We start from the raw sequence: 288,358 nt of genomic DNA, 5'->3' as shown, positions 1-288,358 counted from the left end.
CGTTTCTCCCTAGCCGGAGGATTGCTCCCATGGCTCACGCTGAAGCCTGCCTCAACCGTGCCCATTTCCTGTTAAAAGCCTGTATACATACATATATATGTACATATATTTAATATCAATTACAGGGAAGACAGGGCAGTCTTTCAAACTTCCAATATGTCAACATACTGTACAAACAGGAAGCGGCACTGCAGCAACAGGTCATTAAAAAGACTGCAGACCAACCAAGAATCAGGAGAGTCATCTGAAAAATGAGGGGGGGGTGTGGGGAAGTATCAGGCCTTTTCCACCACAGTTGGCATATCCTAAATCTCACATAGTTTCATGCCCTCACAGAGGAGGGATGTGTGTTTCAGGCAACTACCCGAGCAAGCAGCATTATAAATAATCACATATTTTCACGCTGCCTTTTCCCATAACACCCTATCACTTAATTCCCTCTGCTCTTTTGCTCTCTCCTTGATGAATGCAACACTCCTATGGAGGGTGGGGAGAGACATTCAGAAAGCGGTTTTCTCTCATTTGGTATGAGCCTTTCCATGGCAGAGGCACCCTGAAAGCAGCAACCTGCCTTCCCCTCCTTGCAGGCTTTAATCCCTTCCCTCTCCCTGCCTTCCACCTTGAAATGACATTATAAGGAAATTCACAACCAATTGGTTTCTCAAGAAGCTGATGTGGGATAGCCAAGATCGGCTGCCAGCTAGAGGGAATCCAAGGGGTAAAAAAAAAACCCACAAAACCCAACAAAAAAACCCCAAAGCTCTGACCCACCCAAGTTCTTGTTCGTGACAAAAAGTACCCACTAAGATAGAAAAGCCCAGCATTTGTTTGCAGTATTGCTGTGAGCACTCTCATCTAGAAAGGATCCTCATTAGTATTTCCTACCCCATCAACCAGCTGAAGGTGATATATTCTAGTTTACCAGTAACATCTGAATGGCAACTCTATTTCTTTTTTACATTTTTTTTAAAAGTAAAATTAAAACCACCCTCCTTCCCCTGAGTATTCACCATTTTATAATCCAAGCCGTCCCAATGCAGCATGAGTATCCACACAACCAGCTATGTTTTTTTTAACATCTGCTTTTCATTTTCTTAACAGGAAACCAACACAATTTCCATGACAAAGGAGGATTCTGGTGTTATACTCTCATTTATCTGTCATGTGTACACTTGGCAGCATTTGATCTTTATTCTCTAGACGCTTAAGAAATGATCTAGGAATTACTGCTTCTTGACAATACAAACAAATAAGGCTATCTATAAATAAACCGCAGCGAGGACGGGGGGAGGATCGCTTCGCACCCGCAGAGGGACTGCCTCAGGGCTAGTTCTCATTTATTTTTTGGCCATCGCTGGGGATCAGGAGGTCACCCTCCTTTCATAGCCCTTTTGTGCGAGCCTGCGCATGGGGAAGAGGGGCCCTCACACAAAGCACCTCTGAAGAAATTGGCTGACTTTTTGCCCCCTTCTTGCCAGTCTCCCTGATGGGGAACTGGGTTTTGGTGGGACCAGGGAAAGCAGGAGGTGACATCCCAGCAGCCAGCATAGCCCCCGCCACCCCCATCCCGTACCTGTGGCACTGGCAGCCGGGCTTCACTTGCAAACCGCTGCTCAGCAGAGGGAAGAAAAGGTTTTGTGTGAGCTATTTAACCTTATCTCCACTCTACGAATTTCAGTTTGAAAATCCAGGAAGCATTCTTTAAATAAATTGCAGGCACAAAAACATTGTTTATTTTATGCTATACTCACGTAGGGCATTCTCGCTAGCACCCACCAGATGCTGCTCAACTTTTTTTTTTTTCCTTTCTTTTTTTTGTTTTAGATTTTACTGTTTGTAGCATCTCCCCATGACTACTTTTGTTTGCCTTGGGCCTGATTCAAACAGCTATGGGAGGAAACCACCAGGACACCTATCGACTTCTATAAAAGTTGAATCAGGGCCATGGGCAGTAAAGGATACAATCCACTGAGCCTTTTTTGAAGGCTATGAAATTAATATCAGCCCCTCGATTTACATGTTACTAATACAACAGGTATGTTTTAAAAAGGACAACCTTTCTTTTTTCCTCTCTCTTGCCTTCTATGCGAAAGTGTTGCTCATTATAGAAAGATACATTTGTAAAGGAACCTTCCAATTCCATCAAAGAGAAGTTTTATAAGGAAATCATTTTGAGATAGAAAATTAAAGACACTAGTTAAAATTGTTCCAGTTTAATATCTTCACTGTCAAGTTATGGGATTGACCCTGCAAACGCTTCATCACGGCTGGGATTTTCTTGGAAGCGTAGAGCACAAATCAGTTGAGTGCATGTTCCAAAGTCATTTATAGACATATGCAATTAAAATAAAATGGCATATTGCCTACCTCCCTGTGGCATCCAGAGGCTGGAGGTGTCTCAGATTTCTATACAGTTAATGAGAGTTAGGAGCCTCAGCATAGAAGCTAAAGCAGCCTTTGAACAAGACAACACAACTGACATAAGCGTGTTCAGCATGCAGCTACTTGAAACCGCCCAAGAGAAAATGCTGAATGCAAGGCATTGCCCCAGATATTTACCCCTCCCAGGGTTTCTGCCCTTCACTCCTTGCTACAGCGAGGTTATCTTTCCCTATTTGAGATCAGCAGCCTGGAACATCTCTTCACAAAAGACTCTGTCTTGTTTTTCAAAGACTCAAGCAGAGGTTACCCTTTTAAATGACCTTTGGTACCACAAGCCATGTTTAATCTAATAACTCGGTGGTTGGAGTATTACCCTGGGAAGTGGGAACCTGGGATCTAGGTCTTTTTCAGCCTGGGGTTGTCCAAATATGTGAGCCATCAAAAACCAGCCAGAGAGATTAAGTGCCCAAATGAGAGTACTATCCAGACATAGACCAACAATAGCTCTATTTTTATATACAAACTTATTTATATTCATCTTACTTCAGCTCATTTCCTTATTAAAAAACCCTATTTTTGTCCAAACAAACCTGCTTGAGGTTTGCCAAACCATAACAATCGAACTTTTTTAAACCAGAGATTTGATGCCAGAGGTGGTCTTAAAAAAAAGAAAAAAAAATTAAAAATTACAAGAAACCCCTCATTTTGTAACCTCCCTAAAAACAGAGAAACAAAAAGCTTAATCAACTTGGGCCATTTAAAAAAAAAAAAAAAAAACATACCTTGGCTCAAGGAATCAACCTCACCCTTCAAGGGTGAAAACAGGCAAGCTCATTCAGGATTTGCATTTATATTTCAGTTAACAGAAGAAAAAAACCAAAACAAAACAGGAAAGAGTAGTTCTAAGTGTTATTTTTTCCTCTCTTCATGGCTGTTAATCACATGAGCAACCTCACTAAATCTTCTGAGTATTTCTGTTAGTAAGTGCTCAATATTGTAAATAAGTGATACACAGTTTGGCCTATAGACAGCATAGCAAAGACATCTGGAGAAAAAAAAAATCCTTGTAAGCATACATATTAGTATTCGTGCCTTTATCGGTATGTCTATCATGTTAAAAATACACCCAAGCAAACAGTTGGTACCATGTGGGCAGAACAGTAGAGGAGACCTAAAAAAGGTTAGAACAGTATGGCCAATTTAAAAAAGAAAAAAAAAATCTCTTTAACCTCTTTTGGTAATTTATTTGCATTATTTACATATCCTTTTTATTAGTTAAAATAATATTCAGCAATTTAAATATGCCATGCAGAAAGAACTAGATAGAATAAGTGGAAAGTGACAGTACCCAAGAGGCAGTTTTCCATTTAAACACTCTTACTATTCACAGGAAATATTATATTTTTTACTGTCCACCAGGAAAATTTTAACAACATATGCAGTTTTAGGTGTATCCAAGTCAAGATATTTCAGCTGTCAAGAAGCAACAATTTATTTGGGGTCAGTTCAGCAATAATTTGCCCCTGACTGAGATGCCACAATGATTCATGGAAAACTATAGATTGGATGTCTCTTTCTGTTCGCCTCCATACTAGATTTCACCTCCAGTGACCTCCACAGTCTTCCCTTTAGCTGAACTGTAAGTAGTGGACGATGGAAATCCTACAGGCATAGTATATTATGGGAAATGCAGTCCAGCTGTGAAAAGTGAGCCACAGAAAGTGACTTTAGTTAGTACTCTCCAGCCTTCAAGCTTGTTTTCCCTTCTCTCAAGCCTCACGCATCTCAGCCATTTTTCACCTAACTAAATGAAGTTAATTTTCACCTATGAGTAAAATGATTAAATAACCTGACTGGTTTAAAAATAAGTCTGTGCATATTGACTACTCTTCTAATCCAAGCCGTATCTTCCTCCTGTGTCCACTTCTAGTAGTCTGTGCAAACAGAGCACAGCTGGGGATCTTGGTTTGGGAAACAAAGATGGCACTTTATGTCATTATTTCTGTCTTACACCAGCGTTATAATCTTTGTGTTCATTGGCTTGATACGAGTACCGCTATTGGCAGCAATCCTGCAGTGCATTTGTCCCTTAGGACCTTGCAAGCGGGGTTCCTGTTAGGGCTACTAACTGAAGGTGAAGCAAAAGGAATGAAGGATCTATTCAACCGGTTCCTCCAGGTCCCAATACCTGTGCTTTTATACAGTAGATAAATTGCACTAGGTCTACTCTAATAAACAGAAACTTGGAATAAAAGCAGGCCTAGAGTGTCATTCCATTATCCTGTCTCTACCCACTGCCAAAGCAAGTATTACATCAGTTATTATAGGTGCATGCATGTGCACACACTCTCCACACACACATTTACAAATGCACCTTTATATAGGGAATGTATGAACATATGTATGTGTGTATAGAAAACCAACTCAGTTGGCAGGAAAGGCTGTCTGTGAGCCACATGCTATCTAACTACGGCTATAAATGAATCATAACTCCAGCAAAAATTTCTGCTTTCAGACTCATGGAAAATGTTATGTTATTTTTGGCTTATGTCAAAGAAAAGCAGGGTGATAAAAGAGTGGGTACAGTAAGGTCCACGTTCATCTGCATTTTCATCTGTACATGTCTTTTGAGATCTCTCTAGGTTCTGTTTACTTTCATAGACTCAAGATATGTTTACATTTATTCTGCTTTATTACACTGCAGATGTAAAGAACCCATTTAGGAGTGTGCATTTTATATATATTATATACATATAGTAAGTATAACGATCTACAATTTGGTTCTACGATCTGCATAAATATTCATCAGTCAGACTACAAAAGCAGCAAGTTTGAGCAAATTATATAGAAACTTTAATATTTTACTTTATTTTTGCACCATTCTTCATCCATACTCAAAGGAGGGAACTTAATCCTTAAAGAAAATCTATGTGAAAGGAAAATTACCCATAGCTTTTCACTTTGCTGCCATAAGAATGAATTCCAACAATTAACAGACATAGCTTTCTAATTTATCCTGTCACCCGTACTCCTAGACAAAGATACCTCAATAGCGCTGCCATCCAGAGGAGAAAAGACATGTAAAGGGCAGACAGCCTTAACAAAATGAGAAGTCTCGCCAGCAAGATCTTTGACCATGATGATGCTTCCTCCGAACAAACTCAAAAGAAACTCTAGTACAGTGTTTTTGTTACTGAATTATATGCCACTCCTTCATCCAGCAGTCTAGCCAGACTGCACATTCAGAGCTGGCTCTCTCTGCCATCATTCCACAAATCCAAAATACTAAAGACAAAAGCTTGGCAAGACAGAAAAGTTAGATCCAAATACTCCAGAATCTGTGGAAATAAAAATATGAGATGCGTAGTTTATGACATAGGCTAATGCATTCTTCTTGCTTGTCTCTGAACACCTTGCTTTCATAAATATGTTTCCTCCTATTCCTGCCAAAAAGTCCCAAGACAAGCACTTGCAGCTATGCTAGCCTTACTTTTTTTTTTTTTTTTTTGGTACTACATGCTAGCAGTGAAATGACTGGCTTAAGTCTCAGCTGTTGTCACATCCTGGCCCAGCCCTGGACCTCCAAACTACATGTACTCCATCCCACCCCATGTCATATTACTTCCCCTGGTCCTTTCCTTCCAAGAAAAGGCTATTAATGTTTACAATGGGTCCAGTCATCCTGTGAGCACCTGGGAGGGGTGGCAATGCAGACTCAGACCAGGTAGATCCCTTCCTGAAGTCCCTTCTGAGGTTCCTGAACATACCTCCTTAGATCCAGCCTCATGCAGGAAGACAGGGCACGTATATCCGAGAGGCACCCATGAGGAAAGCAAAGCCCGTTACCCTTGTTGTGATTGACGCTGCCTTGCAGTTTCAACAGACGGTGCTCTAGATGCATTATGGTGTCTAAAAACTGTCCAAAGGGGCAACAAAAGTTTTTCCTAGTATAGGAAAACCTTCCAGTTGTGAAAGGCTACTCTGGTGTCACCTCACTGAGCCTCTTTCTATGGGAATTAGGGAACAGAGGGCATTACTCAAGGGTGGAATAGCATGGGAGCTAAGAAATATTTTCTTTCACTGCAAGGTTGCTGCTTGAAACAGGGCATGCACTTACTTACAACAAAGCGTTTTTAGTCCTGCTGTCAGCTCAAGACTGATCAACAGAAGCTTCCTTTCTCCGAGACCCAGTTTCTTCCCTAACCTCCTTTTGCATGCTGATGAACTACAAATGCAATACTTCTACTGTAAGGTATGATGCAGCTAAGCAGTTCATGTGAGGATGCAAAACTTCCTTAAAGCTTCAGACATCTATCTGGTCTATGAAGGTTGTTTCAGGAAAAAGTCACATATGAGACTATAATAATTAATAATTAGCGATTATGAGATTTCAGGAGTAGAGAAGGCTAAATAAACCATGAATCGCAGCTAACACCTCTTCCTATACCCACAGACCTCTAGAAACAATACATCTTTGACATACTTCATCGTCAAATCACATACACATTTCCATGCTTTCTACACCCTCTGCATTACCACTGCAGGGTCACTAATTTTTCAGCTTTAAACCCCAGTCTGAGCACCCACTTCTATGAGTAAAAATCAACAGGCTAGTGCACAGAGTATAGGTGCACAGAATCAGATGGCACAATAACCTGATCAGCACTAACCTTCCTGCTAAGTCCTTTATGTCACAGATAATGAGGAAGATTTGTTATGGCCTCTGGCAAAGAAGAGTGCTTTGATGAATCAACTTCAACAAAGGAGACACCGACTTTCAGTCTTAAGTAAGATACCCCTGCCTTAGTGCTAAGATTTGGGCAACACGAGTATTTCCCTCTCTCCTATGGTTAGAGTAAAATACTTCTACACATGGGCACCATTCCTATAATCTTCAGTGGAATTTCAGTCTCCTTATCCCAGAGCTGTTTGGTCCACAGAGTGCAAAAATAAATTTGCTCTGCCAGTTTTCAGCAGTGTACCAGCCACCAACAAAAATGGTTCCTATTAATGATTAAATGGGAAACTTTACAGTTCCTCTCCCACACAGGTCTTTGCAGACCTTTTTGGCATGACATTGAAAAAAAAAAAATTGCATAACTGCAGCTGCTTTTCCTTTAGACCAAGAACTATGGTTTCAGTTAGTTATGTTTTCACATTGGGATTGGAAATAAGTTCAAACAGAGTTTCACTCCAGCAATTGAGTCAATATACAACATGCTCCTGCTTGTATGGGAGAAATAAGCATGCAAAAACTACACAGAGAGCTTGCAGGGCTAATGAATGTTTGCCTGTAGAATCTGCCAGGGGGTGGATGGTGGGTAACAGAGCTCACCTGCAGACTACCTTGTAGGCCAGTTGTATCACTTTAATCTTTGGATCATGCTCTGCCTAAGGCTGCATCCTAAGCTGCAGCACTCTGTCAGTACAGGAACGCAGCACTCGCAAATATAGTACAGGCACAGCTTATAAAGATGTTCAATGTTTTGATAAAACTAAACCAGCTATAGCATTAAAGAATAATTTGACAGGGCAGTCGTGTCTCTATTGGACAGTTCAGCTGGGATTGCTGCACTGATCAAGAATCACACCTATTTGTATGCAGACTGACACAGCTATGCTGGCAGACGTCTCTAGTACAGAGCTGGCCTCAAAGGAGATGAGGACAACTGAGAGGAAAGTTTATACTTGAAAACTGTCCAGAATGAACTAAAGTGATTTTACAGAGCAAAATCCAAAGTGTTTTGTCTATTCTACTGAAGGAACCTCAAGAGCACTGAAGGCCCTGGGAGCAAGTGGCAGGACACAGTTCACCTTCCATATAGCTAAACCTTCCCCCTACCCTAAATGTGTGCCCCTGTCTTACTGCCTGGTGGATGTTGCCCCAGCCTGTGCTGTTCCTTGGAGCTTGCCCAAGGACTTCCTAGGAGACTGCCAGTTGGCATAGATCAAAATCATGCCAGGAAACATGCTAACAATTAAAACAGTATGGGGCACCTGCAGAAGAGTGCTCAAGGCTATGAGCACGACCTGTTGAGTTTCCTGGTATAGACTTAGCCTTTCCATGCACCACTGTAATAAATGCATGAACTCTACGTAGCACATAGTTTATCTTTGAGATCTACAGGAAGTGTAGCCCACACTTGGTTCTTAGACACCTCTGCATATCAAGTAGCTCAACGGCCCGTGAGCGCTGCACTGGAATTCTAATTTCACATGATGAGTGACCTATTTTGAGTTATTGTTGCTGTACAGACACAGAGATAAAATACATGAAAACAGTAGTGAATGACATGTTGTCTGAGAGATCTTCAAAATAATTTACTTTGCAAATAACGCTTCAAACAGCCTACTAATTCAGATGCTACAAGAAATACAACGTATCAGCTTTGCTTTCTCCACAAGAAATATTTTTCAAACGTATCTGGAACAAGTGATTTTTTTCCTTTCATGAATTCAATGAAATATTATATAATTCTATACCTTTCACAAAATAACATGGGATAAAGAATTTTCAGAGCTAGAAGATCTCTTCTGTAGGTGGATACAGTCCTAGCGAGCAATGAGAGCAACAGGTGGGATGAGGATTTTCACAGAATTAGGCTGGCTGGGGAAGCGGTCAGTTGAGCACTCGCATGAAATAGTCTAACTTCAGAATTACACACAGGTCTCCATGCTCATTGCATTTAGTTCTCGGCCTCTTGTGTGACTACACCACCAAAATATACCAGCTACATATTGTGGCACAGAAATGTCAGTACGCACTCACCTGCTGAGGTCATTTAACGTGTCACTGAAAAATCATCACTGCCTGGGTATCAAAGCTTATAAACTGTACTCCTCTGAGCCAAAAGATTAGCCCTTGACTTAAAAGCACAGGCTGTGGATGTAGAGCACTTCTCAGAAAACATAGAAACGTAAAATAACCGAGACTAGGACAGATTCCTGTTCGCCTGCTTCAAGCCCTCAGTCAAAGCAGAGCGAGCTTAAGAGTTACATCAGACCGGTAAGTACCAGTAAAGTTTTAATTACACAGCCTCCAAGGACAAGGATTTCACCGCATTTCTGAGAAACTGCTCCAGTGTTTAACCATCTTCTTAAGCCCCAATTATCCAAGATGCTTGTTCTCTAACAAGCTACATAACTTCTGATTATCCAACAATGTTTAAAGATGACCCTTTTACACAAGATTTTTCTACATAACTTCTGTAGGCAATTTTTTACTGTGATAAACAGAGTATAGAATTATTCTCTCCTTGCATTTCCACAAATAATATTTGAATTATATTAGAATGCTTTGATCCTATCAAATTGAAAACAAGAGATAATTAGTACCAGGAAACACTTTACACTAGTAGTATAGGTCTGTGAACGTGATACACATGAAATGTATAAGAACACAGGTAATACGGTAAGATAGGAGAAGCAGAGGATAAAGTCAGGACACTATATTGCTCACAGAGCCCAACCAACCATAGCAGTATACTGTTACAGTCCACTTACATTCTAAAACAAAGCAAAATGTTTTGGCCCAGTTGTGCCCCAAAAAGACAAAGCAAAAATGAGATCATGCACTTGTATGTTGATAGCAGCTTTCTCAACAAAAAGCAAACAAACAGACCAAAAAAAAAAAAAAAAAGCATTATTTGCTTTGCTTATTCATTGCCAGGATCCAAAAGCCACAAACAGTCAGATTTCAGTTGTGCAGCCACCTCTGATTTTCCAGTGTCAGAGATAACAAAGAGATGGGACAGTAATCAATATGTTTTAGCAAATAGTTGTACTGTGCTCCTTTTCCCATTATACCACAATAACTAGCAAAAGACTTTAGAATTTTAACTAATAAACAAGTGTAACACGTAGATACAATGGGAAGGATCCTGATTTATAATCCCCTTTGCTGTACTATAGCCTTTTCAGCAATTCCTAGTTATTTTAAGTAAATATAAACCAGCATACAAGCCTATAGGGTACATCCTACCTTCTCTCCATTTTCCCCGTCGACCTTTAGCATCACTGCGGCCTTACTAGAAGTGCTGGAGCAAGGAAAGAACCACTTGAACACGAAGAAAGAGGAGCAGCCTGCAAGACATCTTCTAAAAAGCTTAATGGCTTCTCCCCAATCAGCCAAGATAAGAAGCCAGATTTTCACACAGCTTTGCAGCTTGTATAGTCATTTACACATTTGTAAAACATTACCAGTTGATGAGGTAGCATTTTGCACCCACTTTGCACTCACTTTGAGCAAGTGTAAATGACTATGCAAGGTAAAAGACATTGGAGGAGGAGGCAGCTCAGGTGTTTCAAATGCTTAATTACTATACGACTAAAATTCAGGTGTTCCTCCTAAAGGATCACATTAGCTAAAATGTTTTGATATTTAAACCCAGAATAGAAATATCTGCAACACAGAAGATATTGAAGTACCAACCATCAAAGAAATACTTATTTAGAAGTATATTAAGACATGTTAAAAATCTTACTCCTATTAGCACATTGCTTAGGAGTTCTAATGACTGTATATTCATCCAGTCCTTCTGAGAAAGGACTCAGGACACTAAATTAGCAGAACACTAACCCAGAAAAAAACAACCACCAAATACTTTTCTTCTGTGTTAGCAAACTGAATCAGTTCGTCAAGGGATCAGAGAAAAACCAGATGAGGCTAATGGGACTACAAGCCTGAGCATCAGGCCAAAGAACGGGCAAAAGGGAAAACAACAGAAGTGAGTCACCAGATCTGCTCTCTCATCAGGGCAACCCAATGGTGCAGTAGAAGGTCGGGAGCCAGAAAGCAGAGCAGAAGGAAGCGCTGAGGTGATAAAGCTATCACAATAGGCAATTACCTTGATGTAAGAGAGGTATTATCCCAATTTCCAACCTGATGCTCATTTATTTATTCATAATCCCAGTGCAGAGGTGCAAGTCTTTCAGTGCTGGAGTGCAGTGCCAGTTCTGTGCACTTGAATATCTCAGGTGATGCACAGAAAAACAACATACTGAGGGATCTGAAGGTCTCAAGTGGGCATGTACAGAGCTGTATGTACACTTTGCTGCCAAACATGTGGAGAATTTATTTAATATAAAAGTATAAAAAACAGTATTTTTTAATATGAAAGCATTAAAAATTTGCTTACTGCATATAGTCTAAATTGCTATTTGTTCAAGTCGAGATTTAAGATTTTAATTTGCCCAAGTTGCACTTCTGTGGTCATCCAGTGCTATGGCAGTTTTACCCTCTAAAGCTGATCTTTCACCTACAGTTAGTTTAGGCCAGCTCTTCAGCTGAGCAGTGACCGCAACCTACCCCTGTCCCCGTCCCCAGCTCCTTAGCCCCACCACTGCGTCCATCGTGTCGGTGTGGCTGTTTGGGTAGCTTTGTGGTAAACTTTGTGGCAGAAGGCAGAAGACGGGGTGCTACTTTTGCAAGCCATGCTACCTCATGCCCATTTAAATAAGTGTATTTGAAATTGTACTTGAAATCTCATAGAGCGATAATCTTCCAAAGATATTCCTTGCCTACCCTATGAACCTGGTTATCCATTGCTTTTCAACTTGGGGGCTCATTTACACCAGCTCTTGGATGAAATACAAGGTTAAACAGAATATGAATGTCATCAATTTATACTCAGCTAGCACAGGTGCAAATAACTGCACTAGGAACAAGATAATAGTCAAGCCGATTCGCTGAATTTCAGGTTTTGTTCTTTTAATTTTTACAGGCTTTGGACTGCAAACTCTTTCTAAGCAGTGGCTCTGTTTTCCTATGAAGCCAGCAGGATCAGGCCGTGCTTCTGACCAGGATCATTACAAAGGACATGGGAAGGGAGGAGGAAGTTTTCTCCTGGGAAGAGTAAAAATTATCCATGGCACTGTGCCAAACAGAAAGCCCATGGAGCTTCTCTGGACCAACAGTTACACAGCTGAACTTCTTTTCAGCTGGTCTGGAGACATTTATTTTGAGATACTATTTTTAGTGTTTTATCACTTGTCCACAAAAATTCACTTAGACTGAAACCTGGCACTCAAAGATATGATATAGGAGTGTGAAGGGTTTCACCAAAATCCTTTAAAATAAAAAAAAGGAAGGAAAAAAAGAGAGAAATATATTGTGTTTAATTTTACGTTAAACATGCACGAAGAAAAACAAACAGGCTTCCCAGTTTGAACTGCTTTCCCTCCCTTGTGCTGGTGTAACTTAAACAAGCTTTTATTTAAAACATGATTTTTCCAGACCTTTAAGACCTTTGCTTGAATTAGGCATTTCTGGAATTTCTGATTTAAAATTGAAATGACTGAGTAGCAAATACAGCAGAATAAGAACACAAGCCCTGTGCTTTGGTAACTTTGTATTTATAGCATGTTTTATTACATGTATCAATATTAAAATCTCTCTATAAAGTTTAACTAAGGATTGAAATAATACTACAGGTAAGATTACATCCCCACTGAAGTATTCTGTTGTTTTTGGGTTATGGCAGGGTATGGCACATCACAAGACCAATGCCCCATTTTATCATTAAACAGCCAGAGTGCTTCTTTGGGCCACAATTCACTAACGTATTTAAGCGTGTGGCTAACTTCAGTTATGCAACTAATTCCATCAGTTTCAACAGGACTATTCACTTGCTCTATGTTAGACAAGTGCTCAAACATTTCACTGGACTTGAGCTGAGCTCAGCTTTACATAGAGCTCCTTCTTTAATTGACTGTCTGATCCACCATATCAGGAGAATACTGGGCATCCTGGGGAATTCCTAAGGGCATGAACAGATCTTACCAAAAAATGTTAGAGAAAAGATAAAGACTAAGAGGCTGCCTCTTCAAGTGAGAAAAATTGTATCTAACCCTGATCATATTCATCAAAATATCTTGGATTAATAATGTACCACTGGCCTTAAATTTGAGTTTCCTGGCTTTGGTGGGAGTGTGACACAAATTTAGCTTTACTTAAACACAGAGACTTTTTTTTTTTCTTTTTCTCTTAATTCATTTAACATGTACTCCCTTTGGTTTCATTATGGAGCAAACTTTGAGTGAGTATAAATCCTGGGAGTTTTACTACCTAATTAAAAACATGTTCCTGTTCCACACATTGATGGGAAACTCATGTCTCAAAGGGTTAATTAACAGTCTTTACACATTCTGTATTTAGCTCAGGGTACAAAGCCAAAAACATAAATAATGTCTTAGATGGAAACAGGAGGTGCAGATGGTTTTTAAATTTGGTTCTTAGTGCATTTTACACTAGCTAGAAATATGTACTGTATAAAACCGAAACAATGACTCAGTAACCATACTTAATGCACAGTTATATTTAAAATGTTCTTCCCCTTTTGCAACTTCATATCTTTTAGGCTTATAAAATAATAATTGTAAGCTTGCTGCAGTCAGATGTCTGTAAGCAAGAAGCCTTGAGACAGGAGTGCAACAAAGATCTTGTAACTGAGAGAGACAAATGACAAGTATGAAACTACACTGTTGTGTACATAACAGATAATCATCTGACAAAAAAAAATTAAACACTGGGGTGACAACAGAAATTAGCACACTGATTTACCAGCTCTCCATTTACAAAGCAAACACCCTATAAAATAGCACTAATTTGGCATTACCTTTAAATAAAGCAGAATTATTAACTGAGAATACAGGCTTAAAAGAAAAGTGAGAGGATTTTTCTGAGAAGCAAATGCTTAAAGAAATTCCATTACAAAGGCATAAAATGGAACATCAGCCCACAGGAGTCCTACTAGTCCCCCATCACCGGCTCTCACTTACTAACATAAACATTCTATTGAATCCAAATGGCAAAGGGACCTGGTAATAGCCAACATTAATTGAGACAGCTGAATGAGACCATTGACTGAGGGGCTGCTAATTGGGTAAAAGTGTTTGCAGGTTGGAACTCACATACAATGTGCTATGGGACAGTGGAAGTGAGTGAAGCATGAGATAATACAGAAGACAGCATGAGAAGAATACAGAAGACAGCCAGACCATCTCATTCCCTGTTGTTACTAGCTATTCTGTTCCAACAACTAAGTGGCCTTGGACATGTCATGACATTTGTGTCTCACTCTAATGTCTCTTAATGGGACTTAAACTTTAACTAACCTTTAAAGGTGCCATGAAAGTGAGTTAATTTTTAACAGGCATTTTGTAAGAGATCCGTTTAGTTTAAATTTACAGATTTGTGAAATGCCAATTACACATGTTCTTGGAGTAAAAATTGCAATTTAGGATTGCAATGGCCTTGGACATAAAATACAAGTATTCCTACAAACCATCTACAGCTAAACTAATACTCCACTTTGGAACTGCAGCTCCGGCTAAATTGCCTGTCTTCCCATGTCAGAGCATCTGCCTCAAAAGGCAGCTCCAGTCTGTGGTTTCAGAGCAGACCTAAACAATTCTCTATAGCCTTGACTTAAAATTGAAGAGCTTCATGTTTTTTATGGGCTGACTATAAGCTGCTGTGGTCCTACTAAGGGTTCCTTGCTCAGTATGCTGATGGTTTTGGAAGCACCCATCTAATCTATCTGCAGCCTTTAACTTCTTTAGTAAAGAGGCAACCCTGATACCTTGGTGTCCAGTATCTAAAAACTAGGATCTGTAGGCCCCAGCTCCTTACTTTAGATCCTCTCAGGAGCATGTTTTTGTGTTTGCAAACACTCTTCTGCTTCTAAATCACTTAGACATCATCAAATGTTTTGTCTAGCTAGAAAACATGGCGAATCATCTGGAATCTGACACTTAAAAGGAGGAGATTATATGGCTGTTACCTCAAATGAAAATGGGGAACACAATAGTCAGGTTTTCAAACACTTCCAATTTTGCTGTAAGACTTTATGAAGGAATGTAATTTGCTAAGACTTCAGATCACTGAGTAGCACCTTGCAAATCAGCTCACCTAAGGAAGCCCAGACTTGCTAAATAGAGTGCAACTTGTGCCAAGTACTGTATGTTCCAGCATTAACGACACATCTGTCAACAAGAGGCATGCTTCTCCCTCTATGCAGAATACTAGTCTCTTCTTCCTGCTTTATCCAGAAAATGATAAAAGTGTGGCAGTGTACCCTAGCTGGAGTCGGCAGTATTCATTGAGAAGAGCATTTTCCTACTTCTTCCAAGAGTAGGAAAGCACGCTGGCAGCACAGAGGGGGTAACATCAGAGTCCTGGATGTCAGGGCTAAGGTCCAGGCCCCAGTTTCACTGTAAAAGGTGAAGCTGGTGGCCCAATGAATAAGGTTTTCGGCCCCCATGCCTATGATGTGGAGACTCGCACTGTTTCTGCCCTGTGTGCGTGCTAGAGAACTACCTGCTATCATCCTCCTTTTTCCTCCTCCCACTTCTGGGTTAGGGTCAGAGCTGTCCCAGGGGAGCTCAACTCCCTGCCATCCCTGAGATGGCAAAGTTGCCCCACTTGCAGGAAATAATGCTGCAGTGCTGTAGTAACAATACAGCAAACCATGCAAGAACTTGTAGGAGAAGGGAGATTTTATTTTAAAACAAAGCTGATTTCAGTCATACCCTCATACCCCCACCCCCACTCACAAGTGCTAAGGCTTGTGGCACGAGTGGTCTGCCCAGCACACAAGCATCCAGGTGTCCTGTCCAGGCTTGCCTGCAGTGACACAGAGGACCTTCCAACTATCAACTCCTCCTCATGTCTCCTCTTCTTCCTCAGTTGGCGGCACTATACTGGTTTTGGATGTGCCTTTTTGCACCCTCCAGGGGATGACAGTGATTAATCTCTCCATCCTGTTCCACGTCTGTGAGTCATCAGGATTTACTCACTCTACTTTGTCTCCCAGTTTGGGTGACTTGAAAAGCTGCACACACATATGTGCTAGGATCCTGATGACCTGCTAATCCAGCTGCCATCAGCACATGCCATTCTTGTAACCCTTCTCCAACTGTCTACTCATTCTGGTGTTTCTGCAACCAGACTTATCCATTTACTCTCCTAAAATACTAATTTTAACGTTTCTACTACAAATCTCCACATCCCCACCAGGTCTGGTGGGTCATTTGTAACTAGCATATGGAACTTTTTCTGTTGCAGCCTCTGTGTAACGAAGTTGCCTCCATCAGCAGGATGCAGCCTTTTTGGTTATGTAAAAGGGAAGGGGCAGGACCCTGCCTGATACGGTGGAAAATTAAGTACACCCACAAAGGATACAGCCCCAGTAAATTATATCAGCTGATGATGCTGGAAACGAAAGGTAAACTTGATGCACCAGAGAGAACAACACTCCATAGCCAGAACAAGTTAATATAGCCAGAAGAGTTCAGAGGTAATGAGTATGGGAAGGAAAACAGCAAGCACAGTACAGAACAGGAGTTACTTCTATTTCAGGTTAGCCCCTGAAGAAGACAAAAGAAAGAAGGAAAGAGATACCAGGTGAAGAACAAAGTGTGGATGAAGGCAAGTCCCTTTCAAGCAGAAATATCTGTAAGCACTCTGGAGGGAAGCTGAACTTCTCACTAAGGGGAGTGCAAGTTTGAAATAGAAAAAGACTAGGAAACAATGTTTGTGGCAAACAGAAATACAAGTTACTGCATATCTTGCATATGACATTATCTCATACAATTGTTCTTGGTCAGAATACCACAATAATAGAGACAGAACCACCAGCCCAGCGCTCAGCCCAAAGGGGTTTCCAGAACAAGGACTGCTGGAGGCATTTATGTAGGCAGCCACTCACTATTCCTTCTATAGTAACAAAACCCTTATTCATATTCTTGTCTGCCAGTAAATACCTTAGGGCTCCATGTGGGACCTAAGTGCGCACCTGAAATTTAAAACAAGTGCTTCTCTGAATAGTTATGGCCTTCAGCACAAGTCAAAGTCCTCTGCTGTAATGTATAGAGTAACATCCAGGTTTTATCTGGGTCCAAAAGCTGCTCTAAGACGTGTAGAAATAGAATGCATACAGTGGGTCAAGTCTGATAGTTGGTGAGAAAAGGAAAAAAGGGAAAAAAAAGTGAAGTATGTCCAGAAAATATGAATGCAAGATAATGCAGCACAAAGGTAAGGAACAGAGAGTATAAAGAGAGAGAGAATAAGCAGTTCTGCCTCTTAACCCTCTGATATTAACCCCGTATTCCAACTCTACTACAGCATCTCTCAAGTGTCTTGCTCAGTTTTCCCCTTATTGCTCTCCCCACTCCCCAACCACCAATTGAGTCAAATAACTGCTTTCCGTTCCCCTCACCTAGTTAGTTTTAGGAGACTTCAGGTTTTCCCAGCCTGTTTAGCTCTCTTGAACCCATCCAACAAAAATATAGGCATATTTATCCAGGATAATATAGACATTTCAGTACTAAATGCTTAATTTTAGGGTTCATTGTTGCTACCCGCCAAACCTTATGCGTTTCATACTCTAATAACTGAACCATGAAAATTACAGCTAATTTTGAAGCACTGCTGGGGACGGGAGGGAGGAGGAAAAGAATCCTGGAATTACAAAATTACTAGCACAGTCTCGTTAGAAAACTGATCATTTTCCACGTCTTACTTTCTACAAAGAACACATGTGAACACAGTGACTTTTTTTCTTTAGGTGTCCACTCTGGATTGCTGACCTTGTTCAACTTGCTGCTTCTTTTCTTTTAATCCCCTTTTTTACCAGTTTGCTTAACTGCTGTTTCTAGGATCATTTGACAGCTTGAGCAACAGCAGACAGAAATCTCTAACTGTTGTGTCACAGGAGTAAAACCAATCTGTTTTCTGCAACTTATTAACCATTTTTTCCCAATCTAAGGCATGAATCCAAAAGAGAGAGAATTCTGACCCTAGTCTGACTCCATCCCCATCTGTACCAAAGACACTTTGTGCCTGACGGAAAGAGGAAGACAGTTACGCAAAATTGAATTTAAAAAAAAATCGTCTAAATGGAAGAATAAATGCAAAATTCCAAGGTAAAAGAGGATGTCCACTCTGTTATATAAGTGAGGATAAAAAGAGAAGAAAATATATGGTGTTAAACATGCAAATTGCTCAAGTCACTTGAATTCTTTAACTATTCCCTCCTTTTTTATAATTATTAGTCACCTCTTCCAAGAAGTGACTTTTTTGTACCTAGAAATCATAGACCAAATCCTGCTTGTATCCCTCTCCCAGTATTTCCATTTCAAGGCAGAATAATAAGAGAATATATTCCTAGAATGATGGGAAATGATCTCATAGTACAGGATGCTGTGCCACCACTTCTCCTTAGCTTGAGAATGTTTAACAAGCCCTGCAAATTAAGTTTTGTTGTACCAGGAATGCTTTAATTCTGTCTTTTACTTGCTGTGCGTGAAATTAGTTTCACCCTCTAAACGATCAAATAATCTGATTTCCTGAAGAAAAACAACCTTACAAGAGTAAGCTGTAGCTCTTCTGAATCAGCGGCTCCAGTTCATGTACTGGAACAGCATCCACAGTCTCTGTCCCTGTTGAGCAAATGAGTTAGGGCCAGATAATCTGAGGCTGGTCCAAAGACCAATGAAATAAAAGGAAAACCTCTTTTCTATTTCAATTAGCCTCGAATCCAGCCCTCAAGCATTGAGTCCAACGCAGGTCCAACCCCAGCTTATGCTCTCTGTTCTGTCTAACCACATACTGTCTCGGCTCCAGGTGTTGCAAACCTGAAGCGATGAAGGAGGTACAGAGCTATTCCCCCATGCAAACATTGCAAAACGTAGTGTTTGTGCATGGCTCTCTGCTGGCCTCTGTTCCCTGGTGAATTTCACCTCTATATTTATATCACGATCAAAACCTGAACTCAATACTGCCGTAAGGAAATAATTTTTTGTCTTCTCAAATATCTGGATCTTTTAAGATTTTTGAACTGGGTTGAAAAGTGAATAAGTAACATCTGTAGAGTGATGGAAATATCACTTAAGTAAGCTTTTGGTCCAGAGTCTTGGAACTGCGTCCAAAGGAAAATAAGATTTTGTATCTTAAAAAAAAAAAAAAAAAAGGAAAAATTAAGTTCAAAATGGATTGTGCTTTATTTCTTGGCTTGCCAATGGAAAAACAAACAAAAAACAGCTAGTCCATTCAAGCGCACGTTATGTACTCATTCTGAGTAGTGTGCGTCTGCCAAGAACATTTTCTACTATACAATTCTCTTACTATGTATAACTGTATATTTCATTTTGCCTAGAAATAACCTCACAGCATCACACAGTAGAAAAACAATGGCCAAGAAAATTAACTACCCACAAATCAACACTGCTGCATGGGCTTGCAAGCCAGCACTTCAGATGATTGGGAAATCCAAGTCTATTTTTAATGTCATATTTGTCCCCCAACCATTGCTTCATCAGCACGATAAACATTATAATTTGTGGCTCCAAAAAAATAAAAAAGAAACCTACCCGGGCAAAACCGTATTTATGCAACTCTATAAGCATCCAGAGTGGAACATGTGTATCCATAAATTTAAACAAAACAGTAATAAACAAACAAATGAGTTGCCTTCAGTGTTTTCATTTATGCTATGCTGTGATAATATCTTTTGGTATTTAGTGCAACTAGAGGACAGAGGAATCAAAGCTCTTTAGTTAGTTTGTAAACTCCCACTCATTGCTGCAAGCAATTTTGTTGTCTGCCCAATGTATTTATTTTTTCTATAACAAAATACACTCTGTGAGTTGTTGAAGAGGCAATCTGTACTGCATTTCACTACTAGTATGTGTAGTGTTTACCCCAGGCTTTCCTAGTCAAGAAAAACAGGCAATATTGAGAGACAAATCTGAAACACTGTGTTGATCCAAGGTTATATGCTTCATCAGCTTAAACAACCACCAAAAATAAACCTGGTGCCCAAAGCAGCCAGAACGAGGAAACGGAGCTGATGAACGGATGGAGTACGTAATAGAAATAGCTACACAGAAACATGGTCTAAGTGTTACCAGGGTGATGAAATCACAGCAAATAAGTATGAAGACTCCAAAACATTTACCTGCTTGCCGTCACCACAATCAGCCTGTTGTCAACTGCAATCTGGTTTTGTACAATATTTGGACTTTTCACACAGACATTAGCATCCATTATCTATGAGACTTAGTTTCGTACTGGATCAAGCCTATGCTGACCGTGAGCAGGTTTTATTTTCCTAGTTTAGCTTTCTAGTAGAGAAGAATTTGGCAACAGTAAGTTTTGACATTTTCTTACTTTGAACAGTTGAGCAGAGATGGTCAAACAACATTTAGGGAACCCCCTCAGCCAGAGAGTTCAACAAAGACACCAACACTGCATTTCTGCCACTTCATTTCTTCTATTTAGAGACCATAGAAAAGAGTGAACAAAATGAATATTCCTCCTCCTTGCTTCAACTCTCCTAAAATAAACTGTATCATCCTAAACTCACAACAGAGGAGCATTTCTTCAAAGTCTGAAGGGGTCTTTTTCAAGCAAAAAAAATGTTTATGAAAAATGTGGAGCAGTTTCATGGAGTTAGTCCCAATACAACACTGTAATATGTATTTGTTGCTTGCACGAAAGTACACAGTCAGAGATACAACCACTGGAAGGACAGACAAACACATTTCTCTGTCTTTCTGATATAATCCTGTTAACATCTCCCTCAAAGCAGTGGAAAACACCCTAGACCTACTATTCCTCACTCCCAAACTAGGATGTTAAATATATGGAGAAGAAAAGGAACAGAGAAAGTCACAGAAAAGCAACAAAGTTCATCAAATGTTCATTGGAGAATAAAGAAAATTACTTTCTAGTCTCTCTCACCCTCTTCTTGTTCCTCCCAGACCCCAGTATCTCCAGTTCTTTGGCCTGAAGTAAACATGGCTGACAGTTTTAGATGTTTGGCTTTCCTTTGGGAAAGCTGGGGAGCCCCCTGTTCACCTAGTGTGCAGCATATCTGAAACAGTACTACACCTCACCTTGGTTAGGCAAAACTGTGCCAAGGTAACTGCTTGCTATCACCACTTCTCGCCAAAAAAATGAATGGCTGTGCAGTAGGCTGCAGGGCTGCAGCACGTAGGTCTGTGTGAGCAATGGCCTGATCCTGCAAGTTTCTTCTATGAAAACAACTTCCCAAGGAGAAAAAAATTGCAATATGATAACTAAAATCCAGAGCCCCTGCCACTTTCAGCATTTTGAGTAGAGCCTAAATACTTCTCTAAGAATATTCCCTTTATTTAACCTCAGCAGACACCCCCTTACTTGGCAACTCAGCGTAAGATCCTGTAGAAGAGAATAATGCTGTTGGTTTATGAGGAAAAGCAGGTAATTTGGATAACTGAGTGGCAATGTGAAGACCTCTGTCCTTTCTGAGGGGGACCGAGCTCTGGCTGGAGGCCCAGCAGGATATTGTGCGTGGCTGTGGCTGCGCCTGGTTGTTTCAGGGTGATCGGTGCATGGGGACGCGTGTGGGTTTCTGCTGTGAGCTCTGTTAAAGTTGTTATCCCCTTCCCATGGACAGGCCTCTCTTTTTTTTTTCTTTGCCTTATTTCCTCCTTCTTGCTCCCTTGGCAGCAGCACATGACAATGGTCAAGAATCAAGAAAGAAACATTATCTTTCAATGCGGAGCAAGAAACGTTGCTAGTATGAGGAAAACAGCACTTCCCATAGAGGTGGTCTGTTTCTCACCCTCCACTTCACTGAGAGGAGCTTTTCCCTCAATCTCTCCCTGCTCCCATTCCCGACCGACTGACTGCCCAACGTTGTTTTAAAAGTTAAAGAAACAGTGCTGGTATCTTCACAGGAGGTGGTCAGCTGTATTTCCAAATGTAGCTCATTTTTACTCAGCTTCTGATGAGAAAAAATAGTGATTTTTGAAAGCTGCTAGCACCAAACTTCCTCTGAAAAGAATCAATGTTCTTCTATGGCAAATTTACATTCTTCACTAAGTACAAAACCACATCTAAAATACTGTATTTCTTTTAAAAGTGAGGTGAAACTGGGCTGCGCTGAGTTATTTCATGACATTGAGAAGTAAGAATAATAAAAAAAAAAAAGATCTGACCACGAATTTATAGTACTTTTCTCCTAGTACATGTGTGACACATAAAAAGTGTTACAGTTGCCAAGTCAAACACTCAGAAAGTCAGAAATGACAATATACTTGACCTTACTTTGGCCCCCCTGTGAATATATAATACGATAATTACACATTCAGGGTTGCGGGGTTTTTTTTTGAGTGGTCTTTGTCTCATTTTGTGAATTGAAATGAAAAGTGCTCACCAAAAAACAATGTTCCGTTGCCTGTTTTGACTTATTCTTCAGTGTGTGATCATGGCCTTTACGTGCTTCACTTTATTCAAAAGCTGTTCTCAAGATAGCGTTATTAATTTCCTCAAGACTTTTTGTGTCATATTCAATACAATAGTATCTGAGTGTTTCATATGTATTAATTATCTTCACAGTATAGTTTCCATTTTGCAGCTGAAATAATGGTAGCCATTTCATTTTTTTAGTTGTGACACCTGGGACTTAAGTTTTCACAACACTTATATACCCAAAGTACAGGTCCTACTGCCTTCTGCTGCACCTCTAAACACGGGATCCAGAAACAAGAAACACAAAATTCTCAGTCATGTTTGTTAAAGTCTGGTTTTAGTGACTTGCTTAGAGTCATCTCATGGGAATTGTGGGAGAGAAATGGGCAGGGACCATCCTTTTTCTTCCAGTAGTCCTCTGTCTCACTTGATGCAGATGATGTTATAGTCTTTGAATCCACATCCAAAGGCACTAGCCTTCTTGACTTCACAGCTCTGGTGCCTCCTAAGAACAGACGTACCTTGTGTGCTGAAAAATGCAGGGGACTTGTGGCTTAAAAACAAACTATATGATTAAAATGCAAATGCATGACCCAAACTGAAATTGTACATGCAGTCTCAAACTTTATTTTCATAATTATTCGCCTCAAATTACTTGCCTCAAAAACCTTAATAATGTTCTTTCAGTGTGGACTTGCACATGTAGTGCATATGCATAATATTTTAGTCTTGCTGAATCTCTCAGCCTCACTACTACACTAACTTTTTTAACCAAGCATACGAGAAGGTTGAAACTGGAGTAAAATGCAGTATGGAATAAAAGCAAGAGAGGCAAAATTATATTCACTAACGATCAAATTCATCTCTATAAGAGGCCATTATAAGTCCAAACACAATATTAATCCCAATGTCTCCTACTTTCAGAGTCCAAATAACATTTAATTGGTACAAATATCTTGTGATGAGGGTGTAAAATTGTATGTTATTTTTATTAACTACTATTTTTTAACATTCTCTATTAATACAAAATAAAGCTTAAAATATCATATTTATTTAACACAACGTGAAATCCAGTTTCACTCCACAAAAGGTATCTCTGCTAAGCCAAATGCTGGTTTTTTTGACATGAGTAAGCAGCAACTGCCATTCACAGTTCATTGCCTACACCGACTTTGTGTCCATCACAAGGAAATGTACCCAATTAAGTGAACACTGCATTTGTACACTCCCTTCAACTTAAAGAGTTCTAAGTACTACACAAATATGAATTATGCTTAGATTTCTTGTAAGGTACTACTGTAGTTGTTTAAAGATGGATAAAGGAAAATTCTGGTAGACTCTACGGAGGTACCGTTACAGTGGTATAAACCTGACTATCTTGGACTCCAAATACAGTTAAGAAAACTTATTAGAAAATTCTTCCTGGGATGAAAAGAAAGGTGCCAAGTGGTTGAAAGTTGCAGATAAGGTTTTAAGAGATTTTTCCAAGGTCTGTAATATTTAGGCAGCACTCAGTCCCTTGGGAAAGTACAAGAAGATTTCTGTCTTGGTGAGAATAAATATCTCTCAGAGCTCCTTCATATGGAATATACAACGTGGTGTCCCTGAAGGAGTTGGAGGCTGCATGCAGCTGCAGTCTGTTCCTGCAGAAGGATCCAGGAAGCCCCGGCTAGTGTCTGTTCCTCAGTGATGGCATAAGCATAGTTGCAGGAAGTTTCTTACTGTACACAGTAACAGGCATGAACTCATACCAGAGTCTCAGATCCAAAATCTTCTGAACTGCTTAATATCTGAGCCCACATCCAGAACTGAATGTTAAAATTTCTCCTCTCTTTGTAACTGGCTTAACAACTCTCTTTCTCCTCTTAATACAAATACCTCTGTAATTCAATTGTTTTTAAGCTTGAAGGGCAGAACTGGAATCTGTGGCTTTAGCGGTCTCTACAAAAGCCTGCCTACCTTTGCATACCTGAAATTTCTTATGAGGATATGTTAGCTCGTTCTCTTACTGACAGTAGAAACTGTCCTGGTTTCGGCTAGGACAGAGTTAATTTTCTTCCTAGTAGCTGGTATAGTGCTGTGTTTTGGATTTAGTAGGAAAAGAATGTTGATAACACACCGATGTTTTTAGTTGTTGCTAAGTAGTGTTTATACTAAGTCAAGGATTTTTCAGCTTCTCATGTCCAGCCAGCAAGGAGGCTGGAGGGGCACAAGAAGCTGGGAGGGGACACCATCAGGACAGCTGACCCAAACTGGCCAAAGAGCTATTCCATACCATATGACATCATGCCCAGTATATAAACTGGGGGGAGTTAACTGGGAGGGGGGATCGCGGCTCGGGAACTAACTGGGCATCGGTCAACGAGTGGTGAGCAATTGCATTGTGCACCACTTACTTTGTATAGTTTAATTCTTTTAGTATTGCTATTGTCATATTATTATTATTATCATTATCATTGTTTTTCATTCCTTTCTGTCCTATTAAACTGTCTTTATCTCAACTCACGAGTTTTTTTTCCTGATTCTCTCCCCCATTCCAGGGGTGGGGGGGCAGTGAGCAAGCGGCTGTGTGGTGCTTAGCTGTCGGCTGGGGTTAAACCACGACAGAAACTAATAGTATACTAATACTAATCCTCACTCCCCAGGACTTCAAGAAATCTAGCTCTCCCGATGAACTAAAAAAATTAAAAAGGCCCTAGATTTAGGTAAGAATGGCTAAATATGTATTTATTTAGTCTGACCAAATGGAAATGACATTTTCAAACCTGACAAATTCTCTTTCAGCTGAAGCAATAGGGCCTAGGCTGCTGCCCCTATAGTGGTCATTGCTGGCACACACGAAGCATGCTGGTGACTGACCCACTTGTTGCAGTGGTCCAGCACTTTTGTAACTACCCTCTGGAAAAAACCCAAGCATTTTCCAAGCAGGAGGAAAAAGGATGAATAGCTAGTCCTTACAACATAATCCCAAAGCAGCGTTGTGAAAGAGTTAACAGCAGGAGCTGAAATTTATTTTCTTCCCATGACTTGACTAGCCCATGCCTTGGTCACGTGGTATTATAAACAGCATTTTCCTATCTGAAACACCAAGGCATTAGGAGCATGCTTTCTACTATTCTGAAATTTAAGACTGCCCGTTGACATTGCAATATTGCAGCTGTCAAACTGTTGGGCTCTTTCTTCACCAGAGTAGTGCAAACTATCAAAGACTAAACAGAATCTGCTTCTGAATCAAGAGCTTTAATATCAATAGGAACCTCTAAGCAGCTGGGAAAAGATGACAAGCTGGTTTGTTAGAGTGCATGCTGAGTGTCGCACCGGACTCCAGCTATAAAAATACCGCTCAGTCTGAAGGGAGCTGCAGGCAAAACGGGGCAGACTAGGTAGGTTAGATATGACCCCACCAGACAGCCTCCCAGATCTTTACTCATTTTTAGAACCAGACTGGGACCAAATGTTCTTAAGCTCTTGGAATTTCTGAAGAAGTGTTTTTTCAATTGCACTGTCCAGCTAGGATGGGAAACAGAAGTGCTGAAAGCTACAGGAAAAATGCTGCTCCAGCCCAGTTTTACAGTCTCAGAAAATCTGGAGAGCTTTTATAAACTTTGGATCAGTGACTGCAGCTCTTTCTGAACCAAACCTCTGAACTTTTGAAGCCTGGCCAGGACTCAGATAATTTGTTGACTTTCTCCGTGAGACAGTTAAAACATTGAATGTACATGGCTGCGCGGTTATGACCTGACACCATGTAAACACCCAGAGACCACTCCCTTCTCACCTGGAGAAGACAGTGATATTGTCATTGGGGTCATTTTCCTATTCCTCAAGGAACAGCCAACACCACATTATATTTGAGCTCAGCAGTTAAGGCTACATGTATCCATTTCCCCTACCATTCCCTGCCAAATGGGAGCGAGCGCAATCCACCATACGGGGGCCTTGGAGTCACTGAGCCCTGCGATATCTACTGAAATAGCAAAGGTTGCTAAAGACTCTTTCCTGCCGGTCTGCTTGCATCAACAGGTCCTCAAAGCCTGGAACAGTTTGTCCTGGACACCCTTTGTCCCATCCCTCTGAACACAGGGACATGAACACTTGACTTCAGAGGCCAAGCTCAGTGCTGTCCTCTCAGTGAGGCATGACCAACAACACACGACCATTGAATCACCACCACATGATCCCCGACTTCAGACTCGAGAAACACACTGCGACTTGGAAAAATGAAACAAACAAGCAGCCTAAAACTAAGATCCAAACTTGTACCAAATATTTGCACATCGATGTTTATAAAACGCTCTCCCAAGTGCTTGCCTTTTTTATTTACACATAAACAGATCGATGAAACAGAAACAGTAAAATAGAGAACTCAAGTAGAAATAGTTATCTACCAAAGTGGTAAAAGTCAGTGCTTATCTTTTTTTTCTATTAAATCATCAAGAACTAGCTTGAATAATACTCAACAGTTGTACTTATACTTTCTACAGTATTCTAGTATTTTAATAAAGAGGTCATTGTGCATAGAGTGTAATTACTAGCTTAGGACAAAATTAGCTATGCTGACTTAATTGATGCTATTTACTTTTGCAGTCCATTGGCAGCCAGCCATTTTCTGTGAATACCAGTTCTCCAATTAATCATGATGTTCCTTCAGCTTGCCAGAGTTTTCTGCAAAGGCAGCTGCTATCTGGTAACAACTATCATACATATCAGCAAAAGAGCAATCTCTCTCTTTAAATTTAATAATAGATTGTTTTATCACTCAAAGCAATGTCCTGAGGCATGATCTTCTGAAACCTCTTTTACTCTCATTGACTTGATCAGATTTTAGTGAAAGTCAGTCCTCTTGTTCTCTCTAGTGATGCAATACATCACACAAGAGCTATTAAAAAAACCCCCACAACTCTTGTTACTCGCTCAGGTAGTATCTATTAAAAAATGGTACGCATTTCTAATTAATCCATTTTACAATTGTGCAGCAGTTTCCTGGGAAAAAAAATCAGCAGACCAAAGTGTAGAAGGTGAGTGGGAAGAAGTGCAAGAAAAGTGTTGCTTTTCTGAATCCAAAAATTTCTGAGGCCCGTGCTTGTTCCTCTCAGAACACTGCTGCAGGAATGAATGCTGCTATAGTTTTCTACAGGAAATCCTCAAACCCACTCATTCTGATGGCATGTTATGATGATCCAAGAAGGCGGTATTTGCAGAACTGAAAACCAGGAAAGAGTACATAGTATTTTGCCTTTGAAGAAATCAGCTGGATGTGGGCCCTCTTTTGACTCACCTTCAGCTTTCTATGTCTGATGTCTGTTCTTGTGGGCCTGGCTAAAATAGTATTTTATTATTGTTGTTGTTATTATTTTGCTGTTTAATGGCTAACAGATGTGAGCTGGTTCATCCCACTTCCTGTCACTGCATATACAAAAGTAAATGTCTCTTTGCAGCTCACATACACAGAGCTGTAAGTACCACCTTCTGGAGGTCTAGTAGGAGAGAGAAAATGGGTTTACTTATACATATATGCACATATACATGTATATATATGCAAACATATACATATATATTTATTCATAAGGAAATGTAAGCTGAGCAATGAATTGATCTCGCAAAGAAATTTAAGAGTAAAAATATATTTTGCAAATGCATGTGCTGATTCAGAAGCATTACTTAAGTGATATGTTTTGACCATATGTGTCCTGATCCTATTGGGAGTTATCCAACTCAGAGTTTGGGCCTGATGGAATGAGGGTGGAATAAAGATGAAGCCAATGACATTCTCTTTCCATTAGCTGGAAAAACTGGCTAAGAGGAAAAAAGAGACGATGCAAACTGCATATCCTCTGTTAAATTTGCTGCATAGAAACACATTGTGCGTTAGGCCCCAAGAAAATTACTTGCTGTGACACAGTTACATCTGGGATTCTCTTTGCAAAAGATGCCCAGTCTAGTCCACTGGATTTTGCTAACCCTTGGTGTTTTAGATGATACACTCAATTCAATCACTACTGGAAGACAACATGAAACTGGTGCTTAATCTAAAAATCAATTATTAATGAACACAGATGTAGCCCTTCACTAGCTTTTATATTCTTCTCAAACTTTTCTGTTAGATTACAAACACACACATTTCTGTGTTGGCTGTACGTTGGTATATATATATACACACACATGCCTGTACACACATATGTATTCTTAAATCTATTATAACTGATAAAAGTTCATGATCTGTTTGAAGTTACACACAGACTGTTTAATGCTGTCTCTGTTCTAATACACCAATAAAAACAAATCAATATGAGAGAAAACCTATAGAAAAATCTGTTTTCTGAATATAACCAAACTGCTCCTCAGAGTGCTTACATCACCTTTCTGCTGGAAAGCCAGCTGAGACGGGAAGTACGATAAAATCTGTGCTGTACACACTATTCCCCTGTGTAGTCTGAACTCTGAATTAGGCCTTGCAATGAAAATAGTGAAATACTGAGGTCCAGTTTATAAGGCATAGAGTGTAACAGTAGGTGCAAAGAGAGGCACCTGTGTTATTAAACACCACTAACCTTTGGGAAGGGATTTGCAAAGCCACTGTACTGTTTCTGCTTACCTGCAAGTGCTCACATTCTTCACAAACCTTATTCCTATGTTTGCTAAATTATAATATTCCTTGTTTCTCCTCAGGTAACGCAGACTTGCTAAACATCTTTGGCAATTGGGCGTCCCAACAAAACTGCTATGGGTTATCGTGTTTCCCACTCATTAGGGAAGAGAAAGTCAGTGATTTTCTGATGTAATGAAGTTACCTTGGAAATGATCACTTGTGGAACCGACTATGTTTCACTTAAAGCTGATGAGCTGTTTGCCAAATCCAGCATAAGGTCCTGGGGTCAGAAGTGGAAGAAATCATGGTAGAAATAAGGAGAAACTGATTAGGGATGGAGAAGGAAAAACCAGAAAGACACCTCTTGGCTCTCATGGGATCTCATGGTGTCTGACCCAGGACATACCCCACCTGACTCTGCTGGTTTGAGGGCAAGGTTTTTATTCCTCCTGCTAGTCCTGAGCACCAGGGCCAGCATTTGAGATCCCTGGCTCTCAAGGCAGAGCTTCCTAGACCTCTGCGAGTGATCTCAAAGCCTGAGAGCCTGAGGTTTAACAAAAGCTCATCTCTACTCATCACTACTACATCTGTTTGCCTGAAAAGCTGAACTGGAGGAGATTCAAGTCTCCAGGCAGTCAAATGTAATGATGAATGTGGCATAAAAATAGGGACAGACTGGAATAAAGAGAGACTCACCTGATACTCTGAGAAGCAGCACAATACATTTTACATCTGTTTTAAATATGGTAAAACCCATTGTTGCAGAAGCTTGTTCATCACTTGGGCCTCTTATTAAGCTAAGAAAACCATACATCTAGCTCTGCTTCAGGTACTATACGATAGATTCTGCTGTTATGTATCCTGTTATAGTCAGCGCAAAATACGCTTATGGATGTGGTAAAACTTTTCTAGTCTTTCAAAAACATTAATATTTCTAAAACATTACCTCAGAGAAAATAAAACATTTCACCTCAGAGAAAATAGGTGTGTTAAGCCCCCTAAAAAGAAGGTAGAAAGCAAAGAATGTTTAATTTCTATTTTCCTATTGCTAAGCCATTTTCACATTAAGGCAGCTGATCTGCCTGTCACACTCAGCCTCACCACCAAATTCCATCCAAAAGATTCTCACGATCAAGATTTGTCAGTGGATAATTTAGTTCTGGATCGATTCAGATGTGATCCTTCCCTCAAAACCTAAGCAGCACTTTTATATATTCCTTGTGACACTCTCCAGACAGGCTCCCATCAGCCTACGAGCCACATTTGTGTCTACAATAATGCATGTTTCAACAGAAACTGTTAAACATCTTTTTTTGCAACCAATTCTAAACATTCGCAACTAGATACATCCATTACATTGCAGAAGCCTAGTTCAGCATCAATATCAAGTGTCTTGTTCTATGACCTTGAGTCAGATGGGAATTTAGAGATCTGCCAGATGTTTGGTATCTCAGCCGGAGATGCAGGGAGTTCTCTCCGCTAAGGAGTGAAACAGGGAACAGTGGAATTTCAAGCATTTGGCAATGTGTTTTGTTCTGTATGACACAATACTAATTGAGATAAACAGATGCACTCCAATAACATCTCTTGCCAGGTCAACTTCCAAAGACTAGTGTGAGAGAATATCCCAGTCAGCAAAACATTTCAAACTAATGCGTACCTCTGAGCATATGCTTAGTTTCCACTCATTTCAACAGGACTTAAGAAAAGGTTTTTCTAGTTGAGGGCTGACATAAAAAAGTGGTTAAGTACCTTTCTGAGTCAGGGCCAAAACTGGAATAAACAAATAACAATTAAAAAAATCCCATGCAATGTATAACACACTCCCATTCCACTCATGACTTGTTTAGACATACAGAAATATTGTCCAAATACTCATGCTGCATACTGGCTGCCTACTCTAACACAGGTCAAAATGTCCTGTTTAAAAAAAAAAAAAATAAATTTTTGGATACCCTGCAAGTTTCCAAGGCTTATGTTACTGTGGAGGAGGTACAACGCATGGGAATTTTTTGTTATATTTTCTTTTAATGAGTCCTGTAAGCAATTGTTTCACAATACAGTCTGAAAGGCTAGAACAATTAAATGACTACAGATGTGTCAAATGATGCAGGAAAACCATGAGACACTTCCAAATGAGTAGGCGGAGGGTGTGAGGAGACCATATCCTGTAATATATGAATCTCAGATTTTTTGGCATGCAGCTTATTTTTATGGAAATGTCCCGGTAAGCCTGGAACAATCTAATGGTTTTCAAAGTATTTCAAATCAACAGCGTAAAAGCGCTGTTGAGAACGACCTTTTTATGCTATGGTGATTTTGAATTGGCCTGAGAACAGTATACTGAAGAATATGCAAGAGCTAAAAGAACCAAATTATAATTGCATTCGCAAGCTGTAGGTGAGAAACAATTTCATAAAGATAATAGAGTTCATTAGTACAAGAGGCACAGAGGAAACAGCGCTGGTTGCTTTCATCTGCTTTTGCTGACTCTCAGCTTGGATCTCAGCCATGGACACAGCTTGCAGCAATAATAGGGTTGCTCTAAGTTATGCCATCTTCAAATGGCCTCTGTGGAGGCTTGTCCTGCAATTCATTACACAGGAGCCACGTTTGTCACTTTGTCTTCCGAGTCTCCTAGTGACTGATTATGTGAGGACCACTTCCAGCCCTTTTCTCTCCCATTCATACCTGAAGGAAAGCAGGTCTTGTAGCTGTGACTGTGTGGCCCACTCAAAGTCCTAACTTGGACTGAGCCACCCTTGATAACACCGGTGGGAGGAGAAAAAGCAGGGCTCTCTTAGCAGCAAAAATCAGACGGTAGGTTCCTTCGCACAATGAGGCCCCACACGAAACTGTGTGCCAACACTACCTAACCGCTAAGCCAAACACTGTTGGATGTGGTAATGACTCCATGTGTGAGCAGAAGAGGGAAACGGGTGGGCGGGCAGGGAGATGACAAAGCTCCCTGCAGGAAGCATCAGATTTCAAATCATGGAGCCTTTCGAGGGACACGTCTCTCTGCCTGATGCTATTCTTTTGCCTCATGCATAGAAAAGATGGATCAAGGCTGCAAAATCCCAAACATGGCTTACTCTTCTCTACAGCTATATGGGTTTTTCACAAAAGAAATAATTTAGTAGTCTTTGTTTAAAAAAAACCAAAACAACATAAAACCCCCCCAAACCCACAAACTCCAATCACTGAAAATAAACTAATGTTAGTTTGAGATTAGCTCTCGTGTACTACTGAAGGTTTAGGGAAAACTGTCAGGGAAAATCAAACATGTGAAAAGTTGATCTTAGGTGAGCGTGTTTCTCAGCAGCCTATAGTCAGAGGGTCCCTGGATCAATAATGCTGCAGATCATTATGATATACCACTGTGAGAGGAGAAGTTACATGCCTGAGCTTCTGAGCTTTTGTGCATTAGCACTGGACCTTAAAAGAGAACGAATATCTTGCCAAAAATACTTGGAGACCACTGGTGCCTGAAGAATAAGCCTCCACTACTTCAAATATTTTCTTTTCAATAAGTCCCCTTCCTCCTATATTTTGTGAATGTAATTAGATATTCTAAAAGCCTGTGTGGACATTAAAAGCTTTTATATAATACTCTCTAACAAAATAGGCATATGTATGTAAACAGATGTAACCTGGAAGTTGTGTGACATACAGCAAAATTGTATGATTAATTTGTTTTACGCTCTGTGAAAGAAACAGTCTGTTTAGAAAAGTGTTATATAAAATTATGTTGTACACAATTGTCAGCAGATACTAGTTACTGTAGTATGTTGTGAGTATACAATAGGAAAAAGTCATCAGGTCATAGGAGAAAACCCCCTTTATTTAGCCTTGTAGTCATCAAAGTAATGTCACTATTCATAGAGATCAAGTAATAAGAGGAATTTCTGCCATTGTTTGTTTGGGATTGTAAAGAGGTCTCTGGCAAATTTCTTCTGCTATCCAGCTGAATACAAAGGAAGGGATCCCTTCCCTCCCCCTGATCAGCAGCAATGTCCTATCAGAGAACCTGAACTTGATAAGGAAGTTGCAGCAAATTCTGTAGTAATGTCACCACAAGAGTCATTCTCATCACCAAGTAAAGAAAAGTGAAAGATTACATGCGAAGTATGGCACTACAACAGATAGAAGAAGCCGATATCAAGAACAGCCTAGTTACCATACCATTACTTTATAAGTATTTCAAACACATGCAGTAGAAATCAAATTGTTCAAGTTTTACATTATCATTTCCATGACACTGACAGCAGCTAATGAAGACTAGATTCCCAATAGAAAGACCCATTACACAGTCCACTTTCTGACTTACTCACAAACTTATAATGCAAATGAGAGCTAAACTCTGACTTCAGCTTTTCTTCCACCTTTTGAGAACTGGGGCTTTGTCTGGATCTATTTTCCAGTTCAGAGAAACTAATGTAGCAGACAGTCCTCAAAAAGAAATTAGGTTTTGAGTGTTCTATAATGCAAATGGTAAGATGGCACTTGTTTTCAGCATATCATTTTTATTATTATAAAATATAAAACTAACTCTATAAATGTTTTTCCTTATTATCCACCTGTCTTTGGTGGAGAATGATGAATTAGTTGAGAGTATTTTTCTTTAAAACACCAGTGGATAATTCCTTTTTGATTTGCTCAACTATGAATGTAACTGAAGACATTATAATATAAACAGATGTATATGTATCATATTAAATATCATACATAAACACTAGCAGAATCAGCTTCAGACTTGTGATATTTTACGTGGAATTTTTTTTTCATTACAGAAAATGTCATAATTTATATATTTCTTACACTACCATCTTGAACATAGCCATAGACCTTCTATCCAGCCTCACTCAAGTCAGCAGAAATGTTTTCCTCAGCTGTGAAGAAGTGGGAAAAGCTGGAAATGAGTAAAATCCGTAGCAGAAAGGTTTCCAGGTACAAGCCTCCGCTATTAGCTGCTTTCAGATGACATCTCCTTGGCTTACCAGTACACACAACAACCTACGTATCACTGTTTTGCATTTACAAGTTGTAATGCTTTTCATTCAAAAGAACCCAAAAGCACTTCAGAAATTTAGAGCTAGTCTTGGAGTAATTTTACACATACGATCATCCCATGGACTACTTTTGTCTTTATAGAACTGAAATGAAAAATATATGAGCTACGTACATGTTTCTGACTCACAGCAGAAGCCTTGTCTTCTCTGAAAAACATCAGGGAATGCAGAAACCCTGTACAGCTGTTTAGAGCAGCATCACATCTACTCTATCTGTACTATATTTTCAACAGAATATCTCTAATTTTTTACACCTTCCCCATGGAAAATAGAGTCAGGGAAGGAAAAAAAACTTCCCAAGATCAGCAAGCAGGCCAGCAGCTTGCTCGACCTGATGGGAAAAGCAAAGATGAGCTTGAAAACCAGGATCTCACTTTTGGCTGAGCCTTCACGCCAGGCTGAGCCTGGTCCAGCCTGTGTGGAGAGGATGCCCTTGGCTCTGCCTGTAGCGGGGATCCTCTCTCCACAGGAGAGGGCTCTGGGAGGCATCTCTGTGCTGCATAGAGTGGCACAAGGTGCTCGCAACCCTGTAGATGAATTTGACCCAAATCTTTTGTGTAGGTTTATTCCCCTTGAGTTAAAGGAAAGGTACTCTAACACTTAAGCTTATACTACCCATGACTGCTACATTGTCACTTCTGTGGGTGACAAGACAGACCAATTCTCAGTATCTATTCCCTTCTTTTCATTCCCTGCCATGCTGCTGCCTTCTGTGCTATTGCCTCCTGACAGCTGCTGCTGTTACAGCTAATTCGTACTACTCATCTGAGCTATCAGCTGAAAGAAGACTTTGCCAGCTTTGCTCTGTAGTGAGCCCCTTAAACCACTATCAACTGGGTGTCATATGGCTGAAACAAAATTCAGAAACTTTAGCACAGAATGAATCATATTTACATCTAGAAATAAGACACTATAAACATTTCATCCCTCAGAGGGCAATATTTCAAGGCTCTTTCCTACATTTCAGAGTTATCAAAACTTATATTTTATAATGAAAAACTAGGAGGAAAATACTGAGTAAACTGTAAGCAAAAACAAAGTGCTTTCTCAAAATTTTCAGCAGCCATGAGAAGCAAACCCTACAATCTCATGAACAAAAGTGATGATTCTTGTGTCCAGTGATTCTACACATGGAGTTTCTCTGTTAGTTCAGAAAGTAACTGGCTCCAAGCTAAATTAAACAGAAATTACCACATTGAAGCAGGTCATAAAATAGTGAGCAATTTAATGAGAAACTTGGAAAGAAAAGTCAATCTTTTTTTTTTTTTTTTTTTTAGTTTATCATAAAAGTTCCATAGTTTTTGAATTTGTCATAAAAGTTCTCTTTTCCAGAGGAAAGCAGACACTGTTTTTGGAGAGAAGGGCCATTATCTGTTCAGGTAATTAAATTAAGAAAAACTAAACTTTCCTTTAAAAATTTAACATTTTACTGGGAAAAAAAAAGTGAAAAAGGACAGTCCTTTTTAGTTGAAAATGTCTTGAAAGAAGAATTTCAATCCGCTTCCCTATGAGAGGTATAGCACAGTCGGATTAAGGCTATATAGCAGATGTATGATACGAAAATGTTTTTGAAAGCATAACACAGACCTCGTAACACAGACATTTTAGTTTGTAGGAAAAATGACTAAACTTTACATTGGAAAACAAAACTCAGCATATGTCCATGCCATTGCCAGATTTGCTCAGTCTTGCAAGTCAGGGGCAACAGTCTTCCAAAACTGATCTCAGTTTTGTATAGTATATAAAAATATACAAATATAAAATACAATACAATATGTATGTTTGTTCATTTCCTATCTGACTTCACTTCATCAGTCAGCCAGCTTGACTTCAGATGAAACTTTTGATTCTTTTTCCTTCTTAACCACAAGGGCTTCATGGATCTGTAATTAAAAATGTATTTTCCTGGCTATGCTATACAAAATACGTTAAGTATTTGACCAGATGCTGAAGACTGGCCATTTTGATCAAAGAGATGGAGAAATTTCAGTAACAAAATATGGCAGTATTGGAATCTTTGGGAAGTCACATTATCCATGTTGTAATTTATACAGGAGAAGGGTTGTATGTCTAGCTCCTTAATGTATTTAACAAATTAGCAGACATTTGAGAAGAAAAGAACTCACTGCCTTTTTTTGTTTGTTTGTTTTACTCAATATTTTATATTGAGTTATTCTGTATCATTGCTTGAAGAAGCAGCACTGATTTATTGCATTCAGTCTGATCAAGTTCTATGTTTCAGGGAAGGGTTGTTCACTTATCTTTTTAAATTTTATGCCTGGACATATAAGCCATGCACCAATAAAGGAGCATTTCATTGTAAAATTTTCCCCCCTAAGCCAGGAATCAGAAATGCATAGAAGTGAAAAACTCTCAAGAATACCTATCAACTGAGATTCATAAGATCTAATTATTCATATTTTGCTAATATTAATTTAAACTTTGCACCTAAGTCACACCCATATTCCCTCTTTTCCCCAAAAAAAGGTTTATAAAGTCCAAGATTTTCTACAGTAAAAGTTTGAATATTTTGCCATGAAAAGTACAGGACAAATAACTATAAAAGCTCATGTCTTGAGCAATAATGTCAGTTTAAGAAAGTTCATGAATACACTAATGATTTAGTTTTCACCTTCATTTTTTACTTTGATGATGAAATTAGAAGATTTCAGTGAAGGGTCAATAATTGCAATCAATACATAAATACTACTTGAAAAAAAACTCAAAGCCAACACCGTCTTTTAAAATGTGTTTCCAAATAACTGGGCCATTGTGGGCTTTAAATCAGTGTACCTGATAAACATTTGGGCTCAATTAGGGCTACACAACTTAATCTTACAGAATAGTTATTTTTTAAAAAATGTTACATAAACAAGATCCAGCTAAATATTCTGAAATTTGGAATGATTTTTGTCTCTTTCTCCTTCTGTAACCAGAAACATCAAAATATTTGGGCCAGTCCTGTGGTAGTTCCTCAGGCACAAGCCTTGTTGACTTAGGCTTTTGCTGGAGTAAGGAACTTATGGCTGTTCCCATGCTACTGTGTGTGGTGTTTTCTCAAGGGTACTGAATATAGCTATTAAAATTTTTTCTTGTTGTTCCCATAAACAGTAGCTGAAAAATAAAGTTTTCTAATATTCTATGAATTAAATGTGTATTAAGATTATTTCTGAATGAAATTATAAAGAAGATCAACTTAGTGCTGTGAAAGATATGAAGCAGTTCAAGGTAATAGAGAAAAGATTATTGTCACAATACTGCCTGAGGAAGAATTCTGAGGTTGAACAGAGTTTATTTTAGAATAAAAACCAGAAATTAAATCCTCCAGAGATTAGAAGCGGTATTCAGAATCTTCCACATTAAGGTCACCAGTTCAAGTCCAGTGTAGGTCACTTACCAAGTAGTCATTACCAAGTCATGGTTGGTCAATGAGCTGGTGATCTCATGGACAGGAATCCACACCACTAAAACCTCTGCCACAATTGGCACCTTTACTGGATATTTCACTAAAGAAACCAAGGACTGAGTTGAGTGCAGAGACAGAACAATCTTTTCACCATAAGAGGTGACGCCTCAAAAAACAGGTTAGTAGGATTTACGGTAAAGTTGTCTTAGCTGAAAGTTACTGTTCACATTCGTAACCAATAATCAAGACAGAAAATATCTGGGTCAGATTCCTTCTGACCTGTTTTAGTGTTGTGATGCCCAAATAAATGCTAGATAAACAAGTTATTCCTGACTCTTTCATCAGGGTAGTGATTTCTGTATTACTTCAAGAGAAGACGACCACATAATTATCCCCATATGGAACCCATTTCTCCCTCTCTCCAAATGATAATTTTAGATGTTGATTTCATTGCCAGGAAGAATATTCAGTTCATAACTAGATGAAAATAGGTTTTCTAATAATATTTGACTTTTCATATTTTCATACACAAAAGGATGCTCCAAACATTCATAGAGCCTTTCAGAACGTGTGCAAAGCAAGTGAAATGAAAATATCAGGACTTCACATAGTTATGATTCTGAGACTACGAAATGCACTGCAGAATTCACTCCTCCTCACAGCTCTCTATTTTAGAGCACCAGCTTAGTTTGGTATTTTACTGTACATTTGTGAAGATACAGACATGAAAGTATACATTCCTAACTGACTCTTCAGACTCTGGAAAGCTTGTAATAAGAAGGATGTATAGCTCTGATCACCTCACACACACTGCAGATCCCATTACTCTATAGCCCTAGAAATAAAGCACTTTTTCCCAGATTCTATAGGGGAAAAAAAAAAATCTTACAGAAGTTAGAGGCTCAGTATTTGTTTCTGGGTCACACCAACAGTTAGGGTCTTGTTATAAAAATACAAGTCGCTATACTGATTCAGACCAAGTGTCTAGCTAATCAAATATTCTGTGGTCATAACTGGACACATAAGAAAGCATAGTAGAGTAAGTATAGAGGCTATTTCCTCTCCTCATACTCTTCCACCCTGCAGCTGCTTTCAACTCAGCAGATTTTCTGAGCTTATGATTTAAGCTATTCAGGAACTCTGGGGGCCCTCTGTTTCAAATACTTGTCCAGTCTTCCCTTGAACCTGTGTACATTTCTTATGTCTGCAGTGTCCTATGGTGTTCCATAGGACAACTGCTCATTTATGAAGAGCTCTCTCCTTCAGGTGAATTACCTACTTTTAATTTGAACTAGGCTTCTACCAGCTTCATTTGTTGGCCCTCAGTTTTCACACTGGGGAAAACTGTGATCAGTTTTGATCACTACCAAATCTCCTCATGCCGTTCATGACTTTGTAGACCTCTTTTGTATCCTTCCTGAGGCTGGAGGAGCCCTAGCCTTCTCAGTCACTCTTCCTATGCCAGCTGCTTCATACCTCTGGTCATCTCTGCTTCTCTTCTCTGTACCTTCTCAAGTTCTAATATAATCTTTTTCAGATAGGGAGACTAGAACTGCACACATCATTCAGGTTGTGAATGAACTGTGCATAATGGTGTTTTCCATTTTTTCCTTTTTTTCCATTCCTAAAAGAGCCTAACATTTTGTTTGCTTCCTAAACTGCTACTAAGCACTGAGATGATGTTTTGGTTTCTATTACAGCATCAAGGTCTCACTCCTGAGCAGTTGCAGTCAGTTCAGAGTCCACTATTTTATCTATGAAAAATGAATTTTATTGTGGACCATGCTACCTCACTGGAGCCAGTCAGGCAAGAAGCTACAGCTTTAGTCCAGTTTAAACACATGGAGAAATGAAAGCTAAAACTGCAATTTAGAACTGGATTGCTAACAAAATAAAACCAGCAGCAAGAAAGCTGGAAAGATATACTTTTGAGGCTGATTGCAATCTTTTATGCTGCCTGTCAGCAGTGATTCTGGAGCAATGATGACTCTGAGCTTGGCCATACAGAAGACATCCTAAGTGCTGCACTGGGATTTTAATGTCTATGGAAAAAAAAAATTCCAGAGTTGTACATCCAAGAACATTTTTGGTTATGCATTACAGTTGTGTTTGTCCATTTGCATGACAGATAATAGGAAATAAGGACTTCTCATTATCTTACATAGTTGACAATAATGAAGAAATTACTGCACTTCACTGTGCAGTACAAACTAACAGTCACTATTACTGGCACTGATAAGGAGGAGGAGTATGAAGGTTGAAGGATGAAGCACTTGTCTAAAGTTCCCAAGAAATTCAGTCTGAGTCTGGGACGTAGGAAAGCCACACTGATATTTCTGTGAAGAAAGCTTTTGTAGCAGCTGGGGACTTTTGGTAGATTCATTGCAAATCTTAAAGATCAATTGAGATTTATTGAAACTTGAAATAGTATATCTGTAAGTCTTTTAAGAGTTGGCTATTTTGGCTATTACGATATTTTTATTAAATTCTATTTGAGTGGAAGGACAGTCTTGTTTCTAAGGCACTTGATTGGCTTTCAGTAAAAACTAAGTTACCAGTCAAATTCATTTGGTGTGATCTGGGGCCAGTTATTCAAATTTATTACTCCTCAGCTTTACGTGTGATTTAGGGACAATAAAAAGACTTTTCTTGTTTATATGTGGGTTTTTCTCACAATATGTGACTGATTGCATTACAGCATTTCTAGCAGTAGCTTGCCCATAGAGCTTGCATTTCATGATTATGGTCTCAGTTGCCATCTTTTCTGCTCGATTTCTCTTTCTACTCATTTCTACACTGCCAAGTACACAGAGTCTCAGTTTCTGTGCATGAGTACCACATGTGGCTATTAAGTGTTCTCTTCCTGTAATGTTGGAATGACTACAAAAACTGCCCTTTCATTTCTTGTCTATGCCTTCAGTAGACTGCCACGGATGCCTCCTCAAAGCCAAAATGGATGCCAGATTAAGACTGAGGTTTAATCCACAAAATAAACAAAATAAAGCTGCTTATAGACATTTACATAAAGTGAGCCATTCATAGAATGATGAGAATCTCTTTCAGTGCTTAAGATGTCTGCTATTTTTCACATGTATTTGAACCAGAAGTAATAGGTCACGTCCAAGAGTGGGTCTAAGCCACATGGCAAGAGTGTAAGGGCAGTTTCACAACAGGGAATTCAAATGTTATCTCCTGTCTCCACTGGCAGTCACTACTATAGTAAGATTCTCCCTTGATTCTATCCCCATACACAGCAGCTGTTTTAATATTATAAACATACCCAACACATTTTTAAAATCTATAAAACCAGGTAAGAAAAGTGAAAGCCCCTTTCAGAAGAGCCTCAGTAAAAAAGGAAACTTCATCAACATGTCTTACGAACTGTCATGGACCCACCTTCCCTTTCCAGGGGAAGAAAAAGCTGCAAAAATGCCTGCATAATGCCCATTTCCCAGCTCTACTACAGGCTCATGTCATCAGAAGCACCACAGTTCATGTCTTGTCCTAACAGATTTCATGTGAGAGTCCAGCTATGGATGAATTTTCTGCTTACACAAAAGTCTCACTCCTTGTCCTCCCTCCTTCTCCCGTTATTTGCCAGGCATTCAGCAGAGAATACATTTATACCTTTTCTAACTGAACTCTCTGGGACTGAAGGATGGTACAGGCTGCAAACCTGGCACACTGCCCATCCTACACACTCCTCTGTAGAGCCTTGTAAAGGATCCAAGCAAGGAAAAGCCAAAATAAACCAACAAAACAAAATATTTTCTTTCTAATGTCTCATTGAAGCAGTGGGCTTAACAAAACTTCAGACGGCACTTACCTCAGAATTCTTACTAAGCGCCCCTAATTTTTTCTCAGGGGGGGAAAAAAAGGTTTCTGAGCCTGGCCAAACTAATCCTGAAATACAGGAGAGAGACAACCAGTGCACCTTGGATGATTGCTAACAATTCCTTTCTTCCTAATCTGAAAAGTTCATCTCTAGGCTGAGGCAGGGCTCTCTACCAACATGACACAGGACCAGCTTGTAACCTCCTTTTCATGTTGGCTCGCTGGCTTGTTTACTCAACGTTGTCATGTATTAGTTACTTAAAGAAATGAAACCTTTGCTCTAGTGTTCTTTTCTAGGAAAGCATTCCTAGATGCCTGCAATTCTGGGTATCAAATGCTAGTAAAGGCATGCAAAACTGAGACTGAATGAAGCCGTTACGGATCATAATGATCCTAACCAAATGCAGTTTACCTGGCAGGCAGGACCTCAGTGCCCCCAGTATACAGCAAATGGCAAAGCATTATTTTTGTAATACGAAGTACTGCATGAAATACAGTCAGCTCGCATGACTGTTGCTATGTACGAACAAAATCCAGATGGGTTCCTCTGGATCTGAGTTTTGCACAAAACCAGATTGTGTTGGAAATAGGTCATCTCCATCAGACCTTCCATAGTGCTATGACTTTTATTTGGGTTACATATTTCCTGAGCCTTCAGAAATATTACTCACCAGCGAAAGCAGCATGCTAAATAGTCACATTTATTCAGTGCATATTTGTATCACATTGGCAAGCAATCATTCATAATCAGTCTTTAGCTTGCACAAAACAACAGCCCTGTACAATGTGGGGACTTTTTGGAAGTTTCTTACTTCACTCAGGTTGTTATCATGACAGAATCTTGATCTGAGATATTTTGGGTCTCAAAGGGTCTGCTAGTGAAGACTCAGCTGGGCGTCAGCAGTGTTATCTATCTCCCATCATTGTTTTTGGCTGGGCCACCTAATCATAGGACCGAGCTTTCCCATTTTAAGTACTTTGGCTGTGAGATATCTGTCAGATGTTTTCACAGCTCCCATGTTAGCCATAAACACTAGACCAATACTTTAACACAGTCAGGAAGATGCACTGAAGCTACACAGACTCATGACACCCACTAAAGCTCTAGCGTTGTTTTTGTTCAGACATATACTGAACGGATGGTCCATCATGTTCAGGAACGGACAAGAAACTTTTAGCTAGCTTATGATGACCACCAATATTGGCAAAAAACATCCATGCAGCTCCATATAGTAACATTTAGAAATTACTCCCCAGAATACCACAGACTATCCAGCCCATCCAGCTTCACCTCTGAAATGCCCATTTCCCAGCTGGCTTTGGTAGTGACTCACTCAAAAATGGTTAGTATACAGCTCATCATGGATAAAGTGAGGCTTGGGTGAATCCCAATGGCTGGTTCTTTCTCTCACAGAATAATTAGGACACAGGCCAGTCCTTCCCATGCACACCAGCTGTGCGCTCCTTAGCCATTGCTAAGCAGACAGATGCATAATCTGGAACTGGTAGTTGCTGTCAGTCAGCTGGCTGTTATTACGTCAGGCACAGGATAATCTCCAGGACATTTTGTGAGGCAAGGGGCCCTCAGAAGAACTTCTTGACTGTGCCACACGTGCAGGAGTCAAGTAGAGAGAAGCCAAACTAAAACAAACAAACAAACAAGAACAAGTTCAGTTTTCCTCTAAATAACATGCCACTGAAGCATGCATAACAAAAGTTTGTAAAACCCTTACATCTGAGCTCTTGTACAGAGTTCCCTAGCAGAAAACAAAGTCCCTGAGCCCACTCAAGGGGCTCCTCTTCCTAGAGCCTGAAAGACTGCAAGTCACCACTTGTGGAAACCAATGTCACTTCAATGACCATCCTCCTTTTGCTGAGTTTCCTCTTCCTATCTAATTATTCTGGATCTGGAGCAGGAGCAGGCTCTCCAGGGTTATGCCAGACAATTTGTGTTGTCATACCTGCAAAGATCAGACTCTCTCACAAGACACCTTCGCAAGACTCCACACAAGTAAAAGGACTCGCAGCATGAACAGATGTGGAGTAGCTGAAGCCATAGATATTAACACAGGCCCTGCTCTGTGCAGAAAGACACACTGCATATAGACTATCCCTTACATGGGGATCCTTCACCTGGCCAGAGCTATAATGCAAGAGCCGAGAAAGTAAATACATAAAGAAATAGATCAGCTCCTGTCTAGGAAATATTGTCAGTTAATCGAGATGACGTTTCTGTTTTGGATCTTGTCATCCTATTGTCAGTATTACAGTGAACAAGCTTCTTAAAAAAATTCCATTTTCAATTAGGTATCTAATGAAGGTGATTTACAAACTGCCTGGCACCCGTCAGTCTTTTGGCATGTACAAGCAGATTTTCTAAAGAACTTGGCGTGCACTTCTTTTTAAAATCTATCTTTGTATTTTAGAAGTTTCCTTTGATATCATAGTCCAAAGGGAGTGGCTGTGTGTGGAGCTCTAAGTACTGCTGGTTCTACAGTATCTTTTATATTCCCCAGATGAAGATCTCTATACTTCAGAAATGACATAACATACTAAATATCAGCAAAATAAATTACTCATTTCAATTCACTTGGAGAGTTAACAGGCAGACTTTAAAATTCAGCACATATATATAATCCCTCATAGCTAAAATAATCTGTCAAAATGTCATTTATAAGTCAGTTAATCTTCCAGGGAATATTAAGTTTAAGGCATATTTAATACCAATCTTTTTTAGACAGCCTGAACAGTATAGTTTGCATGACCTTTTTAAAACTCTTCATCAGGACATAGTATCTCTTGGAAATAAACGGTGTAGAAAGAAATACTTCTTTTACAAAAAAAAAAGACAAACCTTTCTCAGAGAAAAATCATGAGGTGATAGAACTATAAACAGTCTGGCCATGGATATTGGCTTTTTTTTGGTTTGGCTTCCCCCCCACCCCCCAGCTGGAAAGAGTGACTTCCTGGATTCAGGAACATGTTGTGGATCTACATACATATCTACATATCATTTCAACCTGGAACACTGGAAACAACTACAGTTGGGAACTTGAACAGGCACAACAGTGGTTGCGGTGATTTAGTTTCCTTTTAATTAGAGCAGGTTGGAAAAATTCTTACCAAATAGCGTTTCATTGGAATTTGATGATTTGGCCAATTTAGAACTTTTCACAGACGTGGTTTAATTTCAAAGACAGTCTGACAGACCCTAGGCAGGCTCCAATATGAGCCTCACTGCCAGGCAGGTTTTAAAACTTGCGTTCTTGCTGGCTACCTCGTCCAGCTTGTTGGCAGCCCACATAGCAGGCTGCTGGGAACCTGGATTTGCAGGGTCTGGAGATCACCAGCTGTCCTTCCCCAAAACAGTGCAAGAGCTCTGTCCCCATTAATAGAATATTCCAAGTGTTTTCCTTCTATTTCTTCAATTGGAACAAACACAAATGTCCAATCAACAAAAACCTCTGAGAAAAAGAATTACTATTTTTATCTCTGTCTGATTCTAATATCAGGGAACATAACTAAAACATTAGAATTCCACTTGGTGGCAACTACTTCATATGGGGACTATCGTCATTAATAAACATAAACCAGATAACATGTAAAAAAAATTATGTCTTCAACAGAGGCTACTTTTTGTTGATGTATTTTTACATCATGCATTTGTAAAACATCACAATAGGATCCTGATTGCTTGGTCAAAATGCAAAGTGAAATCAGTAATACTGCACCACAGAAAAAAGGGAAATCATTGCCACACCTTCCTTCACGGTGTTTGGATATTAAAGGTAAAACCAAAGTCCTATTAATTATCATTAATATTTATGCAGTACCCACAAGTCCGAAGTGACATGATAGCCTCATTCTATTATGCCTCATAATTCTTTATCCCAGGGAGTACTAAGTTGGATTAGATGAAAACAAAGAATGGAAAAAGAAACAGAACTACAGGCTGAGGTGATATAAATGCTGAAGTGAATTGCTGCCCAGTTTTCAATTTGAATTTATGCATACGAAAAAAAATTCAGTGACTGCAGAAGTTCCTCTTTTGTTTGCAACTGTTGTGGAACACTCCAGACAGAAATTTTTCCTGTACTGCTATTTGCACTGAGCTCCTGCATTTTTGAAATTTTGAAAAGTTAAAGGACAGCAGAGAATTTGCACCTGTGCAAACAACCTGAGTCAGTTCTTTTAAATCCTGTTTGCCACTTGGCACTGATGAAAAGTTAAAAACAAAAAAGAAAAACCAGCACCAAGCCACAAGCTTTTGGATTTTTGTCTTTGAGGAAAGACAAATTCATTTTTCAGACTGATTTAGCATTTTATACCCTCTGCCTACCTTCCATGCCTATAAAATTGCGCGTTATCAAGTTGCTAGTATGGTCCTTTCCACAAGAAATACATACACCAAGAAAACTGAGCTACGGCTGTCACCTTTCAAGTATTGCCCTTCAAACACATCTGGTGGAACAGGGCCCTAGATATGCCTTTTGCTTTGTCTATCTAGACTTTTCATCTTTTTTCTCCACTGAAACTGTTCGCAGTGGGAATACAAATGGTTCGCAGCCAGAAAACAGAGCTGGTGTTGAGCTCTCACCCTCACTTTCAGTTCCAGCCACCAACAGCAATGAATTTCATTTGAACTGAATTGTTTTTTTTTTTTTTTTAACAAGCAGAACATTTCAATGCTTACAGAAGGTGACAGTAGCAGTGCTGGAAGCCATTCAGATACTAGCAGCCACTGGGAAAGCTTTGTAAATATCAAGAATCCTTCTCAGTACACAGGTCCCACCCCATCAATGTCAGCCCCAGTCAGCTGATGTTGGACCACAACATCTGGGCTTTCTCCACACCTCTTCAGCCCTGGGCAGTCTTCTCCAGTGCTCACACGATAGCAATGCTGCATTAGATACTGACTGGTCTCATTTCATACACGACCTCAAACAATGCTTCAATCATGATCCTGGAATGGCATTTAGCCATAGTGACCCTGGATTCAGTCTAGATCCTAAATAAGCATTATAGGTCTCTCCAGGTAATGTTGCTCCAAATGGTTTATACTGCAGCAGATCTCATGGAAATGAAATGAGTTAATCCATCAGGTCTCTGTATGCCCCCCCTGTAGAGTCCCTGTGGAAGTATCTCAATGCAAATGCTGGACATTTCATCCTGCCTATGTCCTATCACGTCCTACAAATTCTATCCGACTTCACTCGTACTTGCGTGAGAAAGCTTGATCTCTAAATTTAAAGCAGCATTTCAGGAACTACTGAATGTTCATACTGTCATAGTTAAACTGTTATCCCCAGAACTGCTTGTCTGTGAAATGTGTCAGAAGGTTTTATTTATAACTCATAACTAATAATACTGGAGGTGGATTCAAGAACTCCAGGTTTAGTCACATGCCTGTCTCAGATATCCTGCCATAAAGTTTCATTATTCCTGTATGCTACAGAATAGCTTCTAAGTTGTACTTTTTCCCATGTCATAGAATCTGACAAAAGGTAAAAATGCTATAATTTAAATTCTTAACAGAAAGAAATTAATTAATCAAGATAGTATTTTAAGGCAAAAAAGATTTTTTTTCTTCAATGCTCCTCTGTTTTTCATTGTGAAATTCTCTATCCTCTCTTGCAAGCTAGCATGAATAATTAGAAAACTACAGTTCCCAGGAAGGAATACCATTCAGCCTCCTCTCTCCTAATTCCAGTATTCTTAATTTCTACATGAGTGGGAGGAAGAAGTTTGCTAAAACTGCTGGTTGTATCTGAATCATCATCCACATAGAGGCAACAGTCTTCCCTCTGTCTCAAATGGATGTACGACTTTCTGCTGACCCACAATAGAGACAGGTATTATGTAAAAAATATTCCTCCTTGAACATGCCAGAGTGAATCCAGAATAATAAGAAGAAATGCTGTTTTCTGTGACAAGAAGTAATTGGGGTTTTGGGGCCTGGAAAGGATTCCTGGGTATTAGAATCCAACACACTTATACTACAGGCAACTACATCATATATTTCCTTTCCCCCTATTTCAGTATCACAATGAAAAAAAAATTAGATCTCATAAACATGCTGAAGTGGAAGTAGTCTTAGTGTTCTGATGGTATCTAGAGGACCTCCATGAAATTATCCCCCACATAGCTGTCGTATATGCAGAGAGTGACAGACATGTCAAGCCTGGCAGATTTTCCTTTATGGAGAAAAAGCAGTACTGTATGGGAGAAAGGAGCATGATTTGTAGATGGGGAATTGTATATAGTTGAACTGACATCTCTTGGTGTTAAGGTAAGATTTACCTACATTTAATGGGTCTGGTTTTGCCACCGTTGTTTCCATGTGTTATCATAATGCACATAAATGGCGCAAGTAAGTCCATTACAATTACTCAGGTGCATATGGTTGACCACTTTGTACAGGTAATAAGGGTAATTTATAGTTTTAATTTTAATTGTATTTAGTGGCCAAGATACAATATTCCAGTATGATGGGATTGTGCTATGTCAATCTGGTTTTTTCATTTCTAAACTTCCCCAAGTTTGGTGGAGTTGGCTCTACACTAAGCTTTGCCTTTCTTCTGCAGAAAAAATGGTCATGTAATTATGCTGCATATTAGGTTTTTGTTTTTTTCTTTTTTGTAGGGGAGGAATGCATATGCAAACAAAGATGATGCATGTATTATAACAATCTATTTAAGAATGAAAATGATGCTACTGACATTAATCATGTAATCATCAGAACTGGGAGGGACAATGATGAAATTGTCATTAGCTCTTCAGATCCCTACCTCTTCTTTCCCTCACTTCACCTCTTAGAATAGGTTCTTATCAGGGACCACCAGGCTATTTACATGCTCTCTCTCTGTTCACATGACAGTGGGATTATATCTGTAGTAAAAGAGCCAGAAAGTTTATACGTATTTCCTTCTGTACCTGCCAGTGATTTTTAGTCTGATCAGTTGCATTTTAACCTGATCACATTCTGTACTTAAGTTTCCAACCTCTTTTCCCTTATTCAGAGTTTATTTAAGGAACAATTGCATGGCAAAAGGGCTCTATCAAGATTCAGAGCTGATTAATATACTTTTTTTTAGTTTTGACTAACATAATCCAAATATCTAGGGTCAGCCCTTCCTTTGTTATTGAAGGAAATGACACAAGAGAATGGTACCCTGCTCTTTGATGTACTTTCCCAGACGGGAACGTGTGCTTGAAATTACTATTGCTGCCTGATGTAATTTTCAAGTGTGCATCAATGTTCTTTTCTGAAATAACGTGTTTGAAGTTTTCCCTAGGTTTTTAGATTGCCATAGGCATTGAAATAAGCTGTAGGAAGGCATATTCACATGTATGCCATGCTCTACATACTGCTTAGACTACCTTGCGTAACTTCTTGTCAAGAGTGATTATTTGGGGGAAACTAGGGTTAAAATGAGCTCTTACTTATCGCAACACAATATAGAAGGAACATAAGAGCAGATTCAAAAGTAGATACTGAAAATTCACACCTACAGAGGTGACCAGTTAGAATGTCATTCGGACATCAGTCAGGGAAGGCAGCAGAGAACCTTTACGTGAACTTCACTCTCTGTAGGATTTGCCCTAATAACCTTGAATTCCATACAGTATCTCTATATGCAGGGTGCATCGGGGTTAATACATCTTAAACCTTCCTTTGCACTTTCCTTGGATTCTTTTGCCCACCCCCCACCCCCTGCTCCAGATCTAGAAAGGTCTTTAGACTAACTTACTCACCCTTGGAGGCCTAAATTATCCCTGTCTTACCAGCACCCAGTTCACGAATATGATACTGCTTTAGCCTCGTGCCTACCCTAGGTGCAGCCGGGCTTCTTGTTTTTGAGGAGTCTCAGAATTCTATCAGCCTACATTCAACACTTGTGCCTGAAAAAAATCTTCCTTTCATTGCTACCTAAGACTTAAGCCTGTATACATTTTGCCAAGAATAAAAAAAAGGTGAGCGTAAGAGCAAAGTAGAGAATGTCTATTATGACTAGTTTAAAACAGTTTCATTTTTGGAGAAAGCACACTGGCTAATTCTTGTCCTCCCTCCTCTCTGTGTATACGGCATCCATTCAGGAACAGTGGAGAAGGAGTGAAGAATAAAGTCATGGTTTGACATTCTATTGATACAAACCCAGTGATTTTATCCAGAGTTCAGCAAATAACTAGTCAGGGAAACTCCTTGCTCCATGGAGTATAACATCCTGAGTGTTTATACTAGTTAGGATCGTTAGTTCTTTTAATGAACTATCGTCCTTTTGGGGATGATTTTCTGCTTTTAAGGCAGAAGCAGCTCAGGGTACTATAAGTAACAATTCAGAGAAAAACCTCAAAGATTTGAGTATGATAGAACCAGAAAGAAACTACATGATGAGAGAGAAGTTGGAGAAACAACTACATTTCTCAATGTCTGACTCTCTCCTGATTTTTTTTTTTTTTTTTTTTTTAAACAGAGTTGTTTCCCTAATCTCTGACATTGTGGTTACTTCTGTGGGCAATTTCATCAGAAATCAGTTGAAATAAAAGATGAATCCCTTTCCTGACAAATTCCAAAGCATGTGTCTATCAGATATTATTCAGACTAGTGGCAACAAAAAATGTAAACTATAAAATATGCCTGATGTTTCCCTTTTACAGAAAGCTATGGGAAACAAAACAGCTCGTGAGACTGACGTCAAGTACAAATAAAACTGATGGGCATTCTTAGGAATAAGCAGAATTAAAATGAAGCAACAAAGAAAATGGAGACCTGGAGTTGAACAAATGAAACCAACTACTTATCTACATAGGTAAAATTCTGAAAATCACAAAAATTACATAGGAGCTAACTTCCCATTTTCAAAGAAACTGAATGTGAAGGTGTTTAAAGCTATTTTTATGCTACAGTTTATGCTGCAAATGGCACCTAAGCCACCTCAAAACTTTTGGAAAATCTGTCCTTAGGCACTTCTGAAGACCCTTTTTTTTGACTGAAAGAGCATTACACAAACAACGTGTGGAAGCCTCTTTCATTCACGTTGAAAGCCAAACAGAACAAGGTATGTAAGTTTGTATGGGAAAGGCTGCTGATGGGTAAAGGGCAAAGTCTCCTTTCCAGCATTCTGTTCCTCCATCTTTGTCACAGATAAGTTATTTGATGCTTGAATGTAAAAAAAAAACAACTTTTAAACTCTGATTTATCACTATCTCTGCCAGAAGTTCTTTATTTAGTAATGGACAGTTTTTCTATTTTTTAAGCTAAGTTTTCATACCTTTGTAGATTAATGTTACCCTTAGTGATTGTAACACCTTCGATTTTTAGTCAGTAGAAGAAACAAAATTTGAATTGCAGATGGCACTGAACTTCCAAGGGCCCACACGAGTACCATTGGCTGGCATGAAACTGCTAGCAACTGTGTGAGTTGTTATAGCCACTCACACGGATATTTGATGGCAACAACTCAGTTCACAATTTGTCCATTAAGTTCCTATAATTTGAAATGTTTGAGTCCGATAAAAAGGAGTCACAGGAATAGACTCTGGAAGATTTAATGCCCTAGCTCTTCATCTTAACTCTCAGCAGACAAAACAGTAATCAATGTCACTGACTTCAGGATCTGGGGTGCTATTTCTCCTACACCAGTGATGCAGTATTCTCAGTTTTATTTTTAATTGTTCTTATTCTGCAAGCTTTTGTGCCTTCTTTAGGACTCACCTGGCTCCTGTACGTTTAACATATTTTTATTAACTACATACCACTTTATATCTTTTTCAGATACATTTTCCCAACATCGGCCTGCTCTCCTAGCCTAATTCACAGCAAAACCATTGAAAACAAAAGTTGTCTTTTTGGTTTTCATAAAAAGGATCATGTGGAATATAGATCAAAATATGATTATACACTAAAAGGCATTGAAAAGGGAAGAGTAGAAACAATTCTGTTGCATTAGCAATTTTTCTACTGATAGACTTAATCTGAAGTTCATTTACAAGTGAACTCAATTTCGGTCCAAGTTCGGTTTTAAAATGAAACTATTGAATTTGGTGCCACAAGAAGAAAGGAAGTGGCTTTAAAATCTTGCAAAGGAATTAATACTATGCATATTTCATTGCATAAGAGTATATGGTTTATGTCTCCTATGTAATTATTAGGGATGGACTTTGCATCAAATCCATTCCCTGCACAAGTTCAAAACAGGCTTGGTTAACTGTTGGGGTTTTTTTTCAGCCAAGAGTAGAAGTCTAATTGCAGACACACCATGCTATAAGAAGTTGTTCTCATGATATCTCTTTGCTGGCAAAAGGAAATGAGCACTGGAAAACTCATAAGAAAGTCTGATCATGTAACATTTCCAGCCTGATTTCCAGACCAAAGAGGTTTGGACAAGTTTTGGTTATGCAGACTAATTTTTGGATGCTTATCTGAACTGAACAGTCTGAATTTTTTGAGGTTCAGTGTTGGTTGCTATCCATTTGAAGAGTTGTTGGCACTTCCATACATATAATCAACAAAAGCCTTTCATCCAAAATGCTTCCAGCTTGTTCTGTTGTGTTTCTAGTGTATGCTCATAAACTGGCAGTGTTGAAACAAGCTGTCTTCTGACGTAAAAAAAAAAGGTGGCAATAGGTTCTTCAGACAAGAACTGGTCCAATTTTTCAAGCGTGCCTTCAGTTAGACAACGGTAAAGTGCAGATCTGTATCTCAAATGCTACAAAATCTGCTGCAAAGAACCTGTGACAGTGGGTTTTTGGTTTTATAAGCCATTACATTCTAAAGTGAATTTAAGTCACCCACCTAGCCTTTACTGTCATTTCAGTGGAAAAAAGTATCCCCAGAACTGCAAAAGGCTGCTTGAGATTACATGGTTTCCTCTCTCACCAGAAGAAGCTGTCATTATAAGTGTTATTAGGATGAAGGTGGAGGGACACAAATGAATTGTATGTTTCTGCCCTGGGCTCTTCTATGAATTTCTTCAGTTTATACAGAAAGTAAGTATTTTTTTTGGTTGCAAGGTTTTGTTTTTTTAAATGGGACCCCAGGATATGTCTAACTAAAGCACTAAATGCGTTAACGTGACACACTGTTCTCCCGCAATGGATAAGAATGTAATACCATCTCTAGAATGCATAGCCTAAGAAGGAAGGTCTAAGAAGGCAACGGTTGGATTAAATTGTTTGTATTTTTGTTACTTACCTGATGTCTACGTTTTTGAGCACATGAAGGCTTCATGAAGCATTTTTAGACCAGTTTCAAATGTGAAACTTCTAAACCTTCATGTCCTCTCATCACATGTTACAATCAGGTATGCTTTTACTGTTCACTATTTTAAAATGTTTTGCATAAGCTCTCTCATGATGCTCTTCACTCAGTCCCCTTTCAAAATTCCTCCTCTTAGGTCTATCACTCCAAAGATTTCTATTACTTCCTATTGGACTTTTTCTAGTTCTCCCAGATATTTTGGTAAGACCATCACCAAATCCAACCAAACTAACCTAGGTAAAGGATCACCCTCGCTCACAGAACATGGCTACGGCTATTCAAAGACAATTAGGTGTTTGATCCATGGTACACTGAGCAAAGATTCACTGGTGAGGTGTTCATGATAACCAATGTTTTGGGTGGTTTTTTAAATTTTTTTTTTCCCTGAATATCTCATGTTAATTTAGAAATATACAATGAGTCCATGGAACCCCCACAGTTCCTTGCAGTTTACCTTGCTGAACCTCACTTTAGACTATAAACAAGTCTGGTTAGTTTATTTCTTTTTTCTTTCAGCCCATATTGTATAATAATAAATCTTTCCCATTTTAATTTTCTTCCCTAGCTTTTTCTCTGCCCTAGTTCCTCCTCTTCTTAGTTGCAACTTCACACTGTGGAAACTTGCAATACTATGACTAACTGAGGAGAGAATGAGTCATAAATTAGTCACTAGCAAGACAAGCATGTTAGCAGGCCCACAATGACTTAAAACATTAGACTGGTTTCTGGCCCAAGGTCAAGCTCCTAGAGATCCTTGGGTACATAGATCTAAAAAAGCACTGATTAAAATTATTGGCTCTTAACTGTCCACCTGTATAGAGTCTGGTTACACAGCATTCTAATGAGCCACCAGCAAAGGGAGCCAAGCATCTGCTCATGAACATGTTGTAGTCTTTTCTACTTCTCCTTGCTGTGTCAGGAAGTAAACACGATATTAGGAATTTGCTTGTTTAATCTTTGTGACCCAAGATGTAAATTATAGTGCATTACTTCTGTCCACTAACTGGGGGGTTTGACTTCTGCTTTTACTTAGAACAAACTAGGTTTTGTTACTAAAAAAAGTTCAAAACTCCTCAACCGAAAACACCTCATTGTATATCACTCCAGACAAGCATGAAAACAAGGCTAATAAAGCAAAAAACAGTTCCTTGCTCAGTGAACTGTTCACAAACGGGCTCACATGTCCCTGACTAGTTCATGGCACTAGGTACATTGTTAGATCTTAGAGCTACTAGCTAAAACACACGCGACGCAGAAAGTCTAGGGCTGTTGGTTCTCCGTCGTCCTTTCAGTGAGAGGACAGCTTTCAGCAGCTGTTATCAGACATGAAGTTGGTGTATTCTCTGCAAGTTTCACGGAAGGATGTTCACAAGCAGGCCCTGCTCGGTGAAGTACGCAGCTCAATGTTGGTACACTAGGTAGCAGAACGAAGTTTCACTCCCAGCTCAACCCAAGTCTTGAAATTGCGTTGTTTGGTGATGCATGTGCAGCCAAATGGGAAGCAAAGGTGGGGAGGAATCCACAGCCTGGGTGATCAGGTCCCCCGCTCAGGGACTCAGCTTTCTTCTCCTCAGCCCAGGGCACATGTGCCTCACGCTCGTAGCTGGTTCTCAGTTGAAGGGAAAATACCAGTTGTGTCAACTGACTGTTAATTTCAGTGGCAGCAGCAAGCATAAGAGGTCATTTAAAACTGAGAGTGAATACTTTTGTAGGTTATTATTAGTGGCTGTGAGATGGAAATGTGATTCTCTGGCAAATAGCAATTTTCTGACTTGGACTCTCTTTGAGAAAGCTATTCCCGAGCACTCCCATCATGCCACTTTTCAAGACAGCACAGATGAAAGTGAGACGGGGATTTCTCAGAGAATGTCAGTAGGTTTTCAACACTTAAAAAAAAAAAGAAAGAAAGAAAAAAAAAATCACTTCCTGCAGTATTTTCTCTGAAATGCAAAATGGGCACAGGCTGCCCAGCCCCAGTCCCCTAGCAGGAAACAGACTCTCTTTTTCAGCTTAAGTACTCCCACTCCTTCTGTTCACTGATTGATTTTGTTTTGCTTGACTTGACAAGACCAGGTTGGACAAATCTGAATTATCTGTATGTTGCTGACTGGATCAGCTGCAGATCCTTTAGTATGCTTGTCATTTAGTCTTATAAATTACATTAATGAGGGCTGTAAATCTTAGCTCTCTGAGGACATAGCTATACAATAAAAACCAATTCAAAGCTTTAAAAAATTAAAGATGCCCCTAGCATGCAGGCTGTTCTTTAAATGCAACGCATCCTCTCTTGGAATTTGCCCTGGCTTTCTGTTGGTTAGTTTTTGAAACATCAGTTACCTTCTTTAAAGAAAAACTAAGCTTACCTAATAGGCAAATTTTGCTAAACTCTTTCAGAAGAATGGAAGGAAAACACAATTTCACATGGATCTATGAAGTTTTGCATGGGTAGAAATATATGATAAAATATTGTGCAAACATGTTTTAAAGAGTGGTCTAAAACTTTGTTCTGGTATATTTAACCATAGATTTCATAGATTAAAATAATGCTAGCTACTAATGAATAAAATAATATATATATTCTGTCCATCCTTTACCTATGCCTAAATAAAAAAAATAAGAAAATGAAAAAGAGACTGTCAAGAAATGAATGCATAAAACCATGAAATCATTAGCAGAAAGAACCATGTTTAAAATTCAAGTCGTCTGACTTTCAGTACTGCAAGAAGCATAAGATGTATTGAAGTACATTCCCAAAACTAGCTTCCTCTGATATCAGTCTTTTCAGAGACATAGAAGGGTTGTTAACAAGTGATATAACGCTCCCACCTTTTTCCAACTTCTCTTTACAAAGCATTTAGCATTCAATTAAATATATTAAATGAACAGTCTGAGTCATATACTAAAAAGGGTAGGTCCCAGCTTATATTGAGGAGCCCAGCATAAAAAAGTTAACAATGTGACCCCAGATGGCAGAAATTTAGCAATAAATTTTGAAGACACCTGTCAATTGACTTAGTTTAGAAATGACAGAGTGCACTATAGATATCAGTCCCATAAAGTAATATATGTATTTTTGTATTATAACAGATTTATCAACCCAAAAAAATATTTTAACAAAGGTAAACAGCTAAAATAAATTTATTATTTGTCTGAAGTAATCATAAACAAGTAATGTGCTATTTTCTTTGGAGAATCATACTAAAAGATGTATTATAAAGCATACTAATTTCTAGCGATATTAGAATTCTCTCTCTGCCTCTTCCTCATATTCCTGACTTTCTTTGATATAAATACATCAAATTGCCGCCTTCATCAGCTTGGTTTTTGATACAGCTTTTTAGCTTACACACAAGGACTAGAGTCTATTGCTAATGCACATGCATTCGTTGGTTTGACAGGGACACAAGCATTTCACAAAGTCCAAGCTAATTTCGAGTGTGCATGATTTATTCACACACTGAATGACACACTGTCATTTATTGCTCAAGTGTAACTTGTTAGACTCAAACTTAATTTTTCTTCCTTTGTTAGCTATCTTGCATCTGATCTGCAGGTCTACTCTTTAAATGAATGTATCAGACATCCTCTTCCACCTCCAGCGTTTTTTATGGACATCTCCCAAGAAACGTCAACAGCTACAAAAATTCTTCAACTTTCTGCACCTCTGTGTATTACTAATAACCAGGCACTTTCCACAAGCTCTGCAAAGGTCTTTTTTAACACTCTTCATTGTCTGGACCAGGCTCATTCCATTAATCACACGGACATCTACTGAGTAGTGCCAATGCCCAGGGAATAATGGACATGCCAGTACTTCTCTAGTGTCCAGCAACTAATAAGTTCCCAAGTAAATTCCTGCCTATTCTGAGAATTACTCATTTCCTGAGATCCTTCCAACTCCCTTAGAAAAAAAAAGTCTGAAAATGTTTATTTGGATGTCTGATCGTAACATTTCCGTGTAGAAGAATTATTCTCAAAATGTTTCTTCTTGAAACTGTGGTATGCTTGTTACTCTACCTTGTTGCATTTCAGAAAGTCCTCTGTGAAAATGAACAGGAGAAGGAGGACAACTGAGCAGTTACTAGGCTGACCATATCACCACATATTAGAATATCTCTTTCTCCCAAGCATATTACATACTAAACCAAAGATATAATATCTGTTTGTTATTTCAGTATCCTAGGTATTTTGAGTTCTGCTAATTTTCTTGGAGCAACTCAGTTTTAACCTGTCCCTCAAGTATCTCGTACAGATGCTTCAGTGTTCAGCACTTTGATGACACCAACTACTTTCTGGATTTATCTCCTGCAGTCTCAGAACATGCCCTTTTGTGTGGTTTACATATAAACACATCATTTGCGTATTGTAAGCTAGTTAGTGATTGTGTACAGTTCAGATAATTGGATGCGTAGGTCCAGGGCACAATGGCACAGATGGAATTCAGACGCAGGTCCAATATTTTTTCCCTACCAGTCCATGCTGACCTTAACATTGCATCTTGATATCAGAGTAAGAGACCCAGAATATTTCAATTACCGCCATCTCTTAGGATCCACAAAATGCAGTTAGTGACTCTAATAACACATTTTTTGCTCAAAGGAAGAAGTTCCACTCAATCTTCATCCCATCCGTTTTGCTACAAGGCCCGTACAGACAAAAATCTAAAGCTGGTTGGACCCTTTCTCGAATCAATTCAGCTTCTTAACCCTGCTGAAAACTAATCAGCAAAGACCATGGAAGGGTGGAAAGAGCGGCAGAAAGAGAAGGAAGAGAACAAGTCTATCTCATTTCAGTGTCAAGAAACTGATAGATTTCTCAGCTGCTCACAGCACTGTAGACTCAGATATATTTCAGAAATTGTTATGCCTTGTAAAAATGAGTGGCTATAAAGGATGGCATCAAAATGTGCTCAGCAGATGTTGCCACAAGTCTTGTTGACACATTTAAGTGCTTCTTCCAAACGGGAAACACTGGCTGTGCAATTACCGTTCACAAGTCCTTTGTCTTTTTAAGTATTAGTCTTCCACCTCATTTGTAACCTGTTTTAGTGACTTCCTAGAAATTTCTTTTTCCAAAGCCATAACACTTTGTTTTTTCTCAATAACACAGAAAAGGTGTCTTCACCGTGAACATTCTGCAGCCTCTTTGATGGTACTGAAGCTTGGGTATCTCAGTTTCATGCAAAATTTTGGCAACATCCAGAACTGAAAAATCAATGAGAATTTGGTCAGCTCCCAGTAGGGTATGTTACAAATCACATCCCAAGATTACACTAGATTGCCATTTGGAGGGATATCACTGAAGTTAAATGAGTGAAAAATGTTCTCTGACTGAGAGGACTCTGCTCTGTCCTCCTCCTTCACTGGTTATCACAAATGTGATCTTTACCATAGATGTGAAATGTATGCTTCAAACCTGTAATGTATCTTAGAAATGTCGTAAACTACATTAAAAAAAAAAAATCACCAGAGCCTTGTTAATATGAGCATTAATACTGAAAGTACAACTAAAATTGTAGAAGTTCTGTTTATGAGAAAATCATAGCACAGATAAAACAACACTGCCAAATTGCACTAGCTGCCTATTTGCCTCAGTTTTTGACTTCTGACAGTTATTATCCTGGCTCACGTATTACCAAGCAACTTGCTAAAGCCGGACCTAAACAAAGAGAAGTGACATTTTGCTGGGAATAGAGCTGCAGAATTTCTTTCCTTGGTTTTTTTTTAATTATTATTATTATTTTTATTCCTTAGCAAATACATATAAAATGGTTGGATGAAATACACTTCTGGCCACGAGTGCAAGTAAACTAATTTCCTGGCATTACAGTAAAACCACTTATCTCATCTACCACCTATCATTATCAATTACCGTGTTACAAATCCTGGAACAAACAAAAGGCTAGGAATGTGGAAAACCAGGTTATAGGGCTCCTCAGACATTTTGCTGTGGCCTTTTCATTAAGTGCAAACATAATTACAGGTATTAGCAACAAAGACGGCAGTGGTAAATCTGATCAATGAAATTACACAATTAAATGGTCCGTTGTAATTTGCGATGGCATTGCCCAAGAAGCAGAGATCAAGATACATATGTTAGAGCAAAGTGTCTACCTTGGGTGGCTGACTGTTTGGGACATGGAACATCACTTCTGCTGCCATACATCCAGGTGGAATTTATTACCTACGGGGTATAGAAAAGACAGTGCAAAGGAAATCTGATCTCTACAGGAATGACTGCACCTACTGAAAGCATTTGTCTTAAACTGTTTTACTTCCTTGCCTGGATGCTATGGCAAAACTAATTTTTACTATAATTATAAATCCTCAAAGTTTAATCTTATAGCCAGCCAACCTGGCAAGAAACCTGACTTTGCCACTGTGATCATCTACCAGAAAGGTCAACAATTTTATTTTAATAACATACAGCTTAAGGAGCCAAACTCTCATTTTTTATTCACTTCTGCAAGCAAAAACCTGACAAAGGTCAATGGGAATTATGACTGAATGAGGACTGAATTAAAATTTTGGACTTTGGGCCAACATTAATAATTTTAACAGTAGACCAATTTAATCTCTGATGTAATTCCACCTATCTCAGTTGACAGTTGGTCCTGTCTCAAATTGTACCATTCGTTTTAAAAGCATTTAAGTAGTTTTACTTTTGAGAAATGTACATAAATCAACAGATAAATTCATCCTGGAAACTGAGAATATTTGCAAAGGAAGGGAGCCTTAACTGTAATATTAAATTCTATATATATAATTCACAGCTTCACTATACTCAACTTAGATCACCAAAGAGCTGATTTAACACAATTGAAAACCATACCTGTGTGCTTACAAAATATACACATGGCTAAAACATTTTATAATTTACTAAAATGTGACTGGTTCTTTAAATTCACAGTTACAAATAGGTCCCTAGTGCAAAATGGTCTATTCCATCCTATTTTTATGTTCATATCCATAATACAGGTCTGTCCAGATTGTACTAAGTTTTTATGAGCTTAATGAACAAATGTATGCACATAAATGTCCATGCCTTTATACAAATACAGAGCTTTATGAGAAAAATCAGAAGGTTAGGTTAGATCCAAGGGAAAATATGCCTGATAAAACCTACATTGAGATTTATGTGTTTCCAGAGAACACATTGAAAAAATCCAGAAAGATCTTTGCTTATTTTGACTTCTTGCCTGGTCTGAGGGTTTGCTATACATCTAAAAGTTGAACTGAAAGATTAGAAACGTTGGTGAACCTAGACCGTTTTCAGCAAGGCAGGATTTGGGGCTTAGGCTCATTAAGGAATGTCAATCTGAAGCTACAGTCAATCTTAAGAAAATTGTTTGTCTGCTCTGAGGTTTAACTGGCCTCCCCTAAAAGAAGTACCCCGCATATACAAATTCAGAGAAAACAGAACAACGTCTATAACTGAGATTGTTTAAAATGTGAAACACACATCCTCTCCCCTTTTTTAAAAAAATAAATAACTTTGCAGAAAAAAAGGAAAAAGTGTGGGGGGTTTTCTGTCTTACGCATAGTTTTTAAAATCCCTTCATGATATACCAAGTAAATACCTAGGATTGTTTTACCCAATCATAAGGCTTGGTAAAATACCTTAGGGGAGTTCAAGTCCACAGGGCATGCAAAAAATAATTCAAAGACTGACCTTGACCATTTTTTTTCTTTGTCATGCTTAAGACTGAATAAAATGGAGCTTTTCTTTCCACAGCAGTCTTTTCCATTTTCTTCTGTTTTGTTTTTCTGTTTCTGTGATGAGAAATGCATCAAGGGACAGACAAATTAATCTCCAATACCATATGTGTACATGTGAATACTTCAGTATGTTCAAGAAAACAAGGCTTTCGTAACTACTGTACTGACTGATAAAGGCACTTTTCTCCATGGTTGTCCTAAAAGTACACTGTAAATGCTCTCTTTCATAAGTCCTGAAGGCTCTTCGCAAGACACTGGAATTCCTATCTGTACAATGCATGCTTTCATCTGTGTGATCATCAACACATGTTGAATATGTTTCTGAAAGTCTGTTTTAAAGCTATGGCCATGGGACATCATGTGACCACTGAATCATTTTCTTCCAGCTGAGGGTACATTTTATCTTGCCAGACATTTTCATAGTTTGTGCAAGCAGTTCCTGAAGTCTGATTCAGCTGCTCATGATGTGGCTGTCTGCTTGTCTGAGTGCAGGGGAAGGTTTAGGATTTCATATTCCTCTCCACGCTGTGACTTTTAATCCTCTAAAATGTTTCCTGAGTGTTGAACATATGCCTGTTTGATTATTCCTGGCACATGGCGTTTCGGAACAGTTTGTTGATTAATTCTAAGCCATACTGTGATGGTCTTCAAAGAACACCTTAATAATTTTAAGTAAGCCATGAGGAAAAGATCTTTTTTTCCTTCCAAAATACATTCTGCAGCAGCATTTTTCATATTAATGAAAATAATATTTTCATGGCATATTAGGAGAGCTTTTGGGGGTATGTAATGTTCTTATCTACCCCATATTTCAGAGGATTTATTGCATACACCCTCCATTTAATGAGGTCAAGTACACACAGCAAAGTCTGTTAACCAAATAAACTAAGTCAGGCAGCTGCAGACTTCAAGTAACTAAATCAGTGGAACTGAAAATCTAGCAGCAAACTATAGTTATCCCTAAAAGTATGCTGGATTTTTTTTAGTGCCAGATCAGCGCATATACAATATGTTTAAGCTACCAAAGCATTGATAACCAGAGAATTAGGTTAATACAGTGAGCACCGTCAGCGAAATACTGACCTCACTCAACCTCTGTGTTTCATACCAGTAGGTCAGAATCCTACCTACCACTTGGACAGTCAAGCAATTATACCAGAGTGAGACAAATAGGTAAGAATCAGAAGGTATAGGCACGTTAAATCCCTTTTCAGAGTTACAAGGCTTTAGTTTTCATCTTATTTTGATTTCTTTTTCCTTGACGATTTTCCTGGTTAGCTTTACATGTAGGTTACTGAAAACTGCCTAATGTAAACTGTTTAGTATAATCAGTACCACAGCTGAGCCTAGACGTACGTAAGGCTTTCCTAAAATCGTACAACTCTTAAAATTCTTCTAGACATCGGAGACACAGAAGGTCTACCAAGTGAGCCAGCCCATTTCCCAGTCTCATTTATATGCTGGATTGTTCTGTGGTTCATCCAATCTAGTTTTAAAGTGTCTCAAGCAATGTGGCTTCCTCTACTTCCTGCAAGAGACAATTCAGTACTCTAATAGATCTTGCTGTCAGGATGTTTCCCCTGATATTCTGCATAATTCTTCCTTTTTTAATTTCACCCCATTAAGGCAAGTTGTACTCCTTTTCCCTTAATTTATATCATTGTTTTTCAAAGGAAACGTAACAAAAGTTTTAATGAAAAGGAAGCCTGTCTTATGTAAACAATAAAAATTTATGTCAGAAAGAAACATTTGCCTTACTTCTATGAACCAGGGAATTAATACAAGAAAAAGCAACACAGGCCAATAGCTCATGCTGTGTTGTGGTCAAACAGAACTCCAGCAATAAAGTTGCAAGACCTTCACTAATTCCACTACCTATTATTCAGGTAGGCTATAAATCTGGTAAGCTTTTTCCATTGGCCAACCTTACTTACTAATCAAGTTTAATTAGCAATTTATGTCAGGGCTCGATTCCAAAGTCTTTGAAGTCAGTGGGATTCTTTCCATTAGTTTCATTGGGATCTGGATGATGCCTGTATTATACATTAAAACACCATTGCATTTAATAGTATGCTAACAGCACAAAAGTAAATAATGTGGGAACATCAAGAAAATACTTTTTCACAATACCTTTTACATATTTTACGTCTGTGAAAGTGTCTTTGATGAAATCACCTGTATCCTATATTTTGAAAGCAAGACAATTTTTCAAATCCTCTCAATTTGACTTTAAAATTATTTAAGCTGTAACAGCATGCCAAATGAAGTATCAATTTCTTTGACAAAGAATTCATTTTCCATATGGTTTCAGTAACAAAAAGCTTTAACCTGTTTACAGTAGTTATAAAAGCAGTAACATGAGTACCTCCCCCCAATATTACTAGACCAATTTAAGATAAGGTTTCACAGCCCATGTATTACCACTTTCTTTCTTCTCCCTCTATAGTTATCTGGTCAGTTGAATTTCACAGAACAAATTTTCCTACGGGAGTGTAGAGGAAAGTGCTAATAGCAGCTGCATTCTACCTCTCTTGCATGAAGTTCAGAGATGTTACATGCATTCCAGCACATGCTCTCGACCAACCCTGTGCTCTGCCTCTCACAGATAGTTTTGGGTCTTTTATTTTGATAAATGACTTGGCATTCTGAAGGGTGGTCAATTTTCATCCAAGCAAAACAGGCTGATGTATTGGCAATGAGATAACATCTCACAGCTTTGCTCAGTGATGTATACTAAACCTTCTAAGCAAGGCATGAACACATATACACCCGCATCTAACATATGGACTTCATCTCTTTCCCTCTCCTAGGCACTCTCTCTCCCCTTAGCTATGTGCAGGCAAAACTCCCATGTTCGTGCTAAATAGTTGCTGGTCCAGTTAAAGTAAACAAAGTAGAGATAATGTTGCTTTTCTTTCCAGCCAGAAATGCTGGTTTCCTGCTTAAATGCATACCTTTGATGGTGGTTCACTGGCAGAACTTGCCTTAGGTAAAAGAAACATAATTATGCAATTTTCAGCTAAAATATTTTTGCCCTTAAAGAGAGAGGGAAACTGAGATCTAATCCAATCTCCCAAGGAGTGTCCATTTGTGAAACTGAAAATATTTTATTGATCTAAGCTCATTTCTATTAAAAAAAGAGATTTTGACTACGGTTTACATGAAGCTAGCAAGCAGCAATCTAGTGGAGCCCTGTGGCCTGCATGGGCCAGCAAGTCAGATGTTTTCGGAATAAAGTATATTACATTCACAAATTATTTATACAGAATGGTTAGGGTATATATATAAAAGATACAGATCTTAATAAGACATGAAGTACAAACAGTCTCTATTATTTCTACATTTCCATATTGCAAGGTGAAAGAGGGCAGTTCTGTCTCCTTATCACACTGTCGATCTTAGAAGTCAGTTTCGCCGACTTAAAACAAGTGAAGCTGAAAGGCTTGCAACATGTTATATTTAATGGAACTGACTGAATTAATTGCTGTGAAAGTACACTGTCACAGCCTAATAAAACTAGATATGAAGCAAGGCTACGTTCACTGTGAAAATGTTCCCTTTACACAATATAATTACGACGCCGGATCACAGAGGTGGTGATGCAGTTCAACCCACAGTAGTGACACGTGGCTAGTACAAGTACTACTTAATAGATAAAATTCGTAACACCGTATTTCTCACAATTAAGGGGTCCATGATGTTTTACTGTCAATGCAAATGAGCTTTTTTCTCCTCATCCCATTACCTAGCATGCAGAATAACAGAACTTCACCCAGCAAGCAGCTGGGAAACAGTCCCTTGCCTGAAGCTCCTACAAAAGTACATGCACAATATGCAACAGGCTAATAAAACTTTCTCATATTTTCCCCGGTCGTGCCTTTTCTGATCTTTTCAGTGCTTCGGAAAGTTCTGATGCAACCTTTTATGGCTCAGCACTTCCCCCACTGGGCAGCAATAATCGTCAATGCTTAGGAAATCTGCTTTTCTACACTGTTATGGAAAGAAGCAGTTAATTTGTGTTTCTTGTCAGAATTTAGCATGGAGTTGGTTGTGTCTCAAAGGCAGGGGAGGCGCTAGAAAAGCCCTGTGCTGTTCTTCTCTTAGCACTCACCTACATTTGCCAGAGCAAAGGCTCGGATGGGGCAGAGGTTTCCCTCCACTGGAGGAATGATTTCCCTGGCATTCATGGTGACACTGTTGCTGAGAGAAGAGGCAGGTACTGGGCTGAGGTCAGTTTAAGTATGTGCTGATTCACCACAGGTGAGCCATCGTTCATTAAAGGACTGACTCCTACCCTCTGCTCTTGGAGACTGCTGCTGCTGCTGACAGACATTGGTGCAGCTCTACCTCTTCCATTTAAAAATGGAGCCCAGCCCAAAAGCTGGACCCTACTTTCACTTTACACTGCCAGGGGTTCCCAGTTAAAAATGTTCCAAAGCTGCAAAGTTGGGACGTTTCTCTGCAGCAGTTTTCTAAGCCTCTTAAGTTCCTGCATGGATTATAACAACCTCATTTCAGCTGCAGGGTATCTTCACTGACATCAGCAAATTTGGCTCAATATCCTCCAATAGATGGGCAATTTGTTTTCATAATAAACAATACCACAAATCACAAGAAAAGCAGCATAGCTGCCAAAATGTCTTCAGTCCTTATAAGAAAAGAAACAGACTCTGCTACAATCAACGGATTTTGTTTTCATTTTGGTGAAGTGGAATATTGCATTCTGTCAGAGGGTTTCTGTCTCTGATACCACCAAACAGTCTTTTGGCATTAAGGACAGTAGAGACTATCCTGTAGCGTGGGTTTGCATAAAGCCACTTTGGAACAGGGAAAAAAAATTACAAGGAAGATTTCAAGCAAAACTGAATGTGAAAACTATGAGAAATACTTAATTCCCTTTATGAAGGATTCACATTATTAAAACTACTACTTATTTGCTGTCCATTTCTTTGAGTTACTGTTACCATTTTAATTTCTTAGCCTTTCTATGGGGGAAGGAAAAATGTTTCTTTTTCTGAATAAGCATTAAATACGTAACAAATTTATGATGAATACAGCAGGTAAAGTAAATAATGAATAGAAAACATGCTTGTTTAAAGGAAAGTAGGAGTATTTCTTAGGTGGTGAAGCTCATGTACCTTGAGAAGAACACCTCAGACAGATGTAGTTTAATGGTGGGGCCTTTCTTGACTCTATATTCAAAGTAAATAGCACCCATAAACAGCTGCTATTCACCAAACATAGCAGGACTGGATTTGGATGCATATCCATGGACATTTCCTTAGTCTCTGATCTGCCCTCTTCTTAAACAAGAGAACAGAGTACACACTGTCTAGAGAAGTACAATTTGCTTTTCGAAAAGATCTCTGAACGCTAGCAGTGCCATGCCCCCAAAACATCTTCCAGTTAGGTTTTTGCGAGAGAACTTAGCAGCATTAATTATGAATTTGCACTTTGTGACTGAAAACCAGTAAATAGCATAGCATATGTATGTATATTTAACTGCCAAGGACATATTATTTTACTTGTAGGTTTTACTCCTATAGGCTAGGTTTGTTCCGAGACCTCATAAAAAAAGCTCAAGGCCAATCAAGAAAAAAGTATAACTGAGACATTTCCCTTCTGAAATAAACAGCATGTATTATCCTACCATCATATCATACCATTTTAAATATGTTTCAAATGATGTAGAAAACACAAATGAGTCTTTTGAACTTGGTTCAGGAATCAGTTTGGAGTCTAGCAGAAAGGTCTGATATTTTCTTGTTCAAGTATAACTTCTCTCCCATATTCTAATGCTGCTCTTTCCTGGCTCTTAACCTACAGGCTCTTATTATTATGGTGCAGGACGTCCTGTCTGTGGTTTCAGAGGAATGTGGGAAGGACATATTCCAACGTGTCTGTGATGCTCAGGACAACTTTCTTTGAACTGAGACCTGGGCTGTCATTGTAGGCAGCTAATATGTTTCAGGAGTCATTTTTTTTCTGTAACATTCACTCGGTATGTGATGGTTTTTGTTTCTTCATCAGAAAGAAGCCACAAAGCTGAAAGTATGGAAATACAATCTGAAAATGTATATTCTTTTGTTTCTGTCCTAATGATCACATCCCTGGCAGTCGAGGTAAAACAATAACAAGAAACCTTTACACGTATTTAAAGAAAACAAAGTTAAGTTCTGACTTCAAACTTCACTGGATTTTGATCCACTGCATTAGTGAGGATGCAGAAGGAGGTTGCTCCTTTTGGAAAGGAAAGCAAAAGCAGCAAATGCCTGTCAAAGAGACAAAATGGACAGCTGCTATTTGAAAACTGACAAGGTTGATACGCATATTAGAGGGAAGTAAATGACATTTACTGCACCCACACAAATTACTTCAGTGTCATGAAAAGGTACTCAAGTTAGTTTTAAACTAGCAAACTTTGATCACTGTAGATCATTCACAGCAGTACAGTGCATCACACGGATCCATTTTCTCTGCTTTTTGGACTTCCCTGATGCCCCACTGACCTGGTTCTGCCCTGTACCATCCAAAGTGAGCTGACCCAGACACGTCTACGTCAGACTGCAATTGCCTTTGTGTCCACTATGGTATGTCATAACACAAAAATCACTGCAGGCTTTCAGTTTACTTTTGCAACTGAAGAATCTTGCTTGAAACTTAAATCTGCTCAGTAAATTCCAAATGCCACCATAAACTGGAATCAATGAATCCAGTCATTCATGTATTACATATAAAAGATACTGGGAAAAAATGTGTTTTTAAGAAGAGCAGACATGCAAAGAAAGTGAGCACTGCAGTACTGCGTATCACAGACAGCAAAAGGGTACTATTTATAGCCTACCTTGAGATCAAGAATATCAATTAATAAGAATGCTAAGAAGCTAGCACTTCTTAAATTTAAGTAAAATGTTCAACAACTGAGGAAGTGAGATAGACATAAGAGGGTTCCTTTAGAGCTATTAGCTGTTTGAATTGATTATTAAGAGAGTAGAGGGTTGTTATCACTGCAAACATGTTTTCAATCACTAAACTCTCACTGACCTCAATAGCAGCAAGATGAGGCTCCAGGAGATAACAGAAAATACCTCTAAGACTTGACCATGATTCACACTGAGGCAAGACCTTTCCAGTGTTTCCAGCAGGATATAAAGAAATACATGAAATACTTGACTCTCTTTGGCTGTCAGGGTGATATAAATGAAACTGGCCACTAAGTATCTTGATTTATAGTACATTACCCTAAAATGTAGTGGCTTACTTTGAATAACTGGTAGATGCAGTCACTTCTTTCACTTTCCAGGCTGTTTGATATTATCATTCATTTTCCTACTGAAGACCATTAGCTTTATTTTAAAACCAGTGTGGGGTGAAGTGAGGTTAAAGATGCCCACTGGTTGTTCTTTCCATGTTCCTCCATTCAATAAAACAATAGTGGAGCTTTACACAATGGAACATCTCTGTCCAAGACAGAAAAAGCAAGTGAGAAAAGCCTGGCTGGAGTTTACAGAACCACAGAGGGAATTTAGCTAATTATATGATGTAGCCATTAATGTTATCTGTTTGACTCTGTTTTGTAAAATAAACACTTTATGAAGTTATCATTCTGAGCTTTAGTTTTTCCAAAAAATGAACATTCTGCAGGTAAGGGATCTGAAACATTTACAGTATTTGCCAACTGTTTAAACTACTCTAACACCAAATGCAATTAAATACAAAGTTGATCAGGAGAACAACTTTGCAAATGTTTTCTACATATGGTAATGTGGAAGGAGGGGAATGTCAAGAAATGTAAGCTTAACTTTGTAAGAAGAAGAAACCAGACTTCCTTGTTAAAATCTCCATGGTAATAACTGTATAGATTACACAGTGTAGGCAACGTAGATTGTGTTTCATGGATCACGTTTTTTATTATCTATATGACTGCAACCATATATTTGTTGCATGTATCAACAATCAATTTGCACATGCACAGACCAGAACAACATGCACTGGAAAACTTGCAAGACTTTATCAAGATGTGGTCCTGAATGTTATTTTGCTTTTGTATTTTCGGTTTGCTCATGGACTTTATGTCATCTTTCTGTCCTTTTTTTTTTCCATAGATACTAATAACTCCAAACATGGATGCTTCAGAAGAGACAAAAGAAATATGGCTGGTTAAAGAAACAGGGTATGCTCACAACAGCAAACAGATTACATATATGCATGTAACTAGGAACTCAAAAGAGCTTGACTGCATGCATACAAAACTGAATTTAGCTAATTAATTATAGTAATGAATTTGTACCAGGCATAACCTAGTTCCTATGCAACAAGTTCTGTTGTATAGAATTTTAATAAAAATGTTTCAAAAACATTAATCACAGTACTTCCAAAGAAAATATCAACAGGATAGTTTATTGATAATTTGATAAGGAAAATCACCCTGAGAACACTTGCTAGCAGCAGACATTCCAGCTTCTCCTCCAAACTCCTGCCTCCATAGGTAATGATATTGCATACACGCATGTCTGTGCGACTGTTTGCCATAAGCACACTAGCAGATACTTTACATGTTATTTTAATTCAGTGATAATACTGAATATTTTCTCACTATGAACATTTGCATGTAATAACTAAATGCTGGAATTCTCTTTTTTTTAATGAATGACAGAACTTGTAAATTAAGTGGCTCTACAAAACTATTTATTTCACAATGCCTATAACATTTAGTCTATTAGTTTTGTAAGCAAAAACTGGAGTTAACTTTCTCATACAAGAACTGTTGGTTTCACAACACAAAACCCAAGCTAAGATTTTTATGTATAACTGAGTTTACAGTACTGAAGCATTTTAACTGGAAAACACCAACCATGATTTTTACAGCACGGTAATCTAAACTCAGCTATATATGAATCTGCTTTTAATGCAAGCTTTAAGACTGAAGTAATTTACTGCAAAACAATACAATGAGAAGGTATATAGGTATATAACTGTTATACTTATGTAAGAATCAGATTTCTGTTCCTTTATAAATTTCAGGGTTCTGAATATTTTCTTGTTCTGCAACAGAAAGTAAGAAATTCTCTACACTTCTCTTGAAATTAAACTGGGAAAAAATTATTTAGAGCTGTGCAAACTTTTTTGTTTTGATGGCACATAAGCATTAAACTATTCTAGCCCTTACCAAGAACTGATTTAGAGTGGAAAAAACAGAATGTTTAAAGATGTTGCTGTTATTTTTGTTTGGTTTTAATAATCACTCCCTAAGTCAAAACATTTCTGTGAAACACTTCTATTTCAACAAAACAACATTTTTGGATGAACTTGTATTTGCATATAGTTCCATGCTAATTTTTTTTTTCTGTTAAATATTATCTTTTATGATTTTGACTAAATAAATTTAATACATAAGGTAACTTCCTCCACATATTTTTTGAAAGTTATTGCATACCATTTAACCAACTTTTAAGTAGACTAACATGGCCACGGCAAAAAAACATTAATATTTTAACACGCATAATTTTGGTTTCAGTGAGGTGATAATTTGATTCATAGATAACTCTAAAGATCCGGTTTAAATAAAAGGAAAGCGTTTATCGATTCAGTCTTTTGAACCTGAGAGATTTTACGAGTTAGCTGTGTAACACTAATGAGAGCTGTCTTAAAGCTTGGTGTTTAAAGTTAAGCTAAAATGAAGCACCCTAACAGAGCAGCTTCGCTGGCTGGTATGCTAACCCGCCGCTTGCTACCAGTGTTCTGCTGGCAGAGCAAAAAAAGGCTGAAACTCTTTGTAGTGGGCAAGAGGCATATTTCGAAAGAAATCAGTGACTTCCAGTCTAGAATCAAGGTACATTAAGCAGTTATTCAGGACAGACTTCATCCTGACAAGACTGCTTTTAAAAGGAAAAGGAAAAGCAAACCAAACGGGGTGGGGAGAAGAAGCCGAGTTACTGTGCAATCAATGTACATGTGTTTGGTTAGGTCTGTGGCTACAACCACCTCACAACCACCTTATTAGAAAGCGTATTTTACTATAATATTCTTTTAAATCAAAGGAACATACCAAATATGTCCCTAGTTTAAATCCTATAAAATAAGATACCTGTAACAAGACTGCTTTACAAATCGGAGATTACATGCTTTCAGTTCCCCTGAGGAACAGAAATAATCAAAATGATGATGTACACATAAGTAAAGGCTGTTCTGTGCCAAGAATTTTAATCAACAAGCAGTTATGTCAAGACAGCAAAAGACAGCTGTGTAAGCTAAAAGAAATGAGATAATTTTTATGGAAAAATAGCATGGACTCCTTCAGCAATCGCAGCGTTATTTTGTAGGTTGACATATCAGTCATTAATGGGATTTGGGCAGGTGGGGCAGTGCTCAGAATTATTTGGGAGCTTTTATAGTTTATTTTCAGTTAAGCATGAGCAACAACAGGCATATGTGAACTTTCAAATATGTGTTGCTAGAAGAAATTATATGATCAAGAACTGGACACATTATGCTGTTCAGAGTACTGGTCCCCTTTTCTGAATTGGGCACCGAGCCGTAACCTTGAAAATATCATTGCCCACCTCACTTGCAGGCAGACACCTCTGGAAGTCTTAGACTTGCTAACAGAAGACAGGGAAATCTAACCTCCAGAAAGAATTTGTCCTACGACCCAGCTAGATCATTTACAAAGGACAAACACACAACTGCACAAACGCAGGATACCCAGAGCTTGCCAAACACCTCGTTCAACAAGCCAGGCAAAATGTGCATCTAGGTCCCTGGAAAACAACTGTTGCTATAATCTGAATCACAATAAAAACAGTAAGTTGAAGCAGAGCAAATTGCTTTATTCTGCTGAAAATAAGTGCAGGCCTTCAAGGAGGCCTGCCTGGCTCTCTCCGGGGACATCAGAGTTCCTCCTTAACAAATGACTCAAGGGCCTTTTTGCAGTTTTCTGCAAGGACTGAGAGGCTTTGGCTCCATGTTCATCATGATGAGAAGCAAGAGAACAAGCTGCCAGTCAAAGATATACTTTCATGTAGTAATAACTGGGTTGCCTCCAGCAAGTTACTGGCTATCTAGATGTCACTGCTTTTAAGGAATCACTCTCTGTCAGGACAGTGCATCAGGAGGTGAGATTGCACAGGACAAACCCACGGGTTTAGGTGTAAACACTGCCACATGATCACAAGCACACAAAATAAAACACAATGAACTTTAGAGAAAGTTCCTGGCAACTCAGTAAAACAACACAACACTGAAATGCTTTTGTCTTTAAAATAAAACTATCTGCATAGCTCTGCTCTCTGCCATATGTTTTTATTCACCTCTTCTGAAGCCAGCAAGTGCTTCTTGGGGCGGAGGGGAACAATGTCCCAGACAGACAAGCTGTGTTTGGACACCTTCTAATACCACACACAGCCGTGCTGCTCTGGGAACAGCAGGTTCAGCCCAGCTGTTAGAAAGTGAGGCCTGAGAAAGGATGATCAGCAGCAGGATGGAGACTTCTCTGGCATGCATAGAAATGCTGTCCATCCTCTCACTAACTTTCTCTCCTGGGCAATTAGGAAAACTTGTGTACTATTGCAGGAGATAATTGGAAATTAACAGGCACTTGCCCTATGTGCAGCCTAATTGTAGATCTGCAAGTAAAATCCACTTTTCTGAAGCAAGAGACACTTGATTTAATGTCTATGGGGAACTGAGTAATTGATAAGTTTGTTCTGGCCCTCTACATTTTGTCTTCAGTGCGCAGCACTATCCCTGATACAAGCCCTTAACTTGTTCGGTTGTACATAGCTTTCACTGGTGTAGAAACAGAATACTCTTGAGAAACTTGTTGCTTATCCTGTAGTGAAAAATAGGCATTAATATCAAACGTATTTCATTGTAATTCTCCATCTGACCGTACATCTTAGTTTGTTTTTGAGTGGTTAGCAGCAGCCTGCCTCCTCTCCCTTTTCTTTTTCAGTATGGCATGATGAAATGTGAGAAGCCATGGTATCGTCAGAAATCGTTTTTCAAGCCTTGACATCTGTTTACGACTATTGCTAGAGTGGAAAAGTGGGAATTCTCTTGAATTTCAAAGATAGTATCTGCTGCATCCAAATATCTGACTAAAGAACACTCTATTTTATACCCAAGGACAACACATGTTGACTGATTAACGCAGATCTGGTTTAACACAGAGTAACGTTAACACTACCAAAACAGTGACTGAATGACCTCTGTCAATGTTGCCAGTTTTAAAGCTTAGCATTACTGTAGTGTTGCGCAATTTAGCAGTCTAGAAATCCTCAGCAAATCAAGAAAGCAAAGCGTCTTTCTCAAAGCCAAATACAAGCAACAAAACAGAGCCACAAGAACTTTTCTGTGCATTTTTTTCCCCTTTCCTTACTATCCAGCGACGCTGGATGTCTTGTTAACTGTGTTTGTCTTTTAGCTTCTATATTGAACAAATTGAAACACAGGAATCTCAAAATGAAGATTAAGTTTTTATGGTGGCTACGGGCATAGCTTTTGCTTAAGCAAGTTACCTCGTATCTTTGCCAAGTGGCATGTTTTTCTCCTTCTGGTTTAGTTTTGTCTACCATGTGTGGGTGTGCAGAACATTTTGTTGCAGCGACTGTATCTCTTCCTATATCTAAAGGAACCTCGAAATCTGAGCTGACATATTTCTGCAACTGCAAATAACTCTTGGGCACAACTACTGATGCCATTGGAGAGAAGCTATTTAGATTATAAGCTGAAAAAAGAGCAATGGGTGTGAGGGGAATTCAGAGCTTAGCTGATACGTGTTTAGGGCAAACAGCACTCAAATTTATAAATGTATCTTCAATGTTTGTTGGTCCTCTGTTTGGGTCAGAATGATTTTTAGTTATGTTGAGCTACTACCTTAGTTTAATCTCTTTAAAGAAAAAGACCAAAAAGCAGAAACTTACCAGGATTTCAAATCTGATCTTTCTATAGAATTGAAAAGTTGATTCCTTAATTTACTATCAGAGATCTTACCAAGCTTACAGACCAACATCTGGGTATCAAAACCTCAATGATGGGCACAAATAGTCTACAAAGGTGCTGTCTTCAATCAAGATAATGCAGCAACAGTAATTCATAAATCTGGTTTTGATTTGAAAGTAATTTTGAATCTCTATGGCTTATTTCATACATAAATACTTAAATCTGATCCTTCCCCTATGTGGCTTCTTGTAAAGAATAACAGTATTTGGAAAGACTATGGAATACAGCCCATTTTCCAGCCAGTGGAAGATCACTCCACTTCAGCACGCTACACTGGGCTTTGCTCAGAATCACTTTAAAAGCTCCAAACATTGTGATTTATACTTTTCCCTAAGTAGAGCATTCCACAGCCAATTTTATCACACTGTAAGGATCTCACGTGTGTGTGTCTATCTTCAACGTACATTTACGCTGTATTTTACTGTACCTCATTGCTTTTGTCCACATGTTTCCAGCTAAATAATTTTACCTTGGCCCAGGAAACTGCAACTAGACCAAGTCAATGGAGCTACGACAATTGATGGAAAAATCTTCTCCAGGTGTGTAAGCCCTAAATTTTTCATTAACTTAAGTCATGCTAAATTGCATACATTTAGCTTTTTAGACTTCAGAAATCAATGCTTAGAGCCCTAATAATGCTAGTTAAACCCCTTCCAGTGTGGCAGTATCTTTATTGTAGGATGTTGTCCAGAACCCCAGTACTGGCTCATCATAGTGATTTTTGCTTTTGCAATGAGATGACTTTTCATAAGCAGCCCAAAACTGTGTAAGTCTTTTCATATCCATACTGTTTGACAAATTCATGTCCATTTGGCATACACTGACATAACCTGACGTCTCTTAGTATTGTGTTTTCCCCAGAATCATTTTCCTGTAGAGAACAAAATGTTTCAGGATAGTTTCTCAGTTCTCAGGTTTTGTTTGTTTGTTTGTTTTATAAAAGAATAACCTTGTATTGCTAATTCTTTCCCAGCTTTCCTTTCTACCATGACACCTTTTTTTATGTCATTGTCTAGACTGAGCTTCAGACTCATAGCAATTTTGGGGTTGTTAATTTACTGAGTGGCTAACTCCTTTTTCCAAGTCAGTAACAAAGATAACAAGTGCAACAGGTCCTAACACTAGCACTTACTACCACTACTGTATGATTTCACTTGCCATTCTCTAAACATATTTAACAGAGTTTCATTTCTCTTTCTCATCATTTAGTCTTTTACCTAGGCTTCATCCTGCCTATATTTTCATCTGAATAAAGTGGAATTAACTTCTTGCATGCTATATCATGAAGTAGTTCCCAATGAAGCAAAGCTGTGTATTTCCAGCACATTGCTTTCAGCCATTATGTAAAAAAGCATTGTTTTCCAACTTGTCCCCATCCTCGGCACCCCTCAAAAAAGCTTGCGCTCCAGTGATTTAGCTCAATGCAAGGCTGCACAAACAGTAATGGTGGAAAAAGTGAGAAACTGAGAAAGAGCTGCGGCAAGGTGAGGATGAGACCACCCCTTTCAGCATGAGCATGGATCAAAGTGATCATGTAGCTGTAGGGCTACAGCTCCTACTGAAATAAATCTGAAAAAAGAAATCCAAAAGATTACTTCTTTCATTTGCTTGTTTTTACACTGCATATAAAGTATTTCAGTGGTTAAAGGATTTACCGTGGTAAAAAAGTAACATGAGAATTGTCACACTGGATCAGGCTAATGGCCCTTTTAGAACACTATGACTACATGGCATTGATACAAAATTGAGTCTAAACTTGGAGCCCTACTTAGGAAAAAAAAAAAAAGTGGTAAAAGCTGGTTTCTTATATGTCTTCATTCAAACTGACTAAAGATAAAATTAACCTCTCAGCCAAGCTGCTCTCCCACTCCTGCACAAACCTTCTCCCTAATATTTATGATGACATAAATACCTTAGTGGCAACTCTGTGAAAAACATTACTGGTATTGATTAATATTAGCTTAGCTGTAGCTTCTTCTAAGGAGTTAAAATCAAAATTGAGAAGAAAAACCCTACAAAAAGCCAGAATACATGGACCATGTACTTCACAGACAAAGCATTTGGGAGCTCATATGCCAGAGAAATTTCTACATTTTCAAATGTAATTGGAATTGAGTAAAACAAAGTGTTATATTTGCAGGCGTATGTCTCTAAGGCCTTCATAAATTTAAGTCCTTTGAGAAAGCATAAAATATTTATAGAAACAAGAGATCCATATTGTGCTTAGTCTAGTTTGTATTTGTCAGTATATCACACTGCAGATTATTGCATACTGTTATTGATTATTTCATGTAGATCACAACACGGGGGAGATCTGGCTGAGAGAAGTTCTTTTCTCCAAGAAACTTGATGAAAGTAGGAAACAAAGGAGGCATTTTAAATTGAAACAGATGTCTGAAATTTCTTAGTAAGGCTGGTTCTTGGTTCATCTGCTCCGTTAAAAGGTTAGGAAATAGCAAGGAGGCCTGAAAAATGTAGGAATTAATTTTAGATGGATTTTCATTATTTCTTTGACTTCTTTGGAGCAACTCTCAGACCATTGAGTTTCATTCTCTCTTAATTCCATTCTTGGAGCAATACATCACATTATTCATCATTAACAACAACATTATTCTTACTATGTTCAAGGTGACTTAAAAAGTGTTACAGAATTAATTTTTTCAATATCCATTTCAAGCTCAGTTTTGACAAATGATAGTCATCCTTCCTTGTAAAAGTCTCTACTGAACTGAACAGAGAAAATCTCTCTCTTACAGAGAGGTTTCTATAGAAATCGTGGGAGTACACACAAAATCAAAGTTTTCCACAGAAGAATATTTCTTGAAACAAATTTTGTTTCCCATCATGCACCACATCTTCTGTCCTTTTGCACTTTGGTGGTTCATCACAGTACTTAACTTCTCATGCATCACCACTACTTCTGGGGGACATAGAGCTGAACTGGGCAAAATGAAATATTTTGATATTTCTACATTAATTTTATATCCCTATTTCAGCTGGTATGTCTTAGTTCAGAATAAAGTTAGTATCAAATTATCAACATTTTTCTGTGGAAAAGTTTTTTGTTTTGTTTTGTAAGACAAATTCTTCTGAAAATTAGTAATACCATCAGCAAAACAAACAAATAAAAGACGTAAAATCCTGCTGTATGTATGAAAATGGCAATTTTTTCCCCTGTTTGCAACCTGACTAAAACAGGGTGAATCTCATGAGAACAATGAAAGGCACTTCACTGCCAAATTTCAGTATATATCTCCAAACCACAGAGGATACACAGCTGTTCACAAAACCAAACGAAGAAAACGAGCACTGGCAAAACCACCTGTTCTTCACCAACCTTTTTCTTGGAAACGAATGACCTATTTTTGTTGAAACTTAAAAAAAAAAACAACCAACCCTAATGTGATGAAGGAACAACCTATGGAAAAATTCAGCTTAAATTACTACGGTGAGCTGGCTGGAAACAACCGAAAACAGAGTGCTAAAGACAGAAAGCATTAGGTGGTGTTCACGGTCTCTCACATGCCTCTAAGCTAACATGCCTGCTCCCTCCGACTTGCCGCGTTCCCCTGCCTTGTAGCAGCAAACCCAGCTTGAGGAGGTCAGTATCTTCACACTCTCCTGCTGGGACAACGTCACTGTCTGCTTTGCACGGAAGAGGAGACCAAGCTTGGCATTGGCCTCAGGATCCTACTTTGCTGCCTGACATAAATCACCCAAGCATCTATTTCAGAAAGTCGTAGGAGTAACATAAAGCCAGAAATACTCCAACTTATTTGTCAGAGAAATCAAAGTATGTTTTCTTAACAAAAGTCTGGACAGTATATTTTGGAGCTGCGGAATATTTGGAATATGCTTGCAGGCTCACGGGGCCTTGATGCTGGGAACAATGAAATAATCTTTTTTTCTTTTTTTTCTTTCCTGATTCCTCCATTGCTTAGAGAAAAGAGCCTTTGGACAGTCTTTGTAAATAAGCAGGGTTGCATTAAAGACACTAAACTTTATCATCAATTTTTCCTCCTTACAGGGAAAACAACAGGATCTGCTGGAAGAGCTGCTTGGGCAAAAATGGAAAGCAGTAAAGTGTTTTGATTAAAGGGACTTTGATTAAAAAAAACAAAAACAAAACCCCAAAAAAATGTAACTAACTGCAATATTTTTGCATGTGCTGATTGAAATGCAAAAAAAAGGTCTCTGGAAACTACTTATTCTGAGCAAAAATTTTGTATATTTTAAATATCCAGTTATGTTAAATGAAGAGTTAACATGAAATATACAGCTCTTACTATTAGGGAAAGAGTAAACACCAGACAACCACTCACGAAAGGTCTCTGTAACACACTGCTGAGCCTGGGCCCAGCTTGTGATGTTCTGATTACAGTAATTATCCTGTCTTTTTACTCACAAGTTGTGTAAAATGTTTTTAAAGCATTCATCAAAAAAGCAGCAGTTACGCCTCAGAGCTGCAGGCACACTGTCCCTGTGTTTGCTATGGAGAGACTCATTTTACAGTTGCTGCTGAGACCGCTCATACATTCTGCATGTTTCAAATGAATAATTATGTAAAATTACATTAAAAACTATATACTTTGAGTGCATCAAAGCCAAAAAATAAAGCAATTCCCCTTTCCCAATCATACCATTGTCCTGAATACCCTTATTTAATTCGATAGTGACAACATGCAGACTCTGTGGTGGTTTACATCACTTGACCCTTTTCATCCTAAAACATCCCCAACTATTATTATAACCCTGTTTCCGCTGCACAGGCCCAACGTATCTTTAAGCATCTGCATAAATATAAAATCACTCCCCAAGTTTTGGAACTAATTTAGACATTATTATACAATTTAAATTTTTTTTCTACCAAAAGACTGAAACGTGCTCACCACATAAATATAATCATAACGTTCCAGTCATGACTGGAGCTCACCACAAAAAAAATTTGATAGTATATTTACATTTTCCATAGCTCAAAATGGTTTAAGTGTAGAAGTACATTATATTGATTATACATCCATCGTTGGGTATTAGCTTTGTTTAAATCCCTTAAAATGTGAATATTTATCTAAACTGGATGTGTATTTTTCATTTTGTATCTTCAGTAACGTGTCATATTGCAGATAAAATAGCTACTCCAAGTTATTTGACAGTTGTAACTGATCTTTATATACTATTTTGCCCATTAGTTAACAAAACACTGCAGAATTCTCTCTGAAAAGCACATCCATTCATGATTTATTTTTTTAAATTCATTTATTTTGCTAGAAAACATCAGCTGGTTGAAATTAAAGGAGGAAAAGACAGTTTTAATTAATGTCTTCTTCAGGAACAAAGTTCCTAAAGTTGCTGAAGTGATCTGTTTTGACAGTTTCAAAACAAAAAAATCCCATTTCTATGTTTGAAATGATTTTTCAATTTGAAATTTAAGACACAAAAAATATTACATCCAATGAAAATGAAATGTTTGGATTGCTCAAAAGCAAAACATTTTTTCAGATTGCTGGCTCACTGAAATTGTACACTTTTTGTACAATCGTACTTTGAAATGTAATAAAAACTCTAAAACTTTTTTTATACATCTAGACGTATACACACATATATAGAGATATGTCTCTTTATATACATATAAAGAACATGCATATGCAAATGCAAACTAAGATGGAGAAATAAATATATATTTATATGAGCACATATTTATGCCCACAAGAGTCATCTTTGAAATCTAATGGGCTATTTGACACTAAGGCTGGCAATCAAACATAATCTCTAAAATTTACATGCTTCCTGCACTCAGGTGCAACAATAATAAACTCCCAGATCAATTGTGTTCTACCTCAAAAAAAAAAAAATCTAAATCAATATAATGCCTTTCTTTGAAGGATAAAAGGAAATAAAGGGAATTTAAAGCTTTGAAAGGAATTCAAAGGGGACTCCCAGTATCCATCTCAGAGTTTACATTAGAACCTCAAGACATGCTTAGGCTTCTGAAAGGGGTTTGGCTATAAATACAGATTTCTAGAGGAGCAGCCTAAACTTCAAGGGCTGTTTCTGGTACGAGAAATAACTGATAGATACTTTAAAGAGAAAATCGTAAGTGCTGGTAAGTTAGCTGACAAGACAAATAACTATAGACCATCTTTAGGAGAAAGCATAGGAAGGTGCTGAGCAGATGATTTAGGGGCTTTTTATGAAACAGCTTTCAAAACTTGAAAAATCTCTTAACTTTCTAAACTTAATTAAAAATTTTAAAAAACTTTATTTTACCCCTCTCTTTACTCAGCACTCTTTAAGGATGTAACAGATAGTATTAGGCTCACTGTAGAGTACTAAGTTTAGCAGTAGGCTCATATGATCCCATCTTAAATATTTGACACAGCTGGAAGTTGTCAGCACAAGGAATAGGAACAAGGGGGCTGCAAACAGTCTCCTGCAAGTAAGTACAAGCATGCTGGCACTCTTCCAGGTTTATTTATTTTTAAGGTTGTGCTAAGGATGTGAGGCTTTGATTCCATCATTTGTCTTGGTTTTGTCCCACTTGCTGACATTGGATGATCCAGCTTTCAAACACACTGCCTTCAAAAGAAAAAATATTTCATTTATCTTTGTCCTACGATTGGTATGCTGTGAAGCCCACCCCCCCATATCCCCCCGAACATATCACATGAGCTTTTGAAAACAATGAAAACTGAATATATTTTGATCTTACAGACTGGTTGGGGGCAGGAGGGGGGGGGAGAAGCAAATAATTGCTACAAAAATATTTCCTGAAAATCTTTCCTCACAATTTTCATTTCCTTGTAGTAAGTTACAAATGTGACTGGTCTAGAATACGAACATTCTCCACCACCATCCAAAAACTTTAAGAAAGCTTGGATTCAAGTGTTAACATAAAATTTAAAATTTGAAATATTTATATGATAGTCCAGATTCAAACATAGCCCCAAAACTGGGAACATCTAAATGTGAAATCAAAAGAAAATTAAAATTCCTGCTTCTACACTGCTCTGCAATACAAAAAGTATTTTGTAACAACCATCTAGTGAGAGATTTGCAAATTAAAATTGATTCGGGTATTCAAGTTTGTGCAATTTACGTTTTGTCAAATGCAACAATAAAACCTTCATGGACTTTATTCTCATATAGATAGAGGCCTCTTCGTGCTGCTTTGGCACAAAAACAAAATATTCAAGTAAATTACATACAGTCAAAAACCAGAGTGTATCCAAATCTGCAGGGAATTCTGACACTTGATTTTCAACTGCTCAGTGAAAACTATGTTCTTCTCACAGAGGCAAATTTTGTAAAGAGAGAGCTTTCCTTAGAGCTACTTCCATGGTTAGAAGAAAATAGCTAAGTTTTTCTCATGTCTGCAAAACAATCAATAAACGGCAAGCAGAGTCCAAGTTCAAAAAATTTGGGCTTTAATCTCATCTTAACTAATCGACCAGTGTTCATCCACCAATGTAGTTTAATGAAGTGCTCTATTACTCATCTCTTATCAACTTCTGCACTAAGACAAGCAGAACGTCCATTTCACTAACAGCTGCAAAAGGCTCCGGCTGTCTCTGGCCTTGGGAGACACTTACCAGATGTATCTGCCCCAGACAATAGGTATCCCAAGACGTTCAGTGTCACTGACTTCAGGAAAAATCAAACAAAAATCCAGGAAGCATTCCTGTAGGACCATGCCTTGGTAGAAATTCATCAAATCCAAGTGTTTCAAATAAAATGTTTGGGGTTTAAGGAATAAGCATTTAGCTTTAAGGGCACTGGAAAGTTTCTAACCTACTCTAATATGCTGGTTTTTATTTTAAGGCTCTTTTCTGCTAGCGGAACAGTTAAAAGGAATTTCCTTTAACTAACAATCAAACTCTGAGACAGTAAAAATACTATTTTATAGTGTATTATTGAAACAGTTTTATTCAAAGCATTTAATATTAGATGTATGTCAGTGCTTGATACGGAGGTAGAAGACAACACTGTCCCAGTTTATTACACCACTAGAGAACTTGGTGTAGAATGCTCTTCTGCCACCCAACTACATGTTTTTCTTGCCTTTTGTCCCACCATCCCTCTAACGCCTGTCTTCCGCCCCTCTTCCCTGCCCATTACACAGCAATGAAACATATGCCTATGTAATAATCATTCATGCCATCCTTGTTCAAATACTGATTTCCCCCCCCCCCCCCCCCCCCCCCCCCCCCCCCCCCCCCCCCCCACTGAAAATGCTGAAATATGGGACTGTTGTTCTATGGTTCTTTTACTGCATGAAAGGTAACAACATCCTCCATTAGCTAGAGCAACTAACGTAAAGATCAGGCAGAAAGAATCCTGCCTAGAATTTACATGCAAACCAGCACAGGCCAGAACAGGATGTTTTAGAATATGATTTTGTTTGTTCTTCACTTTAATAGTAAGCCTTAATGTACTCATTAACGATTGGCAAGAACACACACAGATAAATTAAAAAAAAAAAGCCAACAGTTCTGGCTTAAATGAGACTTGGGGGGGGGAAGTAGATACAGAGAAAATCTCAGGCCTATTTTACAGTGCAACCAATAGAAACCTGTGTAGAAAACAGGAAAAAAGCCACAACATTAAAAGAAGAGAAAAAAGTTAAATTCTACTAGAGCAAAAGCCTACCTGATTACACTCAGAAAGCATAACTACACTTTTTTGTAGAAAAATGTATATAATATTGTTAAAATTGTACACAGATGTACACAATTATATTAATTTATTTTAGAATTTTTTCCTTCAAGCTACAAAGTTGAAGCTACATTTCAGCAAATTCAGAGGTGTCCTTTTGTTGGATAATATCTGCTCTTTCAAAATTCTCAGCATAGAAGTAAAAATATAGTGTGACTGAAAAGGTTGGAAGGTCTTTTCACATTTGCAAGAAAGTTGCTGTAGCGATCACGCTCTAAGCATACAAGATGTATCCAAAGGTTGTAGCAAAAACTATTTTACTGCCTCTGGTATAGTGGGAAAAACAGAAAAGCTTTTGGTATCAGTCCATTCTTCCTATCCATGAGGCCCAAGAGTTTGTCTTTCTATCACCTGATGACAGGCTTATGTGTTTAAAAGTGTTACTGGTTTCCTCTAGGGTAACAGTAAAATAAAATATGCTGTGTCTACCCACAAACCCCGACTTACTTTCAATTTTTCCCATTTTCCTTGTGTATAGAACAAACATTCTTGAGAACACTTCAAATAATACTATGAACTTATTTTACCTTCATAGACATATTTTGCCTTTCAACTCTTTCTCTGAATGTGCCCAGGATACATTGTTTAATTAATTTCACCAAAGGCTCTATGATTCATAAATGTGAAATTGTTTTCATACTAATGTTTCCTTGTTCACTGTTGTTCTCTTCCTGCTTCCTTTATGTCTGACCCCAGCTAGTCTCATTTGGCATTCCCAAAGCAGAATAGATTTGTTTTTCTAAAGCCATGGGCAGAGCTAATGGTACCCAGATTCCCATGAAGTGGGTGTTGCAGAAATTGAATAAATAGCACCTGATTTCCACTGACCAAAGACAGGATCATTAAGGTGACAAGAGAAAAAACCCCTCTAAAAACAAAACTCTTTAGATACCTTTAGAACAGTGGGAACCAGACAAGAATGTGATATTATATCTGCCAACCAAGGGAAACTGAGCTGCAAATAGTTCCAGTCAGGAAAGCGTACTCAACTTTGAACTTTGCTTTTCAAAGGTGAGAGCTTTCACGCAGTGAGATCGTGTGAATGGGTGTGAATTCATGGGAAATAGCTTCTGAAGTAGATAGCCAGATTAAATTTAAAATCACTCTGCCTGTGTCCGGAGTGTAAGCGCTGATCCGAAAAAGTGGAAGTATTCTGATGCAGAAATCTTCTCCTTACCTATCCTAAAATCTTAATATTGCTTTCTCTGTGATATGTAAAGTTGTGAAAAACCTCTCATTGCAAAGCAATAGTTATGAAAACACTAAGAAGAGTCAAGTGAGAACAGATACGGTGAGTCTTCGGATTAATTTACTAACATAGATACGTGAGAATGCCAAATATTTTAGCTTTTTGAGAACTCCTGATGGCTTATGCTCTTAAGCTCCTCAGTATTTTTCAGCTAACATCTGAGCCAGCTGAAGTTTGCATGTCCAGAACATTTTGTTTCCGAGTAGAAGACAGCATTATTAAGTAGAAAAGGGAGTCTGTAAATCGAGTATCAGGAAATTAAAGAGACCATCAAAAAGCAGTAACTACTCACATGTAGACATCACCTGCAGTAAAATAGCCAAAATGTAAGTACATCTCAAATTGGAAATAAAAAAGGGTATCTTCATACTTGCTAACATTTTTGCTTCCTATGTGTATCTAGAATAGTACAACTGCCTTCGGTGACCATTAGCCACATTCAGCAAAGAACACAAGTTTCTAAAACAGGACTGACTCGGATCTGAGGCCCATATGTTCAAAATGAAATCCAAAATACTTCTTAGTAAGATTTTCTTACTCCAGAGGGTGCTTAAACTTACCGCTCCCCTCCCCATTTGACCTGAAAGTTTCCTGGGTGTTTGCTTTGTACATGCTTAGAATTGCCCCAGCCTAAAGAGCTCAGCGCCTATTTCTCACATCCCTCCCAAGATAGGATCTAGAAATTTGACAAAGGAATGTGTAGGTCCCCTAAGGCATCCAAAACATTAATCATTACTGAATAATACCAAGAGCACACTGACAAGATGAGGTTCCTCAGAAAATGCAGACTTGCTCACTATCTTTTAAAAGGATGGGTGGGAATCTCCACCTTTCACACAACAGCTTCATGCTTGCAGGACTCGGCAAGTGAGAGGGCTGGATTCAATAGCTTCCTAAGCCTACAGACATTCAAAAGCCTTACATCTCACTTCCCAGGAGAGTGCTCTAACCACTAACCTTTTACGCAGGATGCACACTCCAATACAATTGATGCCACGCCGTTCTAGAGAAGGGAATCCACCATTAAATGGGCCCGTGAGAGTCAGCAGTGGACAGCATGATGTTTCACCATCCTGGTTCATGTGGGAGTCATGGGGACGCATTCACATCAAACAGACAGAATTCAAACCTCCAAGGAGACAGTCCTAACTACTAAGCCATTCAAGACCCTGCATTCTCCTCCAGCTCTGCTTCAAAAGAAACAAGAATGACTGCTGCTTTCCTCTGGCAGAAAGGCTTCTTTTGTGAAGAAGACATCTGCTGAGGCCCAAGATGTCTGTTCTGCAAATTGTGGTGCAGTTCAGAGATCCTTAATCTAGCTTTAAACAAGTTAGCTCATGCGTTGCAAGGAGTTATTTACAGCCACATCAATTTCTACAGCAACATATTTACCTTGATAAAAGTATGTCTGAAGTAGACACACTGTACTGCACAGTCTAAACCTTGTGTGAGTCTGGGTTTTCAGATTTTCAGATATACTGTTGCCCCCAGACCTTTGTTGTTCTTGTTTGTTGGTTGGTTTGGGGGTTTTTTTGGCTAGCTGTATTACACTCCCTAATTAGTCAGCACCTTGTTTGGATTCAACTTTGAGGCCCTGTCCTGTGCAGGGAACTTCAGTGTATAAATGAGGATTCAGGATTTCCACTATAGAGACTAGAAAGCATATAACTTTGGGGCACCTAACTCATATATTGAGCCCAACCTTACATTTCTGTGGTTGTTAATAATCAGAGAGTACCCTCAATAAGGGGCTGATCAGATCTAAAACCTCACCAGCAAAATCATTGACTGAATTCAAGATTAACTGCAGTGTGGGGCATTTTTAGGAGGCAGTGAATCCACACAGATGCTACCAAGCACAGAACATGATGGCAGTAGAGTTTTATAGATATTATTAAAGGCACAACCAACCTCCAGGATCCTTGTTACTGACATGCAAAATGGAAAATGTGATTATTTTTCACTTTTCGAGCTGAAATTTCAGAATCAGTAACTTGAAAACAAGAAAACAACAGCCATCTCAGCTTTCTGCTTACAGAGTAAGTATGGCTTAGTAGGAGCCCTGTGAGAGACAGTAAGCATGGACTATTACAAAAGCCATTTTGGCAGGTTACAAAGAAAAAAGCATTTTAAAAACACACCTCTGTCTTATCTAGTAATACACATTAACAAGGTATGGGGAAAGAGAATTTTTCTTGCCCCAGCACAAGCTGCTCAGGTAAATTAAAATGATTTCAGCACTATTTCTTCCCTTAAGACTAAATCTTTGCAAATATTAAATATAAGTTGAACATATGACATTCATACTTAAAAGTTGATTTTAGGTTTTATTTTCAATTCAAGGTAAGTATTTTTCATGAACTTAAAGTAAAAATAAATTAAAAAAACCCCTAGGAGAATATTTTCATTAGAGTATATATGAAATGACCAGTGCAGCTTCATAATATGGTGCTTTATTTAGCTCTGCTGATTTGTTACAGCAAAACATACTGATGTCTGGATGCAGATTAAATCTATCTCCTTTGGTCATCAGGAAAGACAACTACAGTATTTAAGAAAGCAATTTTTAAAACAATACATGCAATTTCCTGCATTTCCTTGCAGGAAAAACATATGTAACACAAATTACTGGAATTAAATCTATAATCGGCATGATGGGTTCAGTTCAAAAGACCTGAGAACTTCTTTTTAAGCTGTGCGAGTTTTTATCTCTGGGCTTTACTTTCAGTATGGGTTTTCCCTGACAAAATAAATGCCCCTGGCCCCGTCATCACGTTTCACAAAATTCAGTGTAACACACTGCTGCTGAGTTCTGTAAGATGACCTCTGAAACTGTAGCTAACCTTCTCATCCTCAACACCAAGCAAACAGCCAGCAGCCCCCAGATCTCTGAAGCTGCGTTCTTACACTACTGGAGCTAAGCGCAGTCAAAGGCAGAGCTTGCCCGGCTAGATCATGGGGAAGAACGAGAAAGCCTGACGCAACATGACATAATGAACCTGACAGCGTTTTGATGGACAGCAGAACTGCCTCGCCTGTTTGTTCTCAGTTTACTGTACATGATGCTCTGCTACATGAGCCCAACCCAAGCCAAAATGAAGGCTTTTGTTTACATTGTCTTGGCACATACTGGTGGCAGGGCAAGAGAGCTTCCTGGAAAGCCATAGCTTTTGCTCAGGTGGGGAGTGCTTCAGGAGCACGGAGAGCCTGAGGAGGCTGCATTGACCATATCCAATTCAAAAAGATTTGTGAAGCTGAGAGGCCAGGAAGCAAGACCGCTCTGCAGGACCATTCTTTCAAGGGCATGGGTGTGGGGGAGAGATTTCTTTTCAAACCTTTAGAGTGTTTCTTTCTTGCTCAGGAGGTCAAAACTTGCTTTATTTAAAAAATTGCCTCAGTCTGAATAAGTTTTGCTCTAATAAAAAATAGTTCCAGAGCCTGGGAGACTTTTGGTGTCTATCTTTTTTAAGGAAGAGGAGAAGCAGTTCTATATAAAATCCAACTCATCTTCCAATCCATGAAGGGATTTGGAAACTGCCGGAGATCTTTGACACATGAAAACGATCCATGGTTTGGTAAAGCCAGTTTTGGACCTGGTTATTCAGAAGCTAGTATAACTTCAGTGAGGCAAGAAATCTCACCTTGGTCCCTAAAGCAATAAAACTGGAAACTAAAGAAAGAAAACCCAAACACATAAACTAAGAAAAATAATTTGCTACAATTTCTTTCTCTCCTTTTCTCCAAGATTAAAACGTTCCCTCTGTACCTGTTGTATCTAAATAGATAAAACCTTTGGAAATGCACTTACATATAACTGCAATGCACAGTCATGTTCCTGAACCTTCATCAACCTACACAGAGCCCAGGGTAACTTAAAAAAAGAGTCACTGGCTTGTCACCTAAGAAGATATCTAGAAAGAGCCTTGCTTCCACCAAGCACAAATAGTCTTTGGCTTCTCCTTCAGCAAAAGGCTTGCCTCCCTGTAATGGCACTTCCTTTCTTCTAGACATTTGCTCCTTCTAATGCACAGCACTGGATCTAAAGGACCATATCCTGCCCCATGGCCTAGACTCTGCAAAAAGCTGTGTCCTGCTGCCACAGTCTAGTTAGCTGCACATCACCTACCTCCCCTGCCCCTTCTTCTACAGCAGTCTCTACCACAGCTCCCAGTCAGTGTCCTGCCACCAGCAGTTTGGCCAGATACGAATGGAAATTTTTCTCCTATCTGTTCTTCCAGCCAGGACTCCTGATGGCTGTGGGGAGTAAGGAGGGAGTGTCAGTGAAAGGACAAGATTCAGCGGTGCCCAGTGACAAGATTCAATAGGCACAAATTGAAATACTGGAAATTCCATTTAAATGTAAGAAAAAAAAAAATTATTTTTACTATGAAGGTGGTCATACACTGGAACAGGTCACCCAGAGAGGCTGTGGAGTCTCCTTCCATGGAGATACTCAAAACCTGCCTGGACACATGACCCTGAGCAACCTGCTCTATTTGACCCAGCCTTGAGCAGAGGGGTTAAGGATGAGGTGATCTCCAGAGGTGCCTTCCAACCTCAGCTGCGCTGTGATTCTGTTGAAAAACATCAGCAACACTACTGATTTAAAAACAGAAGACGCATCATATAACTTTTGAATAAACACAACCATACTCCATGCTACAGAATACACTGCAAAACTAAAAATGCCTGGGATGATTAGAGAAAGAACAACATGAATCTTGCCTGGCCTTTCCCTTTGCAAATTACTGTGGAATTTACTATGATCCCTTTCAGATACATAGCCGTTTTGTGAAGAGAGAGCTAGGTTTAGCGTACATTTCTTGAAACTATTGGTATTTCAACACTGCTGCTATGCTCCTAACTAATGAGCCACACAGCAAGTCAACAGACTGTTTACTTTTGCATTAATATTTAACTTCTCCTATGAATTAATTGGAAGATTTCTTGATAAATTTTTGGAGTGGCTCATATGTACACAAGGTACAGCCAGCTGCCAGTGTAACCAAGTTAACTGCTTGCCCTTAGTAACTTCTGCGCAAACACAGCACAGTCTTCCTCAGTTCAGCCTGATTAATAAGCAAAGACCTGGCTTCTTTTCCTCAACAGCATGAAAGCATAATATGAGCACTACATTTTTCTCTTCAAACCTGAAAGATTTTTTCTTTAAAGAATCAGATCCTAACATCCTTAGCTCAAGTTCAGTATATTTTTACGTTTTATTACTTTTCTCTTTTTCTATCCCTCTTACAGTCTGAGACAAGATTTACCCTCAAGTAGATTGCACCAATTTATTAAAGAGAAGCAAACAGCTATGGACAAGAGGAAGGACTGGATGGACAAAAGGGGCTCTGTAGATGTTTTCAGTACAGGCTTATTTCATCACTGTCCAGAACACTTCTATTGGCAACCAAAATAACTAAGGATGTCAGCCCTCAAACCCTACTGATGGCATACCATTCACAGGGGTCCACGATCCTACTCCGACCACTCATGCTTCCATTTAAACCCATATACACAGACTGAACCATTGAAGGATAAAACAGTACAGAAAAGGTTAACAGCTTTAAGCTATCTAACTTTCTGTGAGTCAATGTAGAATACATTTTTTTATCATGGGATCTACTGATATACCTGAAAGCTGTGTCTGCAGCTTCCTTACAGTGTCTAAAGTTCTCCTTGGATGTAGAGACAGAATAAATCTGAAGCATGGAGCTGTGGTGATGCTTCCCTACCTTCTTTGTATGAAACAGGGAGATCTTCAACTTTACTTCAACTCAGTTCCAGGAAAGGCTACAGAAAACAAATCCAAAGCATTTCAGGTTTGATACTCAACAAGTAAACACTCAGTCTTTTGGGCTGATGACGTTCACACAGGTATTTTAGAACTGTCACCATCTAAACCTGATTCACTGCAGCCTCCTGATTTCACTTCCAGAGGGAGAAGAACAGAGCAAGCGTGGATGTATTTAACATTTTTGTGAGCTTATACAAATGTGAGTGTTTCATCACTGTAGAATCACATGCACATACCGTATAAAAGGTGGGAAAAACAATCTGGAGAAAGAAATGATCAAACAGGTCTTGAAACTCTTTATCCAGTTTATGGTGCATTTTTACTTATGATTGATATTTAATGATGTTAGAAAAAGCTAAACTCAATCTACAACACAAGAAAACAAGTTAAGGAGCTAACGATGGACAAAAGGGTGCATTTGCTTTAACAAATGGTATCACAGCTAATCATTTTAACAAAAAGAGTTTGTTGTTTATGATTGCTGTCTCCTCCTTTGTACATATGTGAATAGATTTTGTGTTTAGTTTTGAGAGCTGTTGGCTCCATGACAATACCTATACTGATCATGATGAGACTGTATGTGAAAAGAACTGTTCAAAACTTCAAACCTAATTAGGTATTTTTTTCATTTCATTACTAAAACAAGAAAAATAGCTTCTTGATTGAGTGCTGAACCAACAGAAAAAAAAGTGTCTTAAAGTAAACTCACTATGGGTTAAATATGCATTCTTTTGTTTAAATTCTTACATATATAGATGTCAAGAATCTTAAGATGGAAATGGCATAAAAGCATTGTCTTCAAATGTCAGTCAAAAGGGAAGGAATACAATTATTAAATTATTAATATCCTAAAAAGCACACCCCAATTTGAAGACAAAACAGAAACAAAATACCAAAGAAAAATCATAGGAATTGTGAAATTCAATTCTTTAACACAGTCACCTTCAGTTCAGATGTTATGGGAAGACACCACTCTAATCCCCTTCCATAACTGAAATGAGACCCTGTGGTGCACATAGCTGAACTCCTTTTTACTTCGTCAAATTTATTTTTTTTCTTTAAATGAGACAGAGTATGTTTATTATTTGATGACAAGTAGAAGAAACAAACCTAAATCCTGTAATTCTGAGAAAATGTGCCATTATGACTGATACTGCAAAATGCTGCCTTGATTCCCCTTCCCTGAAGTACCAGCTGCAAAATCCTTTCTTGAATCTTCAGAACTGCAATACAGCATGGGGTCTTGTTGTGAAGGGTAAAACAAACAGTTTTTCTTAACTTTCATTATGATCCTTAGCAACTTTACCATGGACTCTCTAGGATTACAGGTGCTTCTCCAAGAAAAAAATAGAAATAGGATGTACCTGATCAGCACCACATCAGAGACGCTAAATTCTTTGTAATCAATAAGAGAACGGATACTGATGTCTTTCAGTCCCTGGGGAGAAGGGATTGAAAAGAGATCATGCTCTCCCCAACCCCCCCTTGATGTTTTACATTTCTTCAGTGCTTCATTACAAAAAGTAATGTTGCGTGAACAAATGCAGCCCTGGCAAACGAGCAGTAACTGTCCCTTGCATTGCTATTACTGAACCATATCGATAGGCAGTTTAATCTTTGATGGAAAGCAGTTGTTCAGTCCTTTCTGCTACACTGACCCACAGTATAGCATTACTTGGAAGAATTCATTCCTCTGTTTTTGTAACACTGTAATTGGGTAACTTTGGAAATTCACTGCAAATTCAGTGTCGATGTGAACATGAAGTCTTGGAATGCTGTGAATTGTGGAGGTTTTATGTTTAGAAAATAAAAATAAATATTCATGGTTCAATATTCAAAGTCTAAAAACATACAAGAGGATGTACTTCCATCCCTTTTAGAACAATTTCCCCTGCACTAGACAAAAAAATAGCTCTGCTTAAAAGCATTATTTTGGGAAATTCAAATTTTCTGACTCTAGTACTAGCTCCTCCTCCACACAGTCGCTCCTGCCTTGACATCCTTCATCATCCAGTATCCTTCTGCAGCATCTACTCCCTTACGGGCATGTTCATGTTTTCCTCTCATCTCCTGCCTGGTTTATGTTCCTGCTTTAGTTCCTGTTCTATCAAACTCAAATTGTGAGACAACTATCACTAAACTTGCAATGTGGAAAGCATGTTTGGGTTTCCTTCTGACCATGAATATGTAACAAATTTACCTGCTTTATTTCCTGTAGGAAATATTTTCCATTATATGATTCAAATACTGCAACAAATGTCCCATCAGTAAGACATCAGCAACGAAACAAGTAAAACATAGTTCTTAGTCTTAATATGATCCCTTTCTGTTCTTTATATGCCATTTCAGTCCTGTCATATCCCAATTCCTAAGCTGTCAGCTATATTCAGCTGTGAAGTATGTGATAGATTTGTTTGCAAATAGGAGCTGGTTAACATTTTCAGAATCTGAATATTTCAGGCATTATAAATCCTGTTTGCCTGTTTCTTTTCAGAAAACTACAAAGACATGGCAAACAGCCACACCATGAATAAAGCTGCATATTGTTGTTTTAACTGGATCAAAGGAATGTGTCGCAAATAGGTTTGAAAAAAATACACACTCTTGTTTGCACACCTATGTAAATCCTTTTCTAGTGGTCTAAATACCAATGGTCACCTCAGCAAACATTTGGAGGAACCTAAATTTGTCATAGATGCAAACATACTTAAAGTTAAATCACTTCTTGATATAGAAGAATCAAAAGAATCATCAACATACACCCACAGTCATATTGCATTTCCCTCCTTATCTAATTGTTTATTAGCAATACATTTCATTGTGGAAACATCTTGCTAGGGCTCTGAATAGCATATATGCTATTGTATGTAGCATATGTGTATTAGCAGATGAAATTATCTTTTTTTTTTAATGGCTAATGCTGTTACACTACTTATTTCTCTTCCACTGCATTAAAAACAGCTTTAATGATGGGATGCACAGAAAATAAAGAAGTGGGAATAGGCATTTATAGACAACATACAGGGAGATTTAGAAATCATTAGTATGTTGCTATTCTCCTAATGTAAGAGTAACAAAACACAAGATTGACCTTCTCCTCATAATATTTCACCAGTTAATTTATGTGAGCCCTTCCAATCCATTCCTGTAAATTCTCTCCCTTGACTGTAACACTAATCATTTCCCTATGTGTACTGAAAGTGAAATGCCTCTAAGAATGCTTTGTCTGATCATTCTCTTTGCACCACAAACAACCCCCCCCCGCCCCCCACAAAACAGTCTTTGCCGAAAGCCATTCCTCAGCTTTAGTCTTGAAGCTGTGAACTACACTATGAAGGCAGGCAAAGAGAGACCCAGTTTAGTTTCCTTCCCAAGCTTGTAAAAACTTTGGCACAAGGAACCCAGCCTGCTCAGGTATATATGATACCTTCCCAAGAATTCAACCATCTCTTAAGAGTGAGAAACCAGATGCGATCCCCACCATACAGTTAGAGCCAGCCATGTACACTCAGGTTCCTATCTTCGTCAGCTTTCCAGTAAAATCACAGAGAAAGAAGAACAAGATTAAGATGTTGCTTTGAATTGTACCCTGACTTGTTTTGTGGATAAACTCTATAAATATCATTAAGCAATAACACTATATCATTAAGCAATAACTCTATATGCCTTAGAAAGACTGATATTGATGTATAAACACACTTATATTTCAACATTAAATGTTACTTTGTCCATGGTGACAAAGGAGTCTAAATTCCACAGAGCCAGTCTAACAAATGCCATTATATTTATTATTTGAGTATGTGTACTCAAGGGCATTCTCTTTGCCTCATACACACAGATCCATATACAGAAATTAAACCACTGCAGTGATACAACTACAACATTCTCTGCTTTCATGGGACTCATGGTGCAAAGTATGAAAAATCAATCCATATGTCTCTCACTAGGGTTTTCCTTACCAAGCAGTGAGTAATGGAATGAATTGTCAACAGTTCCTATTAGCAGGAAAGGGGCAGGGGAGGTGGGGAACAGGAAAGAAAATGGCAGCGGTTGGGGAAGGGGACGTATGGGGAAGCCGATAGCATCTTTGCCCTTGTAGGTCTGAGGGAGACAAGGAAGGTTCTGTCCTTGCTTCTGTCATACTGCTGTGCTCACATAGCTAGGGTGGAGAACTTGCCTGTCTATGTTTAGTTTACATGGGATATGAGCTGTCACTTTTAGCGAGCAAGGCTCCATTTGTTAAAATAATCTATTTCCATTTGGTTAGGGAACATTCTGCAGACATGCTGTGTGTACTCTGGAAAGAGAACCAAATATAATGATGAGTATTGAAAATAGTAAACAAACTTCCTGAAGGGAGACATTTGGTTTTAATGGATGAAAACAAGTTTATTATTATTATTTTTAAAATGTATTGCAAATACTGTAAGGAATGTAAAAACAAAATGTAACCGAGCACGTAGATTGCCCGACTAAAACATTTGCAGGTGGTCATGGGATCGGTACACCACATAATCCTTACATGTTTTTGAGGTGTACAAGAGAGTTTAGCAAATATGAGGTACATTTTGTGTCTGTCGTTATGTTGTTAGGACATATTTGTTTCTCTTATTGCTAACCACCAGGCTGAGACAAACACTCCAAATTAATCTGCAGAAAGAAGAAGAGAAAGCAGCAACTTTAGTCCGTCTGCAGACACTAGTACTAGAAGCAAAGGAGCCACTTGAATAAAAAATTTTTTTCTTCTTGATGCTGTTAATGTCTATACACTTAGATTTAGCAAGAAAGCCATTCTGTCGACACTTCAGATATCTGGAAACAAAACAGCTTTTTTCTCAGATGCATTCAGTCACATTAATGTGCTACACAGTCCACGCTAAGCAGCACTGGCTGCAAGGGCTTGTTCAATGAAGCACAACACATGGCTAATCCTGCCACGTCCACTCTAGACCAAAGGTGACTTGTCTCTGACCAGCTAGTAGCACGGACTCAGTAGGTACAGACTGCCTCCCCTCATTTTAGAGCAACAGTGCTTCATGTTCTGAACCTACTGAGTTGAGAAGGAGAAAAGCCAGTAGTGCGCTTGGAGCTTGACTAGAAGACATCCAAAGATGATATGATGATGAGAAAACTGGTATTGGTGATTTAGAAAGTTATTTTCGTCTAATAGGAGGCAACATTTTAACATCAAGCCATTCTACTCTTTAGCAGTTATTATGTTTTTTTCTTTCAAGAGGACCATGTTAACACCAAAGCCTTGGGTAACTGACAGCTTTGAGGATTACTGTCCTCTTTACCTATTTACATTTCTTTTGTAATTTCAATTAAAAGCAACATTTCTTTTGGTTTACTGAACTGGTACATATTATTGCTGTCCTCTCCTGCAAGCTGGCATAAGCCACAACAGGAGTAGTTTCATCTGCATGGCACATGAAATCATTGCTATCTGGACAGCTTGGACTACAAAGTCCAATGAGGTGAATGAAAAGACTTATTTCAGGGGTCTCTGGATCAGGGCCAGAGCCTGCAAATTTAACTGACTGAGATGTAAAGTACTTGGTATCTTTTGATATGGGAGATACTTCATAAATGCACATTAATGTAAAGAACTATCATCCTATTTTGGTGACATCATCACATACACTTAAGGTTTCTTAAGTAGTCCAGTTCTTCCTATATGCTCCAGGAGTGTTTGAAGAGCTCACACTGCTCAAGGAATACTGGAAATTGCACAGGAGCCTTCACCAGAAGTTTTTGCAAATGGATTAGCTGCCTAGCTGATGAAAGAATGTCACCAGCAACTGCAGCCACTCACGACTGAAATAACTCATGTTTGAGTTACAGAAGATATATTCCTTTCTTCCCTAGGGCATGCAGTATTTGGACTAACACTTCAAAAATCCTCAGATAGGAAAATTCTGTCTTAGCATTACCCTGTATATCAAATCTGAACAGGTCTGAAATGGCAGCCAGAGAGCAATATAACTCATTCAGTTGAAGTCAATACCCTTGATCCACCACATTTGGGATCAAGGCCAGCACAGAGGACAGGACAAACTTTAGAGAGATTGATGGAAGATCTGCTGTCAGTGAGCAGATATCCATTCTCATCTTCCCGATCTTCCGGCATAATCCAACATCATCTGTCCCAAGGTATGGCAGGGATCCAAACAGAATGTGTTGAAATGATTTAAATCATTCCCTCCAAACGACAGTAACAGGAAACTGCACATCCATCCCCATACTCTTAATTTACACTGTCAAAAAGATCCGTTCTCACTCCAGATATTTTCAACATCAATGTGAACTAAGAAAATGACATAGATGTGTGAGGAGCATGAAGATGGCATATACCTCTGCTTGTATTTCATAGCAATAAACCATACAGTTGGCACTGATCAGTGATCATCTGAGTACACAGTTTAGGCTGCTCCAAAATTTCTTTTGTTACCAAACACTTGTACAGCTACATCTATTCATTATGTATTTATCATCTTCATGCGAGAGAAAACTCTTCCAGCTTCTCCTTAGTTACATGCAATATTTGTACCTCCTGTCTCCACTTCAACAATGCATAATGCTTTTTAAAATATCTGTTAGTATAGCACTTCAGCAACATGGATTACAACAAATCCCTCACACCTGTTCTCCACGCTCTACATTGGCTTCCTCCTTGAAATCAAGTGAAGGTCTTTACCTTCAAAACACTCAGTGACCTGTGACAAAGGTAATATGAAAGACCACTTACAGAACGGGAGAAGATGCTGATTGACAGCAAATACTCAGGAAGTTTCTATCATTATACCTTCTAATGCAAAGGTACAGCTTGTTTGTGCTGAAAATGAAGCTTTTCAAGTCCCAAACTGAGGAAGGAGCTCCATCAGGAACTATGAGTCATCACAAGCATTTCCACCTCTCTCTCCAAATGCATGACATCTTTCTTGTCCTGACCTTCTCTAACATCCAGTTTATCCATTTTTAAAACAGATTTATTGCTTTTAAAAACAAATTCTACCAAAACCAAACACTACGCCATCCAGTCAATTTTCAGCTCAGGGACAAGATGAGAGAAAGAGCAAAATACACATCATGGACACAACATTTAACATCTGTCCAGAAAGCAGTGCAAATGATATAGAAATGAAGGCAGCATTAAGATCTTTTGTAAAAGAAGTATGTTAAGATCTTCCTTCTGTTGTAACACATCTAAAGCAATTTAATTGCATAAAGTTATGCTTAACTCCTAAGTGCCAGGCATTGCTGTATCCTGCTTTCCTTTATCTCATTGATATATATTTTACTCACTACCTAAGGTGTAAGCCTGAAAAACAGTAATTATTTAAAAAGTATTACACTCACTTTGTAGCAAAAGTTTATTTCTATTTATTTATTGAAACTGAGCCCTGGCTTTTGTATCTGCTGCATAACCTACCAAAACATGTTTTTCACAGAAATAAAATTATTATTTTGTGTCTTCAAATTGATTTTATATTTCAACAAGTCTGTCTGTTTGTTTTTAAACATTCCAACACGACTATCATAAATTAGAAAAGTTTATTTCCCTCCTAAGAAAATGTCCCTTTCCATAAATACTAGCCAGAAATTACCACTGAATGTCTCATTATTTTTCATAACAGTTCCAGTAGAGGTTTCTGAGTTATCATTATATTATTAACACAAATAAACAAAAATAATTATAAAGAATAAAACACACAATGGCACATCATGACGTAGTCTGGCTAATTATACTGCCAGAGTCACTACTTGAGTGGATCATTTCTATAACCTAACTTTTCATTGTATGTCTCAGTTAAACAAAGGCAAAGTGCAAAAATGGATTACAAAAACATATAACTACAAAAGAATGGGAATAACAGTGCAGAGAAAGTAATTTATCACTATGCAGTGTTACTCATTTTACAAAACCATGTTCTTTCAAAATCCTTATTTCTGTATTTCAAAGCATAAGGAGCTGACTGATAAACAAGGTCTTGTGGAAGAAATGTCAGTAGTGTAATGGATGGCTATACCTTGATGCCCGAATTTTATATTGTATTATGGTTTGAACTTCTTTCTAGTTTATTATATATATTCATATATCTTGTACATTTTGAAGAAGAAAATTTACAAGGCAGAAAAGTAGTGACAAGCAGAAGAAGTATGTCTATCAATGCCCCAATCAGATATTAACGTAAAACTAAGTAAGGCTCCATTAGCATCCAGGGGACACATACACTTCGTGCTGTTCTTTTTAATGCACTCTGAAGATGACACAAAGGGCTAATTACCTACATTCAGAGTCATAGAGATCACACTACTTTCATTAATCTCTAGTGTTTTCTGTCTGAGAAAATGCAGAGAATGAAGTCGCTCATGTTTAGGAAATCAAGACCATGTTCCACCAACACAGGTTGCTGCTTAGCACCAGCAGCATACCTGGTGGAAGGTTTTTTCCTGGGAAGTTGTAATTCAACAGTATGGCAGAATTTTCAAACGTAGGGCAATCCTGCTGAAATCAGAGAGACTGATAAGAGAGATAACCTTCAAAATATCAACATACTGTTTTAGTGAATTATATTTTCTGACTGATCTTATTAGGGTCAGTCTGTTCTGAGCTAGCAGTGAAAAACAAAAATACACGTAGGCAGCATTATGAAATGGATCACAAAAGTACACCACCACCAACAAATCAAACATATCAAAGCCAGGCAAAGAAAACAAAGTGCCTTTATGGGAGACTTCCTTATCTTTGAGAAGGTAAATAAAACAGCTTGCCCCTATATCACTGCCAAAAAATGAACGGCTACATCAGGATAAAACTGTTGGATCAAATTCTTTCCTAAAACATACACATCCAAGTAGAGAATTTTATCATAAACGCTCACACACTTTAGGAGCTGATCGAAGATTTACTGTCAGTTAACTACTCGTGACTTGACACTTCATGGAAACTGCTCTTTATTTGAGCAGAATAAAGTCCTTTATATTGACAGGCATCCTGTATACTTCAGCCTTGGCTCGACTTCATCTTTTAAAAGCATTTGTGCCTTCTGATTTAACTGGGAGTGGAATCCTCCACTGGTAATGAATGATACTGTCTCCACTAAGAACACTGGGCCATAAAAACGACCTAGCTGCTCGTATTGACATCTCAGAAAGGTTTCCAGGGTGACCTTTAACTACATAAAACTTAACTGCTGCTAAAGAGGAGAGAATACTAGCCATTACGTTAGAAGTTTCAGCTGGATATTTCATGTGAAGTCAGTACTGTGATAAACCTAAAACAATCTAAACTCCTGCAACCTGATTTCTCCAAAGGTGAACTTCAGTGTCTTATGAGAGGTTAACATCCACCTCCTATCTCAGGAAGATACCTTAAGCAGGTATCCCAATGTTAACTCATTTGCTAACGTTTCCAAGGAGAGTAAAAAAAACCCCAACCCCCCCACTGCCTCAAATGCATATTAGAAAATTGTTAAACAGTATCTTGCCAACCAGGTTACTCTACAGGGGATTTAAACATGCCTTGGGACTATCTACAGGTACAGAATACCTCTGAGTGAACCGAGCAGTGTCAAAAGCTTCAGCTTCCTTTTGCTGTCTGTAAAACGTGTTTCATGAACGCAGCCAAGCGCTTGCATCTTTACACAAAGTACAAAAGCAACACAGGAACTTCAAATAGTTTCTCAGACTTAGGGTTACATCTTCTACACGTGGTTTTCTTTTTGAATCTAAAAACTAGGAACCACTCCTGATGCAGGCGCAGTTTGTTACCTCAAACACACAGCATTTTTCACAGAGTAAACTGTAGCCAAAAATACTGCACAATGCTCCTGCTGCTAATTACATCTGCACAAAATGAACTGATGGGCTGTATGGACAAAAGTATTGCAACAGACAGTTAATCCACAATGGTGAGACTCCATTTTACACCATGCAGGGGAAGCGAGTGGGAGCAATAAACCTGCCCTGTGGGTTTCTCAAGCCCACATAAAACTGGTTACATAAAACTGGATCCCTTGTTTACTAACCACAGATGGGGAAAGAATGGGCAAAATTTTGGCCTGACTCTCTGCTGCTCATACAAAATGAAAATAGATTAACTTGAAAGTAGCTGAATTGGTGCAGACCAAATTTTCAAGAGAAATGAGAAAGCAGGGGAGAGAGACTCAAGAGGTTTCTGTACCACTGGACTTATGCAGCTCTTCCACATAACTCTGATCCTTGTGTGATGCTCTGCTTTGCCTGTTCCATCAGTGAAATCTGTACTAGCTTGGGCACACGGACCTACTTCTGCAAAGCATTAAGTAAGCAGCTTTACTCCTACGAATATTTTTATTAACGGCAATGGGATAATTTATGTGAATATTTTCTAACACACATCAGTGATTTTACAGACAGTCCCTCAAAACAATCTATGATTTGTTTGCTGATGTGCTTGTTATCATTTACTAATCAGCCAGAATCTGTAAACTCCATTTTAAACTCGCTTCCAGATTAAAAAAAAAGCTGAAACCAGCTACGTTTCTCTCTACATAGTGCAGTCAGGTTTCTGTTAACTTATAAAATGGTTCACATTAAAAGAAATGGTTCACATTCTAAGGGATTACAGGATCATTATGTAAATTGGATTACAATGAAGAGACTTAACATTCTTGAGGAGTTTTACAAAATATAAAGGGACCATTGTAAGAGCCTATGGGTAAACTGTATGTTTACACAGAACTTCCCTGACCACCCAAAGAAGCACCTTGAACAAAGTGTTAATCAGTAGCTTAAGTACGACGTTTTTTTCCATGAGTGTTAACACTAAAATCATAAAATCAAAGATTTCATGTATTTAATTCTAATACTGAAGTCATTATCACAATAACATAACTTAACAGTGAAATCTGCTGACACAGACAGTATATTTTTATCTCAGTAATTTAGTCAATATGGTCAGTATTTAGCCAATACTTATCTGAAAGCTTTGGCCCATATTAGTGATCTGAGTTTACTTATTCCCATGGAAGAGATCCCATGGGAGAACAGCTCATTAAAAAATCTCATAGTCAAGAATTTATTCAACAGTACACAAACATGGAGTGATAAACTGATTAACTTGACTGCAACTCTATGAAGATGTCACTTGTACGGTCTCAACAGAATTACAGCTACATTTGCTCAAGCGTTTAAAAACATGCACTATAGAAAAACGTGACAGCCTTTGCAATGGTCTCAAGTTCTCAACCATTTAACTGTTCCTTATAAAAGTTTACCTAATGAATAAGAGAAGGTGCCCAACTGTGTTAGCATTGAAACCTTAATACTTCTTTGCTACTAAGGCAAGAGTATCTAAAGAAAAGCCATTTACTTCTTGACAATGCTGAAAGTAATTTTGAAGTGTTCTGAAAGCTGTTTTTGAATCCAGCCTATTAACTTTCATTAGTAAGCAACAGCTAATGGTAACTAAGCCTTAGTATTATCTTTGTTTAGTCCTTCATGCACAAATATTTACTTACTAAATGCTTTTATAGGTCTTTTGTTTTGCTGACTATATATTAGACTGTTAGGATGAAAGATATAATTAGCGTTTTAATCACATTAATTTAAAAAAGCCGTAATCACTTACTTATCTCTTTCTATTGTGCGAGGGTCAGTAAATAAAATGTTACAATAGGTGGACTTTGACCTTATAGTTCTGAAGCTCTTGAATTTTTTCCTGGTTTGTTACCAATTAAAATTAAGTGAAAACTTATGATATAGTTCCAGCTTTTTAAGGACTTTACCATATGAAACAGAAGATATACGTGCCCAAGTCTTTTGCCCTTTGGAAGCAGTGTACAAAACCCAAAACTGACAGAAATTTTCACACCAGTCTTGCAAGGTTCTGATTGCACTCCATTTCTACAGAAGCACAAGGGATAAGAGAGATTTAAGCACCTGGCTGGACATGTTTCTATGTGACATTAATTGAGAACAGAAATGCAGATGTTTAAGAGTAAAAAAAATATTTTTAATTTAAGAAAAAGCATCAAAATTCTTGAGAGTCAGATTCAGGTAAAATGCAAAGGTAAAAATTCTCATCTTTGAAGCTATGATGCAGAAATGGAGCCCATAATGCAGCAATTACTCATGCACAAGTTGCATGAAACCCAGTATGTGATATTGTTACACAGTTCAGTTACCACGACAGAGCTGAAGTCCCCTGTACCAGATCCAGGCTCTGTTATGATCCTTTGCTGTACTATCCAAATAGTCTCATTCAAGCTTTTATTTTTGCAGGAGTTAAGAAGTACAAAAGTAAGGGGAGTTTAGTTCGGGTTGAGGAATCAAATTCATAATGGCTGTCAATTTAGCAGATTCTCATAATTCTACAAATCAATCAGTCTGTGAAAAGAACTTTAATAAATTTAAAGCCGCTTTTGAGAGATAGTGCCTGCTACTTGTACTTACATCAAGTGTTAGTCTCTGAGAGTCCAAAGTAAAGTACTGTTCAGCAAGGGTATAGATGGAGGAGTTTAATTCTTCGAAATGTTATACAACATTTGAAAGAAATACTAATTCTTCAGGAATTCAGTTTAGATTTTGAACTTCTTTTCTTGCCTTCTGTTTTATTTCTCTGCCTTTAATACATTTACAATGCAGACATGCTTAGAAGACTTCATGTACTCAGGGTTATAAGATATGCTTTAAAAAGTAAATATATCATATTCCAGTGATGTATATAATACATCAAGGCAAAACTTTGTATTGTGATAATAGGAGAGTCGGTATTTGCGTGGAATATTCTTGAGAAAAGTATTATCCATGCAAAGTAATTCCCCTTAGCAGAAGTCTGTCTTAAGGCCTATCCTGCCACATGCTAAGCACACTGAGACAACCTTTAGTAATTCCTGCTGCTAGACATGAGAAATTGTATTTACTTTCAGTGTCTGCTGAGCATGAAGTTTCTGAGCAAGAAATGATTACCAAAGTTCAGCCCTTTGCACAAATCCTTACTGTTACTTATCAACTGCAGTGCAAGAGCATCCCTGCAGCACAATGGTCAACTGGAGTCATCTTGTACTGGGTGCTGGATGCACGGACATGCTGGAATAGGAAACAGGCTTATACATCTCAATAGTCTTTTTTATGTTTGTTGCCAGACCATGTATTAGTATCAGAAATAATTTCTACCTCAGCAATATTTAGATTAATATAAATAATTCTTCTTGTAAACAACAATAAGCGAAGAAGTTCAACAGCCAAATGAGATGGCAACAAGATCACATAACCTATCAATAAACATTTGTTAAGCTCTCGTCAGAGCTTGCAGAAATAGCAGAAGCATAAAGAATGGAGATAAATTAGCCAGTTCTGCTTGGCTGAAAGAAAGGGAAAGAACAAAGTGCCAAAGGAAAGAATTTCCATAAGGGAACTAATCTTTCACTCCACTATCAGTTCTTCGAAAATTACTAGACAAAACCATTGCAATTACATATCATGTGCTGCTTGTTATTATTGTCATGACTACTGTTTACCGAGAGAAGTTATTTACACTGCTTTTTGACTATCGGGGTCTTTTCAGCAAGGGGTGCGAATACTAAAGACTGCAAAGAGTGAAACTAGCTTTCTGAAAAGAGCTGTCAAACGGCACAGAGAATACACTGGGGAAAACAGAAAAAAAAAATCCCTTTGTATATTCTTTCATTTGCAGTACTCTTATGTACTGCTGCAACTTCTTTGAAATATGAAATGAGAGGGAAGTGTGGTCTTTCAACTACAGAGTTCCCTTTAAAATTTTCTGCATTCAGCCCTTGCTCGTTACATGATCCATCAGGCCTCTCAAAATGGTCTGAACTCACCATGTGTATCGTATCAGTGTGGTGGTCCTCTCTAACTCTGTTTGGGTAAGCCCTATAATATACCCGTTTGCCCAGCTGTATTCTTTCTAATCTCACAAAATCCCACTTGGCAAACATCAGTGACAGAGCAAATGTAAACCTGTGGCAATCAGGGAAGACTTTAGTTACTGGTTAACCTTCAACCCTGTATATACAAACACAGCTTGATCTCTGACCATTGTTGAGAACTGGAAGTTTCATGGCATTATTTAACCAACTCTGTTTGCTTTAAAGGATTACTTCATTCCTTCCTCCCTCCCTCCCTCCCGCAGCCATACTCTGCTGAAAGCCTTCCCCATTGCAGCCTGCACAACCTTTTGCCTTACTTAAAATGCAACCTTGATTGATCCAGCCGGATGCCGTCTGGTGCACAACACATCGCAGGACACAGCTTTGTCTCTACAGCAGCAGTTATTTGCATTGCACTATACTACTTAAGCGTTTGTGACCAGAATCCAGACAGCAAACTCGTCGTCATTTAAACTCGGCTGTACAGTTTAATCTCGGCAAGGGACTGATCAGGAAAAATAACCCCACAGCAAGTCTATCTTTTCTCCCACACTTGAACAAACTTACTGAACTTCCAGACAAATGTTGCAATGAACTGTGGTTTTTTACACTGGCAATATTAACTAGTGCCTGAGAGCAGATATTGGACAGGGCGGGGAGAAAACTGGTTCTAAAAGCCTTTTCCACTTATGTTAATTTCCTGTTTTAATTTCTCCCTATTCAGTGAAAAAACCAGAGGCCTCCTCCTCTTTCACAGCGATTAAGGCTAGAGCTATTACCAATAGTACCTCAACGGCTATTTCAGGTGGCTTAGTCTGTGTGCAGTGCTACCTGATTAACCAACCATCGGTTGGACTCAATGATCTTAAGGGTGTTTTCCAACCTAAATGATTCTATGATTCTATACGAATACACCTGTTGAAATGTTTAAGCCTAACATCTTATTTTATTCTTCTTTCATCTTATTTCACAGATTTCAATCTCACAGTGATATTATCCTTTATCTTCCTTTGCCATGCTCCTTTTAAACCGCAAGCATAAGATTGCAGATAAACTAACAGTAATGTATTTTGTATAACAAAAACTTTCTATTTGGATGGTGTTTGGCAACATCACAAAAATATTTTCTTTTAGAAATTGTTTGTTGTATTGATGGCTACAAGGATTTTCCTGCAGCCACAGTGTCTTTTTCAGCTAACTTCTTAGTTTCACAAACACCATTTACTCAAGACAACAAAAAGCATCATGTGGCTACTTGAACTTGCGTCCTGATTTTGTTTTGATTTGAAGCACACGATAAACAGGAGACCCTGAAACTAAATCCAAAAGACCCCTGCTCTAATCTCTGTTGGAGAAATCAGCATTTATAAATATACATTTTTGCTTACTAGTTTTTGTGGAATCCTAGCTATCTATATAATTATAGTGTATTTAAATATTATTCATTACATCATAAGTTAAATGATAAGCATCAGTATCATGTTCTTTGGGAATCAGAGTGTATAACATCCATTTAAAAGATCTTTCAGGCATCGGTAACCTTGAATATTTTTTTTCTAAACCCCACCAGTCACATTGATGATTTCTACTGAAATTATTTTAAAGCAATACACTTCAAAGCTGTACTTAACCTTTTTCTAATGATGTAAAATGTTTTCCACTTTTAAATGTTTTTACAAGTGGCAACATTCTAACTCTGTAACTGTTCTAATATTATAACCATTTGCTATTAATCATCCTTAATACTGATTTTCTTTTTTCTCCCTCTCCAGTCTCTGAAAATCTGAACTGTACCTTGGGAACTGTAAAAATAAGCGATGGGCCAATGTAAAACCCTATATTCTGACATATTGCAAATTTGATTTCAGTCCAAATCCTACATATGAACATGTTAGTTTTGGCCAACATTTATTTAAAAAAATATGAAATGCACGTACAGTGCAGATTTGCAATTGTTAAAATACCAGGTAGATTCCTGAAGATCTTCCACTCCGACAAAACCACTTTTGATTTCATTGGCAAGTTTTGCTTGATAATGAAGGCAGGATCTAACCCATCAGTTTGTCATCTGTCAGTTTTAGAGATTCTCCCACTCTAGCCTTGCTAGTAAAGTTTGTTTTATTGCACTGAATTAGTAAAAAACAGGTCTTTTCAATGATTTTAGCTTACTAGTACAATTCCTTTGCAGCTGTTCAGAGCAACAACACAGGTCATGTCTGATCAATCAGGGATTTTTTTCCCCCACAAAAATTAAATAACAGAAGTTCAAAGCCCCACCTAGAAAGCCTGAAAAACTACATGTAACGCTGGGCTCCTGAGTAAACAGGCAAACTCTCTTGACTCCAGCACAGAGTCCTTCGGGCAAAGAAAGAAAGATTAATTGGGGGGGGGGCGTGAAATGAGAGAAACAGGATGTTTAGGACTCTTCTTTTGCTCTTACATTACTCAGCAGCAACTGCATTTTATCTGCAAACTTAAATTTTAACAGCATCTGACTAAAATGCCAAGCTGTTACATATCAAAATTCAACAGGGTCTGACCTATACTGTCATTTCTGCTTATTCACCAGTAAATGAAGGCAAGCTTTATCCTCCATAAAGAGTTTCTGTCAATGGGGATCTCTTAACAGAGTTGCAGGCTCCCCAAGGTTCACAAAAAGGTAACCGCAGAAAGCTCCTCCTTCTCCAGGCTTTGCACCACAGACCTTATTTAGTAAAGCAATGTAAGAAAGTAATCTGGCTTTACAGGTATATAAAATTTTACAAAGTTACTACTATCCAATGTATATACATACAGTAAGAGCAGGGCTGGGAACAATTCTGAGCTTCACACGCTTAAAGCTCTTTTGAATTAATACAGCTCATCCTCAGAGATTTTCTTGGCGTATGTGAATAATTTTATTTTTTTAAGAAATACAAGAGTAACTTTCAGACCTTCCAAATTAAAAAGTTTCTACTCTCTCAGCTACAAAACTGACTTTTTTACTTGGAAAAGTCCATGGAACAAGAGGATAATGCAAGAATATTTAGTAACTCTAGAAAATAACAACTTCCTATGCATTTTGTGATATATTTTCCAAAGGCTTTGAACCACTAATACAAGCCTTGTGTCTACTGCACTGGGCTGTAAATGGTATCCAGAGACATGGGTTCATTTTCAGTGGAAGACGTAAGTAGACGGCAATTAGACTGTAGGTTTCAAAAGCTTTGCCTGACATGCAGGGCATGTTGTGGGGATATTTGAGTGACTGATTGGCCTGCGATCACAGTAATGGGGGGAAGGAATAATGTTTTTATGCTGTCCTTAGGTTCTGGCACATCACATTAGAAAAGTCTTTCTGAGGCCAGCCTGCAGCAGAGTCTTTGCAATGATTTCATCTGAGGGTGCCCAGTGAAGACTTGAAGGGAGATACAAAGTATGTACTGGGATGACAGAGCCTTTTGAAATTGAAAAGAGTTTCCCAGGATTATTTTATGGTCCCATGGGAAGCTTTTCATTGTCCCACTGAAAATCCTGCCAAGGCTGCCAATATTTAATCATTTTCAAATCCAGTAAACTTTTTTTCTTCTTGATTTTTTTCTTTTGCTGCTGCTTGGATTTTATTTTTTTTTTAATACAAAGGATAAAGTATGAGATTATTCCCTTGGGAACTATTTCATTTTCAGGAAGCCTGACATCTTAATTTAATCCAAACAACACATAATATTATCCTTGTATTCATTACACAGAAGTGTGAAAGATTTTAATTTACTTAACATAGGCCATAAAATTATACAAATATTATTGAAAATGAATAAATATATTACTGTATAGTATATACAAATATTACTATTAAATATTTAATTGAAGACAGTTTATTAATATTGAATATGAACAATAAAATGGGTGTGCCAATCAAAATGTAGACAATGAATGACTACTTAAATATTCAAAACATACCCAAAGATTGCCCAAAGACATTTTTTTCCTAAATGGTTTGACTCACATGCCATAGAAAATATGGAATATATATCTAGCATTAAAAAATATATTTGTACTTTTGCCTCTGCCTTTGCCTTTTCTGTTATGCATAATTTTGCTTATTGCTCCCTAAATGCGAAAAAAGTTTACCAAAATAAGAAAAAATGTTCACCAAGATAGTATCTGTGACTTAATCCCACCAAATCATGAAATTATCTTCAGAATACTACCAATTTAAAACACAAAACAGAAAGATGTAGCCCCTTGACATAAAGTAGCTACCACAAAGACATGACAACTGAAGGACAGCAGTACTTACAACTCTGTGAAGCTCCAAGCCTTATTACAGTATGACACCAAAAACCACTAGTATTTTTCTAAGATGTAGGTCATAAAATTTTGCAGAATGCTTACCCTAAATCAATAATAGCTTGAAAAGTAACGGAACACTGGTGCTCTGTTGTTGCTGTTAATTCTTGATTTTTTTTTAAAATGTATCGCAAATATTTTTTATTTTACCTAAATGTAATTAGGAGACTACATGGGAATTTCACAAGGGAGGAAGGCCCTACGCTCCCACATAAAAGAGTAACAATGTCTTCCAAAGTCTCAAAATGCAGTGAAATGAAAAGAAAGCACTTTTTTTCCCTGTTCCGGGGGGTTTGGGAGTGCGGGTGGGGTTTTTGGGGGGTTTTTTTTGAAACCCCTATAGGTCTGAATTCAGTTTCAGGATTTTGGGAGACTGATCCATTCACTGATTACTTGGGATTAACAGTACCACTGACTATTATTAGGAATAGTTACCTCTACTTCTCTGTATAATCTATGTTGGTTTTAGCAACCAGCTCTGGTTTATTTGTAAAACTAAGTCTTTATTATGTAACATCCAGCTCAGAATTAATGATTCATTCTTCAAGATCCCTCCACCCTTTCAGCTCTTTTATTTTTACTACTGATATAACTCAATTTCATCTAAATTTCACCTTCATTGAAATTTTCCTATGCTGTAATTCCAGTTTCAGCATGGCCTTTCAGCTACTTGTATGGCCTCTGGACCACAGGAATTTTCAATAATTTTGCTCACATACCAGGCTGATTTTGAAGCTGTCAAGACACCCTGTCTCACAGCACCCAAAGGAGGCCTATTCTGTTTCAGCATGCATGTGTAAATACCCATAATTAGAATCAAAAGTAGATGTTCCCATATAGTGAGACTGAAACAATGGTAATACACAGACACGCATGTTAAGATTGTTACAGAATTATTTCACATATGGTAGCAACTAATTTTTATTATGATCTCAGCTATTTTGCCATATTTTTAAAATACCTGACGGACTTAAGTGTACTTTTTATGCTAATATTCTAAGCATTTTTATTTAAAACTAACATTTTTCCTATGTGCTATGGTTAGAGGTCAAAAAGTATCAGAGGTCTGCTTGGAGTGAATATTTTAATCCTCTTCTACCTCTTTATTTTTAAGGGAAAACAATTTTAATGAGAAAGTACAGGGGAAAAAATTCTCTTCTGCAAAATAAGCAGAATTGGCATTTTTTTTTTTAATATCTAGTATAGTAAACCCCCAAAAAATGGTTTTGCTGGAATGTTTGGACAGACCTCACTCACATCAAAGAACTCTTGGAATTTGTACCACTGTATGATTCCTAACACAAGGCTTCTTGTGGAAAATCGGAGTCGTCAGTTTTTACCTATCATAAAAATAGATTGTGTTTGGCTCTGCACATATGACCATAGCATCCTGGCCAATGCCACTTTGGTAGCTATGCCTGGGACACATAGGACAATGGTTGAAATTGCTCTGGCAGATGAGCAAAGGGAGGAGTGAGCAATCAGTAAGTGTCATTACATTACATCACATCACTGAGCCCAGTTGTGGGCCCCTCAGTGCAAGAAAGATACTGATAAACTGGAGCAAGCTCAGTGGAGGCCACCACAATGGATGGGGCTGGAGCACTTGCCCTGTGGGGAGAGGCTGAAGGAACTGAGCCTGGAGAAGAGGTGTTGTTATAAAACAACATAAATTGAGTGCATTTGAGTGAATTTACTGAGTAAGGCTAACGGAGTAAAGATTGAGGTCATATCGGCTCCAGAAGTTTTCTTCTTTTAAGTACTATGTAGCCCAGTAAATAGTACAATGTACATTTATGACTGATAAAGAATACAAAGAGCAGGACAGAATCAACAGCACATTTTATACTCATCTTTGAATTCATCACTATTTGGAAATGCAGCTTGAGAGAAATTTGCAGCTCCAGCCACAGCCCACTGAACTTAACATGAGTCCGTTGATCTGAATACACATGGAACAAGCCATTATTTAAGAAGAAATATGCTGTGCAAAGTGCTCTGACTTTCATTAAGAATTTAACCCTAATCCACTGTAGTCACTGCAGTCTTCTAAGCTCCCAATCTAAAATACCATGTTGTTGAGATAAAATAATGAATTTTCTATTTGCTTAACCTTGTGAATGGTGAGAGATACTCTAATTATCTTCAATAGGAAAATTAAGTGTTTTGTTGGAGGATATGGTGCCACTGTATTGCACTATCAGTTCTAGTATTGCCAGACAATTAGAGATTTGATAAGTTTCAAATGATTCAGTGCAATGTCTATGCATCATGTCTGATTATTTTTTTAACTGAGAAGCAACAAAGCAAAACAAAGAACCCATGTTGGAGTTTGTCCAATCTCTTTCTCTACATCTGCCAAGATGGGGCCCACCTTCTCAACATGACAGAAATATCATTGAAAAATCAGCGTGCCAGAGGCTGTTCAAATTCCTCATGGAATTCTACACCAGATATACTGCTCTATAGTAATAAAAAGTCTGCCACATAGACCACTCCAGATTATGTTAAACACATCTTAGCTGGAAGAGACCAAGCTTAATTATAGTCAGAGCAGTCATCATTTAGAATAGTATTGACTCAACTGCAGGTTTGTGTTTCATCTCAGTCAAGCCACTTAAAATCTATGCCGCAGGTACATCGTCTGCAAAATTAGCCTGGCTATCTGAGAAGTACATATATACAGTCTGTATATATGTCTGCGCTTCTAAATTTTTCAGCAGTTATATTACTGCTTTCCTTCCTAATAGCAGCATTATTTTACCACAGTTACATGCAAATAAAGAATAGATCCTGCATATCTTGATGACACACCCAGAGTACTTTGGATATGTATTGCTCTTAAGACCAAAACCAACAAACATTTAGGCAAGTAGCTATTAAATAGGACTGCAATAAGGGAAAACTACACCAACAGCTATCTAGGAAGATTTGCAACATTTCCTTAGAGCAAAAAAATATCATCCACTCATCGATTTATAGAAATATTTGGCAATTCCAGAGTGGATATAAAAGAACTGTTCTTTAATAGATTGGCAACTCTGCTAACCATCAAAAAATACTAAAGGAAAAAGCATTACCATTTAATGCTGCTTAGTCTGCTCAGATCAGTGTCTGTGTGGGTGGTTCTTGGAATATGTATTTGCAAAAATATGTTTTGGATCAGTTGAGCTATAAGGATATCAATAATATCCTCTTGTGGGTTTCCCACTTTTAATATTCACTCTTGCTCCTTAAAGTTCAGAAGTGCAGTACCTATCAGCTTGATGAAACAAGTTTACTTGGTTAACGTAATATCTGTCAGATACCTGCAAAGATGCTGCTGCTCAATCAGGGACAGATTCCAATGTCCTCATTCACAGTGAATGGGATGTAGCATCTGCAGCAGTCAATGGACTGCTTTTGTACCGTGATCGTATTTGGAATGAAAAGCAAAATCATAACTTGGCTTCAAAAAATGACCAAGCTGCAAAATTCTAGTGTGGATACATACTCTGAAGCCCACCATATATTATAAAAGGCCATACTGCTTGATCATATAGTTCTGGTTTGGCTGAAAGTACCTCAAAATGCTAAGTTGAGACAGTCAGAAAACTTTTCTTTAAATTTAAATTTGGGCTGAAGTGTGGTTTTTGGCATGTGCCTATCTGTGGTTCTCTACCCTAATTTTTAGTTCATAAATTGAACTATACACCTAAACTAAACACAGAACTGCCACATAAGCTAGATAAGTAAAGAGCATACTAATTATAGAAGCAGCTTGATTTTAAACTACACATAGCAGCCCGCTAAGACCTGGAGCATGAACAGTTTTATACCAAAATGTTAATTTTTCAAATGAAGCACAGAGAACCAGAAATTTTTTCCAATCTTCCTACAAAGAGATTAGCATTGTGTGACCTCTTACTTTATAACTTTCCATATATTTCCTCCATCCCTTGTCACTCCTTTCCACTCCCCTTGTGTGGAATTGCACTAAATTCCAATGACAGAATCCACATATCACTCTACCTTTGTCTTCCTAATTGCTATTATTGCCTTCCTGAAGACAATTTGGATTCTGACAGGCTCATAAGCAAAGCTAGTAAGACCTAAATAAAGCTGCTCTGCACAACAGGGAAGTTTTCTTCCTGTTTCTTGATGATTCCTTTTGTGTTAAGTCCAATTTAACCTGTGAGATTGTCACTGTGCTTTGCCTCATCTTTTGTTTACTGCATATTGGCTTCCAATTTTGTAGATGAAGTTAACCATGATTAAAAACCAGCAGGGACATTCTGCTCAAAAAATATGCTTACAAAGGAAGCTCCTTAGCAAAATTGACATTCTTTTTCTATAGAAACTAGTAAATTCAGTTTTCATGGGAAAAATCATAACAATAGCTCCCTGAGTACCCACAAAGGAAAAGATTTTTCAGCTGCCTACAAAAGCAGGAGGAAACATTGATAGGTGCTTTCCTCACAGACTAAAAAAACAAACCAAAAAAATCCCCACCCCACCTAATTATGCTAAATTTGGTGTCCTTCCTCAGAAATCTTTGTATTTTTCACCTTGTATCTATCCTGAGTCATGATGGAGATTTTCTTTTATAAAGAAGTTACCTGCACTACTTATATGATGTGAATATATTTCTATTTCTAGCCACCTTTACTCATGGCTACTGTCACACCCATTGCAACTAAAATTTGGGTGTGACATATAATCAAAATCTCTTACATATGTATCCAGTACAATGTGCCAAAGATCTGTTCATTATCTGTTATGGTTCACAAATTCACCACCCATTACAGGAGAAGCAACAGAATTCACAGCTCATCTCTTGACACCTCCACCAGGAAATGAGGAGCTGCTTATGTGGTTGGCTTAAAGGAGTTCCAGTGCGGTCACTTCTCATGCTGAAACACACTTAGTGTCTAGTTAGTTTTTCGTTTTCACACACCAGCACTGTCTTTTTACCCTTTGGTTGAAAACACTGCACGAAAAGCATTGCTCATGTGGAATTAGAAGTGGTCCTGCTCTTCAATTTTGAAAAAAACTTCTGTACAGGGTCAGATCAGCTCTCACAGGGTCCTTTTAAAGCTTGTATTTACAGAGCAAAAGCAGCACAAACCTTGATTGGGGCTTTTACCTCTACATGCTAGAGGGAAGCATGTCTAGAACTGCATCACAGTGAGATGTCTAATATACTTTTTCTAAGAACCTCTGAAATTGATTAAATATAATTTTGTCTTTGAGATACCCTTTGTAAACTCATTCAGAGGAGTATGAACACTACTCAGTGGGAGTGATGAAATTAAATTTGTCCTATCTAAATATACCAGAAATTAGTAAAAAGCACATGGGGAAGCGTAAAATAATAATAGGGGTAGGACTCAGTTTGAAGTCTAGATCCAAACTCTTCACACCTCCGAGGAAATGTAGACTCACATCCTAATTTTGTAATTAAAGATCTGTGTACCAGAGCAATAATCTAAATATGCAAAGGAATTTAAGCTGTGAACTAGGAACTATGTACAAGTCGTTGCCATTTAGTCCTACCTTTTCAATTAAATGAATTAGTGGGGCATTGAATTGCCCTCAGTTTCCACAGTGCCGGAATTTCATGTTTTTTTCTCTACATTTAGTAAAATCTAATGGCTGAACTGTCAATGAGGTGGAGAGGGGAGGAATGACACAGGATTATAATATGCCATTCAAAAACAATCTTAGAAAGTCATAGACAAGGGGAGGATTTAAAACCTCGTGCAGGAAGTAGAGAAGCAAATTCCCTATTATGTTCAGATGAAAGCTGAGCTTATGAAACCGATGTCAGCAGGCAATCGTTTTTGTTTCTATTTTATCACACCACCAAATATGCAATTTTTTTCACCACTTTATCATGGTAGTTTTAGAGTGCCAAAACTGTACAGTTTTATACCATTTTGCAATCAGTTTAAGCTCTCTAGGATCAAAACTTTCTAATATCTTCACCATAATTTGTATAATCTTGTGAACCATGAACAGAATAAAATAGCAGATTCGTCCACATGCCATGGCAAGTCCATTTAGTATTGTGTACAGCTTGTTTTTCTTAGAGCTGCAAGTCTTGAGATTGCTAGTCTCTGCTTTGAAAAAACATTTCAAATAGTTTTCCCAAATACTCTAATCTTGTTTTTTCTTTATTCATTGTCCTGCCTTGTTTGAGTTATGCACGGTGTAGCAATCAGTAACGTAGCCTTTATACACCGATTACATTCAAACACTATAATATACATATAAATTGTGGAGATGTATGTCCAGTACTGTAGAAGGAATAAACTTGTCCAGAGACAAGGCAGGTCTTGGAATCAATATAATTAAAGGGCAAATGTCTAACAGCCACAGGCATCCAATTTGAGTTTGAGTGTCCTAGCCATTGCAGCCTGCTCTTACTAAAGAGAAGCCATATGCCTCTAAATCCTCAGGAGGTCAGGAACAGAGCAGTCTCTTTCGATCATTGTGAATAGTTTTCTTGAAATATTAATGGAACTTGCTTTTACCTCATTTCTTTAAAACTGTAAACATCAACATCTCATAGTAGTTTCATTGCTACTTGCAGCTAATATGCACAAAATTATTGCCATTCTCACCAAGTGTAGTGACAGAAATCTTTTTTAATGATCAGCTTGTACTACATGTCCGTTCAGAATAGTCTGAGGAGTAGAATGATACTCTTCAGAGACTTCCCCACTGCAGTATCCTGTTTACACAATATACTTTTAATCATTTAAGAAGTAAACTGGATTTATTTTCACATCATTCTTTACCATGAAATTTATAGTTTATAAACAACTTTAAACTATGTTTGCCCTTGACAAGGTCAAGAAGGGCACGCAAACCATCAGCCACACCTCCAACTATAAAGTAGCTCAGATCTGTCATCTGAGTCAACCAATAAATAATAAAGATTGATGAAAGCAGCTCTTAAACTACTTTTGAAATGCATTCTATTTTCAGAATCACTAATGGCTGGCCATTAAAAAAGAAAACAAAAGGATTTTTTTTTCTTTTTTGTTAGAGTTGTGTACTCAGCTGAAATTTAGAATCTGCTTAATACTTTTTTCAAAGGAGAAAAAAGTCTGCTGCCATGATGGAACCAACATTGTGATGAGGAGTGCTGTTACATGAAGCTTGCTGAACAGCACTCTGCAGAGTAGTTATAGAAAGTAGGATAATTAATTTGTGTCTTTAGAATATCCATGGCTTTCTTTTTGTCCCTTATCCTCATGTGCATGTCAGGAAAAAGTTATCTTGCTATGAAACTCTTCACTATTTCTCCTTCAATTAAAATGAAAACTTCATTGTGGGTTGGAAAACACACAGAAATCAGTAGTAGCTAACTAGTAAAGCATGTTCCCAATTAGATGGGACTTGGAGAAGACTTGGAGTAGAAAGTATGCAGTACTGCCAGACTGCTCTATATAAACTATTTAAACCTCAGAGAGAAGGTTTATCCTTCAACACTCCAGGCATGCTCTTACCTATGAATTCAGACTTCCAGATGGTACAATTACCACAAACTTCAGTCATGCACCTTTAACATGGTTGTTCAAGGGCTGCAATGAGTCAAAATACCATTAAGCAACACATATTCGTGCATGCAGATAACTATGTGGAAAACCTATATGCACAAGTGGATTTTATATGTAAATTTCAGGAGTAAACAAGTGTAATCCAGGCTGGAATTCAGCTTTGTATGCAGCAACTATGGTAATAAATATGCTCAGTCAAGTTAGGACACAACAAAGTAAAATCTGCTATACAATTGGTACTATGATATGGGTCTTTAACTGGGGCATAACACTGTTTTCCATTCAGAGCAAAATCTCTGCTTTTATCTTTTGTGACTTGCATTACAGTGAATCTGAGCAGCTAGGGAAGAAGAAAAATGAGTGGAAAATCCTGATTGCCCCTTATAGCCCTGGACTAGAATATAAACTATGGCCATGAGGCAGATACACAAGGCTGGCTAGCAGACTGGAGAAATATGCGGCCAGAATATGCTTAATGTGAATGGATCCTTCAGATGATGAAGCTGCCAAATTCTATCAAATCTCAACAGGATATGTATATATGTGAGATTTTTAGAGGTTTATAATTTGAACAAAACTCAATAGCTTTCTCATAGAATGACAAAAGATATTAACGACCACCAAATTCTGACCACCCCTCACCCCCTAAAAGCATGAAGTTACTAGAATTTTTCAATACATTAGCTACGTATCTTTAAACCTAAGTAAACTAACCCCTCCTGATGCTTTCGTAGCAATGGCTGCACCATTCTTGCTGAATATTTTCCAAAACAATTTAGGCTGAGGCAGAAATCCCACATAGAAAATATTAACTGAAATTACTAAAATTTGGCAATATTATAAGCAAGTGAAGATAGGGTATTATAAATATTAGGCATCTTTAATGTCAATTATTTCTACCTGTGTCACCTACACATTAAGTTAACAGGCATTACCAAATTACAGTGCTCTTTTAATAGAATTTGAAGAAGGTGCAGTACAATGAGATTCTTTAAAATGCTCAGAGGAAGATCTTGTTATGGAACAGAAGACACCAATCACCATCTTTCATTATGGCTTTCTGTGCACATTAACAAATTCCAGGTCTCTATCAGATCTAGACCAGGTTCAGAATGAGGACCCAGAACAGGTCTGGGAAGTCCTGTGAGCAGATCTCCCCTGCCTTCTCTTAGGTAAAAATCTAGTGAAGCAGTCCAACTCAGAGGATCTACACTCATTAGTGTCAAACAATGAGTTCCATTGAAACCGCTTTCACTACAGTTGCAACACTATAGCATCTCATCTGTTACTTATCAGAAAAGAGTGTTATTATACTGCAAATATTGCTAGTATTCATATATTATTTCTGGGAGAGCAGATTGTTGGCTTTCTGTAAAACAGACCTTTTCCATTTCCCTTTCTCTCATTTCTGTAATGATAATAAGTATTATAATCCACATGAGACCCACATAACTCATTAAAATTCATTTTGAAAGATCACATTAAATATTGTCATCAGTCTATGAACTGCAGTGCACACACCGCTGAAACATAGAAGGAAATAGCCTAAATTTTAATTTCAGGAGTCCCTTTGAGCACCAGGTGGATGTAACATCAGACTGCAATTCTAACTAGTGGCATTCAGCTACACTTTCAAGCAATCTTCAAACCCATTTGTCACTTGACTTCCACAGGGGTTTTTAAATATATATATATAGTCCATCTACGCACTGAAGTCTTACATACATTCATCTCTGAGCAAAAATAACCATGACTTAATATTACCATGATTCATTTCAGTCCTTGAAATGTCACAACTGAAAGGGCCAATCTTTCCAAGCAGGGTAGGAGGTATATTTCCAGCTCTGTTATCTTCTATCATACAGATCGAATGGCAACAATTCTCTCATGAGAGAAGCAGTGAGCTGAAAATCCTCCTTTGAGGCAGCAGCTGAACTGCATTGGGTCAGCTAGCACAGGAGTACTCATGTGAACCCAACAAATTAACAGCGACAAATAAATTTCACAGACAGTTTTGCACAGCATAAATTAAGACGCTTCATTATTCATATACAAAACCACACAAACCCAATTTGGAAGTGAGACACACTGTGTATGTCACTTGGATAACTCATCTGTGGGTAACAGTGCCAAAATTACACAAAAGTTTGGTAAACTCAACACACTGTGGACATAGTTCAATACCCCATCACTTGAAATGTGAAGAAAATTTCAATCAGGCTATCAGTGATTTCAAGGAAGATCATATCTGAGTTCAAATATTCTGCTATGCATCAGAAAGTATTTTTTATTGTTGCTATACTAATTTTTTTCCATGATTGTCTTTTGAAAGAGAACTTCTTATTCACTCCTATAGACACATAAGTTTTGTTTTGGGTATTCAAGCTAAGAGCCTAAAATTTTAAGATGGCATTTATTACACCAAATGATGGAAAGCGTTCATCCCTAACTGTAGCTCCTAGTGCATGAGAGGGAGGAATTATGAGAGGAAAACAGCAAGAGGTGTTATCTGTACGCACTATATAGGCCCAACAAAGAATTCATCTGCCCAGGAAAAAAGTGGTTTTATCTCCCCTTCCCTCTGACCTTGACAGAATTACTTCCCCAAGGACAAATTGGAGAATCATTACAGGTTTACAGGAGTAATCCTTAGCCCAATAATAAAGAACTGAACAAAGACCTCACAGGTAAACAGTAGGGTGGGACACAAACAGAAACCTGATTAACAAAATCTTCCAAAAGCAACAAATCATTTGTGTCATACAATACAAATTCCCTTATTAGCCACTATGAAAAGCTTGTGCTATGCTAGCCATTTCAAAATTATTACAGCTTTTTGCCCCTCACTCCTCAGTCTAACCTGTGCAAGTTTCCTGCAGAGACAAGATCTCACCGCACTGACCGTGTTTCCTTTCATGCCAGAAACAAACATGGATGAAATTAATGTTGACCTAGGGATATCTCCCAGTTAACGATTACTTTTGAGACTACTGATCAATTCAGTTTTCAATGAACGCTCTTACTGACAAACATAGATACTAAAGGATAGCTGTAACAGGAATACAAGTGTAGAGATTACTGGCACAACAGAGGAAAAAAAAGGTAATTATTGTGTTAAATATTTCCAACTTGTGCTTCTAATGAATTTGATATTTGTGACACTGGTAAACTACTGAACTTATCTAACAGGCTGTTATATTTTTTTTGTTTAGTCTTTTCTTTAATATGTAATGATATGGGGTGTAAATGAGCCACCCTTTACAAATGTATTTCATTTTTACATGGAAAAAAGCAGGCTTCCTTCTGAAGACAGGAACATTCCTTGCCCCCACCCACCGGTTTGATTTATCACTCCTACTCAAATGTCAGCATTCAGTTGTTTCACCTGGTTTCTTTTTTAGCTATGTAGCAAACTGAAATCAGTCCCTTGTCAAATTGTACAGCTTGGCACAGCTGTGCCAGAATTTTACTACAGGTAGGAACTTATTTCTGTGATTACAGACATTTTTATCATCTACACAGACTGTTGTTTTCCAAGACAGCAATGAAATACTCTATATGGAGGGAAAATAAAGCACTCATCTTTTTTACAGAGAAAAAAAAAAGAAAGATGCATTTAATATTCTGTCCATGCCTGCATCTCTGTTCTTTGGAGAAATGAGGCAACAAGCACCCCATTTGGGGTTCCCAAGGGACAACACTCTAAAGCAATTGACAGCATACTGCCTTGAGAATCCAAATGACTATGCACTTATGATGTGATTTAACATGCGTGAATTACAACCAAAGAAAACACTGAAAACTATTTCCTGATAACAAAGAAAGGCGTGTATTCATATACACACCTGCGATCAGATCTGCAAATATATTCTCATGGAGTTATGCTAGATAAAGAACAATCTCCCCCTCTCCCCCCTACTATATATATATATATATATATATGACTAAAATTTGAAATCACAGGTTTTTAGAACTGGTCTGACAGAAACTAGCTAGTGCATTTATGTTTGTTCTCCTGGGCAGCCCTATAGCCATGGAGATGGTGGGCGCTGGGCCATCCATGCACAAACACAACCTCCTCTCCCACTCCAGCAAATGTCCTCCTTCCACTCTTCAAAAAGTATCTCCACCAGCTCTGCACTGATCTGCCTACAGATGTAGAGGTGTCACTTTGCGAAGTGGTCTGTGCCTGAGTAAATGTCACCAGTATTATCCACAGAAGTTGGGTCTGGGCAACTCTGATCTGCAGTTCACCGAAAGCAATCTTCACCCTGCACCCACTGTGGCCCAGCTGTGTCATCACACACTCTTTGCTAATGTTAACTCACTTTTAAAGATATGGAAAAGGAAGACCTGGATTCCCTCCCGGCTTTCAGGTTCCAAAATTGAACAGATAGCCACACAGAAAGAAACCAAATATAAAATCATCCTTGAAATGACAAGAAATTTGCTATGGTACAATTAACAATTTTATAAAAACTTGTAAACTTTATACAATCAGAAAGTTCACAATAATTTTTAATTGAGACAAGAAATTATCCTTTTGAAACTTATCTTTCATGTCCCTCTGCTCACAAACAATAACTCTAACCCACCACTCAAATAAAAATAACAAATGGTTACAATCCTCTTCTAAAATTCTAGACAAAAATCAATGCTGGCTTTCAATAACTGTTTGTAAGGCCCTCTGCAGCCCTTCCTCACGATAAAAAAGTAGAAACTTCTAAATCTCGAAAAAGATTCCAGCATTTCAAAAACTTCTGGCATGGTTGAACTAGGAAGTGTCAGAGATTTCTTTAGCCAATGTGAGTTGTGCTTTTAATTAAAAAAAAAAAAAAAAAAAAAAGTATTCAAGGCAAGTACTCAGACTTGTGGATGCTTCTCCAGAACAAAACTCTAAAATGTTGGGGATTCATTTGTGCATTAGTAGAAAGAAATTATTTTTTAAAGTTACTAAAATAACCTCCATTTCTAAAGAAAGTACCATTTGCTCAGTTACTAGATCTGTGACAAATGAGCTGACACTGAAATGTGTAATATACGATCTGCCTCACTGAGCATTTCCCTTTCATTTGAGAGAGTGCCTAAATAAACGTTGTACTCTATTAAGTGCGGGGCCTGCGCAGTGTCAAAGTCATGGCTGCAGTGGGCTCCTGCTGGAGGCACTCCAAAGCCATGGCTCCTCTCCCTCCACCAACGTTCAGAGTACTTGCACTTATTAAACACGACTACCTTTCACAAACTGAAATTACCCAAGCACCCGACGCAAAAGCACTTGTAGCATCATCTCAGCTGAAGGAGGAATCTCCCCAGCTCCCAGCAACAGGCTTGCCACCATTAGAATCACTCCCAATGTGGTCACCTTTGGCGGTAAAGCTTTAAATGCGACCATATGACTAACTTGCTACTGTATTGTTAACACGACTGTTGCCATTCCAGCGAGTCCAGGAAACAAAGCAAACATAAAATACGGGCAAAATTACTCAATAGCTGGTACGCTGCTGCATTTAAGTTTTCAAGCAAATCACTGCGCACCAGCAGCTACCATTGAAGGTCAGCTGTTCTGTGGCTTGAGACACCAATCATCTGCAAAAAGGGTGGCCACAGGAAATACATAGTTAGACTCTTCATTTGCAATCACGTACAAGAGCAGGAGGGAATGGCTGATGACGTATGCTTACTTTCCCGTAGATCAGCTGGGAGAAGGGGATTTCTCCTTTGTGCCTTACACAACTGAGTAGGATTCAAACAAGCTTCAATGAGCGTGCTTCATGAAATACACCGCCAAAACTGAACCAGAATTCAAACCTTCTGGTTGCATCTAGTCAAAATACATGATTCAATCAGAGAAACTAATAACCTGAGGGCTAAATTCAAGCAGGTACCAAGACTGAGTCCATAAAATAATGAATACGCATGCAAGTCTGTATTTACACTCACAAATTTGCATGTGCAAATGGACAGCAGTGTGCATTTACCAATTATGTTCACACATGACTATCTTTGGCTCCTTTTGAAAAGATACCTATATTTCTCTTGATAAATCCTGGCCAAAGGCCTAGGCCAGTTGGAACTGCCTTTGCCAGAAAGTGTGGACATAAAATACTTTCCAGGTGGTACTCAGTTCCTTGCAGAATCAAGCCCCAAAACAGGGAGTTCTTGTTGGAGTTTCTACAGTGAAGCTACTGATGGTTATGATGATCAAATAAGCAGTGCAGCCCAAAGGCTTGTTCACAAGCTTAAAGGAAAAGCACTGTAACTGCAAACTTGCACAGAATAACAGCTTATTTAGCTTTCAGTAAATGAAGTGTTCTATCTAATAGATTTTTTTTTTCTTCCTCTGATGGCTAAATGCTTCCCCTATTACCAACGTGTGAAATGATCTAGAGTATTAGTGTTTGCATTATGCAGTTACTTGCACAGACCTTGGAAAAACGACGGCTTCTGGCAAAATTTACTGGAGAAAAAAATTTCCAGATAGAGATTTGACTTAAGGCATTACTGTTCAATGAGGAGTGGTTTGGGCAAGATCTTATTTCCACTTTTGCCCTGCAAGAAAATAGGCAATGACTAGTAAATGAGTTGGAAATTATTACTATAATTAACATGTCTTCAAAGCAGCCGTTGGAAATTGTGCATGCGGCAACAAACTAATGAAGCTCCAGTTGCACAAAAACAAAAGGTCACAACAACCTGAGGGAAGCCATGGTAAAAGCTGTTTCAGAGAACTTCTCCCATATTGAAGGCAGACTCTGAAGAAGATAGTGACAACGCCATCCTGCCCTGCATAGTCTCATTGTCTCGACAGTGAGTCTCCCCGTAATGAATGCCTGGTGCTGTCAGCACACATAGAGCCATTTGGAAGTCCGTGCAGAAAAAAGAAAACAGGAGGTACGGGGAGGGGGGAGTTTAGGATGAAGCTGGAAAAACGCAGCCAGCAAAGTATATTGGCAACACGAAGAGAGATTTGTTTGGCCAAATCTTGATTTATTGTGTAAATAATCACTTGGCTAGCGTGCACTAATTACATACGGCATGCATGGAACAATTCAGCATGAATCCTTTTCAAATGGTACAGCTCAGTTCTGCACTTCAGTTTTTCTCTCAAAAGGAAGATTATATTCCTGTGGGTCTCTCAAGAGTACTTCAATCAAATTGTTCCCTGCCTTCAAATTCTGCCTGCTTTTGCAGAATAAGAGAAAAATATCTTCATATAGATTCTCCCTGTTTACTTTTTTTATGAAAATAGGAATCAAATTCATATTAAAGGTTCTAATCACATTCTTTTTAAATAAGCAGCTAAAAAGAAATAATAGTTGGAAAAGCACAGTACAAGCATATTGTGTACAGGTTTTACACAAGCGCCCACGCACATATTTCTGCCATGACACCCACTTTTCCACATCATTCCTAATTTGCAATGTTCTTGTTGCTGGGCCTGATCCAAATCCCCCTGCAATGAACGTAAGTTTTTCAGTCGGTTTCAGATTGCCTGGGATTCAGTCAAGGCATTTGGGCTATAAAGAGCATATCAGGAATGCTGGCTCAGGAGGGGGAGGAGGATGTGAGGGGTATTTTCACAATGTTGATAAACAGCCAAGCATACAAACGATAGCTAAAATTTCAAGTTGTATTGACAAGAAAGCAGGAGCTGTCCTTCTGACTGTTCTAGTATATGACAAAGTGATAGATAGCTCCAATTAACCCTTAAATCCTTCTTAGAACAGCCTGAGAACAGAATTCTGTGCCTATTAAAGATCCAGCTCATTCCATTATTTTAGATTTCCTTACTTCCTTTTTTTTTTTTTTTGATCATCCCAAAATCCATTCCATCGTTCCTGGCAGGTTATTGCTCAGGCTGCGGGGTGAATCCCATTGAGCAACACTGAAATTCTTAAATAAAACTTCCTGGATACTAAGCAGCAACTTACTCACAAACGGTTATTTAGTGTGCACTACTCACTCATCTCTGTTCTTTCTGCCTTGAAGTGAATATCTGATTGACATCCTTTTTTAAATCACCATCATTAGCAGTTAGTGGTAATCAACTAAACAGGATTTATCACCCTCCCCATTTTCTGTTTTGAGTACCAAAAGAAAAATTTACATCAGCTTCAGCTTTGGTCAGGAAATACGGAGGATGGAGGAAGCCTACTAACGAGGCTTTTATTTTTGCCTCTTAATCTCTAATATTTGCCATAGTGAAAAAACACCAGGTGTGATTTTGCTTTGATGTGCTTCTTTCTCTTACACCTCTAGTAAGTTATTCCAGTGATCTGATTATATTCACAGAGCTACCCTTTACTACCTACTCTGTCCATGAAAGTGATCCACTTGCATGAAACTCAAATGGTATAGCACGTACAGCTAATTCCACTGTAACAGATAGCATGCCATCTGTTAACTGCATTTGAAGTCTGCAGTGGGACGTACTATAATCTTCTTTAAAATATCTCTGGGGTTACTTTTACAGGCCTGGAAAGATAAGGAAAAAATATTTCTTCCTTTGGAAGTAACACTGCATGTATCTTTCTTTTATGGCAGGGCATGGAGCAAAACAAGGTATACATAAAGCAGTGGATGTTTACAAAACTAACATCACCTCTTAAATCCTTGTGATGTCTGGGACTGTGAAAAATGCCTAGTTTTCTGACAAACACTTCATATTCAAAATGAAGTAACCACTGAGACAAAAATCAAACTTCAGTGGACAAAATTATACCATCTCTGTAATGCTGGAATTTTGCATTTGCAAATAAGAATATTTATAAAAGCAGAAAGTGCTCAGGACTCAAATGCCATGCTTTCATTAAACTTTGTGAATAGTAAGGACAACAGTAACTCTTTCTGGAAAAAAACCACACACACACACTTCTGAAAAACAAACAAAACCAAAAAAAAATCAAAACCCATCGCATCCTTTTGTAAGTTATTTGGTCATTTTACTAGATATTTTATTTTAGGAAAAGATTTAGAGAATATAATTAAATTACTTTGTACACTCTAGAAAGCAATCAGGAGCAAAAGTCACAGGACTGTGTCAAAAAATACTGCCTGATGATTTAGGATAAACCAGCCCTCACAGCACACTAACGAAATGATTCATAACTGAACGTTAGCATTGTCTGTTTTCCAAAAAGTTTTCTTCCCCCACTGGTAAATCCAAAGACACCCAAGAAAGCAGATCTCATAAGAAAATCCAATAATACCTAACATCTTTCTTTCCCCTCTTAATGTTTTATAAAGCATTTTGCTTGTTGCTGTTGTTTCTTAGGAAATGCGTGTTTCCTTTCTCTCGGAAATGGACCAGGTCTGACATGTAGATCCCTGATCCCTCCTACTCCCAGTAGTCTCTATAGGTAACAATTAAATGGAAATAGCTTAAGTCTTCCTATGTCATGTTCTGCTCTCATACAGCAAAAGGTCTCTGTGGTGAAAAGCTTTACTGGAAGAATGAGTTCCCACACAATTTCCTCAGCTGGTCTGCTAAGGGTCCTTTAGCCTCAAACAAGTCAAAAGAGAAGACTTTCACAACTGCAATATTAATACTATAAAAGCAATCCAAGCATGCTCATACTCTTCTCATAACCTATTAATCTGCTTCTCCTTCATTCAGCTTTGTTGAAAGATACAGATTGTATTTTACATCACTTTTTCATAAAATGCCGTAATTCAATATTGACTGCAGCCCATGCTGAGTTTTAACTCAGTATTTCTCAGCTTGGGTCAGCTGAGAAGCATCCACGCATCTGTAACTCCGTTAACTACATGGCTGCCAAAGCAAGCAGGAGTTTGGTTCATGTTATAACAGATGCCCTTTCAGATTTCCTTTATTCCAGCAGAGAATTTGAACACTGCTAGCAGCTTACAGCTTTATTGGGCAATATTGTAATTTGGACTGTTATCTTCCACTGAGAAAAGATTCCACATTTTATGACACTGTCCATTAAAAGCTCTCTAGAACACTACTATGGTATTTAAGAGGCATGAAACACTTTGCTAAGTAACAGTCACTTCTATTGAGCAACTATTCAGGAAAAACACCAAAGGTTACCTAGCATTTCAAGAACAAAAAACCAGGATTGATGGTGTTACCTTGATAGGAATGGGATATCCATCTAAAAGAATTCCTTACGGGCACAAGCTATGAGCGTAGATGCCAAAGCTGACTCTCTGATTACCTTATTTTTAACAGGAAATTTAAGGAAATCATTAACAAGTGACGATGTTATAACAGATGATCACATTGCTTGAGAAAGACAGAGATTTTACAGCATGTCTAAAATCTAGGCAGGACATGCGTCAAAAATTTTTTTATTCAATCCAACCACGAGATAAACCATAGAGGGCTCGCTTCTTGTATTTTTTATCTAGTAGTACAGAGTGCATAGGAGAGGCACAGGAGTAGGGCTCCTCACCTCCTGTAGCCTGCAGGCTACAGTAACGGCTGGAGCATTTCTCTATTGTTCCACACCATGAGAAAGCTTTCATTTCCATGCTCCGACTCCTGCAGGTTTGAACAAGTCATGCTTCTGTATCTAAGAGGATGTTTTAACTTAAACCACAGAGTCAAATCTTCAGGTACATACACTGAGATTTGCACTTTGTCAACTGAGGATTGATTCATGAATGTCTTCTAATTACAACTTTCTTGTAAACATGAAAAAACCCCACTAGGAAGCCCCATAAGATATTCTTATCGAAACATCATCTAATTCTACACAAGCATTAATTTCTTTTAACATCTTTGAGAACAAAAGAAGAAAAAAGAAAACAAAGAAAAGGCAAACCAGTAAGACAATCAGGGGAAAAAAAAGTGTATCTACTGTTTCAGCATACTTTATTTATAAAGCATTTGTAGCTCAGGTCAGCTCAGAGGTGTACATAGAGATCCCTGTGAATCATGCAGAGGCATCTATTTGTAAAGCTACTGAGGAATACAGAAATATCTTGCATGTTTCCATCTGGAATTGTTTTCAGAAATGCCATCTAGAGGGGCAATGCAGAAACATGCTGTCAAAGAATAAACAGCATCTTTATGTAAGGCAATTAATTCTCCAAATGCAGTCCAATCTGTGAATGGCTGGTAAACAAATGGGGTAACTGCCAATATAAATGTTTATTTAGGAACAGAGGCAGCTTCAAAACAAGCAAAAGTTTGTCTCAAGCAGTTAGTGTGCACACTCTGCAGAGAAGGAGCATGAATGGCTCTAAGCAAACGCTCAGTGGAGCTCTGCATGTGAATTCCAAATATACAGAAACATTTTAAAGACTTCAGTGTTATTAACAGTCCAGCGAACTGATCATCATGACTTTTTTTATTTCCTCCAGTGACACTTAGTATAAGCTGTTATTAAAGCAAATAAAGTCCAGAAAGCTATTTGATCCACATCACTTGTACTAGAAGATCCACTAAATGACATGAAGATAATAGTGCATAACGAGAATGTAAACGTTAGTTACTAACTAGCAGCTACAGCCATTTGACGTTTTACAAATCTTAACTTTTTAAAAAGGTTTTATTCTAAAAGGGGAAGATCTAAGGAAATAATTAAATATTCTTAGATTTTGGAACAACTTTAGAATGAGTTAACATTTTCATTAGAAAAATATCGCTGTAATTTTGAAATTGTAAATTCAAGAAGGAGAATATGATAACGGTACTTCCTCTATTTGTTCAAGTACAATTAAATTGCTTGGATTACAAGTAGTAAATGTAATTACTGGATATGACATACTGAAATGGTAAAATGTAGCCTTCTGAAAGGACAAATCTGGTCTATGAATGTGGATTTTTTTTGTCCACATGGCAAATTCTAGATCAGCTCACAAGCAAAATAAGATGCACTCCAACTATGGCATAGCAGGGAGCTCTCACCCTAAACGTTATTGAAAATATCCTTTGGCTGAAGCATTAGGAACCACATGGTTTTAAAGCAGAAATTTTCAGCTAGCCGGTATTTAGTCCCTGTGGTCAGAGCACGCTGACTGGCTGACAACTGTGACGTCCAATGTACCACTGGATGGTCACATTTAGTAAGAAGTTATGCCAAGATACAAAGGCATATCATTAAAGAGCCTGATACTGCAAGGTGCTGAGTCTACTGGGAGTGCAGAACATGCTGTGCCTGCTATGGCTGAGGTCAAAAACCATAATTATTTCCATAGACACTGAAACAACTCTACTGAATCTCTTGAACACGACACTTACAGAGGAACATGTTTGCTCCACAAAATCTAAATGCAGTATCAGAGTAAATTGCCATTGGAGAGGGATGAAGTTAGCTAGCTTGAAATATGGTACTTCCTTTATTCCCTTCAAGCATTTCAGTCTCTGGCTCTGTGACAGGTTATTTTTTCAATCTGCCTTTTCACAATATTTTATTTCTTATGTAAATGAGATCTGGAATTTACGTACTTCTCACAGTTCTAGTCTCACTTCGAAGATTTCTGTCTCAGTATACTTGAAAGAAAGGGAAGATAATTATCATAGAGGATAACAAAAACTGATGCCCTTTCAAAAGGAATGGGAATTTTGAAACAGGCTTTACTGTGATGAGAGACTCTGCAGTAAGGGTCACATCTATCTGCCATGCCTGGTGCTATCTGCTATGCCTGATAATTCAGTTATTGGTTGCTGACACAATATACAACCTCTGCTTTCCTACACTAGGATTCTGAATCCTCCAGAAAAGTGGCAAAACAGAAACATGCAATGAAATGCATGACATTCACAGATATCAGGATCAGTCCCTGGAATTTTGTTTTCTATGAGAATCAAAAACCAAAGAGAGGCTTAATTTTTTCCTCATTGTTCAAACAGCTGAAATTTTACAATAGCCTGTACCTATGAAGTTAATGCCCAAGTGGCAAAAGTTTTGCCATTCTCTAGAGCAAAAATCTCAAATTGCGATTTGCAGTCACAAAACCCAAAACAATGACAAGAAAAACATAACAAAACCCTCTTCAGAACCAGAAGATATTCTCCTGTGGACTGAATCTCACAGTGCTGGTTGTCACTGAACCCGACCTTAAAACAAATCTGCAGCACGTATCTGCACCTTGGCTTGTTACAGCCTGTTCCATTCAATGTACTGACTGCTCCCAAGTGACTGATAGGAGAAAGCGATAGGTGTCCTTGGTAAATACTTGGCGGTGTTTAAGAATCAAAAGGAAAACTCTGGGCTAAGAAAAAAGTTTATTAAGTCTCTTTAGCTGTTATATGCTCTTAGCTGACAAGATATTTCCATTCAATAGAACTACTGTGATTTTTTAACAGCTGTAAGATGCAACTGTAAACAATCTGAAAAGGAACAAATGTTTTCAGCCCTCAGAAGTTGTGAGCCATTGTGGCGGTTATTTTTAAATACAAGTCCATGAAATTACTTGTTATGAAGAACAAAGGATTGATATGTACTTTTGATAGAAAAATCTACCTACTGTCATTCTTAAACAGAACAAAAACCTAGAGGGAGGAAGATTGTGCAGCAATAGCAAACTCCTTCTCACAAACATAAGGTTACTTCATAACGATCATAAAATTTCTTGATGAGGGTTAACAAGGAGCAATCTCCCAAGCTTAGCAGGAAAACTCTACTGTAAGTTTTTCCTTCAGCAGAATATCAAGAACATATTGTCCAAAAGCAAGAGTTTAATGACATTTGGTTAATGAATTTTAGTAACAAAAATGTTTTGAAAGTCAGAGGTTTAAAACACCAAGCAAAATTATCAAAAGTTTATAATAAATGTACTAGAGCAGTCAAAGGTTTGTTCTTATGTTATAAAAGCTCTTTCTTTCAGGGTAAATTATATTTCCTTTTTTTAATCTATCTGCTGTTCAGAAAGATACCCCCCCCTAATTTTTAAAAAGTATTCTTGGGAAGTGGGAAAACACTGTCAGTTATGGAACAGCCCATTCCAGATAGGAATATAGAGAATATTGTTCACGTGTTCCTTGCAATTATCAGCTTTAGACATCCACTGCGGAGAGCTAGGGAGAAGGAAGCTAATTTTGAAAAAAAAATGAGAGGGTTTATTTACACACTGAATGATGCACAGTGTTGATTTCTGCCCTGTATTTAAATTACAATGTTATTTTATTCTAAAGTTCTCATTTCAGTGAAACTAGGCATGTTGAAATTCATCAAGAATCTGTAGCTATCTAGGAACTAAACAAGGAGGTAAATTTCTTTACCTAGTCATGGTGTACCTATGTTATGTTACAGTGCATAAGGATAATGATTCCTTCTAGCTGTAGGCTATGTTAATCTAATATTGTTAAATTACTATATAGAAGGTCTAATAAAGGAAGTTCTAGCAAAACCACAAATGTTAAATCCTGACCAAGGTCCTGAAGTGGGACGGAAAAGGAAAGTCTTGGGGCTTTGCTCTAGCACCGCACAAAAAGGTATCCAAAATTTCCCCCCACAGTATTTTAATAAATTACTTCTGTGATGTTCCAGAGAAAAGCACATGGTCAGAGAGGCTCACTATTTCACCTGCTTCTAAAAAAATAAAAATAAAAATTTATGTTATGTTAATGACTTCATTTTATATTATATTGATGTCTCTAAAACCCACCCCATGCCTAACACAACTCCTTCAGAAGTAACTGAAGGCTGTATTGTTGTTTTTAAAGAGGAAATCAGAAACTCCACATCAAGTAGAGCACATGCCACTACAAAGAGGTTGCCATTTATTGTTATCTCTGAGCACAGCCACATAAATTTTACTAGTGTTTTACGACAGCAATGTTATCACTTAGCTGTATTGCTGGGCAAGCTACAAATCTGAAGTTTTTCAGTCTGGATAATGACTAGTCCCTGAAATAATGAGGAGTAATAGTTTGATGACAACCACTGTGCAAGTTCAAACAGTGAATAGAAACTTGTATGACCCACAAGAGAGGAAGGATCAGACTCACACCTGGTCTCAATATGTTCATGAAGTAGAGATTTGCACTCACTTACAGTGGGTCTAGACACTAAATTTGCAAATCCCTCCCCACTGGAAGAAAACTGTGTTTCTTATCTGCCTCTCATAGTATTTTCTCCCTTTAAAACTGGTTCCTAAAATGTAAAGAGAAGTTAAAGCACCATTGCTATTCTTTATTCTAGTCTTCACAGTTCCAAAACAGAAGTCATACCTCTCCCTAGAACAGAGAGTATGGAAATGCAACTGAAAGTGGAATAAAGACGTAAACAAAAAATGAGCTCAGAAGAAGGGTTATGAACTGAATTTGGTGCTCTAGGAAAAAAAAAGCACAGCCAGCCAATGTGCTGTATTGAAATTCCATTAGACTGGGAAGATAGGAAACTAGAGTTCATTTCAGTGTTAATGGAAATTGAAGAGCCAAGTCTATCGGGAGACATGAATTCAGCAGGTTTTCTGTTGCTTGTTTTTCTCTCGGCCACACTGCAGTTTATTAGTATATATCAGAGTTTCTCCTAACAGAGTATGTTTTGCATTCAAATCGGATTGAGGAAGGTAGGGTCTTCCTAATTCAGGATACAGAGCTTCTTTCTCACATTAGAAATGTTCTGTAATCTATCTAATATTTTTACTTCAAACATAACAAAACAAATTGTGGTGAATCTTTCTTTCTATATGTCTATGCACTTAGTTATACTGGCATGTTTGTTTGTTTAGTTGTTATTATTATCATTTCTCTCTCCTTTTCTCTAGTGAAGGAGGAACAGGAAAGAGGAAAGAAGGGAACATTTACAAAACTAAATCTCTTTTTAAAATGATTTGTTTTTTAATGTATTTGAGAGAAGTTTAAAAAATAAAATACAAATCTTCAAATGCTTCTAGAATATTTCTTAAAGCTATGCAAAAGCTATTCTCCAGAAGAAATTCACTTGACAGGTACAAACCAGATGTACCAATTAATGAAAAGCTCAAGAAGAAAAAGTTAATTTTCACATAAATTAAATATATTCCTGACTATTGTAACATACAAAAGTTTTGTCAGATTTGTGTTATAAATTACCTCTAGTACATGAAGCTATTCATGAAAGGCAAGCTTCATAAGTTTCAAACATATGTGCACCTACATTGTTCTATTAAACTGACTGAGAAAATTTGTCAGTAAAGTTTCTTCTGCGCTGATGTCTGTAGGATTCTGACCTAGAAATATCATATAGTATAGTATAATAAAAGTATTATTCTGAAATTTTTTCAGTAAGAAAATAACTGCATTGAGATGAATTGTTATATTCCCAATATTTGCTAGTTTCCTGTAGCTTGTCCAAAGTCTGTACTCAGGATTTTAATTTTCAGTCCCTTTGTGGTGGAAGCAAGATACATCTAGTCACACTGAACGCTTACCTGTCGACTACTTCTGAACTTATTAGCCAGTTTAATCAACTTTGCCAGAAGCACAGTACCTACAAATTCCATGAAAACAGGAAACCAATGAGACATTAAAAGGCCATACTATTACCTTTGTACTAACTGGAAAAGGCTGCAGCACAAACTCATGCCTTATCAGACAATCCACAAAGATCGACTAAAAGATAATTTTTTTCTTGAGCACAAAAACAATGCAAAAGTAGTATAGCAATAATGTAAACCTATCTCAGGAAAATAAGCTAACATTCATTTCTTAAGCTGTTTGTAGACAGTGAGCTTAGATTTTGCTCTATGATAGTGGGCAAGTCCATGACCCATTTAGAATCCAATTACTTTTAGAAAAACGTCCAAAGCAGCAATCAAGAGTGATCTACCCCAGAGGAGCTTGACATGTAGGAAACTGACAGACTAAGATATCACATTGTTGTGGGTGTACACATTAAGATTTTCCTTGTATTTTATAAACTAATATGACAAGAACAAATAGAATGGACAGAACAGTAAATAAAAGAATGAAAAAATTCCAAAAAGACGGGTTTCTAGGAGGAGTCCTGCCCTCTGTTCCACAGCAATAACAGAGAAATTCTCTCCCAATATTTTCTCTTTATATTTTTACAAGTCATTTGTTGATTTTCTAAAAAATGTTCGTGTAACAGCATCATTGGTACTCAGCCCACATCCTAAGACAGTTGCATCCACTCTTTGTTATAGATCCTACCTTGCCCCCCCATTTTGTCCCCAGAATCGTCAGGAATTTAGCCATTCCATTAAAAAAAAAAATTAAAAAATAATTTTTTTTAAAATTAGATTTTCTGTTCCACAAAGATACGCTCGCAAATTACACAAGTTCAGGTTTAGATGTGCATAGCCTATACATTTGGATAGCCCTATGTCTACATTTCTCCTACAGTGTTCAATAAAACAATGACAGTGGTTACACAATGGCCCGACCCAAGTGATAGGGTCAGAACTCAGATCCAGAGCTTTGGCTGCATCCATAGGGTAGCTCACAGCAACTCTTCCACCTCACATGCATTCCCACATAGCTCAGAAACAGGAGGAAAATGGTTCTAAAGTTATAATGCAGATACAGCAGCATACATTTTACAGAAACAATTACAGACCGATCTTAAACTTTTCCTGTATATTCCTGTCCAAAATAGGTAACATAACATGAATGGCTAACTTAAGGTCTAAATGTTTATCCAAACTTCATAGTGAGCATGAAGTTTTCTAACAGTTCATTACCATTATATAAGGAGTGTCATAACTTTTTTAAAAAATAGCCATTCTACAAAGGAGTCATTTACTACTATCATCTTGAGAGAATAGCATTTAGGTAAATCCTTTCTTGACTGGTTCACTGATCAGCGCATTTGTCTGAAACATCCAGAGTGTTTGACTTGCTATAATCTTACTTATGTCATTAAAACAAAGTTTTGTGCCAATTTGAAGAAACTTCTTAAGACTTTCTACTGATTGTTCTTAGAGACAACGTCATGTAAAAGTTTATACCTTTTTGATCCTGTCTTTTTATGATGAAAAATACAGAAAAATAAAATATTGCCTTATTTTTTTATTTGAGAGATGGTACAGTTTTCAGTGGTTATAAGAGTTCAAAATGGCAATTTAATGCAGAAATTCCTTAAACCACTTTTTTGTGCTTTATAGTCTTTTGTTTAGAGAAGCAAAGGTAAAATGGCTCAGTAGCTCAGCAGGCTGGTGCACTTAAGTTATAATTGTTTTTCCTGGGTCCTACATCAGGGGCAAATAGCATAGGAATTAATAAACACCAGGAAGTAAAACTTCTTGCTATTGATTCACAAGCTACTTATTTGTAGCTTTACTATCCAAGAAAAACAATCAGTGCTACTGTATGCCATGATTTCTGAAACATTTCTGTGTTTTCTTAAGAAAACACAAAGACGTAACTTTTAAACTGAGAAAGTAACTATGTCAGTGTATATTGGCTTTTATTGCAGGAAATAAGCATGGTATATCATTTTTAGTTTGGTTGTGTATCATGCAGTGCAGAAGCCAGAAACACACTCCTTTTGGCTGGAAAGGGCAGGGTCTTAAACTGTGGACAAAAATAAATAATTTCATGAGAACTTAATTGCAATGAAACATAACTATTCCCCATGAAACCCTCTATTTTGCATAGGTTTGGAAAGAATGAAGAACAAATCAGAATTAGAGAAAAGATTAAAATGTACTTTACCTTAAGCAAAAGCCCAAGAGGAAGTATTCAATAATATGACACAGTAGCATAATCTAAAAATACTGATAAACACATAGGAAAAACAAGCCATACACTTTGACTAACCAGAAGAAACTCTTAGTCTGCACACATGTTAAGTAGTTTTTTCCCATTTAGCAAAAGCAAAGGAATATAACTGAATTTCAGTAACTGTTCTGAATATCCTTCTAGAAAGGAGTTTCTTTTGTAAGACCATCAATTTAGAAAATTAATGATAACAAGCGACATACTGCCAAGAGAAAACACCCCTAAATCAGCACACCTTCATAATCTGTATCTGACAATCCTGAGACAGTGAGGTGAGGAGCTCTCTGGATTGTTTATGTTTACTTTTAGATATTTTGGAATATTTCCAATAGGGAATCTCCAGAATTTTTGTAAAAACAGAAATTCTGACTTGTTATCAGGTTATTCTAAGCTAGCCGGCCTGTCACTCACCCAGGAAGATCTGATTCCTGAAGGTATTGATAAAGGCCAAATATAATTAATGTCACTTGCCTCACGTCTTTATCAAGTCTTGGTAAATAAACCTTCTTCTGCTTTTTTGAGGAAGATCAATTCGCGCTAAAGGCTGAAGAAAATGTGTCTTACAATTATACTTGCCATGTCTAGCTTTACCATTGTCTGTCTTCTGGATGAGGGTTACAAAAACAAAAATTGAACTAAAAAGCTCAGTCTTTCTTGCGTGTTTTATCAGTTGATTGGTTGTTCAGTATTTTTTTAAGCACTATTCACTTAAGGAGAAAATAGTAATACGTTCTGACTACAGATTTTCAATCTGAAAAGCATAGAAAACGTGGTGCCTCAAATGCTTCCTACTTACTCATGTCATTAGAAATAAGCACTGGCCCTGTGAAGGTCATTTCTATCTCTTACAGTCTTTCATTCCCTCTGAACATGTAAGATCTCTGACTTTCTTGTCTCTTTTTCCCCCCTAACTCTTTGCTCCCAACTACAAGGTGCTATCCTTATCCTAATGAAGTCAGCAGTAATTTTGTCATTGACCTCAATGAGGCTAGGATTTCCCTTCTCACATTCCTTTTAAAAGGACAATACAGCCTCCAACCAGAACACCCTCAGCGTTTCCACTATTTCTGACTCACTAATCTTTTTCTCCCTCAATCACAAATAGCAAAGCTTCATTGTATACAGTATCAAAACGGGGGGGGGGGGGAACGACGACACACCACCACAAGAGAGCGAGAGAGAAAGAAAAAGCCACTTCCTGAGGAAACCTCATCTTTATTTTCCTTTCATCTGTGCTCCCTAGCAAACACCATAAAGGCACAATGGAATAAAAATCACAATCACAAATAAAAGCTCTACAGCGACATCTATTCCTCATATGACTGTAGATGTTAACCACTCACATGGTTGGATACATTACATTATCACGTGAACAGTACATCTTTACTCTCTTCTGAATTCCCAGCTTCAGCTTTGGGGATTTCCATGTTTTATTTCCTATTTTGCTTTCTATTTTACCTTGCCTATTCTCCAATTCCCAGCAAAATTACCACGCACCTAGTATATATGTTTGTTTTCTCGTGGTGTTGCTTCCATTACTTGTCTGAAATCATGAATCAACAGACACTGCCTGACAAACTTGTTGAGACAAATGCTGCTTTACAGAGTGAGTTGAAGGCAAACATCCCTATTGTCCCTAATTTACTATCAAACCAGAAAAATAAAAAAGCTCTATTCAAAAGGCAATGATTTACACCATCTTAAATAATATTCCTCTTCCATATATGAAACCACTGTAATTTGGAATGTCTATTTATCCAAAAAAATCACATTGACAAATATAAAGATCTTCCCATTAAGACTAAAAAGTACTAATTTTACTTGATTCCTTTTCTCATCTGGAGGTGATATGAACAATGTTATGACTTGGTTTGTTGTCTAGTTCCTTGAAAAGCTGTTCTTGTTCTCACTTTAAATGACAAATGAATTTTGGGGAATTCAGCCTAGACATTATAGGAAGCTGAAACTCTTGATCAAGCCTTGTATAATATGGATTAATTTAGCATGAAGAACAGCTTAGTATGAGGTTCCAGGGTAGAAATTTCAATTCACTATGAGAGGATGCACTCTCTATGCCCTATAAGTGTTCCTTCTACCCTACCTCCAGCTTTCTCTCCCAGTCCTGAGCAGCAGTACTGGGCAATTATTCCACATTCCTAGACACTGGACAATTTGGCTCATGGTAATAATGTGTTTATTAGAAATTTAATCTGGACCACATTCTCTCAAGATTATGAGCAAGACCTTTAAGTACAATAGAAATAAAATGGACCTCAAAGAGGAGGAAAATATATATATCTCACTTTCATGCAATTGACCTCATCTGACATAGGTGTCTCTGCGGCCTAGAAGTAGGTACCAAAGCTCTAAAAAGAAGAAAGATAAAAGGCGGACACCTTCCTCAGCTTTCCTAATGCCAGTTTATACAGCTGTTCATTTAGTTCCTATGAATTTGTTTGGCCTCTTCATTTTCCCCATGCTTTCTCCAGGAAGTTTAGGGATGCATTTGCCCTTCTAGAAGCCAAGACAAAGTTAAGCATGCAGAGCATGGTCACTGTTGTGGACCCAGCCCCACAACAGCTACTTCACTACCACCTGGGAACTCTGGAAGAAGGCTCAACTTCAGCAACTGTTCATACAGAGGAGAGATTTCCACATGAAAAGGGCCTATAAAAAAGACAGAATTACAATTCCCAATTTGGAAGAGCATTGGATCCTTTAATGCATTTTAATGCCAGCACAGTTCATTCAGGTCAGAACTTGCTGTAATAAAGATGCCTACTAGCAGCAATATGTTTTATTTTCATGTGAGAAGCACTCAGAGGTGCAATTTTTTTCTTCTCGTTTTTTACCCTCCATTTACAACTGTGAACCTTTTTGCTGAATGTTCCATACAAACAAGAACAAATGTATGAGTGAGAAAGGATACTTTTCCCTTCAGAGAAATCAGGGTCAATCTTAACCAAAAAGCTTCTGTGAAACTGTGAAGGCCCCACAACAAGATCGCAGGGGTCCGAGCAACCGCCTGCTCTTACTGTGACTTACGCTGTTGGAGTATTTGGCCTCCTGAGTCGGTACGATGCGACTCTGAGGTTTCCTGACTGGAGCTAGTTTATATGGGAGTAAGTTATACATTTTTAATCCCTTCATAATAAACAGTCTTTGGAACTAATTGTTACTGTTTTCCTGAGGGGCTTTCGGCCACTTTAACACAAAACGTTAGTACCTTGTATTTTGCATACGAGGAGGTTTAAAATGCACCCCCCAACCTACTGAGAGATTTACGGCAAAATCTTTTTTTTCTTAATGGCACTGTAACTGCCATAGGAACATATTGTAATTGTCAGTTGCAAACCACTGACACCAGATTTAACCTCCTACACAAATACGCATTGCAACTGCTGTTTCACCAGACAAGACATAACTATCCAGCTAGCAAGAGAAAAACATTTAGTCTCTTAATTGCTTTCTGTACAAACTGTATAATTAAAGTTTTGTTCTGTAATTTGGTAATGAAAACAAACAAAACTATTTGTAATCCAAAAAACCAAACAGAATAAAGTCAAAGGAGGAATGAAGGCAATGGCGGGGGGGGGGGGGGGAAGGTGGCAGTGTTTTAATGTATTTTTTCATTCATGGTGATAGCCAGCCATAAGGTCTGTTCAGCCTGTTCTGGAAAGAGCACGATAACCAGCACTCGCAATAAGAATTTTTGTAAGACACAGCACGAATCTCTAAGGCCATGAAATCTCCCAGTACACTTCAAATTCTCCTCCTCTCCTCACTAGAGTCGGTAAGAGCACTCAAAATTGGATTCAGGACCGGAAAGCCAGAGCCACCCTTTAGACTTGCAAAAAGCTTGTTAAGGTCAGCGGTGGAGGTACCTGAGGTGGGAGGGTGCTAGGGAGCACCCTTGCTAGGAGAGGGCTTGGAGGAGTAACACCACAGCACCCAACACATTTAAAATGGGCGTCTAAAAGGCTTAGTCATGGAGAGAGATGATCTCCCAAGGGCTGTACCGCAGCACAGATGTATCTCAGCCGGCAGCCCCTGGTCACCAGCTCCAGCTCACCGCCATTTCCAAAACGAGGTGTTCAGCCCCACTGCAGTGAAGGCAGCAGTAAGACTATCACTGACTGCCTTGAAAAACCACTTTATTTTTGCCCCCATGATGAAGTATTCCAGTATACAGCCTATTTAACTATTTCTAAACTGACATGCCTTTTTGATTTTTTTTTTTTTTATAACTTTGGCAATTTCACTGTGAAAACAGAGATTGTATTTAGCTAGCAACACCAGTTGCCAAAGCAGCACGTTAACGCCCTTTTCAGGAGTAAAGAGAGTAAAACAGAGAAATTCACGTTGCAGTAAGGAGAGAACAAAATGAATTGAACTGAAATGTGTCCGTTTTAAAAATCACCAGTGGGCAATGATCAGTTTTATTGGTATGAAACTGGAACCGCACTTCCAAAGCTGAATAAGTGCTAAGCACATTTACACACGTGAAGTGCAACCATATGTGACTTCAAACAAACTGTGCTGGTTATGAGAGAAAACTTCGTACTTCATTGTTTAGAAAATATGACTTAATTTTTTTTCCCAAGGAAAATTGTTATCACTGGGGGCAGGGAGGGGAGAGAAGGGACAGGAGGTGTCTTTTAAATGGAAACTTTTAGGTTCATTTTGACTTATTGTACCTGAATAATAAGAATGTGATGAAAATTGTAAAACAAATTGCTTAGCTGACTTTACTGTTCATTATGTGCTTCTCTGCATAAGATTTTTTGCAACCATAGTTCAACAGCTGAAAATGTCGCAAATATTATCTTTGTGTAAGGCCTAACACTGGTAAAACTGGAATGGAAAAGAATTATCCTCTGACCATTCTCTTTTTACTTGGATCTTTTTCTCATTAATAACTTACTTAATCCTTATTTGTTAAGAAATATTTAAAAATGAAAACTTAAACACCATCTTTGAGAGAGTAATAAAATATCAAGTAGTACCTTATTTCTCCAATTGTCTCACTGGGGTCAGCATTGGCCTCACAGAAGCAGGGAACAGGCTCAGCAAAAGACCTAAAAAAAGAAAAAAAAAAAAAAATATTAAAAAAAATTAGGTTTACTGATAATGTGCAATAAACTTAAAACCTACAGTAACAAAAAATGAACTGGAAGTCTCCTCAACTTTAATGGAAATATATATGAAATAAATGGTGAAATGGAGAGTTATCTGGGTTCTGTGGCACTACTACACATTAGAGAGTAGAAACACTATCACCTTGGGTCCACAAAACATTAAATTATCCAAAATGCAGGAGAGACAAGTGTGACAAAAGACAAGAGATAAGTCTGTTTGTTCTTTTGTTTGGGGGTTTTTGTGGGGGAAGGGGAGGAGTGTACAGAGGAAAGATGATTTATAAAATCACCTGATTTTACAAATGTCATTAATAAAAACTTAAATAACTCAGCGGTGAGCAACTACATTTTCTCAAATAGCTATTAACACTACTGATTTTTCATGAAAAAAATGTAAGAATCACAAAGCGAAAACCAGGACAGCAGCAGCATGAGAAAGAAGTAGGATGGGATTAGGGTCTGATATTGAAGTCTTAAGCTCATTCTCCTTCCAAATGGACAGCATTTTCATCACAGAAAGATAAATTTTCTCATGTTGTAATATTTTTCCATTACTCTCATATGGCATGGTATTATCCAGAAATGGCTAAAACACTCCAACAGCACTTCTGCAAGCAAGAAAGTCTAGGACCATTACTGAAGAAATCCTGTGGTTTTGTGAGGGCTGTGGGACCAAACTATGAAAAGAGAGCTCTAACATACCTAAAATAAAATAAAAATAAATGAAAAAAAAAAGAGGGCAAAAAAGAAAAAAAAAAAAGAAGTCAAAAAGAGCCTGGCCTATTGAAGTGGATGACAAAAATTCTATAGGATTTTGATCAAAATTACTAATAGTAGTTTAAAATGCTGTCACAGTATTATGATGTGTCAGAAACCTGCATTCCTTGCCCTCACTCTAAATTCTCACTGGTCTTCTTTGGGATGTCTGAAGATTAAACTAGACCTTACCGAGACATTTCAAGTTATTTGGCTTAATACAAGAAATGGTGGTGGAAATACTGACTTACTCACTGATTTGCTCAGAGCAATGTTCTCAAAGAAACTAATACATAAGTAAAGGGAAAAGGTGCTGCCACACAAATACAGATTCAGGAAGTCATAAACCAAACAAAAATCTAAAGGTCACAGAGAAGAAATATTTTTCACTTTTTCTAATATCAGTGCTATATGTCTCCCTTTTAAACAAGAAGAATTGGAGATTCACATCAATGAGGTGAATTTGACACTGAAACCTATATACAAACTGCCAAAATGAACCTAAACCAAGAGTAAATTATTTCTTAACTGTTGGAGCCAAAGGACAGGGTGACATAGCCTAATGTCCTTAGATCCTTGCTGATGTCTCAGTGGAGATGCACCTTATAGCAAAGGGCAAGCTATGTGGCTCAATGCAGGGGTAAGTGCTGAAAAAATAGCACCTGTGTTTATGCACATCAAGGAAACACAACGGTGCTTCGGTGCTTTCAGTCTTTAAATGCTCAAATTCAAAGGTTTAGTCATCAGCACTTCCACACTAAAGAGTGCTTCATGCATGGAGGTGTCTGCTGAAGCCAGTGTAAGGGGGGAAACTGGTCTTCTGGATAATAACTCTCTGCTAGCTATTGTTCCAACTTCCAGAAACTGCAAGCTATTTATGATTAGATGTTGATAAACAAAACGTAGATGCCTAAAATAATTACTTTAACCCACAATCACTTGCAGTAAAAGAGGAAATGTGTTAACGACCTTAAAATAACGAATTTGTTACCACAAAAATACTTAATAATAGGACTACAAATCTAATAGTCTTCACTCTATTCACAAGGGAGCTTTCCTTAACCAAGCTGGGGCTTGGCTTAGGATTTTATTATTGTGGAAAGCGATGGGACATATTCAGTAAGCACACAGGGTCAGGAAATAGAGTTTTACGTCATATCCACAGTAAACTGCACCACAGAACACATAGTCTGGGTTTAAGTGAGATACTGAAATTAGTTTAAACAAAAGGCACTTTGACTTACTACTGCAGGCTGAGCCTTTCTATGTGCTAAACAGTGAATTAAATAATGGTTTGCTTCTGAAAAGACATCACTTATGGTCACCCATAAAAACAGTGCCGACTTTCAGCTACACATGCCTATACTGAAAAAAGACATAGCTGATAATGAAAACATTTATTTATCATATTTTATGCATTGATTCAGTTTGTATACAGTACGACAGAATGGGTTTACAATGATAAGCAAGAGGGTAATGCGGTGGTAGGACAGTGATGTGTAAAACATTTTAGATCCTTGTGCTTAGAAAATAAGCAACCACAATATCTGTGGCAGTCAGCAAACTTCTGGAAGGCTTCAGAGAAAGAGAAAAACAATAGAAAGTTTGTAAAACTATCACTCTCTATTTCCTCAACTGAATAGCTTATGAGTATACTGAAAATATATATCACTTCCACCATCTTTACTTTTCACATCTTTTCAGATCAAATTACCACAATGTGAATTCCTAATATTAAATTTTGTTATGGATCTAATCTTTCTTTTGCAGATCAGCATCTACATTAGCCACATAGACTTAAAAATTAATCAGAGTAGCTAAGCTGATCATTATTATTATTACATTATTATTAACCAAGCTTATATTTGTTGATCTATACTGTTGCTGACTAGCTTGGGCTCCAATTTAGCAGCAACAGATTCCTTTGTCTATGGTGATGGATCAAAGGTCAGACTAACTCCAACCATGTGGAGCCTAATGATAGCTAAGGGAGACCCATGATGAATATAAAAATAGAACTAAAGATAAAGGCTTTAATCACAAGTGACAAATTACATTTTTGATGTGTCAAGTTCAATATTAATTATTTTCAGCTGCTCTGCTTTTTCTTTTGTCTTAAGGAAACTACAGCAATCTGCTGACATGCCTGGAAAAGTTCAGGTGCAAAATGACCTCAGTTCAGTTTGCAGATTTACAGGAAACCATATACTATCCTTGGAGCATTTAAGTACTATGTCCTGTGGAAATACTGTGGCCTGTAAAAAAATTTAAGTCCGGAGATGATACTGCTCTTTTCCCAATTTTAGAACGAGCTAATTCTTCTACTTGTGTTGTGGATTATGGACTGACATAAAGCAAACAAAACCAAACAACAGTGCTCTGCTGGCAGAGAATCAACATTTCTAATTAAATAACTTTGCCATAAATTAAAAACATGAAAGAAGTGGTAACTTCTTTTCCACTTTTCCAATTACGATGTTCCTTCAATATCAGTCTGAGCCATCCATTCCCTTACAGAAAAGACATATATGTTTTATGCATTTTTTGCCACTTCATAAATCTATTGCCTACTCTGATGTTTTGGAAAACATCTTTTATTCATGGTAGAAAGCTAATTAGGCTGCAAAAATGAACATATCCAGAAATTCTTCAATGAGTAGGAGGAAAAATGAATAACAGTCTAGAAGTTTAAAAGGCAACTGAGGTGTGCAACTTGACAGATCCCGAGCTAACAGTTTTTCTTTCTTGACCTTTAAACTGAAAAGTAAACATTTTATGATCATTTAATAGAAATAATGATATTTAATCTGTTGACCATGTGTGATGAACTAATAGCAAAAGCAATTAGGGAAGAACACTGTGGTATTTCAAATATTCAGTTATATGCAGAATCAGTAAAAGCTTTCCCTAACTAAACATAAACCAACTCAAAAGATATGGTGGTCACAAATGAACTCCAAAAACATTCTTAAAACACTGATATCTGCCTGTGATTATTAGCCTGGGATCTCTTAAATAAAAATATCTGAGAGATCACTGTTTATCCTGACTACTGGAGACAGTAATGGTATGAAACAGAAGCACTCAGATTTAAAGAGAGGGGAAGAGAGGGGGGAAGAGCGAGCGAGTGAAAGAGAGAGAGAAAAAAAAGAAGAAAGGAAAAAAAAGGAAGAAAGAAAAAAAGAAGGAAAAAAAGAAAGAAAAAAGGAAGAAAGAAAAAAGAAGAAAAAAAAAGAAAGGAAAAAAAAAGAAAGAAAAAAAAAAGAAAGAAAAAGCAACCTTAAACTTAAGCAAAATTAGGTAAGGTATAAGCTTTGTGGCAGAGGTCTACCATCAAAAGCAGCCATATGCTTCAATGCTGCCAGCGCCATGAAAGCCATTCTGCACTGGGGAAGAGGCCAAAATGAAGAATCATTCTGTTGATACATGGTCAAAATGAGACAAATGAAAGGGCCCAGTGGGCAGGCCTGAAACATGTCTACTTATTTTCTTCTGCTCAAAAGGTATTTCTGGAGATAAGGAAGCATTTCATAAAGTGAAAGAAAGAAGCCCAGTCAACCCACTACATCTATGTCGCTGGGAGGAATGATTTCAATCCTTCATCTCAACCAATAGCTTCCAGCACTGGGATGCAGATGTTATCAATGAAAGAAAGGATGAAAACAGGAGATTCATTTAAACATCTTTTAGCTATTAAGCAGAAGGACTGTGTAAAAGCTTAAACTCCCTGCTTTCTGTCTAAGAGCTGAACACCAAAACTGCAGTGGCTAATAAAGTGGCAGACAGAGAAAGGAAGGATTTGTAGCATGCCGAGGCAGATGAAAGCAGCTTACACCACAGGACCATCAGCAGCTGAAATCTAGCCTTGCTATCTAGCAGGGTCTGACAATCCCAGACCGCAAGTTGTTCTTGTAGAAGACAGGGAGCAACTAAGGGTCTCCAGGAAAGCTGCACCAAAGGATGGGGTTATAAAATAGTTATATGCATGTTACTGTGTTTGTGTCTTTTGCTAGTGCGCGTTTTGGGGGTTTTTTTGTTGTTGTTTGGGGTTTTGGGGGGGGTTCCCTTTCAGAAAAGACACTTTATAAATGGAGAAAATTAGATTATTGAATACCAGGGAGTTTAGTGAAATTTATGAAGGTTTATGGTTTGGGGCTTCAGCTCACTATTTATTTTAAATTGAAGCCTGGTCCTCCTTATTGTCAATCAAGTTCTGGCTAAAGGGGTTACACAGAAATAATGGAGATACACTAGCTGATGAAAAGACACTCACAACACACTATTCTCTGGCTTACACTGATTGATTCCAGTACTGACCTGAGAAAAACCCATATGTATTCATAACATGATAGGGTGTAAATTCTTTCTTCAGCTGTATTCAAAAGCAATCGAAGTAAATTATCTTTTTCTCAGTAGTACCTGACTAACATTCACGAAGAGAGTGCTTGGAGTTATAAACTGGATATAAATGAGTCATCACGCTTTATTGCATTAATGTATGCATGTTTTCAGGGACTGACCTTTGGACTGACCTGTCAGAGGTATAGCCAAGCCATCATCCTCTGACAGGCATTTACTGAGGGAGAAAAATCTTTGTAATAGCACAGAGGAATTTACTAATCTGACATCTAGTTTAGCAGATTAATCTTGGATTTTCTTTGATCATGCCTGGCAACAATGTGCAGCAAGTCGAACCAATCAACAATCATTAATTAAAAGAACAATGAAGAGCAGTGGCTGTTTAGTTGTGAATGGCACACACTGACTGAATATTATGAGTTCTCAGATGAAAGCAACATTTCCTAAATGACACAGATCAGTACTAGATAAGCTTCAAGACAGTTGTATGATGTAAGAGGGAACCCTGAAAGAATGTTATCACAGTCTAGAGAAAGAAGTAAAATGAAACTGGAAAGCTGCCTTTGGGACTCGCATGAACCAAAGCCCTGCGCTGAGATTCATGCAATTAGGCTCATAAACATCACTGCAAACCCTACAGTGGACGCTCATGCATTGCCTGCAAACACTAAGGTTTTAAAATTCTGGTCTCATAAAACAGGTAAATAAAGAACAGTGACCCTGTTAATCTGTCTCAGACTTTCTTCATGTTAGGTGGTACAGTACTGCTTACACAATAGAAAGTTATCTCAAATGCACAGACCCAGATGCTTAGCTGGTGTAACTTCATCTTTTTACTGAAATCAGGGGAGTTATATTTCTTTATACAACTAGAAACGTGACCTCGGATGTTCTGACACTGAATTTTTAATTTCTTGTATTATGTAATGCAGAGAGTTGAGAACTTTGTTGAAAATTTGTTACTCTTACAAAAGTAGACTGAAAGTAGTATCTGGCTCTACCTTTGTGATTGTGAACCAGGCCTATGTTCCTACCTGCATGACATTATGAAGAATGACTAAGCTTTAATTATTCTGGGAAATGAAGTGAATATAAAACAAAAGTGAAATGCTTAAGGGCATTTTGTTTTAATAGAAAAAGTATAAGGAAGTTACAGGCGTGTACCAGCTTAAAACTTTATTACTTAAATAATTGCATAATTATACACTGGGAAAATTGTTTGATGCAAAAAAATACTCTTTAATGTTTGCACAGTTTCTTGTGCTGTTCTAATATTGAATGGAATATTTATGGCCAAGTTTAAGCAGATCTTGTAGAAGTTCAAGGTACTTCTTATTAAGAGTATTCCAGTTTTTCCTTAAAGCTGCTGGTCAGCAAGGAGTGCAGAGGTGACTGGTGAACACCTCCTGAGTGTTTAGAGCAATGAAGCAGCCTAGTAGGTGGGGGGCACTCTGGCACTGTCAAAATTGCAAAGCATACACAAAGCCAAAACCCAAAAGCAGTAATGAGACTAACATCTACAAAGAGGAAATTTCTAATAGTCCACAGCTCTCCAGCTAGCAGAGAAAGGGCTAATAGAGCCAATGGTCAAACCAAAACCAATAATGAGGTACACATTTCAAAAACGCGGCTATTTAAAAAAAATCTGTCTAAAACCGCACAGCAGAAAGTTCACCAACCACCATTTTAAATTAAGGTTTAGCATTTTATAGATAGATGTGTTACAACTTAAACAGAAGGTCTAGGCTCCTTGTGTCGGATACTAAGCAAGCTTATTTCACCTGTGTTAGGCAGAAGATCCAAGTAGATGATACATACCAATCCCTTCTGTTCCAAAATCTATGAGTATTTGTCTAATTTAGATGCCATTTCTAGAGCCATACTCTAAAATGGGTGGAATGACGTTAGCCTACATTTGTCCACTGTTCCCACATCCAAGTATGGTTTCTAGTTATCAGGAAATGAAAATAAATTTCTCTTTCAACAGGTCATGATTTGTCCTTTTTTGATTTTTAATCCCTGTTAAACTTTAAAACTGAGTGCACTTTTTTTGCCTACAGATACTTGCATGTGAGGCTTATCCAGAGTGATGTTTACTCTGGATAAAAAAAAAAAAAAAAAAAAAAAAAAAAAAAAATCTTTGGATTTACTCTGGATTTAAGAAAAAAAATGTTGTTCACTTCCATTGTACTTAAGGAAAAAGTGCACTAATTTAAATTATAAATCATAAATCATCTCTGGCCATAATCAGAACAATTCTACTGCATCTATATTATGAAATCATCTCTTCCTATGGGACACCAACTTATGTTTTCAAATGTGTATATCTAACTTCGAGTGCTGCACCCAATCATCCATAAAAAAAGGTGAAAGATCTACTCAAAGACAAGAAACTAGGGCTCGATCAGTTAAGGCAGACCTGTTAATATACAATGTAGCATCATATCCAGGCACCCTTTCCTCTTCTTCCCTCCGCTGCCAATCACTAAATACCTACTTACACTTATTTGCAGCTGGATCAACTGAAAATAACTGCTGGTGCAAAACCAGGTGAAAGCGTAAATGCACACCAGTAGCTCCAGAGCAGAATACCAAACTCCGATGCCTTGAATACTCTTTACTATAAACCTTTCCTATACAGGGTAAAAGGAACGTGTCTATGCCTGGAAAGTGATTTCATAAGAAACGTTTATTTCATTTCTGTGTCAGGCTTACAGGAATCAAGCAGCAAACTGTACAGTTTCCCACTTGCCTTTGAGATTATTGCCAAATATAATCCCAAGCATAGATGGATAAAGTTGATAAAAGCAGTTTAGATGAAAGAATAGAATTGCAGGCTAGGATGTATTTATGGCTATAAAATACAGTATTTCTGCTATGGAGACCATCTATAGAGTATCTATTCTATTGGTTTAAACCACAAGATACGAGAAAGTGCAGAGGTGCCGAACGTGACTGATGTGATTGCAGCTAACTTAAATATGCCAAACCTCAAAAGGAGTTCTCTTTTAAATTCAGCTGCAGGTCTGGCTACATCTTGCTGCTTCTCCTATGTCTAATACAGAGGAGAACTGTAGAATGGGAAAAGCCTTTGTGGTCTGGCAAGCTGCCCTAATTTCATGAGCACTCCTCTATACCTGAAACTATAATCGTTGACTCTTGAAAACTTAATTTCATTTTTTGTTACAGGAGTTGTAAGAGACCTTTCTTAAAAGGACATTTTTCATCCATGTGTAGGTGCAGGCTAATTTCTTTCATGTCAAGATTTACATTCATTCAACTGAGAAAGTAGTTATATTTCAGTGACTTCACACAGGGTAAATTTTTACCCAGACTCAACACACAATGGTCAAATTTTTGTCCCCACTGGAACTCTATTTTTATTTCCTAAACTACATTTTGAGTAAAGTTTAATCATGCATGTTCACCTGAAATTCAGCAGCCACCATTATAACAACCATTTTGTTACTTCGGAGGCTTTCTGTAAATAGTCTGTATTTTCTTGTGGAACTAGATATACTGCATACCACAGTTCTGAAACTCTGAAATTAAAATGGATTGGGAGGTCGTTAGCAATGTTTGCAAGCAAGATCCCTGTGAGAGGTCTCAAGTTAAGAAATAAAAAATTGAAGATGACATCTGATATGCATATTTCACGAAACAGTATTCAAAGAAGCAAAAACAATAATTAAGACAAGCAAAATTCACATTTCTCTAAATCACTTAGCAATTTCTTCAACCACCCCAGCAGTGTTTGAAGTATATCATTAGAGATGTAGCTCCTCATAACGTAGCTAGAAAAATAGTAACAGTTTTTGAAGAAGTAGTAAGGGAAGTTATTGAGATGAGCTGGAATGAGAGCAGTTAGAGAGCAAGCCAGCAAATAGATTTAGGACTCAAAAGGTATATAAGAAGCTAATATATTGTAATGACACAAAGATTTTCATCAGTCTTAGCTGAAGAAGTCTAAATTACACATAGCAATGATGCATTTTACAAATCATCCCAAATGAGGATTTCTAGAACTTCTCTAAGACACCTCATTGATATAAATACCACACCAACATGAAAAAAAAAATGTATTCTTGTATTTCACAATACAACGTGACCATAGGCTCTAGTCTTTTAGTAACATAAGTCAAAATGAAGGGTACTCAGTAGAAAAGAAACGTTAAATTTGATATGTGATACCTTCAGATAAGACAAACATTTAAATCGAATTATGCAGAATATTATAATGCTGATTTGCATCATTGTAGGTCTTTCTTCAAGGACTAGAAATAGGTATTTTGAAAAGGGAGGACAACGTAAAGCTCTCTCTCTCTCTCTCTGCTTGGCCAAAAGGACATTAGAAAAAGCTGCAGCCTTTATGTACAGGGGAATGAACGATTTTTCTTGATCTCTGAAGAAGGATAAGAATTCCACATTTAGGGAGGCAGGAAAGGAGAACCAACTCTTAAAATGCAGCCCTGTAAATACAGGGAAGGAGTTATTTAACATGGTGCCTCTAACACCAGGGGCCTGGGCTTGACGAATGAAGGCACCCTTCCAGTCCTATGTCCCCAGCTGCTACGGAATATTCCTTTACAAAAATAAAAAGCATTGTGCAGAAACACGTGAGCCTATGAAGCTGCTAAGGGACCTGGAGAAGTTTGGTTCCAATGTTAGAATTATGTAATTCAGAACTGACTTTGAAAACATTTATCACATGATTGTGAAATCTACCACATGGATCTTACCTCTGCATACAATTACATACTGTACCAGACTGCAAAAGCTTGTAAAAAGAAGGAAAAAAAAAATTGTGACACTATCCAACAAAACAATAAATTCATTCCCAAATAAACGGAAGGGACAAAAATAAAAAGCCAGTTTTGCATTTACAGCTAATGTCACAGAAGCCCTTTACATCATATATGCACACTCAATGTAAAATGAGAGATCATGAATCTTAAGGGAATTTATCATCTGACTGCTTTGCGTAGAAAACTAATTGCCTCTCCCCAGCAGCTTGGCCTGGCCAATGGTATTGGGCAGGAAAAATTTTTTTGGCACAGTTGTGCACGTATCCCTGCTGAGTTCACAAGGGAACCCCACACACAGTACAGTATGTTCAGGTGCCTAGGGTTTCTCACTAAAAAAAAAAAAAGAAAAAAAAAAAGAAAAACACTGTCTATTTTAAAGCAGAACTTTTAATCTTAAAAGCAGCTAGCTATGAAATCAAAATGAAATCATTTTGTTCTGTGTGAAACTGTCCCAGTGAAAGAAACTGTGAAATGGATAGCAATCTGAGGTGCAATTTTCCATTGCATATGTTTTTCAAAGATAAACATCTGATCAGAACAGTTTGCTGTTAGTAAGTGAAAATAAGAACCAGAACTAATACAGTAACTGCCAGCAGCTTCCAGATCATTAACTATTGTTTATTTCTCCTCATGTTCAGACATCAGACTGGAGTGATGGAAGATATAGTCATTAATTTGGGAGTTATTTCAAGATGTTCCCATAAACACTGAATCAGGATACTGGCAAGCTGCCTAAGAAAACTTGCTGCCAAGAACTGGTTTGGTTTTTTTTTTCTTTTTGAGTAGTGATTTTTATTGTTGATATTATTTTCTGCTTTCTAGTCCCTGCAATGGACCAACTATGGGTAGATCATCAGAGTTTATACAAGAACTGACTTTTTATACTTTGTTCTGCAGCTACAGATGTTTTTTTGCCTTCGTTACAACAAACCCTTTAAAAATGTTGCATCATAAAACATCAATTATTCTGTTCCTGACCTCTCTCATGGCAGCCAAAGGGGAAAAATTTGTCTTGCCTTACTTAACAGAAGCCTATTAAAGTGACAGGTGAGCTGTCAGAAATAATTAAACTAAAGTAATCTGCAAGATTTCACAGAAAGTATGTCTGTCCTTCCTGACAATCCCATGTTTATAGAGTCTATCCCACTTCTTAAAAAACAATAAAAAAAAAAAGAAAAAAAGAAAGAAATCCAATCAGCTTTATCTCTGTTGATGGTTTGACTAGGGCAACAGTGAAAGTGCTAATCTGTCACTAGAATAGCAATAAGAAATTGTTGTAAACAACATATTAAGCATGAACTACTAATAGGATTGTAAAGGAAATATTTGAAAGTTAGGGGCTCCATGTTCTTACATATAGGCTAACTCTCCTGGACAAGCCCATAGTAAATGATAGAGCTGTCACTGAACAGGACTAAAATATTTCATGCATCCTGAGACTCTGAATGCTTACCAGAACTCTTAGTTTACACGGTTATTATATAATAGTTGGATGGTGCATGGAAGTATCAGAAAACCAAGAACTTATTTGGAATCTTACTATGGTTACATGGTTGCCACACTTAGTGCATCATGAAGCTATTGCTAGTTGATGCACATGATGGCAGGTTAAACTAAACATTAATATAACAGCTTGTAGACTTTCCTGAAGAACCAAAAATTGTACAAAGTAATTGAAGTTTATAAGCTTACACAATAATTTTCTGACACCACTGATTATTTCAAATACTGTGCATCGCTGTCAAAGATAACATCTTATACGAGACCTTTTTGTCTAGCTAGAAGAAGAAAAAATAACACACAGAAGTTTTTTTCTGCTCAGACTAAAACTCCAGACTTCCCAAAGTCTGTATCTAAGTTCCAGCTAGTATGTGGCACAGAAAAAGAACATAACATTCAGGTTTAGATGGAGGGGGAAAAAACATGATTAAAAAAATAAATCCAGAGCATAAAATTCTATTGCTAAGTTAAAGGAACTTATAATATATAACGAACAGTCTTGAGGAAGTCAAAGTTGATGGCTTTAAATGTCAAACAATTACTTCTTTTTGCTGGTTTAGAAATAATCATGAACAACAGTCCTTTAGTGTTGTTTTGGTCTGGACATAACTGAATAAAATGTGCAACAGTAATACGAGACAGGTCAAGTAAATTACATTTGTAACATTGTCATTAATTTTAGATTTCCTTCATAAAACCATAGTTATGTCTTCACAGTCTATTTCTGGATCAATAAACAAAGAAGAAACCATGTTTCTGATCTGATAACTGTATTTTTATTGAGAAAGTATGAATTAGTAAAGAGAAACTTTCAAATACCTAAAAATGCCCTAGGTTAGGAATGTCCAGCCTTATTAATCCTACATGCCACATCATAAACCCCAAGAACTTTACATAGTACATACTTCATACCGCGAAGAACTCAGTGGATAGGGAGCTCAAGGAGCTATTCATGAGCCAGAAACAACAATGCTTACCCCGTAATTCTTTCATTTCACTGTGGGATGGGGAATGAGCTAAAGTACAAGTAGGCTCAAGGGCCACTTAGATCTATCATCCCGAGCAGGTCAGGATGCACACTTCCTCAGGCACCGGGTCCAGGATACCCGGCAGCTCAGCCCACAGGGTGCTTCTACCCTACATCAGCCCGGAGCTAGCAGGCACACTCTAGCTGTCCAAGAGTTACCCTCATCTCAAGAACTGTTCAAAAGGCTACCCAACTGGCACTAGTATCACTTTCTTTTCCCTCTCAGTCTTCCTTTTCAAAGGAAATTGTTTTCAGTAACAGAAAAGACTTTGAAGAATGGTCTTGACGCTGTGATCAAATTAATTAAAGGCTGTTTAACTGTGAACAAGAGTAATATGGCTTGACCACATTAACAGCACCTCTTCCTCTGTCATTTGTCCTAAAAGGTGCTCTTTGGGTGAGTTACAAACAAGAATAATTTGCAACTCTAACCTGAGCCTGGTGTTACATTAAGGACCATGCTTTGTTCTGCTAGAACAGTTCTTGCATGCAAGGCTACCACATGTAGCAGGCTCCAGTCCAGACTCAGCCTGGGACAGGAAGGTCTGAGGGGTGCAGAGAATATGCTGCCCACCAGGGCACTTGCAGAATGGCTACACCACAGAGCAACAACCCCAGCATGGTAGGAGCAAACTCCATGTGTCCATGACCTGAGAAGAAAGGGGATTCCAGCAAAAATTAAGCTAGAGGATTCTGGTAGGATGTAGGATATTGCCTTCTACTAACCCCAGCCTCAGAAAGATTTAAGTATCTTGCTATGGATCCAGAGGCATTAGTTTAACACTTGCTCAGGACTTCTGCTTAAGCCTTCCTACTGCTGACCCAAGTAGGGAGACAAGGGCTTGTCGGTTTCAAAATACACACATCACATTCTTGCATGGTATTATCTACAGAAACTGATATAACTTAATGATGGCAGGCTAACAGACTACAGAAACTTACACAAAACTTCATTTGCAAACCTTTTCTGACTTATTTACCTACCACACTTCCAATTTTCTAAGCTGTTAGTCAAGATGATAGGAGTGTGAAAATAAAGACATCTTTGTAAAATGTCCAGAAATTCAGTGAAGTTCTTATTTTATTAGTACTTGCTAAAGGGAAGCTGATGTTGTGACTGGTGAAAGCAACGTTAACGTTCAATCTGAAATAAATAAATAAATAAATAAAATCCAGATTTATCTCATCTTCTGTTTATTCCAAAGAATCTCCTATGAGGGCTCTCCAGCAGACAGTATGCAAGACATGCATAGCAACAGAAATACAACAACCATAACACTATTGGCCCAGTACAGCTATCTGATCATGTCTGGAAATGACTGCTTTTAATTGGCAGGAAGACCTTTTAACACAATACAAAGTGATTATTATTATGTTGGAGTTAGTTATACCAGCAACTGGCTAGAAGTTACTATTAGCATCTTAGCTTTCTTAAGTAACTTCACTTTCTTAACTGTATTATCAAGTTCTTTTTAATGATCTTCTATCATAAGGACATATAAACAGATTACACTTCCCAAGGAATTCAAGTCTGCAGTTGTAGAGCATGAGGATTTTCTGAAGAATACAAATAATAAGCAAAGACATTCTTTCAATCATTATTCTTAGATCTATGGGAGATAAAAGGTTTTAAAGAAGTTTCCAAAACCAGCTTCTAGGACAAATTACTGACCTCTGAGGAATGCAATGAAAATTATTTGCCACAGATATTTATCTTATTTTATTCTTTTTACAAATTTAGAGACCAGCCTTATTGGTATCAATCTAAATGTTTGCTACAGAACTATTACAAAGAAAGGACAAGCAGGCCATAGTATTTGCTCATACTGTTTAAAAATAAAGTGCCTTCAAACAAACAGAATTTACAAGACAACATAAAGAAAGCTAGATAAAGACTAACTGTACAGTCATACATCTTTGCCAACCATCCAGAACTCCAGCAATTCTTGTAGAAAAACATTTTGAAGTTACTAGTTTTTAGTTTTACTTTTGAAGGTATTTTAGTTTTGTTTTTCATTTGAATTCGAGGTCTAAAATGAAGTTAAGACCTCAAAGGAGGTCCAAACCAAAGTTAAACATTACATGGACACGACACTTTACAGAGAGTACATATTTGACCCTTTTTTTAGATTATACCCACTGCAAATTTCAGAGCTAATTCTGATGGAAAAAATGGATTTTGAGAAGAGAGATTGCTCAGGATTTGTAACAAAAAAATAAGAAAAGAATATTTTATTGCGTTGCACTTGCTAATGAATCGTAAAATGTGACCAATTGCACAAGACTAATTTATGATCATTTAAGATGTTCTTCTGTATTAGTAAGCCTTAATTGATGTTTAATTAATAAAAGCTTCATTATTTTGTATTTACACATCTTAAGCATATATATAAATGCACACGTATATACACATACACTATTATATTTTATGCATCCTGATACAGGTAAGTGTGAGTATTGTTTGAGTACAATGCATACACATAAACACAGAGACAGACTTTCAGGATATCATGATCTGGCTTCCAGTCTATTGCAAGGATGACCGTTTTGGGTTGTTTTTTTTTCCCCCCTCCCCTCCTCTTCTTTTTCTCCCCAGCCTTCTGGGAATTTCCTTTTGCTACAGCTATACTTTTGCATGTGAACATCCTTTGCGCTTCCACAACCAGATCGGACCTGAATGCTTTAAAATCTTCTTGAGTTTTCTAATTACACATATTTTTACTGGGTTTTTTTTGTGTAACTTTCAACTTTGCTTCCGATTCAGCAATTGGAATTTCTTTTTAATTTAAGCCCTTCACAGATCATCACTGTCCTAATATACTACTAAATCCATGATGCGTCGTCTGGTCTCAGCACCTGAAGTCACTGGATATACCCTTTTTTCCTTTTTGTTCCAGTGCAAGTCAGAAAGCAGAAAAAAAGGTTTCCTTCTAACAATAACTAATTCAGCTATGCAACCCATCTTTTAACAGTTTTTTTGCCCAGGACTCTGTCCAGACTAATTTTCTCCATTCAAGGTGAAATTTAGAAGCCAACAAATAATCCGTTCCATTGCAAATTGTCCTTGAACTCTTTGTAATTGGACATCAGGACTAAAATAGGAAGAATAATTCCAAAAGGAAGAAAGGCCTTTTTTTAATAATCTAAACAAAAAAACTAAAACCAAACAAAACCCTCTACACATTGTATGAATTGTCCAATTCTCAGGAGAAAAATATAAGGTATACAGAGAGATGCAACATCTAAAGAGTTCCAAAAAGTATCTGAAGCACTGCCATTACAATAATCAAAAGAAAAAAATTACTCAACAAAGTATATTTTATAACGGAGTTAATGGCAAATATAGCAGAAATAAACGAGGTGTCAACATTGTTTAATCAGAAACACACTACACAGTACCGTGACAGGGTTTTAACATATTTACTAAGAGGAAAACTTTTAGGCTAACCTAAAAATCGTTTGAGGCAGTTATCCCCTAAAGGTTTTACATCATTCTCTTCTCATTCTTATTGTAGTTCTCCATTAGGCCATAGGAGAGTTCACAAAGCACTAAATCCCTAAAGAAAATCAGAGTAGAAAAATAAGAAACCAGGTGGTAATGGAATCCAAGTCATGGATGCAATGATCAAATTAAAGAAAATGAGAAGAATTTGGAGGAGTCATTGAACTCCAACAACACCAGTCACCGTTTCGAATTTCAGCAATTTTATGCGAAACATCTACCTCTGGTGGCATTGGTCTTCAACACCATATACTTAGCATTTTGCTGTTGATTTTGGGTTTCATCCAGAGTTATTTGGTTTAGTGTATGAACTTGAGTTTCCAGATTGTTTTCAGAAGCCTTCATTGGGTGCAGAGAAGATTCAACAGACTCTTCCCCTTGGGCTCTGTTTAAGGTCAGTCAGCTATGACGGAAGACAAGTCTTTCCTCAAAAAGATTTTGACAATTGTCATTCATCACATTATCAGTTACACTTAGGCATTTACTTTCCTTTGGTAAGACAATTGTTCTGAACACTGTTAGCTGATTATTCAACAACTAGAAATTTGTGACAAACTAGTTGCAACACATTTTACAAATTTTAAGAAGCTTATTTTAACTACTGCATTTTTACATAGTTGCTGGAAAACTGGGGTATGGACAAATATCTATCTTCTTTCTGGTGATTTAGGAATGTTAATGAACACTAATTGCAATTTTGCTAACTACCGGAAAGGAAAGAAGACTAATATTTTCAGTGGAAATTTAAAAGGAAGAGACTCTCAGAAGAAGAGATATTCTAACCATCTTTTCATATCTATTCATAAACTATAGGAAAATATTTTTTTTTCCCATTCAAGGGAAAGATATACCAATAGAAATACAAAAAAAAAAAAAAATACACTGCTCCATCAGGAATGCTAGCTTATTTCAAAATTGTCTATATGCAAAACACTTAGAAGGACCTGTCGCCAAGTCAGCTTGCTTCATGGTACTTCAGCATCAGGTCAAAAGAAGAACTGTCATTTTATATTTCTTTTTCTTCTTGTAATACACATGCTTCTTGACATAGTGACAATGACAATACTGTGACCTAACTGAAAGCTCCCTGGATGCTCCCTTGGATCAGGTCAGAGAAAAAGCCAATAACATTTAATTGCATCAAGAGCAGAACTGCTCCATTACCATTTTGACACTCTGAACGGACAGAATGGCTTTAGACTTCCAGATATGTGCCCTGTTTTCAAATTAAAAAAAAAAAAAAAAAATCAGTATGTGGGTACATTTCAGTATGTATCAATAAGAATGTAAAGAATAAAAATCAATATTCATTGATTTATGACAGTCTAATCTTGAAGAAATTTTGAAACAGATTCAGTAAAACGGGTCAAGTAATCCTAAATTACCAACATCAAAGTCTGTTGTTATGCTTCCAAGAAACTTCAGAATTTCATACTTAGGAAAAAAAAACCATTTTATAGCAAACAGTTTCACAGTGTATATATAAGCCCACAGAGAAGATCAAGCGATTTCCAGAAGAACTAAAATATGGTACAATGCATTTCTATTTTCTTGGGATTTTTACTAAAGGCATCCTATGCAGACTTGTGCTGTTAAATTGTGGCACAAAAAGTATGAAATCATGCGCTGCCAGGACTTTTGAGCATCAACTTCAAAATTCAAATTGAGGACAAAGTATTTGTCAAATTGATTTCACAGGAACTAGTAAAGAAAGAAAAACAAAAACACACACAGTTTTTGTGGCTGTGTTCATCAAACCAGGAATAACATTAGCAATCAGGTGCGGTGTCTAAGGGCCAACCACTCTCAGTTTATGTGGTGTCACAGCGACACAAAAAAAAATTGACTGCTTTTAGTAACTTTTGCTTAAAGCTTTATCTAGCAAACATTTTCAGATTTTATGGAAACCACCTCTATGGTACCAGCAGACATTATGACAATCTTTGTCCCTTCATGTTAAGTCTCCGTAAGAGTAAACAATTCAGCGCTCATATGAAATGTATTCAGATACATTATTTGTGTCCTCATTATGGCATATCACAGTAGTTTAAATGTATGATTATTACTCTGACTTAGTACCTGTTCTTATACATTGGTATGACAAAGGCAATTTTGACCAACAACATACTGAAATACAGACAAGTCTGAAAGCAGGAACAATGACACACAGCACAAGCTGTGACATAAATTTACTAGTAGTCTTTACTCTTTTTCAAATCAAAAAGTTTTTCCCATTAAACTGTACCTACTACTATCTCAGTTTGAGACCAAAAAAACCAAACAAACATCATCTCAGCCAACACAAATAGGAATGAAACTGGGCAGCTCCAGTCTTCAAAAGAGAAATTGTCACATTTGAATGTTTTATCTGGGGACTATATCAAGTCAAGATTTCTTCACAGAGGAGAGGAACTCTAATATATATTCCTAACTGAAGTACTACAATACTTTTTCGAAATTAAAAAGAAATGCAATTCTATCAGAGTTAGACATAGCCAACGTATTAATACTAGAGAGGGTAACTGCATACCAGCAGCAACATTGTGCCCCCAAAATATGTTTAGGTGCAGAGCTCCGTCTAATGGGGCAGACATAAAGCTGACTTAGCACTGCTTGAGAAACAATTTAACTCTCTTTGGAAGAAAAGCTATTATAAATATCAAAACCTCATGGCCACTAGAATTGAACAAAAATCTCTACTGCTACCTGAAGCAAGGTCAAGACCGCTGTGGAAAAGTCAAAAGGAAAAGTTCTGACTAAGATTGTAACATACAGTTGCCGAAATACCTCACCGGTCACACTGTTTTGTTCGTGTTTGTTTATACTATAATTTGGCAAGGCTAATCTAGTCATATAAGTACTTCTAATATTTCCTCTGTAGTGGGTAGCAGAATAACAACTTTATAATTATGGCAGCAACTTAGGTGAGTTCTTGGCTCCTGCCTGAGTAATGGTAGAGTTTTCCTCTCCCTGGTGCTTTGAATCTGGCACATCATTAGAAAACATTCATTTCCTTCACAAACTTAGGTTTTGTATTACTTTGTTATAAAACTTTTCCTGCCTCAACAGCACCTAATCTTGCTGTTCAGTTCTATGCTTATCTGCAAATATTAAATACTCCTCTAACTGTTGTAAAAAAATAATCTTTTCATACGACATCTCTGCATTCCTTTGCTTCTTCAAAAAGTGAGGAGCAAAATCCTGTTTTCACAGATCTGTTATTCTCCAGTAGTATTCTCTACCTTTTTCCTCATTTATCAAGGTGATTAGTTTTGCTTCTCACCCTCCAAGTCACATACCTTGACCATATTTCTTTATTTAAAATCTTTCCAGGAAATTTGGTGAAACATACACAAGGATTTCCAAGCAAGTTTTTGCCCTCCGCAGAATCTTCTGAGTGGAAGGGATGATTAACTATACTGTCATACAGATAACCTTTTATCTTTTTCCATAAGTTGCAGTTTCTTTAAAAAATAATAAGAAAAATGATTCTCTGAAATACTCTTTTAAAAGACATACTGGAAATCCCAAACCAGTTCTTGACATTTTGAAATATGGTTTTAGTTTTCATCTTGCTTAAGTTCTTCATTTGATTCCTTAAGACTTGATATAACAGCAGATTGGGCAACAATTTCCTCAGCTGAACAAAAATGCAGTCTGTTTAATATGTGATTAAGAATGCTTCCGCCTCCCCTCCCTAAAGACCGTAATTAACTAACACACACATGACTTCATCACTTTGTCTTCTCTTTATGGCACCTGGATAATGCAAAGAGACTCCAGCATCAGCTCAACATTACATCTCTTTTTTCTAGTGTGAGATCAAAATGTTGCCACCCCTTTACTCACACACATGCACTATCACGCTTTGGGTGTGAAAGATTGAAATTTGGGAAGAAGCAATACCCAGGACTCCATTAAGACTTGTCTCTTCAATTTGAGTGAGTCTCCCCACCTACCTAGATATCAGGCAAATTGCTGAACCTCAGTACCAAGACAGCCTTGAGTTAGCCCAGATGAGAGGAGCTGAGCTGACTGTACAGGTTGGTCACAAACTGGGCAGGGAGTCAGGAAATCAGATCACCTATATGCTTCCACACAATTTGATGAAATAGATTAATTCGGAGTTGGCATGGAAGAAGGGTGTGCTAGGAGGCTGTTAGTTCCTCTGCTGCTGTCTTGGGTAGTCAGGAAGAAGCCAGTGAAATTAATTATTCCAAGCCTAGCTAACTATTTAGGGGCTACCAACCAAAAAGAATTTTAGGGCTGTGCTTAGGCCTGGTCCCTAACAGTGACTGTAAGATGCTCTAAAAGCAGGAGAGCTTGGCTGTAGAGACTTGGAGGCTACAAAGTTAGAGATGGCTAATTTTGAACACAGTAATATTTGAGGATTTGATGGAGATGTTGTTTTTTGCAGCAACTGCATGTTGCAGTGTTTCTTTCTGCAGGAGGGCGCCTTTTCTATTGACTGTAAAAGCAATTTAGAGAAATCATGCTCTGACTTATTCACTTAAAATCAGAGGCCTGGAGCGGACCGCAGAAATGCCTTCTTTCGGGTGTATTATGGTACTTAAGACTGGAATATATTTTATATCCCTCCCTCATGACAAACTAGTCAGGAAAATCCTACTTTTTACTATGGTAATTCCACTAAAAGTACACACACGACATTTAGAAAAGTATGTTGATAATGACCTGGCTGCAACAGATTTAGTATCTTATTCCTCTTAGCTGGACAGTCAGAAACTTAATTCTTAATAAGCAATTTCTAGGGGCTTATGGCAGATTACCATAATAAGAGACAGAACCACTCATAATTAAAACAGTATTGTCTAAGGAGAGAAAAAGACAATTGTGCCTTGTCACAGATTTTAAATAAACACATTTTTGATACGTTCCCAGGTTTTCTGCTTGGGATGTTTTATCTCTTCCTGAGTGTTCAAGACTACTGATGTATTTTACTTTGTTTATGCTAGGCTAAAAACCAGAGCTACTTTAGTTTGCATACTTCAAAGTCACTGTTTTAATTTACTTGAACTGACTTTGGCAGACAACAAAAGAGGACTAGAGTAAACAGTACACACACATCCCCCCCCCTCACGACCCACTCAAAAAAAAAGTAGTAGTCCACTATTGCTTTCTCCCTATTCTTACATTTCTAATGAGCTAAGCTTGTATTTGCTGCTGGAGAAACACAGTTGAGACCTGTATGACACATGCTTAAATTTAACACATTCCCATGGCAGTAATGAACAAAGCAGTCCTTCCTTTCAGGAAAATCCTGGACTTGCATTCCCCAGGTCCCTGAGCAGTATAGAATTTAGAAGAAAAACAGGAAACACATGTGGAAACCAGATATAACTGACCAAACCTAGCTATTTAAGTAGCCCAGCCAGCAGCTTTTAAATGAATAATCACATCTATCTATATTATGCCTGACTGACCCTTCCCTCCCCCACCAGCTATTCATACTGAAACATTTAGGCTAGGTTTATGTATGTGTATAAATATGCAGAGGAAAGAAACAGGAGCTAGTGAAGTCTTTACATACATCTTATACTATGAGAGTTTATAATTTTTCCATGCATTTTTGAAAAATGAATCAATATAACCTGTGCAAAGTTAAAAAAAGACTAAATTTTTGATCCATAAGAGTATGCACACATAAACAGCTAGCGTTCATATCTGCTTCATTAAGTATACACATCTACACATATATATACATGTATATAATCTCAGATACATACATTCCTGTTCAGAAGTTAATCAAGTAAAATGGCAATATTTTTTCAGTAATGGAAAATTAGTCATAGCCATAATGATTACTGTTGTGTTTTTTTCCTAATCTACCTTACTCTACCATGACCTCTGATTTTTGAAAGACTCTAAAATAACCTACGTAAACTTTGGTTTATATTTCCCAAAGAGCATCTTACAAATGAAGATGAGACATTTTTATTGTCCGCCAATCCAAGTGGTACAGATAGTAGATGTAATATGATGTTGAAAATAAGAGATTTTGGAAATATAAAAAACTCTTAGCACAAAAGATGTAAGTGATGAAAACACAAACTAGACTGTGCACGTGAGCTGGGCTCCTTTTCACGTAAAATATTGCTTTCCCATGTGTACTTAATGGAACATCAGGAAAAACATTCAGGCTTTTTAATATTGCCATCTATAAAACACTGTGGGATTCTCAAGAAAAATGTTATTTCCCTGGATTCTGCTGCCAAGACCTTCAATATACAGTGATCTTGCAGCCTTCTGCCTGTGACAAGCAATCTGCAGCGTCCTTAGGTTCATATCCAGCCTTTTGGGAAAATCAAATCTGCCTCTCTGGATGCTCAGAGAACTTAACTCCCCTCAAAAGGGATGAGTTAAATAGCTCTAAACTAACAAAATTTTAATAAAGTGGGACAAGAAGGAACAATGTTCATAATGACCTCCAAGAGGCAAGCAATCCCTCTTTTCTCAAAGTACAAAAATAATAGTTCAAGTAATTGTCTTTGTAGAGTGACCTCTATGGAAGCTGGAGCCTCCCTGCTTTCTGCAGTTACTTGTCAATGACAGAGTTTGGAAGCCCCTCTGGGTATTGAATTGTGGAGTTCAACTCAACTTATGTTGCTTTGTTATCTGCTAGCCACTTTTCCCACTATTTGCTCTATAGTAATTTTAGTTTCTCTGCATAAATACGGTGACAAAAAGTTCTTGTTATATTTTCTAAATATATTTTCCTCTTTCATATTCTAGTGTTTCTTCATCCAAAAGCTTCAAGATATGGCAGTAGAACAAGCCAGTAAACCAGTCCAGGCACATTGGGCACAGCTGTGTTGTCTATACTTCCCCCAGATAAGGTACAGCGCTGGGGGGGAGGGCAGAAATCCCCCAAAATGTTGAACAACATGAAATATCAATCATTCCCATGTACGACTGACCTCTGACTCATTCCATTCAGTTCGCCCTAATTTCCTGAGAGAAACTGAAAATACGTGTTTGTCCTCCAGGGCTCCATCCCTGTGTGTCTCTCCAGGACGGTTTCACCACTTTTTTTAATTCACCTTTGTATGTTTTTGGAGTCTTACTGAAATTAATGGAGCTCTGTAGATGTGCAGGTGTGTACCAACACAGAGCTTATTACCTGCTAACTATCTAAAGTGAGTGATATAATCAACAAAGCCAGAGATGACCTCAACCACTTCTGTAGTGCTGGCTGTCTCTCACTAAGTGAAATACCCTGCCTTCTGAACCTCATTCTTCCCATGCCCTTCTCAGGGTGGTTAATCTATTTCTACTTAGAACTACTGTCTTAGCAAATGTCTGTCACAGAATTCCCCATAGCACAAAGCCAGACCTGCCGTCAGTGGAAGCAGGACACGTCTGTAACACTGCTTATCACAGTGAGGAGGAGCTGTGGTTAACAATAAGCACAACAGGCCCTAGGAAGGAGGAAAATGAAACATGGATTTTGAAAAGAACTGCCCAAACTTTAAATTCCTTTCTGCCTAAGCATATGGGTTTGGGTTGGAGGAAGGGTTAAATGTCTAATTTAATAGGATCTCTGCAACAAGTAAAGAAATTGGCGGTAATCACTGAATGTAGAGAAACCAGCTAAATCAGTGGTGAAAAGTTGCTTTATCCTGGATATGAGAATCAAGAAGTGTAGCTATGTGGAAAAAAAAGCAAACAAAATACCAGAACAGTCTTACTGGCTGCTTGGTGTAGTCAAGCAGTGGCAGGAGAACAGCAGGCACTTGAAATATCTTGAGTAAAGTTATATTACAAGATAGGTTTGCTAGGCCCAACTCTCTGCCTGTATTCAACCTCTGCTAAAAATGCGCTCTCCTGCATAAAGCTTAGTCTAAGACTGTATATTCCACAGACCAGCATATAGCAACCATCTTTCTTGTGGTCAAGTTGGGGTGTGAAAGCATACATGAATTGTTTTTGCCTGGGGAACTTTTAGTCCTGCCTTCATCACATGGACAGATGGGCACCACAGATCTAAATTAATCATTCGGCTCATTGTTCTGTTTTGTTTAGGTGTTACTATTCACTTCTATTTTCACACCTGCGGAAGAAATACAAGAATTGCCATGGGTAGGAAGGATAGAAATGGGCAAGAATCTTCTTCAATGATAGTAGTTCACCTAATCAGAAAAACAAATTCTTGTAAACATTTCTAAGTCCCTTGGGCTCTCTGTGCTCTATGCTCATGAGACACGAGTCTTGCTCTTTAATTTTCTGATTTAAAAAAAAAGGTCAAATAAAAACAAACAGAAAAAAGTATAGTTTGTTGTCCTGGCTCTTTGCCTTAGTGGTTTGGTTGTTAAGAACAATGAAATGCCAAAAGGGCATTTATACCACAGAGATCCTTAGCACTGGCTCTGCTTTTATCTTCGTCACTGAAATAGAACATTTAATCTACTTGCTAAAAGTTACCTCTTCACATACACTTTTTGAGATCAACCATAGTGATCCACTTATTCTTGGCATTATATATGCAGCCATACGCTGCATTACAGATGCCTTGTTCTCCCCACAGATAGAGAAATACTCTGGGCTAAAGCAGCTGAAATAGGCACCTTTCCATTTAAAGAGCCTTGGTTAAAAGAAATGAAAAAAAGAAAAAAAAAAAGAAAAGAAACATTGTGGCACTGTGAGCTTTGACTTAATGTGAACTTTCCTATATTCCAGTCATGAGATTTAACCAAAAACAGCCTTGGGGATATCATGATGGGAAAAGCAAAGTGTGGTGATTGCGTTGGGAATATATTAGCTGGAACGCTGTCTCAGCAGCTGGCCAGCAGCCTTTTGAAAACAGGGTTATTCCAAGAACTATATAAATAAACAGAGGCCTTGGGAATTTTCATCCGTCCAAAAAAATCTCTTTGCCAAGCCAACCATTACCCAAACTTTCTCTATATGTGTGCCTCACATGGAGGGTACTTTATACAGAGTAAGAGATGACTAGCTACGCCTGCCAAATGCTTTAAGTTAGGATTTGGCAAGGACTGATTTGCAAAGGGGAGGAGAAAGAAAAGGGTGTGGGGTAAATGGCTTTTCCAGAGGTCTACCCTAAAGTAATTATGCAGCTAATTATTAGTGGGCTTTCTCTTTATTACTACTGCTGTTCATCAAGAACTGTATTTTGCCTTATGTTCACAGGGCCTCAGGTGACAGTTCTTGCTATTGAGTAATTCTTGTATAATAATGCCCAGAATGATAATGCATTATGCTGCAGCTCTACATTACAGCTCAGAGAAGTCTCCAGAACCTGAAAATCTTGCTTGTTCAGCAGAGGCTGGGTCAGACTGACAACTTCAGTTGACTGGTTGTAGAAGGACACCAAAGACACCATCGGACAACTGCCTTGTCACACCCTAGATGATGAAAACCTGCTTAGTCCATTCTGAGGCTTCCTGCTCGGTGTGGAGTTAGCTATCCCTCCCCAGGTCCATCCGAAAGAAATCTGAAATGCATTTTGTTGCTCTAATTGCTATTCCTAATAAGATCTAAAATAATAATCAGCATTGATATGCCTGGACTTCTATCGATCACAAGGTCAACCAGGAAAACCAGTACAATTACCATGAAAATATACAGAAAAAGGACAAAGGCACAGCTCTCCAGATGGCTGTAGCATTGCTTTGCAAATACTCAATCCTTTTTATTCGTATGGCCCAAAAGGGAAAGGTTAAACATTGAGCAATAACAGGCGAGAGAAGTTATGAACAAAAAAGAGCCACAGTGACAACAATGCAAGCAGAAAGTTTTAAGACTATTTACCTTGATAATAAATATTATCTTATTTCTTTTTTTTTTTTTTAAACAGTTCTTATTTTAAATCCAGATTTTTTGTCCTACTCCAGTTTTTTTTATTGGTATCTGAACTTTCTAGTAGTAATCTAAGTCTGCTTGGGCTAACATTTGTCAGGTTTACTGCTGACAGTATATAACCATTGAGAACAATGCAGAGGGCTTGTGATAATCATATAGTCCTGGCTGTGAAACATAAATTATCACCACTTATAGCTATTGACACAAATGTACAAATAATCTGCACATTCTTTTGACCATGTCCTAAGTTAATCGATGCCATCATGATGTAATTTATAAGATGTTGGAATCTACAGGCCCTTCTACTTCAGAATTTCTAGGTACTTTCCAAAGATTGATTAATTTTTATAAAGCCCATGGGAAATTTACTCCTGCTGTACAGATGTGGAAACAGACATGGAGAAGTTAAGTGATTCGCCCAAATTCACATAGGAAATGTGAGTCAGTTTGAGAGAAAGAACTTGTGTCTCCTCCTCTCTTCTCTTGCTCTGTTTACTTTTATTAATTGTCAAGTAACAGTGATGAAAGTCATACATACAAAACATGCATAGGGCAGCAGGAATGGAAAAAAAGAGAAAAATATCTCCACAAAATATATTTTAATGAAACTATGGAAAGTGTAATCTGACCTAAGCAACAATTTTTCAGTAATTCATAATGATTTATGGAAGTTAAATGGATAATAAAACTCCCAGGGTTTGTGCATATGGAAATAATAATAAAAGTGTATCACACAAAGCAATTCAACATTCAACATATTTCTCATACCACAAAAACATCATTTGTAAATCTTCATAGAATGAATCATAAACACCAGGTGTAATTTAATTATGCTCAGACCAAGCATAAGCAGATGAATATTTATCCATTTCAAAATATTTGATGCTTTTATTACAATTATATTGGTTGGACTAGAAAATTGCTATTCCTAAGTCTAGAATCTCCAGGGGCTCGAGAAAAACGGTTTGTTTAGGCTGGTGCAGGTGCTGTGATTCAGCACAATAACACACAGGCTGCTCAAAGGCTCTATACCAAAGAATCCGTGGCTTCCTTCCCCGTGACTCAAACCAGATTAAGAAACTATAAAATGAATAGAGCAATAAATCTCCACCCATTATTAAAAATTATTTACCAGGAATTTCTCTTGTGATGAAACACTCTGGTATCCAAAAATGATACTGACGCCTTCAGGTTTACATGAACAGGCTAAAGTTCCACAGACAAGGGTTATATAACCCTAGAAATTAGGGCAGAAAGCGGGGCGGGGGGGGGGGGGGGGGGGAAATCCACAAGCCAACAGGACTTAACCAAAGCATACGAGTAGCACCTGGCAGTGTGAATGAAAACAGTGAAAAACTGCTAAGAAATTTTTTCCCCCAATTGTTTCTTAGAAACCATTTCAGAACTTTGAAATGGCTTTTGAATTTTTTTTTAATGCACTAATTTCAAATGCAAAGGTTTCCACACAAAGACATACATCACTGAAGCCAGCAGTAGCAGGTTCAGAAGTTCATTTAAGGTACACCAGGTTAGACATTTAACAGAAATTGGTATAGTACTTTCTAAATCTACTTAAACAAAAAAATCTCCAGAATGCATAAGTTCACTCTGGTATTATCATTTCCTTTCTTAAGCATTCCAAAACTGTAAATATACACTACTTAAATGATCTGGCTGACAGGATGGATGATGTTCCAAGACCACTGTCCACAGTCTTGGAACATCAGCAGGTATTTCCATAAATACTACAGTCCAACACAATATTTGCTGCTTTTTTTCCTCCTTTCAAAAGCACTTTGACAGCCAAAAATAGCCAGATATATCAGATACAACACACTCTAGCAATCTACTTGAAGATTGCTTTCCCTTGCCGCAAGACAGGACCATCTCCTCCCTACATTGTCCACATCTTGTTCTGGATTCCTGAGTGATCCCAGAAGATAGCACAGATCCTTACACGAAGAAGGGGAGCAGCATGAGGAAAACAGGAGACAACCATGTCTCCTGTCTCTCCAGTCCCAAAATTAACTTCATCAAGGGTAGCACAGAAGGAATACATTTTATGGAAACATCTGACTCTATAACTTTCCCTAAAGAAAGGGAACACAAAAGGACAGCGATATTGTCATTACAGGAATGTTACTAAAGGCCGTTAGATCTTTTCCTGTAGCACCACTTGGAAATCAGATCTGTGGTGAAATTCCTGGGAAGCAATTAAAACAACAGATCAACAGTCTTGTTACACACCTCTTAGAACTAAATCACTGACAGGCAGACGAATCAAAATGGTCACTGTTAAAATAGCACACAAAATCAGCAAAAGCAATATCACCTCAGAAAATGTCTACAAGTCTCCCTTACATGTTTCTTTATCCACAAACGAAGACATCCAGCAAAAACTCACAATTTCCGCCCCCCCCCCCCCCCCCCCCCCCCCCCCCCCGTGTTTGTATGCCTTTTGGCAGGTAAGAACCCCACATGATAAAGCCACGTACCCACCAGATTCATTGGCAGACACAAACAGTTCCAAAAGACACTGAGCAGAAGATAAACAAAGATGTCGACACAGTGGGAGAGGAGGATTTCAGGAAGGTGATGCAGTTACAGACCACATTTTAGGTTTTGGTTTCCTGAACTACCATGAAAAGCCTAATGGCCATCTTGACTTTTACATTCGTAATACTGCATAGTAAATGCTATCTACTGACTCTTTCAACAACAAAAAAGCCCAACACCCAGAATGTCATTTGTTGTGCACATTGTTGCACTGGCACTCTTAAGAATTTAAAAGGGAACATTAAGAAATTCTGGGTGGCGTACATATATGCCATTCACAATGCCTGCAAAGGTTTTGAAGATTTGGTAGTTCAGACTCCTGCCACACAAGGTCCTTGTGAGACTACCATGAAGGATGTCAGAAAGATTTGGCCATCCTAATAGGAAGCTTTCAAAACAAACAGGTAACAGGTAAGGATTTTAATCTCGTTGTAAAGTAGTACGACATGACCATTCATGAATGCTAACGAACACAAGCTGGAGCATAACTTTACAAAATACCTATAAGCTGCTTGTAACAGAAACAAACTTCATTGAGAAAGAAGGCACACTTCTTTCTCAAGGCCCCCACTGTTGTATGCATCAAGTTTAATCACTGTCTCCTGGGAAATTACTATATCCATGTGGAAATTTGTCTTCAAAATGCCTTGGTTATCAATCAAAATGTCTTTAAAGAGAGTTTAATGAATGAAAAAATATCATTTGGATAGTAACATGAAAGACTATCTCTGACATTTGTTACTTTCTTTTTGTCTAGAGCAGAAACACCACATGAGGTGGTGACTGCTCTACTCTCTCAAGCCACAAATATTCAGTGTACAGCAAACCCAGAATTTTTGTCAGGAACTCAAACACTTTAAGAGAAATTAGAGGGTGGAGCTTCAAATCAGATGGACCTGGTGAAAACTGAGGACTGGCCCAGCAGAAAACTTACAAAGTTCAACAAGAGGTGAAAAGTTCTGCTCCTGGGGCAGAAGCACAGGCCGTATCAGCACCTGCTGAAAACAGCTTGGCAGTTACAGCAGATGCCAACTACATACGAGGCAACAGTGTACTTCCATCACAACTAAGGCAAACCGCACAACTGGGCTACATCAGGAGGAACAGGGGCAGCAGAGCAGAGAAAGACACCTTCTTCTTCTGCGCAGCACTGGTGAGGCTGCAGCTGGAGAACTTCATGCAGCTTTGGACCCCTGCTCCAAGAAGAATATGGGGATTTTGGAGAGGGTCCAGTAACAGCCTACAGCTTGTGGCCTTCAAGACTAAAGCTAACCAAAGCCATGACTGACCTGTTGTTCATGCTTTGAGAAGCTGGAATGGTTGACCTTGAAAGGTCCCAGGCAACCAACACTTCTATGACTGCGACTCTCTCAACATGTGATTAGAGAACATACAGCATGCAGGATACTGTCCTGGTTTCAGCTAGGATAGAGTTAACTTTCTTCCTAGTAGCTGGTATACTGCAGTGTTTTGGATTTAGTAGGAAAATAATGTTGATAACACACTGATATTCTTAGTTGTTGCTAAGTAGCGTTTATACTAAGTCAAGCATTTTTCAGCTTCTCATGCCCAGCCAGCAAGAAGGCTGGAGGAGCACAAGAAGTTGGGAGGCGACACAGCCAGGACAGCTGACCCAAACTGGCCAAAGGGATATTCCATACCATATGATGTAATGCCCAGTATATAAACTGGGGGGAGTTGGCCGGGAGGGGCAGATCACTGCTCGGGAACTGCCTGGGCATCGGTCGGTGAGTGGTGCGCAATTACATTGTGCATCACATATTTTGTATAGTCTAATTCTTTTAGTATTATTGTCATATCATTATTATTATTATTATTATTATCATTATCATTATTTTTCCTTCCTTTCTGTCCTATTAAACTGCCTTTATCTCAACCCACGAGGTTTTTTTTTTTTTATATTCTCTCCCCCATCCCACTGGGTGGGGGGAGCGAGCGAGCAGCTGTGTGGTGCTTAGTTGCCGGCTGGGGTTAAATCACAACAGACAGTCATCATTATGCAAAGAACAGCAACAACAACAAAGCCAAGTACACTACTACTACTGAATACCAGGCATCTTGGTAAAACTGGAATATAGCTCTGTAACGGCAAATCAACTCATAACAACAGGGTATCCTGTATTCCTGAGAAAATTTCAGTGCTAAAGCGTGTGTGTCTCTATAAGGCCCAAGACGATCAATAATGAACACAAAGTCAAAAACACATCATCTGCCCACACACTATCCGTAATGAACCTCTAAGTAATAAAAAAAAAGAAGAAACTCCCATGAAGCATGAAGTAGCTGCACAGACTCTGATGTTGTGTGTGCGCGTACTGTAGAATATTTTAAGCAGAGACTTAAAGCTAATGGGAAATTGAGTACGCACAGAGGATTGATTTTCTGGATTTTTGAGAAATGTATCACTTGTGTAAGACAGTGATCCTACAAAATGCTCAAAAAAAGTATCTAAAATTCATGAAGTTAATTTAACTCTACTGATTATTAATGTGCACTTATGTGGACGTAGGACACCTTCATAACAGTGGGGGACAGAAACAGTGCTTCCCAAGACAATTTTGGGGAAATCTCTTAAAGAAGTTTTACTTCACTCTTCTTGCTTTCATACACCATTCTTCAACATGTTCTCACATGAGCATCCATGAAAGAGCTTTTTTTTTTTTTTCTTTTTTTTGTGAAAAGAGTGCTCACAGAAAACTCATTCAACTGATGACACTGATTAAGGAGCAGAGAGAACGGAAGCAATGCCAGGAATACATCTCTATTCTTCATGGGGTATTAACTCCCTTAGATATATTTTGCATTTGCTTGCAGCTATATAATTCTATCTCAATCACATTATACCCTGACTTCTCAACAAGAGTTCAGAAAACTACACTGGAAAACACTTACAGAGTATCTGTCCCCAATGTCTTGCACAGTTTCCTCTAAACATGACAAATGCAAATATCTTCAGACACATCCATATCATTAATTTTGCAGAAGTTTGACTGACTACACAAAAATTGGAATCAGGATTTTAAGTTTTCACTTTTCCTCCTTTTCAGATTTCACCAGAACAGAAGAAATAAATTCCTTACAAACTCAAGACCTCTTGGAGGTGCAACAAAGAAAATCAAAGTAAGCAAGTTTGTGGTTTGCTATTCAGAAGACAGCAGGTGGAAAAGGATGAGAGTTTCTTTGCCACTCACACAGACCATACCTAAAGGAAAGTCTGAATCAATATTTTAATTAAATATCAGAATCACTTGTAAAAAAAGAAATATACCTTCCATATACCTTGTTACATGGGAGTATAAATATAAACTTTATGTCAACCAACTTTTAAAAATTCAAGTAGCAAGGAGGACACTGCGAATAAACAAGATTTGACTATCAGGTTTTTCCTCATATGAGAAACATTTTTATTTTTTCTTTAACTTGTCTGTATTTCAAGATGTTCTATTTTTAAACTAAAACCTCCTGACTTTACTGGAAGATGCAACTTCAGAATCTACCTAGAATTACATTACTATTTACTAAGTCTTCATTTGTATGAGAACATCAGAAATCTAGTATAGCAGTACAACACCACTTTAATCAACATAGAGTTATCATACATTTGGAATTAACGTTGAACAAAATTTATTTACTCCAATTGAAGTAAGTTCCAAGATAAATCCTATGCAGCCCAGGGAGTAGCGTTCTGATACTGCTCAAGCATTGCTTTGTTCTGCAAGTAATTATTCTGTCCAAATGAAGTAATTGACTAAGTTTGGTGAAACCTAGATTTACAGAACAAATATCTCAATTTTCTTATCTGCAATTTTTTTTTCTCTTTTTAACGTTCTTCAACACAGATAAGGTAGTAGAAGAAACATAAAAAAGGTTTCAAATATACAGGAAAAAATCTAGGAAACAAATTCTATCCCCCCAGTCAAGGGTATTGTTTCAGGTTTAAAAAATAAAAGGTGGACAACACTTTAGGTTGATATCAGAAATAATAGCGGTTTTGACTTTTTGGATCTATGAGGTCTAACTGGTCAAAATCAGTGACTATTCATTTTATTCATACATACTGGGGTGCCAAAACAGAGATATTTTTTAACTGTAGACAAAGTCAGTGGGTATAAATTGAGGTTTTTTTAGTCAATCTTTATGGCGATGAGTGTTCTGGCCAAAAGAGTTATTGTCAGGTTTGTTACATTCACAAAATGAAGCTGTGTGGGAGCAAGCAACTACAAGGATTTCATAATCACAGAACACAAATGCTTGACTTGCTTGCAGCACCAGCACCTCCACATTTATTGGAAGCAAGGACAAACTGAAGGTATTGAACCACTAAGTTTCAGAAACATGGTGCTTCATGCAAAAACAAAAAAACAAACAAACAAAAAAATTGCTTTTGTCTACATCAACTCAAGACTGAGCAGAACTAACTTCCTTTTCCAACCACAAACTCTCTAACCATTTGACCAGCTGCATTGTTCTCACAGTAAGAACACATGGAACAAGGACTGGCATTTATTGACGTAAAATGATCATAAAAATCTGTTAATACATCTTGATGGTTATTATATCCCCTAAAGTTAATTTGTCCCAAATTTACAACAAACAGTTTGTTTTAATGGTCCTTTTACTAGCTTCTGTTGCATGAAGCTTTTAGAGATAAAACTGGTCAAGAAGCCGTAGAGGGCTAACAGTGCAATCAAGGTTATAGAATAGAAACCTATCAAAATCTTAACTAATGTTGTCAAGCAGGAGAAACCACATACAGAAAATGTAATTAAAATCCATGGAAAGCAGACCTTCCTCCTCTTCTAGAAATTTGGGCTGAGTTGGAGCTGTTTCATTTATATATGCTAGGACAACATATTTATAATATGTCCTAATCATTTACCTGAAAACCTGGATGCATGCCCAAGGGAAAAGAAATCTAAAGACAAGTTGTGTTGCATTTTCAGAGGACATGGGAAGACAAGAAGTCACAAAGAAGTCCACAGTAATGTTTGAAATTTAGGAGTTTGGTAAACTTCACTAAAAAATAACAACTTATCTGAGGTGGTGCACCAGACAAAGAAAATGGAGGGACATTTAGGGCATGCAGCAAGTTATAAAAAAACATTTCACAGAGCTGCCAAAAATAGAATTTAAAAAAAAACAAAAACAAAACCAACACACCACCACACAAGTTGACCCCAGCAAAAAATTATGTACAAAAGCATAGAGAGAAAACAACTATTAAACCGTGACTGCGGTACACCATCTTTCAAATTGTGGAACTGAAGCAGAGAAAGTAGCACACTGTAGAAAAATCACTGGTAGATGATAGACTCTTAATTCAGCATTCATATACAATCATACTAAAACCAACCCTTGTCTGCCAAGACACGATTCTATATGGACATGCAATATAACGGGAGAAAAGCTGTGCAGACCCGGCGGGTTTGCGCTGTGTGGATGAGACACAGCCAATACTGAGACTTTGCCCTTTGTCTAGTGGAACGCCACACTCCAACAAGGCTTTCTTTGCCCTAGTATGCAGAAGGGCAGACAAGAGCGCTCTCACTTAAAGGCTGTACTAGCAACAAGTACAGACGATCAACCATTGTGCGAGGCTGGGAAAGAAGGTAAAGTTGGCTGGTTTTAGAAAAATACTACTAATAAATCTGTACACTCAGCACAGTCAGATGGCCTGTGTCATATAAACTTAAGAAATTACATCTGAAGCTAGTTTTACTGCCTTTATTTCAATGAAATATTTGCATATTCAAGCCCATTCCCACAGTTCTTGAAGATAAATAGCTCCTGATGTCATTGTGGACTTCTATTTTCAGAAAGCTTTATTTATTTCTAAGTGGTTTAATGTGCATCTGTTTACATAAATATTTAGATACGTGAAAGCACATCCTGCTCAAGCTGCTCTGATAAACAGAAGTCAGCTGTTACTCCTTTTCCACTCCTGACTCCGCTTGGAGCGCTGCCTATTCCCGAGCTTTCGTTTATAATGCAGCCATTGTGCTTAGAACCAGGAGTTTATAAACACATGCTTGAAAAATGTAGTCTGGCTTTCCTGCAAAATATTTCAATGGCTCTTTTATCATTAAATTGCACTACAGTTGGTGTGGCTCAGTGCACTAGAAGTTTACATTTCTCCACAAGGCCTAACACAGTACATGTATTGACAGTGTTAGCAAAACTGGGAGGTGACCAGGAAGAGTGCACGTTAGAGATGAAGAATCCAGTATTATCACTTCTATGTGTAAGAGTTATCTCTACAAACTACTTCCACTGATAACAGAAGCAGAGTTTATGGAGTATGGGATGCAATACCTAAATCTACCAGTGGCTCATCTCTTTGACCTATAAACCTGTTGTTATTCTTGCTTAATACACAAGAAAACTTAGTACAGGAAGATGAAGAACAGAGGGAAGGTGGATGTTCCTGCAATCTGAAGACTGGACTAGGAGTCAGAAGATCTGGACTGAGTTTCCACATTTGCCACAGAGTGGCATTTTGGCAGAGGTCTCGTGTGGCATTTTGGAAAAGTCTCTTAGATCCTGGGCCAGTAACATACTCAGCACATCCCACTGACTTCAATCTCTGCCAAGACTTGAATCATATGTGACATCCTAACTCTACTGAAATGTTTCCTGTTACTCTAGCCACTAGAATGAAGCTTTCTTTTACCTCAGAAAAGACAATAGGGGTGTTCTTTCTTTCGCATATATGTATTCTTAATAAGGATTAAGCTTTGTTTTCCACCCAGAATTACACTGGACACTTTCTCCATTGTAAATCAGTACCCATCCAATAAAACTTACTAGTTCTATGATCCAAATTCCCCAAAGTCACTGCTGCATCCTTATGTATCTTTTTGTCAAACATATTCTAGTTACATTTTTGTATATGCCAAACTTCTGGAGGTCAGCAGTTTGGAATATTTTGCAGTCCAATAAGTTGATTATAAATCATAAGATTCTGGGGAATGCTTCTCATACTCCAATTTGTTTAAAATGAAGATCATCATGAAACTTCTGCATTAAAAAAAAGACATCTGAAAATGAGGATAGGCTGTAAGTATATTTCATGCTTTTGAAAACGGAATCCCAAATTCCATAGGAAAAGTAACATTAATACGTATACCTAGCTCAATCTTTTCAAAAAAAATCTCATTTTTAGATCACACTCATTTAATGCCAATAAAATCTTCAAAACCAGTCATCATTGACCTAAGCCAGTTCTCACTGAAGTCAGCAATGGCTGAGTCTAATTACTGGTTTAGTTTAAATCACCAGGACACTTGTGAAGCAAATCTCCCAATTGTCCCTGCACACTGACTATTGAATTGGAGCATGTGAATTGGATCTATTTCAGCTGAAGTTAAAACAAAGATGCACTCCAGCCATGCGGGTATGCAGCCTACAGGACCACATGAGAGCTAGTCTGAAGTAAAACATCTCAAAATGCACACACTGTATCCTCTGTTTTGTGCTACAGTTAAATTTCTACTGGCCCTCAATATTTCTCAACGAAGACACTAGCAATGAGACTTCGGGGCTTTGCTCCTAACAAAGTCAATACAGAGCTAAGTTTATGACCTGGTTATTCTTTTCTCTGTTTTGAACAGTTCCGTATACAATTAAATCAGAAAGATTACTGGGGAGGGGGAAAGCATTTTCCAGCTCTTCCTTTACCTTTTCAATAAACTTTTTTTTTCAATTCCTAACCCTTTCTTCAAACGTTTCACTTTCATGCTCCCAAAAAGCCACCACTAACAATACATCAAGGATAATAATAATAAAAAAAAAAGCTAGAAGAAAAAGCAGATGTATATTTTTTTCATACAAGGTTGGGTTTACATAACTATACTTCCTATTTGTTCTCAGTAAAGCCGGAAAATGTTGATCCTCTTCAGAAAGCCATGTAACAGATATGAGTAACACAAATGACTATTCAGCTTTCATTTTTTGAATGAAGCATGAGAACTCAGCATAAATGCATTAGATTAGAGGGGCTTAAAACAAACTGTAGATACTCAACTTCATCAGTTCATAAATTTGTGTTCTTATTATAAAACCAAAACCAAACAAACACCGCCCCCCCCCCCAAAAACCTAACAACCAGTATCTTCCTGCAACTTAAAAAGTAATATTGGAAGCAACCAAAATATGCAGATGGAAACCTTTAAACATAAGTTTTACAGTGAAGGCTAAATCCTGTGACTGGATCCAGCTGGTTTCTGACACTCCAGCAGGACATGGAGGCAGTTGCTAGACCTACAATGTTATCTCCCTCTAAGAGGCATTTTTGAGCAGTGTACAGTCATCAAAATATTGCTTGTAAAATTTCCCTCCCAATTTCTCTACACAGAGCATGCTGCTGGAGAAAAAAAGGTGTATGATAAGGAGGCCTTCTTTTTTTCCTCCAATACTTGGCTTGGCGTCCAGCCTGACAAGGAAGAAATCAATAAATGTCCTATTTTGAGCAGCACCAAAACATCCCAGGGTGGAGCCCTATTTTGTTACAGGAAAAGTCAAAATAAAAGGAAGATAGTTTAAAAAAAAAAAAAAGTGTACAGGCACTTTCCACATATGTCATCATACAGTCTTGAAAATTATGCCACTGTGGCCATTCAAAAATGACTTGACTTTAAGCAGAGATAAATTTGTACCATCTTCCAGATGTAGTGAATCCACAATGTGCCAGATGTCCCCAGAAGGGTGTGGTACCAAGCAACAATATCGGCAGCTATTAGCAACAGGTCACAATAAGGACTCATGTGTGAAAGATCAGGAAGGAGGAAATCTGACAAATTGGAAATAGCAGACAGAACTGGAGCAGCTTCATCTCTCTCTACTTTTCACCTCTAGGCTATCCATATCATTACACAGAAAAAGAAGAAAAAGAAAAGCCATAGAATGTAGGGCAAGAACATACATTATGAGAACCAGCCTAAGTCAGGGAATTTCACTTCTTACTATGTTGAGATCTGGGTCAGTTTTACCACTTCTTTGAAAAGCATTTCATTTTAGGTCAAACTCTATATTTCAAGACCAAAATATTTACAGACATTCTGATATCCAAAATTCTGTTATTTGGTAACTACAACAAATGAAGTTTTATTTTAAGCGAATATTTTATTTCAAGAAATTATGTACACGCAAGTTGATATTTTACATTTTTAACAGAAAATGTTCCCAGTGGTAGATAATTTCATTTGCCAATCAGAGACTTTCCCTCCCCCTGCTTCCTCTCAGTTTTCGGAATCAACGTCAAGAGAGATGTTCATTTTACAAAAGAAAGTAATTTCATTCAGCACTTGAAGGGACCATTGGGAATCTCCCAATGAGTTCCAGATGTTTGGCCACTGTTGCACTAATGCTTGCACCATGGAAAATCTTTCCAGGTGTTTGCAGTTTCATGCATTGTTGCACAACAGGGGTCATAAAGCTATTTTCATGAAGGAAGGCCATACTTAACCAAAGGCATGCAAATGACAGAATGCCCAGAGTAGCTGCGACCATGGCAGAAGTAAAAAAATCTGAGTGTAACACCACTGCTACATGTTTGTACAGAGTGTGCTGGGCAAGAATCGTGCAGTCCTGGACACACTGAGGTATACGAACAGTCCTCCAGAGTCAGGCAGGATTGTTCAGATTTGGTGGATGAGGAGCCTGGGACAGGTCAACCTTTTCAAAGACAGTCTAACCTGAGATGCTCACCAACTTGAGCTTTGATTTCTATTTCAGAGGCAACATCGACTGTAGAGGGAAATATTAGTTTGAAATACAATGTATTCCATACTTCAGAACAGGTAACCTGAACCATGACTTACACCATATTTAAGTCTTAACTGACAGTTTCTGGATCCTCCCTAAACCGCCTAGCCTGCCCAAAAAAACTGGTCTGAAAATTCAGACAGGTACAAAGTCAAATGACAGATCAAAAATTAAAGGATATTTACTTGACTATATAAATAACATGAAATTCCAAGGTATTTAAGCAAGTACAGTGCCAGAGTTTGAATCAGCATTCCCAATATTTTGACTTATTTTGCCAGTTTCTGAATGTCATCCCTAAGTACAATGAGCACTGTTTACCATGTTCAGTTCCTTCAGGTTAAAGCCATAAGCTACATATATTATTAGTTAATGTTCTAGAACTTTTTTATTATTGTCCAAAGCATTGAAATGAATGAATAAACAGAAATTTGTGAGTGAATAATATTATGGTTAAATTTAGGATTTTTTCTAAAGTACTAGTACAAAAGAAGTACAAAAGGAGAAAACAAATGCATAGAGATTTGTTTTATTTAACTACTAAATAAAACACTTTGTTTTTAAAAGAAAATTTCCTTCTGGTTTTAAAAAAACAGATTAAAAATTATGGGTCAGAAGCACATACACTTAGAAAACACAAAACCCAGAGAAAATACTTCAAATTCTGACATCTGCAGTGGTCCCTTATCTAAAAGGGAAGTACTCACAGCCATCTGAAATGTTTCAGTTGCTTTTTTGTTTTGTATGCTCCAAGTGTGTTTGTTTCTGCATTGCTAAGCTATGAATCTTTTAAAAATCAGAAACAGGCTTCTTGCATTTATACTAGGAAATGCTAAATGCAGCAACAACAAACCAGCAAATCAAAACCCCTTAAAGCTGCATATAGGATAAACTATCATAAAATACATATCATTCAGCATAGGCCAATAACTGATCATTCCACGCCACAATGTACGTTTAGTGTTTATAAAGTTTGTTGCAGCTCAGATCTTTACAAACATATGTCAAATTCCAGATCTGAGTTTCCCAGCACCAGCATGTACCACTGTTCATTAGGCTTTAAGTATGTACTTGACCAAGAATCACCTTGCCTTTTCAAAATGTCATTTTGTTTTAGACTCACTAACAGATTTTAAGCTTTTTTTTTTTTTTTTTTAATAGTTAGCTTGCTAATCACCTCTCCGAAATTTTAGTTGTGGATTTGTTTGTTTTCTTTTTTATTTGAGCACTATGCACATGTTTGATAAGAGAACAAAACATAGCATACAATTTGAAATTACAAAATAAAACTGTATGGTTAGATCCTGGGTAGGACACTGCGAGACAGCTACAGACAGTTCTGAGGGCAAACAGGAACACCAGTGAAATGGAATTATGTCAAAAGCATGTGGCTGTTTCTATCCCGAATTAAACCAATTTGAAATACTTCAAAGGCAGCTGGTAATCCACTTCAAGCATTATCTCCTGAAGACATGATCTCACATAAACTGCAAGTCATCTGCGTACTCTGAACAACTATTTTAATTACACGATCTATGAAGTATAGTAAAGGTAGTTTAGAATGAAAGTATTCTTGAATAATACATCATTCAAGCATGTTTAACTAACTCAAAATAAGAGAGTATGAAGAGAAAAGAAAACATCAAAGATCAGAAGAATAATTTGTTTTGTTTTCATTATTCTATATATTTCTTAGCTGACTCATGACAAATCAGTATAATTTATTTGCATTTTTATTCTAGGACTATTTGTACCTGTTTGGTCCTTGCTTAAATACAAACAATGGACAATGGATCTATCTTCAATTTCAAAAAGACAAAAATTTCAGATTTCTGTATTTCTCAGTATAGACTTAAAAGGTCAGTAGCATTCTTCACAATTTAAAGAGCTATTTGACTCATCTAATCACATGATGATGATACATATTTCTAAAGGCATTCAATGAAAGTCAGTACCTAAATCACTTTGGTCCCTTTGAAATGAATTTTAAAGGTCGATAAAACTCTGTGCTATTGTGCTTTTACAGGTAGGAGAGAGGGAGCAATATATGTGACAAAATTATCAACATCTACGAATAAGAGCAAGATCGCTATTCCAACACCTGAATTATTCAGCTCACTAAAGTCCAGAAACTTCAGTCAACATCTTGCCTATTCATCTAAATTCCCTCCTGTAGCACCAACCTGTTTCAGTTCAGACACATCGCTTCTCCACCCCAGGCCAATAAATTCCATCTCTACAAATTTCTAGGTTTAAATTTTCAGAAGATAATCAGTAATTGCAAGTGTATCAGCTTTTATTTGCCCTGTCTGAGACACCTCAGAAAAAAACCTTGGTTTTTACAAGGTGCTGAGCATCTATACAATAAAAACTGAATCCCCATCTAACACTGGGGATTCCAAACTTCAGACAACTACAAGTTAGATCACTTTTGGAATCTGAGATAAATTTTCCTCAGCAAACATATACACAACCATTTAAGAGAAAAGGAAAGTTTCAGAAAAAGATAGAAAAAACCCTCAGTGTCTTTGAATGTGGGTATCTGCTTTTACTCTGCATTTGGCTGAAGTTTCACAAGACATCCTTTTTACGTTTTTTTTAGGATTATTTTTTAACCATGATCTCTTCCTTGTTCTGTGGAACTCCATAACCAGTTGTACTGGATTGGTTTAATAATGGATAAATCAGATTTGACAATCAAATTAATATGGTGCTTCCTCTGAAACTCTCCGTCCAAATGTGATGTTTCTAGCAATATTTGCTAACTCTCACGATCTTATCAGAGGTCTTTAAATAAGACACTTTTGGAATGTTAGGAACTGTGGCTGTAGTGTTAACATGAGCTGAATCTGTAACAGGATTGCTCAATCTCATTAAGTCCTGTGAGATACATGACTAACTTGTTCTCATTATCCATCTTCTTATGCTCCAAATACATTTAAAGCAAATACTCAGTATTTCCCCACTAATTTTTCCCCACTGTATGACTTTATCAACAGTCCCAATATTGTGGGATAGAACATCATGTCATGTCCACTACTTATATGGGGACCTAAACCAGTTTACATTGTTCAGTATTACATATTTTAAATAGTATTGCTTATCCTGATTCACGCAGGGCATACAGGGATATGCATCAGCCACATGCTTGAGATGGGCTGATCCAGTACCTTCAAATAACAGATCCACACAAAATAGCAAGCCTCTGATTCATTGTAGGTTTTCAAGAATGTTTCAGACTTCTCAGATGTTTCTGTGGGTAACTGCGATATGCCTGATGAAACAATACAGCTGTCAATTAATTCAAACTGCCAGCATTTTTAAAGGTAATATTTTCACAAGAAAGAAGCATCAAAATGTTAGGAAAGCATACCTTTTGTTCACAATTATTGACATTAGAAGAAAATAAAATTAGACTGCCTCCTGAGACTGATTTCTCTTTTGGTAATTTTTTTTTTTTAAGTAATCACTAAAAAATTAATGAATTTTCAACCAGTAAGATGTTTCTGAATTATTAGTTTCAGGTATTTATTGTTTTTTCTTTCACATTGTGCATATGAAATGGTAAATCACATGCTGTGATTTCTACTCTGACTTAACAACTGCTCCTTTTTCCTTTCTGGGGGGAGGAGGTGAAGGGGAGGCGCAGAAAAAGCAAATTCTCCAGCATATTAACTCAGAACAATAACTGTGTTGTAACTGAGGGACCTTTTCTATGAAATGAACTAAAAATTACAGATGGACTTATTTCTCATGAAGTTACAGTCACTTTTTCAGCCCAAATTTGCATTCGCAAAAATAGTATCCAATACTTCTTCCCTGTTAAATCCAAGGCCAATAGAATTCCATTCAAATACCCACAATGAACTCTAACTAAACTAGTATTTGCCTTGTAGCAGTTGTCACAAATTATAATTAACAAGAGATAGCTATTAAAAGATACATAAAGGAAGAAGCAAATTATTCTAAAGGATACGTTTCATAATCTATGCTGAGCAACATTTTCTGACAATCTTGCATGAAAAGGTTTCTTTTTCCTATCTCTTTTTTTCCACCATTGCTTCATTTTTATTATTAATTCCTCCCTCCCTCTCTCTCTCTGTAATCATTTTACCCTTTGCTTGGCATTTCAATAAGATTCTCATTTATTCAAGGGTGATTTTTTTTTTTTTTTTTAAATGTACTGCAGTACATTCAGATACCAAATTTAAGTATATATTCATGTCATGGATGGCATCCTTGATGTGAATTTATTGGCTGTTTTTGTTACTCATCAACACTGGGGTTGTCCTCCCTCATACATGCCGTTCTCCTCCTGTTTACCTTGGGGAGATTCCCAAGGCAGACGTGATAGGTAGGGCTCCCTCCTCCCCCAACCCCAACATATCATAAAGCAGATTGCAACACACCACTAACCTCCACTGCCGGTATTTCTTACAGAGAAGAGACAGGGCCAAATTCTTCTGGTCTCATCATTTCAAGTACCACCGACCTGAGTTACAACACAGGACGGAGACTAGGAACTTACGATAGAAAGTTGTTGTTGTGATATGTACCTTGGACTTAATTCTGTCCTCACCATTCAAGACCACAGAGCAAGGTTGCATGGTGAAGACAGAATTAACTGCATTATCGTATTTCATTGTGAAACCAAAAATTGGCACTTTAAAAAAAAAAAAAAAAAAAAGCTGACACTTTACAGCAGTATCACCTCACAGCACACAGGCCAAGGCTACATCTAAAATTTCCATTACAAACTTCATTTTACCTCTACTTTCAAGATAAAGCAAACTTTTCAAGCAAGGTTGGTACTGAATTCCTGAGCCCATGAATGTACTTTGATGTGAAGCTGTTTTAAGAAATTTAATTCGGATGAAACAATACATTAACAAACAGGCTGTCCTGGTTTCCTGGTTTCAGTTGGGACTTGGTTAATTTTCTTCATAGTGGCTGGTACAGTGCTATATTTTGGATTTAGTATGAGAATAATGTTGATAATACACTGATGTTTTAGTTGATGCTAAGTAGTGCTTATCCTCAGTCAAGGATTTTTCAGTTTCCCATGCTCTGCCAGCAAGCAGGTGTGCAAGAAGCTGGGAGGGAGCAGAGCCGGGGCAGCTGACCCGAACTAGCCAAAGGGGTATTCCATACCATAGAATGTCATGCTCAGTATATAAACGGGGGGAAGTTGGCTGGGAGGGGCTGATCGCTGCTCAGGGACTGGCTCGGCATCAGCGGGTGGTGAGCAATTGTATTGTGCATCACTTGTCTGTCTTGGGTTTTATTTCTCTCTTTTTGTTATCTTCCTTTTCATTACTATTATTATTATATTTTATTTTAATTATTAAACTGTTCTTATCTCAACCTACAACTTTTACTTTTTTTTTTCCCCTTTCCAATTCTCCTTCCCATCCCACCAGGGGTGGGGGAGGAGTGAGCAAGTGCCTGCATGGTGCTTAGTTGCCGGTTAGGGTTTAACCATGACATAGGCCTAGAAGATACGGATGTTACTACCTCTTTTTAAGGCTAAAAAGGCAAAAAAACCCCAACTTAGCTGGGTTTAAGCAATAGGTATATATTTTTCATTATAAATACTGTAAAGGTATATTTGATTGAAATTACACGTGTGCATCCATGTTTTTAACAAGCTTTCCTAATATTCATACCCATATTAACCTCACAGCATGATTTGAATAATACACTGCAGTGATGAACTACAGGTGCCCTGTCAAATATGTTTGTTCTTTTCCTTAATAATGTTTACGGGCTATTTACAGATTTGAGCTCTGTACTTGGTATTATTACATAACAGATATAAGTAAGATATTTGAAATTATCTTAAAAGTAAGATTTTGCAAGTGTTGCAACGTATTACCTCTATGTGTATTGCCTAGTCTTTGGCAGCAATGCTGGCCATTGTCCTACCGATTCATTTATAGTAAAATTTGGGAAAATAAAATATTGTAAACCCCATGGTATCAGACTGAGGCCAGTAATGCTTCTGAAATTAATTGGGAGTTTATCCTGGAGAGCCAATATTCGCACCTTCCCTGTCGCTATCTGTGTAACTGTACTGTGGCAAAGCCTCAGAGTATCAGTTATTGATGAAGACCTCAGCTTGCCAGGTGCTTTACTAATGAAAGACAAAAGGATTGCCAGTTCTGTCAAATAACAAGCGTTAATGTAAGCTGACGACAACAGGGTTACACTTTAAAGATATGCTAGCTGATCTGGAAATAAGCATATTTTCATACATATTTAGAACCAGACCTATCATACCTTTTGAGTTGAGTGAGCTATCAACTGAGATACTCTCCCAAGCCCTTTTCATGGATTTCAAGTCTCTCAGCTTCAGCTAAACCTATACTCAATCTTAACTAGATTGCTTTTTAATTACTGTACGAGTGCAAGTCTGTTTTGCTTATTGCTGATGAATAACTAACTTGAGAAAACGGCTGGAGAGGAAAGAATAAGAAAAATAGGAGTTAGGAGGCTAGGACCAATAATAATTTAACAGTCTCATCATGTGTTATATAGATTAAGACATGGTGTAAATCTAAAATCATTCTCTTATTCCTGTATTTTTGCAATACATACTTAAAATATGTGAGGCCCTCATTTTCTGATAATTCTTCATAGAAGAACTCATGTCATCTCTGTTTAGAGAGCTGCCCACTCAGGTAAATACCTAACACCCTGCAGAAGTTTACTATTCAGGAAGTCTTCATGGCTAGTCATGGGGAAAGCTTTTTCAGATGTGGTAAACAGAGAGAAATACTATTTTTCCCCCCTACAAAAGATTAAATCTAACTTTTCCCAAAAAAGAAACAAAACTATGACTTCTATAAGATTTTACTTTTCTCTTGGATGAACTGTAGGTTAAGCATTGTTGTCATTAAAATATGTTCTTGATATTTTTAAGTTGCAATACCAGCTAATTGTGATGAGTTAGGGTAGTAAAACAATAGACAATGAATACTGGATGGAGGAATGCTTGGATATGAACAATGATTCTACTACCAAGGAATATCTGAGAATTATAATACAAACAGGATGTTGTATATTTTCCATAGTTCTGATTACAACAGTTCTTTTAAAAAAAAAAAAAAAAAATTGTTCAGCCATTCCTAACAAATATTAGGTCTTTACATGAAAATACATGGAATGTGCTGCTTTTTTTTTTGCCCTTTTTTTTTCTAAAGCAAAACAAACATTTTCCTGCTATTCATTAAAGCTTGTTCCCCCACTGTTTGCATGAAGCAACCTCCTGCTATCATACACAGGATGACCACATAAATTTAAAGGGAAGGTATCAGAACAAAGGGTAGAAGCAGGCAGTCTTCCTTTAAAAGGACATATAAATGCTATAATAATGTAATATATAATATTTAAGTTATACTTTCAAAGGGATGCTACACAACAAATTCAGTGCACTATCTAAATATCAATAAGTAGCTTATAAATCATTAAAAGCATAATCGCTTCATTCATTCTAACTGAAGTTACCTGACGACCCTTTTACCTACCCTCATGTCCTAAAAGTTATACACCTCCAGTGCAAAATATCAATTTACTTTTTCCTTTTCAAAGTACAGCTCTAGTTCTGTCTAACCTAGAGTATTATAAATATGTGAATTTGGCAGTAAGTTGACTTTTTCTTTTTTAGACAAGTTAAATTATCCCCTACTGCAGCATAATTAAACTATGTAACTCAATAAAAATAAATGTAGAAGGAACTCAACTGAGTAATTTTAATTTGCCCATTCTCGTGTCACTAACACCTCTCAATCTTTAAGCACAGACAGCCCCAACTCAATATTAACACCCTAATAATCTCTTACTTGGTTCTCCCTATTTAGAGTTCAATCAGCCTAAGCCTACGCTTGGGACTGTGACACAAAAGTTTTTCAAAGATCAGCTTTCAGTCTCTACCCTTCCTTCCTGTACATAAACATGAACACACACATACACTTTTCATTATGGCTTCTTTAAAGGATATCACATCTGAATTTTTAAAAAGTCCCAAGCAGCTTCATGTTAGGCTAATATCCAAGGGTTGATTCAGGTTCCTTTTGACCTCTGCAGACTATATACCTATACTGACAAATAATTTAACTCCCTCATTGGCTCTCGAGCCCCTGTTTGTTCACACTGCATGTAACACCAGTTGTCTCTAAGCTCCCTTCTACAGCAAGCATAAAGAAGAAAACCTGGAACCTGCTAACATGGTTCACTCAAGATTCCTGATATCTGGGACCTGGTAAGATGGTTCACTCTACTCAAAGCAAGGTTTGGAGCTAGACTACGCCATGTGTTGGACCCCCACCTGGGTCAGTCTTTCAAAAGTTCCCATGTAGTCTTGTCCCTTCAAACACCTCATGAGCCACCCATGGCATGCAACACAAATCCTCCTAGGCATGCTATGAACCCACGATTTTTTCAAGATGCACGATATTCTTTCCATTATGCAGGCACTTAGAACTAAAAATAATTGTGTCTTTGGGCAGCACAGGCCTTGATGGAAATACAGGCTGAGTATGAGGCAGTGAAACTGCAGCCAGTCTAATGGGGAGGACCAGCCTTAGCAATGGCTGTCGCTTTCCACTCTGACGCATGCTCCAGGGGACACCTGCTTTAGCACTATGGCAGTCAATTAGTTTCAAAACGCAGAGAATTTACAATATAAACATGTAGGTACGTACGTAGATATTGAGGGCATTTCTGGAATATGAATGGAGATGGCTTATTCTAAGTTTGATCTCTGTAATTTTATGCATATGATGTAATTTCTGAAAAAAATATTTTGCTGTTGGCTTTGTATGTTTCTCTCACATTTTTCATTTTACCTTGTTATCAAAGTGTATGCAAGTTCACATGCAACTTTTATAACTCTTTGGTGAAGTCCCAGTTCTGGGACACTTTCAGGGCCTGACCTCTCAGAACAGAGAGATTATTTTGAGTGGAACATGTAACTTCGACTTGACTATAACGCTTTCACCCTAAGAGTGCTTGCATTCGGAGGCCAAGTCTAGCCCCAATTGAGAGCACTAGCAAAACTCCCAATTGTTTCAGCGGGCTTTGCACCAGACTCTAAATTCAAATGACAAATTTTTTCTAACTGAAAGACTATACTTCAAAATAATTTTTTGCATGTTATTCAGAGATTTCATTAACTTTGCAGATTAATAAGTTCTATTATTATGGGAATTTAGACTTGTTATCTGAAGCCTTTGGCAGACAGTTTTGTACATGTTCAAGTTAGTTAGGTCATGTTTAAGGCCCTTCTAGTCACAGCTCTCTCCTGTGCATTTTCCTGATCAGAGTTAAAAATAAATAATTAGCTGTTAAAAAAACAAACAAACAAAACAAAACAAACCACCACAACAAAAAAAAGCACCACAAACAAAAAGAAATCCCCACTCCTTGAAATAAGGTGTCAAAATATCTAGTAGCAATAAGGAAAATTATATGGTAGAGACAGAGGAAGGAAAATAAATACCTTCACAACATAAAAATATTCAGTCTTGGGACATGTCCTGATAGGCCTTTACCCTTTGGCTATATCTATAGCTGTGTTAGCAAGCTAAGCAGAGCCAGGGCCCATTTTCTGGCCCTAAGGCCAACTGGCACAGCCAGGCCACACACACGCTGTAAAACCTTTCAGACTCTAAACTAGGATTGCAGCAGACAAGCTACCTTGCCCACAGCAGGACTCAGCCCTTGCCCAGGACTGGCAAATGTTACCAGCTCAGCTAGGTTACCAACAGGTAGGTTACACAGGTGGTCGGCGTAAGTAAACATAACCAGAAAAACAGTAATTGCCAAGCAAAGAGACATATGAATGCTTCTTTTTGTGAGTGTGGCACCAAGACAGCCCAGAACACAGTGGAATATATGTAACTAAAGAAACTGATAGCTCACTCCATGAATACTAATAAGCTATAGCATATCACCATCATAGAAACTAGATAGATGACACCAAAAAACAATAAAGCCTTCCAATTTTGAAAATGAGCCATTTGAAAGACTGGTAGACCCGTAGCTCTGACTGTACAATATTAAGGGAATCAGTGCACTGAGCGGAGTGCAAAAGTGGAGATCATTTTGTTGATTTAAAAACACAGAATGCCAAAAGAACACATAATATACTATTATATCTCTGGCTTTAAACTTGAACTCGGCATAAATTATTTCAGGAATGTTTTGCATAGTCTCTTTTTATATCTCCAGTGCAAAATCTATTTTGATTGCATGGCCCTGGAACAAGTCTGTTATTTTTCACATTTTATCATTTTTGGAAACAGTATGCTACAACACAGCTTTCTTATCTTTCAACCCACGCCCCACTCCCCCTTAAGTCAAAAATAAAACACACTGCACCACTTGTAAAAGCAGAGAGACAGGCTAGAGTGGAAATCTCCATTCACTGAGGGAAAGTTTGGCATCTCCAAAGGAAAACAAAAACAGAAGTTGAAGACTGTGGTTAAGCTACCACATATGCTATAGCAGTATTCCATAGTTCAGCCACCTTCTTTAATGCAGCAAATGGTCAAAAGGCAAAGCTGTGAATCTTTATAAAAGAGAAGATTAAAAAAAAAAAAAAACCCAAGAAAAAAAAAAGTTGTGATGCAAAAAATAAGGCTTCACCATTAAAATTAAAAGCATTGTTGATGTAATTATGGAAGAACATCACTCTACCCACCTGACATTGTGGATCTATCAACAGGACCATATACACAACTGACATATCACAGCAGGAACTTGAGATGAGATTTACATATACCCTAATTTTAGTTCAGCAATACGACAAAAAAAATCCAGAAGTGTCAAAATACAGACGAAGATCCACACATACAATTTTTATGTATGAGAGAAGGAAAAGCACACTTCATGTAACAATTTAAATGTGTATACATAAAGAACAGGAACAGGTGAGGTCAAAAAAGGCTCAAATGTGGTGGTAGTAGGTAACATCCATTTACTGTTGTCCCTTGCTTCTTCACATTATTCTTCTGTTCACAGAAACAGCCCCCAAAGCTGTCTCAAACAGACCTGTCTTTTCTTCCATCCAGTTTAAGTTTCAAACTTAAGGATAGTGAAGAAAAGTTTTTTTTCATGACCATCTCCATCTTTAGGGTGAGAGAATAGCAAATGCAATACTCATACTTGGAGAAGGGCAGAAGTGATTTGAATTGCTAAATACCTTGGTAAGAGGCCAGCTTTAGAACAAGGCTAAGATGAGAGGAAAACAGGTGGATGCAAGAAGGAAAGTAATGAAGGGTATCACCAGTGGAGTTCCTTGATCTTTCAAATTTTCTAAGGTCCCCATCCCAAAGACCGGGAAAGTGTCATCAAAATATGCTACTGATGCAAAATTAGACGACACTGATAGCATATAGGAGGTGGAGGCTACATAGAGAAATAACTGGTTGTCACAGAACAGGAGTAGATAGATTGACCCCAGGAGCTAAGAATTCTAGGTGGAGTTACAGATTAATGCCTGGGTCTAAAAACATCTGCTGCTGTCTCATTAGCTGGCAGGATTAGAAAGTGTTTATGACAGGGTATCTATGAGTATCAATATCACAGCCCCAGGAAACACAAGGATCTTAATGTTTCAGAATAGAGATAGAAAATATTGTCAGTTTACAAAACATTCACGAGACTCATGTAGGTAGCCAAATACACACAGTAATGGCCAGTCATATTCAAGAGATTGCTTCAGAATGGGATTATTTTAGAGAAAGATTTGACGATCCTCCAGGAAGCAACAGAATTTCATACAAGAGGCTTGGAAGGGATAGGATTACTACCTATATATTCATTGTGGGGAAAGGGACAATCCAGGAAGGAAACAAGTTGTCTAAGGTAAAGGAAAACAATGGCACAAGAACAAATGGATAAAGAATAGCCATACGTATGCTCAGACTAGAAATAAGAAATAAGTTTCTAATGAGAAGAAGAATTTGTCTTTCTTAAGACACCTTTCCAATAACTGTCTGGAGAAATTTACTGCTTTTCAAGGTAGAGCTGTATCAGTTTGTATAATATAAATTGTGTTTGTGAGAGTAAACAACTGGACTCGCCAACACTTCTAGCTTTATCCTTCTATAACTTCTACGTACGTCAAGTTTTGTTACTTTAGTGACTGCACAGGACAGCATAGCAAGTCAAAATAATATGAGCATGTAGCTGGAGGAGACAAAGCAAGTGTTATCCTGCTGGGTTCACATGAAACACTTCTGAGCATGCACTACACAGAAACAGCAGGCAGGTAATTCCTTATCATAGCATGCTGCTTCTCAGTGATTAGCAAACATGCTCTGTTTATAGAGATACCTGCAATGCTAGCGATCCTCCGACTGCAAGAGGTCCCACAGTCACGGGTGCCAAGGAGATGTGGAAATAGCGTGATTTATTCCGTGTACTCCCAGACCAACTCAAAGCACTCTCCCCATGCTGCTCAACCCACTAGGGTACTTTCACAGCAATGACAGTTGTCTGTACACCAGTAATGAACAGCTTGTAAATTCAGCCTTGAGCGCTGCTCTTCTGTACATCTGCTTTTCCTTATCTCTGTGTTGATATATTTCTGCCTTATTTACCCTCACCCTAAACTGTCATACATTTTCTTTAAGGGGCAGACCCCAACCAGCATATCATTCTTCAGACACATAAGCAGCAAGTCACATCCTCTGCAATGCAACTAACTGAAAGACCTTAAAAAGACAAACAAAACCCAGCATCTCTAGCCATGTGGCTTTGCAAATCAAGCATCAACATGCATAAACAATGTAAGGACCAGCTAAAGGAAATCAGATGCCCTACAGAACCTGGCATATCTCCCCAAAATGTCTGAGTTGAACTATATCATCATTATTTTTAATTCTCTGTTACAATTTCAAATTAAAGAAACTAACTCAGTACAGACTAGTTCTTTCTAGCTTGTAGAATCAAATCATCTTCATACCACACCCTGATTTGCAGCCAGTGTGTAAAACTGGATTATTTAGTGAAACCCAAAGAACCCTTTTTTCCCCTCCCAGAATATAATGTCACTACAAAACCTTACAGAGATTCGGGTTTAGTCAATGTTTTAAATTCCTATAGGCTGCAATAGAGATTACTAAAGGTTTGACCTTGGAACACTCATTTCAGATTTGAGTCTTTCTCCTGAAGCCAATTCCTCTGAGGGACTACCAAGGTGAGTACAGGTTAGACAATCAGACCAATTATTAATCAATGGGAATATTCTTTATCATGTGATTCAATCATGAGACATGACTTAAGAATTTGGAGCAATAACATACACCAGTCACAGTATTTTGGGGAAAGGCAGAAGGAAGATGTTTGCCCTTGCTAACTTTGGAATGGATGTGTGACATTTTAGCTGATATAAACGTAACGGCTGAAATGGGATAGTCTCAGCTAGGCAAACATGTCTTCTCCCATTATGAGATTTTTCATAGTTTAGGTAACTATGCCTTTGCCTTGTCTTTGCAATTCAGCTCATATTTGCAGCAGTTTGTATTTTCTAGATATCAGCTGTTGCATTCTCTGTCTTTCATGATTTAGGATTAGTAATGGGTCAACAAAAGATTACAACAAAGAATATTTCATTGGCCATCTGCACCATTGCCTGTCATTCACACATCGATCACTCTTCCTGAACAAAGGCCCTAAACTAGCAACTTTAAAGTTACTTACTATCTTCAGGGCAATTCATATAATTGTGCTCCCCCAAGGAGGAGAACTGAGGTTTTCAACAGACTAAACACTATGGAAAATGGTAGGTTCTGCTGGTTACTATGCAATATATGCAATGCAGAAATTTCCAAAACATCAGCAACATAACCATTTTTTATAATATGCAGCAGTGTGTTTACGTGGCTAATGGAAAGAGAACCTTGTTCAAAACTTCCTCCTCCCCTTCCTTGCATATGTACATACTAGTCAAATATGAGGGTTTTTTTCTTGTCTTCTTAAATCTCTTTCTGCTGATGATGGATGAGCTATCACAGGATATACAGAACCTGATATCCTTTTCCAGACGAGGCAGTTAGCAGTTAAATACATGGTTTGAGTGAATCAAGCTGGATTCACACAGGAGTAATAAAGCGCTCACTTAAAACTTGGTCTCTGCCTTAGGGCTTTTATAATCTTGTAGCAACTGGTTCAAATTTGCAGAGTCTTTTGGAGGCCATCTTATTATTTAGGAACTTTGGGGGGAGGAAGCTTTTTATATTTGCCTCCGATAGTAAAATTCTGTGAATATCCTATACAATTTGGCTGAAGTTGCTCAATTTTACCATAAGTAGCTAGTCACAAGTGGCATAGGTGAATAATACTCATTTGTAGTTTCAATGGTTTGTTTCAGCTTGAGGTTTGCATGGACATTAAACTTTTGCTGTACTTCATGGTAGTTACAGCTGTCCTCTATTTGAGGTTTGTTCTCTTTCTGTGTACATACAATACACATACCCTTATGAAACTATATGATTCCTTAAGTACTACAATAAATTTCATATATCAAACATTTTTCAATGTCTTACTGCACTCTGATCTCCCTCCACCACAACTACATCCAACATGGTACAGGAATTTTCAGAGAACAGCCACTTTCAAAATAACCAATTATTGATTTTAGCTCTATATGTGGAATACCATTTTTGAGGCATCATTAATACACATGGAAACAAAAGTCATACAGACACTAGTCCTGGGTTAGAGGAGACAATACCTCTGAATGCTTATATAATAGAGATGTATATGTAATATATATTTATACACACACATATGTAAACATATTACAATACGGGCATAACGCTAATTTTCTTCCTGCAGAGCTCACAGTATCTGAAATGATGCCTCCAAGCTCAGGTTTGCCAAATTAGACCTTTAAAAGGTTTAAGTATTGCAATCTCAAGAAGAACTACACAGTGAGAATGTGAGGGCAGCAAATTCTTCTTTTTTCAACTGTCAGCAACAGATACCAGAAGTTTAAGGAGTTCTTTAGAGTGTTGGGGAGTGGTTCAGAAAACTCCACCTAAGCCAGCTCCTTGGCAGACAACATTATTTACTAGGCTGCTGCTTTAAGTGGTTACAATTGACAGTAAAAGCATAGTCAGAATAAGGGTATGTCAGTTTTTAATTTCCGCTTAGCACAAACAAAAGCAAAATATATTCAATTTAATATAGCACTGCAAGAAAAAAAAAAAAAAAAAAGGAGTGCTGCGTGTCACCTACTTAACATCTGAACGGACATGAGAGTTTTTCTTTTGTAATTAAAAAAAAAAATCACAAAAACATATGTTCCTATGATAACAGATGTTGACTTACACAATCAAAACAGAGCTTAATTGTTCTGGTTTTACTATTCAGCAGTATGCAGTTCAAATGGAGCCAGAAAGCATAAAAGCATCTCCCCCTCTCTTCAAAACCATGTTTGATTAGACCCAAAATAAGAAATAGTAACAACGGAAGTCTAATATTTTGACAAACCCATAGTGAAAAAGATGGTTGACCTTGAATTAAACTTGATTACATGAAAGCTAAGATACCATTATAAGACAGTTTATATGCTTTTTGGCTTTAGGATTTTAAAATAGTATGAACTTGACTATACACCCCTGAAATAGCTGAGTATTCAGGGGAAGACATCTTCACCTGAGTGCAGAACCACATGGAAAGATAAAAGCAAGGAGAAAGCTCTTCTTCCTTCCTTTTCCCCTTCAGGTCCTACCCGTCCTGAGACAAGCACCGAGCCAGCTCAGAACAGAAACATCCAGTGGGCACGCTGCAAAGAGCAGAGCCCAGCAACCGCACTGTCCCCCAGCCCGTTCCCTGCTCTGCAGTCTCTGCAGCGTGATTTGGCTAACTCCGACCCTCAGCTTCAAAGCCTGCTGTTACCCTGTGGTGCATGGAGTTCCCTGAAAGGCAAAAGCGCTCTCTAAATATTTTGAGATGACTAATAGATATTTTTGTAAGTTCTTATTGCTTTCAGTCGGAAAAAAACCAAGGTGGACTTTTTACCTTTTCTAGCCACAGTTTTTTTTGGGGGGGGGGGGGGGGGAGGGGGCGGGAATCAAGCACCTCCTATCTATTTTCTGCTTATATTTTTCCAGTTTTTTGCAAGGAAGCTAAGCATGCAGTTCCCTGGGGCTCTTCTATGAAATCAGAAAGTGCCAAACAGAAAACTGAGCCCGCTGTATGTATTTGGCTTATGTATGAAGGACTGATAAGGTTCTGTGCAAGGTAGCCCTTTGACAGGATTCTCACAGTGCCAGTTCTGCACTGAAAACTTTACTTCTGAAAGAAGTTAACTGCTCTGAAAATGAAAAACTTAAATACACCTATGAGTAAGACTCATTTCCCATGAGTACACAAGTCTGCACAATATTTATACACTTGGTTGCTCATACACCTGATGAAAGAAGATAAAAGACGACATAAACGAAAACAAGGGAAAAAAACCCTGGAGTATTCAAGGATTTTTATAAGGGCTACACCCTTGCTGACATTTCAGGAATTTCTGACGATACAGAATTTTCTGACGTGAAAGCAATTTCTTACTAGGACTTTTCATCAAACTACTGTGGGTTGCAGTTACCACAAAATTGTTTTCTACTCATTGCATGTTATTCCATGGTGATTGGCACGATTGCCAGACAAAGCATTTACATGTGTTAAGTGTACATTGCATAAAATCTCACAGTGGGGACCTATTACTTCAGTTCTCTAGCGCTTATTCACGTGCATATATAATATACACACACATAAGCACAAGCACACACTGCAAAATGTGTAACTTGAATTTCTTATCACTGCATATTACAGGATGATAATCTGTACAGTTTCTGTTCAAAGTAATTACATGAGCTGTCTACACAGACACCCCTTTAAACAACATAGCTTGAGCTCTGGAAACAAGCATCTCGAAATTTGTTCTCTCAGGCTTACTTTCTATTACATGTTATGAAAGCAAGCAATTTTCCCGTGTTAAAAATCTTCTTTCCTCACCCTTCTACACGACCAGTAAATTGCCAACAAGTTTTTCTTTTAAAAGATGGAAGTAGCAAAGATACAGAAAATAAATACACCATGTATTTTAAAATAACACTTCACGGCAAAAGTTAGTTTGCAACATGGCTGCACAGCCTGGAATCAATCTGATACTGTGCTATTTGAAAATTTTTGTTACTCACTATGCCGTTCCTGGTCTCCAGGAGGCTTGGGGTGGGCGGACAAGAAGGGGAGAGTGCTAACTGAAACCAGTACAACTCCGCCTGTCAGAAGTCAAATGGCAGAAACTATTTGCCCAGCTGACTTTAGTGCGAGAAAACCTAATCCAGAGACGATCTTACTGAGGACCCAAACGCTCACTACACAGCACCACGCGGAGTGCCAAAATCCTGAGAGCTGACCCCATATTCCTATGAGGTCAGAGCTCAAGAACTAGATTGAAGTTGTAAGCAAGACACACACTTTTATGTCTTTTGTCTATGAGAATTACAATGTCATTTATGAAATCTGAAGGCAGAATAAGCTTCTGTGTATGTAGAATATGTCCGAAAATAGTCTAGCTTTATAAACAAGGAAAGGAAATTAGGTTGTTTTTCAGTACCTACAATATTTATTAATAAGCATGTATTAATATGCAATTATCCTCTTGAGAAAGCAGCGGCAATTTATGTTGTATAATTGGGAGTCAGTTATTTATTATGTACCTGCAGATCCTGCCAAGCACAGATTATCAACGAACGAGCTCTACTCCTGACTTCAGTCGTAGTGTGACGCATTAAGACATGTAGAAAGTAGTAGAGGGCCATAGCTATGCTGCACATGACTTAATTCCTGCCTTTAAGGTATAGTACTGTAATTAAGTGCTAATGCTTACTGGAATTTCCAATGGAAATTCAGGCAGTCACTCCTTGGCAGCGCCACAGACATTTTTTTGGTTCTGCAGTTCCACAAGAGTTCAGTATGAACTCAAAGGAATGGATGTGATATGAATGGATACGCCTCCTGATCATAGTATATTTTTTTTGTTGTTCATGAATCAACGTCGGAGCTCCGAACTCCTTCATTCTGTAACAAATACTCTAATTACACACCACATCTGATTTGCAAAGTTCAAGCTGCAGTTAAACTGTCCCAAAAACTGCGCAGGAAAATCAGTTCTGCAGTTGCATTCCAGTCCAATAGCAGAATTAGAGAAAACTTGTGAAGACACAGAACCCTGTGTTGATAATCGGATTTTCAGAATCACTAAGCATTATTCTTCAGTGGCTCTGACTGAACCAGTAATTAAGCAACTTTTGAAAAAACAATTTCCCTTTGATTTGAGCACGTGATATTCAGTAAACAAACTGCAAACTCCGCAAGTCTACCATTCATACCCGGTTTTACCCATTTCGTTTTTGCAATAGCAACTGTTCCATCTTGAAAAGCATTTGCACTAACTTGAATTTCCAACCTTACCATTGCAAATTGTGTCAAGAGCTTGAGGTTACTCATCTGCGTAAACCATTTTCAAGTGGTAACACTGAACCTATAACAACAAGATCATTCCCTAGTCTACGCTCTTTGTCCTTGTTTCTGGGCAGGTCGCAACACAGTTAGATTGGCAAGAAATAAAAAAAATGAACGGGGAGATCCTTGGCTAGACTGCTGTACTAGCATTCATTTTCCTTCAGTCATACCTTGTTTTGGTAGCATGGAATTTTCTTCCTAGTATGTCACAACATGCAAAATTTCTGTATAATTTTTGCTGCAGCTGAGTGAGGAATGGTTTGCTAATGCAAACACCCCTCATCTTTTTTTGTATGTGCATTTGGCCCTTCAGGGTTTGCTGGCAAAATACATGCAAACAGAGCAGTATGGTAATGACAATTGTAATCATTAAAAATACATGCAAATTTTCATTTTTTCAGTCTCAGACTTTGAAACTCCACAAAATCCAGTTTTCTTTCCCTTTCAGAGGTGTAATGAAAAGCTAACTCTCCAAAGGAAGTAAAAACTTCATATTAAAAAAAAAATCTTGATCAAAACAGTGATTTTCTATTAAAAAATAGTTTCTAGTGATAACTTTCAACACATCTCAACTTTTCTTGGATGCTAAGTATAGAAAGGATGCAGTGGCATTTTACAAGAAAAATAAATGAGAGACAGACTTGTTATCAAAACCTCAACATTTTTAATCCAGATGTTTTTAATTCAGGCATAACAAGAAGCAAGAAGAGAAAAAAATGGGGAAGAGAAGAACAGAAAGATTTAAATTAGTAAGAGTACATGGATCTTCTAGAAAAGAAGATGAAAATAATATACATTAGATGGGATAAGTAGTTTAGTGAAAACATAAAACAGGGATATCTACGAATAAGCTAAATATTCATTTCCACATGAATGTTTGTACAATCATGAAAACAGGGAACATCAACTAAATTAAAGAATGATACCACTTGGGGGATCTTATATTTCAGTCAGACTAAAGCATTTTATTCCACTCTAGATATTTAAAGAATTTCCAAAGTGATAGGGAGTATAACTCTAGCACCTTATAGACTATAACCTTAAGAAGTCAGAGGCTGTTTTAACACAAACATTTAGCTAGACGTTTTCTATGAAAACAGTTTTAGAGGAAGAGTCTGTCGAGAGATATTACTGAAGCACAGTATCAGGAGTAAATAATAATCCTCTGAAGAAATCCAGGTCTGCTGTGTTATTAAAAAAGCAGATAAACAATTGTTGCAATTTATTTTTATTTTTTAATCACCACCCTGGTTTCTACTTACATTGCAAAATAAATTACTTATTGACTCTCTCTCAGTGCCAATATAACTTTTTTAGGTCAGTCTGTATGTTGGAGTTAGCTTTTCCCACATCCTGGCCAGACTAGAGCCATACAGTCAATTCTGGCTAAAAAACAGGGAGCTAATGACAAGAAATTAAAGCTGTTTCTAGAAAAGGAGAATATATAGTTTGTGTCATTCATGAAGCTATTGTCACCCTGCTCTGGCACTTAGAAAGCAGACTATCCTCTGTTAAAGCAAGATATAAAGACAGGATAGACAGAATAAAATTCACATATATAATTATTGCTGTATGCAGTACAATATAGGAAGCTCACCGTACTGGTTTGGATTTGGCCTTCCAAATGTCCTTGGCTGCTTAGTACTCTTTGCAGAGCCAAGCCAGGGGCATTCTTGGCTTCAGTTAAATTTGTATTAGCCCAGCACATCCCAGTCTTCAGCTCCCTCGACACTGAGTTTTCTTTGTAAACCAAGAGGAAAACAGGATATCTGCAAATATAAAAAAAATCACAGCATCTTCTTGTCAGCTTGCAGTACTTGTGTCATTTCTCTATGGACACAATCCAATATGCTTACCTATTTTCCAAATTTAGGTAATAGAAACCAATTAAGTCTCTTGGTCAAAAGAAGAGGTTACCAGCTATATATGAAAATTGATTTCAATCTCTGTGAGCTTGGCTTATAAGGAATATATTTGGAATCACTTTGAAAAGTTTCCAGGAGGTAAGTTTCTTAAAATGCATTGTAATCATACATGTACACTGTAGTCATGTAGCACACATGATAACACTGAGGGAATTTTCTGCAGCTATTACAGTGAAGCTATTGCATCTCTCTGAGGACAAAGATTTTAGATAAATTATACAAATCTTATATACAGATTTCCCAGAAGCAAGTACTGTCATGCTTCCTATCATCAAATAGGTATATGGAGCTATGATAGTACTGTGATTTAAGTATACTCTGCATTAGATAATTTCTTAATAGCTCATTTCTACCAACAGATCTGGATATGAACACACAAAGTAGAATTATTAAATCCGGCTAATAAGAACCTCTCAAAGATGAGAACTTTTCCTGTCTTAAACAATCATCATTTTATGGGATGAACTGTTCTCTGGAGTTGCCTATCCTTAAACCAATTAAAGGGAGAGCCCAGTTAACCAGATACACCCATTAACTTTCTAGAAAGCTAAATGAAGTCCTTTGCAAAGTCTCCTTCATTCCAAAACAGAGCATAACCAGGGCTGCAGAGAATCGCAGAACAGAAAAAAACGCTGCTTAGCTCTCCACCATCTCTATCACATGACATGTGCGCATTATTTGTGTTAAGAGGAGTATAAGGGAGATTATGTGTCCCTCTGGGAATCCAACTCTGACAATATGAGATATCTGTTGTCTTAAATGGAGCAAGGAGAAGGGGACACATAAGTTGATTTTGTAGGACAAAAACTTTAGAAGCTCTATTAGGAATACTTATCATATTTACAGTCAAACTACAAAGTTATATCCAGTCCTCCTTATTTGGAAGCGTTAACTAAATACCCATCAACTTCAATGGAAACACAATTCCCCATCAACACACCACTGTCTAGCACAAAGTTAGTCTGTGTGTCACCTTCTAGTTACAACTCAGACTGATTTTTTTTTTGATTTACACTCATTCTATTGCATGGAAAGCGTGAATCAATAAAGGACTGTGAAATCATAATACAGTCACATCCTGTTGCTTGTACACACTATATACTTGAATAAAATCCTCACTGTTCACTTTTCCAACACTCAGTAGTCTTTGAAGATGAGACAAATGACACAATTTTAAGATGAGTACAGTCTAAGATACACTTTCTAGCTTTGCTATACAGTTAAATTGAATACGAGACAACTCTGCAGTCACAGACTGTGCTATTGATTTGCAAGTTATCTATGCCACTTCCCCTATTTCTAGAGCAGCTGTAGAAAGACCAATGCCTGTATGATCACCTACACTATTCATATGAAGAATTATTAGGCTGTTCTCCTCCCCCAGAGTAGTGTATAGGCAAGAAGAGTAACAAACAATTAAAGCTAATTTGAGAGGGGATGAAAAAACTGAGATCACCAGCACATACATAAAAATCTGCTTAGCAGATTAATGGTAACTCTTTCATGCTGTCCCAAGCGTTGCCTACATCTAGATGTTAAATACATGACTTCCTCATTTTCCTTCGTATTAAGAAGCATTTACCGATAGAAGGCCTAATGATATATTTCAAGTTTATTTACAGATTCTGTAAAATCTTGTTATTAATTAAAAAAAAAAAAATCACACTGAGAAAGACTTTATTGCAGGTGTTTTTTTCCCCTCCAAGTTTATTGAGTTCTTCTTATGTATTAAATATGTCAATGAGACTGGATTCCCAGAACACACTGTATAAATATTTATATAGATAGGTTCCCAAGCCTAGCCTCAGGTGTGCAGGCATCCTAGGAGAAACAGTTGTGTTGTGCTTGAACTATTTCTGGGAGTTGGGGAAGCAGAGGCAGAAGAGTTAATTTGAGGCATAGATTACTTCAGAGTTTACCCTTTTGTCAGCACCTCGCCCCACAAGAAGTTTTCAAACACAGGACCCCTGCTTCATGTTAAAATGTCAAGCAAGGGGTTTCACTGAAAGTTAAGTTCAGCAGTCTGAACTACTGTAATGTTTTTTTAAAATCATATCCTAGTAAGAAAAATGAATAGATTCAACTTAGATATCTTACTTGCTATTGCATTATCGTAACACCAGAGTGACTGTATTTTGCAATTATACCAGAAAAACACAACTTTTGATTCTTCCTTTCCAGAACAGATATAGTAGAGCTAACAAAGGTACAGAGGAGGGCTACTTGCACGACCAACAACACAGAACAACTTACCTACAAGAAATGATTACGTAGACTTGGACTCTCTTTTCCAGCCTGAGAAAATTTTCGTAAAGGTATATAATATTACTAGCACTTTCAATGTTAACAGGGAATTAATATTCACTATGCTTCTCGTTACAAGAATTACTGAACAGCAACCAAAAATAGCAGTGGCCGGGCTCAAGCTTTCCAGGACATAAGAATACTCTGTTCACTACAGAGCATCTTAGACAAAAGAGGATAAACCAATTATATTGTGATGGCTCTGACCCTGCAGTTCAAACAAGGGTTTTTTCTACATACGGAACTAGGGTGACTTTCCAAAATGCTAACCGAGCATCTTTAGCCACACACATTGTTTAGCCTCTATTAATCAAATCTACCAGACTCAGAAAAGTTTTCACTTGTCATCTAAGCTCTCCAGGACATAAAAATACTGTTTACTACAGAGCATCTTAGACACAAGAGGATAAACCAATTACGTTATGATGGATCTGACCCTGCAGTTCAAATAAGGGTCAGACAGTAGCGTTTAACTTGCATTTATTGGATTTACCCTCAGCCTCCAACCTTTGTTTAGGTAGTTATTAAGTGTACATAGATGCAATTTTATCAAGACTGTTGCAGTTTAGAATCCTTCTCATTGAATCCATTACTGAATTTTTTCTCCTTGGAAATTCAGTCAAAAAAAAAGATACAAAATGAGTCTGCTGGATTTTTCACAGCTCCAAAGAGGCGTGCCTACTTGTCAATTTGTCTGCTTTTATGTCACTGCTACGTTACAGGAACTGGTAAAGATTGCAGCTTGTGGACTGAAACTGCCAGGGTAGTTCCAGTGGTCCCGCAGGTTTCTAGAGAGGCTTTTAAGCTAACACTGTTAAGTTCATAATTTTCATAATTTTTAGGAGCCGAAATTCAGATAAAAATGAAAAGCAAAGTTTCCTTGTTGCAATATCAATGGATTAATCTACAAGACTGATAATGAGGTATTTGTATTGTGGTATGGCAACTTTTTGCTGTTGTGCTGTATGTCACTTCTATGTAGCTAGGGGGAACCTCAATCTATGAAGCTTTCTGTCTAAATAAATGCAGGATGTCAGCTGTAAATAAAGGAGGTACAGAGATGCTTCATTAGTATGTAACTGGCAAAATCAGAATCAAGGTATTCTGTTTCCAGAAGATCATATGCAGTATAGTATTAATTGAACCACAAAATAAAACTCACCCTATTGGTTCCAAACAATGTGTATATATATATAATATATTGCTATGCATAATGAGTCACAATGAAAATGACTGTCTGTTTTAAACCATTTCCCACTAATTCCATGAAATACAACTGTGCCAGGATCTAAAACCACAAAGTTTGGGACAAGAAAGTTCTCTGCTTTTTCCTTCATCACCTAAAAGGTTCTTTCATGCCTACTTTCTAATGCTGCAAGGTGCTGCCTTCCAGTCTACAAAGACATGAAATATACTACAGGAACCATAAATCTCTCCCTCATGTACGCAGAAAACTAATTTCCTATATTGCTTGTTCCAATCAACTCTCTGCTTTTCATTAAGCACAGCACATAATTCAAAAATACATTTGGAATACAAGTCTGAGAATTTTCTGAGAAAGACCCTCAGGTGGCTGAACAGCAAGCCAGCTAACCTTGCACTCAAGCAGAGAGACTTCCAAGAGCTATTTGGCATAAAACAATTAAATCGATGTCCTGGTTTCAGCTGGGATAGAGTTAATTTTCTTCTTAGTAGCTGGTATAGTGCTGTGTTTTGGATTTAGTGTGAGAATAATGTTGGATAACACGCTGATGTTTTAGTTGTTGCTCAGTAGCGCTTATCTTAAGCCAAGGACTTTTCAGTTTCCCATGCTCTGCCAGCAAGCAGGTGTGCAAGAAGCTGGGAGGGAGCATAGCCGGGGCAGCTGACCCGAACTAGCCAAAGGGATAGTCCATACCATGGAATGTCATGCCCAGTATATAAACTGGGGGGAGTTGGCCGGGAGGGGCGGATCGCTGCTCGGGCATCGGTCAGCAGGTGGTGAGCAATTGCATTGTGCATCACTTGTCTTTTCTCGGGTGTTATTTCTCTTTTTTTTTTTTTTGTTATATTCCTTTTCATTACAGTTATATTATTATTAGTTAGTAGTGTATGTTATTTTACTTTAGTTATTAAACTGTTCTTATCTCAGCCCACAAGTTTTACCTTTTTTTTTCCTCCTCCCCATCCCACTGGGAGGGAGGAGGGGGAAATGGCTGCGTGGTGCTTAGTTGCTGGCTGGGGTTAAACCATGACAATCAATTAAATCAGTTGAGTTCAAGCCCAGTTACAACTGTTAAACTCCAGATTCAGAACGTATATGCAGCATTGGAACTTAAAACCAGTCAAGGACATTTGAAGAGTCAATTCCTAATCTCTTTGCCTCCCAATGGCCACACACACATTTTTACATTGGAACCGATGTCTTTAAAGACAGTTTACCCCTCTATTTCTTTAAGTGTTTGTCAAAGTATTTCTAGCACATCGTTGTTCTTTGCACTACAGCAGTGCCCAAGAACCCTGTCATCAAGCAGGGCAGCTTTGAACAATCCTGACTAGGACAGTTCATGTTCCCAAGAGCTCGTGTGCACAGAAAACAAATCTCCAAACATAGCATCTGCTACGTAAAAGAAATATGTTTTTAATTTAAGCAGCTTGGATTACAAAAATCCATTATACTTACTTGTTTGCAAATAGTGTTGGTTGATGAATGGCATCTGTACAATTGATAAATGCTAATATGACATTATTTCTGCATGTGTTTGACAAACTATTAGACAGTGATGTTAAAAATGGGACATTATTTATTTTGAGAACTGGCCAGAGAACAGAAGTTCTTTTAAGTTGTCTTAAGTGCTTTTACAGCTTAATCTTCATTTCCATTCACAATTTGGGCAGGGGGGTGGAATGGAGGGAGAAATCTTCCAAATATTTTGGTAATACAGTTTGGTCAAAGTGTTATTTTGCTTTAAAAAAGGGGGAGAAATGAATCAGGTTTTTGCTTTAGATAGACTATATCAACCCATATCTGTGATTCAAAAATACTTCCTTTCCATTTCTTTAAGACTTTGAAGCTCTTCATTTCTTCTCACACATTTCTACACTGGCCAACCAATTACCATATTTTGCATTTAAGACTCTAAACAACACATTAAAGTCTTAAGCTCTCACTAAGCCTGGACCCAATTAATACAGGATTTAGGTAGCATGTACATGTTTACAACAGCATTTTCTGCACTGTGCCTTCTCTAAATTGAAGAGCTTATACCTTAAATCCCTCTCTCATCTACGGCAGAATGTGTCCAGTATAGCTCCAGTCTTTAAGATAACTACGTGGAGTCTAGAAGCATTTGCTGGGCCCAATGTTAGTTTACCTACATATAAATATTAGTTAAATTCATTAGAAGTTTTATTTTTGTAGGAATACTTAGGTAAGCAATTAATTTATTTTTAAGTAGTGCTGGTACATAGCTCCCATTTCCTGCATGGTTGTGATTAAGGCGGCTGGGTATTAAGAAAGAGACCCTACTTTGGGAAATAACCAAAAATTCGTGGTTATCTAATCCTTTAAATTTAGTTGAATACAGTAAAAATAATTAAACATATCAACTGCCAGCAAAATATTGGAGTCTCCCAGCAGATACATTTGGAACATTCTCCAAGACCCCAGAATGGTTTTAAAACACGGTAGTCTTTATTAGCAGACACTGTTCTTCAGTTCATGAATACAAAGTAGACAAAGAAAGCAAGGTTAGAGGTAGTATTTCCTACCACCTGACCTTTTTCAGATTGTGAAAAATAAGGGATAGGCAAAGGGTTATAATAAAACTAACTATGCCCCCTTTAATCGTGCAGACTGATGAAGATTCATAGCTGATATGTCACTTACACTTTCAGTTCAAGATGTGAAGCTTCTTTATTTCAAAGAGAGTTTTTTCTCCTGTTGTTTTGGCTTACATCCTGCAGTTGACAGAGCTACCAAACCACCTCACAGCTTATTCAATAACTTACAGAAATTATTTTTATTTATGAAAATGGGCCAAAAGATTTTTTTTCTTCTTTAGAATCAAATTTAGAGACTTTGACCTATAGCATACAGGCACACTCACATACATACACATACAAGAGGTATTTCCCATAAAAGTATTCAAATTGAATGCCTTTCAGATAAAAGTATTTCTTTATGACTTTCTAACTGCTCTAAAAAGTAACAATAATAAAATATTATAGCTGGAGATGATACATACACTACCTTCCACTGAACGTTGAAGTCTTTTATTACAACTGGACAGGGAAACTGCAAGTTTTCTTTTAACACAAATTCCTTCCCTTGGCAGTTTTTTCTGTCTCTGTGTTCATGTTATTTTAAGACACTTTCATTTGATCATTCAATATTTTCCACCACTGACTAGGTGATGAATAGGCTTGCCACCTGGCTCAGTTTCCCTTCCCCTCTCCCAGTTTGAATATTTCTTTAGACATGAAAGCCAAAGGAAATGGAAAAACTGCCAGAGGTATTTTTTTAATGTCTTCAACAAACAAAAATTAAAAAAAGATTCTGTACGGACATGAAAGTCAAGACCCTCTCTGCGTCCATCTGTTACCCCCTCCCTTGCAAAAAGTAACTGCTACATTTTAGCCAAAATTAATCTCAGCAGAATTTTAAGGAAAAATATTGATTCATTTGCAAACCGTTCAGTTGCTTCTTCAGGAATCTATTCTATCTCACTGAATCCTTTTCACATATTTTAGTGCTTTCTCAGCTTCCTGTATGCAATCTTTCCTTTCCCGCTTTTCTACTTCACTTTTTTCTTTTAATATCATTGCTAAAATAACAAGCCTCTTCCACTATTCATATCTTTCAAGATGCTGCAGTGCCCGTCTCCTGTAGCTCCATCTCTGCTTCATTTCACCTTCTTTTAACTTCCAACTCTGCTTTTGCATTTTCTCTCCATGTCATTCTGCCACATACATATTCAAGATAACTCTAAACTAAGTGATCCTCATGCCTTTTACGGCTCATCTTCCTCTTTAGCACCTAGCATACTTTATTACTTTATTAGTAGTTCTAGGATACATCTACTACCAACCACCAAAGAATCTAAACACGATGACAGTCTCCACCATCTACTCAAGGTTGACAGAATTTTCACAACCCCTTAGAGAAGAGTCTGCACTTCCTGAGGATGCTTTTCTGGTGTAACTACAGCATCTTCCACATACCTGAGCCAGGAGTCACAGTTGCTATTAGTTGCTATTCAGTTCCCAGTGAGAACTCCATCTCTAATTCTCTACAAGCAAAGCACAAGCGGAAACCTTGCAGTACACCCTTTGATAAACCTATGCAAAGCAACTGTACAGTACGATTGGATAGTCTTTCACAAAGTCTTAGCACTGTTACGCTACAGCAAATTCAAAGCAAAGCTCAATTAGACTAACTAGACCAAATCCAGATCTTAAGGAAAGTTTTCCATGGGTTTGTGGTTGAAGGAGGAGCGGGATAACTTTCAAATTGAGTTTTCAGTGAAAAATCGCGTACATTATCTGTCCCCTCATATCACATCCCGCCCACAAAAAAACATTTTAAAAAAAAAAAAATCAACCAATGTTATTAATTCAGGGAGAAAAATTATATATATCCCAACTCCAACTTCTAGATCTTGAAAATGTCATTGTAATGCTTCATGGAAGTTCTTAGCTGGTGATATCAGACCATCAGCTTCCTCAAAGGGAATGCATTTACTGTGATTGGTTCTGCAGAAACAGATGACTTTCATTTTAAGAGACTTATTCCAGCTATTGATCGTGCCCACATATAAAAGAATGAGGACACGAAATATCCAGATTACAATGCTTAACAGTCATATTGCTGAATTTTCTAATCAAAATTCACATTTTCAGAGAAGAGTAGGCAAGTATGAAACTTGGATTTTGGATAACTTTTGGCGTACTCCCCCCCCCCCCCCCCCACCACCACCACTGAAACATTTTTATGTGGGAAAAAGACTTCCTAGTTTCGTTAGGAAAACTAGTCCCCATCTTCAGCTCCATCTTAAAAGCTTCTCCATTGTACCACTAGTGTAGCTCGACCATGGAAAGGAGCTTGCGTTGTCCTAAGAACGTTGCAATGGTTATACTCTAGTCATACCAAACTGTTACAGAACCTCCTGCAAACTTCATACAAAAGTTGTAGGAAAAAGCATGGGAAAAAGGACCGAGTTAATGTGCCTCTTGGATTTTCAGATCTCTGCCTGCTTATCCCAAGTCTCTAAGGCTGTAGCAGTTGGCATGAACTAAAAGAAAGTTTAGTCTGCTCCAAGTAAGAGCTGCTGAATGCTCAATCTTGACAAAGATTGTCTGTAGCTTGACCCAAACAGGTACCTGGTCTGTATGTCAAGATACTCTAGACACTCAACAGCCACCATTTTACCTTTACTGCCTTGCTTACTGCTCCAGAACTACATTACACCTGCATGCAGGTCTGGCCTTACTTCTGAAATACTTCTAGACAAAGTAAACGCAAACCTTCATTATCCAATTTTTTTCACTGAGGCATAAAGTTTAACAATTTGTTTTTTCTATGGAGACAGGTTAACACAGTTTATGTGCTGCAGTCTCCAACACAAGAAAATCTCCCCCTTCTGCTATAGTATGCCACAGTTTTCACTGTTCATTATAGTTCTAGTGCTATTCCACTACTGAGTTTCCTTTCTCGTTCAAAGTAACAAGTCCTTTCATACCAGGGCTTTCAACTCAGGTAGGAATTGAATAAAATGTAGAAAAAAAAAAAAATTAAAAAGCTTGTTTTGGTAAGGAAACACAGATTTTTAGCTATTTAAATCTTGTTTTTACAAATGGTAGGAGGGTGAAATTTGGCTTATTCAGTAAGCTAGAGTTGTACACAGTGGAAATTGCAACCATTCTCCATGTCCATGGGGTAGAAGTAGAGAGTAATTTTATGACAACTTTTGGGTTTTAATTGGACCACACCCTTATCTTTTATAACACTCAATCTACTAAATAAAACTTGTTCTGTAAGATGGTTACTTCATTCACGCACAGATTAAATCATAACGTCAGATGTTGCTACAGATCTGGGTGGCAAACATTGATCAACACCAAGCTGGTAAGCACACCATCATGCATAGATTGTCCATATGTATGGATATGTGTATACACATAGTGTAACCGTCTGTGAGGGTTTGGTAGCAAATAGGCTCTGTTTGCATTTCTGTAGAAAAGCTTTCTGACAGTTCAACTCCAGCTCGCACTTAATACTTGGATATACCTCCTGTGTCACCAGTACTAGAGAATACATACAAGCACTGAGTCCATCTTACAAAGACAACTTAGGAGGCAATTAAAGTCAGAGAAAGAAAGAAGAACATAAACTTCAGAAAGTCAGTGCTCAAGTCAGCAATATCGTGGCTACCTGTGAAAAATTTCCCATTCCAGTGTCTGAGGCATCTTGCATTTCAGGTTCCTCTTTTGCTTGTTAACAGAAGAGTTGCCTCCTGCTTTTCTGCAAGGGCTTTATAATTTATCTCAAGAGTTACAACTACAGCTCCACTGCCCAGTAGGAGCTCTAGTAAGGGACCACTGCAATTTACACTTCAACCCTACTTAGCATCATTCACCTCTGGGCTGTCTCTCTGCCATCATTTCTTGCTCAGAAGGGCTCTGTCTTTGTTGCTTTGTCTTTACCAAGCATTTACAAAAAGATCAGTGATGCTTATCATACTGAAGAGATTCCTTGATATCAGAGATATCCTGCCACCAAAAGGTGAGCACAATTTTTCCACCAAACCAATTTTGCTATTCAGACCACATCCTTTTGGCTAAAGAGATTCATAACCCTAACTACATTTGGTGCAGTTTCCTCTCTCAGGCATCTCTATGTTTATGTACATTTGTGTCTTGCTCTAGGAAACCAGGTTTGAATGGTTTAGTCATAAATCACAACGTGCAATTCACAAAGTAGTCTAAGAGCAATCATAAATACTATCATTAAAATACAATTACTGCCAAACCTGAATTTTTTTCTTTCATTCTTCATCCAGTTTCCTAGTTTTGAACAAAGTGCAAATTTCATGGGCTTTTAATGAAGCAAGCATTTGTATGTATGTTTATATTCAAAAGTACAAATAAAAGGAGTCAAAATTTTATAGAAATATGAGTCACAAAGATAAGATATAGAGGGAAGAAAAAGGGGGAGAAAACTGAATAACCTCAAGGCAACTTCTAATCTACAGTTATAAAAATTCTTTGTAGTTTTGTTCATTCCACTACTTAAGAAAGATCTGTAGTCTGTTTTCTGTAAAAGCTATATGGCACTTAACAATATATCAGACAGCAATTAAGTCAGCAAATGTGCCTACAGCATTTTGCTTTAGAAACACGTTATGAGAACTGTAACGTGCCAGATGAATATAGATCTACAAACCAGTCTCACCTAATATGCTTGAAATGCTTTTTCAGAGTAAACAATACATTTAGGAGGAGGATTTTTAAAGCCTAAACAAAAACCTTATGAACACGTAAGATTTGTCACATACCAAATAATCTACAATACCCAAATACCACTGACATCAGGACAAATCTTCTCTTTAGCCACTATGGCACACAATGAATGTTATCCTCTAAATTAAGAGCTCTCTGTTTTAATACAGAAACTACTGCACTTAACATGATTTTAAACCAGAGTTCAGGTTGCAAGGCAGAGGTGCAGAAAGAAAGGGGAGAACTACCTCCTGCCATTAGTAACAATGGACACATATGTTTGTTTGTTTTGGCAGCCATTAATATAGTGGCTATTTACCAAGAGAGAGCAAACATACCACCTAGACAGAAAAACGTTTGTTTTCACTATATGACAGACGTGGAGAGTTTCATTTGTCCATTTTTACAGGAATGGGCTTGCAAATATAGCTTTAACACCAATTTGAGAAACCAGGCCAAAAACGAAGGATGCCCAGCATCATGACAAAAATTAACAAGCACTGTGTATAGATCTAGTATATAAATGTAAGTAAACTGGTTGATTTCCAGAGAATCAAGAGGTGACATAGAAAATTCAGAAGCAAAATTTGTCAGAAAAAAATTGCCAAAGTGAACTTTGTAGATGAAGAAAGGCAATATTGAACAGTATCAGTTAGAATTTATGATGAGCACCCTAAGAAAATACCACCTTTTACATTTTTTTCACAGTCCAGTTTTATAATGCGACTCCTAAAGTAGCAGGTACACCGAAAGTATTTAGTTTATAACCAAACATAATATTATTATTACACTCAAAGGATTTTGAAACACCCGAAAGACACTCCTCTAACTCCTCTGAATAACACTTATTGTTAAAACCACATGTAGCTGTTTCTGTCACATTACTGCAGCAACTTGATTGGTTCCAGTTCTATTAAAGTAATCCCAGTAGAAGAAAGCCTACACATTTCAACTTAGAGAAGGGTTTGAAGTGATTAAGGAATTTCCTCATGTTCCTGCAGAGTATTTAAAACAAAACAACAAAAATCCCCATATGTTTCAATTCCAATCTCTTTAGCACTCACACAAGTATGTGTAAACAGTAGTGGGTAAGACAGGAAATTATTTCGATGACAAAACCCCAAACATTCTCTAAACAAAAGTTAAGATTACAAAGAGAAAAAGATTTCGGGAGACTATATTCACAGTCTTATGCAAAGTGATAATTTATGTGCAAGCCTGTACGATTCAGAAATCGGTATATAGCAGCAATGATTTTGATTTATGAGACAGTTCTCTGCCAGCATACATTGCACAGATTGATCATGGGTATCTTGCAAGAACACCCAACGACCATACCTAGAGCTTCAGCACACAGGTGCAACAGAGGAATTCCCAGGGTTTCACAGGTGGGTTTTTTAATATCCATCTGACTGTAGGATATCAAACTCTTCCCCATCAAGAAATAAAAAGTTTTCTTAAAATTCCACTTAGTGGTAAAAAATGTATATAAAAGCACATCCAACTGTTTCACTGTATGTTCAGAAAGGCGGAGTGAAAACCTAATCCGATTGTGTGTCACACATTAAGGATACGATGGGGGGGGGAACGTTACAGGCACAAATATCAGCCATTTAGGCTACACAAGTAACACACTTTAATAACTAATCACATAGATGTTATATGCTTAGGCATATCTAAATATTCATTTTTCACTAGAAGGAAGCCTGAATCATTGAAAATATTAGCCAGAGGTCAAAAATGATCAGGGAACTCTGTTTTTAAAGATCGAAAGATTACATTAGACTAGAGAATTAGTGCTGGAAGAAAATAGCCAGATTTTAAGAAGCACCTAGATATCAGCTTTCACAAATTAAGATCCTCTCTCACATGCTTGGGTAGCCTGATAAGGCCAAACAGACTGCTGAGGCTACATGTAACTACAGTTGCTTAGGGCTACTGCTCAAACACTGTCACTTCAGGCATTTAAATGTTCTGCTAGCTGGTGTTCAACACTAATGTTACCACAGACTTCAATTGCTCCGACCAGAAATACAGAGTCAAAAACCCAGAAGTGCAGTACTTTTCTCGAGCACAGAGGAGCAGAGTCCCATTCCTTAGACATGTTCTGGACATGTGTGACAGCTCTTGCAAGGAAGGGTGAGAGGCAGACCACCTATATTGAGAGGGACCACACAAAGACATCAAGAGTCATGTGGCATAAGCACAGACATCCCCATTAGGGTGGTTTAGGTTCTCAGGATTTGGGAGATTGAAAACAAAGCTGCAAAACAGTAACTAATATACCAGTTTTTGCTTCCAATGAAGGAAATGGATTAATCTTTCTACTGCCTAAGAGGTTCTTGGACACTCAGTCAGAGGGCAACCAAGAAGAGCTGAGATGGCAGAAGCCTATAACAAGTGGAGTAAAACAGTCTAGATCTGTCTAATGAAGGCGGCACAAGCAGCTCCCCATTCAGCAGGCTGGCTTCTTGGATGCCCGACTCTCCCCACGCAAAGCATGGAGAACACTGATACCTAATTAGAGATGAGTATCCACAGCCTCCACTAGCCAGCAGCAAGCATCCCCCCCCATCACCCTCCTCAGTGAGCTGGGTTTGAGAGCTCCAAAAGTTTCTGACAACTTCTATCTACTTTTTCCAGTACTTGAAATGCAGTAACATCCACTCTTTGATTTTCAAGTCACCCATCAGAAGGGCAGAAGAAATTTTCCTCTTCTCCTCCTGAGGTTCTTATGTGTGAGTCTGGCAGACCACAACATGTTTGATGAGATGTTTTTATAGCCACATTAGTGGCTATAGGATATTCATTTCAGGGAGACATCACATTACAACAGATTCTGACAAAGATGCCATCTCTAGGTACAGTCGCTGATGTAAAATAGGATCCGATGGGGAAAAGCATTACCTTTGGTCTCACCATAGCTTGCATTATTAAAATATTCCTCAAAAATTAGGCATTTCTGAGCAACTTGGTAGTTAATTCTGAAGGCTAGTTAATGATGGACAGTTCACATTAAAAATCTGTGATCCCAGAATTAAATGGACAAGGCAGAAATAAACAAGACCACCTTTATAATTGAGACTTTGGATTCCTTATAAGTTCTTCCCATATCCTTAATTGTAATTAAGGACAAAAAAGTCTTTCGATAGGTAAATAACAAGCTCTGTAAACCCAGGCATGGAAACTGGACAGTACAGACTTTAAAAATGTGAAAATCTCTTACAACATCTACATTTGGGCTAGGTTTGTTAGGAAGTTTCTGCATAGACTGGGAGTTGTTTATGCTTTAAATACTTCGTCTTTTAACAATGTAAAAAAAAAAAAATCACTTTCAGAGATGTCTTTACTCTACAGAAGGGTAAATAATCATCTTAACTACCAATCACACAATTTACATAAACAGATGCCTCAGAAGCAGTTTTATAAGCCCAGGATTCACAATTTTGTAAGTAGCAGCAGGAAAGGGATGTAAGACTTGCAGCTGAATTCTAAAGAGTGTGGATTAGAAAGGGAGCTTTTGAGTGTTTTGGGGTTTCTTTTTTTGTCTACAAGAGATTTATTCTGAGATCTTCCATTTCTGCACGCGTGTTCCCTTGAAAAACTTAATGCACTGGCATCTGAACGCATAATGAATGTGTACAAAAACTCACAGTCACTTGTCTGGGAACTTCGGCACAGAGGATGAGAATCAGAAAAAATAATTCTCTAAACACAGAGGTGCTACAGTACTGAATTAAATTTAAATCAAAAGTAAATTAAATAAAAAAAAATTTCCAGGATCCTTATGTGAATTTGCTCTGCACATGCAAATTACTGTTACTTTAGTAAGGAAAAAAACTGAAATGTACTCAAGCCACTTAGCTTCCATTTCCTGATAAAATTTCAGGAGAAAGAAAAAAAATCTTTAAGAGTTCGATTACTTAAAATGTAGTACAATTTTTTTTCTTTTTCCATAATCTAATGATCACCATGATCACCATTAAATATCAAATAATAATCAAGTTTCATCATCTCTACTGAATTTTTGCCCCAAGAGAACGACACTAAGAATTCACAATAAAGCAAAACCAAATGAATTTCAGAAATAAGGCTCCTTCTGCTGATCTCTTCTTCTGACTGCTTATTGACAAGTTTCATCATGTGGAAGAGAGCTCTAAAAAATTTGCTCCACTCTTCACTAGGAAAAGTTGGTGAGACTTCATGTAGGACACTATGACAAATTAAAAGCGATTTGCTGAGTTGCTTCAAGTCAGTTCCTTGTCCGAATTCCTTTTCAAGCAACATGCATTTGATCAATGAAACAAGCAATATACCTTTTCCAAGTGTTACATTTGCTCATCTAAACTTCACAATCTTTTCTCCCTAACTTGCAACTGACAGGTTTCTCAAATTTCTGGTTGTCGTTTTGAGGAACTTTTATTACATCTAATAGATCTTATTTACAGTTGCCACCCGTCCCTTATCGTTGCTGGAGGGCAGTGCCATTGCAGGCACAGACCCTGACTGCATTCAGCACCTTATGCTTCAGGCAGCCTATCTGCGTCAGCACACAAATGCCGCTTGCTTTAGGGAGATGGATGCAGATGTAGCAGGGAATGTTTGAACATAGGCAAGATCAGCAACAGTCTGTATCCTGGATTTCAGGTTCTTCCTGTAGTCCATTTACCACGTCTTCAGTCATTCATCTAACATACATTTCTCACGTTTTTTTCTGTTACTACAACTGCTTTCCACAATGCTTGGCAAACAGATAAATTCTCACGCAATTCTCAACCACACACACCTTGGGAACTAGAGCTACACTTCTGCTGCAGCTCACTGATGTGGTATTTATTCTAAGAGCTAAACCCCAGTAAAATTACATTCCAGGAACATTTCAGGAAATCCCTACCCCAGTCTGCAAAAATAGTCCATCCTTGTCTCAGAATACGAAGGTTACTGATACTTCCACATGCTTCTATTTAGAAGTTTTAAAGTATTTCTGCATATGGTGACTTCATAGTCACCACCAGAAGAGGAGGGATAATCAGTTTGTCATCTCACATATGGTAGGTAGCCTGTTAATTTTTCTGTCGTGTATTTGTTATAACATCTAGCATAAGCCCCAGATCCTCTTTGCAATACTGTTGTTTCATATTACTATTATTACTGGGAGAACTAAGTATTCTGCATCTCCTATTTCTTCTTTTGTACTCCCCCTCATTCTAAGCAGAAAACTTTGCGTCTCTATTTCAGCTTCATCTTCTGATTTCAGATCACCACTCTGATTTGTCTAGACCATTCTCATTCTGTCTTCCCAAGAGTTGCAACTCCTCCCAAATAAAGTTATCGAGTCTGATAGCACCTACTCTGTTCCATCAGCCTAAATCATTAAAGAAATCAGCAGAGAGTTCAGAATGCAGCCGGGTACGACCTCACCTAGCATCCTCTCTTGTGTTGATAGCTTAATCACAAAAAGCTATTTTTTTTCCCAATCAAAGTACACCACCATCCATATTTCCTTAATTTGGTTAGAAGAACACTGTCTTGTAGAATAGTATTGAAAGCCTTGTCAAATTCACAACGGTGTTTCACAATGGCTTTACTTTGTCCATTACACATGCTATTCGGGGGGGGGGGGGGGGGGGGGGGGGGGGGGGGGAGATGCATGCTATCAGATTTGTCAAAAACTTATTAGATCAAACCAATATCATCTATTTTTAATATTATTATTCTCCAAATACAAATAATTTGTTCCCATATGTGTTTGTAAATCACAATTGCACTGATCTGCCTTACTTTCTTCTTTCTTTCCCCACATTCCATGCTGTTACTGCTGCTTCTTTGAGAAAAAAAAAAATAAACTGACTTTTGACTTCATCCAGTTCTTTGGACCGTCCATGCTCCATGTGTCCCCACTACCACTAGTATTTAGCTACTAGTAAGCAGCTCTTTCTTCTGGCCTTAATGAAAGTAAGTGACAGAAGTCAAGTGTCATCTCTCATTTAGCCTTTTTTGTTAAGGCCATAATGAAAATAAAAATCAAATGTGTTGGCAGTCTTCTTTTCATATGTTTACCCTTTCTTATCTTTCTTCAAGAAAAGCTTCAAGTTGTGAAAGGTACTGTAATTTTTTTTTTTTTTTTTTAACACACTACAAATTTGGACTACTATAGTTGCATGCCAATCTTGTCCACTTTTTGTATAACTGCTATTGCAATGTCCCTGTATTTCAAAAGAGATTTTCACATAATCTGGTTTAATATTTGTTTCCGTCTTCTACTTTAGTTGGTGCAACAAACCCAATATTCAAAAAGTTCTACCAGACTTCCAGTACTAAATATATCCAGAATTACCAGTCTATCCTTGTTTCCCTGCTGTCACATATTACTTCAATTAAGTGGAAAATATTCACCTCCTTGCTTCTGTGGATGGAACAAAACAGTAATCTAATTTCTAAAGAAGTATGATCTGTGCACTTGCACAAGGAGTAGCTTCAATTACTAAATGCGACTACCAGTCTAGCTATTTGTAAAGCATGTCCCTTTATCTAATCAGCTGAAGTTACAGTGGAGTAATGTTTACAGCCTTGCCGAAGTTTACATGTTGGTGCAAGTGCTACTTTGCCTTGCTACGGAATGGACTTTGAAAACAGGAAAATAAACACAGTGAAGGAGAACCCTTTGGGGGAAAAACTGAGAATTCTACAAAAAGCATTTTTGTAGAGAAGATTAAGAACTGCTTTCATGCATTTGTAATCTTTGACTGCTTCTCTTAAAGTTGTTTATATATTAGCCCTCACAGGATGTCTAAAGTTTAAGTTATCAGTACTTCACACAACTGTGACTAAATACAAATGTTTGTAATGAACTATTATATTAGCTTAAAATCTTCTGGTGCCGAAGACAAGAAGAGAAAAGGGCGAAGATGTTTGCATTTCTGCACATGGTATGAAAACTTTCTACATCAAGATGATAAAGAAAGAGTTTTACATTCTGAACTCTGGCTTCTGGCAAACAATCAAGCCTTCGGTGAGTCACTTTTGTTATCTTCTCCTTAGACAAATATATGAATCTATGCATACCCCCATTTCTTAAACTCCACCTCAATCTCTGACTGCCTTGTAAACATAAATGTGACTTTAAAAAAAGCTTTGTGATGAAAGTGGCAACTACAGGCCTGTAAGCCTCACATTGGCAAAGAGATCGTATGTAGGCACATATTAGACAGAGTATATAGAGAGAAATTGCAAAGGATAGCATTTATTCCAGTGTCCACTAATTCTCTCTATTCAGAGAAAAGCTGCCATGGTTTCTATGAAGAGAATGCCTGCCTTGCAAACCTACTGAAGTTGACTGCAAGGGTTATCACACAGCTGATAAAATGAAGAATTCAATAAATTTTCACTTAAGGGTAACTCTGTCAGATTTTCAAGAGACATTTAACAAGATCTCTCCCAAAGTCTTTTAAAGAAACTAAACAGACAAGGCGTACGAATATAACATTGACTAAAGACAATAAACAGCATAGAAGAAACAGTCAGAGGTCTGTGTTGTAGGAACTGTGCTGTTCAACATATTCATAAGTGACCTGGGAAAGGGAGTAAGCAATGAGGTGACCAAATTTGCTGATGAAACAAAGGTATTTAAATAAGGTAAGGGGGAATGGTAAACTGAGTAACTGCAGAAAGACCTTAAAATACTAGGTGTCTGGACAATAAAAGGGCACCAGAAGTGTAAATAAAAGTGTTTTGCATGGAAAAAAACCAATCCACAAATTCACTCACCAGACAGGCTCCAGAACACTGGGGTTATGGTAGATATTTTTATATAAACATCAACTCAATACTTACAGCAGCAGTCAAAACAGAAAATGAAATATTTTAGGAAATCTAGAAAATTTTAGGAAGCAATAGAGGAAAAAAACTTGAAATCTCATTTTCATGGTATGGTATAAATCTACAGTTTGCCCACAACTGGCATGATGTGAGCAGTTCTGGTTGGCTCTCAAAATGTATTACAACTGGAAAAAGTTCAGAGAAGGGCAACAAGATTGAAACCAGCTCCACAGAGGAGAAGCAAATGAGTAGGCTGGGCTTCTGCAGCTTGGAACAGATGTAACTAACGGAGATGTGATACAGGTCCACAAAATCATGAGTGTTATGAAAAAGGTAAAAAAGTATTGAGAGTTTACTTCTGTTACAATATATAAATCAGGTTGTGGAAGCCAAACAGGTGTCAGAGCAAAAAACACAAGTGGTTGTGTAGGCAACAAGTGACAGACCTCAGGAATTCCTTGCCAAAGGCTACTGTGTGCACAAAAAGTTTATGTAGCTTAAAGGACAGGCTGCACAGTTTCATGAAAGAGATGACCATGGATTTACTAAAAACAGATAAACCAGATCAGGTTCAGGAAAAACAAACAAACAAAAAAAATCTAAAAATGAAGTGAAAATAGTTGGAGGCTGAAAGAGTACTTTAGAAAGAAATATTATACACTTGCCTTGTTCTTACTTTCCATTGGGCATCCATTTCTAGCAACTGTGGGATACAAGGAACTGGGACAGGTGGCTCTCTGGTCTGAATCATTATGTTTTGAGATACAGGAAAAACTTAAGAATTATTTGTGCTAGAGCTGAACCATGTCTTCACATATCATGTCCTGACAAATACTGAGCAGCGGCACCAGAGGCGGATTAATTAGTCTAACAAGTATCAGATACCTTTGTTATGATATCTAAGCTAGTTCGTCATTTTTGGTAAGATGAATACCTGTTATTTTGGCAGATGAACAGACATGGCATGTAATTCTACTAATACACCACGCAAAGTAACCTTGGTGCAGGTGATAGAAGGAACATGTGACAAAGAGACCTCAAAAGTATAACAGCACACATTTTTGTCCTCTCCAGACAGTATAGGCCATTTTCATAACCCTCTCCCTCTTCAGATGTATTTTGTGTGACACTCAGAAGAGTTTACAGCATTTTAAGCTCGGGGCCGGGGGGAGGAGGGTGGAAGGGAAAAGGAAAATGCATGAACAGAAATCAAGGAAAAGCTCATTTGACATGACGTGGTTTGGTCCTCTGTGCCACCATTCACGATGAGAAGGTATATTGTAGAGAAATTCTTTCAAAGGCACTGGTACATTTTGTGCCTTTTTGCCTTTTTCCTGTAAAGTAGGTATGGCTACTCCATGCTCTCTCCATCCTTCGGTGGCTCTGTTCACCTGTTCAGATCTGTAAAACAATGTATAAAGGCCCATAGCTGCCTATGGGTTAGAGGAATATTTAGTTTCCAATAATCAGGATGTTGGAGTGACTTTCTGATGCCACATATGTTCCCACCCTTCTCAACAAAGCAAAGCTCTGCTTCTGCTACTGACATAGGTTTTATCTTTCGGAGAGAGAGAAAAAAAAAAGGCAAAGCTAAAAAAGGACAGATCTGTGCACATACACCTTTTCAAAAACAAAAGCCAGTTTTCCATTTCCAGAGCACACTGACGCAGTACCTAGATATAAAGCTACTCCTGATGCAAGGGAAAAAAAACCAAAACCAAACCACACTGAACCATTCTACAACTTTACTAAAACACTTATTCCATCAGTCAGCCCTGCAGAACAAATGTTCCAGAAACCACATCCTCATGCTGCAGCCTCACTCAAATCTCCGCCCATTCAGAAAGAATCAGCTCATGTGCAAAGAAAAGAATTTAAGTCAACATGGTCCCTGTACGACATGTTTCTCCAGCTGGAGCCAGGAAATGGCATTTCTCTCTTTTTCACAGTTGAAATGCACATCTGTTTGTAAGTTACACACCAGATTATATGCTTTTTCCTTCCAGATTGTCCTAACCTTCCTCTTCCACGTCTCCTCTTTATATGCTCTAGGTAATTTTAAATTTGCAATAAGTTGCCGAGAGCAGCGCAGTACAAAAATCTGTCTTCCACAATGATACTCTCACTCTTACATTTCTCTGAAAGGTAAACATACGGAGGAACTTCTGGTTTATATGGCATTTGCAAGTAGTAAATGAGGTCAAGGCTCTGTGCAACAATAAAAAAATTAAATAATCTGGGAATTACAGGAGCTATTAAATAGCTCCTTTCACAGATTAAAACTGTGCATAAAAATCAGAACTTAAAGAAGTGGAAAGTGAAAAAGCATCTGTAAAAACCTTTAAAAGCTTAACCCAGGTACCGCACAGGGAGGCAGAGCTGGCGGGCAAATTACCCGATTAGTTTAAACCTCAGACTGAGTCAGTACAGTTCATTTACAAGGCACAGAAGAGAACTGCAATGAGGCATCAGAATAGATGTTTACAGTTGAAATGGGACCAAAAGCAAATGATCAAGCTCATTTAGATTCTGCATTTCTGTAGCAGATTCAAAACTGTATCTGGACGGGCATTCCCAAATTTTGCATCCCCAATCCACATGCAAATCTATGTTTACAGATTTGTGACACTGGGATTTGGGAGATAACATTCCAGCCAGAAACCTGAAGGAAGATCTTTAACTACCTAGGGATGCCAAGTGGGTAGGAGGTCATCAAAATGCCCATAAGCCAACCACGCTTTGACGATATTTTTCTGCACTGTACAAATCCAGTTCAAGAGAAGAACATTTCTCTGTGTCAGGGAAGTGCTGGTAGTGTAACTACCACATAGATGTATAAAGGCACAGAAAAGTGGAGATTCCCTCTCCTAAGAGTCCCAAAGCCTAAGACTGCAATTTAAAAAAAAAAAAATTCCCAAGGCCCATGATAAGATAGAGCAAATTCAGCAGGAAAAACTGAAATACTAGAAGTACAATTTTTTTCCACTGTTTCCCTCCTCTTCCTTCATGCTTCTCCCCTTTGTCTCCTTATTCCCCAACTCAGATTTCTGCTTTCTTTCTGCATTGTCTTCTCTGAGACTCAGTTCTAGTTTCACAGAAATTTTCCCCCAAAAAACAACAAAAGAAATCGAAATATTACACTGTCTAAAGCATTCTCCAGCTTCTAAACCAAATGCTCAGAGACACTGCTAAATTGTAGGTGGCAGAATCAGACTTTTCAGGGTTGCTTTAGATTGTTTGAAAACTGAACCAGATCTTACCGTTGCTAGACTTTCTTTGGTCCTTGTGGTTGTTATGCATTTACTTTTTATTCCATCTAGATTCTGTATTTGCTGAATGTGTATACATATATGCCATGGAAGTCAGTCACAGACACCCTATCTACCCATAGGCCAACTGTTTATTATTCCTGAAAAAGCTTTCCTGTAAAAAAATTAAAGGAATCCTTTAGTGAGAAAATATGACAATGAAAATCTGCTCTTGAGTTGACATTTTTTAGGACAAGTTTCAACTAGGAGGACAATTTAAAAGCCGAGTTATAAAATACATGGTAGGTGGGGCAGGTTACAATAGGGGTGTTGGCACAAAGCTACCCAAGGCATTATAAACACAATGCTAAAATAATAGGAACTCTTAAATGGGAAACCACAACCTCTGAATTTGAAAGACTTCGTTTTACTTTCATGTGAAGACTTGTTGATAGCACTGTTAAATGCAAACATCAGAGCCCTTTCCATATTTCATAATGCGCTGCAATCTTGAATACATAGACAACAATATAAACAGCATTAAACATACTCAAAACTCTGAGAATAATTGTTTAAAAAGGTGCCAGACTAGGCAATCCTATTCCTGACCGAATGACTGACCATGACATGCTCTGAGGCTGCACTAAAATGACTTAAAAAATACTGTTTTCTTTTCATCCATGCTGCAATGCTCCAATTCGTGTGTTTTTGTTAATTGCTCTTGAGAGCAATTTTATTCCGATAAAACTAAAGGTCATTCTTGCGACCGATTATGCTGCAAGAATGTGTTACAGCTTCAGAAGGAGAGAAATATTAGAAAATACACATATATTTATAATATGCTTCCATGGTATAGTTCCAGAAACATCCTCTGCCTTTTGAAAAAACTAACTCTGTCATCTTTGGGAGTTGAGGGAGGAAAGAAAGGAGGGTCAGCTGGTTGGGCTTGTTTTTCCATATTCACTTTGAAGATTTTGAGACTTGTGGCTTTAACAATTTATTTTGACAGGCTAGGAAAAAAACTATACGATGAAATAACTGGGACATTTTAGAAGATTCTAAAATTTACTATCGTTTAAATGCTGGATTTTTTAAAATGTGATTTATATAAAGTGCCAGAAAGCAAATCCTCTAACAGCAAACACAGATACAACTTTAAGTTTCATACTTATATTGTTGCACAGCTCTTTTTAACATTATGACCTCTGCGGTACCACATTTAGGCATGTTCTATTGTTTTTTTTCTCTGTAAAACATACACTGGTTGGCATAAAGTTTTACAATGCTCACTAAGTGAAGAATAACTCCACTGAAGCCATTAGAAGTACAATATAAAACCGAATCGGTTTAGACTGCGTACACACTCTCCCTGGCACAGCTCTCAATCTTCAAAAAAACAAAAGCTAACATGGTTTTCAAAGTTCCTTGCTCATATGATGTGGGGAATAGTAACCAGAGTCCAGAGTGCACCACTGAGATGACTATACTGATGTTCATGATGCTGTTGCATCCTGGAATTCCTTAGTTTTTGCAATGAGACCTGCTAAAACAAGACAGGATTTAACAGCAAACCTGTTTTCAGGTGGCCTAGCCTTCTCCCAGTGCAAGGTTTTCCAGTTCACCTCATTACACTTCAAATCAGGCCCTGCAAATCTTTGAATGGGAGTCCAGACAGCTTCAATGCTTTCTGCTGACAAGATAACGTGGGGACAACTGTACTGGAGGGCAAAGTGATAACATGATACGCACAAGCTGATGGCAGAACTGACTGCACATAGCTAGAAGTCTAGTTACCGACGTCAAATCCTTCAAAGAGACAGGAACAGGCAGAAAAGGAGGAAAGGAACACGTCAAGAAAATACGCATGTCAAGAAAAAAAAAAATTCATTTACATTTCAGCACTGAGAGCAGTTCTTCCAAACTTTGTTCTTTTAAGCCAACCTCTTAATATCTGTCTGCATCAAAAATGCCTCTAGAAGCAGGTAAAAACCAATTATTACAAGAAAAAAATACAAATAAATTCTTGTCGAATCCCATGCATACACAAGCTGCCCAACCCAGAACGAATTCCCTGCTCTGTTACTAAACCAGTGTAAAAAACAGAAGGTGCATCAGTTACTGTTTTGCCACACAGAATACTCCTCATGAAGAAACAGCAAAATATTTATTCCAGATTTTAAGATACTTAGAATCATGGAATCATAGAATCATTTAGGTTGGAAAAGACCTTTAAGAGCATCGAGTCCAATCATTAACCTAGCACTGCCAAGTCCACCACTAAACCGTGTCCCTAAGCGCCACATCTACATGTCTTTTAAATACCTCCAGGGATGGAGACTCCACCACTTCCCTGGGCAGCCTGTTCCAATGCTTGACAACCCTTTCAGTGAAGAAATTTTTCCTAATATCCAATCTAAACCTCCCCTGGTGCAACTTGAGGCCATTTCCTCTTGTCCTATCACTTGTTACTTGGGGGAAGAGACCAACACCCACCTCGCTACAACCTCCTTTCAGGTAGTCATAGAGAGTGATAAGGTCTCCCTGGAGCCTCCTTCTCTCCTGGCTGAACAACCCCAGTTCCCTCAGCTGCTCCTCATAAGAGTTGTTCTCTAGACCTTTCACCAGCTTTGTGGCCCTTCTTTGGACGCGCTCCAGCACCTCAATGTCTTTCTTGTAGTGAGGGGCCCAAAACTGAACACTGTATTCAAGGTGCAGCCTCACCAGTGCCGAGTACAGGGGGATGATCACTTTCCTAGTCCTGCTGGCCACACTTCCAGCATCCATGCATGACAGCTTAAGCCGTTTTGCTCCTAGAAGCTTGGTAGTGCAGGAAATTATGAACCATGTTTTGGGGGGCACACATTAAGCAAAGTGTGCACTCCATTTAAAATCTGTGGGATCCAAGCAACTTTTCCAGCAGCATACAATACTGTCCTTTTTCCTCACAAAAATAAAGGTCCCAGATAACCCAGAGTCATTGCCACTGAACATAAGCCTGAGTTTCTGCACTTATTTTACCTTGCTGTTGAAACATTTGACGTTCTACAAAGCAATTTTTCCACCACTAGGTGTTCCTGGAGAAAAATCATCTTCAGGCTTTCCTACCAAAGCACGCTTGCAAAGCAGCTTGTTATCATCTCTACTGCAGCCTCAGAAAAATCTAATGAGCTTTCTGCTAAAAAGCTGGAATAGGCAATTCCTTGCCCTCCAGCTCTCTTTTACCATAATACGCTGGTCTGCAAGAGGTGTAGGAACAGCCTACCCTGGCTTCTCACTAAATAAGCCTCCTATCTGGGTAGTACCTCATGAATTTTCCTGCAGTGAATCTCAAAGTAGAACAGAAAGCTACTATTCAAATACTACTTCAATCTAAATTTGAATATTCTGTGCTCTCCCACAGAGGCTTTACTTTTGTTATTTTGTTTTTCACTTGCTGAAGACATTTGGGAAGACAAGGTTATTCATTTCCAAGTGAGGGGAAAAAAAAGAAGCCAACCTGTTATTCACTGAGTTCATCCTTCCTAAGAGAAACAGCATCAAAACCGAGACGAGGCATTTGGGTGACATGTTATGAAGGTGTGATGGTTGAGAGGATTGCAGTGTCAGAATATCTCCGATTTTTTAACATAACCTGCCTTTGAATAAGAGTAGTTTATAGCTGCTGTGAGAAACAATATAAGCTTAGTAGGGAGACTCTAAAAAGTGATCTGGAGTTGTGTTCCTTAGTCGGTACCCATGTTAAAAATGCCAGAAGTTCAGAAACTTTATGTTCCTAGATGTAGAAAATGAAAAAAACGTAGGTTTTGGAGGAGAGGGCCTCAGACAGAAGAATAGTTCAAGAACAGAGCAATTGCTTGTGTCAAGCTTCATTTACATACTGTTACTACATGCAACTGGGACTACTCCACATCTATCATTTCATGCGTCAGACTACATGTACACCCAGGAAGTTGAGCTTACAGGAAGCAACTCTCACAAGTATTTCCAAGTTTCCTTTCCTCTTTCCTTCTTCCCCTTCCCCCTCTCATTTTCCAAATACCACAGAAAGTATTGGAAGCCCCCCCATGTTTAAATATTTATCTTTTAAATATTTAACACATTTCTTTTCCAGTAACAATTGGTATCAATCACTCTCACTTTTGTAATTGTTTTCTCTATTTATCGTCTTAATTTACATCTGGATGCTCTTGTGTATCAGAGGATGTTGTAAAAACGCTTCCACTGACAAGTCAGCGTTCCCTTTAAAGAGGAACAGCCCAACGCCTGAACCCTGGTCAGCCAACAGAAACAAAGAGGAATTCACTCCATCCACAGCAACACGGTTGAAGTCATTTAGAAGACTGTGAAAATAGGAAATTCTGTAATTTATCTACTTTTGAAAACAATCCTGTGATTTTTAGTTGTGTAGAGCAACTAGAACATGCCCCTTTATAGTTTCCTGGTAAGCAGACAATGTTTAACACTTCACTTGCATTGTTTTTTATGCTTGTCTAACTACTATAAATAAGAGTTATTAATTTTGCCTGTAAGTCAGAGCAAAAGACTGGAGTGTACCAAGCCATGCCATGAAGTCAAATCCCTTCCATTAGTGATGCTCCCTTCAACATAAAATCATCTAAACCCAAAAAAGAACAAAGCCTTCCTTTTTTTCCTTTGTGTTCGGTTTCTTCTTTTTCAGAAGATTACCACAATCCATAAACTTTTAGTGTAGAAAAGCATATGGAAAAGTTTCTCCATCTTGATTATGAATAGACAAGGTGGAAACATGAATTCTAGCAAAGACAGGAGGATGACACAAGCATTACTCAGCAAATACGTATTGCTTCACGTATTTTATGATTTTTTTGTGTGTCAGCTGTATTGATACAGCCATGGTACACAGGCACCTACAGCAGCTGCCCCAGACCTTACTGTCCCTAGATAATTGTTTCCAACAGAAAGACACAGGATCTGCATTATCAAGACCTCACCTACGGCTAAAAGGAATTACTTAGGCCCCCATGCCCCTTGCTTCAGCCACTTAGGATTTGCTGAAGGCCCTGAATTTTAACAGAGCTCGCCCACGTCTTGTACCTAGAGGCCTTATTCCAGACAGTACCAAAATTCAGCTACTGTGAATCCCCTCATCTTCTCCAGTTGTACCTCTCAGGAGCCTTGGCTCATCATAACCCCGCTACAGTCAGTACAGCTATACTAGTGCCAGACTGTGTCAGGCTGTGTCAGGCTGTGTCTATGTCACATTTCATTACCAGCTGCCTGAAGACAGTGTAACATCAAGTGAGGCGACAGGAACAGCACACTATATGTGACAGCATGCTTAAGTTTCTATCAGAGATCATTTTTTAACTGATCAGCTAGCATCAACTTGGACAGCATGATTGGGTCCACTGGTTCACACTAGATGTAGAAAACTACTGTGATTTGTGGACTGTTTCTCTTTTAGCTATCGGGCGTAGCAAATACAAATAAATAAAAAAATAGAAACTCCAATTGTAAAGAGTTATCGGAGTACGCAGAGTAACAGAAGAAAATAATTACTTCAAAACAGCAGCACTATCAAAAAGCACCAGAGCGGTAGGTTTTTACTCCCTCATTTTCACACTAGGGGTCCGGTTTTTACACACAAAAAATCTGAGACATTACGAGAACAGCTCCCTAAATGTGCATGTAAATCTACCTGGAACAATCATAAAACAAACGTGCATTTCACAGAAATGTAACAAGTAACCTATTTTATAACACTGAGAGTAGCAAAAGTTTTGGAAAGAAACAGGCCTTAAATGCAATCAATGCTTGGGACTCTTTAAAAATAAATGTGGATGGACAATACAACAGCTTTCTATACCAACTTTTGCTCTTTCCCCCCCTCCCCTTTTTCTCATTTTAAAAGCTGTCAATTTAATGAGCCAAAATGGAGTAAATGGTAGCAGACACGGAAATCTGAGCTGCAATGGCATGCTCAATAGAGGCTTGATTCCTGGCAAACAAAGATCTGTCCACTCAACATCTGGCTCATTTTGATCCTTCGAGTTTAGCCGCCAAATCACTATGTCATTTGGATTCAAGAGACGGAGGCATGAGAGAGACCTGATATCATTCCAAATGGTCTGGGTCTTGCCCTGTGCTTAAAGCAGTCTTTTTAAGACCAGCAACAGTGAAAGAAGCTGTGCTGCTCTGGGGAAAATCTGACTTCATAAGAAGTTCCACAAGCCAAAAGTTGGAACGATTAGTGGTATACTGGGAGGTGGAAGAAAACGCGTACGCGTGGTATGCTCACAAACATGTTATAAAATTCTATAAATGCACATATCAACAGTGCTGACCACTTTTAGCCCTGTACTTTCATGCATGCAACTTCCAGCTTTAAGCCCGTAACAATAAATCTGTCTACTTACAGAGTCATTTTAAAGTCCTTTTGATTAAGCACTCTCAAAAAGTTTAGGTTCAGAAAACATATTCTCCCCTCCCCCTGTATCTTTTTCTTTATTAATTTTTAGCTGAAGCAAAATGCCTGAAAGTCCATAGCTGTTACTGAACATACATATTTATATGATTTGAAGAATGTCATGGAGTAGACTTAGACTTACTGAAAAGTGGGTCCCCTTTTTTATGCTGTGTATTACACCGTGCAAATATTGGATTCCTTCTGAAGGACATTCCAAAGATGGCAGGAGGTTGCCAGGACACTGGTGGAAGGGTCCCCAGCAAAGGTAAAGAATTTCATAAAGCCAGTTGCACTTGTGCAGATTTAAACCCACTTACCATGCATACATTAGGGCTCCATAAACATCTTTAATAGAACAAATGCTTTATGCTCCGAACTCCTGCTCTTGCTGACTGGGTGGATTTCAGAGCAGTTAAGCTCTTGTACAATTTTCTCCAAATGGCCCATTTACCTGAGTCCTAAGCACATGGGGGAATTTGGCCACAAGGAAATCATAGCACACAGAGAAACTGCAACAACAAATCTCTGGCGTTTGGAGGAGGATAAATTAAGTAGCACACATGCGTCATGTCTATTGTTCTAGTAGGGAAGTATCACAGCAAGTGTTTGCTGCACCAGACATATAACCCAAGTGACCAGGAAACAGCTGGATACTTTTGGTCAACTTAAGAGGGCTCTTCAGCAGCTCCAAACAGCAACAAAAAGCACAGGAGCTACCAGCCTGCTGTGGCATAGCCACACATCAGTACTCAAGTGCCTTGACACACAGCCTGCAAGCATCAACACTGAAGATTTCAGTCTCCCATACTGTTAGGCTCCCGCATAGATGGGTACTGAAGTCGCTGGGAACACCTGCAAGCTCAAGGCCACAACAGCGGCTGTGGAGCTACAGGGTAGAAGCCCCCTCCCAGCCACGGCTGCTCTGGCACGGCGGCTGCTGCCTCAGGCTGCATGCTCACAGCCGGTCCACAGTCACCTGGGACCCTCAGCTCTGACATTGGACTTCAAAATCTCTCCCCATGACGCAGCTCTTTTGTTGCCTGTGCATGGCTCACTTGTTTGCCCTGCCTTCTCAAGTGCAGACTGCTGTGCCAGATGGATCAGTTAGGTTGTTGAGTCCTACATTACAAGGCTGGGAATAAAACCAACTTGCTTCCTGTTACTTCACAAAATCATGCTTTCCATTATGTTTTCTGAATTACCCATAACTTCAGCTGTACGCTTGCTGGACAACTCAAATGCTCATTTCAAAAGAACTTGACATTTTTCTAATAGGGTCATTAGGCAGTAAAAAAAACATTTGTAAAAGCAGTTTGTCATCAGTTGATTTTACAGACTCCAAAATCATTATGAGAACTACTTAAAAACCAAATTTAAAAAGGTCTGAATAGAAGACACAACTGATATTGACATCTTCAGACTTCAGTATAATTCAGTCCTATTTAAATTTCTTAAATTCTTTATCGAGCAATGAGTGATTTTAGAGAAACCAATTTCAAACATGAAGTCACCTAGTCATACAAAAAAAAAAAGGCAATAAGCATGAAAATAAGGATGTTTCTCAAGAATTACTGAATTAGACTTGTTTTAAAGGTCTAGGCTTAACTATGCTTAGTTATTATTTCTCCCTCTGAAAGTGTTCTAGAAAATTTGGCAGCAACAGAAATCTTCATTTTCTCAATAAACAACTTAATTACAGCAATAACTATAAAAATAGTCAGGCTATTTCATATTTTACATTGCCCACAGGAATTATAGACAAAATAAAACATGGTCTCTCTCTGGTCCAATGATACAAAAAAGAATAGCAACAAATGACTGAGTCTTGCAAAAGACAAAATGATCAGCTAATTTGATGAAAACTCTTAACAACTGAGTTGTAAGAGATAAATTTGGGGAAGATATTTGTTTACGCCAGAGAACAAAAAACCAAAAAAACCACACACAACTCTATTTCAATTTTAATTATTTTAAATTAGTATCTTGAGATCCATTGTCTTGTGGTACTGAAATTAAACTCTCAGGTAAGTATTCAAATTATCATTCACTAGTAAGTCATTCTCAGTTCGTCTCATTGACAATTTTGAGTGTTTCACATGAAGGAGAACAATTTTCTGAGAACTAGAGACACATCTCACTAGCTCAATGGTCAGGACACCGCAAAATGAGGGTCTCCAATTCTGATTCACTTTAGCCTGACAGATCAGAGATTTTGAACTAAAAAGAAGTCAGAAGTGTTGGGTCCAGCCCAACACCTGTGGAACAAGTATCCATGGGGCTTATTCCAAAAGAGTTCTCAGAAACCATCCCAAAACCACCAGAGACTCCTTTAATCTCTGGTTTACAAAAAAAAAAAAATTTTTTTTAAAATATATATATATAAGAAAAAAAAAGAAAGGAAAAAAAGGAAGAAGAAAAACCAACAACAACATTTATGACCTGCATGAAAACAAAAGCCTTAAAACAGTGACCTCAAGCAGAATGACAAATCAAAGACATTGCTATTTCTAGGGTCCTGGAAACTGGCACAAAATCTAAGGAGGGGACATAGGCAGGTAGTCCGAGGAAGGAGTTACCTCATGAAAGTCCAAAGAGGGGGAGGGAAATAGGGAATGCAAAACTTCAGCCTGAGTTCAAAGGCAATCCTGATTGTAACTTTGACAGACAGTTTATCATTTTCTCCTCAGTCTCAGCCAGGCATCTAAGAAGTTGGTCACTACAGATACTTTGCTGAAATTCCAAATCCAGTCCACGCTTAGGGGAAGACCAAAAAAGCTCACCAAGCTACAGAATGGGAGTAAAAGTCAGACCAAGCACCAAAGAAGAACAGGGAAAGTTTCTTCCTGGTCCCCTCGGGTGATCAGCAAAACACCTGAAACACAGAGTCAAATCACCACAGCTCAGAAAACTATGACAGGAAGAGAACTTCCTTCAGGATGAACTTGGTGGCTTACTGGGGAAATTCCTATCACACTCTCACATTTTTAAGACTAAGATGACCCAAAATCTGTTCTATAATCCTTTCTGCTAAAACCCCCTATATCTCAGTTAGTCTGGGTTCCTCACTTCCCCTGCAATATTGGGAATGGTATCTTAGAATTTCATTCCCTGGATGGCAAGCAGCCTTCTTCTCGTTTCTGGTTTAAACCTTTCAACCAGAATCCTCTAAATAAACGTTATCCACTCCTCTAAGCATCTTCCTACATATAGCAGTCCTATATCCTCTTAAGGAACATTTTGCTCCACTAAGCAGTAGATTACTCCAGCCCCTATCAGAAAATAATCCAAATTCCCAGTCTGTCCTAACTGGCCTTCCCCTATAATACTTTTAATTAATTTCTGGTGAAGACAACTGACTATACCAAATGAGGCAATACAGAAGGCAAGGGTAAGACTGGTAGATGTAAGTGCCTGAAGCACCATTCTTTCCTCTATTTTATCCCAGTGGAGCCACCACTCAGCCAATCGATACAGCCACTGCTCTCTCCCACCGTGAGTTCTAACTCCTGCGCCCTTGATTTGAAACAACACACACTGCATAAAAAATTTCATTTCAAACAAGACATTTTTATGGGATGTCCCTTTCAATGAGGAAAAAAATCCTTTGATCTGAACCAAAGTGGTGTTTTAATTCAACATCAGCTTTTACTATCCAACTGTTAAACTGTACCCAGAACCTTGATATGAAATTATTTTTTCAGTCACTAATTACTCATCATGGTGATGAATTTATTTCTAACTTTACTGTTGGCACAGAGAAGATAAACCTGTCCTTAAACTCTTGCTTCCAGATGACAGATTTTTGGGTTGGTTTTTTTTTTTTTAAAACAATCCCCTATTTAATCATCTGTAGTGTTTGGGGGGGGGGGGGGGGGGGGGAATGTTATGGTTATATCACCATGCATTGATTTTTCACCTGACAGATACAGACATGTTAATATACCATTAGTTTGTATCTCATCCTACATGCAAACACATGAAAGTGCTTGGCTTCAGAAAAACACTCTTTAGGCACAATAATGGATACACTAGTGCCCAGTTTTGCAGTCAAGTGGATTTACATCTCTGCTACACTCTGGTCCCACTAGAGATAAAACACAGCATTTTAAAGAAAAGATTATATTTTTCCCCAGTATACTTTGGACAAGTTTTGAGCAAAAGCATTATCTCCAAATACCTAAGCTTGCACATTCATATTTAAGTCTCCAGGATATGTGCACACGCTGTATATATTCTTAAGATGAATTGCTGTGATAACTTAAGTCAACAAAAGCTCCACTTTACAACTTTACATGTATGGACTATTACAATTCATGTTTCTGAAGCCTTCAAAATTAGCTTTTCAGCTTTGTTATTGGAAAAGTGGAGTTTAGGTACCCAAGTGAGAATGCAAGCTATGTAAATAATTTGACCCCCAAATTACTTATATTTCCTACTCATTATTGCTAACTGTTAGAAATACTCTCCAGATATTAAAATCAGTCTTAAAGAGGAAATCTACAGAATAATTCAAATAAATTCAGAGTACAATTTTTTCATCCCTAGTTTTCTACCTTCCAGAGGTAATATGAATGTGAATTTGGCTATCCAGCAATATACATATAAAATTAATAAAAATGTACACAAGTACTTTTTTCCTGGGAAAAGGGGGGTGAGAGTGTTATAGGAAAGAAGGGGAATGGAACAAGCAGGGAAAAAATCCAAAACTTACAATTTATGATCAAGGTAGCAAGTGACAGCACCAAAAGTCGAAAACTAGTTTCAAACCAGATTTCAGGGTGTTATTTACATGCTGGCCAAAATTGCATTTGGCACCCATATTTTAATACTTGGGCATTTTAAAACCTTTTCATTTCAACTTCATAAATGAGCTGCTTTTTCCTTGGCAATAAAAACGTATTTTTTCAAGCTAGGTCACTTGGCAAAGCACTTGAACCACTGTCAGAGTTCCTGGTTTTTTTATTCTTAGTTAAGTCATTCCATTTCCTCCTCATTTAGAAAATTCTAGATTTTTAAGTGGTGAAAATGAAGTTATCATTGCTTTATCAAGACACTGACTACATCTAAGTCAAACCTCAACTCTCAGAAGAACCTGAGATTAAAAAAAGAACTTGTTTAAAAAAAAAAAAAAAAAAAAAAAAAGGCAAACAGTGGCTTTATGAAATCACACTTTATACCTAAACAACTTTTCAGTTAAGGGTTTCTTTCTTTTAGAAGGCCAAAACGGTAACTTGCCAGTCACAGCTAGATAGATGATGAACTGGGCCTGTCTTTTGAATGTAATTGTTTCTTTTAAGGTAGACAGACGAGTAACATGAGTTTGACTTCCTGCACCAAACCCTATTCTTCATTCCTAAGAAGTACCTCCTCCAGACAAAACAATTTCAGGATTAGCAGAATGAATTACCAGTGGCTTACGGCTTAACTCAGCACTCCCTATTCGACCTTCTGCCATGTTTATGGATTCAGAGACCTCAGCCTCTCAGCTCTGGTGCAGCTCACAAAACATGTTGTGATCTCTGAAGTACTGTCAAAAAAACCTCCAGATTTGGTACCTCCAAACTAGATTCTCTTATGTCAGAACTGAAGTTGAATGCACTCACGAAATAAAAGGGCACAACTTTGAAAGCCAGTATGGATGACTGTGGGCCTAGCACAGTCCCTCGTGAATTCAAACGAGGCCAACAGCAAGTGATAAATAATTGCAGCACAGAAATAGTTTTATAGAATTATGAGATTTTAAAATAATGATATTATATTTAAAAAAACAACCAAACACTCACTGCCAGACTGCTCAGCTGTCACAAACATAACTTCACTCAATCTCTTGAACAATCTAGAAAGCAAGTTATATCAACATCAAGATAGTCCAAGACACAGCCAACAGACCTTATCCACACTCCTCCTTTGCTCTGTACTGAACCTGTTGTAGAGCAGTTCACTAGTGTGTCATTCACATTTCCACTGGCAATTCTTTAAGAGACAGGAAAAAAACCAGCCCCTGTTCCCTTGGCAATAACTGATTGGTTTGGGGGGCTTAACCACAATGGGGAGAAAACCAAGAACATTTTCATCCTGTGCACCGTGTCCAAATGTCCTAAACATTTCCAGTATGTACAGCTGCCCTTCAAAAACTGAAATCTTCAGCGAGTTCATTATTGAAAAATACTGCTATGGTATGGAGCCTACAGATGTCTAGGCTGAAATAAGGCAAATGAACCAAATGAAAATCTGAGCATGCCATTCTGGTCCTAAGCCTGTATCCATATCCCACCTCTTATTGCTCATTCCTGCTCCTTCTGGAATAAAGTAGGCTCCAAAAACTTGAAAACTGCCAGCCACCACAACAGACAGATTAGCCTAGTAGTCATGGATGTAGGCTGGTCTGCCATTAGGAGTCCCATTTCTCACATACTCACCCTAAAGAGACATGGTTATCTCTGAAGTCCAAAACTGCATGCATTCCCCCAACTCCATCTCCATAGCAATGCCTTTTTCAGGCCTCCTACAAATTGCTCCTGCTGTTCGTAACGGTACATATTTCATCCACCTGTCCATTTACCATTTCCTTTGGTGATACGGTGCAGAAATAGTCTGCTTCCCAGATTTGACTCTGCAACTAACTGGTGGACATAACTTTTTTCAAAAAATTAGGCCTAGGGTGCCTACTTGTATTATAAGAAGCTCTGCAGAACTAAAACAAACCAAAGCCACAGTAAAACGACAGCTAAAATTTTTCAACTGTAATACAGAAGTCTACCAAAGACTTAGTAATCTTAGTATAAGCCAAACAGCACTTATCTGGGGACAAGTATAGAACTGCACTTTCCAGAGCATGAAGTCCAAGAGAGACTGCCTTATGTGGCAGCCCAGTTTTCTCCTGATGTACTTGACCTGGCCACCACTGATGTAACACTGTGCTCACGGAGAAAATGGTGAAAGGGAGGGGAAGCAAATTTTTTGCATAATAGATCATAAACTGAGATCAAGCTTTTCCTCTCTGTGCACTACAATAATTCCTTGGCACCCTTTGGGGGGGGGGGGGGGGGGGGGTGGAATCAGTAATAAAATGCCTTCTTGAGAAGAAACATACCTCTTCCTGAATCTGATAACAAAAAGTGTCAGCCTATCCACGATTCCTGATATGTTTTGCAGAGCGGTCATCCTTCTCCAAGTTCTCGATCTCAAATACAGTATCCTATCTTTTGTTTTCTGCCTGCCCCTCCCTTTTTCTCAATACAGCAACACGTATACACATACAGGCAAAAGGGCTTAACAGAAAGACTGGGTTTGGGAGAGCCAAGTTGCTGTCTCAGCTCTACCTCTTAATTGCTTAATCCCAGGCAAATTTTTGTCTTTGACCAAAATTTTTCACCTGTAAAGCATAGATAACTTTCATGATCTGCATGAAATTTGATATCTATCTTTATAAGTAAAATTAATTAAACCTGGCTTTGTAGAAATCTTCAGGACAGGGTCTGCACTAAGTGATGGGTGAAATTTCATGTAGGTGTATATTATAGGAGACACAGAATTACATAGGAAGGTTCACTCATGGATCAACTGCAATCAACTGTTTTTTGCAAGTAACATGATCACATTGATTTTATACATACAAATTTAAATCAACAATGACAAGGAAAAACTTAAGACAATATTAATTCAGATATTACTAAGTAGCAAATTAGTGGGAAGAAATTCAAATCACTGTGAAGAAAGATCGCAGACATCTGAACCTTTACCAGCATGGGTTATAGCTTGTTTGTTTTGTTTCTTTTCTTCTACAACATGAGATGCTTTGTTTAACATTTTCCTAAGAACTAAAATTATTCTCCTACCTCCCATGAATTTCCTAAGGGAGACTCAGAGATGAATCAAACAGTGAAAAGTAGTACTATGGCACAATAAATTACCATCTGAGGCTACCTTTATATTAGTCCCAGTACAACCATCTACCACTTGATTTTCAGCTATATAAATTGCCTCTAGACATCATCTCGTACAGAAAAATCTATGCTTCCTTTAACACTACAGTTTTTGTCCTTCCATAAAATTTGTCCTCATCTTTTTCTTCACTGCTTATCTTCAGTGGCTGCCCATGTCAGTTTTGCAACACACTGGTCTCTCTCCGTACTGTTTGTCTCACGTAATAAGTATCTTAACTTACGTATTTCTTTTTAAGTCTTATAGCTCAGAAGCACATTCATGTTTCACTTGATTCCTAAAGCACCATGAATGTGCTACAAGACTACATTTCCAAATAAAAAAAGGCAAAATCCTTTTTTGCTTAAGATGGATGGCCACAATTCAAACCCAATGTCACCCAGATGCAAAACCAGATGTTTCAATATTAGCACAAGGCAGAAGCATGTTGGAATGAGCCCGTGGCTCTCTTAGGCACAGGGAAGTACCACTCTCTGTACTGGTATAAAAACACAGGAATCTTAAAGCAAGGTTCAACGTCCAGCAGCAGCAGTAATGAAGACACCTCTGTCTCTCTGGTGAAGTTGCTTGCTCTGCCTTCCTCGCTTTCTCCTGCAAAGCTGTGAGGCCATGCTACAAGGTAGCTCAGGACACTGATCTGTCTGAAAAATTTAAAAAACAAGCAAGCCTTTTCACAGCCAAATCAGTTCCCTGATTTTCTTTCACTGTATAACCACAATATTGTACAGCATTGCTGAGGAGAAAGACAACAGGCGGAAATTCATATTTAAGTATTAATTTTCTGCTTGCTAATGATATTACAGTTTTCATAAGTGAAAGAACACTTTATCATGTTTAACACATTTCTATTCGGAGCATTATTTACTATTGACGTTCATTCCTAAAGTCACGTTTGAGAATGGCTTGGTTTGTTTATGTTCTCGTTTTCTTCACAACTCATCTGCCTAATTGCTATTTAGCCGCAACATTCATGTTCATGATATTGAAAAACAAAAACAAAAGAAAAAACAAGGAATAATGAATTGATTCTCATCAGGGAATTAAATCCACTTTTTTCCTATAACAGGCCACAACATTAGTCATCCTTTTCCACTGAAAAAAGTCGTGTCTTCTGTTGCTGCCTCTTACTGTGTCAGTCATAAGGGTTTTGGACACTTGTTTGATGAGATCAGCCTTGGGACCTTCTTTAACGCAAAAGAAAAATGGAACTTGACAAGTGTCTTGACCGACAAGCTACAGAGTTTTTCCAAAGCCTAGGCTGAACTCCTCCTGGTGAAGTATTTCTTCCTTGGCTAACAAGTCAGTCTTCACTTAGCCAGCAGCAAGCTGAGAACAAATGTCAGGGAATATGTCTGATTGCGCTTAGAAAACAAAAGCTGTCTGAATGTTTGATTTCAAGCATAAATCAAGAAAAGAGCACAGTTTTAGATCTGTAATTATTCTGGGGTTTTGATTCCATTTCTAAATGAACAATTGTTCAGTTGTGCCACTACTCTAATGAATATTTTTTATCAGAATTTGAATAATTTCTGTTGTAAGGAATCTTCATAGAGAACTGACATGTGATAAACAATGACCAAATGTAGATACACAGAGTGACAGAAGAAAGGATTGATCTCAGCATCCTGTTTGACAGGAGTAGCTGGAGCTTCGTTACTTGCCCAGGAACTGGGATTGAAAACAAGAAAAAAAAAATCATATGCAGTTACTGATTTTTTAAAATATTTTTTTTTTAATGACACAAAAGAGTGTTTGTTCTGTATTTTCTAGGTTCACTCACTATAGTAAGGCAGAGCTAAAAATTACAGGAGTGACAGTTCCAACTAGCAATTATAAACAATTAGACAGAAAATTGCCATTTTTCATACCCTCCATGAAACCAGCTGCAATTCTCACTCCATGCTTGCTATAGTACTCCATTTATTAATACATAAAAGTGTAACCTACAACTTAAATTTTCACAGGGTAGTGTTCTTTCTTCCCTTGTGTTTATCTGAAAAATATTGAGGGCCTCCAGACACATTTGTTCGTACCTATGAGACATCTACCAACACGGCCTATTGGGTATTTGGAAACAACAGTAATTATCTGCACTGTATTTGGAATAAGTGCCTGCTTCATGGGGCGGGAGGAAGACAGACAATGGTGATCATTTTGAATAAATAATAAGACTAATACGAATACATGCAAAATTAAAAAAAAAATCTGCTGCTTTGAATACGACCTTTGAAGGGTAAATGCCATCAACTCTATATAATTTTCCCTCACTTACTTGGTTGAGGTAATTGACTGAGTTGATCCAAACATTCTTTTTGCTAAACTGTTGGATACGGGCTTCACTTCCAGTGGAGGGACATGCTTATTTATTTATTTATAGGTACAGGTTTTCAGTATACAGGTCCTGTTAATGTTACTTTGTACATTTCCTCATCTTGGAAGAATAAAATCAGACTGCACATGACACAAACCAATGACCTATACTATTTATGGATTTGGGTCTCAAACTTTGAAGATTTTGCTTTACTCAACTAATCTACCCCCTCCTCAGCTGAGCTCCTCCTGAAGGCTGCCAGACTGCTGTGCTCTGTTCCCACGGTGTTGGCCCTACGCTCTCAAGCTTCTGCATACAGGGGAGAGGGAAGAGGAGAGGGTTTTTTATTCCTTGGCTGAAATGGGACAAAGCAATCGCTGCTGCTTTAGGATTCACAATTATCTTAAGACTTCCCTAAGCACTCCACCAGTAGAAAATCAAAACTGAAGACGACCTCTCCAGAGACATGGTGGCTAAAAGGAGTTTTTAGCGTGACTAGTTTCAAGAAGTGGAATTTTTTTTAACCCAGTCTATACAATTTTTTGCTTTACTTTCCTTAATAGTAGAGCATTCTCTGGATCCGCATATCAAATTGACCAAATATAAAAGTACCATATTGCACAGAAAAACTTTATTATATCTAGTTTTCTTTACAGACTCTCCTCATATATGGCTTCCAGGGAATTGTTGTTTTGTTTTGTTTTGTTTTTTAAACACAACTGTCATTCTCTATTATCAAACAATCCCACAGTCAGCCTTGTTAGACTGTGATCAGTCTTCCACCCACTGATCTATTATGTAGCTAGCCCCTAGGCTAATGAAAGCAGCTCTTGTGGCTCATATTATTGTAACACAGACAGACTTAAGCAATTGTCACCGTGTGTTGATAAACAGCTGCTTAAACCCAGACTGATAGCATAAGACTGCTTCCTTGCCATAAGTTACATGAAGCAAGAAAACACAGGAAAGCCATGGTTTAATGACAAAGTTAGACTGTAGGGATTCCAGTAAAAGGTATTCCAATAAAAGACATCCCAACTACACCATGTTCACCATGAACTCATTGCAGTAATGAAGAGAGAGACTAAAGCTTATTCATGTCTAAAAGTTAGTGAGATTAGATATTATGTTTCTTCCCATAACTGACAAAAAAGGCAATAAGGCTTATATAAACTTAATTTTGTTTGCTGTAGCTAATTTGACAAGAATTAATTGCATGCTCGAGTCCAATCAGACCAAATCTGTACTGCTAGGTGGTCCATTACTACTTGGGCCTAAGAAATACAGATAGTACAACCAGGATACAGAGTTTCCATTAAAACAAAACAAAACAAAAATTTGTGGGATTTTTTTTGCTGTTGCTGTCCATTGCATTTCAACTTCCTTTTCACATATATTCTGAATCACAGTTTGAAGTTTAGCACAGCACTGTTGCTGCTATCTTCCTGCCATTGTTCACCTTGGTTTAAGGATGAGTCTTCACATTTACCCTAGACAACGAGACAAACTTTTGCACCGAATAACAGCCCGAAGACAAGGGGCAAAAAGCAGCTTTGGTCACACGTGACTTCCAATTGCCCGCCTTTGCAATGCAGTTTGAAGTACCAGCTTCAAAAGGCTGCTGCCTTTGAACAGATCTAGCTGTAGGCACTTCAAGATTAATAGACTGGTTTAATTATCTGCTCCTTAGCAACTGTGTTGCTGTTTCTACAAAGTCAGCCCTGGTAATGTGCTACTCCCAGGCTCTGGCAGGCTGGCTCGCTCCAACACCACGTGATCACTGCAGTCGTACAAGTGGCAGCTTGGCGAGGAGCTTCCCTTTCCAAGAGAGCTCTGTTTTGGTTTTTGACATGGGCAGGATCTCATGTGAGGCATGATCACAACTTGCAGACTAACCAAACTGCCTGGGATTACGGCACAAGTGTTAACTTGCAAATGGTACGGGCATGAGAAAGGTGCAGAAAGGTTTTCTTGGTTCTCTTCTATAATGTAAAAAAAGCACACAATGAAGCAGAGTTTTTCAATGAGAAATGCCAGTGGGGCTTGAAATGAAACACTTTAATGCCTTTTTTAATTTTATTTCTTCTTCTTTCGGGTTTGCACTTCAGATAGTCAAATGCAGTTTCCTTGACCAGTTCGCCTTCACTAGCATAGAATAATCCCTTCAGTAACTGTCCTAGTCATATGCTTCCTTAGAAAAAGTTGATTACTTACATTCAAGCAGTAAAATCCCAGGATTAATATCTATAGTAAAGTAAGAAGAGATGTCCTTCAAACAGAGGAACAGAAGCATAAGGTAAACTATTCCGCTTAATCACCAGAAAGGGTTTTGGTTTCTTAAGAGCAAGTACACACTTCCTCTGCTTCCACCTTTGTGGCTCCACACTTTAAAATCTGAAAGCTGACCCATTCGCAAGAGCCCAATTACCACCGTTCAAGGAGTCCCCCTCCAGCAGCACTCGTAAAGAGAGGCTCCTGGAGGTCTATTATCTGACATCCTCAGTTTCCAAAATGTTTGAACTGGCATCAGAGCTGACACAGGAAGACCCAGCCCTGCTGGCTCATTGCTTTTGCTTTCTTTTTAACCCACACAAGTTTTATGGCACAGCCATGGAAACAGCTGAACTGAGAGAGTGGCAGGGGCTGAAGCAAATCATCTGGAGGAGGACAGACAAAAGATAGAAATATCGGTGCTGTCAGGGATTTGACTCGCTGGTACTGAGCATATTTTGGAAATCACACCCTTTCAAGAAAAGAAAGCATGCTGCCTCCCAGATGAAGTAAATATGTACAAACTAATACACTATTTGTTTACTACAGTATTTGTATTGTGAGCTAAGCCAACAACCTAGGAAGGAAATGCTTACACTAAAAAAGTCAAACAAACAAACAAAAAAGCTTTTAATCATAAGTGCACTCATCATGCAGATTGCTTAAATTTACATCTGCAGGCAGCACAGGAATTTGAGAATACAGGAGAAGACATTTTGTGTTATCTTCATATCAATTGTACCTGAACTCTAATTGCATACTTAGGGCAGTGTTTGCATACTTAGGTACTCCATACCTCTAACAGAAATTTTCAGTTGTTTTCATTAAGGCAAGAAAGAATCAACACAGCAGCAGACACATCACATAGCAAATTACCTGATGATTTTACACGTGAAAAATACTGAACTGGCTACTAGAAGAGCTACCTCTAGTTGGGGGGTGGGGGGAAGAAATAATCAAGAAGTCTGTTTGCACTTCCAATTTTCTGGATAGATCTAATCAGGATTAGATAAATTCATTTAAAAAAAAAAAAAAGTGCTGCAGGAGAATTCACAATATTTTTTTAGTGTATTAACAGCTAGGTAGCACATCCTAGGCAACCACTTAAGCAGGAAATTCTTCTCTAAATGCAGTATAAACACTACTCTTGTTCTCCACATAGGATTTTCTATGGCAGGGAAAATAACTAAGCAAAGAGTCTTGCGACACATATAAATACTTACGAAAATAAATGAAGAACTGGATTTACTAGCACTAAAATAGACATAAAGGCCTTTTGGTTACCTGCACTCGGAAAATATTTAGTGTTACTGCATCTGGCAGTGACTGTCCAAAAAAATGGCAATTTGCAAAGATGAGATTTTATAGGAAAGCACCAGCATCCCATTACAATAAACTACAAAGCACTGTATTTGGTAACAGCTTTTTAAATATGTAGTTCTACTCCTTTAGATTACCAGAGGCAATGTGAAAGCTAGTATGTCAGGCATCTTGAACGATGTCAGACAAGGCTGGCAAGATGAATAGAGGCTCTAATTTAATTAGTGTACCAGCACCTGACCAAACAAAGGTGTGTCCAGGCTGAATCAACTTCATATACTAAACCAGATGCTTTTCCTAATTTTAAAATGTGTAAAGGCTGACATTTAAATATACCAAACCACCGAATAAAAAGGTCTGTGAAAGCAACGTGAAAGATTTCCATCAAACCTTCAAAGAGGATGAAGGTTAGGCCTTGTCTAGTTCCGCTCGTATGTGGCAGTCATTGGGAAGATTTAGGGGTCTTTCCATAGGAATGTGAGTTGTTTTTTGGTTTTTTTTAAATTCCAGTGCTGAATGTGATTCAAGAAAATAACAAGAAATGGCTCTTCTCACAGTTATCAGCAGCTCAGAGAGACACTAGTGCCGTTAGAAATTCATTAGCTATCTCTGCATGACCAGGAGCAGATTATAACTACTGGAAGGAAATAATTCTCAATGTGTTAACACAAAACTACAATTTAATTCCGCATTGTTTCTTGAAGGAAGGTAAGGAGGTTGAAATTAGTGAAGGTGGATACAACAAAATGGGTCAAGAAAGATTTCTGTAGAAAAATAAAGCAAAGAATGGGAAATACTGGACCTTCCTTTTATGGTTGGACTTGATCTTAAAGGTCTTTTCCAACCTAAATGATTCTATGATTCCTGCACTCCAAAAGCTTGAGGCTCACAGGCTGCTTGAGGATAAAAATCTTTTTCAACAACAGATGTGTTTGTGTTGAATTGCTATACACAGTTCGGATTTAAGAGATAATATGTGTACACCTTAATACTTAATTAATCTAATGCAACATTGTTGCATAAAAGAATGCCCATTATGAAACTATAAAGCAAAAAAAAACCTGCTCAAGAGTAGAGCCCTAGAAAGAACTATAATATTTGTTATGACGGGATAAAGTTACATTAAAGTTACTTCTAGAGTCTTTTCTTTGTCAGGTGACGTTGGACCTTATGCATAAGGGAAAGTAAGAAGAATTGTGGGAGAAAGATGTGTCTACTTACAGCAGGATTAAAGGACTTTAAAAAAAATTATACCTTATATTGTCTTCACTTGATCTGAAGTATTTAGCATATTTTACTTCTTGTTAATGTATCAAGAAGTAATTACTGGAACAATATTGGAAACATCAGAGAGACAATCAAAATGGACATTCATATCTACTTCTTCATAACGGTAGCTCTTTCCTTGATGAGCTTCCTTAAAATGAAAGCTGTGCACAAGTCAAAACTTCCCAATACTATCTGAAATGCACAGTCATTTCTATCTCACTGTAGAAAAGTGTATTTTAAAATATGTCCCTTCCCTCCGCAATACAAATATATTTCAAGGGAAGAAAAGAAAAATAAAGAAATAAATCCTAATTATCTGCCTTATCCCAAGGAATCAAGCAGAACATCACCACCTCCCTCTCCCCGCCAAAAAAACCCAAAACCAAACAAAAAAACCACACCGCACACCTTCATTTTAGAAAGAAACACAAGTCTAAACAGCAAACCAGAGTTTAAAAAAAAAAAAAAAGAGGGAAAAAAAAAAAGAAAAAATTTTAAACTGCCTTCCATGACGAGACCAAATCGGGCTTTAGTTTGGGCACATTACTTATAATAGCAACAGGATCATAGTTGGAAATACATGTTGATTTCTAAACTAAGTATACATTGGAAATCTGCACCAAAGCCAAATCAGAATAAACTCAATCCTGATTTAATAAAACATCTCACACTGTGGAAGAGAAGGAAGCTTTCTGTCTTCCATTTCAATACTATTCTGCCTGGCCATACAGACTGGAGCTTATATTTTCTGGATTTCCAGTGGCTTTTTTTTTTTTTTTTCTTAATGTAATCATTTACTGAAGTGCAAAGTTGGTACAAAAAGCTACAAATCAACCTCTGCATTCTTTTAAAACAGGTGCACCTGAAATTGTGATTCAACAAAATATTAGGCCATAAATCTCCTCTTAACCAAATAAAATCTATGGCATCTGTTTAGTCTAATTTACTCTTCCACTTAAATGGGAGTTGGAAGAGAAACAGGTTCATCTTTTTCTGTAATTATTCTGTTGATCTAAAAGTTTGAAGCTAATTGTGCAAAGTGTTGCAGTAATTACTTAGGGTTAACAGAGGTTTCAATCCATCTCAGATACATTACAAAAAAAATACTTGAATTGGCTTTAAAAATCACTGTAATTTTATTGCCATACAGCAGGCTACCAGTTTAAAGCTCTTAAGTAATCTGCAGAGATGGTCCCAGTTCTTCAAACAGAAATTTAAATTTTAAAATGCTATTTAAAAAGACAGTTTCACATCAAACAAAACTTAAGTAAACGGACTTCAAAAGGATGAAGCGTGCAGAGGAGTTCTGCCACATTAGACAACTCTGAACCACAGCATGCATTTGCAATTCATGCCTTTTTTTTTTTTTTTTTTTTTTTAATATTTCAGCCTGTTCCTCAGAAAGGCAGCAGTACAGCAGGGGAAGAGCAGAAACAAAAACCTGGCAGAACCTCTAGCATGAAACTGGCAACCAAAACAGGATGCAAAAATGCAAGAGCAGCCCTGAAACCACGGCAGCTTCCGAAGAACCACCAGTTGCCTGGTTGGCTTCTGTCTTCTGAATGGAAAGATTCTCTCTTATTCCTACACTATTTTTCTAATATCTATAAAATGAAAATGTTGCACACACAGCATAAGCCAGTGTACTCACTGAGGGATTCCAGATGAGTTAAAGAAAAGATAATGGCTTACAGTTCATAAGCGGTTTGTCTTGGCAGTTCTGTTTGGTATATTGGTTAAAGTTCACCGCTTCAAGCACATAGTAGGCAGTAAAGGCAGTAAAAGATCTGGCAGAAGCTTATTATAAATAGTAACAGACTTGAATTTTAAAAGCCCAATGAAGTAAAAATTGATAGAATTTCACAGCGCACTCCCAGTGCTACAGTAGTGTCAGTAGTTCATAGACTAAAAGGTTAAAAAAAAAAAAAAAAAGGAAAAGGAAAAAAAAGTGCCAACCTGTAAACAAAGCCAAAGACAAACTTGTAGTGATTTCAAGAAAAATGCTTTAGAGAATTAGAAAAGAGGAAATAATTCAACACTAACCCTCTATCCCTTTGCAATTACAGGAGAACGTGTTAGAGCATTTTGCAGTCTCAAGATGAGCCTAAGCACAAAAGCCAGGTTTTGATTTCACATGCCCAGTCCTGCATGCAGAATTGATCCTGATATCAAAGTAAACATATAGTGTTTACATGAGCCAACAAAGCAGCAAACTTTCTAATACGCATTAGAGTATAAGCGTATTATCATCTAATATGAAAGGGATTTACATAACTGGACACTGTTTACAGGCTGATTATTCAGTCATATGGCCTAAGACACACACACAGTTGCATTACAAGTTTGCAATTATTTGGAAATCCTCCTGGCATCTAAAAAGGAAGCAACAAGGGGACTCCTGGACATCCCCAGTCATTGCTGCTCACAGAGCACATGTGTTTGTGGCACAGAAGTGACATGGTTGCATGAGCATCTTCCAACTCACTGGTTGAACTCAGTTATTGAAACATCCAGCAAGACATGGAGAGAAAGGACTTAAATGTCAGTTATCTCCCAGAGCTGTTTACAATCACCACCCTGAAAATAAAAGGCTTTGGTGGTGCAATCTACAGCACACAACACACAACAGCTGTGTCAGCACAACTGAAGAGACAACAAATCACGATATCATGGGAGGGACTCCTCAGTCAGCAAAAGAAACCACCTAGCCCTGACATAGTCATGTTCAGTTGTGGAAGATGAATTTTTATATGATTACTAATGATTTCAAAGAGATGAATTTCAGAGCATGACATTCAATCTCTTCCTTAGCTCCACTTGCTCATCTACAGGGGATACCAAATTGGTTTGGCCCTCAGAAGAGTAATTTTCACATTTCTGCAAAGCTTAAGCTTTCATGAAATATGCCATGTTTTGCTAAGCTTGTCAAGCTCAAGATGATACAATACCCTTACTAGACCTGCCTTACCAAAATTATGAACAGGCCTTTTATTAGCTCAGTACATTAATTATTCAGAAGTGGAATCCCAAGTGTCAAACATCGCTCTCCATCTCAAAAGTATGCAATACATTAAGAGGCACAGTACCGTAGGTAGGCTACGGTCAAGCACAGCATTTCCCTTATTTTGAGTCCTCTTCTCGACAAAAAGGAACAATCTTATTGTAAGCAAACCTAGAGATATCCATTAGAGCCTCAAGAATCTGTTAGAACAGATGTGCTATCATCTTCAGGCATCATATACAAAAACAAATCCTTAAGACAGGAAAAACTCTGAACTTCAGCCTTAGTCATTGCCTATCTGTCTGTACGCTGGACAGACTGAGGGAAATGGACAATTGTCTGTTTTGCAATTCATTGCACGTTTCTCCTATTCTCAGTTTGGATGTTGGGACAAAAAAAAAAAATCCCCCTTTTCAGCTTTTACTTAAAACAGGTTGGACCGCATAGAATTAACATGAGAACAGGAGTTTGAGAAATGTGCAAAATTTCTACAAGTGCCCAAAGCTCATGAAAGCTCAAAGGACATCAGTTGTAATTCACTCTACACAAAGGAGGCAACAATGTGAAAATGCAAAGATATAATAGGAACATCCAAAGCCTTAACTCAATCTCCCCCACCCCAATTTTCAACAGAGAAGGAAAAAAGAAATAATCAGGTGCTTAGCACATATCTCAAATTATCAATTCACACCATTTAGTTTGAAAACATCAAGTCTCAGCATGCTGAAAAGGATGGGAACTGCGCCCTCCCAAAAGATAGCTAATATGAGTTCATATTGTTTCTGAGAAAGGGAGAGCAGACTTCAAGAAGTCTGTCCGGTTTTACGACAGATGGACGGGACATTTTTCTCAAAGGATTCCTATATTACCTGCATACACTAAGGCCAATGCCGTTATTGAGAAGTGAGGAGCAAAGTATTCATGTGAAACCTGTAGCACTGGGCTCAAGGAGTTGGGAGCAACTTGGGACAAAATTTTCAGGGAAGTTATCCACACGCAGCTCTCCGCTGCCACAGCTGCTGCTCTCGCTGCATCCAATCCATACGTGCAGTAGAATCCACCAGGATTATTAACAGCTCACCTCCTATTTTGGTATGAATGAAATGATATGATATGATAGGTTACTGAAAGAGCTCAGCACACTGGATATTGACACTATTTGCAGCAACACAAGCTTTTATTCTTTAACAAAAGGAAGCAAGGGAAGAGGACAAGAACCAGTAATCCTAGCTCCAGCTGGAAGTGATGATCATTTCAAGGCTACACATGTGCACCCAAATCACTTGCAACTCATAATCTGCAGTTCAAAACAGTCATATCACAGATGATGATATGAGTAAGATGCCTGTCTCTACTACATCCGCAGCTAACAGCAAAATCAGCTGTCCCCTGCTGCTTCAGTTGTTTCAAGAGGGCACATTGTAGAGTTGTGTTACAATTAACATAGCTGAATCTGAATACAAAGACACCAGTTGCAAATATTAAAAAAAATTATTTGGCCATTCTTGCAGGCAACATACTGATGAGATTTGAGACTGAGTTATTCAGTCATTAATTTTTGCACATTTAGAAGATCTCAAGCACTTTAATAGGACTCAGTTTTCTTTCACTGGGCATTCAGACACATTGCTGCTACACATTTCCAGATCTGACCTTTCGCAGACAGAGGTGACAGCGATGCAGTTCTGCTGCAGAGACTAGACACACAGTGCAACTGTACCAGAGGTGTGGTGGATAGTGACAATAACAGCAGAATCAGAAATGGCCAGCTTTGAAGAAATTGGAGAAAGCCTACCAAGTTCCTACACTGGCAACCTGAAACCATCCAGGCTCCAGCCTTGTAAGGGCACAGGGAGCTCCAGCTCAAGGGTGTCAGACAGATACCTCTGCTCTTGCTCTGGCTCCAGGCTGGAAAGGGTCTGTTCGGTACTTGGGTTTTGTGAGGTCACCTAAGTATTGTCGAAGCCAGTGTTTGAATCGCGCAAGTTCTAACCATTTCTAATGGTTTGAGCATAGACACTACGTGCAAATCAGATAGATTATTTCAACAGTCAGTCTTATTTGGACAGACAAACATAAAAGAAATTATAAACAGTTTTTTTTCCTAAGGCTCCCATTCTATGGGGACTAGCAATCCAGTTTCTCCCTTAGTGCAGAAGCACCAAGCCGCATGGCCGACTGAGGGGAAGAGCATCTTAGGCAATTCTGTGGCATCACAGTACATGATGTCCGCTGAGCATCAAGTGCCTTCTGTTCTCATTAAAAGTGAAACCACTTATGAGGTAGATATGTGGGTATATTCATTTATTTTACAACTGCCACTGGCATTAAGAGGAAGGGACACCAAAATCCTGATTCCAGTTCCCCTTCTATCTGATATATTGCACGGTTCACTCCCAAGCCCATGACGTGGAAATTTGCAAGGACGCTTCCTTATTGATTCCAAAGTTTTCAGTTAAATTAAGGCACAAACAAGAATTTATCTCTTTTTTAACTGAGATTTCTCAAGCAACTTCCTGTTGAACGCTCCAGGTCACAGAATGAGTAAATACTAGCTTAAGAAAACATGTTTGACAAACAGTCTTTTGCTCTGACACGCACATGGTAGTCTCTTCAACTATGCTAAACAAATGGAAAGGAAATATATAGCTAAAAAAAAAAAAAAAAGGAAAGGGGTGGGGGGAACCAATATCCCTATAAAAGGCTGGAAGAAAATTTCAACCAGACAAGTTACAACATGCTATGCCAACATACATGAAAGCATACACTATAGAAAAATATCATGACTATCTGCTTAGTAAGTCTATGTGGTCATGCAATTTGCAAATTGTAAGAGCAATTGTTAGAAGATTAATGGTATATATTTCTTTTATGTTTCATATTGGGTAAGCTTAAAGATAAAATTTGCTCCAAGAAATACAATCTCTTTCTAGCCTTTGTATGCCAGCACAGGAGGGGAAGAGAAACACATTCATTTGAGCAATAAAGCTTACCTCTGGTGGTTTTGATGACTGTTGGGGGGCTGGGCAGACAGAAATCAGGGAATAGTGGAAAAATATGGTGAGATTAAAAATATACATATATTGCAGCAGTGCCGAGACACCACTGTTGAGATTACAGTCTCATTGTGATCAGCAGTTAAATAGCTGTCTCAAAGAGAAAACAGTCTTGCTGTTGGAGCTGCTATGCATAAAAGCATCCTATTCTCTTCCATCCTTGCCCTGGGAGAATTACTTGTGAGAGCGTAATACACTTTTAGCACAGAAAACAGACATAGGAATGCTGCCTTCTATGATGTTATAGTCACAGTTGAGGCAGCTCCTGTCACAAGAGACTTCAGTCCTCCATCTGTAAACTTTTTCCTTAAAAATTCTAAAGAATAGACATGGCAGAATTTATTAGAAATCTTGTAATCATTGCTGAAACTCTGCCATTTCCATAGTGATCTGTAACTGCTTTACGGTACCTAGCACCAGAGCAAGAAAGAAGATAGCTACTGAAGATTTCAGTTTCATAGGTGCTCCCCTGTTCCAGTGCTACTCAACCCAACATGCACAGGATGCAAAATCTTAATATTTCACTTCTGTTATTTACCTTCCATTTCTATTTTCAAGATTGTATGGCAAACAGCTTCCTTACAGAGATTTTGTCTTCATTACTGCTAGAAATCCATGTTTCATTGAACATACACTAGGAATTGTCTCAGCATAAACATAAAATACTGAAGTGGGGTGTCTCTGTCAAAGATATCATTATCATTCCCAAAAGGCTAGAGTCTGCACAACACATGCTTTCAAGTTTTACATAAAACATTAGACCTAAAAGTAAGGAGGGGGGGACAACACACACAGCATATTTTTCATATTGCCAAGTCTGAATTTACCCAGATATTTGTCCAAAGTGATGGGGATAAAGCCTTCCTGCCCAGTCTGCTCCAAGAACATCACACCTCCAGCAACCCCAACCTTCCCTCAGTTTCCCAGTACCTATGATGAGTGCACATGATGCAACCATGTATATCCATTCACATTCAAGAGGTAAAATGGAGGTGACGAGGTTTCTACTATTTCATTCCTCCTACCAGGTACTTATGTAAGTGAAAACTTGTTTCCTCTCAGATATTTGCTAGGATCAAAGCAAGCTCCTCAGTCCAAGAGGTTTAAATTTGGGGGGGCATCTAGAATTTGAACTCCTATCTTCATCTAGCCATGAAATGTTTAAGATGCTGAAAGGGAGTACCAAGAGCTTGGAAAGAATATGATACCCTTTTTTTTTTTTTTTTTTAAACAAATAACCCTGGAGCTGGGGGACAGAAATGGAGGGGACAATAAGTGCAATAAGAAATAAGAGGAGTTGGAATGAGGAAGCTACAAGAAATTTTTTTCAGTGACAAACACCATTGATAAATGCAAAATTTGTAAGAGAATGAATTAAGGAATTGTGTGGAATGTTCAGCTTGGGGAGGAAAATTGATGTTGGTTTGTTCGACTGAACTATGCGTTTTTCTCTTCTCAAATTACACCACAAGCATCTTGTAAATAGTAAATCAATGTGAGAGGAATTATAATTATCCTGGAAGATTACTACTGTGTTCTTGGCTCTGTAGTTCACAGGAGGCAATTTTACACTCATTGTATTTACACTGCACTTTTGACTGGCCATACAACACTGCATTTTGTTGTTGTTCTCACTTGAATGAGTTATAAATCCACACAACACAGTGTGCTTAACACCACTATCACAGAAATTACCTTACAGAATATTAGTGGAAGATTTTGAGCAACTGTAGCAGAGTCTGAGATGCCTCTGAGCAGCTACCAGCTGAACTGCATCTACACGTTGCAGTCCATGCTCCCGGGTACCCTGCAGTAATAGGGCAGTGAGTCACCAGCTAGCAGATTTTCTGTTCAACAGAGAAAATACAGATGCATCTGAGGGCCTTACTTTTGATATATTAAATCTGGGTAAGCTTACACTGTGTAATGTTTTACCTCACAATTAGCTACATTCACTTTGATGCAACAAATTTAAGAGAAAGAAGTTACTCTTTACAAACCACAGTATCAAGCTCTCATTCACTGAGTCTGCCTTCTGTAGAGACCCCCATGAAGCCAGAAAACAAGGGACTACTCAGCAAAAATGTATAAAACTCTGGCCCAGATGAGCATACAGATTTAACTGATACTTCTAAGTACTGTTTTTATGACTAGCCTGCTATTCACAGGGCTTCTTAAAAGTTTAATTGTAGCCTCTTGCCTTAGACTCCGTATCTCCTCCCTCCAGCTCCCAGGTAAACAAACAGCCAAACTGATGCTACCAAGGAAGCGGCTGAAGAACCAAGGGTACAGAAAAGGGCATTGCTGAGAGAAATGCTCTCTTGACCTTGCAGGAGCAAACCTGCTGGAGCAACTGCTGTGACCCACTATGCAAATATTTAAAGAGGAAAGAGAGCTGCATTTTCAAAACTAAACAATAGTGCAGTGCAAACTATAAAATTAAACAACTGTAAAATATGCTATAAAAGTAAACAGCTGTGGATACTTAAGACACCAGTTAACTAACACTGCTCCATCTGAACTTGACCCTTACAAAGAAGGGAATTCTCTTCCCATTAGACACAACCACAGTGAGCTTCCTCCATCATTTGAGTCTTCTGCACCTGTTTCAACTGTGGCAGGCACAATCAGGTCAAAATTAGGTAAGATTGAGAGCAGAAGACAGAAATCACTGAGTTCCTGCTGAAGAAGGAGGGAGTTGATAACATACAACTACTGTCACTTTTCGACACATAGATAAAAACCAAGCTATAAAAGTAATGTAAAGTCAACGCTAGCATTATCCAGGCTTAGTCACAAGAAGGGAGTAAGCTCAGTTGCAGAATGCTGATTTCAAAGATCTTTACATCTGTTACCTTTTGAGCACATTTATTATTGAGAAAAAAATGCTTTTTTCTTTTCTTGTTGCAGCTACATATTGCAAAATTACAATCCAATTTGGATTGTAACAAGCAATAACAAAATGAAGTAGTTTGTTTTACATTTAACTACAGTCCGTGTGGAGTCAGCAAGTGTTACTTAAATGGATTTGGTGTTTTAGATATTTATGGATTTTTTTTTTTTTTAAATATACGAACGAAAGCTTTTGAAATATGAGTAAAGTCTCCAAGGCAGTTAGGTTTTACAAGAGGTAAAACCAATACTGGACAGAGACACATATATAAACAAAGAAACCCTTCAAGAAAGTTTAATAAAGGAAGAAAGTAACTTATGTTGTAGTTCTACTACATCTGGTAAAGTTACAGCTGAAGTAAATTTAGTTTGAGGCCTACAATTATATTAACTAGTGGCATGGCTAAAGTTTTTAAAATATGACCATAGTGGGGCATCCTTAGCTTGACCAGTTTGAGACAGTTGGGCTGAGTTACTACATAGTTATTACCCGTAAGTGTAATAATAGTGACATTTTAAGAGCAATATACTATCGAACAACAAAGTGGGGAATAGGGATAATTTCTTCAACCATCCCTTTCTGAGAAGTCACAAACAATCAACTCAATCCACCTGGCCAGCAGTTAACCCACTGCTCATGGCACTGAGTAGTTACCTAGTGTGGACACAAGCAATTCACCAACCACTTGGATTACAGGAGCTAACAACAGCATTAACAATATGGATTTAGAGGCCAGTTCACGCAAAACTGTTTAGCATTACTGAGTTCTCCAATTGAAAATTCAGCCATTTATGCTGAAAGCCAATTCTGACAGTGCAATAAAAAATTGCTAGGAGAGGCCTTACTGTCTGTATAGGATAGGATATTGCTATATAGTTAAAATATTGGCTATTTTTCCCTATTCCTCTTGCAGCATTCCTCCGTTCTGCATATCCATGCAGCAGTTTAGGGAAATCCTATGAGCAGCCCTAGGAATTTTAGGTACTTTAAGGAATCAACTTTTTGACTCCCAGAACAAGCAAGTCGCAACGCCTTGTAGTTGTTAACATAATGCAGGGATTCAAACTACAAAATGTGCCTTGCATGGGTATTCATGAAGTACATGCAACTGTTCCCTGAGGTATTATTGCATATGCAACACCACACTTTAAAAACCTTTTAAATGTCACACTGGGTCTTGCAACAGCAGGTTACATTTTTAGTCTTTCTTGACGAAATACACAGGAATCCATAAGATTCACTTTTACTTTCTTTGCAGCACTCCTGTGATCATGTAGCAGCCTATAGACAGTATGAACACATTACTATCCAAATATACACTCCCGAGGGTTAACTATTAGCCTCTGAGCCCAAGTGTCTGATGTTCTTGGCAATGCCCTTCATCTTGTTTGCCCACCATATTTTCCAGAGGAACAGAAAACCACAGTCTTTCAAAAAAAATAAGCGTCTAAAACCAGAGGGGGGGGAGAATATGACAGTGCAGGATAAATGATAGATAGGAAGTGGTATTCCACTATAAATGTAGCTTTAAAACTTCATCATGAATAGAAGTTAGTCTTTATGCTGACCTAGACAGACCCTACTATTGAACTTTCTCTTGGTTATTACATTTCACGGTCTCTTCTCATTGAAATTTCATATTAATGCAAAAGTACAAGTTTCCTAGTATTCTTAGAAAACCTTGAAGACAAATGGAGGGTTCTCAAATTTTCCTCTTCATATTTTAAAACAGAAAATTTTACTGTAGCAAATATGTCTTCTTTTATGCCACATCAACTTCTTGGAGACAGAATAATTATCGAGTCTGTCATTTCATAATGTGTACTTACGTCCCATTTGGAGGTGGCTTTAGAAAATGTTACATATAAGTTCAAACAAATTGGAGTAAAACGTAACATCTGAAAGAAGGATGTCAATGTATGCAAGTGCCTCCTATCAACAGTGTAAAAGTATTGAGAGCATAGAGATGATTTTTGAGGCTACAATGATGTCAGTAAGCAGCTCTAGCTCTCCACTGGGCCATCCAAATAGAGTTAGAAGTCAAACAGATTTTTTTTAAAAATAGATTTTAATTAAAAAATAATTTTAAAAGGTGTAAGAAAGGCACACCTCCACAAGCACTGTTTTTAGGTGAAGACTTAGAATACAACTGAGAGGGAAAAATAATCTTAAAAGAACAATCACAATCACGTCTTCCCAAGAACTCTTTATGAGAACATCCAACACTTCCCAGAAGATGTTCAGTATCTTAAGAATAGGGCTCTCTCTATTAGGATTGCTTTTTATTAAAGTTGAAGGAAGGGATTAAATGTAAATATGGTATTAAATGATTTGCACAAAGAAAGGCCCAGCAAAGCCTGTAAATTCTGCTACAATACTACACTATTCAGAGAATGCGAGGGCACAACAGACACTGAACTCCTATAGACTTACAATAATTTTCTTGATAAATCAAATGTCTTTGATGTGGTCTAAGACACATACGGATAGAGATTTTAAAGAAGAACTTTAAACCTGTAATTGACAGGCTGACAAAAAAAAGAAAAAAAGCAAAGCCGCCACCACTCACAGAAGTGTTTCGGCATAAACTTACATGTGGGAAGTTTTCCTGCATCAAATCACACATTCATTAAACTGTAGACAGAGTCACCTTGCATTTAATTATAGTTCCTCACACTTGTCTTCCAGTTTAGCTTTCTATATTGGAATCTCTATAATATCTCTTTTTATATATCTTGAATATATCTCTTTTTATATTGGAATCTCCGATATATTGGAAAGTGCTTAGATTATTATAACAGTTTTTTGTTCAGTTTCACTTCACAACAATTTTCAACAGATGCTTAAAATCTTCTCTGGTAAGCATCTGACTGCCAAAGAACAAACCCCTTTGGACAAGCATCCTCAAAATAGTTCATACAGAATCTCTCATCACTGTTCAGGGAGCAAACCGTGAGAGACATAATTGTACTTTTCCTATTACTCACAAGCATTGTTATGATAGCCACACAAACAGCTTATAGGAAAAGTGAAATTAGGAAGATCCATTAAACCTTTTAAGCAGTTTCATGAAACATTCCTGAAAAAAACTGTGGCAGAGTCAACATCCTATAGTCTCACTGCTCTTTAAGCCAGCTGGCTCACCTCATCCTTCCCAGTAACCCAGTCTTGGGAATTTCTGATTTAGGACAAAGCCCAGTTAGCCACACATGTATTATCACAGAAATATTAAGACTATTCCCCTGCTTAAAATAACTTTTCCTTGGCTCTAATCCTGCAAAATAGCTCAATTTCTTCAAGATCTGCTGTCCTGGTTGCTATTCATCTCATTCTGCTGTAAACCAATGAGTTTGTGAGGCTGCCGCCAGAGTCCTGCTCCAGAGATGGCAGCAGGCATTTTCCACTGCTCTTGGACTACAGAGAGTAAAAGCAGAGTGATCAAAGAGCACAGGCACACTTCAAATGGCTGCCGTTTAAGGGGAAGCAGGGCAGGAGAGTAGTAGGTGTTAACAAAAGCCAATGCAAGTCTCCCCTTTTTCAGGGCCTGTTATACTAACAAAGACAGAAGGGAAAGAAGCCAGCTCTGTGCCTGCTTTGGAATTTAAATGCAGATGGTGGGAACTGCATCTTGAGCATCCTTCGCGTCTTTCATCATCGTATCTACTCCGTAAAAATGTCACTGCGTGCGAAAAATACCTTAACGCTTAAGAAAATACTTTAATTGTAGTGAGAAATCAGTGCAAGTAAGGTTTTGCCAAGGAATGATCTCAGATGTTCCAGATATAAAAATAATTCAGAGGACAGAAGAAATTCCCTATAAATTGAAGGAAATCCCCTAGTTAAGTTGTAGACATTGGAAAGTGAAGCTTAACTTTGCAGATCCTCTGTCTTACAGTTTATGAAAGTGACTGCCTAGATGTGAGGAAGAAAATCTGTTTTAGAAGTAGTGAAACTTTTCCCAGTAGAGCATTTCTGTGTTTAAAAAAACCCTTTTTTCTTTAATCAAGTTTTGGAGCAGATATTTCCAAAACGCTCGTAGCTGTCTGTATACATGAACACATACATACATATAGATAAAAAATAAACAAGCACTTTGTATATTATTCAAGATATCAACAGATGTTAAGATATTTCATGCACTAGAGCATGCCATATAGAAGCCAAAATATTTCAAGTGTGTTTTTTCTAAACAGCATCCTAGTAAATGAAGTGGAAATAAAATAAAATCAGGAGTTTTAATGAAGTCACAATTTCTAAACAAACAAACCAAAATGATTTCCCTATCCCCATAGGAAACATTTATTATTCTTCAACTGACTAGCAGAGGGAACCTACACAATTGGCATTTTCTGCAAGAGTTTGAGAGGAAGCCAGTATGGCATTCTTGCAAAATACAAGCATTTCAGGTAGGTATGCTAACAGGTTAACCAAAAACAAACAAAAAATTCTCCCCCAAATCAGCTATAAGTCTGAACCACACAAAAAGACATCAGGTCATAAACCTTACATAAATTCAGTTTAAACTACCAGCTGATGTTTCTTTATCCAAGAGACTTATTTGTGCACCTGGGTTAAAAAGCCACCAAGATTTGGTGCACTGAGATCTGGAATTTTTATTAAAACAAAAACACAGTAAGTAGCTTATATATAGCATTTTAGTATTACATCTCTAGTAACATTTACAGTTTTCAAAAAGGAACACAGTGACATAAGTTCTGATTAGCACATATCTTTTTAATTCTGAACTGAAAAAACTCAATTTAAGCTAATTTTCTTTTGAAAAACTCTCCAGAATTACCCTCTCCCAGCTTTTTCAGCTAGAACTTACAGTTAGAATTGAACCCATTAGCCACTTTTGACTGCATAATTATGGCCAGCCTTGCAATTTGATTATAAAGCCATCCAATGAGTCTGCACATAGACAACAAATTAAGTTAAATGGAGAAATAACAATAGCCTAAGAAAGCGTACAGTGGAGTCATTTTACAAACCTATTTGAGTGAAAAACTACTTTGTGAATGCAATTCTCTCTATACAAAATTAGATCATTAACCCAGTGTTACTTTTTAGAGCTGAGATTCAATGACTGGTGAGCTGACAACCCTGCATGATTTACGGCAAACTGTCTGCCATCTGCCCGATATTAATCATTTTAGTCTGCAAATCTGGAATAAGGCAATGCTGTTGCAAGCTACAGTTGACTCCCTTACATTTTTGCTGAGTAACACAGCAAGGCACTCTTATTTAGGAGAATGAGCTCGATATCTGAAAACAAAGTTAAAGCCAAGGGAACAAGACTGAGTCCATCTGACTAGTTTTCTAGACCAGTTAGTGCAGAATGATTTTTTTTCATGTCTTCACAAATATGTTGCTTATCTGACCAGCTGTTTAAATCAGCCATAATTTCATCCGTATGTGTATGGACAATTATAGGTACCTATAGGTACTACAGGTATCTAACTATAGGACAACTATAGCTAGCTACGAATAATCATCAGATTTACAAACACATGGAATAAGCAAGGGAGTTATTACACAGCAAGTATAAAGGATACTACCTGCAAGTTCATGACATTATGCATTTATGTTTCTAGAAACACGAGATTTTAAAAGAATCTCACTTATTTAGAAAGTTTAAGGCTCAGCTCAGGCAGAGAGCTTGCAAACATGAGAACAGTTTTTCCCAAAACACATAAAATAGAAAGTAAATAAAATCCTACTAAAAAAAAAAAAAAAACCAGTTGTCCTAGGAACTAGCCAGTGATTTTTGAGTACTATGACTAACAATAGCAACCCTGGCAGATTCTGCAGGACTGGGATTAAATGAAAAAAACCAGTGCCTCTGCTACAGAAGTCAACCAAGTCACTAGAAAAATAAAAATGTTTCTTCATGCAAGACTACAACCCTGGTTCACACTCCTCAAAACGCCAAGCTTTAGATTATAAAATGCAATGATAGAGAAAACAAGATGAAGCAAAGGATGCAGGGAAATTTTGACACTTTAAGCAAAAATCTATTTCAGCTGCTACAGCACGGCTGACCCCTCTCAACATTGGATACACCAGTTCCTTGCTTCCTCAGGACACAAAGGCCTTCCCCAGCTATGGTCTTGTCCAAGAGATTTCTGGGCTACTCTGGGAACGAGGCAGGGGGTCGCTATGTGACAGGATCTGCATTTCAACATCCCCATCTCTGGGGCCGACACAAAACTAGTACCATCCAGACAGAGCAGCCTGATCTTCTTGAATCCAGCCAAGGCCCCAAGAAAGTCCAGCAACGAGGAGCTGACCTTTCCAAGAAGTCACTTTTGGAGACTCACGCTGCCACACAATGTACAATATGGAGCAGAGATGCTACTTGTGACATTGAGATAGCTTGTACCCTACAACACTTTGCAGTAAGATGCATGGGGCACGAATTAGAAGCATCTGATCTTATAAAGACAACATCAACAAGCTGGGACACAGCCTTAGGAGCCACTTCCCCCACCCAAGATCAACTTTAAAAGTATTGGTTTTCATTTCTACATTACACACAAATGCTGTTAGAAGTCAGACAGCTAGAGATTTAAACACGGCTGCCAACCTGTATAAAGGTTTTCTGGTTATCCAAGAATACAAGGCTTTTTGCTAACATAGTTGAGAAATGGTAAAATTACGTATCTCAGCTACAACTGTGATAGTTGCATAATCAAAGGCCGCTTAAAATTAGATACTAAGTTTGCTTTTCTGAATCTTGCTTCATCCAATCTATTTCATGATCATTTATTTTCCTGTTGACAGTTGAGGTCAGTGCAAGAGCAGTAAGTCATATCTCACACTTCAAGAGTTTATGCAATAGCTGGCAACCGGACAATATTTCTGACATCTGGGAACTAATTTGCAAGAAAAGCTGGTGAAATGAGGCCATCCTGAGTTATAAACACAAGTCTAATGATATCTTCCAGCTTTGCAGATCACTTTTTATAGAGTGGAAACTATGCAATTATGTGTATAGTTTCAATTGTCATTACAAAGTCTTTCCTACACACAACTCTTACTTAATCAATGAAACAAACCATCAGTTTACAAGATTCTCTAAAACACTTGAACAAGTTATAATACTGGAGAAACATTTAAAGAAAATGAATAATGAAACCTTATATCTCACACACACAAAGAAAAACAAACCATGGAGATATTTAGCCCTGAAGATCCAGCTCTGCGTATTTTGGAATTTCTAAAAACCAGCAGCTGTGCTGAATAATTTTTCTGTTACAGCAGCAGACACTTATGTGCAACCATTCGGTAACTGTAAACTTATCTATTGTTTTGGGTAAAGGATCTTCTCAGAAATTTGCCCAATCTTCCACTAGCCAGCCACCATACCTTGAAGTGTTATGAGCTACCTATACATCACAAGGTAACCTGTAAAAGGACTGTCTTGGCTAGGCCCTTACGAGCCCAGTCTTCCCTCCATGTAAAATCATTTCCAATATAAGCACTCTGCTGGAATGTCAGGTAAGGATAAAGATCCTTGCCTATCCGTTACAGTTGAGGCCCTTCCCTCAGGTTCCTGTATCCCTTTTGTCATTGATTATGAAGTTAATTACTAGAATATCAAACACACAAGAAGTTTATTATTGTGAAAAAACAATAGCTTTACTTGCCAAAAAAATCTGTGGAAGCCAATAAGAAACCTCAAGTGACAGAGAAGCCCTCATACACAGCTCAAGCACAAATTCAACATGTTCATTTTCAGGGAGGAACGGCAATCTTGGCCTGGTACTACCCTGCAGCAGATCAGCAGCTTGGAGCAGCTGCTTCTGCAGGCTATATTATACCATACACTATTCTTGGATTTCTACTTCAGTTTATTTTGATTCCTTGAACCAAATGTCCTGACTGCATTTGCAGTACGAAGCTGTCTGAAGGAAAGCTATCCAACAAGCTTTTGCTGCCTGCTTTGCAGGAACCTCAGTAGACCACTCTACAAAGTGTCATGCTATCTTGGCAGCTGTCGCACACAATGAACAGCAACACATTACCGCTTTCCCACATGAAAGCAAGCCATATTCTGCTCCCGTTCGCTCAGGAGTGACACCATCTCGTGTGTCATCATATCAAGCAGTGACACCACACTGAACCTCACTCCAGTGCTGAGCTCAGTTATCAGCCATGCAAAAGAAAAACAAAAGGGAAGGAGTACCCATAATGTGCTTAGCTCACCACTTTATTCTTTCAGATTAAATAGAGGCATCCTTGGACGTCAGTGCGCCCTTTTCAGTATCTTTTTTCAGGAACGAGGATCCTGGAACAGAGCTGAGCCTGCATTCTCCTCCCAACTCTTACACACTACAGCTTTGGAGGCCTAAGTATGGATGTCCAAGGATTTGTTCAGGATCTTTACACTGAGGGCACAGCTGTTGAGTGGTCCCCAGTTTCTGGGTCTTCAAGGAGATATCATTCATCATCTTGAACATCATGCACACTGATTGCTGCTCTCCTCCTACCCCACAGCAGCGATGAAGTTATCAGCCTCCTGATCCTGCTGCTGCGTTATCCTGCTGGCAGAGCAGCTCCAGCCTCTCTCATGGCACAAGCTGATGAGCAGCAGTGCAATTTCCTCAGTGCCCTAGGTGGATTTTCTGGGAAGCCCAGGTGTTGAAGACCTGAGTGGACAATTAGAAAGGGGAACGATAAAAAGTGGTCTATTGTGGAGACAAAAGGTTCAGAAAAGGACTTAGCAGGGGGCAAGGGCAATGGAAGGCGGGCATAAAAAAAAAAAGTGGAACTACAGACGTGAAGGAACAGCAGAGCTGCTGCTAGAGGACTGACATTTGATAGCAAGTATAAAGGTACCCATGTCATTTGGCTCCTTTAACAGTGTAAGAAGCATTCGCAGATTGTCACGTCAGATCAGTAACTCAAGAACTTTGCATCTGTGCACATGTTCAGGATAAGCTGCAGGACTTCACTTATTTGGATCCCATGCATTGATTTGGACCCCTGTATGCCCAATGTGTGCAACCAGAAAAGATCTTCTGTTTTGGTTTCACCCCCAAAAGCATATATTTTATGTATACTTGCAACACTCTGCAATCCAAACTCCATTCCCACTCACATCCTTTACTCCTGTACAAGACACAGATACATAAATATATTTAGAAGAGAATGTTGTTTTCTTTATAACTATTTCAGTTCTTTAACATGCTTATTAAAAGACCAGCACAGATGACCAGGAGGTTGGTCTGTTCTATCATTTCAGTAGGTGAAGAACAATAAAAGTACCTACAGGGTCCTTAACCCATGCCAGAAAGCATGGGTCATTCTGTATACATAGTCCATGCTTCAAATGTCAGAGGGCTGGGGAGACTTCGTGATAAATTAGTATTTTCATCCTACGGAATTGACCACTCCCTTCCTGAAAGCCTTCAGTGACTCAAAATGATGACAGTTCCCAATTAAGCCACAGATCAGCAAAACCTTAAGAAATTAAGTGTGTTCATGCTATGAGAGTGCCAGACTCACTAATACAGCCCCTTTATTTTGCACCACTCATGAATTCTAAATCAAGATGCTGTACAGCAGGTGGAGATATCCATGACTTGGTCTGAAGTAATAGTTTTATTTGAACAATAACGCTTCTCATGCCAAGTGAATCTCTGTGTTGCTCATACAAGAATAAGGGTTCCTCCTTCTTCTAACCCTTTCTTGACAACGACATATGTACATCCCACAACAAAAGTAACTGGTTTTTGTTTCTCCACTGTTCAACCTCCCATCCCCATAGTGAATTCAAGGCATGGTGCCTTTCCATAACAATCGAATATTGACTTTTTTTTTTTTTAATACAGTAGTGTACAGATAAAAATTGGGGAAGCTCATGATCCAGAAAGTTACTCTAAAAGTTATGTTACTCTTGATGTATATAGAAATATGAAATTTTAAAAAATATGAAGTCTGGTCTACTTTCTAATTTAAGTAGTATACTAGTTACAAGTTATGTTTGGAATGTTATCAAATTGTTCCTTTTCAAATAAAGAATATTTAAAAACATATTTAAAAGCAAAGATACGTTTCAAGGTATCCTGGTTTTGGCCGGGGTAGAGTTCCAGAGCTTCACCCTTTTCCACTGCAGTCTGGATCAGTCCATGGCAAATGGTGGGGCTGTGTTTCCCCCCCTGGGGCAGTTGATTGCAGGTGTGCTGGACACCCCTCCAAGTGAAAGCAAACTGTGGCCGGCACTCTGCTGCCGAAGGGATTGAGAAAAACGCATTAGCGATATCAATTGTGGCGTGCCACTTGGCTGCCTTTGACTCCAGTATATAAACTGGGGGGAGTTGGCCAGAGAGGGCAGATCGCTGCTAGGGGCTGGCTGAGCATCAGTCAGCGGGTGGTGAGCAATTGCATTGTGCATCATTTGTCTTTCTTAGGTTATGTTTCACTCTCTTTTTGTTATCTTCCTTTTCATTACAATTATGATCATATTTTTTACTTCAATTATTAAACTGTTCTTATCTCAACCCATGAGTTTTACTTGTTTTTGATTCTCCTCCCCATCCCACTGGGCGGGGGGGGGGGGGGGGGGGGGGGGGGGGGGAGGGGGGGAGGGGGAAGGAGTGAGCAAGCGGCTGCATGGTGCTTAGTTGCTGGCTGGGGTTAAACCAGGACACAAGGTATCTCTTGATATTCTTGAGTCGGGTGGGTGACTACACTGAGCACAGATAACTAGTAATTTCCAAATCTCAAAAAAAATTTAAAAATCACTGAATAACTTTTCTGTAGAAAATGAAAAAAAAAATTCATCTATCACCCCGAAACTTACTGCTGTTTTAATCTACTAGGGAATCGCGGCCCATAATAAAACAGGTAACAGCTTTTCCAGACGAACTTGATCAATCTTGCCTAGTTTGTTTTTTATTTAATTAGGTTCAGCTGTGTTTAGAATACAGATTTCATTATGCCAAGAGGATCTTTTTGTTCCTGTTTTGCTCATTTTTTACATGGGAGTTTCCTGGCAATCATTTAATTCTCTCATCTATTATAAGAATTTTGTCATCTTAGATACCTTTCCTACCACTGAGTCAGATCGTTGCTATGATTACTGAATATTAAAATCAGGGCATAACTCCTTACTCTCCAACTGTAAAACATCCTGCTTCTACACACAGGCAAGACCTATTAATGCATGCACAATAGATGATGTGCTTTTTTCCAAGGAAGCTATGAAATAGTAATAATCTGCATTATTAGTGTACAGTATTAAGTTTTTCTTGGACTGTAAAACGAAAAGCCACCCTCCTCCTGTATAATCTTAAATTAGTCTTCAGATTCCAAACACAACTTTCAATTCATCCTTTGTTACCTGAAGAAGTGACAGCCATTTTCCCCTATTTAACAAATTTCAGAATATTCTTGACAGAGGCTGATTTGCTAACAAGTTCTTTAAATCAGGCAAGAACAAGTCACTGGCCATTGGGAGAAAGCTAGAAATGGTTCTGCAAATTCTTCAGATTAGAACAGAAGTGGGGGTATTTGGTATCTGCTGGAGGGTACTCCCTGGAACACTTTCTTATCTCAGTTTCTTAGTTTGTTTTCCCTCAGTAGATGATTAACTGATTCAGGGCCACAGTGAAAGAGGGGAGAGAGGGAGAGAGAGAGAGCGCAAAAGCATTTGCCTCAGAATAAAGCACATAACCAGACAGAGGTCACAAACAAGGTGCCAGCGAGGGAGTGCCCACCATATGATCCTTCTGGTTAGACCTACTACAGATTTCATTGTGCATGCTGGTCATCAGTAAATGTCTGAGTCTAGATGGCATATGTAGTACCTCTCCCCTATTGCTTCTATCAATGCTATATATTGCTATTCTGTTTACAAAACAAAGCTGAAAGCTGATTTTTTGCTTCCATATTAGAAAGAAACCATTAGATGAACTTTGGAATGGAGTTAGAAATGAGCATTTGCTTCAAACCAGTCACAATGCGACACAAAGAACTCTGCAAAGTGCGCTTCTTCAGGATAGAGAGGGAAACAAAAACAAGCTATCATATCATCTCTGTTTACCAGATTCTACAGAATGAATTAGGAAGAATACTTTTTCCTACAATTTTTCCAAATTATTTTTTCTTTTAACCTGAAACTTACTATATCAATTCCCGACTCTACTATACTATTTTTGTACTACATTTCCCTTGTTACAAAAGTTGAAAAAGTGAGGAACAACTATCATGACTCATTTCAGCAAAGGGGGGGGGGGGGGGGGAAGGGGAGGGGGTGCGTCAAACGTTTTCAACAGAAGAGGTATAAAGGTAGAGGGGTCTGTTTCCATTTTAGTTTTTCTTATGTTTCGATTTGAAGGTCTGTTATATTAGGAACACAAAATCCAAACAGAAACACAACTATTAAAGGAACCCTTAAAATATTTCTGCTCTCAAAACCGAACAGATATGAGACAAACAGCTGTAAGTAATTTATTACCAAAAAAGTAAAACTTTGATACAGTGGTCTGCAATCAGTGGAAGGTTTATAACAGTTCCTGGTGCACAAGGATAGCACCACACATGAATTGAAGTACTGCATCTTTGCAGAAGCTGACCAAGAAAGGTGGTGGGTATTTTTATTTTTTTTTCCTTTTAAAAAAGTCGTCAGTGTAACTCAAATATTCTGCGTTACATGATTCAGACTGTTACGATAAGTAGGCTTTTTTGTTTTTAAACTGTCATGAGTTTTCAGCATAAGAATGTGTCTCTTGTAAGCATTTCCAGTAGAAGAGGTATAAAGCTAGAGGTCTGTTCCCATTCTAACCATACCCAGGGATTTAGATTGCACACAATTCAGTTAGAATTCAAACCCTTAAATTTATCCATCTCCACCAGTTCAAAACGTGGTGATTTGCTGGACATTTCACAAGAGACTTCCTTCCATTTTTCCTCTAAGATGATGATGGATGGCTTCAAGCATAAAAAGATTTAGTGCTACCGAAGATTAACTAAAAGAATTAACAACTTCATTCTAAGATGCTTATAAAACAAGTTTAAGGAGCCTAAATATAAAGGCTGCTGATTTGAAAGCGCTAAGTACCTTTACAAATCCTATTGAACCTTCGTTTAAATACACAGCAGTAAGTTGATTTTTTTCTTTCCCCCCCTCTTTTTTTTTTTTAAACAAAAAAATTCTAGCATACATTTATGTATTTGCACAGCTTTCAGTAAGTTCAGTCTTAAACCTACTTATAAACATGGTATGCCTTGTACACTTCACATCCACCTCTTTTCATTGTTAGGTGGGAGACGCAGGTAGTATTGCAGGTCACCCCTAAGTATTAGCGTTTGACCATCTGTGTACTTGGTTCGCTCTCTATGAAAAAATTCTAGTGCGATAAGTATGCCCTTATGAACACAAAGTACTCAAGTAAATACAGGTTTCTGTCATGCTTAAGTCTAAGTGCATGCCCATTACAATCCAGGTGCCATTCATTTCTAAAACCAAATTAACTCCCACTTAACCATACAGAGAATAGAAAACAAAGTAAGTTCTTCTTGCATTTAAAAAGAAAGTTATTTTATAATTGTCCCAAATTTATTCCTCAGCTGAACAAAACTTCTCAGAGTAGGACAGAAGTATCAAACAAGCTGGGAAAGCAATGTCCATTCAAAGCTCCACACAAAGATCTACAAGATGGAAATCTCTAATCCAACCATGCTTCAGAGCAAAATATTCCTTGTGCTCTCCTTTGCCATTTTCTTCTACAGAATTGAAAAAGGCTTAAAATTGGAAGAGGCAGGGTGGTGCTATGAGCATTAGAAGCCTTCAGGTTTCCTGACCTGTCAGATTAGTATAGGTATATTGTTCTCATTCCCAGTTGAAGCCGCTGAAGATCGCCTCTAGGATTTCTCTATCACACCAGATTTTTCTCTCCCAGTGGCATAACATTTTTTCAGGTTTTCTCTCACCTCCGTATTCTCCAACATCTATAAATACAGCACTGCTTTCAGCAATCAAACACTCTCATTGAAAGTCTCCTATCGTAGAATGACTTTTTGGTCAAGTCCTAGTCTTACATGCACACTGGCAAAAAAGGAGTCTGAAAAGCACATCTGGATTCAACTCATAAATGAAATCTTCAGGTGCTCATTGTGTGCCTTACAGTTTTAGTTGTGTTTTGTTTTCAGGAGGTGGAGCGAGCAAAGGGACTTATTAATAGGTTTATATGAAACAAAAATTCACCCAACAAAATTCTAATGACTTCAGCATGAATAAGAGACTTAAAGAGGTTGACCTGAAGTCAGTGAAGTTACATTAAAAAAGGTCATTCTTCCCTTCATTGTCTATATTTAATTTAAACTAATTTTAAAATTCAAAGCAGTTCCTGAAGTCCCAGCATTGTTCACAGACACAAAACAGAAGCCTCATCATTGCTTTGCATAAAAGTACGATCAAGCTCATGGAAAATATCTTTTCAAGTGAAAATAATTATTTTGAGCATGTTTTGTGGGGGTCTCTAATCTTATTCTACATTGCTACAGTGGAAGCCATATTAAATCACTCTTGATGACATGAAGCCTAACACCGCAACTGCCAACTGCTGATTTCCCCTCCATACATCCCCTTCAATAGACACGGAAAAGTCTGTAAATAATTCGTGCAACTGTGATCTTAAACTGAAAATACTGCAGCTAACGTATTTATGTTAATGTACTGAGTGAGTGCCAACATGCAAGCCTTCAGCAAATCTTGCACAACTCAAACTCAGTTTTCATTTGCAGACATAAATGCATACTATAATATGTGAGTAACTTTGATGGTTCATTTTATCAAGATCTCCACAATATTTGCAGTATGCTGATAGGAGACCCAATCTAGACCATGATATAGCATTAAAAACAAACTAATTTCACACTAAGGTTAATAATTAGAGCCACAGACAGCCTGTAAACACTTAAATGATACAATTTATGCAGATTTACAGTTACAAGTCTTGTATGTGTGCCAAAGGACTTAAAAATACATTGGCTACATTCTGAAGATATTTCAGCACAATTGCATTCTTCATTTTTTAAGCTATTTGAATGTTTTGCAGAAGTTGTTTCACAGCCCTTATCCTTCCCTTGGTTCTACTAATGGTCTTCTTCCCCTTTTAATTGTATACACTGAAGATCCACATTGTAAGCTGCAGAATTGTATGTTAAAAAAGTAATTACTACGTATAGACTAACTGCTCTATCCACTCTATTCAGTAGCAACCTCTTCCAAAATTTTATATCAAGCTTGGGCAACGTACCAAACACTCTCCTTTTAATTATGCTTGCTCTTACAAAGTTGATGGGTAGATTTTCCATACACTACCTCTTGCAGCCCTGAGGCACACGTTAATTCAGTCATTGACCACTGTCTCCCTGATCTTCTCTAGAATTCATTTCCTAATTCTTGACCCCAAAGGTTCACATTTACACAGCACAGGGAGGACAGGGGCCTGACTTTCACAAACAGAACGGGAAATCTCTCTCCATGGGTATGTTCACTTCTGGTGTTTTTATTCCACAGTGATGGCACTTGGTGAGCTCTTACAGCCTTAGTAGCACTGCTGGTCTGGATATAGAGCAAATTCACAGACACTACTGCTCCTTCCGAGATATGGAGCAGCTTAAAGCAGCACATTTATGTTAGGTAATTGCCTAAATATATTTAATATATATTTCATCACAAACCCCAATTTTTCCAAATGTGAGTACCTCTGTACCTGGACTGTCACATATCACTAACATATTTCAGCAAGCAAGTCAGATGTTTACCATGTCTGCCTGAAACATGAAGCACATGAGCATTCTGCCATTACGTGACTCACTACCAATTCACAAGAGGCTTGCTTTCACAAGTTGCTTCTCTGGCAGCCCATAAAGCACAAGTAATTCTAGCAGAAGGCATCTTCCTCTGAGGTAGTCTGCCACATCCCTTCACGAAGCATGCCAGACCAGAAGCGCATACTGTTAGCACGTTGCAAATTCAGGAGCGCCAATACCACTGAATGGGAAAGCTATGGGTAGGCACATTGTGTACTGTTATGGGACTGTGGTTGTCTCCATGCCACCCCTCTTCCTCTTTCATTTGGGTAACTAGCAAATGACGCAAGAGAGATAGTGGAACGCTGCCATTACTGTATAATTTGCTTGGAAAGTTATTTTTAACATTTCAGGAGCTTTGAACTTCAGGAAAATCATCTTCAGGGCTACCTCTGTGGCTGAAAACCTTTGGCATCGGCACCGAAATTGGTTGACGCAGCGTGCAATGACTATTGCTAAAATCCAACATCCAAGTAAAGAAACTAAAGGGATCTGTTCTTTCTCAACTGTGCCATGGAATTACTGGACCCCACCTGACATCCGTTAACATTAACAAAAACTACATGAAAAATTTCCGCATATACCAATGAGAGAATATATCCCTAAATTTAGAACAAAAGTATGCTGGAGAGGAAACATCCACTATTGCTTATACAAAAAGAGAGTTGACTGAAAATTTGTTTGAGGTACCATGGTGCTCTGCGATTCCTTTGAGGTAATTTATGATTCTTGGCTATTTCATAGTTTGTTCATTAATTCATGAAAGAGTGTTCCCAGAAAAACTGAAATTAAGGAAGGACACAAAATATACCATTAGGTTACACACCTTGCAAGCAAAAGCTTCTCTTCATGCACTAAGAAAAACAGCGAAGATTTTAATGTCTAATCAACAAGGTGTGATCTCTACACAAAGAGTAGGATCACTACCCAAAACCTTGTGATTGTATCTTCAAAGGAATCAATGCCTAAAGGAAAGTACGCTAGACACATGTGCAGCCTAAACCACATTTATTCTGGAGGAAAAGATGAAATGTGAATAGTAGCTGTGACACAAAATACCCTGTATGTCTCTGCAGACTTGAACAAACTTGAAGTTCAGTGTCTTCCTTCTAAATGTGTTTGGCCAGGAAGAGCAAAACAAAATATTTTAGACCTTGCCTTCATGCAGTATACATTTAGAGACTACCCCAACAAAAAAAGCATAAAGAAAAATCATGGGAAAGGGGATTAGAAGTCGGAGAGTGGGGGCACAGATATCGTGTTACCACACAGCGGTAAAATCCAGAGGAATTTTGTGCCAAGCTCTCAACAAAATGTACACAGCTTAGAGTTTCTTCCTTATACAGAACATTTACGTTAACAGGAGATTTCACAGGAGAGAAATCTGGATGTACTTCAAATAACTGAGCTGCTCGAAGTCTATAACTTCCCTTACTTTGCCATGGTGACTGGCTTCTATTTCCAGGGAATACCCGCTCCACCCTCAAGACAGCCTAGTTCCTTGCTGCTACATGCTACTAAGGGGGAGTGGGAGGAAGATATATTTGTTCTGTTCTAGTGAGAAGTACGACTTCTTCAGAAACCCTTGCAACCTCCATTAAGTCAGTGTTTGAGATCACAGCTGAAGAGATCACGAAGGAACCTGCATTGACAGCATTCTGACATAGCCAGGCACCTTCGCTCATGCACGGGTCTGTCTTCAGCAAATGTGAGAGACACACTAAACCAAAATTTCATATGAAATGAATGCATGCCAGTAGAGGTTGGTACAAAGGAGTAAGACAGCAGCATATTTCACAGAGTGGAACATGATAGCCCAGGGTTTACTGTATTAGCCAAATCATAAGGTTATTATGTAGAGTGACTACTTTTTCCATCTATCTAGTATCTTAAAAATGAAGCTTCAGCTCTATGGTGTCTTTGGTCCAAACATGTAGTAAGGTCTAATTACAAGATGAATTGCAGATCACTTTCTGGACAGACCTACTCCAGCAGACATGAGAACAAATAAAGTGGACACCCCTGTCCCCCACCCCACCCCCCAAAAACAAAGAAAAGAAAAAAAGATCAATCTCTCTGAGCCTTTCTCCTGGCCACTTCCCTTTCAAGGTGACCCGCTATATGTCTTGCTCTACAGACAGCAAACCTGAAAGTCCACTCTCCCAGGCTGAGGAAATACAAACCAGTCACCCCAGTCAAATAAGGAAAGTTACAGACTTTGAGTTGCCTAGCTAGCTGAGGAGTATCCAGAGAGTCACTGGCAGTTATTCCCATTAAGAAATACAAATGAGATTTATGTTTCATAATCCATAGACTACCAGTGTTTAAAATATTCATTCGAGAGCCTCATTATATTAAAAGTACAGAATACTGGAGAACATAGTCAATACATGGAGCCAAATGCATATTTACCACATTTTAAAAATCACTGTTCAAGCCTCCTGCTCATCAGGTTTGACTTTGTACTTGTATGAAACTAGAAATAACTCTGGCTTAAGCAGTTGCTATGGGTGGTGTCCACCCTCGCTCCCTAGCCTGAAAGCTGAGGAATACATAAATTAACATTAAGCTTCCTTCCCCTGAAGGTTTTGTTTAATTTTAGAAGTGTCAGGGAAATGTTAATGTTACATTTTGTTGCATATTTTCCAGCAGCATGTGGCATATGCCGAGAAGGGAAATAACACTGTTTGTCATTATGACTTTACAGCCAAGGAGGAAGAAAGAAAAAAAGGAACCTAATTAAACCTGTAATTCATAGATCTGTTAAATACTGTTCTCTGCCATCCAAACGAGATTTAATAGTTTAAGGTGAATACAAGGTTCTTTCTCCGCTTCCCCAAACTGCTGATTTATTACAAACCAGGATAAAATAGTTTTCATCAAGAGAGTCTGCATGTGAAAAGTTTGACTTATCAAATTGGGAAAAAAGTTCTGATAATTGAGTCATCATTTTCAAACAAATCCTTATTTACACAGCTTCTAAGTTTAAACATTGTAGTAAGTGATAAAAATAAAAATCACTAACTGAAACAGAAGGACTTGGGAATAAGTGAAGTAGACCAAGACATTTAAATATTTACAGATTCAAAATTTCATGAAATGGGAAAATTGTTTCCTATCCAGCTTAAGTGCCACTCATGACTCTCCTGCATAACAGAAATAAATTTAAGGAGACATTTAAGGGTGTACACACAGAAAATGAAGAATCCAATAACACATTCTGGTTTTCTCTCTTTGCCTAAGATATTGAGAAATACCTGTATAATTTCATTTCCCTTAGGCTTCATTAGAACAGACACTGGAGTTTATCTGAGCATCAAGTTTTGACTAGACGTCACTTTATTTCTTTTAATTCCCCCAACTACCTTAAGCCAGTCTCCTCCTTGCATCAATCCTACGTCTAATTCGATAAAATATTTGGTCCTCATTTTGCTTCCTCTTTTGCAGTCTGCATCCAACAGAGAAATATTACAAAAGAAACTAGCATGGTGTTTGTGGCATAAATTAACTCAAAGCTGTATTTTCAACACTTCACTTTTTAAAGTAAAACAGAGATATAACTGCAACTGTCTGACTCTCATAGCAAAGCCAATCACTCCAATAAAGAGCTTTTTTTATGTTGAAATGCATAAGAAAATTAATATTACAGGCTAAGAAAGGGCTTATTGTCTGTGCCTCTGTTTTCCATCAAAATTAGCAGTAAGTCTGACTGAGTTAGAGTCGGCATTGTCCATGATTTCTCTGGGATAACTGCATTACAGTCAGTGGGGTTTTGCCAGAGAAAGAGAAGCACCAGCTTTCCGCAAATATAGAGTGTATTTCAGAACATGATGCTCTGAAAGAAGATAAGGAAGTAAAATTTGAATCTAAACCAGCTTGCTCTGCTTTGGTTAGACCAAGTTGTTACTTCCATTTCTTCCCAACCCTAAACAGATAGTACTTGAAAGTACTAGAAACTTAATCCAATGGACAGCTGACATGGCTAGAGACATTTCAAGTCAGAAAGCTCTTTCTTGCCCATATCGTTACAGGCTTTATTTTTATACATAACACACATATATTTAATAGATACAGAGGTGTTACTGACTACCTTATTGCATCAAAACACAGTATGAGACCATTCTCCAAAAGATGGTTTCACATTTTTTCTTCATTCATGTTTTCTTTCTTAAGCCACCTGCCTATCTACATCCAGAAACGTTAGAGCAGATGGGTATTGACAACTACTATACAAGTGCCATAGATTCCAACTGGTACTAAAAAACTTCAAATGTTGATGCTGTTGACTGCTCAGAGCACCCTCAGCTTTTACAAACTTTGAGATTTCAGAGATCTTGTATTCGAGACGTGCATTCACTTGCAATTACAGCTACCATCTTATGTCTGCAGAGGTGACTTGCACCGGTGCCACTGCTCTTTGACTGTGGCATGCACATGGGCGCCTAGGGAGAACACAGACCGAAGGAGCAGCATTTGCGGCCAGCTGATGCTGGGAATGTCAGCCATACATTCACCTGTGCTGCTGGGTCTCTCTCTTAAGGATATCTGACTGGTAGCTCACCGACCCACCAGCACAGCATCAGTGTATTACATTTACACTGTTGTTGAGACATGCTATACTAAGGAAGCCAGTTCTGTAGGAAGACTGGGGATCGAGGCACAAAGCCAGCATGAATAGCCATGTGGCAGTTCCTTGCCAACCCTTAGGCCTTCAACACAGGACCATTAACTAGCTTGCAGAGTTTATAAAATAAATCCAAATTAATAGCTTAGGGAAATAAAGAAAACAGTGTTATTAGTGAGGCCAACATCCTATTACCTCTATTTCATCTCAGTAAAGCAGTTGGTTAGATGCTCTGCTGAGCTTTCCACAGAATACCTCCAGCGGATGCAGAAACCAGAAACATGACCTTTCTCAGGCTTTCCAGCAGAGTTTTCCATGAATTTGGATTTTAGACATCACTAGGCTCATTACTGAAAAGATACTAGCCAGAAAGACTGTACAGTATTGGTATTACCATAAAACAGAAATGTGAAAATAAGTTTCGCTTGGAGTCATATGAGGGAAAGGGAAGAGGAAAAAAAAACCAAACGACTAAAAACCAGAACATTCTGTAATTGTAACTGAAGGATTTTGGAAAGAAAACAATTCGGAAAAGAAACTCTAATCCCATCATGATCATTCTCTCATAGAAGCTGGAGAAATTGCTTTCTGTAAAAATAAACAGAAATGAACATTTCTGTATAGGCCATAAATGCCAGAATATTGAAGAAACAATTTTAATTTTGTAAGGACTGAAAGGATAAGTAATAAGTTGGCAGGGCTGCTTAGAGATTTGTGAACTCTCATAAATATTACCTACCACAAGTCTAAATCACTGCCAGCTCTGGCTTATGTTAGACTATTTTAATATCTTACCAACTCCTCTGCCAGAGGATAACTGACCTTTTAAAGATTTTCTTCTAGTGCATACAAGATAGTGTCAAGTAAATGATTATCAGTTCTCGGAGACTGGAAATCTACAAATTTCATTTCTAATCTTTTGGACGGACCATTACCTCAAATCATGATTTATTAACTTCTTAAGAGCTTTTTACATTGATGAAATCCCAACATAAAACTAAATGTTTTCGAGTAATAAGTCTTGCAATGAGTACCACTGTCCACAGAATAGATGAGTGAGCATTAGATTTATCAAAGCTGTATTATGGATTACTGAGAATAATAAACTTGTATAATAGCGGGCTCCACTTTTCAGCTGGATTCTTCTATTTGCAAAGGTAAGATGACTGGTGCACACACACACACAAATCTATATGGATTCAAATATATATTGCACCTCCACTGATTTAGACTAAAATTAAGCAGTAGGATAGAATTTGAATCATCAGCTCTGTTTCTTTTTCTGAATTTTCAAACTATGTATCAGTATACCTGAACTGGCTGACAAAAAAAACCTGAAAACACACACACAGAAAAGACATAGTTTAAGACCGCCATGCACCAGGTTGCAGCGCACATGCATTGATGGTATAAAAAGGGCTGTGTGTTGTTTTAGTTTCTCTACTAGAAGAGGGGAAAAATGTGAAATGGAAACAAGAGAACGACTGGATCTTGGGAAGTTGCTTTAATTCTATTGGGAAAAAAAAGTGTAACAGTAATGTCAGTCAAATAAGATGATCTAATTTTCCTCTTAAAGCCATATGGTTTAAAAAAAAAAAAAAAAAAAAAAAGTTGGTTAGCCCCCATATATGTTTCCCTATCTGCAGCAGAGGCCTGTGGCAAATGCAGGAATTACACAGCAATCACTGTTGCATCCACTTTGATTTCTAACTGCAGGGAGAGAAGAGAGAAACTCGAAACAGAAAAACTCCACAGCTTCTCCAAAGGCCAGCTGGATCTGCCTGCTTTACTAAGTGGAAGAGAGTCCTTACTCCTATTTCTGAGAAACCCTTGGCTCTGTAAATGTGTGCAGCCACAAGATTTGTTGGGGCTTCAGATCTGCGTATCTTTGCATAGTAGCACTTCCCCTTGTCCACTTCTGAATTAAATGTCAGAATTAAACATCGAAACTGCCATGGGGGTGGCATAAGGCTCTTTTGTTTGTCAGGGAACATACTCCTTAAGGTTAACGGAGGGGTTTTGTTGTTGTTGTTTTCAGTTAAAGAGAAGGGTGAAATGGATGCTATCCCAAGCAGCTATCAGATGGCAATGGCTTAAAATTTCATGTACATGAAAAAGGAATACAGATATGAATTGCAATGAGGGTTGAAAGTAGTAGAATTATAACAAGGTTCTATATACAATGACTTACTCTGATGCAACTCGGGGAGGGGGGGAAGGGGAAAAAAAAAAGAAAAAAAAGAAAAATCGGCCACAGAGTAGTATCTAATATTAGAAATTCACCACCCCAATTTACAATTTCACTGTTAAGATAAGCTTTTAAGTTCCCATATCCTGCAAGGATAACCGTGTAGGCATAGCCTCATATTTCTATAGAGTCCTAATGATAAGAGTTTCAGATTGCTTGAATTTAGATATGACACATGTGGCTTTATTAAGACTTTAAAACAATAGTCTAGATATTAAAAAAATCACACTAAAATACAGGCCTAAACAAATTCCAGAGCAATTCACATTAAATACATGCTCCCTGCTTTCATGCTGCACAACTGAGATAGCAGAGTGCTCCATTTTCTCATTTAGAAGCTGAGTCTTCACCATAAAGATGCTTTCCTGCTGGTAACTAGGATGTTTCAGAAGATACAAGCAGTCATCCAAGCACAACTTTAAAAACCTGTGTTTCTAGAGTGATAAATACTACTTTTGTTATTCTTATTCCCACTGCAACTTTTATGTACAACTGCAGGCTGCAGCATAACAAAACCAAAAGATTTTAAAATTGTAATAAGAAAAAAATCCTGCATTGAAGCAAATACCTTATTTTATGCTTGTTCTGTTCTTGCCAGAAAAGTTTAATATGCTAAATATCTGTCTCCAAAGAGACAAAGATCCCTTTGCTTCCCTCTCCCCCCCCCCTTAAGCAAGAAGGGAATATTATGTCTTTATTTTGAAGGGATACTATAAGATAAATCTGTTAAATATTTGTGGGATGTTACAGCAGTGAGCTAACAGAGACAACGCATAGAAAATGTCTGCAGATAAGATGAGAGGGACCACAGAAACAAGCTTGACCTACTGCTTTAGCTGAAAGCTAACACTTAAAGGTTGATCCTCTCCATGTGGTTATCACTTTTCCCATTTGAAAAATGAAACACTCCTATACTTCATCTCTCATTGAGAGTGAAACAGAGACCATTTCTGTACACAGCACCAGAGTCCCAACCAGACCCTTCCATCAGTGATTATTATAGTCTTCTTGCTGCAGATGAAACAGCGTAAATCATTTCCTTGATTCCACCAAACTTGAGTAGAATATAGATGTTGTAAAAATCCTTTAGATTTCCTCATTCTGTAATATATAAGTAACATTGATTCATATATTATATTACATCATGGCTTCATGCCATTACACTGAACAGTAATCCTGGAAAGTGAAAGTCACAGCTGTACTGGATACTACACATCCCACTCGATAAAGGTATGACGTGTCTCCTCGGCTTTCCCGCATACAGCCTCTCCCCCATTCCCAAACTGTACACCTTTTCATTTGTCAGAACCCTTTCCCACACCAAAACAGCTACCTCCTCGTTACCACCCCTCTGTCTCATGTGTCTTCTCTGCTCCAGAGGTACGAGATGGCACCTCTTACAGAGATGATCTGATCAGTCACGTTCCCCCTTGTATTTAGCTTTGAAGCCCAATGCTTCCTGCGCACATGCAGGTGCCCGGCCTTGGGTACCTGAAAGCTTGGCTGCTTTTACCAGCTGTACCAGTCCAACTATTGAGACTTAAACTCTGTCTACAAACCTTGCCTTTCCTCCTTGTGTCCTTAAACAGTTTTTGCCAAACACGCAACACACCACACAACAAGAAAAAATCCCAGAACGCTATGATTTGCTCTCCCTGGAAAGATAAAACAGATTTTGAGTTTTGTCCAATATTGTCCAATATTTGTCCAATTTCAGTATATTAAACATATTTAAAATTACCAGCCCAGTTCACAGTTTTAGCAGCTATAAGGATCTCTCCTTTATCCAAACGCTGGAGAGAGTTTTCCTAGCAGGCTTTTAAAAGTCTTATTTTGAAGAAGAAATGTTGGCTATACAGGTCAGGAAATAATTTCTTTAGGCAAGTTCCAAAGTACACCAGGACTGAGATGCTTTGAAAGCCCATCTGCCAGCCGACTTTGTCCCACTTTGAAAACAAAAGCAACTCTTTAGAAAGCACTTTCTTAAAGCTGTTAATCCTTTAAAAAGAAACAATTCTTAAATTATCCGCCCTATAAAAGCAAACAGAGCCCAAGGGAGTCTTTCTGAATGGTTTACATAGCTATTTGAATAGGTTCCTTCTAAAATGTATACAATATGCAAATAACTATTAAAGAGCTGTAACACATGAAAAAACATCTTTTATTCTGTTTTCTTGAATATGTAAATGGAGAACACTTACTTTGTATTCAGGAAATGTAGGCAACAATGACATATAATCGACTAAGAAAGAAGATATTTAGCAAACAAAGATCAAACTCATTGCCCACAAAATTGCAGGCTTATTTGCTATTGGGAAAAAAACCCACAAATTAATTCATTAGGAGTATTAAAGAGGAAACTGATGGCATCTCCTGTCATACTGAGCGTACATAACCCCTAAACGCTAAGTGTTCCACATGGAACTGATGTTCCACATTCAGTTACACACCCAGAACTCCCCCCATGGTATGGTAAGTATCATCTAAAGTCATCTGGATCAGTCCTTAATTACTACATCAACCATGTCAACTGCAACAGGGACTTGGGGAACTGTTAGATATCCACACACTCGACTCATTTTCACAGTAAGTGTTGCTCAGTATCTCAAAGATAAACCAGATTATTTAAGCAGTTTATAGTACCCTCTGGAAGACCAGAGTCACAAAATCCAGTATTTCATTAAAATATGAAAACATGGTCATTCAAGCAGACCAGAAGCAAGTGTGTCATTCAATCCTGAAAAAGCACAGATAAGTGCATATTACAGATGAGGAAGATTATTTCACCTTTAAGATTTTATCTCAAATTCAGGATACACTCTATAGTGTTACTGAAGTGACATCAGGAATTAATGCACTATTAAGCCTATTGTTACCGTGGTGCAACTTTTCTTGATATAAAATGCTGTTGCAAAACAAGAGCGATATACAGTGGAAGACATTCTTCCAGACAAAATTCCAGCAGCAGAAGCCACCCAAAGTAGCTGCCCTCCCCAGAACTGCTCAGTCCAGCACAGCAAAGGAAGACAGTCCACATAGCTGGAAAGACAAGTCTCTCAAAGCAAGACCTAACTTCTGTGGTTGGTGGGGGTTTTTTTGTTGGTTGGATTGTTTTTTATTGTTTGGTTTTTGTTTTAAGAGCGTTTGTGTCTCACTTTTTAAAAAAATATTGTGTGCAACACTCTGAAATGATCTGTGAATGCTGTTTTAGAAAGAGTGACTTATCTCACAAACTTAATACCCAAAGAGACATGGAAGATGGATTGTCTGATTTAATTCCAAGACCAAAAACACTCCTGACATTTATTTGGCTTTCTGCAAGACCTTTGGAAGGACAGATATAGTTAAGAGCCCCCCCCCCCCCCCCGCTTTGGGGGAGGGGGATGTTACTACACAAGAGAAACAATACCGACTGCTTTTTACAAAGCACCCATTGCTCCCTTGAATGAGAATACAATAATACTATGTCTTTAACTGTAGAGAGCAGAAAGTAAAGGATGACTCTACTCAAAGTATCCAAAATCTTCATGCCAAAGTTTTAAGATGCGACGAAGATGAAAGATGACTAATAATACCCTTTCACAATATACGCACACACGGCAGTGAATCTCAGTCTCTCAATGCACCTTTAAAGTATAAAATATTAATTTTGCTAATCTTTTCAAAGTACTTCCTCCTGCAACATTAACCAAGCACTTTTTTTTGTTTGTTTTGCTTTTGCTTTTTGTTTTAAACAGGCTTATGCAAGCTCCATTTAACCATTGATGAAGACAGGAAATTAATTCCAATTCTTATTACTCTGCTCAAGTTGCAACGGGAGTCCAGGTAGGCTGAAAAGTCCCTTGCTACACATTTCTACTACATAACACACAACTTTTGTTCACTAATGCGTTTACGGGGTTCGAGGAAAAAAAAAAAAAAATGTGTGCATTAGACTGCTCTGACCACCAGACCATGTTCTGAGGATGTGAATAGTATGTGGAGCCCTATCAATTCAAAATACCAAATCCCATGGTGCTGATATTCCTGAAATTCTCCCATTCAAGTGAAATTTGCATATGCTTAATTTGTTCCAGAATACTGAGATGATCACATCCTGACAGCGTATAGCTGAGAAACTATTCATTCATCTCAGCAAAATAGCCTGGCACCTGCAGCATTCTACTTCGACTGCAAAAATTTTCATTGTGGTTCACTTGTGTGACAAAAGGCAGAATTGTACTGGAGTGTAACCCAAGTGATTCAGTCTGAACTTCGGTTTTACTTATACTATTATTTTGTCCTGCAGGGAAAAAAACAGAAAGGAGAGGGAAAAGATGAAGGTTTCTTCATTCACTCTGAAGCCAAATTCTGAAGTAGGTGCATAAAGCTTTCTGAAGAGACCACCAATTTAAATGATATCAATGTACTTGTTTCTACCCAACAGTTGCAGGGGCATAATCTGCAAGAGAAGTATGTGTTTAACCTCTTTCTGAATGGCTGCGATGGTTGACCTAGTTTCCTTTTATTATTGCCTTGTGTTTTGTGTTGCCATTTACATCGGTGCTAGCTGGTTGTAATGCAGTACTCTCAAAGTGCATCTTCTGCCAAACCTAAGAATAGCCTTATATTCTCCCTAAGAGAATACATGAAAAATGGAATCTCTAATGCAGTTTAGGATTATGTATATAGCAGTACATCACAGACAGATGTCTGTCTATCTGGAACTAGAAGGTTTTTTTCTGAAGAGGTCTCTGAACTCAGCCCTTCCCTTTAGCAGCAGGAACAATTTTCATTTCTTCCACTGTCTTACTGGAACTCCCATGAATCAATGGGGGAGGTGGGGCAGGCAGGGAGAACCTCTCCAATTTTGCCATAATTGCTATAAATTGAGCAGATTGAATGTACAATCAAGCATGTCGTGTACACAATGTAATATTCTTAATTGAGGTTTCACAGACAAAAGTTAACCACTGCTTCTGAACTTTTGAACACTGTCCAACAGTTGATAACTTTTAACAAGGGTATGTCCGCTTGTACATCTGCCTAGGTATGGACTCTGATGATCAGGCTGCATGTTGTTTAAAAGGTATAGTACAAAAAGAACTAGGAAAGTCAGCATATTTTTTTCTAAAGAAGGAATGGGGGAGTCTTGTAGTCTTAAAGACATAACATGCAGGAAGTCACTTACAGCTCTACACACATGGTTCCAGTTTGAACTCTTGCATCTTTAAGTGATTTGCTAATATTTTTACAAATAAGAACACTTTTATCAAACAGCCTTCCCCTGTCTCAAAGCAATTACTTAAAGAGTTAACAGAAAAGATTTAGGTATACTCGCATCGCTTTTTAGTGTAATATTTTCTTATGCAGCACAGTGGTATTTTCCATATGAAAGCCCTGAGTCTGAAACAATACCCAATTATCATAATCTACTAAGACCTGTATTTCAAAACATTTTAGAAGCGGTTTTGGATTACTTCTTAGCTGGCAGCCTCCTACCAGCCTAAGTAATAAAGAGTTGCAAAACCACTGCTGGAAAAATGAAGTTACAGAGTGCAATGCTGCCATCTGCTGAAAATTGGTTGTCTTAATGGTTTCATTACTATTTCCAAAGATTCAGTTACAAGCTTTTGAACATTCAAAGCTGTTTAGACCTATTTACTCTGATCAATCTGAGGAAGAGTAACAAATATTTTTGGATAAAGCATTTGTGCATACAGATACAAGGTCAACTGTAGTCAAGTACAGTAGCTCTACTTCCCTTTAATGGGATGGCCACCCAACACTTGGTAATAACACACGTTTCCATGTGTTGCATACAATGCAGCACCGTAGCCTTGCAGAAGGTTCCCCCTGTCAGCAGCAGGCCCCAAAAGTAATGTTTCATGCATAGTGACAACTCTGGTATAGGACATCCAAGCCTGCATGTTCCTCTAGCTATGCACAAAGGAAAGCTGCACATCAGGGTGGACACCATCCCCTCCAGCAGCTTGCGCTGGTGTTCCAGTTACCAGGGCTGCAGCCAAGGGTGGCAGACTTGCTGTAAAACTTAGGAGTCCATATTTTTAATTGATTTGTATTTTCCCACATCTAATCATGGAATGACAAGCTGTCTTCTCTTCCAAGTGATTGATATGGTCTGCTGTAATTGCCAAAATTCATATCCAATTTGCCAAGAGACAACATTTTTCATCTGTGGGCCAAATCAAAGTTGTTCGCCTAGCAAAAGCTGCTAAAGAAAAAAAAAGGAACTCATGTGAATGTACCACAATGTCATTTTCACTGTGACCTAGATTAGCTGCGGTAACTAAATTTAGGTATCCATACAGAGCTCTCACGTAGTATGGTCTGTCTTGCACAACCGTTACCCATGAAGCAGTCTGACATTCATGCCCTGTCCTCTACTGTTTGACTGGCACTTCTCAGATAAATGAGACTAAAGAGTTTATCCTAGTACAACACTTAAAACGCACACCAGATATTTTTGTTCCCATTTCACCAGTATAAATCTGAAATAACTCAGCTTAGCTGAGAGAACATGGACCTCAATTTCTATCAGTGTAAACAAATCAAGGATGTGAGCCACTGCACCAAGTTTAGTCACGCACGGCTTTACCAGATACAGATGCTTAACATTACAATCCTGATTTGTCTATTCCCTGCACTGAAGTAAACAAGAACAGAATTATAATATACCACTACTGTATTAGAATAGTAGCTGATATCACTTTGAACAGATCGTAAGCAGTCTAATGGGGAACGCTGAACACAAGAAATACGTCTCTTCTATATACAGGAGGACAAACTCATCAACTGATGAATGTTACACAGCCTGCCCCTTTGTCACCATCTCTCATTTCTTCAAAAAATCCATTGGAAAAATTCAGTCTCAATCATATCATCTAATTTGGTGCAGCTCCACAGTAATTATGATGGATTCATGCTGCATCACTTACATTGATAAAAGGAAATTACCAGGAGATTCCAGAAGCATTTTACTGGACTTAATTCCAAGCATAAACTTCTAAGTGCTCCATTGATGCCTGTTAGTTTGATTATGGTACGAATCACATACCAAGAAATACTATCAACTATGTATTTCAAGGCAGTTTTAGTTCTAGCAGTAGCACAAAGAAAACACAAAAAAGCCTTTGCTCAGAGATTAAAACGTTCATCCTTAGCTTCATTTTCTTATAGGATGAAGAAAGCCAAATTTTAGGAAAAAAAATTAAATGTCAGTCAAAAAAATTAGATGACATTTTACACTTAACTTGATAATTTCTGAACGTTACGTTGTTTAACACAGACACAAGATGAAGAGTTTATCAGTAAAACAAGACACAAACAGAACGCGTGGGAAACGCAGTCACAGAGACACTAAGCTACAGCAAAGACTCATTCACTCAGAGTAGCTCATAAATACCCACTCGGTAAAGAATGAGCAAGAAGCATTTTTGCCAGATCACCACTCATGTTTACAATTCCAAGCCAAGGAAACAGTAAAAACAGTAGATTTGATTACACAAGAGACACAAACAGCTTTTTTTTTTTTGTCCACAGTGCAACGGGCAACACAAGCTTGAAGCTGCAGCCACCAATGCAGCCACAGGACAAAGGTTCGTAGGTCTGAAGTCACCTCAAGGTTTCTTGCAGACCACCAGCATGGTAGACTGATGCATGGTTAACTTGAACTGACCCCTAACTAGGACTTCATGGACCATTGGTGGTCCATGAACATCAAGAAAACATCTGCCCTATCAAATCAAATGATCACATGAGATCCAAGTGCAGGATGTACAGCACACAAGGAACTGAAACATTAAAAGGCAGGGCCAAGTCCTCCTACGATTTCAATGGATGCAGTTCCACTAACAGTGGGGTTTTTTGTTTGGTTTTTTTTTTTTAAACCTCCCACAGAAGCCAAGCCAGATGGCTAAATGCTGCTACTACTAATGCTGCTAATACCTCTTCAGGATTATTTATTGAGTGGGACAGCTAGGACCAGCACTTTCATAGCTTGTAATCACCACCAGTTTTTTTCCCCAGTTTGTCTGTATCAGTTATAATTTTCTTTCAGGATATGGCTTGTTAGTCTCCAACGCATATTGTTCACATCTACTCTAATATTATTACTTAGCCAATGCAAGTACAATTGAATTTATTTCAACTGTATCCAAACCACAATTGTTATTGGAAACTTCTGGTCTAAGTTACTTTCCAAATTGACCCTTAAAGCCTACTTTCTTACATTGTCCAGCAGTCATTTAATGGAGTAAGCTACAGGAATTTTCACCCCATTATCCCATGGATTAGCTTCCAGAGAAAACAAGCAACTTAATAAGTAGAAATATTCCATATAAAAATTAAATACAGTCCAATTTGTATTTCAAACCAGCATTCACTGGAGATATCAAGGAATTGTAGTTTTCCAATTATCACACCGCACAAGAAAGCAATCGTGAAGCAACAGCTCACCATGGGTCACACCTGATCAACTCTGCTAGCCATACTCCTCAACTGCTGGCTCTAAAGAGGTCACACACCATTCATACCCCTCCCCATTGTGAAAAGCCTGGTACACATTAAGCCAAGACAATCTAAGCTCCAAGAGCAACTAAAAGATGCCCAAGCTAGAGAATTTACTGTGCTAACGGTTCATTCTGCTATTTGCCTTAATTTGCACCTCACTTGTGAAAGGGAGCTGTTGATTTCTGAAGGTCCTCCTCATCCCAAATGAAGCAAACGGAAGCCAGATCACTCAGCCACAGTGCTAGCCAAACACATCTGTTGGGACTACCTTGGCTCTGTTTTTTGCCAGAAGGTAAAAACATTGTCATATCAAATGACATGTAAGAACATTGCTTAGGTGGCTCTCTACGTATAGAGTAGGAGACAAGCACTGCCTTATGTCAGCAGCCAAAGCTATCTATTAAATACTAAATGAAATGCAAAGTGAAAGATGAGAACAACAATTTAGTACAAAGAAGTTCTCTTCTTCCAGTGCATGATGCATCTAGCCCAATACCACAAAAAAAAGGGGAAAAAAAAAAAAAGAAAAAAAAAGTTTTAAAAGTCAAGTCACAGACGTTTATTAGATCATCTACCAAAGGAGCATTATGCTGATTATATCCTCCAACTCAGCGGCCGCAGAACAGAAAGTCCCCTCCAAAATGATGCCTGCCAAGCGCAGCAGTCTTCACACGATTTACTGGTCAGTGCACACAAAAACATACAAAGGAGATGATTATGCCCTTCTGATTTCAGGTGTCATCCAGGAGGATCACTTCCACAGTTTTAGCAGTGAATGTTCCAAACTGCTGCTGTTCTTCCCAGCAATTGTATTTTGCGGTTCTACTTCCATTTCCTTTACTATATATGCATAAGCAGGAGGCCTCTCTTTGGCCTGAATTATTTACCCTATAATTTGTGCTTCTGTTTTCAACTAGTATTTACTGCTGTATCATGCCAAAAATCACACATACTGAATATTGCAGTGGGTCATACTTTAAAGCCCCATGAATTTCCTGGTTTCCTTGCAGCCAGACATAAGCTTCCCATTACTTTGGGCCAATCTTTATCCTCTTATGGAACATGAAGCAAATTCACTGACATAAGTGAAAATGCACCCATTTGTATTATACATTAATACTACATTTCAAAAACAGTCACCTCAATCTTCATTCCTTGACAGTTTGGCTTTTATTTTCAGCGGTATTTAGATGACAGAGGCTACTCCTGCAAAAATACTTCAAATACATTACATTTGCAGCAAGAGGTCTGTTTGCTAGATATCCTTTACAACCTCCAGCTGCTTAGAAGCAGGCAGACAAACATCAACATCAGGCAGGCATCCCTAAACAGCTCTGAAAATTTGTCCAAGTGTTGTAAGAATCCTGTCAACGGGCTACAGTTATTAGGAACCTAAAGACAATGGAGCAAGTACCCTAATTCTCTATTAACAAATTTGCCTTCAAACACAAAGACACACCATAGCACTCCTAGTACCCCCAATGAAACACAAGTCTCCAACTCCAGAAAAAATTGAATTTTCAAAGATACTATATGTTAAGAACTTAAGAAATAACGACACAGCCACACCAAACATTTCCTTTATCATAATAAATAGTGGTAACCATTTTTTTGGCTGGGTTACACTGCAGGCGCAGAATAGCTAAGTGAGAATGACAGACACAATCAGATACACCCATCAGTCACAGCAGTATTTTAAACAGATGTAGGCTACTATAGGCCTTGCAAACAGTTCAGTATTAGCAGTCAAATTTTCAAAGCTATTAGGGTGTTAAATACATATGCAAGCACCTATAAATCTCAATAGATCTGAATGTAGGCGGTTTTTACCGGCATTGATTTCAATGGGACACAGCCACCAAGCTTAATTGACTTTGTAAGTCTCAAGAAGGAACAAGTACTCCTGAGGTGTTGGGGCTGGATCCAACAAAGGACTTGGCCACTGAGTTGGCCCAAGCCGCTACCACCCTACAGCCATCCGTGCCCACGCAGCTGCTCCTGAGCCACCCCGGGAAGCGCAGCACCCCCTGCCGCTCCACGGGGATTTACAGGAACGTGTTCACAGCTGCATCAAGACAAGGCGACTGGCATGGACCTCACGTTGCAGTGTGAAACCCTTAGAGCACTTGACCAAAGTGGGAGACAAGTTGAGCCCCTCAGGAGGCAGTTTGGGAGTATGGGGAGGGAAGCTGGTGGGGAGGGAAGCATCTGAATGGGTGCTTCATGCCTTCCCTAAAATAGTGCCAGCTTCAAGGCAACCCTCTATCTATCAAGGCTGAGCCCCTCCATGAGGGGGAAGGTGGCAGAGAGAGGCAGGGCAGCCCAGAGCATGCAAGAGAGTAATTCCCCAACCCTGGATCCGGGCACTTAATACAGACACCCCCCCACTCACCTTGGCTGAAAGCACCCTCAAATCCAGCATCTGTTTCCTACAAAAATCCCCTAAACACTGAGGCAGGCATATTTTCACTTCTGAGACATTTTCAGCTTGCTGCAACAATGTACAAGTTTTCACAAAAGTGACAGAGCCATTTTCTAGGATGCAGCTCACTGACAAAGCTACATAAACTTGCATTATTAACAGCTTTTTAATATTAAATGGCCTTCATATATGATGGCACAAGTGTGATGTGACTTTCCTTAAAGATAGATGTATATCCTTCTTTAAACTCTTCCCTTAAATAGAGCTTAAATAGAGCTTAAAATTAAGACGTATAGTTAACCAACTCTCATCCCCATTTCAATGGGTAAGATACATGCAAAATAAATGCAAGCAGTGAAGTCAACTGACTCTGAGACCTTGCAAATAATTTTGGATGTTCATGTTTATGATTAATTTGACAGCCTCTCTTCACAAAACCAGAAAACCATCTAAGTCTCTAAGTTACACCATATAGCCACATGACCTGCAGCACAATTGCCTCTTAAGAATTTTATACAGCCTTTTCAGAAGACAAATGTTTAAAAATTGTTGCTTTATCCTCCCCCACAATCTTCACATTTATAACTTCATAGTAAATTTCTAAAAGTATTTCTTAACACTACCATAAATCTACTATCCCATGTATAAAGATCTTTCAGCTAAAGCAGGCAGTACAGGCTCAATTGCCTCCTTCAAGGGAGCATCTCTCCTCCAAAATTTTTAATTACAGACTCTCTAACTACCCCCTGCCATTTCAGCCACTTCCCCAGCTTGTTCTTTCTCTGGGTCTGGTTTAGTTTGTTTTGCTGTATTTTGAGACTTTTCCAAGGTTTCAAATATTTAGGCTGCACCAAAACTATTTGAAGAAACCAAAAGTCTTTTTCCACCTTAAAAGCAGAGCCTAACACAGCAAACTCAGCATAAGCAAGAAAATTAAATGGGGACAAAATCCAGTACTGATTGTCCATTTCCTTCCTTTTCCAAACCAGAAAGCCAAGCTCCCTAGCCCTCCCAACACCAGCTTCAATCCTTGGAGAGACCAAGGGGTCTCTTATATTGCCACACTAAAGTAACCACTCAAAACACACAGAGAAGAAAAACCCGCTTCTTGAGATCACTCTTTGCTCAAGCACAATGCACAGGCCAATTTGCTTTCTAAAGCAACTCCATCTTAGGTTGGCTTGACTGGCTAACACTCGATCGTTTGTTTTTCACTGCCCTAGGCAGCACATTCATATAGCTATAGCCAGACAACCCAATTTTTTTTTTTTTTAAAGCCTCCTTACCTATGTTCTTCTACCTGCTCCCTCTGTTCCCTCCTCCTTTTCTTTCTTTGTCTCCCTCTCCTTTCTCTTTTGTTCTTGTTCTCTCCTTGTAACATCCACTTTCCTGGTTTCAGAGAGCAATGCACAAATTCTTTCTCAGCTTGCTTTTCTACCGATCTTACAAGTTCTTCTCACTTCTCCTCTGTCAGCCTGTATGAGCCCAACTATCCCCTTCATCTCTCAGCCCTCCTCTTCACCAAGGAAGTTTCCATCTGACTTCCCCCCCCCCCCTTATCTTTCCCCTCACAAAAGCAGCATATTTCTGTTTATTTGGTTTTAAAAAGTCCTTCCCCATGCTTTGCAAGCACCTACATTGTATTCCTCTCCTCCCAGCTACTGCTTCCAAGCCCAATGGGCATGGGCTTGGTAGCCCATGGCATGGGCACCCTCAGTGGGAAGCAGCCACCTGGACTTTAGGCAGCACTGCATGGAAGCCTCTAACACCAGCTATTCTTTAAAAAAATTGTTCAAGAGAATCTAAGCCGGGCCTGCTATGCTGGCACTTTGATACAGTACTGAATTCATACAGACTTAAAAAACATGATACACCCCAACCACCTCTGTTACTCCAAACACAAGTAATCCATAGATTATAATTTCAGAATGGTCCTCAACATGTTACATACAAGGCGGGGGGGGGGGGAACGGACCCAAAACAAAACCCAAACGCATCTATACCTCCAGTGGACTTTGTTTTCTAAGCAACCCTTGGAATTTTTGCCTATTGTTCTCTGCTGTGCACAACGGAGCATTTGGCAAGTGATTTCTATTTTTAGAATGTCTGGGAATGCTTTGCTTTGGTTTTTCTTTTTCACTTTGTGGGACCACAGTGCCATCTATTGGAAAAGTTATGAAGAGCAGACTCTCATTGGCTATTCACTATTTGTAAAGTTAAGACTAAATATATTTACTACTTCGGTTTCAAAACAATTAGGTGGGCCAAGTCTTTATCGTAGGCTTTTACAGGCATTTGTTAGGCTATGCAAGCCCGAATATTACGGAAAGATCCTGAATGATACATTCAAAGAAACTTAAGTTAAGCAAACACTTAAGAGCCTCACAAACACCAAAACTGTACTAACGTACCAGAAACAGAAGTTGCCACTTTTAGAAATAAATGTCAGGAAGGGCTATCCTGCATCAGCCTGTCTTTCCTTCTCCTGGATCCTGCATCTCCTGTTCCAGTGGGACTCCCTGTTTGAGCAAGATCATATAGGGATAAACACAAAGCCTGCTCCCTAACTTGATTACTATTAATTCTCCAGAATCAGGCAACAGCTAGATCTTTTGTAAATTCTCCCTCCACTAATAAGCAACAGGCATGTAAAGTTTATCTGCATCTGTAAGTGAGCCCTGTTTCTTTCCCTGGTCAGTGGGAACTCAGAGCAGCCAGAATAAGCCTGTAGAGTACGCATAGTCCACACTCAACGTTAAATGAAGAGCAACACAAATGTTAAGAAGAGCGACCTTTTTAAAAAGGACCCTGGAAGGATTTCAGAAGAGCTGGGGAGATACAGGCCTGCAGGCATGCCATCCACACCAGGCAAATTAATAGAGAAATAAAGAACACGGCATAGGCTAGAAGAGGCAGGCCCCTAGATAAACCAGGCAGCATGGAAGGCTCACCATGGGGAAACCTTTCCTCCAAAGGAGCACCTATGGCCTGTCCAAGCCCCTCACCAGCTGCCAGCAGCCCACAGGCTGAGGCCAGGGCTCCCCTGGCCACCACCTGCGAGGACAGTGATGAACACCATGGTGGCCCCAGCTCAGCACTGCACAAGGACAGGCTCCTCACACACCCTGGAGAAACCCTGCCGAGGCCCAAGCCTCGTCCCCCTCCCTGGGCACAGGTGCTCCCCACAGCAGCCCCCTGGGGAAGAACACAAAACAGACTTACTAACCTCAGCTCCAACACAGTGCCCTTCCTCCTCAGGCTCTGCGAGGCCTCCCCAGCACCAGCACCAGCCCCACAGCAGCACCTCCCCAGGGCTGGGGCAGGAGGAGGAGGAGGAGGAGGAAGAAGGAGGCCCCAGCACTGCCCCTGCCCAGGTGCCTACAGCCAGGCCACAACGAGCTGCACCACTCCACTGGGGTTTATTTCATCTTATTTCACAGCCCTGCCTCCATCAGGAAGCCCTCAAGCTTTAGCAGCAGTTCACTTTATTTTGTAAATACCCATTAGATAAATAACATTCTTTAGTTGTACAGGAATTTCTAGTAAATCCCCATAAATTGTCCTGATTTAGCACCATTTTCAGTGTGAAATCCCCATCTCAGAACATGTTTCCCTCCAGTGTCAGGCATAGGAGTCAATCAGGAGGTAAAGCCTCTGCCACAGGAATGCAAACAAGTGTTGCCTCATACAGTGATTTTGGTCTTTTTTTATTTCCCCCTAGAGGCAACAGAAAAATCATCTTGGAGTGAGAGTAAAAGCCAAGGTAGGACCAAGGGGATGAAGCAGGTCTTGCGAAGAAGGCCACAGCACCGTACAGCTCTCGCTGCTTGTCCCGGCTGCTCTCTGGCACCACAGAGGCAAGTCGCAAAAAAGCTGTGAACGCAACAAACAACATCTGCTTCGTGCACCTCATATTTGGCAAAAATCGCACAATCACCCCCCCAGCACACCAAAGCAAGACCCCAAATGCAAAACCAGCAGTTCCTCCTTGGTGAGGGAGCACAGGAGCTACCACCTGTGCCTGGAGGCACACAGGGGAAGGGGGAGAGGTAGGAGGGAGCAGCGCTGTCCCCACTCAGTTTCCTGAAAAAGTGGTCTCTGTCCAGGGAATGGAGTCCCTCTCCCTCTGCTACGTTTTTTTTTTTCCAGTTACACAAAAGCAGCATTTTCATTTTTTAGTATTTTCGGTACCTCTGCAAATATTCCTCCGTACTGTCTGTACTCCTCAGCACTGGGACATGGCGCTCCTGCATGAAGGAGAAAACGTGAAACTCGCTGCAAGCAAAGAACGAATTTTATTTACTCTTCGATATATTACAGATCTCTCTTGTTGATTTAGACTTCCTTATACTGATAAGGCGCACACTTCAGGCATGACCGCACTGTCACTGAAGTCAATGAAGTTAATGCAAAATTCAGAGGGGACAAAGCACTAACTAGAACAGGGAAGAAATGGTAATTAAAAACCTTAAAGTGGCACTTCAAGGAGTTAACGCCTGCAGTACAGACACTAATGGGCTGATTTGGGCAATAAAGGCACCTCTGGATGCATGATCTTGAGGGTCTCACTGAACTTTTTGATATAAATTGCACTGTGAAAGTAGTACACTAGATGTTAACATAGAGGTGGGTTCACAAGATCTGGGCCTAAACATTCAGGCAGTGTCCCCCAACCTTCTCTTTCAGGAAGCTGCCCTTTTCCCGTGGCCCTGCCGCTTCTCAAGTTGTGAAAAGGAATCTGAAATTATTTGAATTATTTTCCTTCCTGCTGCGGCCCACACATTTGTGAAGCATTACCAAGGTAATGAGCAGCTACAAAGACTGTCACTGCCGAAGGAGGCAAAGGGGGGAGATTTTGTTACCCTTCAGTTGTAGTAACTGCACCAGTCAATATTTCTTTGCACTCTGTATTAAACACCACAGTATAAAATAACCTTTACTTCCTGCAGGTGCACACAAGCAGCTCTTGCCAGGAAAGCGTTTGTTATTCCGCACTGA

General features: G+C 38.2%; 2 long non-coding RNA genes across 2 annotated transcripts; both read right to left on the bottom strand.

The window, feature by feature from the left end:
* Nucleotides 1-55,901: 55,901 nt before the first annotated feature.
* On the bottom strand, nt 55,902-58,944 carry LOC127014914 (uncharacterized). The gene is made up of 2 exons (XR_007766243.1): nt 58,893-58,944; nt 55,902-57,983 (listed from the first exon to the last, which is right to left on the bottom strand). It is a non-coding gene; the product is annotated as an uncharacterized LOC127014914 (long non-coding RNA).
* A 1,512-nt stretch (nt 58,945-60,456) lies between these two features.
* On the bottom strand, nt 60,457-286,617 carry LOC127014913 (uncharacterized). The gene is made up of 4 exons (XR_007766242.1): nt 286,587-286,617; nt 197,045-197,216; nt 138,657-138,728; nt 60,457-60,551 (listed from the first exon to the last, which is right to left on the bottom strand). It is a non-coding gene; the product is annotated as an uncharacterized LOC127014913 (long non-coding RNA).
* Nucleotides 286,618-288,358: the final 1,741 nt, after the last annotated feature.

The sequence above is a fragment of the Gymnogyps californianus genome, chromosome 3 (genome assembly GCF_018139145.2).
Source record: "Gymnogyps californianus isolate 813 chromosome 3, ASM1813914v2, whole genome shotgun sequence".
NCBI classification, from domain to species: Eukaryota; Metazoa; Chordata; class Aves; order Accipitriformes; family Cathartidae; genus Gymnogyps; species Gymnogyps californianus.
The sequence above is the reverse complement of the archived record's forward strand: the minus strand, read 5'-3'. Positions and strand labels throughout refer to the sequence as shown.